At 40.8% G+C, this 286,853-nt stretch overlaps 17 protein-coding genes across 22 annotated transcripts in view; 10 read left to right on the top strand and 7 right to left on the bottom strand.

Moving 5' to 3' along the window:
- The window catches only part of LOC311496173 (pleckstrin homology domain-containing family A member 7-like), a gene marked incomplete at its 3' end in the record, with an annotated part of 69,968 nt that extends 49,673 nt beyond the window's left edge, over positions 1-20,295 (bottom strand). The window contains exon 1 of the mRNA XM_084555936.1: positions 19,411-20,295. Coding sequence (XP_084412062.1) covers positions 19,411-19,481 — 71 coding nt within the window. The 5' untranslated portion in view covers positions 19,482-20,295. The remainder of the gene's footprint in view (positions 1-19,410) is intronic.
- Positions 20,296-71,698: 51,403 nt separating this feature from the next.
- Positions 71,699-76,591, bottom strand: LOC311495959 (uncharacterized protein). 2 transcript variants are annotated; one of them, XR_014699340.1, is made up of 4 exons: positions 76,042-76,591; positions 74,093-75,435; positions 72,257-73,302; positions 71,699-72,153 (listed from the first exon to the last, which is right to left on the bottom strand). XR_014699340.1 is itself a non-coding variant. In XM_084555645.1 (3 exons), the coding sequence occupies exons 1-3, from the start codon at positions 76,202-76,204 to the stop codon at positions 73,093-73,095; spliced, it is 1,716 nt and encodes a 571-aa protein (XP_084411771.1). In that variant the 5' UTR covers positions 76,205-76,591; the 3' UTR covers positions 71,699-73,092. The 2 variants fall into 2 exon arrangements, 1 of the variants encoding a protein (XP_084411771.1); XM_084555645.1 differs by having other exon boundaries at positions 71,699-73,302.
- A 337-nt stretch (positions 76,592-76,928) lies between these two features.
- On the bottom strand, positions 76,929-80,315 carry rps13 (ribosomal protein S13). Its single transcript, XM_084555653.1, has 6 exons — positions 80,259-80,315; positions 79,678-79,726; positions 79,511-79,589; positions 78,240-78,409; positions 77,726-77,826; positions 76,929-77,004 (listed from the first exon to the last, which is right to left on the bottom strand). The coding sequence occupies exons 1-6, from the start codon at positions 80,279-80,281 to the stop codon at positions 76,971-76,973; spliced, it is 456 nt and encodes a 151-aa protein (XP_084411779.1). The 5' UTR covers positions 80,282-80,315; the 3' UTR covers positions 76,929-76,970.
- A 590-nt stretch (positions 80,316-80,905) lies between these two features.
- pik3c2a (phosphatidylinositol-4-phosphate 3-kinase, catalytic subunit type 2 alpha) lies at positions 80,906-121,907 on the bottom strand. The gene is made up of 33 exons (XM_084555640.1): positions 121,814-121,907; positions 117,347-118,599; positions 108,177-108,274; positions 106,616-106,776; positions 102,477-102,597; positions 101,714-101,825; positions 101,472-101,551; positions 101,335-101,398; positions 100,678-100,824; positions 100,546-100,579; positions 100,156-100,396; positions 96,923-97,045; positions 96,656-96,823; positions 96,277-96,394; positions 95,281-95,423; positions 93,163-93,354; positions 92,915-93,008; positions 92,618-92,712; positions 92,050-92,230; positions 91,836-91,940; positions 90,950-91,042; positions 90,546-90,675; positions 90,069-90,205; positions 88,753-88,922; positions 87,362-87,518; positions 86,301-86,410; positions 85,570-85,777; positions 85,340-85,464; positions 85,008-85,125; positions 84,838-84,919; positions 84,352-84,458; positions 84,133-84,258; positions 80,906-83,059 (listed from the first exon to the last, which is right to left on the bottom strand). Exons 2-33 carry the CDS (start codon positions 118,517-118,519, stop codon positions 82,877-82,879), a joined length of 5,196 nt encoding a protein of 1,731 aa, XP_084411766.1. The 5' UTR covers positions 118,520-118,599; positions 121,814-121,907; the 3' UTR covers positions 80,906-82,876.
- A 1,890-nt stretch (positions 121,908-123,797) lies between these two features.
- On the top strand, positions 123,798-130,607 carry LOC311495962 (nucleobindin-2-like). Its single transcript, XM_084555650.1, has 13 exons — positions 123,798-123,952; positions 124,480-124,633; positions 125,381-125,488; positions 125,570-125,702; positions 126,273-126,376; positions 127,170-127,355; positions 127,566-127,656; positions 127,924-127,982; positions 128,072-128,164; positions 128,572-128,661; positions 128,820-128,990; positions 129,369-129,423; positions 130,140-130,607. Exons 2-13 carry the CDS (start codon positions 124,499-124,501, stop codon positions 130,241-130,243), a joined length of 1,329 nt encoding a protein of 442 aa, XP_084411776.1. The 5' UTR covers positions 123,798-123,952; positions 124,480-124,498; the 3' UTR covers positions 130,244-130,607.
- A 215-nt stretch (positions 130,608-130,822) lies between these two features.
- On the bottom strand, positions 130,823-134,726 carry LOC311495963 (uncharacterized protein). The gene is made up of 7 exons (XM_084555651.1): positions 134,439-134,726; positions 134,236-134,360; positions 134,090-134,156; positions 133,190-133,346; positions 132,779-132,921; positions 132,343-132,453; positions 130,823-131,735 (listed from the first exon to the last, which is right to left on the bottom strand). The coding sequence occupies exons 1-7, from the start codon at positions 134,589-134,591 to the stop codon at positions 131,556-131,558; spliced, it is 936 nt and encodes a 311-aa protein (XP_084411777.1). The 5' UTR covers positions 134,592-134,726; the 3' UTR covers positions 130,823-131,555.
- A 46-nt stretch (positions 134,727-134,772) lies between these two features.
- Positions 134,773-140,232, top strand: LOC311495961 (patatin-like phospholipase domain-containing protein 2). The gene is made up of 9 exons (XM_084555649.1): positions 134,773-135,086; positions 135,871-136,103; positions 136,447-136,512; positions 137,445-137,654; positions 137,992-138,052; positions 138,196-138,387; positions 138,474-138,570; positions 138,722-138,829; positions 139,774-140,232. Exons 1-9 carry the CDS (start codon positions 134,900-134,902, stop codon positions 140,075-140,077), a joined length of 1,458 nt encoding a protein of 485 aa, XP_084411775.1. The 5' UTR covers positions 134,773-134,899; the 3' UTR covers positions 140,078-140,232.
- Positions 140,233-141,845: 1,613 nt separating this feature from the next.
- Positions 141,846-145,105, top strand: LOC311496093 (patatin-like phospholipase domain-containing protein 2). The gene is made up of 9 exons (XM_084555838.1): positions 141,846-142,085; positions 142,809-143,041; positions 143,161-143,226; positions 143,374-143,583; positions 143,675-143,732; positions 143,820-144,029; positions 144,198-144,339; positions 144,476-144,577; positions 144,772-145,105. Exons 1-9 carry the CDS (start codon positions 141,899-141,901, stop codon positions 145,037-145,039), a joined length of 1,476 nt encoding a protein of 491 aa, XP_084411964.1. The 5' UTR covers positions 141,846-141,898; the 3' UTR covers positions 145,040-145,105.
- LOC311496090 (G/T mismatch-specific thymine DNA glycosylase-like) lies at positions 145,097-152,474 on the bottom strand. Of its 3 annotated transcripts, XM_084555832.1 has the most exons (11): positions 152,239-152,474; positions 151,557-151,631; positions 150,838-151,004; positions 150,145-150,473; positions 149,993-150,062; positions 149,239-149,374; positions 148,989-149,071; positions 148,806-148,900; positions 147,256-147,427; positions 146,875-147,039; positions 145,097-146,612 (listed from the first exon to the last, which is right to left on the bottom strand). In XM_084555832.1, exons 2-11 carry the CDS (start codon positions 151,613-151,615, stop codon positions 146,485-146,487), a joined length of 1,404 nt encoding a protein of 467 aa, XP_084411958.1. In that variant the 5' UTR covers positions 151,616-151,631; positions 152,239-152,474; the 3' UTR covers positions 145,097-146,484. The 3 variants fall into 3 exon arrangements, with proteins under 3 accessions (XP_084411958.1, XP_084411960.1, XP_084411959.1); XM_084555834.1 differs by lacking the exon at positions 151,557-151,631; XM_084555833.1 differs by lacking the exon at positions 152,239-152,474 and having other exon boundaries at positions 151,557-152,213.
- A 40-nt stretch (positions 152,475-152,514) lies between these two features.
- tdg.2 (thymine DNA glycosylase, tandem duplicate 2) lies at positions 152,515-159,041 on the bottom strand. 2 transcript variants are annotated; one of them, XM_084555836.1, is made up of 10 exons: positions 158,639-159,041; positions 157,457-157,794; positions 156,848-157,047; positions 156,654-156,723; positions 155,948-156,083; positions 154,737-154,819; positions 154,536-154,630; positions 154,279-154,450; positions 154,016-154,163; positions 152,515-153,789 (listed from the first exon to the last, which is right to left on the bottom strand). In XM_084555836.1, exons 1-9 carry the CDS (start codon positions 158,692-158,694, stop codon positions 154,054-154,056), a joined length of 1,260 nt encoding a protein of 419 aa, XP_084411962.1. In that variant the 5' UTR covers positions 158,695-159,041; the 3' UTR covers positions 152,515-153,789; positions 154,016-154,053. The 2 variants fall into 2 exon arrangements, with proteins under 2 accessions (XP_084411962.1, XP_084411963.1); XM_084555837.1 differs by having other exon boundaries at positions 152,516-153,789; positions 158,924-159,000.
- A 700-nt stretch (positions 159,042-159,741) lies between these two features.
- uqcc6 (ubiquinol-cytochrome c reductase complex assembly factor 6) lies at positions 159,742-162,651 on the top strand. Its single transcript, XM_084555792.1, has 3 exons — positions 159,742-159,875; positions 160,282-160,398; positions 161,924-162,651. The coding sequence occupies exons 2-3, from the start codon at positions 160,291-160,293 to the stop codon at positions 162,041-162,043; spliced, it is 228 nt and encodes a 75-aa protein (XP_084411918.1). The 5' UTR covers positions 159,742-159,875; positions 160,282-160,290; the 3' UTR covers positions 162,044-162,651.
- A 129-nt stretch (positions 162,652-162,780) lies between these two features.
- Positions 162,781-164,705, top strand: efcab10 (EF-hand calcium binding domain 10). The gene is made up of 4 exons (XM_084555791.1): positions 162,781-162,906; positions 163,718-163,882; positions 164,386-164,476; positions 164,567-164,705. The coding sequence occupies exons 1-4, from the start codon at positions 162,804-162,806 to the stop codon at positions 164,610-164,612; spliced, it is 405 nt and encodes a 134-aa protein (XP_084411917.1). The 5' UTR covers positions 162,781-162,803; the 3' UTR covers positions 164,613-164,705.
- A 232-nt stretch (positions 164,706-164,937) lies between these two features.
- Positions 164,938-173,575, top strand: samm50 (SAMM50 sorting and assembly machinery component). Its single transcript, XM_084554456.1, has 15 exons — positions 164,938-165,198; positions 166,849-166,959; positions 167,169-167,270; positions 167,362-167,449; positions 167,869-167,975; positions 168,294-168,424; positions 168,627-168,714; positions 169,080-169,208; positions 169,375-169,446; positions 169,535-169,621; positions 169,891-169,961; positions 171,134-171,201; positions 171,290-171,436; positions 172,904-173,045; positions 173,428-173,575. Exons 1-15 carry the CDS (start codon positions 165,178-165,180, stop codon positions 173,471-173,473), a joined length of 1,410 nt encoding a protein of 469 aa, XP_084410582.1. The 5' UTR covers positions 164,938-165,177; the 3' UTR covers positions 173,474-173,575.
- Positions 173,576-174,244: 669 nt separating this feature from the next.
- On the top strand, positions 174,245-183,283 carry api5 (apoptosis inhibitor 5). The gene is made up of 15 exons (XM_084555363.1): positions 174,245-174,262; positions 174,367-174,456; positions 175,154-175,315; positions 176,186-176,279; positions 176,377-176,442; positions 176,660-176,811; positions 177,287-177,493; positions 178,533-178,637; positions 179,292-179,381; positions 180,156-180,337; positions 180,494-180,587; positions 180,728-180,784; positions 181,124-181,203; positions 181,350-181,492; positions 182,652-183,283. Exons 2-15 carry the CDS (start codon positions 174,385-174,387, stop codon positions 182,729-182,731), a joined length of 1,584 nt encoding a protein of 527 aa, XP_084411489.1. The 5' UTR covers positions 174,245-174,262; positions 174,367-174,384; the 3' UTR covers positions 182,732-183,283.
- Positions 183,284-234,471: 51,188 nt separating this feature from the next.
- Positions 234,472-252,916, top strand: hsd17b12a (hydroxysteroid (17-beta) dehydrogenase 12a). The gene is made up of 11 exons (XM_084554976.1): positions 234,472-234,766; positions 244,553-244,599; positions 245,928-246,003; positions 247,656-247,763; positions 248,779-248,843; positions 249,048-249,092; positions 249,529-249,563; positions 250,373-250,454; positions 250,556-250,621; positions 251,100-251,249; positions 251,518-252,916. The coding sequence occupies exons 1-11, from the start codon at positions 234,598-234,600 to the stop codon at positions 251,656-251,658; spliced, it is 984 nt and encodes a 327-aa protein (XP_084411102.1). The 5' UTR covers positions 234,472-234,597; the 3' UTR covers positions 251,659-252,916.
- A 342-nt stretch (positions 252,917-253,258) lies between these two features.
- On the top strand, positions 253,259-263,828 carry alkbh3 (alkB homolog 3, alpha-ketoglutarate dependent dioxygenase). 2 transcript variants are annotated; one of them, XM_084555158.1, is made up of 10 exons: positions 253,259-253,698; positions 254,322-254,407; positions 254,626-254,735; positions 254,860-254,894; positions 255,048-255,095; positions 255,989-256,092; positions 258,291-258,379; positions 259,088-259,297; positions 260,044-260,142; positions 262,212-263,828. In XM_084555158.1, exons 2-10 carry the CDS (start codon positions 254,332-254,334, stop codon positions 262,332-262,334), a joined length of 894 nt encoding a protein of 297 aa, XP_084411284.1. In that variant the 5' UTR covers positions 253,259-253,698; positions 254,322-254,331; the 3' UTR covers positions 262,335-263,828. The 2 variants fall into 2 exon arrangements, with proteins under 2 accessions (XP_084411284.1, XP_084411283.1); XM_084555157.1 differs by lacking the exon at positions 253,259-253,698 and having other exon boundaries at positions 254,095-254,407.
- A 16,014-nt stretch (positions 263,829-279,842) lies between these two features.
- On the top strand, positions 279,843-280,584 carry cUnh11orf96 (chromosome Un C11orf96 homolog; the record flags this gene model as incomplete). Its single annotated transcript, XM_084555937.1, has 1 exon — positions 279,843-280,584. One exon carries the CDS (start codon positions 279,843-279,845, stop codon positions 280,221-280,223), a length of 381 nt encoding a protein of 126 aa, XP_084412063.1. The 3' UTR covers positions 280,224-280,584.
- Positions 280,585-286,853: the final 6,269 nt, after the last annotated feature.

The following is a 286,853-nucleotide window of genomic DNA, read 5'->3' on the forward strand; positions in this document are numbered from 1 at the left end:
CCCAGCACACATCACAAACACAAACGGCCTCTTTCATTTGGTTTACTGTCTCTCACGCTTTCCCCTTCACTCCATCCCTCACTCCCACTCACGATGAGAAGCATTCAGAATTGCCCCCTTGTGGGATTTAATGAAGGCGTCCACCGAGGTTTGTTTGGGCTAAGAGGTGAAACCAGATGTATCTGTAGTGTAGTAGTGCGAGCTGAATGCTACCAGTGCACACACTGGCATGAAAATCACCGTAATGAGGGTGATTACGCATCTCTTATTTCATATGTCAGCCTGTCTGACTGATAAGCAAGACCTATTACAATACCTGTAATGCTGGTCTTTTGTGCTTTGAATATGTTGGACACATTTCCTTTTAAGTGGTGACAGCTAAGCTTTTAAGTTATATAAAGCTGCTTCTTTATCACCAGTGTGGAAGGTTTTTAGCGTTAGGTTGGAGGGAAGTGCCATGTAGGTTACAGACAGCAGGACACAAAAGAGGACTAAATAGAGATGCATTTGCGGCTTACATAATCCAGTTTTTCCTTAGCTCATCATTGACTCAAGCCCGGCTCATCTCCCACCCACCTAGGCCTCTCTGTTATATCTACAGTTTACTCTTCAGACAGGAAGGTTAGGTAAACTGCTACCACCGGAGTCTAACCTCCAGCAGCTCATGCACAAAGCATCATTTAGTTCATTACATCACAGAGCCTTTATGTTGCCAGGCAGCTTCCCCATCTCTGGTTTCAGTGTGACCCAGTAAAATACAGAGAATCTCCAGCGGCGCTGGGGCGATAAGGTGGGACTAGCAGGGCTTGGGCAGTCGCTCAGCAGCGCTGGCAGACTCAAGACAACACGGTGCCAGTAATAACTGAGACAGACACGAGCATCACTGACATTACTGGCATGGCCGACCTGCTGCCAAGGCTCAGACGGACATCAGCACGTGCCCAGGACTTCCTCTATACTGCCATCTATAAATCTGCTCTACTGGATTTGATATACTGACATACAAGGGCTGGTGACAAGCCATGAGTAAACGAAGGAACCCTCGTACGGCCAATTCCTGGGGAAAAAACTCAAGGGAAAATGTCACTCAAATCGCTAAAGCCACTTTTTTGTGTTCATTTAAATTCGCACAAAGCTAATTGGCTATAATTTAAATGCTAGGCTCTGCTGGTTTGAAGTAATTATTACATGTATAGGTTAAAAAAGGCACATACACCAATCATCCATATTAAAACCACCTGCCTCTAAAACATTTCTGACTCATTTGGCAATGAACACTGAGCTTTGGGGGTGTCTGGCACCAGGACCTGGTCGTGGGACCTTGGGAGAGGGATATCCCGCAGATATTCTATCAGTTTGGGACTGTGGGAGTTTAAATGCTGGTCAACACCTTGGGCTATTTTAGCATTTTGAGCTGCTCCTAAGCAGTTATTTTTGGGTGCCAGGTCGCATTGTCCTGCTGGGGTTGGCTGCTGTTGCTGTGGGGAGGTGGTGCCTGGCTCCAAGTAACATCCACATGAATGCCAGAACCAAAGGATTCCTAACAGAGCATTGCATTGTAACAACATGATGAATGTTACTGACTTCACCTGTCACCTTATCTGTGTAAATTACCAAGTTTTAAGGTCACAAAAAACAAACAGCACGAATAGGGGCCTTTTCCGGAAAATAAAACTTTTTTAGAGCAGACATCCAGTATTTGGCAATATTTAAAATGCCACTTTAACATCATGCAATATGATACTCTGCAAAGTACAATATCTAGAAAAGACATATTGGATTTCAATTTCTAAAAGAGACTGTCCATAAACATTTAATGGGTGACACGTACAAGTAGTTTGGGTTAATGACTTCTTAATAAGTGACTTTACAAGTGAGTAACTGTGAAGCACATCACTATCAAAATCTTTTTAATTAAAATATTCAATCGTAAAACACCGCAGCAGCGTTTGATATGGACTGCACACTTTGGAAATCCAATCACAGAGCAGCAACTAGTTTAATCTTGTAGGTATATTACACAGTTACAATATACTGTTTGAAATAAATCCTGGAAATCAACGAATAATAAGCAGCTATTGACTTTAAATCTCACATGAGGCGTCTTTAAGAAGCACATATTTCCTAAAAGCTAACTAAAATCTGTCAGTTATTCTGTGAAAATAAAATTAGTTCAGTGCATACCTTCATATGGAAAAGCGTATTTCAAAAGTGAATACAGTGGGTTATAATAATACTGTCAGAAAACATTATCCCTCCCTGACATCATTAAATTTGGCAATATCCAAAGTCATAGTGGCAGAAAAACACTCAGCTGAACAGCCCTCGCCCGTGTTGTAGCACTTGTATCACAACACAAACACTTTGCATCATTTTCTACCCATAAAGGTGTCACACTGCTGCTGAAACACAAACCCAGCAGGCCCATCAGCAACCACACAGATGCAACTCCAACACATCATATGGTGACAAAATGAGGCCTGGAGCTATACGAAGGGAGGTGGGTGTATTTACAGTGCTAACATGGGGTTCTGAAATGATAAGAGTAGTTGTCCAAGTGATTTACGGCTCACTTTTGCATATTTCAAACACTTTGGATTCATTCAGAAAAGTCAGGAAGTGAGTCTTGGCAGAGAAATAAGACTGAATGGCAGTCTGCATGTTCTGATAAAAACATGAACCAACGTTTCCACTTCCCTCCAAAGGTATCACCATTTATTTTTAAAAAAACACTTAAACCTGCAATGCTGCGAACAAATCTGCAGCAAACTGTGCTCCTTACTTTCAATGAAAAATCTTAACAGGCCTGTTTAATTTTCACCACATGGCTGCAGATGGCTGGTGCAGAAAAATGCATCGACTATCCAAAATATCAGTGCATCATGGCTGCACCGGTTGTCATTTAGTTTTTTTTTTTTTTTTTTTCATGCAGCGCTTGAGGGTTTTGTTGCAGACATCTGTTTTTTGTCTCAGTCAAATTCACTTTTGCTCATATCTTAGTTCTGCTCCCACTGCGTCATTTCACAAGCTGTTTTAAAGCCTGACAGATGTTGTCTCTGCCCTCAGTGATGACCCTCAATTTTGCCTCTGTCGAAAGCTGGGAGCAGTAACTAGGGATGGAGGTGTCAGCCGGTCAATCCACCAATATCTCAGCAACTGTTGCATGGATTGACATTTGTGTCCCCAGAGGATAAATTCTATTGACATCGGTGATGCCTATCCTTTAACACAACCAGCAGGCTGACATTTATGGTTAGGAAGGAAATGGAATAGAATAGAATTTATCGACATTTGCACAGGTACAAGAAAGTAGTAATTCCAATGCAATTAAGTTCCCAGAGTATGCATTTTTATTAAAAAAATAAATAAATAAAAATGAGTCTGAACAACCACTGGATGGACTGCCATTCAAAAATCTAGTACAGATTCCACGTTGTCCTTTCATGGTGAACTGCTGTTAAAACTAATGACATTCCCATTTAGCTTATCCTGTAAACTGTAGCTTGTGTTTAGTGATCAAATGTCAGCATGCTAATACACAAAACTAAGACGGTGAATATGATCAAAATTATACCTGCTAAGCATTCTCTTGTTAACATGGTCATTTGCAAGTATTTTAGCGTTCAGCTAAAGACAACAGAATACAACGAGTGCCAGTGACTCCCCAAATTAAGATAAATGATTGTTTGCAGAAACGAGGCAGGCGAGGTGTCCAAAGTCCGCATTCTGATGTAGAGAGTGAGGTCTTTCATAAGCCAAACACAGGACTTTCACCCAGGAGACTGTGGCCATTGTTTTTTTTCACACTGATTACATATCATCAGGGCTAAACATTAACGACACAATTTCCTCTAACCCCACTCATTTGAGAGGCGATTAACACAGGAATGTTATGTTATTATGACATCAGCCCGCACTGTAGCTTGGGAAGTGATTAAAAAAAAAAAAGTAACCCTGTGGGAAGCAAACAGAGCCTAAAATACGGTTATAGTAAATTGATTTTTTTTTAGCCTGCAGAGGGCAGTAATATGCCCTGTAGTGTCAAAACTGCAAAAAAGCACCAAAAGAAGAGGAAAGCATGTAGAAACGTAGAGTCCTTGAAAAATGTCCCTTTCGGTACAGTGCATTAAGAGAGATTTGAAAAAAGTCCAACTAATTTGCGGTTAATCACTTGTTGACTATGGAAATCCTGCGATAAATAGTTAATCTATAGACAGGCTACTGAAATACTGAAAATTAGAATTTTTACAATAAACCTGAACCTGATAAGACAAAAGTGGGAGAATCTTTCAAACAACTAATAAACCGAGTAAAAAGAAGATGCTTTGTAAAAAGGTAATTTGCTAATGGTTTGGTGATTCAAAAACACTAATTCAAAACCATGTCTGTAACATCAAAGCAAGACAAATACCAGCAATTCAACATCTACCGACATCAGAATGATGCAGCATGATTTGATGTAATCACATCTGCTGTCAGTACACTCACACCACAGTCACGAGAGCTTCAATCTTCAGCATTCATTACGCTTTGAGAACAAGCCCATTGTAATTTTTCAGGCCACTTGCAGGACCATTTCCTGATAGCTCTACACAAATCAGATCCCGGCTTGTTCGACACTTGTCCACATTCAAATCAGCTGTGACGTTTTGGCCCCCTGCCTCAGCGCCTGACTGACTTCTAATTATAGCCACTCTTCACCAGGCTGCGGAGCAGAGTGCCAATTAAACGTCTTATTGCAGAGATAATGAAAATATTTGGCATTAGCATAAACAGGAATGGCAGAGGAACGCAGCCCCCTGATTGGGGAGAGCATTTAGGAGAGTGAACAATATTCGGGCTCATTACAGAAGTGCCTGCGCTGACGAAAAATTAGCCTTCACACAACAGTTTGTGCCTTCGCAGCAAATAAGATTCATTGTGAGCACAGTGGAAATCTTCTTGAGAGAGGGAGGATTTGGGCAAGCGAGTTAGATGGCACAAAATATGTTGCAAAAGATTTTTTTTTTCTGGATTTTATAATTACAAATGAACTACTTCCATGTGAGTCAGTCATTCTCTCAGCTTTTAGAGACGGAGCCATCAGTCAGCAGATGAGGATTGTTAAGTGATGGAGGAGAAGAACGTAGGACACACATTAAGTGTTAAGTTAACACATATCAGCATAGTAACAAGGCATCCCATCTGCTGGATGCTTTTCATCTGTGGCGGGGTTCCGTGGGCGCAGGTCAACATCAAGAGGTAAAGTCGAGGGAAAATGTGTCACTGCTGCGGTATCCGTAACGCAAGCAGTCGTTCCGAGCCTCAAAGCACCAGAGAAGCTGCCCACACCACAGCACGTAGGGTTAATAATATAATACAACGCGTTATTGAACACGGCTGGCAAATTGTTTTTTTGTTTGGACTGCTACAGAACAGCTCTGCTGCAGTGGGCTGGTGGTCTGAGCACTCTGACAGTTTAAGGCTTGCAATTCAGTTTAATTCAACTAAAACTGCTTTAAACAAACTATTCTCATTTTGATCACAGGCCAGTAACAACTGCCAATCATTATTTACTTTGGTCACTCTGATGGTGTTAAGCTACAATTTTAGCTTTTTAAAGTCAGACTCTGAGTGAATCTGAGACAGCGGAGTGACAGGTAGCAGTTGGGCTTCAGTATTTCAGTATCGGCCTCCACCATCTCTTTTCCTCCTGTCTATCTGACAGCATGTGGACATGGGAGCCTTCCTCTGTTCCTACAAATATGAGGGCTGCAAACAAACAGAGCAGGACTGGTGGAGCAACTCAACGCAAATATGACAACAAATAATACAACTGTAGAATTGAAGGCCTGCATCTGGCAACTGGATAACATCCCACCTAGAGAGCCTGGTACTTCGAGAAGAGGCAGTGTCATTAACTTTGACACTTAAAACAGTGAAGAAATCAATAATTCAATATGGAGAATATAAAATTCATAATAGGATAAAGAAAGAGTACTTTGAATGGAGGCATAAAAATAAACTAAAACATTTATGTTTATGATTTTTATATAGTTTAACAGATGAGTGTCTTATCAAGGAATGTTTAATTTGAGCTTATGAATAACAGATGTTGAAACACACCAAATAAAATATAAGTTAGAGTTTTCAGTCGATGTGAATAAAAGTTCCCAGAGGTGCAGGATGTCATGGAGCATTTGAACAGGAGGAAAGTCAAACTGGTGACGATGAAGAATATGAGTGTTACATTATTAAAGTTTCTATGTCAGAGCAATCCATTAAGGGGACAGTTGGCAAACAAACAACAAAGACGCTGGTGTTGATCAGAATAAAAAAGCCTAATGAAAGCAGCTTAATTGACAGGGCGTCTTCTTCTTCTGTTGTATTTCCACAGATTGGACGCTCAACAGAGGGCCCAAGAAAAAAAAATGGATTCTGATTGACGCTTTGGGGCAAGTAAACACATATCGTATGAGATCATTTGACGAAGCATCAGCATGTTGGTTTTTTTGCCATGCGATATGTTTAGTAGGGGTGATACACAAAAATCACGGTTCGAGACGTACCTCGGTTTTGAGTTTCATTTTCAGTACAGTATGGGAATAAAATGGAAAATCTAAATTAGCTTGTTGTTTATTTGAATGTTTATTATTTGTAAACCAACAATTTATTCTAACTTATTCCTCACAGCTTGTTAACAGCTTTAAACAAAACCTTTCATCAAGTGAAGTGCAGCACTAACAGTTCCAGCATGTAGCCCTGTTCAGTTTTACTCAACCTTTTACTCAACTTGAGTTCCAGCGTGTGGTGATGTCCTGAATGCGGGTGTGTTTTGCTACATTAAGCATCGCCTGTTTGCTCTCCAATATGTGCGCAGCTGTTGCGCTACAGTGAAAGAAAGACATGATCTGTCTCACTTTACCAAGCAGTCTGGATACTTGGTTGAGACCCGTTGCTTTCTGTGAAGCACCCAATTTGGGGGCCCATTCCAGCTTCAGTTACTGCATTGACCATATTCCTGTCATTGTCTGTTGTGACTGTAATTATTGTTCCTGGCCTCTCCAATTTCCAGTCCAACACTGTCTCTTTAAGTCCCTCTGCCAGGTTTGCTCTGGTGTGTTGATCATACATGGACTCACCATGTTCCACTCAGGGGCAGTGTGATGGGCAGTCACAGTTATGTAGCTCTTGTTAGCTCTGGATGTCCATCCATCAGTCATTAGTACTGCTGAACATGCCTTTGACAAGTCTTGGACAACAGCAGATTTAGTTTGTTCATAAAGGTCTGGTATTATTTTCTGGCTGAAGTGCGGACAAATGGGTACTTCAAACAAGATTTATACCAGTGTTTAAAGCCAGCGTTTTCAACAACTGAATACGGTCTTAGATCTGCTGCTATAAAAACTCTTTGGCCCGATCTGAATTGCGAGGTAGAGGCTGCTTGAATGCCGAAGTCAGCTGCGTTTGCACTAAGGTGTTTTTTTTTTTTTTCCCCTTGTTGCAGTGATATTCACACTTGGGTGGTGCCGTTTCAGGCGAGTTAGCATGTTTGTCGTGTTGCCGGAAATGTGCCCGATCTCAGCTGAACAGTGTCGGCACACTGCCCTCGTTTTATCCACTTGTCTTCCTCCGTTGCAATATTTAACCAGGAAGCCTTAATGTTCTCAAGCAGGAGACATTAGCAACATGGGAGGGTCTTGAAGCTCCGGTTTATCGCTAGCGGTAGCCATGACGCATGTGGGCTGTCCCCATTGCGTGACAAATAAAGTTTTTTCTTATTCTTATTTACACCCCTAGTGTCAATATAGCACAAGTATGTATCCTGCACAAATACACTTTTTTAGTTTTGGCCATATGTCCCACTAGCGAAATTTACTTTTGATGCATATCCTCTCTGTATCTCTAAAACTTCACTTCAGTATTGCAAAGGTTGTCAGCTTCACTCCGGAGGTCTACAACAAGGACAAGTATCCTCGAGAATCACATTAATTAAAACTCTTATGCTACATGAGTCACTGTTGTTGCCCTCCACTTTGAGGTGATTATATTTTCATTGATTTCATGAAAATCAACCTCTGTCCCCTCTAAAGCACACGCACAGGACTATTTATAGAGAGCCTGGTTGTCTTGACAGGCTAAGCTATACACAGCTTCACAGGCATGACTCCAGCTCATGACCTTTCTTGCTTTCTCATAAGGCCGTTCACCTCTCTATCAAACACATGGTTTTACCACTTATACTCTCGCCAACCCTTTTCATTCGTACGTATGCTATTTCTATAGCTCTGCTCTGAACATACTTTTCTTTACATCATGTTCCCCTAACATGCTTTTACAGAACAATATCTGTCTGAATCTAAAAATGTATTTGGATAAAACTGCTGTTGGTCGTTTTATCTTCACAAGCTTAACAGATCCTCCCAGCTCATCTCATGTCGCCACTGCTGCCTCCTGAGACGGAGGCACAGGCCATAAAGTAGCCCTGACAGTTAATTGCAGCTCCATCAAGTACCAAGATTGGGATTCTTCAGCCCTGATGAGCCATTCTATCTTGATTGTGGCTGTATTTTGGGAGGGCGGGGTGGAAAGGGAATAGTGGTGTAATAGTAATGTCCATCACAACCAATCAGCAGCAGCAGACCGAGCGGCGTCCACCTCTGTTGCTACTGGTGATGCCACAAGGCAGACACAACCCGCCCCACCCACCCAGCCCCCAGGAAACACTTTGTTACTATGACAACGCTGAGATGAGGCCATCTTTGGCTTTAAATAAGCCCCCTCCTCTCCTGTCCAGTGCAATAAATATTGCCAAATAGCACAGGGATTTTGTGAAGGGAGATTAGAGTGTTTACTGCGAGAAAACACCTCTTGTGAAAGTGTGTGTGTGGACAACATGAGAGCAGCTTTTAGCCAGATAGCAAGGGAGTCAGCATAGAGACTGACAGCCTGGCATGCTAATGGATGAAAAGTCTGGACTGCATTCACATTCAAAACACTTCACGGAGTCCTGACAGGCCTGTCCAAGACAGAGGAAGGGATTTTGTATGTGCGGAAGAACGTGTGTGTGTGTGATAGTGGGTGTGTGATAGTGGGTGCGTTTGTGTGTGTGAGAGAAAGTATCAATAGGTGATGCATCAAAACTAACAGGAAAGGACTAATAAAATAGATTTCGAAATAAAGAATTAACAGACCAAAGAATAAAGTGATGAAAGTACAGATAGTTTTCTGAATAGTACAGATATTTAACTCTGCACCTAAAAACTGGTAAGAAGGAGAAAGTCTACAATTTTAATAAAAAAAAACACAATTCTACATTAAGTTATTTAAAAATACACATGATCTACGATGGCTTGAGATCACATGACAATCCATCTTGACAAGCTTTAAACTACGCGATTGTGGCCAGCACAGAGATGTAGACCCATCATTGTCCGATGAGGAACTACTGGCAGAGTAAGCATCAGCCACAGACAAACTAACTACGTAGCTTTTAAAGCTCCTCCCCCTGCGGACTGCTGCATTTTCTCTTTGGCTATCTCCTATCTGAAGGGGTGTTATTAGCTTGTGTGGACGGTGAGACACAGGTAGTTCATCCAATCACTGGCACGATATTTTTTGAAAGTGCCTGCCCTATATCAAACAGTCTCCTAGGACAACTTCCCCTTGAATTCTGTGGAATAAAACAACAGGTGTGTCAGGAGACAACGTAAAGGACTTGTTAAGTAAATGCCACAACTGGCCACAACATTAAAAGCATCCGTCCCAACATTGTGTAGGACCCCCCTCACATCCCAAGAACTTTAGAGGTGTCCTGTAATGTGCCCACATGACCTTTGGGTCACGTGGGTTGTGAGCTGGGGGCCTCTGGACCGAGCTTGTTCGGGCACATCCTGCGGATGCTTGATTGGAATGGGATCTGGGGAGTTAACACCTTGGGCGTTTTGACGTGTTCCTCGAGCCGTTCATGAGCGCTTTTTGCGTTGTGGCGGGGAGCGTTGTCCTGCGGGGGAAGCTTCTGCTGTCTGGGAATGCTGTTGCCGTGGGAGGCATGCACTTGGTCTTCAGTAATGTTCAGGTGGGTGGAATGTGTCAAAGCAGCATTCACATGAACGCCAAGGTTTCCCAGTAGAACATTACACTACAACATCATTATCAGTTGAATTCACTTCATCTCATCTCAGTGGTTTTAATGTTGTGGCTGACAGATGTAATGTGTCTGAAGCACCCTGAAGTTTATAATATAGCAGAAGACACAAAGAGACACGGCGTAAATACACAGTATAAAGTGGAAGAGGGAAGCCATGAGTAAGATGGAGTTAAAAACAGCCTGTCACATAGAGACAGACACAATCACACCCACGCTAATGTTTTCCATGTGAGGCTGTCTGACGGGCATTTCATTGATTTGCTGAGAAAATGCCTCTAAATGCCATGCAGCAATACCAAATTGCTGCCTGCTCTGACACTGCTGGACCCTGTGACATTTAATATGACTAAATCAAGCCACTGGCTCCCACGTTTAATTTCAATAATATACCGTGTTAATCAAGGTGATTAAAAGTGGTATAACCGTATATCAGTGAGCAAGCACAAATCAAATACACACTGACACAGTCTCCTGAGCTCAGTCCTTGAACAATGGGAGCAGTCTAATGTCACTTGAATACAGAGCACAGCGTTAATGTGTGGTGTCTCAGCTCTGACCAAGTTAGTGCCCACAGAATAAAGTTAAATGTGCATTGAGAGACGATAATAACTCCCAACCCCTTCAAGAGAAATTACAATCAGAGTCTGGAGGTTGATGGCTTGCAGTGATAATCATGATATAGCAGGTAGACACTATATGGATTTAGCCTTACTTTAGCCCATGCTAAGTACAGCTTTTGTTTTGATGTGCAGCCTGGGGACTAGGGGGCAATAACACCACATAAACTGACCAAATGATCAACAATCTTTTGGACGATCTGATGGAAGTGATGGAGGAGAAGTCAGAAATGCTGGTCCATTGCTTTGATGTATAAGTCATTCCAAGAACGAAAATCTTTTACAAACTGGTGAGCTTCTTAAGGTAGTATTTTACACATGGAGTCTAATGCTTAGCTTAAAAGATAAATAAAATAAAAAAATAGCAGTAAATTAGCAGTAAATCATTTTATTATTACTCTATTTGCGTTCCCATAATGGCCACTATGGCAGCATTAATAACTTAACTGAGACTTGGCTTCCAAGATGTGAACACTACCCCCCCACTAGGGATACACAGGACTTTTATTAATACCTATGGAGCAAATTTACCCATAAACAAACGAAAATTGCTCCAGAGCACAGCAGACAAATTGAGGCACTAAAAATAATGTCCATCCCTGCTTCCAATGTGCTCCTTTTTAATTTACTGGATGCACTGGCCTCGTTCTATTTTTAGGGGAAACTGCTGCAAAAATATTAAAAGGCTGGACCTCTGTGGCAAAACACAGGTATACAATGTCACATTATGCCCCATTAGTAGGTGGAAAGAGGAATGTAATCCACCCACCGACACAGAGGAGAATCACTACATTTCTGCTCCAGCCTACGCTTCCCTCGCCTAGTCCACTAAGACTGTAGTGAGACAGAGCTGCCGCTTGTTTGGAGTCGCCAATGTGGGAAGTGAAATACAGGCAGTGGAAATGTGTTGGGGTTGCCCTATTTGTCCTAATTAACTGTTTTCCTCCACAACAGACTGCACTTGGCGCCTTGCTGGTGTGCCAAACAACCTAACTGTGCTTCACAAAGTCCCACAATAAAAAGTGCAATTATTAAGTAATCGTTTTGTAAGACAAATGCAACCAACAGGCAATTAGTACCATCAAACATATACAAACCTTTACACGCAATTTAAATAACACGCCAAGTTAATTTCTTTTCAATTCAAACTGAATAAAACTAATGTCTAATGTGAGTCACTTATTGTCAGAATAATGTAAACAGTTGAGCATAAACTTCATTAACGTTGATCTAAAAGATTTAACAGATCTTAGAGTAAACTATCAAAGACACCATCAATCTGTCTTTTATGTTTTGACGAGGACCACATTCTGTGTAACCCGTTTTCCTTTTCATACACAGCTCTCCCTCTTCATGCTTGTACAGTACAGTGGATTCTTTGATTACACACAAAGCTGTCTCAGATTAGCCAGGGATTAGAGCTGTGCTGCCCACATGGACTGAGCCAGCTGGGGCGTAATGTGAGACCTGAGAGACTGGCAAGCTCAAAGGGTTTCAGTGACAAACAGATGGAGAACAGGGAGCCGGCTGGGTATCAAAGTCCTACACATCCAGCTCTGGAATGGAAGTATGTGGTTGTTTTATCATGTCTAATAAAACTGATATTTGAAATCTGAAGAGAATATACACTCTGCAGACCCCATCTACATGTATAGTAACAGGTATTCACAGTTAATAATAGAAAAGAAAAGAAAAAAAAAACTATTTAATTTCCCCAGAATAAAATCAACACGTTAACAACTAATATTAACAACTAGTGTTTTATATCATAATGATGCATTTTAACGGAAAAACTATGCTATGCTCTAATGCCTTAATAAAATAATGAGACAAACAGGATAAACATGATTTGCTGATTGCATGTCCTGGGTAAATTAAATAGCCTTATGAAAGATCTGTTTAATAATTTTTTGGTGGTACCTGACAGTAAGTGGTCATCGTCTTTAAACCTCACTTCCCAAACATCCAAACTACGCATCTGTGTAACATTATCAGTGGGTCAGCTCAACCCAAAGATAACAGCTAGGTGATAAATCACCAAACACTGTGATTTAACTCAAACCTTGTTGAGCAATATTAAGTACATCAAACATAAGCTCTTTGAGAATAAACTACATCAATCTATTTTATTTCCGATATGTAACACCAATATATCAATCTATATTATATTTAGAATATACAGCATAAACAAACAAGGATCCTTTAAAATCAATTTCTAAATGAATTCCAGATATGCACTGAAAACGCCCTACAGATAGAGTTTATTCAATTATTGACATTCGAGAGCCACGTTCTTCACGCAATCAAAATGCTCTAGAGCACCTTAAGCTTCTCATCATTTACTATTGCCGTCTGCTATTCATTTGTATGTCTTTGTGCCAACTAATGAATGCCAGGAGTTGCCAAGCTGTCTACCTCTCTGGCAGGGAATGCCGTCTATCCAGTATTCAAGCTACCGTTGAAGTAGGATCAATACACCACACCTTACACATCTTCAACAATAGCAAGACAAACGGCTCATAAAATCATACTGCTCAAGACAGTTATTGCTGAGTCATTTTCTCCTTTCTTCTGAGGGCAAGCCCCCACAGAAACCCATACTTCCCCAACGAGCACTCTGCATCTCCACTTCTCTCCACTTCAGCCAAAATCAACAGAAGGGAAGCCTTTGAAGTGAACAGCCTTTGAGCGGTGCTCTAGGCTAGGGTCCATCCATCTCTACTGTACCATTTGACTCTAATGAACCCACATCATGATTTTAGGTGCGGCTTGATCAGATGGTGGAGAAATTTTCCCCATCTCACCCTAACTCTAATGTTCACAACTGCTAGCTGTAGTTTATATCGACAGTATATCTATCCATTCTTATACAACATGTAGAGAAGACTTGGACAAAGTTTAATAAAATCATTTTTGCTTAAGATTACTGTGTCACAATGAAGTTGACCTCTGACCTTTTGGATATATGCATTCATGTGAAAGGGCCAGACAGATGGATGCCAGTAGGGACAAACCAACAACATAATGCCGCTGGCTGTGGCTGTTGCCAGTGCAGAGGCATAAAAACTGTTCTTGTTTTCATATTCTCCCACCACCTCATGAATCAGGCTGGCTGAAGCCAGGACAAGTTAAGAATTATAAGAAGGATGACATTTGGACACAGGGTCCCATCTAAGAATGTGAAAGTAGCTGGTGAGTTTTAACATTGTTAAAAGCTGACTTTCCTCAGGCCATCATTACACAGCATATTAAGTTTCTCATCATTTACAAATGTTAATTTACCATCCTGAGGAAGAATATGCCTTAAATTGCCCCCCGGGAACAAATGAAGTTTTCTGAATCTGAATATAGTGCAGGTATATTGAGTTAATCTCTGAACACAGAGAAATTGCTGACCAAAGGAAAAGGGAAAGCAATATATTGCAATTTGAATTCTGCCTTAGCATTGTTCAGTTATAGGCCGTTTTTACGGTGCTTTGAGTGACCATGATAAAAAAACTCAAGTTATTCTGGATCAGACAAACAAGACTGATGCTATAATGATAGCAATCTGAGGTAAGTGTTTCATCTAACAACAACAATATGATATGAAGTAAAAATCAAAATGTTCGGTTTCTAGAGTCCAAGATATTCTCTTATTCTGAGAGAAGTTAAAAGATGAAAAACTAAACTAAATATTCACTGTGGTGAATTCACACAATCAGATAAAATACTGAATACCGAATTCTTCAGATTGCGTTTGAAATGATTTAAGATATCACAACCATCAATACCAAGAGTTTAAAAGCCTTGAAACACTCAACGCAACCGTTTTGGGTAGACTAAAACGACGACTAAGTTCCTGTCATTGTTCTGATGATAGTCTTTCGCTGCCAAAAATAATATGATCCTGTTTATATGGAACCAATAAAAGACAAACAAATAATTAACTGTTATCTTTTGATTACATCATACTACTCTGTTTTTTCTGTCATGTCAGCACAACATGACAGACAGTGTTACATCTTGTTGGCAGCTCAACATAACATATGAAATCAGGATCATTGTCTTCCTGTGGTTTCTGCTTTTGTTCTATGAAACGGCTTGAGTCACCAGTTAACCCGTAATCCTTTTAACACATCATCCCTGCAACAAACAAACCGCAATGCCAAAAAAAAAAAAAAAATTGCCAATGACAGCCCTCTCTCTCTTTTGTGCCGTCCCATCGGTGTCTGCCGCTGTGACAGCCTGACACTGGGTGACATACTGGTGCCCTCCCTGAGAGAGACTTCTAGGGGATTCATTTTGTCAAAGTGTCAGTGGCATCACACATCCAACCGCAGCAGCGTGTCAAGACTCAGAGGAAGAGGACGGGCAAGAGACTGGATGACAGATCCTCCAGGAGATTCCTCGGAGGAGATGCTCAGTCAGATGCTTACTGTACTGTGCCCTTTTCTTTGTGCAATCCATGCGCAGCTCTCTGTTTTAATGTTATGGGAAGAACACAATAGGCATCCAAGTGTATGTGTTCCTGGATGACCTGATGAGTCAACTTTTGTACTCACTTAATCTGATTTATGGTTCAGCATCTAACAACTGCTTTATCTTCTTTCCTGGTAGTTGAAGCTGGAGGGAGGGGCCTTTCGACTCAACTGTCAATTTCTGTTCAACGTTGGAAATGTGAATTTGGCACATTCGAGAGCATGGCTACAGTGTGTCAACATTTGCACCACTTCAGGCTGTCCAGTTGTTCTCTTATAAATAAATACCTCACTCTAGAACAGACATTTCAATCACCATCAATGGCCCATTAACAAGAGCAACTGTGTTGCTATGACAGTATAAATAAAGAGGTTAAAGTCCATATTTTAAGAAAAAATTATTTTATGAACTTCTTTTAGTTCCTGGGCTTGTCTATATGATGGTCTGTTTGCCACACTCCCACCTTCCAAGCTCTTATCCCATTACACCCTACCCTCACCACTAGTGCTGCTTTGCCTTCAGATCATGTTTAATACTAAAAGCCACCAAACACTCCTTTCAAGCAAATTCTTCTCATGTGCTAAACTAAACATGACAGGGAAAGTACCACTGATTGTATTCTTGTAGAGTTTCCCTTCTGACACATTATTCCTTCCATTTTTAGATTAGATTTAGATTAGAGGCGGATCAAACACACTCTGCCATCAAATATCTGAGAGAGGCTAGAGATAATTCTTAAATTAAACTTCAATTAAATTCAATTATGAGTTGTTAGAAGTTTCTTTATGAAAAGATTGTGTATGCACATTAAGGTATAAGAACAAGCAGTCAGTAAGTGTGTGTGTGTTTCTGGAAGTGTGGCAAAGGTTCTTAAACAATCTGCTCCATTCACCCCCCACTGAGCCACCAGCACAAATCCATTTACGTCTCTTAGTCATTGTGAGGCTGAAAGCCCAGTAGACGCACAAATACCCACACGCACCACGGCACACATAAAATAAACCCTGGCAAGCAGGTTAAGTGCACACAAGTGCATATGTCTTGTGTCTGGCTGACTCGGTACACGCAGAGTTGTGAAGGAGAGTCTGTGTCATGACCTTTGTCACATGTCACACCCTGTCACTCTTGTACTTTCGATCCACTGAATACTCTCCATATTCGCTAGCAAATATGACAGTACTTACATGTGAACTAACTTATTTGTCTCTCACATAACATCACTCTCCACTATCCCTTGCACTTAACATGTCCAGCCTGCCAACACCTTCCATCAGCAGGTCAAACACAGCAGATGCACCCACTCGGAAAGCACGAAGCATGAATCAATTACCAGCCGTCCACACAATATAAGCAGACACACACACACACAACTGCAATCAATACTCTAAAGCAAACGCATGCAAGTCTTCATTAAGCTTTCACGCTCACCTCAAGCTGCCATGGTTCACTGACGCCGCTGGCTTATACTGGATTAGTGGACCAAACAACGGTGCCTGGCTAAGGACTTCCTCAAACAGTGAATGAGCACCTTGTCATTTGAATGTCAACACACTGGATTAAGTGAGAGATGGGGAGGAGCTGGGCGGTGTCAATGATGTGCCTGTGGACAGGTTAGGGAATCATTAACTAGAGCAAACTCAGCGAGGGATCGTTGACTTTTACTGGGTTGAAGAAAACAACTCCATTACACTGCTGTTTGGTGGAAGAGAGGCGCCTAAAGAGGACATTATAACTGTATTGGGGTGACAAATGCAATAATGAATGCTTATGTAAATGTACACATATACCAAGTAGGCCAAGTATATACATCAATCAGGCATAACATTATGACCACCTTAACATTATTGTCTTGTCTCCCTCGTGCCACCGAAACAGTTGTGACTCATCAGAGAATGGACATGGGCCGTCTGAGGGTGTGTTGTGGTGTCTGGCAACAGAATGTTGTTAGTGGGGGCCTTTGTGTCCTATGGGTTGAGGGGAGGGGTCTCTGTGGATCATCCCACAGATACTTGATCAGTTTGGGTTTCCTAAACTGTGTGTGTGTCTGTGTCAGGATGCATCCTGCTGGGGATGGCTGCTGCCATCAAGGAGTGTCATTGCTATGGGGTGGGGGTGTCTGGTCTGGTCTAGGTGGGTGCTACATGTCTAAGTAAAATCAACATTAATGCCAGGTCCAAAAGTTTCCCAGCAGAACATTGATGGTTGGTGTTATTTACTTCCCCTGTCAGTGGTTTTAATGTCGTTGCCGATTGGTGTATACTTACTTGCCAGTTTATTAGGCACACTAGTGGAAACGAGAATGTATTTTAATATAGCAGTCTTGCACTAAATCTCAACTGTTAATTCAACTGTGTTGTCGTTTTGGAGGTTGTGGTTTGTAGTACTATTTAACTGTATTGTGTTGTATCGACACAAGTTCCTATTATTTTGAGAACACCATTTAAAATAACAGAAATGCTTCAGTGTTTAATTCAATCCAGTTTGACGGCACCACAGACACCATCCTCCAAAATGATCATCAGTTGAATTATCACCTTTCTGATGCTGTTTCAACATCAAGTGAACATTAGAACAGTCATGATGGAGGATTTAGTGCAGGACTGTTATGCTACAAAGCATTTGTTTTTTTACAAATGTACCCAAAGACCTGGCAGGTTAGTGTATACTCATACATACATGGTATTTGTTCTCTGCATTTAGCCCATTCATTTTTACACAGTGTACAAGGCACCCAGCGAGCAGTTTAGTGGTTATGTGTCCCCCCCCCCCCCCCCCCCCCAAGTTCATCTCTTGCTGCTATCCAGTTTGTTTGCACTGCATCTTCAACACGTTGGACACTGCATGAGTTCAGAAAAATGTCAAATTTAACTTGAATCCATGAGGTGATTAGGCTACAGGTGGAACATTCAGAGTATGAGTCAGAGTACTTCACCATAAAAGACCAGAGTGGGAGTGAATAGCAACAGTTAGTTTGTTTTGGAGCTCAGGGCTATTTCCTGGATTCCTGTGTACTTTGTCCCTCTCCCTCTCCCTCTCCCTCTCTCTCCCTCTCCCTCCCTCTCCCTCTCTCACCCTCACTCTCCCTCTCCCTCTCCCACCCTCCCTCTCTCTCTCTCTCTCTCTCTCTCTCTGACAGGCCATTGACCTGCCCACTGGTCTGTGGTATGACTCACTCATCAGCTAAATATCTTGCCCCCCACCCCACCCCCCCGGTGGAGATGGTGCAGACCACCACTCCTGCTACTGATGAACCAACACTCACAAAGTCACATGAACTATGTGCACAGGATGGACTGAAAAGGACAAACAAATATATTCAAGTTTTTGTACCACATCCATACTTCCACACATCCATATTATATGTGCCAGTTATTATTTTATTCATTTTTAAAATATGGTCTTATCTTGCCCAATGACACAGGGATTTTATAAATAACTGGTAATGGTGAATCAGTATTCTAGTGGTCGAGCTGGAGCAGCCTTAAGAGGTTAGAGACTATTACAGAATCTGACAGAAAAAGGAGGAGTAGGCAGGGGTCTGTTCTCCCCTCGGGGAATGAGGATTGATGGTGTTCATTTGAGACTCGGCCACATCTGAAACCTAGTGATAAATGAAATGATGGCTGCAAGAAGGGTAGGGGCACGTTATGGAACGGGACCAGTAAAATCTTATGTAACCAATGTGGGTTTTATAAAGAGATGAGACTGGTCGTAGTTGTTTGTTCAAAAGCACTATCGGTAATAAGCTTCTTACTTTGAGTGATCTTTGCACGCTTAGTGCTTACAAACTGCACCGCCGTCTTTCACTTTTGTCACACTGACCAACAAACCTAACCTCTATTATTCAGCACAAGTAAAACCTGTTTTTCACTTGTTAAAACAACATTCCGGACAAACCTGTTTGGTTACAAACTGCTTTTGAAAGATACTAAAACCTCTGACACCTTGGTAATTGAACAAGGATGTACTGAAATGAAATTCACTGTGTCAACAACTGTCCCTAATGGCAAAAAGAAATATCCGAAATGCATAGAACAGCGGCCCAAGGAGCGACCCCTGGAGGACACCAAACAATGTATAATATATAACAGTAACAAAAGCTTAATGAGTCCTGAAATCACAAAACAAGCAACTTCAACAAGTTACAGAGCAAAGTAAAAGAAAGCATCAGCGTAGATTCAAATAGGGATAGTGATACCATACCTGCAGGGTGCATGGTAAAAAGGATATCCAGGGTGAGGTATGTGATTGCAGTATCCAGAGTGATTCCACATGGTGCTACTCTTGTTCCACGTGATGACAGTTCACAAGTGCCGTGGCGGTTTTCTCTCTGCTTTCTATTTCTATAGTGCTGTGGACCCCGACTCGGGCTGCTGGGAGTCGCATTAATCAGCGTCGCGTCTCTCGTTTTTTGAATGGCTCCATGGGGAGAGAACGAGAGGCGGTGGGTTTGAGGGCTGGGATTACCGAGAAGATGAGGTGAGAAAATGAGCTGAGTCCAAACAGAGATGGAATGACGTGAGGTGAGTCAAGTCTGGTGTGGTTTACACACCTGGAAATGAAGTCTGTTCCTGCCACCCACCCCCCTCGACAACGCTGCAACTACTCAGCAGAGTCTGAGACGACTAGCCCAGGTGAAGTCTGACATCACAGGTTACTCCTTCAATCCGGCTTCCAGCTAGTAATTTTCCCTCGCGTCTCAGGTGTAATCAGGTATAACAGATGGCTTTGAGGTCAACCTTGCTGAGCTGTTTTGCCTGTTAAATTATTCCATAAATGATGTGTCACCATTTACATCTCAATGATTTGGCACAGAGTTGTCGACCTCTTAGTAGCAGATCTACATCAGACAGTGTTCAAGATAAGCAGCAGATATCAGAGACCTCCATTTCTCCAGCAGTCCCTGATGCCAAACGGGAGCCGCTTATGTCGTCTGCACGTGCAGCATATTCTCTCCAAAGTTCATATGTGCCACAGATCCATCTCTTCTTGACAGGAGCAGTTTCAAATCCACAGCCCCAGCGTCCCTCCACTGAATCTAGCCTTCCTCTGAGGTAGCTGGCGCAGACACAAGTGCTTATTTCCCCAATCACAGGCTCCCCACCGGCTCTCCAGCCTCACGAAACAACAGCGGTGCACGGAGCTGAATGACTGAGCATACTCACAGACCGAGAGAGAGAGAGAGAGAGCGAGAGAGAGAAGGAGAGGCGGGATGTGGCAGCGAGAGAGCGTGAATCTATCAGGAATGAGAAAGAGAGAGAGAATGGGGAAGAGGTAAACAGAGCGGAGCTGCATTCCTTTTCCCGCCTCATGCTCATCTGGCAGGATGCACACCGCTGAGAGGAAGAACAAGAGAGAGAGAGAGAGAGAGAGACAGAGAGAGAAAGAGAAAGAGAGAGAAGGAGAGAGAGAATGTGTGCGAGAGAGAAAAGAGGGAATGCTTTTGTCTACATGTACACAAAAACTGTGATTTACAGTGTAACCTAAACCCAAATCTGTACACGCCCATGTAAACACCTTAGCTTACCTTTGCCAAGCACTTGTGTTTATGGTAAATTGTGGTTGAAAAGTAAAGTATGTAGAGTGAGCTGGCTTTCAAACCGACATCAGCTGAACTACATTTGTTCATGAGCTTCTGTCAAACAGACGTAAACATTGATTGGGTCTAATTCTTGTTATAATGCCATGGTAAAAAGAAATAGCTCAGTTGCAGGTAAAGACATCCTGTCTGGAAAAAGCTACTGGCTGAAGGACAGTTAATGAGAGAAAGCACAGAAAGTGGAAAGGACAGAAGATGTCAGACAAGTAAGTGGAAATAAGAGCTAAAAGTGGACACAGACAGTCTCATTTTAGTCTCACAGCAGCCCACAACCTGACTCAGACCCAATCGGCACATGAAGCCTGCAGGTGAGAGGTCACCCCTGTGGAGCTAAACAGAGATCACCCCAGAGAGGTGGACTGCTCCAGTGCCCCACTAAGCAGAGCACTGCCATGACCCCACTGCAAGGACGGCCCCGCCGCACCTGGGGAGAAGCCGTGAAGCTGGCAAGCTGACAGCTTCATTCACTGCAAGTCAAAGTCCAGACATGTAACCTGATATGAAAAGGGGAGCTTGCAAAGAGAGGGAGTGGCTTGAAAGGTAAAACTGTGTAGCCACTGGATTGTCCCCTAACGACGTAATTTCTTAAGTATTCACTAGAGGGTTTAGTCCTAATCATTTGATGATGAAAGTTGTTAACTGGTGCAGAAACATGACTCAGACTCAGATAATGCATGTCGACGTTTCCATATAGCATGCACACTCGTTCATTTGTGAAACCTTACACCTCGCTTTGACACTCTTACTCTCATCTTGCATCACAGTCCTGTGTCAAGTGAAACTCCCTCAGCCTAATGACTCATTTTAGAAGCCCGTGCCATACACGTTTGCAAGAGCTTTCAGTCATGGGAAAATGCCACACCAGTGTTGGGCCATGTTCGGTAATCCAACACACAAACTTTCACTGCTATCAAAAAGCATCTTGCAGTTCTGATAAGTGTTCGCTTCAAACAGCTTATTTCACCCAAAAGTAACAGACTGACTGGTGATGCACATATGTGGACATTTCATTTTGACATATAGTGGCAGGAGTAAAAGAGTTAAAGCCTGGAAGCTGCACAATATCTGTCACATTTTTGCCAAACAATGTGCGGGGTGAGGAGTCAAAACATTATGAGATCATTCAAGCTTAAATTTATTCACACAGCCTGAAGCGGCATCATCATCTGTGGTGTAATTGGCTGGTTACATCATGTCTCCGCTGTAGTGAGAGAGCAAAAAAAAAAAAAAAAAAAAAAAAGAAACAAAAGGTAAGACAGGAAAGACAAGGGAAGGAGGAGACTGGGAGAGGAGAAAAGGAAACACAGGAGGTGGGAGGAGAGGAGGTGGGCCTGCATATCTCCTGCTGTTTGTTTTTGTTGTAAAATTTGATTCCGGCACAATCTAATCAGGGCAGGGAGACACAGGGGACCCTGCTCCTTCCCTTTCTCTGTCCTCCTTCTCCTCTGTCTTTGCCCTCCTTGTTTGAAGAGACAGGTGGACAGACTTCAGCTTTGTTCGTCCATCCACCCACACGCCAACGCACACAAACATGAGAGGTGATGCACATCTTCTGAGCATCTTCACTGACGCACAAATGCAACGTAAACATAAAAAGACGTTAATATAGAGTAGACATATATGCATGTGGACATAAACACACGACAATGCCTCGAAAGAATACACAAATACAGCAGTCAATCTATAGTACGTGCAGCACATGCGCATACAGCGGATGCCGTCTGGCAGATATTTGACAGCTGTGTTGAATCATTATGTCAGGGGGTGCGATGGCTGGAGTGTGATTGGGTTTGTGGTTTGGCTTATCTGGCTTTTACAGCCAATACCCCTCTATCGCAGCTAGCTTCAAAATACACACAAACACACACACACGCACACAATCTCCTTGCACACCTCTGCCTCTTTATGCCTGTTGTCAAGGTCACAGCTGAGCCCATATTTCTGAAAATATTCAAAACAACACTCACCTGCTCTCTTTTCATCTTTCTCTGAGTGCAAACCTCCCAGCACCACAAATATAATAAACTTAGTTGTTGGTCAATATTTTCCTGTTTTTTTGCACAGAAATCCCACAAAACTGTGTCTTCTCTCAAGAAGGGACAAATTTAAAGATAGCACAGTGGTGAGCAGGCTGCCTATTCCTATTAAGATTTACACTCATTAAATCTGTCCACTGCCCATCCCTTCTTCAGCAGCTCATATACCAAATGTTGTTCTGCAGAATTTAGACAATTACTCCCAAGTTGACAAATGCAAGTTTAATTTTAGCCTTTTCCTGGCACTTTCTCCCACGCACACCCAATATCTCTCTTCTCTTCCTCATTTCCTCCACCTCGCATGTATTCTGTCACCGCCTGGTGGGACTCCATATTAGTTTTGTCAGGGGGACTTGATCAATCATACAGCAGGTCAGACCTCATGGCGAATCAGGTAACAGCATCAGCTGCAAGCCTCTTGATGAAAAATGGAGTATAATGGGTGCATAAAAACAACAGATTTGCATGTACACTGTATGCATGACTACGATGAGGTGGGCTCACATGTTGAGATACAGCAAGCACGAACGTGCTCAGCTGTCTCGGGAGAAACTCGAGCGAGCTTGAATGACGCAATAACTTCTATGTGTCTACGTCTGTGCATGTGTGTGTCAATATCCCCAGGGATCTTTTGATCCAGATTCTTCAATCTTCAGTCTCACACACAAACATGCATAGATCCTCCTATTAATACACCTCCTCTGAGTTCTCTCATTTCATCATGTCTGAAAGCCTTGCTTCTCTCCATCTCACATGCTACAATCTGATACCACAATTAGAAAACGTCTTTTATACGCTGGAACGGGTTCTTCAAAAGATTTGGATTTAGTAGATTTGATCGTGTATCTGATCAGTATGGCATGCTTTAATGCTGAACAACAGCAGTCAAACAGAGACTCAGGCACCCTAGAGTACATCTCTTTCATTATCAAAAACACAAGTCAAAGAATATTAAGAAGAAATGACAAACTCTTTTTAACAATATTTTATCTAATGACATGAGTGCCACATGTCACACCGTAAAAAAGTGGTGTGAAGAAAGCATCCGTGTGATTTTCAAACCAATATAACTGTAATTATCATATTATAATCCTTTTCTAAAATATCTTTTACTATGTCTTTACTACTTTACAAGGAAGAGGTTTAGCAGTTCAGCAAAATACTACAGAGGTTCCATAAAACTAAAATAACATCTGAGTGGAGCATCATGTTTACTGTTAAAAGCTCCATAGATATGTTTGGTCCAATTTTACCATCACAGATTGGAAAAACTTCCAGAAGACATACTTCAAAGCTTTAAATGAAAAGTTTACAACCATAGCAAGATGCACAGATACATTTTTCATTAGGAGAAATAAATTACCACTGGGCTGGAGACAACTCCCCAAGTCCACACTCTATCATCTGAAACATAAAACTGCAACTATGTGGTGTTTCCTTCTTTAGGAAACCCTATGAACCATACTGACAGTTTCATTCAGTCTGTTTTCTAAATTACAGTTGGCTACATGTGATGAATGGCAGGTAATCTTGACAGCTAATATTTTAAACCAACCCGTCTTTGAACCTTATTAGCATATGTGTTCTGCAGTGCCGAAAAGTAGCTTAGCTATTTAGCCTGTTTAAAGCCTGTTTGTGTGGCTGATGATTCTGTGTTACTATATACACACACCTTAGTCACTAGTTAGCCAATCACGGCAGCAACTCAGTACATTTATGCTTGTAGACATGGTCAAGATGATCTGCTGAAGCTCAGTTAGACTAGAATGGGTGAATTAAGAAGAAAGAAAGGTGATTTAAGTGACTCTGAACGTGGCACGGTTGTTGGTGCCAAATGGGCCGGTCAAAGTATTTCAGAAACTGCTGATCTAGTTGGATTTTCACGCACAGCCATCTCTAGGGTTTAGAGAGAATGTCACGAAAAAGAGAAAGTATCCAGTGAGTAGCAGTTCTCCAGGCAAATATATCTTGTTGATGCCAGAGGTCAAAGGAGAATGGCCAGACTGGTTTGAGCTGATAAAAAGGCAACAGGAACTCAAACAACCACTTATTACAAACAAGATAGGTAGACGAGCATATCTGGATGCACAACAGGTCCAACCTTGAAGAAGATAACAGACTGTATCAAAAGACTCCACCATGTGCCACTGCTGTCAGCGAAGAACAAGAAACTGAATTCATAGAGGTTAACCAATAGTTGACAACAGAAGATGGGTAAACTTTGTCCAGTCTTATGAGTCTCAATTTCTGCTGTGACATTAGAACGGTAGGATCAACTGAACTCAAACTGGTTTCCTGAACATGTACTCAAATGGCCAACACAGTCACCAGCTCTCAGTCCAACAGAGCATCTTTGGGGTGTGGTGGAACAGGAGATTCACATCATGGATGTGTAGTTGACAAATCTGCAGCAACTGCTTGATGCTATCATGTCAACATGGACTTAATTCTTTAAGGAATCTTTCCAGCACCTTGTCAAATTTATGCCACAAAGAATTAAGGCAGTTTGAACTGGTGTGTATGATGTTATGAAAGGCAGAACAAACAACAGGCCCTTCTCTCAAACACACACATTGAGAAGCTCAATTGGTATGCAAGGCATGAATAATCCACACACAAAGAATAAAACTGTAATGATTGTGTTAGGAATGCTGGAGTGTTGTAGCAGAAAATAGTAATGATGTTATATATCAACCGGAACACTTACAGGGTGATTGTAAATGTAGGAACGTATGTGTGAAAATTGGAAAAGGTATAGATTATTAGGCATGGGCTATTATATGCTGCTGGCACAATGTCAGTTTATCATACTTAACCAGTCCAACACACCACTACACTTCCCATAAAGACACATGCTTTGTTTCATCTACTGAGAATTTAATTAACAAAGAAGAGAAGCAACACAATTCGTCTCCTTTATAAATCAAAGCACATAAGCCCATTCTCAGCCTTCGAACAGGCTCGAGTCGTGCGGTCTCTACAGCCACACGGAGAGAAAAGTACAATTCACTTTTTTCAATGTAGAGACCTTTGACTTAAAATAGTACATTATACAGAAAAACTTGAGCAACACACGAAAAAATGATGAAAGAAGTTAATGCCTTGAACCCAGATGAGATCCTTTTTTTATTCATTCTTTGAAAATTTTCTGTCACTCAGAGTGTGACTGATTGGTCTGTGCTGAAAATGACAGGTCGCTAACTGGCCAACACAACATCCTGGACAGCTCTCAGGGAGCCAAATGCCTCAGCTGCTCAGTCCATTTCTACAGCTATAATACTAAATATGCTGTCAAAGCACACATGAAGACAAAGAAATAGTTACATAGCACTATATTGATCAGTTTATGAAATCTCCTGAATGCCTTTAAGCATCTACTGAATGACAAAGCAAAATCTAATCGCCCCACGTTGTCACCTTCCTGAACCGGCACCATTTCTGCCACATTAATTCATAATTATGTGCAATGTGTATGAATAAAACTAGCCAAGCAAATACTTCCTCACAAGTTTGCTTGTGGTGTCCTGCTGTCTGCCCAGGTGTCTAATTTAATATCACCACTGCATGTGCCAAAGTCTGACACCTTTGAATCCTACAGTGACTGAAAATAACACCATGACCTGAGTTGACTCATATCTAACAGAAATTGCACTGGTCGAGAAAAGAAATATCTGCCTGTTATCTCTAAATTACAAATAAGAAGAAAAAGCTAGTATTTACACCATATCAAATCATTTTAATGATTTAATTATTTGATATGCTGTTATAAGATTATGTGCCATGTCGGTTGTTACATTTTTTTATCATACCACTCTAATTTTGTAAAAATAAAAGTAACTGTTCTTGCTGCTTTCAGGATGGCGGTGAAGTTGATGAGATTTAAGATTCGAGTTTAAATGTCTTGTGTGACAACAAGGGGGGAATCAGTAGAAAATCCCAGAACAACGCAGGTTTAGCTCACACATATCTAGAACCCTGTAGTTCTGTTTAAGATGGAGCAAAAGAGTCACTCTTGATATTCCATCACTGTTCCATCATCTCATTAAGTGCCTCACATCACCCTGTACCTCCAAAATGATTTGATTTCCCTCACTTTACTCCTCTATTATGTCTAATTTGATCATATCTTGAAGGGGGGAAAAAATCGTTCACCATTTACTGCATCATCATGCCTATTTGTAAAAATAACTTTGCCAACACCTGGTTTGTAAAATAATTCGTACTGCCAAGACAACTGAGCTCCTCTGCTTGTAATTTTAGTGATATTACTTGAAGTAAACTGAAGTAAGAGATATTACATTGGACTTTCCTGTCTATGCTGCATTGCAGATGAGCAATAGTTTTTATCAAGAACAATTTTATTTAAAAACCTGATGCAAAGCAGACATATATATCAGTAACACAGACGCAGCTTCTCTAAATATTACCAATGATTACACACTGAATATTTTCTCTGTAGGCCAAACAAAAACAAAGATTCATTAGCTCTCTTAGTGCTTATTGACTCTGCAGTCGTAACTGAAAATCATGCCCTATGGTGTATCTGATCAGCTTTAGATAGCAGAGCATTTAGAATTAATATAAACAGCTCTCCATTAACTTTGCCCCTGAGCACAAACTATTATACAGTATGTATCTCCTTTATCCTGGCTTCAGGACCGAACTCACTTGGATGTCTCACTGAAATGGTAAAGACCTGTCCCCTCGTTGCTCCTCTGTGCAATGCGGCAGCCCAACCTCCCCACCCAAAAGTGACCCTTGTCAGTTAGCCTTCAAAGGGCCTTGATGGTGAAAGCCTCGACAGCTTCCGCCAAGAACAGAAGAAGAGCTCACTGTCAGTCCATCACTGGCGCCGGTGACACGAAAGGAAATTCAAGGTTACACTTTACTGCTTCCGCTTAAGTGTGAAAACGTGTCACTGTAGAGGTCACAGATAGACAGATATATATGAGCGAGTGTCATTGGTAGAATAATAGAACAGGACAATTGAGATAAAGCAGCAGAGAGGTAAATTCTGTTGATTACAATGAACCATAGCATCTGTTAAGTGGTATTACTTTTAAACCACCATTCAGTGTGTGCTTTAATGAGCCTGTTTTAGGTTGTGGCAGCTGTAATGAGGCATTTAAAATTGCAATGCTGTGAGAGAAGGCAGGGTGAATTACGCATGAACAAAGATTGGGAGTGTTTTCAGAAGCATTTGGGCTTAGCTAAACTTTCAGGTTTAAAGGGGGAAAAAATAAGATGGGAAAAAAAAAAGAAACGGGCTTCCGTCTTCACCTTGTCATTGTTTGGAAATGTCATATGGTCCTGCAATGAAGGTCAGTAGTTGAATTTTTAATAGCAAGAAAAACTGAACATGCACAAGTGGAGAGATCTTGGTTCAGCTTAAAATGTCTCAAAGGACTGGGTCCAATACATAAACGTAATGTGAAATACAAAATGAGATACAGCCTAATAGGCAGTTTAGGCTTCTTCGTCAATGTGACAGCGTAGCTACGGTACACTTCGCTGCAACGCAGACCGCAAGAGCTGTGATTGGTATGCTTGGTAGTAGTGTGTTTCCGCTTTAGTATTTCCGGCTGCTCCTCCATCACTAGAATTTTCGGATTGATTGTTTTGGATCAATAAAGATGGAACACATCAAGCAAAGGTTAACTGAGGACGTTCGGAGATAGAAACGGCGAAAGCTTCAGTCCCCATTGTTGAATGTGAAGCAGGAAGTAGAAACAAAAATGAACCCAACTGGCAAAAAATACACAGAGTGAGCCAGACTGATGAGCGAACAAGTATAAATGGCTACATGCATAGGTCACGGCATCTATGTCCCGCAGTACCTTAAATGAGCCTTTACAGACAGATACCCAACGTAATGGACAGAGACATGATGCAAAGATACATGAGGAGAAGTTGGTTCACTGTTGTTGCAGTGGCTGAGACTGATTTTGCATGACAAGTCTAACAAGGCCGCACAATGAGACAAGTCCAAAACCATGACAGAAGCCACAACTCTGAGAAGACCATCCAGTCTGAAAGCTGATGTGTGGCAGCATTTTGGATGTAAAAAGTACGACGACAGAGAAAAGAAAAGGCATTCACAAGAAATGCAAAATAAAGGTCAAATATTGTGAAATTACCACAAACTTCCAAAAACCATTTTTAACAGACCCTGAAACACTCATTTGCATTGAAGTCCCATTTAAGTTCTCTAAATGCCCTTGAAGTTGCAGTGACATTCACATACAAGGATAGACGTCCATAAAAATGACGGCTTCAAACAGCTTGTTAATGCACTGTAACAATGCTACGTGCTCCTCACTCCCAAACACATGAGTGAAGTGGCTATACCTAGCACGTAAGCATGAATAAAACATGGCGTTGCAACTTCACTTAGTTTGACGGGAACCTGTGTCTAGCGTTCTGCAGACCAGGGTCATTGATGAAAACAATTTTACAAAAATTTTTTTCACAACATGGCAAACTATTTCTAAACGAATCCATATTGAATTGAATCCAAACAAATTGGAATTGAATCAATTTAAGAAACCAGTAGTAATACCAATCCTTAATTCAATGTGACATGCATTTTATAACAATATCATTATGTCCTTTATCTCGGAATAATCATCCAAACGTCTTCTCAGAAATCAATGATTGTCCGTATTTCAGCACTGACTATATTTTCTTTAGTTACAGAATAATTTCTGTGATTATTGGCCTGTACCTGCTGTAAACAGGAACAGCTCAATTCTGCATACTTTTAACTTTGCAAACTTAAAGCTGTAACACTCAGCTACTCAACAGAGTTTATGGCAACATTATGCTTTGTGTTTCCTTCCCCCAAAAAATTTAAAGTCCAATCTATCCACAAAATCCATTATATCAGCTTTTGTATGGTGTACTATAAATATTTTGTTCATATTACTGAAGGTCAGAATATTTCCTTGACATGAGCAGGGGGATGAGAATTCAAGGCTGTGGATGATTCAAACAGATTTTTTTAAAAGAAGAGACTTTTCTACCCAACAGGCTTCAGCCACTGTGTGTGGTTTATCATTACAATACCACAGGGGACTGGACAATAGCAGTCCTTCTCCTAATGGACTGATTTTTACTGAGGACCTGATTCAGTCAAACACACAGTTCTTGGCGACAACCAAACAGCTGAATCACTTCTTGAATACCAAACAGGCAGGCCAATGAGTAGACAGTCTGTCAAGCAAAAGCACCGACAGAAAAGTGTGACTGAACCCTTCCCAGTGGCTTGGCAGACTATTTTGGACCACATACATACAGTATATCAGTACGGCAATAACAGTTAAACATCCTGTGTCTATGTTAAACTTCTAATAGCTGACACAATTCAAATTAAAAGTATAACTCAAACATCTTTTCCAGGAAAGAGCAACAGCCCATACAAAACAAGCCCATCCCATATTTGCCATTTTCTTCATTAATACATCAATACTAACTCACACATGTTTGTGAAATGCTAAGCTACAAAATGTAGTAAATATTCAGTTAATTGGTGAACAACCAAAAATGTTTCACATCACTGAAGGTACAGATCTAAACTGTGAGAGCCACATCAACACAGTAGCATTTGACTCATATTAGGGATGGACCGATTTATTGGCTGTATATTGGAACCGGACAACGTTTGCGTTGTTACCAGCAAATGGACTATCAGCAAATACAATGACATTCACAGATGGCTGTGGTCTTGCAACATTTGTTGGGTGAAACTGGAGGAAAAACTAATCAGTCCAGATAACCTTTCTACAGTGTCAAATAACTTAAACAAAACTCAGAAAAACGGACACTTAAACACACATCATCACTACATAAAATGACAGAAACCATGCTTAAAAAAATATCTGGCGTGTAGTTTAGTGTTTTAGTTTGGCCCAAGTCCTATCTATTAACATAGAGGGGGTGGAGCTTATGATCTATACTGCAGCCAGCCACCAGGGAGAGCTGTACGTGCTTTGGGTCCACTTTTTCTACAGTCTTTGGTTGCACTAGGAATGCTAGATGTAATGGTTACTTAATTTATAAAAATGTTTTAAGGGCCTTTCTTTATTTTGTACTTGGTGAGAGTCTTAACTGCGTATTTCCATGTTCGTGATGGTTGCCTTTCATATCCCTTTAGAGCGTCGGCTGTGCAGAAGACATTTAGTTTGCGAGGCAAATGTACTTTGGACAAGCATATTTACCTTTCACTTATCAAGGCACAAAAGTCACTTGTCCACATAAAAATACAAAATTTTCCTTTTTTTCCCAGCTTGTTTGCAAATGCAGAATTCAGCGGTCAACAGCCTCTAAATTAGCACTCAAATAAATAAAGTGGCTACACAGTGTGTAATAACCTTAATTTTACATCATTTATTTACATTTGACTCATTAACTCCCCGTTAGTGATCATTTTGCAAAGCACTTGTAGAACCTAGTCCAATAAAGACTGAAAAACCTTTAAAAGCAGTATGTTCTCCATTACTTTTATACTTTTATTACTCGCAGTGCACATGCACTCTGCACTAATTTCTTTTTATTAATCTGTGTAGTCATCTTTTTTTTCTGTTCCATCCTGATTTTACCAGCACCTATATGAGACAGACTCCAGTCGGGACTATGCTCAGACACTGGAATAAAGCAAAAATAAATCTGACATCTAACCAGGTTAAACCCTTCAGGGAGACCTGGTGACAACCATTTCCCATTACTGTCATGATTAGATCAATATTATTGCCAGAGGGCTTAAGAAAAAGGCACCGAATGTGTGAGAATGTGAGAAGAGAAAAAGCAAATCTTTCCCATTTTGATTTTGTTGTGCCAACCAGGAAGGACACATTAAAAGGAGCTTTAAGTAGCTAAATTGTCCTCCTGAATAATTGACTACATCTCTGGATACAAAAGCAACAGCCCTTCATCCATAACAGACATCTAAGCTGACAGCGTTAGATGCCTCCAGAGAGCTACTCCCACTACCGGGGCAGGGAGAAACACACAGAGAACAAAGTGTCTCCAATGTCAGACATGAAACCAGCTTGTTCAGTGGTGTCAGTGTCTGTCTGATAATACACTCAGTGCTACTGATTTACATATTCCCAGTGTTTCTGCATTCCTGAGACTTAACGGGCAGCGGCCGGCAGAAAACTTGATTAATGGAAACATTTCTTTGGTATTTAGTTTTGTGTCCATGTATATGTGTGGAGCTTGCATGTTCTGTGTCTGTGTGGGTTCTCTCCGGGTACTTCGGCTTCCTCCCACTGTCCAAAGACATGCTGGTTAGGTTAATTGGTGATTCTAAATTTTTTGGAAGGTGTGCATGTGAGTGTGAATGGTTGTTTGTCTCTCTGTGTTAGCCCTGTGATAGACTGGAGACCTGTCCAGGTGTACCCCGCCTCTCGCCCAATGACAGCTGGGATAGGCTCCAGCCCCCTTGCGACCCTTCACAGGACAAGCAGTTACAGAGGTTGAAAGAATGAATGAATGTCTGTAGCTAAAAACCACAGCACTCATCATACTCATAGCACTCATAATCGTCAAAACATAAATAACCTGAATAAAACAGGAACACTTCACACATGGCTCCTCATGAAGCTTAAAATGCTCAAAAATTCACCAACCTTAACAACACGCCTACTACTGTAAACATGATGACAAGCCTCCCCTAACCTTGCTAAGTAGTCATTTTTAACCCAACAAAACAGGACTTTAACACGATTTAGCTGTTCATTTTCTGTTTCCATGCAGCTTTTTTTTTTTTTAGCTTGACCACAATCATTCTGAAAATACCATTAAACCAAACATTATTTACTGTACCATGACAACAAAGGTATCCTTACCATAACAAAATTGTAAATTTAACCCAAACAACATTTTCCTCAACTTCTTTTCCTTTCGACTGTTCCCCTCAGGGGTCTCTACAGCAAATCATCTGCTTCCATCTCACCCTTTTCTCTGTATCCTCTTCTCTCACACCAACTACCTTCATGTCCTCCTTTACTACATCCATAAACCTCTTCTTCCTCTAGACCAGTGATCCCCAACCCCCGGGCCGCGGACCGGTACCGGTCCGTGGGTCATTTGGTACCGGGCCGCACAGAAATAATAAATAACTTCCACTATTTCCGTTTGATTTATTATCTGAGTCTGAATGATGTTTTATTTTGAAAAATGACCGGATTCTCTCCATTACATCCGTCTATGACTCACTCTTGACGCATGTCAAGGCCGCGAGACCATAGATCACGTGATACGTCCCGAGATCGCAGATGACGGGGGCCTTAAACGTCTGTTCGAGACAACAACTCTGCCGGTGTTCTGGATTAAAGTCATGGCAGAATACCCCGAGATCGCCACAACAGCATTGAAAACGCTGTTGCCATTTCCGACATCTTATCTGTGTGAAGCAGGGTTTTCTGCAGTGACAGCAACCAAAACAAAATTACGAGGCAGACTGGACATAAGCAACACACTTCGGGTTTCATTGTCTCCCATTACCCCAAGATGGGACCGTCTTGTTGCAGCAAAACAAGCTCAGGGCTCCCACTGATTCAGTGCTATTGTGAGTAGCTAGTATTTTCATGCACTTTTTGTTTTTGTGGTGCGTCTTATTTTGAAGGCATGTTTTAACTTTACCATAGCGACCAAAGAGCATTGGGGCAGAGAGGATGTTACTCATGTCATGTTCTGTTGCTGTTGCGACGTTATGAGGATGCTGCTAATAAAGTTGCACATGAATACACAGTGGATTTACGTTTATTATTATTATTATTATTTTATAGAGAAAATACTACAGTTTTTATGCCGGTCTTATCATTTTATTTTGTTTTTATCTGCTACACCTTCCGGTCCGTGAAAATACTGTCCGATATTAAACCGGTCCGTGGCCCAAAAAAGGTTGGGGGCCACTGCTCTAGACCTCCTGCCTGACAGCTCTATCCTCAGCATCCTTCCACCAATATATTCACTGTCCCTCCTCTGAATGTGTTCACACCATCTCAACCTGGCCTCTCTAACTTTATCTCACATGAGCTGTCCCCCTGATGTACCCATTCCTGATCCTATCCATCCTGGTCATGCTCAGAGAAAACTGAGAAAACTTTTAAAGTTACAGCAATAAAACGCCACAAGTAGCTTTTTGGATTACAGTCGCACAATTATGGGACACATGTATAGTAGGACAGAAGAAAGAGTACTGAAAGATACAAGGACTGGTTGAGATGCCTCTGGGTGGCATTAATAATAATAATACATTTTGTTTTGGGCGCCTTTCAAATACTCAAGGTCACCTTACATAAAACATCATAAGAATAAAACATACAATGCAATAGCGTCAAAGCATATTAAAGTACATAACATTACCTGCATCAAGGGTTTTTGGAGACCAGGCTAACAATCAAAAAGTGTTGCATCAGTATCTTTGTGGCATCAGTTTTGATCAGTTTACTGGATTTAGGTGTTGTATGTTTGTATAATCCTTATTTACTGGTGGGTTGTGGGCAAGTCACACAATTTAAATTTAACACACTTCAGTGTCAACTGTAAACAACAAAAATATAAATAGTTAAACATTATAGTTTTATTCACAAAAGCAGGATGAGCCACATTATGTCTTATTAAATGATGAATGAACTGACTGTGTTCTTTTAAACTTTTCATTTGTTTCATTATACTACTTTCCATATCAATGAAATCTTTTGCATTTGGCAGTGTTTTTAAATAGCGACCCACCATCCACGCCACAGCATGTTTTTCTAAGAGAGAATTTCATTTCATATCTGCATTAAATAAAATGGCTTGCTGCGCAGAATATCATCACTTCTCTATCACACATTCACTTCCAGCCACTGTGTTTGATTAAGAATGAATAAAGCTTGTTCTCGATCCGGGTCATCTAGTCGGCTGGCATATTTAGCCTCTTGTATAGAACGTATGTTTGGCACGTTCAGTTTTCTAAATGTAAAATAGTGATACTCCTGTACTCAATATACTCAAGTCACTATTCCGAAACACAGTTTACTTGGCTTATTATTTAGTTAAATATACAACAAGTTGAAAAGGACACAATCTGTTCAATCGACATTTTTAATCAGTCATACTTATAATGTGGCTCAAAATGCTATTGTGAATCAAACTAAGGATTTTTTTAACATTTAACACTCAAGTTTCGGTGTAACAAAGATGCTACTATTGCAAACAGCCACATCACAACCTTCAAGTGGTTGACAAAATTACAGCATCATCTAAATCCATTCAATTAGAATTGCCCCTCCAATCTTCTGACTTTTTAAGTTGTTGGACTAGTCTCCAAAAAGTCATGCACTAAAAACTGTGTAACTGGGGCAATACCTTGACTTAGCCTGGAAGAACTTGACAAGTTTAACGAAGACGTACAGACCATGAAGGACTGGAGGACGCGGTACAGTCATTCTGTAACCGGCTGTCCACACAAGCTACCTCTCGATGCATCCTTGAAGGACGGAGCAAGAGCACATGGCGATATTTGGACTATACTATGTGAGACGCGTACTTTGAATTGGAACAGTACTTGGGCAGCGAGTGATGATGTTTCTCATCAACGATGCATACTGACAAATGCCCTGTTGTTTAGAACGAAATGGTTCCGACTGGTTAGAGGACTTTTTAACTGCATGCAGATTTTTTTATTTTTTTATCATCAGAAACACGCTCTATAATGGAATCTCAATGATGCGTTACCAGACTCATATTTGAATCGACTATGGCTATGCCACACTAACCTCCAATGGCTTCTGTGCCAAACTGATTATATGTTCTGCCAATGTTTAGGACTTTAGTCAAAACTGTGCAAGACAACAGGGGATTAACCATGTTATAGCAAATAATATCTGGGACAATGTGTCCTCCTCTGTAATCCCAGTTTCCTCAGGCTTGTACTTGTCCCACAGCAGGAGGCGATTCCCTTTCTTTATGCTCTGACCAACTGAGTGAGTCTGAGGAAAGTGCTGTGCTGCTCCTAAAGCTGTCATGCATCTCTTGTCAAGCTGAATTCATCTTATGTTAGCATTCAGCTGGGGATCATCAGCTGTGAGAGTGTGTGTTTATAGTAAAGCCCCGCCGTGCCTGCCAGACACACAACTGTGTATGTTTTTGAATATGTGTATCTTCAGTTATGCATATTTGAGCTGCAAAACGCTCCCTCACAAGCACACCCATAAATTGCAGTGTGTGCCTTCTTTTATGTCTCTCACATCGCATTACAATCCAATAAAACTGACAAACTCCACCACACACAACTTGCTTTATTGTGTGCCAGCCGGGCAAAGTACTGTACCAAAGGGGACCATGCTTTTTCTGGAAACAAAGAAGCTAATGAGCTGTGATCCCCTTCTTGCTCCTCAAGAACGTAATACAAGACACCTAGTGGTATAAGGAGTCTCAATATGGGATCAAAAGGACACCTCCGCATATGTCAGTGTTAAGGAATAGTATTTTAGACTGGCTTACCTTGGGTCACACCTGAGATCCCAGGTGGAGAATTCATGGTTGTCAACGTTAGTCACTACCTTAGTTGCTGTTGACCAGACAGTGTGGCGTTTGATAGGGACCAGCTCGTGGCCAGGCTCCCGTGTAGGGTCGCGGCTACAGCAGGTACCCATCCTTCCACAGCAGAACACCTCTTGGCTGAGTGGTTAGGAAGTTGAATTCTGATATTTCCTACGGACTCTCGACTCGGATCCCATTCTCCCAAAATTCTCACATTAATGAACTTCTACTTTAGTTTCTGCCACGACTTTTAATGACCGCCTAGTACAGACATTGATGACTAAATCATTAAACACGAGACTCGGCTCTCTTCATGCTCTTCTCTCAGCCCACAGCTCGCGACTGCACGGTCCCAACCGTTGTCACCCCTTCGTCTCCTGTCCTCTCCCTGTCTCTGACCTCTCCTGGGCCCCTCACATGACTTCTCTCTCTCCAAAGTGCTCGTGTTTTGGTGGCCTGGCCCTGGCAGCTTCGCCCTCCTCCTTACTCTGACACAAGCCTTACTGTCTCCCACAACCAGCCAGACTTTGAGGGCCACAACATTGTATCAACCATCTTGTTGTTTCTCTCCCTCGCTGTTTGTATCCGTCTCCTTCAATCGATCCTTTGTGTGTATCCTCCCTTGCTCGTTATGGAACACAGATGCACTTTCCAATGTCAAGCTTGTCTTTTGGTCCACAGACAACAGTCATGTAGAGAAGAGCGAGGCGATCTGGTCCCACACTGTGGCAGTGTGTGGGCTTGTCATGTGGAGAAATTCCACAAGTCCTTTGGCTCCATGTTTCTGATGGTAGGCATGCATTTTTCCTTATCTGAAGTTTTCTGTTTTAATAGTGTGTCAAGTGTTTTTATACTGTGTGTACTGATATCCGTTACTGAGACTTAAAGTAAAAACAGCTAAATGGACTTTGCAAGGTTTTCACTACGTGTTGTGAATCAAATACCAAAATAGTGTGATTTTTAACTCGTTCACAAATTCTTCAAGGCTTTACAATTCTTTTCTGACCCATTTCAGGTTATAAAATCTACAAAGTGTTGTTAAAGACGACACATTTGCCATTAGCCATGCTTTTATGGCATGCGGGGTAAACCGAGTGGCAGTGCGAACAGCAAACACGGTTGATATGTAAAAACGTTGCTTGTGAGTCCTGACACTCTGAGTCAGCTGCAAGAGAGAGAGATCATATAGATCTGTTTACTGCCATGACTACGTTATACACAGTGCTCATAATGTGGCTTGTATTCATACGTGCTGCGCAAGTGCTATTCTGAGAACTAGATAAAGGAGGAAAATTGAGCTGGGGGGAAAAGGGAAAAAAATCAAAGAAAAGAAAAACAGAGCAGTTGCTGTTGTGCAAAGCGGAGGTGACTTTAATCCTTTACAAGATGCTGTAGAGGGTGAGAGGTTCCAACTATTGCTCAAGGCCACAGGAAAAAAAAAGGCAGAATAAGAATAATTCACTGGAAGAGAATTAAATACTTAAATACACATCATAAAATAAAAATACTGCAGCTCAACAAATGATTAATTTCATATGTTCTACATTTGCCAAATGCTCTCCATACCAATAAGCACACTAAGAGACAGATCAGCACATGCTGATGTTCAGCCTCAGTTATCCAGTCAAAGATCACAAAGATTAAGACAGCCCACCTCATATGACACCATCTGTAAAACACACTGATGTTCTGCATACACTGAAGATCAAGGTCAATAAAAAACTACTTCCCTTTATGTTCCTTTATGTATGAGATGCCTGTGTCAATTATTGCGTGAATGACATGAACCTTTTATTGTTGTTGCCAGTTATATCCGATTTGCATTCAGCCCTCGTGCCCTGAATGGAAGAATTTTCATTCGTTATGTTTCTCTACTCATTTATTCAGGCTTTTATATACCGTATTTTCCGGACTATAAGGCGCACCTGAATATAAGCCGCACCAGCTAAATTTTGGGGAAACTACAGATTGTTCCATATATAAGCTGCACCCGACTATAAGCCGCTGGTGTTTTGATGTTCTACCACGGAGGGGATTGTCGGGACAGAAATGACTGTTTGGAAACGCAAAGCGTCCCATTTATTTACATTTGAGAAACACAATAAATCTTTCAATCAATCAATCAATCAAACAATCAATCAATCGATCAAACTGTCACATCTTTGACATTACAAACAGCATTCATGCAGTGCACAAATAATACAATGGTGCGCTCCTAGCGCACTTCCTGCAGTCATAGTACCGTAGTAGTGCAGTATAACAAAAAACAAAGCTTACAACGCTTGACGAGGGAATAACGTTAAATGGCTAAATTTAATTCGTTTAAAAGTGCTTGCCTGTAACACGGCAGCAAAAGTGCAGTAACCCGGCTGATCAACTAAATAACCAGCATCTTTTTCGAAAACAGCCGACACAGCAGTAAAGGTGCAGTAACACGGCCGTTTACTGTATCAAAATAACCAGCCTACTATACCAGAAAAGTCAGCCAGATCGATCGCCTTTAACTTAAAAGCAGCTCTCGTACTGCATTTGGACTCACTTGGTTTGTTTTGCTCTCGTTACCTGGCGCGAGCTGTCTGTCTCGCTCTTGCGCTTCCATGATAGTGCGCCCCTGGTGACCGTTAGCTGTAAGAATCCATATATCCGTTGTATAAGCCGCAGGGTCCAAAGCAAGTGACAAAAGTAGCGGCTTATAGTCCGGAAATTACGGTAATCACTCTCTTATCTCTGTGTATCAACTACAGTCCAGTCATAACATAATAACTCAGCCTTACTCTTATCTTCAAGACTCAACCCGACTACCGCCAAATTTGAAACCTTAACCCAAACCAAGCCTTTCTTTTTGATTTGATTTCTTCTTCAAAGACAAAGTTATAACAAATTTAACCGACACCACCGCAATAGTGCTGCTCTCTTTCAAGGTCATAATGTTTCCAGGATCCAACGGCCTTAGTCAGGGTATTAAGAAGATTCCCCATAGGTGTATTTCTTCCATTACTAACCATTAGCCCAGAAGGCTAATGTGTAGCTGTTCTCTCTGTTCTCATATTCTAGTGGGTATTTACTTAACAATACATGACATGCAAAGACGCAGGTGGTTAGTGAAGTTAGCCTGACAAGAAACAAGACCCACTGGTCTGGAGTAGACTGATGAACTCTAGTCTAGGTGTATAATGATGAATGGATATTTAAAAGTACATTTTCTTCCACCGTCTTTAGGACTCCAGGATTGTCAAACTTCCTGTTCGCCATTATGATCATCATCGGCATGAAAACTGAGAAAAGAACAATCACTTGCTAAACTGCAACTCATATACGAATAAGTATAACGAGTACATCAGAAATGGTGTTGAAAGAAAACTAGCTATAGCGAGCAAACATAATGAGCAGTTTGACTTTGCAAACAAGAAGCAGTGAGTTGATATTGTCTGAAATGTAAAATAGCTGTTGATAAAGTACAGTGACAAGAAATAACACGTATAACTCAGCCTTATCTTTTAACACATAGAAAATCTGATTCTGATGTTTCCACTCTATCAAGAAACGAAAGGTAGTCTCACACAAATCTACATTTTTGATGATGTGGTTGACATTTCAATAGATGTACGTGTGTGGGAAACCTCTCTGTGCATGAATGTGTGGGAGTTTTGCCAGAGACTTGACTGTTTAGTCTTCTTTTTTCAGTTTTATTTCTTTTCAAGATAGAAAAGAAACTCATTCATCATTTGAACTTTGTGTCATCTCATCCTGATTATGACGAAGGAAGACGTGGGTTCACAACAAGAAAAAAATATTACTTTAAGATGATCACAGTAAGAGTACAATTTGTCGTTTTGCCACTTGATCACTGAGAGATCACAGAAGATGTGCACTCATCAAAAGAAGAAAACATTACAACACAGAGCCACATTGTAGAAAATCTTCTTTAAAAGGGGTATGGGTTTCATCATAAATCACTTGTGTGGTGTTTCTTTTCAATAATGCACTCATACGCCCTCAGATGAGACTGTAAGGCTCTTAATCATTTTCTGATTAACGTTTTGGGTGCAAGCGGCTATTTGTATCAAACCACTTTCTGCGTTCATCTATTTGTGCATGGGAGAAAACGCAAACAGATAGCTGCACGGAAACTTTATGTGCAGCCTGTCGTACTCCTTTGTTGTGGCTTCCAGTCCTCCATTTTGCCACAGAGCCTCATGATAAAGCGCAGCCCGACAGATCTGTGTTGTACTCAGATCCTCTGTGAGAGTCTGTGGATTATTACTACAGCCTTAGGGCAGGGTTAAATATTCAAGACATCCATTTTCAGACTAACTTCAAAGATGGTATTGAACACACACGCATGTGCAGTACCGAAATGACCCTGAAGTGTAATCTCTGTATCTCCAACAGTGAAGGGAAGAGGAGAAACACAAAAGAAGGGAGAGAACTCTTGAAAAATAATGCTTCAGTTTGTTGAGGATATGGAGGATACAGAAATAAGAGTGATGAAACATCAGCTTCACCAAGCTTCACTGTTAGGACAAACTAACAGAAATTAGTTTGCTGTAGAAATGTTAACTAGAACCATCTGCAGCCTGCATAAACCACAAGTGAGGCACACACATAACTGACCAGATGAATCTTTAGCACGACTGAACAACAACAAAACCAAACAAAGAATGAACCAACAAAGCAACAGTTCAATAATCATTCCTCCCCATCAGGATAATCTGATCCTGGTGGACGTTTTGGTTTACAGCATGAGCCAATGATGCAGTTAGCATTTATGCACCCTTAAAGGGTTAGTTGGGTTTCTTTAGTAAGGGGTTGTATGAGGGGCTCCATGGTCAGGGTATTATAGGCCCCATTCAGACCTTGCATTAAAATCTGTCCTGGGGAATCAGATTACAAGAGACGCGCTTAAAGTACAGGTGTGAACACACCCGGGATGCTCTGAGATCGCATTCCTTTGGTTGTGTGAAAAACACAACGCATCCCGAGCAACATTAAACCACCACCTACACAACAGGAGTAGACCTGCGTCAGCAGAGTTTTGCCTCATTGACACTGAAAAAAAACACACACCACTATTATAACTGATCACCAGAAAAGGAAAAAGGTCTGTGAGTGATGTCTGTTCATTAGTAAGGAGAGCCTTTTAAAATATTCTGTCCTTGTAGCTGTTAACTAATTAATTATCTAATTATCTTATCAAGAGTACTTATCAAGCATTAACAAATGGAATTATATGAGTACACAAGTGTGATTCTGTCATTAAATAACATGTCGGGATGCGGCTAATTATTGATGCAATCACATTGATGCATAAGGAGCTGGGTGGAGGTAAGTGTATTTCCCTAAGTACGGGTATCTTTATTTCCCTTTATTACAAGAGATTGTGGTGCACATGAAAGCTTCCTGAGTTTTGTGCAGGTCTAACTAGCGTCAGGGCAGAGATCAATAAATAATGACTTCACGTGTGTGCCAAAGTCATGACACACACACAATGAACAGCGCTTCTAGTGGTTCTGATCCACTGGTAGTGATCCATCAGAGACAGACGCTGTTAAAATATTCTTCTACACCCCAGATGACGTCGGAGTTTATTTGCACACAGAGTACGAAACTGAGATCAGATCAGACATTTCAATCCTGTGTATGTGTTGCACATGTCAGAACTGACAATACAGCTGACTTTGACTTGTTGATGCAAGGTCTGAACAGGGCCATATACAGATTGTGGTCGGCAGTCTCAACTGGTTTGGAGGAGCTAACATGATAGCACAGAAGCAAAATGTAAGGGATCAGCAGCAAAATGTATTTCAGACACCTAAACCCGGAGCCACATTAAATGAAAAAAACTGTTGAAGCTGAAGTGTATGTCATATTTAGACTTTTTTTACTGTCCTGTCAGGCAGGTTTTTCCAGCTCGCTCTAAAGCCCTATATTCAATTGACAAAAACAACAATTTTGCCCGACAGACCACAGCAGTTGCTGGTTTATCGCTGTGTGAATTTAGTGTTTTGACATGTTCACTCTGATCCAAACTAACAACGTGTCAACACACCAAAGAAACAAACAAAGTGATCAAGGTAGCTGTACTGTGTTCTGTGAGAGAAAGTTACTGTTTTTGTCAGTGGATTCTGGTACCTTTGAAGAGAGCGTAGTCAAACAGCCCCACATCAAATAAACCCATGTCGCCTTTTAAATACATGCTTTTCAACCTGGGACAGGTTCTCTGACAGGGGCACCAAAGATCAGGCATGTGGTTGTCAAAACTAGATATACATTATGTTCAATTACATAACAATGACACACAAACTAGACAATTCAAAATATTACTATACAAATATGATAAATAAAGAATGTTCTTTTTTTGTTTGGGTCCCACTAAAAGTTTTAGGTAGTCAGCTCCACCTGGCTCACTCTACTTGCCCTGCAGTCAAAGAATCACTATTTTATGAATGAAACATCAAGTCTGTGTGGATGACTCATCAGTGTCAAAAAAGGAAGTTAGGCTACATCTCAAGAGGTACCATATCTTCAGTTTTAGTGAAAGAGAGGACTGGACTTGGAGAGAGGCAAGATAATGACAGTTTGGGATCAAGATGCTGAATTAAACATCACACAGTGGAAAGACACTGTCTTAGCTTTTGTGCACAAACTGGAGTACAGATTTATGTGTGTGTGTGTCAGCTGAGGGACTCGGTGTGTCTCCAAGGAAAAAGAGTTGGGAAGTACTGCTTTAAAAGAACAATACAGCGTTTTGTTGTTGTTGTTGTATTTTGAATATGCTTATTTGCTCTCCTGCTGACAGTTGAAGTTATCACATCTGAGTAATTAACAAGCATTTCATGTGTCTAATACTAAAAACCAGACAGTAAAAAAACATGTTTTAGCAGAACTACCCAAAGGCCCCCACTAACAACATTCTATTGCCAGACACCACAGGACACCCTCAGAAGGACCATGTCCGTTCTCAGATGAGTCACAACTTATTTGGAGACACAAGGGAGACCTACACAATATAAGGAAGGTGGTCATAATGTTATGCCTGATCGGTGTATGTCCTGTGTCTAAATGTCACACTACTGCCCTGATTCTTCAAGAATTTTTTTTTTTCAAAGATTTATTTTTTTATCTGCGCATAATAATATGCTTCAGTTGTTAAATTTTAATACTGTTAAACTAACTTTCACATAAAGTAAGATTAAAGAAAATTCTTAATGTGCAAATGTAATAAACTGAAAATACTCAGAAAGTGTGACATAAAAGATATTAAAAAAAAAAAACAAAAAAACAAACATGGAGTGTGCTGGTCACAGAAACAACCTGATAAGTTACATTCTCACCTTGTAGGTCAAGTAAACTTAGCGCTCTGTCACAAAAGAAGATTATTAACAGAGCTTTGTGACTGAAAAGACTTCATATAACACTTTTATTTTTAAAGTATAGCTGATGAACAAAATGAATGCACGTATGTGATCTTTAATGTCAGTACTGAAGTTTATTTCTCCTTAGTGTAAAGAGAATAGAAGAAGCCTTTCATGTCAGTTTCTCTTTTATCTGAGTTTGCCCAGTATTGAACCAGTGAAAAAAAGGACATGATCAAGCCCCAAAAACACACACACACACACACACACACACACACACACACACACACACACACACACACACACACACACACGCACGCACGCACACGCACGCACGCACACAAAGCTTTTGATAAATCATTAGCCAGTGGAGATGCTGACTGAGTCCCTGTGGGGTTTCAGTCTGAATAAAGTGAGTCAGGCATAAACACTGACTCACTGCTCTCATCCAGCCTTACCAACACTCACCGTCCTTCCATGATACCTGCGGCTGCAGCACACAACTTTAAAATCTAATTTGTGGTCCTGTTTTCAAGTTTATTAGATCAGAAACTTCTGTGCTTCTACTTGTAAAATATTAATGCCAATGGTAGCCTACTAAAATTTCTGATTCTCATTGATCTGAGAAACTAAACAGTCTAACTATTGTTTTGCTGTCTTATTTTCAAAAACGTAACAGCGTTTGGCACTAGTGGCCACAAAATGAGTTAGAAAATCTTTAGACTTTCAATGTGAGTCACTAACGGTATATGGTAATTTTGTCAGTAATGCTGAATCCTTGATAAGAGCACAAGTATAGTTTGAAATTCCCTTTCACTTCTGCAGTCCTTGTTTAAACTTGAACTGGTCTCAGACTACAGGAGTTTCAGCCCATACATACACCCCTCCAACAATCAAAGAAGAAATCTGGTCTGGGACCTAGGTTGATGAGGCTAGACCCAGATTATCTGATGATGCAAGGAGTCTAAATAGCCAACGAAAGAGACAACTCTACAAAAAGAACGGAAAAGCCTGAGCAGCTGACTATGTTGCCAAGCAACAAGTATACATTGAGGCTAACATTAGCTACCATGTTGCTGACAGATATTAAACCTGAGTTAAAATCTCACCTCCAGCTCAAGCTATACACAACCCGTGTTGACCGTGTCTCACCACTTATATTTTCACCCAGACTGGTTTAACAGTGTTTCTGACGTGTGCTCACCCATGAGATCAGAGGTTCTTGAAACACAGTGCGACAACTGAACTGGCACAGTTACCTTATCTGCCAGAGAAAAGATTTCAGGGGGTGGACATACCACTGCCAACACTGACACTACCTCCCAACCGAAGCACAGTTAGCAGCTTTGCTAGAGCAGCGACAAAAGTGTGATCCCTCACGCAGATTCCCAGTAGATATGTGCCAAAACCTGATGGCAATTAATTTTGTGTCGCATCTACGTAGCTGTATATTAGAAGGAAGTATTCTCCACCTGACGCATATTGTCTTGAGCTCTCTGAGAGAAAAACAAATAAAAAAGGAGGGCGGTGGATTGGGAGCTGAAGGTGCAGCATCAAAAAGGAGAGAAAGAGTGAAGGAACATGACTGACCAAAATCAAGCACTGCAACATCAAGAGAGACCGTATGTGAAAAGCAGATCATAGAGGAGAGAGACAAGGTGTGAAAAAGACAAAGAGAGCAACAGAAAACCTGTCTCAGCAGATGCTATCTCTTGGAAAGGTTCCTACATTTGATGAAAACGCACTCATCTTATTGCCAAAGTCATTCACTACAAAAAAAAAACTACTGTCTTCCAAAAACTTTCTCTCACCCTCTGAGGCAAACAAGTAGAAAATATTCTCTTTGCTCAAGAGCTCATGTGGAGGGTGTTTTTGGCTCTATGCAGCCCAAACTGCGGTGAAAGTATAACAATGGTAGCATATGTTCCATTAAGCATCACTTGACATACCAGCTATGGAGCAGATAAAACTTTAAGATATGTGTTAAGATAACAATGGAACTGAATCCAGCAGAGTGAACAAATGATTTAGCTCCCCTGAAAGTTACTAATTTACTCACATAATATCAAATCTACTACTAAGTCAATATGGCCAAAGCATGATAAAAACTATTATAATTCTAGAATATGTTGCAAAAGAAATTCTTTTGTGGCGAAGCAGGTGTTAGAATCAAATATCCGTAGGGAACACTATCTAGTATGGAATAAAGCCAGTAGAGAAAACACTGGATGTAAACTGTGTCCTTGGGCTGACATTTACGAGAAGTAATCTTTAACTTTCCTGCTGCTCGGAAAGCAAACACAGAAACTTAGCACATTCAACCAATGAAAACAACAGAAAAGCTGTTGGTGACAAAGCTTTCTCTTCTAGCCTTTATCTGTCTGCCAGGGAACTGTTAGTTGTTGGGTTTAGCCAGCAAAACAAAGCCTCTTTTTCATTTAAGAACAAAGAGCGCTACACGCTGAGCACAAACCCACCCTATGTTCTTCAGACCTCCACATGATTCATCAGTTTCACAAGTAGGATGACAAAGATTTACCATCAAGATGGGGAAAAAAATGCTTTTCCTGGAAATTACTAGTTATTACATGAAGATGTCTTTCTTATAAGAGCAAATGACCGGTGAATTCCCTCTAATGCCGCATGATTTCATCTGTACATAACATCCTTATTAAGGTCATTCAGTGCTGCATTCACATCGTGCCAAACCATCTAACATTCAAACTCAAAATATGAAAAATTAAAAACGGTATTTGATGCATCACCCAGCTCACATCCCTCATCCGGGGACACAGGAATATTTTCTGCTGTGATTCATCAGTGATCTTCAAATTCTTCCGGTTAATTGTTTGCGTGGTTTATGATATAATAATTCAAGGCTATCCGGCCGTGCACTGAGAGTGCGTGGGAATCAGCTACAGTGTTCCCTTAACGGACTCTCTATTGACTTATTCACCAGAACTGTGGTCGTGCTGTTGGTTTCGTTTGAAGGACCGAGTGTGCGCCACTGAATGGGAACCCCGCATTTGCTGACAAAAAGCAAATACGTGTTCGGCAAAACTTTTGATACTTTAACAAAGTCAACATTACAGGACAAAAACTACTTCAGTCATCTTGATGGTATCTACAGCCAGAACATTAATGGGTTTAAGTCTTGCAGGGCCATACTCCTCCTATTGTAAGCTGCTTTGAGATAAGCCTCTTTGTCACAGCTTTGTGATACTATCATTGTGCTTGCGTTGCCAATCATGCTGCGCCCAAATCACTGCACAACCAGTTTCAGTTTTCTGCGCATCACCTGCACAACACTGCAAGCACTTTGGTCATTCAGCATAAGTCAATAAGTGTTGCATGAATACAATCTTCACATTTTGATAAGGAAGAGGTAGTTTTTTTTTTACATATTGTGGTCATTAATCCATTTTACATATTAGATACTATTTTAGATTCCCTGTATATGTACTACTGTTTAATCTAGATAATCTCTGTTTTAGACATTCTTTTAATAATCATTTTTTATATATTAAATATGTTTAAATTTACCACCTTTTCTATACAATGTGCTTCTGCAAAATGTTTTTTTTCATTCATTATACTCAACTGGGCAGTATAGTAGTATTTATTCCAGTAAATACTCACAGCCCATCATATATAGACTGAACAAGTTACCACCTACAAATATTAAGCTAATGTGGATGCAGTCTCATATCGTTAGCCTCATAGCATAATTGCATAAGTCATATTTTAACGTTTTTGGAAAACAAGAAAAAAACACAATTATTAGCAAGCACATTGGTATTTTTATTGATATTGTAACAGTGGCCAAAAAATCACTTAGGCAATTGTGCTATGAGGCTAACGATACTGAGCATGTTGAGTAGATTCCACCTGCAGAGAAATTGTTTTCTTAGAAGACTAAGGCCATAAAGATTTTGATATTTTTCCAGATCTACATGGCATTGTTCCCAGACGGACTTTGTTCATTTGTCAAACAGATGGTTCATGTGTCATCACATTAAGTGTGGTTTAGTCTTCAACCATCTGATAATAGGTTGCTGAATGTTACAGAGAATGATAACCAGGTTATTGTAATTGGATATCAAAGGCTTCTTGATCTAATGAAGGCTGCATAGTTCGTCAAAAGATCAGCATTTTTGTTTTTCTGTTCAGCTAAAAAAAAAAAAAAAAAACACCATGCAAATGTGCTCAACTGCATAGACTAAACTGTCCGTCGCTGGCAGCATCACTGCACTTTAAATCAATTTCATGTTTTATTTAGTAATACCATATTTTGTACATATGAGATTCAGCTGAGTCCCACAGGTTAGGGTTGTTGAACTCATTCATTGTTTAATCAGCCAAAGGGTACTTTTTTTGGTTAATCATTTAATCTCTAAAGCCATGTCCACATATAAAGTGATTCGTCCACCGCCCATCGCTTTGTAGCTGATCGTTGGTTGCTAGTGGACGTTCCGAGCTTTAGTTGCCTAGGTAACCCTATTGTATACTTCCCACCCCAAAATTTTCCAGGTGAAACAAGCAACAAAAACACCTCTCTCTACATTCATCTACATTTGTGTTAACGTGACGCTCCAAGCCTGTTATCATCATGGTGAATTTGGTGGTAGGAACCAAAGTGACAGTGTTTCCCAGTGGTAAAAGTCTGGGGAACTCTGCGTCTATGTCATAAGTCAGCCAGACCAAGCACTGGCCATGAGCTCAATCACGTCGCATGAAAAATTAGTTAAGCTTGGTAACTGCCCACTTTTGCATCGCCATGGGTTTAGTAGATGTACAGGATAATGACTTAGGACAGGGCTGGGGCCTCCAGGACTGGACCAGCTGTCTTCTACGACAAACAGGCATCTCTCTCAGATCAGCTCTCTCACTTTTTGTTTCAATGTGTGTGTGTATGTGTGTGTGTTTGCGTGTGTGCATGTGTGCATGTGTCCTTCTCCCTCTCTCATTCTTTCAATCCCCTTCACTGAAGCCGTAGTCAGGCAGCAGGTTTATCCCTTCTTGGATCTGATCGGCTCTGCTCCCCACCTCCTCGTATCAGGGGCCCCCTGCCGGGAGTGGCTGTAGCATAGGAAGAAGGAGAAGGAGGAGGAGGAGGAGCCATCTGTAGGCCCCTCAGAGGAAAGACAGAATCTCACATCTTGTCCGCGTACATTTACATAGCTACTAGTGTGAGCAAACAAAAGACAGGGGCTCAAATAGTAGGGAAGTTAGAACATACTTAAACAACTAGAAAAACACATGAGGTGAGGTATGTGAGAGTGGGTTAAGCCCACAGAGGAAGCAGTCTTCAAACAAACCAAACATCCATAGGGGGGTACATAAGAGGGGATTCTTAACACAAGCCTAGACAAGGAACAACTGGATGGGAGTGTGGGGACAGACAGGAATGACGTACGGAGCAAACAGCCAGAGGCAGGCAAACCATCTGGGTGCTGCTTTTACGTCTAGAGTGAGCTCATCAATAGACAACGGAGGTGTACTGAAGACAATCACTACCTTGAGTCACTGTGCCGAAACAACACATTCTAACACTCTGAATCAAACATTACACATAAAATGAGCAACCAGTCACCAAGCTGGACGCACATCAGACAGCTAGCGACAACAAAGGCAGAGTATGACGTTGCCTCATGTCGGCCCAAAAGAGCAGAGCAGACCTCTCCTGAATCTTGTCAATCAGTTGGTCAGTAGTTTTTTCATTCCAGGCGGCCATGTTCTTGTAAAAATATTTGCGTATTGCGTGTCCCTTCTTGACTGCTTACTTTCATCGGCTCTGTTTCCCTTGTCATGCCCCGGGTCACTAAGATGAAAAGCCAATCAGAGTGATCTCTTTCATTGGCAGGCTCATCAATTCAACATGTTGTATTGGCCAAAAAGCCACAGAAAGGCATCCAACTGGCACCAACAGCGCGGGACGCACCACAAAAACAGGAGCCACCCACACTCACCAATGGACCGTCTCTAGCCAATAGGTAGCACAGCCCCTTAAGGATGTGAAACACCAAGTCAACATTCGTCCATATTCCGGTGTCGGGCCGTTGGTGAGCATCTGTTAAACTAGTTCTGATTCTGAATTTGATTGGCTGATCAGTACAGACCCAGAAAAAAAGCAGAAGTAAACAAAACGTTGATGTTCAAACAGCACAGAGCAGGTTTTTCCAGTTTTACATCTTCACCTAATATTAGCATTCAAATACAGGAATATGTTCACAATGATATCATCATCACAAGTGAATAAACTGTAAACCAACTGATCACCATGATTTAGGAGAGGCCAGCTCTGTAAGATGGTTTGTAGCTCCTCCTAGCTTCCAAGCTTCCCAGCTAATAGTAGCTATTCCAGTTTCTGGCCGTTGGCTGTAGCCTGTGGTGTGTTCAAATGTAATGTATTGGCTTGGACACAGGTTTATTATGTCCCTACCTTTACACAAGAGTCTGCACAGCATTTAACTTAAGGCTGGAGTATGCTCAAAAGAACCAGCTCATATGTTTAAATATGTTTCTAGATGAAATGCAATCCATCTAGTGATGAGCATGGCGTCGCTTTAACAGAAAATGATTCATCTTACATAAGATTATAAGAATAAGAACAAATATATTTTACCTCAGACTTGGATCTGATTGGCTTGTTTTGACATTGAGCCACAGAGTGATTTATTTTTCTGCTGACAAAGCCTTAAGTAAAAGTAAAGCGGGTATCTAATCCACTTAAAAAAAAAATAAAAAGACGTCAATAACAGATACTGTCCAGCATTGGTTAAGAATAAAGCTTCTGTTCTCAGAATAAGCTGGATAAGAAGTCCTTCAGTGTCCAAATACATCAAAAACACACAGAGGGAGCTGTGTTGTTCTTTTTGACTGTAATAAAAACATGAAAAGCATTTTTTTGGATAAGAGAGGCTCCAGCGGTTGAGGCCTGGGGGGGGAGGTTGTTACATAAACATGGCCTCTGGATAAATAGTACGCCTTTGACGTGAAAAGGATATTGGATGTCAAGGTTGTTATTACTTCACCTTGTTATTTCTGTTCAAGAAATACCATCGATGAGCCAATTAAAAGTTTACAGAGGGGAGACAGGAAATAAATAAATGTTCCACTCAGACAAAGGAACACAAAGCATTTGGCCCTGCTCTGTGGAGAAGAGGTTTTTCTCTGAATACATGAAATCAGGGGATATAAAAGAATCCCAGAAACATCTGACAATCTGACAGCAATAACCTGACATTGAGATGTCAGGTTATTGCTTCAAGTTCCCCTTGACTCAAAAATACATTTTGTATGTTTGAGCTCTACTGTGCACACAATGACACTACAAGGCTGCTTTAACGTTCATCTGCTGAATGTTAAATCAGCCTCTGGGCTGAACCTAAATCAAAATATTAAGATGTGCACATTCAAGCGTGGTTAAATACATTTGAAGCCAGTCACGACTCAATATGCAATTTACACAAGTGTGATGTGAAATCTGCCAGATGCAGCTTGTGTCTACTGTCTTTTATCGTCTTGTGTATTTTATCGTTAAAAAACACGACAGAAATAAAACAAAGGGAAACAACATCCCTTGCCACTTCCAATTAGATTTCTCTATTTCACACCGCGGAATGTGCGTTAGCATGCCAGGAACAGAGCGGAAAAAAAGAGCAGCAAGTTTAATATGTCAACACACACACAATCACAAAAAAAAAAGACTTTAACCGGAAAACTTTGAAGCAGATCATTGAAGTGTGTAATTCTTTAACTAGACACCTAATAAAATAGATGCTTTGTAGCACAATCGCTGAGCTAGAGCATAAAGATCATCAGAGATAAAGATCACCTGGAGTTACCATCAGAGAGAACAACCGGGGCTTTCAGACCTCAAAATGACAAGATCTGGACTGTTACAGTGTTGGACACTGCCCGAGAGTCACCATTACACCTTTATGTGTTGTGTTTTAGAACGCAACAAAGACTACCTAGAGCAACGGCTAGTGTGACAACGTAGCTTTCCGGTGCATCTGCAAGATATAAGCAGTTACCTGATGTGCATACAGATCTATAAAACTAAACCACATTCAATCAGCACAATCCACTTAACTTAAATTACACAATATAGTGAAAAACTCCTACATTTCAAAGATCTTACAGCTTTCTACCCTTTACCATTTTTTTTTATCATTTTATTAGAATGGATTTTATGATTTGGTTTTATGAGAAAATGTTAACTGATTTTAAAAAAAAAAAGTAATCCAGTCTTAATTTCAACCTGAATGTGGTGCAGAATACAGCAACAGCAACTAAAAATCATGTCATGTTTGATTGATTTCAGAAAGTCTTTACACGTCTATAAACTGTAAGCAGGAGAGCAGGTGACGTTTATAAGGCAACTAAAGACCTCTACAGCGGTGGGACCTCGTGGGTGGATTTGTTAGAGAGATGTCAGTTGTAAAACAACATCCTTTGATATCAAAATGGAATTCAAATTAAAAAGACTGCCCTCTGAAAGAAGGTTGTATCACAATCTACCTAAAGCATCAAGGCTGAAAGTGAAACTTTATTTGGGTGGAAATTCAGGGATGCTCCACAGTTTTCTCCCCATACACAACATTACATCTGACACACAATTTCCTGCTAACAGCCTGGAGTCCAATTAAACTTCTGAGTTTGTTAGAGGCCCATTTGAAGGCTTCAAGAGAGGGGGGCATGAATGAAAGGTTTCATTAAGAAACAATCCTAAACCACAGATTTAAAAACACCATAATTGGTAGCTGCAAGTAACATCTTCATTCAGGATTAATTTAAGAGAGTGTCAACAAAGAGACACATACTGAGTCACACCTCACCGCAAAACAAGACAGCACATCAGAACTGATTCAGAAGAATTTTAATTAGTGTCTACACAACAAGACTTCTCGCAATAAGCCTGAAGTACAACAGTATTTGCTAAAAAGCTACAAGTGTTTCCACCTAAGGAAAGCCGTGAGCAGCTACACAGCCGACGCTTGCTCTGCGTTATCTGCAGCAACTCTTTGCTGTCGGTCTGTAATACTGCTCAGCACAGAGAAATATTAAAACACTAAATCAAACTGAGGGTGTTTTAAGGACTTTAAGACTTCAGAAGAGTTGATTATTGATTTACCGCAAGGATAGCAACCAGTCCAACAGTCAAAATCTTAATTTTCCATCCAACCGAGCCTTCAATAAAAGTTAATGACATCCAAGGAGATCAATTATCCACAAATAAACTGACACAAAGAAAGAAACTTAAATGCCAACAAGATCTGTAATAACTGATAAAAGCAAATATTAGATAAATGGTGTTTCCTTCAACCTAGGACTTCTCTAGTTCCTGGATTCTTGTTTTCAGGTGAAACTTTTCATTGCTGCAGATGAGAGGACACAAGGGTTCACCTCACAGTTTCAGGAAAATTGCCCGGAAAACATTTTCATTTTGTTTCTATCGTAACTCAGTGTTCCAGCTGACAAGAAGGGAGGAAAAATCATGGTTTGGGATGTTACAAGTAAGCTATTCACATAGATGACTTCAGTAAAATAAACTAAAATCAAAACTAGTCTGAGGGTATGATTTGGGCGTGACAACTAACCAGACTGGGTTGAACCAGGTTTGTTCCAGTGGTTCAGCTAGTGCTGAAAGCAGCTATATTAGACATGTGATAAACTGATTCCCTCTGTAGGCCTTCCAGTCCAAACTATCCAGAAGATCACCTCGCTGACTGCCCATCATGTTGTTTTTGTGAAAGAACATACACCCAAGTTGTCTAGGGCCTTGACCCCAGTTGTTCCAGACCAGTGATTAAATATATTGTCTGAACTCCTTCCTGACAGTTAAAAACTACAAACCCTGTGTACATTGGCAGAAAAAAAATTGAATGTTTGGTATGTCATATTTAAGTCTCGACGAGCCTTTAAGCATGTCCCAACCTAAAGAACCAGAGTGTAGGACTTAATGCCATCTAGCAGTGAGGCATGGTGGCACTGTGGAGGACGGGTGATGCTGAGGCAGTCAACACCCATGGTCTTAATTATGCATCATCTTAAGCCTTGAAAGAATTTAAATGGATGGATTCGCCACCCCATAGAGTTGTCATGTATGGGAAAACTGACTATACTGTACTATATTCTAACTTGTGCTAATAGATCCCCCTAAATCTAACATTAATGGACCTTCGGGTCATACATTTTAGCTGAAGTCAAGAGGAGTCTAATCCCAAAGACATACATTCCTCTTAGGCTAAACAAATGTTGTGTTTCTTTGCAAGCTGGACTGCACTGCAGTTTACTCCCACTCAACTAATTTTGAAAGTAAAAGAACGAGCTGATTTTCTGCGCTCCTTTTAGTGCTTTTAGTTTTTTATGCCGATCATTAATTGAAAGGTCACATTTAAGCTGACCTGATTTGTGACTGGATTCAAAATTTCTACTTGCTGTTGTGTAGCTGTTCATTCCTCTGATTATTGCAGACAAAAGAACAGGGAGTCAGAAGTCAGACCACTACACTGATGTATTCCTACAGCAGCTGTAATAAAGCTTGATCTTTTACCCCACTGAAATAAGAGAAAATTTAGCGGAAAGCAGTGAGATGAACAAACAACAGCCTTAATACAGCAGGATGTGATTCAGCCAACACACTTTCAGATAAAGCAAAGACTGAGCATCTGTTGTTGAGTTTGTGAAATTGTTTCACCTCACTGTTGCAGGACATAGCAGTCAGAGTCCCCAACACGAATCCAGATTCTTTACTGAAGAGATATAATTGCACAGCAAGTTGTTCCATGGAGTGGACAAGGCCGATCAAACAAAACCGATCAATACTTCTCGACAGCAGCAGAGTACAGAACGTATGTTCAGCAGCTAATGCCCCGATTTCACCCGATCACGATCCACACAATCGTGTTCATTTATACACCCAGTTTAAAACCTAAGACACACCTCTCAGTGTAGCGGTGTAGTTTAAATGCAATAGGATGATAAAGTTAAACAGCTGTATTAAAAAGTAGATATCACCAGTGAGCAGATCAGTATCTAAAACTTCATATCTGAAACAGTGACTTATCATGTGTTGTTTCAAATGCAAGATATTGACTTGATATAGACTTGAAATATGACTATATTATGAAAGAATGCAACTTGATAACAGCAAGAAAAGAACAAGCTTTCACATCAACCTGTGAAGCTGGCTTAGAGGAATTAAAAATGAATTAACTGAATTCAGAAAATTAAATTAAATTAAAAGAAGATATATAAATTATTAGAGCCAGATCAATAAATCATACAGGAATATAGACAAGGCCAATACAGCCTTTCTCACAGAGTTTGAAACGTTTGTCTTTTCTCCCCTGCCATTTCATTAGGTTCACTAGTGAAAAAGACAACATCCTAATATAGTCTATCTGCACTAAATCTGCACTAAACCCCCCTTTATGACTTTTATACAGTTCAGTTCATGTTAAAAAAGCATCAGAGAGGTGGTCATTCAGCTAAGGTGTTTCCATTATTCAGCCTAGCCTAAAATTGGGTTGTCAAAATAATAGAAACGTGTGTCGGTTCAACACAATATAATACAACAGCACTACAAACCACAGCCTCCGAAACGAACGCACAGTTGAATCAACGGCTCTCTGACACTGTAATGTTCAACCCAACATAATTTAACAACACCACAAACTACATCCTCCAAAGCGATCACACAGGTGAATTACCACCTTTCCGACACCGTTTCAACATCAACATTGGAACAGTCATGACTCAGAGCAGGGCTGGCATATTAGAATGAATTCAACTTCACTAGTGTACCTTATGAACAGGCAAGTTAGTGTACTATGTATGTGTAAATATTGGATAATGTATCATTATACAGCTCAAATTCAAATCCAAAACCTGCCTCTACTAACCAATAAAATGACAAGGTGAGCCAGGTGTAGGCTAACCATTAACTTAAACAAGCACAAAATAAATAAAAATCCAGGGACTAGTTCAGGACAATGAGGAAAACCACTTAAGTCATGTGTATTAAAAGTCAATTCGAAATATAAGCTCATTACATGATATAAATTATGATTTGCACAAATATACGAAAATACTGGAAGTGTGAAATAATAAATATATGTATCTAAGTGCAGTCTAATAGCTGGAGTAGTAGCATGAGAAGCTGATGACAGCTGAAAGGTCATTAGAGGGTCACCAGGTGATAGTCCCAGCCCATTTAAATCAACACTGGCCCTGCAGTAATTAGTCCAGCTGGTAGCCGGAGTCATATTAAACTGCACGGTAACTTCAAAATAAGGAGCAGGTAGCACTAATACAAAGCCGTGGTGGTCTTTCAGGTACTTACTTTATGAAGTAGCTTGCACCTTCCCTCGTAAAACCTTCCTCCCATCCCCGAGGTAGGTCTGGAATAAAAACCAAACGACACACTTGTTCGTTACACCTGAAACTTTGCCCGCGATGTTCACTGAAGTTAGCAGCGAAGAGGACAAACACAACAAAGTAAACATGAGGGCAACCGGAGCGCAGGTGAAGCTGCCCCGCTGAAAACCGGGCTAAGCTAGCTACCTGAGCGGATCATGTGTCCGGAGTTCACCGGCTCACCGGAGCGGGGATGGATCCAGGTAGTTGTCCGCGCCTCATCGCTGCGGCACAGACACGGAGAGAGGAGAAAAACACCTGTTACACCAACACCGGCGGACCCCGCCAACTCCCGCTAGACCGGGAGAGACGGTGCGATAAAGCGCTCATTCTCCCACTCACTTGATGAAGAAGACCCTGCCGTCCCCGCAGACACCGTAAGACCAGTGCTCAGGTAAGGTGTCCCGCCCGAGAGGCGCCGCCATGATCCGGTCTGAAGTCCTATTTCATCTCATTCCCTCTCCATGGAGTCTCCCGGGAGCTCAATGATCGGTGCGAGGGCCGGCGCCGCCTTCAGGGACTTCTCGGAAGCTCGTACATCCGAGCATCAAATCCTGAACGTAAAAGACACTGACGACAGAGAGTCTTGGGCTGATGTAGAAGGTCTCTGCAATGTCTGCAAACCAATTAGGTTCGGTTAGTTTTTGTTTTGAAACAGCATTTGTCATCTGCTAATAATACTGGAATGAAAAGAAAAATGAAAAACTTTATAGCTACGTTACATGCATGCAATCTGGTTATAACAATTGTACACTCTATTAGTCCCTCCTCATTGTATATGCATTATATTTTACAAAGGCAACAAATACAAATAGCTATACTGACTATTTAAACCATATATGTGTTATTTAAGAGCCGTTGTGACAAAAATGTGTATTTTATTAAAACTGGGATACCAGGTTCAAATCCAGGCTGACTGGGGCCTTTCTGTGTGCAGTTTGCATGTTCTCCCTGTGTCTGCGTGGGTTCTCTCTGGGTACTCGGGCTTCCTCCCACCGTCCAAAGACATGCTGGTTAGGTTCATTCTAAATTGGCCGTAGGGCCGTAGGTCTGCGTGGCCGTAGGTTTGCATGGCCGTAGATGTGTGGGCCCATCCATATCCTGTCCAAGTTTCAAAAGTTTAGAGAAAATGTTTTTTTTACATTTGTCAAACAATGCTTCCTCACTGCAATGACACCAGTTGCGCTTGGTTCAAAGTGTCCTGTGATAGCACTAGTTTGTATTTTCCTACTGAAGTCACATTCTATTATATTATTTTTAAATAAAATTCATAATACATGCAGGTAACAAATTATGCAAAGTAGACATTTTACCTACTTTTACTTCACTGTAACACCTCTGCAACCTGGATATCAATAGATACTCGCGCCAGTTTTGTACCTGCAATGAGACTGTTTTCTAAGTTACCACCTTTTCGTCAGTCACTAAATGCACCACTTCTGCGAGCTCCACAGTGAAAACAAGAGCAGACTTTGCCAGCTTTGCTCCCAACAGTCATTTGTGAGAGGAATGGAGAACTTTGGTAATTTTATGCAGTTTGGAATATGTGCCAGCTTGGTATTGAGGTGATTTAACTGGAAAAGGTCTGACTGTGAGATTAAAGACTTCCTTCAACTAAGAAACTTTGACTTTAAATGCTCAGCACACAAGTTGATTCTCAGCCAAGACAGCTTTTTGTTGAACACTCCATTTAAATGCAGCATTAGAGAGTTGTTCGGTTTTAATTAAACCATTGTGGAATAATTCTAAAACTGTCAACACAATGAAACAACCCAAACGTTAATCAGTGGAGTGTCTTTCCTTCTTAATGCATTTGATACTATTGGTATTCGTGCCGCAAATGGCGCCTTTAAGTAATCCATATTAAGCCAAGAACAGGTCACCGAGGTGATGTCATTAAGTCATGGAGGTTGGTCAGTCCAAAGGCAATTAAAGAAGTCTGAAGACTTCTTCATGTGCACTCACACGAATGATCTAATTCTGTGAAAACCTGAGGAGCGCCCAAGACTAGAGTTCCCTTTGCCAGAGAGGAGCAGTCCATTAGAGACGGCATTAATGCTGCTAAGAGTTCCAGCAGCAGACACATTTCAACCTTAACTGTGTGAATTAGACCTTTTATAGTCGAGACTACAAAGTACTGTAATTATACTGATAAAACACTAGTCAGCTGTGCACTTTTTCATTCGAGTGGCTCGTTTTGGAGTCGGAGCTACTAAATGTTGAACAACACTTTTACTGTAATCACTGCAATGGCGAACAGATATCTGAGTAGATGTGGTGTAGGAGGCAGAAGGAGGGTGGGTTTTCAGTGACTGTCCAGCCACTGAGAGATGCGGACAATGAAATCCATTTCTGAACAATGGCGGCCATTTGTGGTCTGTGTCATCACGATCAGGAGCTAGATTTTTGGCCACAGGACATCAGGCCAAGACATACCTACAACGTAGATCCTATGCAGAGGCATGAATCTGGATTGAGGAGGCAAAATGGGAGAACTTTGATCCCTGCTGCGTGTCTTTTTCAGAAGCTGACACATTACTTAGACATGTAGCACCCACCTAGACCAGACCAGGCACCCCCACCCCATAGCAATGACACTCCTTGATGGCAACAACTCAAAAAACATGAAGAACAGCATAAGATGTTGACCTGGCCTCCAAATTCACTAGATCCCAAACTGACCAAGTATCTGTGGGATGATCCACAGAGGCCCCTCCCCTCAACCCATAGGACCCAAAGGCCCCCACTAACAACATTCTGTTGCCAGACACCACAGGACACCATCAGAAGGTCCATGTCCATTTTCTCTGATGAGTCACAACTGTTTTGGAGGCACAAGGGAGACCTACACAATATTAGGAAGGTGGTCATTATGTTATGCCTGATTGGTATTTTTCCAAATACAATATTTGATTTAATTATTTCACAGAATTTCCACTATTACTGCAGTGTTGTCCCAATGTTTGCTTTCAAGATACTCTTAAAGTCATTTGTAACTTTTTATAGAGATTAAAAGATAAGATAATGTTGTATTAGTGTATAGTAGTAAATGATTTCCAGAGGAATTTTCTCCAAGTAAGTTTTTATTTTAAACTCATGTGGCCTAAATATTAATTCACCTTTCATTTATCACTGGAAGCTTGTTCCAAATGGAAATTATGGACCTAAATATAAAGCAACACCACAGCATTCAGCTACAATTTCAGCCCCTCAGGACCAATAATGACATGGCTGTGCAAAGAGAATATGACAGTGTAATACTAGCCCTCTGGTATGTCAGTTAGGCTCTGATGTTTACTTACAGCAAACATGTTATTGTTGGTTTTCCTCGGTGGCTCATTAAGATAAATACGAGCCTCCATCACATGTCAGACACACTTTGTTCTGAGTCACTCGTCAGGAACCATGAGCTCACTGGAATTCCATTTTCCAAAGTGACTCCATGTCCACAAGACGTGTGGTAGCGTGCTTATGGCAACATCCTGACACGTTTTCCATCAGGCCCTATTATTTGGAGCTCCACGCTTGGGACAAAAACAGCTCACCTGAACTGTTGTTAAGCTCGCAGTAGGCAGGAATCTCCAGCCAAAAACAGTAATTTAGTAGAATGCAGCGTAAAAAACAGAAAGGCTGTGCTGGTATTCATTGAATGCAAGTTAAAATTCACCAAAAAGGATTTTAAAAGAAACACGTTTTCTAACTCCAACCCTTTGGATTTTTGTGTCCTCCTTGGTTTGTTATCACATGTATTTTTCAGTTTCAACTGTTTCCAGCAGGCAGGCGCGCCACATTTCCCAACAACCCATTGGTTTAATTTGACCATTTATCCAAAACACCCTGACTTTGAAAGAGGTCAGCACATTTTTCGACTTTTGCGTGCACGCATTTGGTTTCCTCTCCCCCTTGTTACTCAGCGGCACCGACTTTGGAGGCATCTCAACATCAACAAAAGGAACTCCTGACAAGGTAGAGGGCAGGTAGAGGTCAGCACACACAGTGCCGCCACTGAAATCCCGGGGGATTTTTCTACCGTTTTGGAGTGTATTTGTGTGGAAAGATAAAGTGGCTCACATAGTAAAAATGAACAATGAGAGACTTTTCCAGCCAAGTTATGATGTCACCAGCTCACACGTCAGTAGATCAATGCTAATTGTCCTGCGGCATGTGTGTGTGTTCTGCCATCCTGATACTGAACTTACACACACACACCACAGATTTGCAAACCACAACACTTAGACACGTCGCAAAAATGCATATGTGTTTCCGTAGCTGAAGGTACAGTCTAAACAGCAAACGCACAAAGCATGCAGCTGTCGGCCTTAATGCACAGAATAAAAAAGCTGTGACTAGGAACATTTACTCAAGTAATGAAGTACAAATCTGAAGTCTTACTTGATCCATAACGTTCAATTTTTAAACTCCTACTGCCTTAAATCTAACACGCATACACTCTACCCCGCTTTATTTTTCTGACAGCTTTAGTTACTTTTCAGATTACACATTTTCATACCTTTCCAGTCCAGTGAAAGGCATATTTGATTCTCCATCCATCCAGCATCTATAACCACTTATCCTCTAGAGGGTCACAGTGGCCTGGAGTCAATCCTAGTTGATACTGGGGGAGAGGCAGGTTACATCCTGGACAGGTCACCAGTCCATCACAGGGCTAACACAGAGTATTCTCACTCACTCGTTTTGAGAACGTTGAGAACTCTTTGATTAGCTTAACAATTCACTGTCACTAGATAAAAGAAAAAAGGCTGGTTTTATGAGTTCATTAAAAGCTGGCTTTTTAGAGATCTTACATTGGCCCCATGCTACAAACAATGCAGTATGTCATCCATCTTATAGTATATAATGCATGGCTGTAGGTTAAACTAACCACAAGAAGTAACATTACGTCAATCTAGTACAGTTCAACATCAACCAGTTCAACCTCTCGGCCGGCTGGTGCCTTTCTGTGTGGAGTTTTCATGTTCTCCCTGTGACTGCGTGGGGTTTTCTCCAGCTGGTACGGCTTCCTCCCACATTCCACAGACATGCATGCTAGGTTAATTGGTGATTCTAAAATGGCCGTAGGTGTGTGAATTTCTGTTTGTCTTTCTGTGTTAGCCCTGTGACTGGCCACCTATCCACCTCCTGAGACCCTCCAGAGGACAAGCAATACAGAATGAATGAATGAATGAATACTCTCACTTAACGCACCGATACTTTTAGCCCAAGTAACGTTCTGAATTCAGGACTTTCTTAAGTGAATAGTGTGAATATTTTTCCACCACGGCGGGAAAAAAAAAAATTCACTTAAAGCTGCAACAGTTGATATTTCTGGCCACTTGAGGGCAACGAGCTGCATTATCACTTCATGCCATGTTGTTATGGTGAGGCTGATAGCAAGCAGTTACTCATTTACACGTCTAGCAAACACAAGGAAACAGTTTCATCCCGGTGGAGAAGTGTTTATGTGGATTTTTATGTGCTAAGTGGTGCTAACAGGTAGTGTGTCCTGCAGCGGGCTGATCTGCTACAGCTGGTGACGTGATGAGAAAGTGTAAAGAAGCACAATTAAACCAAGACAAGAACTGAAAGACACTAAAATGCTCCATAGATCAGAGGAGGAGGACTGCAGAGTCGGATGATAAGGGCTCATTTAGAGTACTGTGGGACATAGACGCCGTAAACTATGCACTATGCGGTGCGAGCCATTTATACTTGTGTGCTTGTCGGCCTGGCTCGCTCTGTACAAACCACCCAATTAAACGGTGCTAGGGTCTGCGTAAGCTCTGCACCGTCGCCGTAGCTTTTACGTCAATTTGACGCAGAAGTCTAAACGGCCTATTTTGACATAGCTGATGTGCACCTCCCTAGAGATGTAATTACACGCCACAGCGACGCAGACCACAAGAGCTGTGACTGGTCCGCTTGCTGATAACGTGTTTCTGTTTTAGTATTTCCGGCTGCTTCTCCATCTCCACAATTTCCGAATTGATTGTTTGGGATCAATAAAGATGGGACAGATGGAGGAAAGGTTAACTGAGGAGGTTTGGAGATACAAACATCTCTATGACTCGTCTTCGGCGAAATTTTGGCGAAACTTTCAGTCACCATTGTTGAAAGTGAAGCAGGAAGTAGAAACAAAAATGAACCCGACTGGCAAAAAAGACAAACGTTTTGGGTGGCATTTTTACAGAGTGAGCCAGACTGATGAGTCAGACTAACCCCTCACAAATTGAAATGCACAAAGACACACGGATTTCAAAAATAATTAAATAAAAATGGATCCCTGCCTGTCACACTCCCTTCCCTGATGACTTCCTTTCCTGGATTGCAGCTGTCTCAATTATTTTGAATTTCCTTTGTCATTTTGTGCATTTTACTGAACTATATTTCTATCATGTTGACATTTTTATTTTCCTCTTCTGTGTTTGTCTTATTGTGTGAGACACAGACGTGTCGGATACAGCAGTTTGATCCCTCTGACTGAGGAGAAACATTGTGCTCTCATTTGGATGAAAAGGTGAAATATGTGAAAAGAAAAAGTGTCACCTAACACTGTTTAACTGTACCAATACCTTTTCCAAAGCAGCCTACAGCCAGCTGACGTGTTCATCAGCTTGGGCCTGTTGCTTGCCTGTTTCACCCCTGCTACAGGAAAAAAAAAAGGCACAGCCACCAGGACATCCAGTATCTCCAGTTGTGTGTGTGCACAGAGCAGCTGAAAGACACAAGAGAAAACAAAGAAAGCAAACACACAGAAACTAGAGACACGGAACTGGATTCAGGAAGGGAATAATAGCCTCTGGCCAACCGCTGCAAACTCTGTGGGCCTCTTTCCGCACTGAGCTGCCAGCCAAGAAACAAAAATGCAGGTGTACATCAAGGAACACGATCCGCTTTCTGTCCGATATGTGTCCCACATTACCGACAGATTCTTGGCTCAACAAAAGTGTTGAAGCAGTATACGAATAATTATGCCTATGTATGCTAGAAAAAATAAAAAGAGAGGTAAGTCAAGATCTCTTTCTCCCATCACTGGGGGAAACAGATGCAGATACAAACATTTAAAGTTTTTAAAACATCTTTTGAATTAAAAGTTGTCTCTTTTACTGCTTTCACCTAGCATGAAAAGGGAAGGGAAAAGTTGCTAATGAAGTTAGCCTGCAAGACGCCAGTGTACCAACACATACTTCAGTGAAAGTCATTACTGCAGAAACATTACTACGTGGCCAGACATCAGAACCACTGCAGAAGGTGTTGGTGGTGGTGTTGATGTCAGCTTGAGCCCCCACAGGATGACACATTAGATCCAGGTATGTTGCTAACTTGTATACACTGACCAGCCACAACCTTACAACCACTTGTCGAATATTGTGCAGGTCCTCTTTAGCCTCCAAAATAGGCCTGACTCCTCTAGACCTCTGAAGGTGTGGTATCTGGCACCAAGACATTAGCAGCAGATCCTTTAAGTCCCGTAACTTGTGGGATCAGACTTGTTTGTCCAGCACATCCCACAAATACTCGACTGGACTGAGATCCAGGGACTCTGGAGGCCAAGGCAGCACCTTGAACTCATTGCTATATTCCTCAAACCTTTTCCTGAGCCATTTTTTGCTTTGTGGCAAGGATCATTATTCTTCGTGGTCTGCCACTATGCTTAAGTACATGTCAAAGTAACATCCACATGGATGGCAGGGCCCTAGGTCTCCCAGCAGAGCATTGCCCAAAGCATCACACTAGCCCTGCTGGCTTGCCTTCTTCCCATGGTTCTTCTTTGTGCCATGTGCTCTCTAGGTAAAGAATCCTCTTTCGTTGCTTCGTGGTCCTGTCAGCATGAACACCCTGGCTGGTCCACAGCTACACAGTCTCATACAAAAGAAACTGTGATGCGTTGTGTGCTCCGACACCTTTCTATCAGAACCAGCATGAAAATAAAATTCAGCAATTTGTGCTACAGCAGCTTGTCTGTTGGATAGGAACACACTGGTCAGCCTTGGCTCTCCACATGCTTTAATGAGCCTTGGACGCCCATGATCCCGTTGCCAGATCACCACCCTTCCTTCCTTAGATAACATCCGATGGCAACCGGGAACACCCCAAAAGAGCTGCAGTTTTGGAGATGCTCTAATCGAGTCCCCTTGCCAAAGTCTCTCAGATCCTTCCACTTGCCTATTTTTCTGCTTTTAACAAATCAACATTAAGGACAAAACGTTCACTTGCTGCCAATACGTCCCACCCACAGACAGGTGCCATGAAACCCAGACAATCAGTGTTATTGTAGATGTAACAGCCTTCAGGGAGATCACATTGTTGCAACAAGAGCAGCAGACATTCCTCGACTGCATGATGAAACCTCTGCCCGTCTAAAGGGTAGCTGTATCACCCTCCTATAGGTCAGTAGGTCTGTAGGAGTAGGACTACCCTCACAGTGACTCAACAACTTCCTTCTGTTTAGAATCTGTCTGCTGCAAAGAAGCATTTGGTTTCCTGATGCTCTTCATAGTCACTTCCTCTGTTTCTGGTTCAATTGCTAAGTAACTTAATCTGTTCAAGACCAAATAACAAATGGATGCTTATTTATCACAAAAGGAAGCAATGATTGGGAAGGTTCTTTGTTGGATCATGTATTTATACAGACCACTTTCATCATGGTGAAGGAATTCATGGCTAATCCAACCTGTGTTTATTTAACAATACTACAAAGCTTGGTTTGGCTTCAATCCGTCAGTAAACACTGAAACAATATCAGTCTGTCTCTCTTGGTGTAATGGGTAACCAAGGTTTTCATGGACTCGGCGCTGCAGCTGACATGCCTCAGGTGGCACAGAGATCCAGAGGAACGCTGAGGAACTGTACACTAGATGCCCACACAGAGCTCAGAGCTCAGCTGTACGCATTTCTGGCACTGCTCTCACCATTGTGTCTTATGTAAATGCGGGGTGAATAATGCACGGCTGCGCTCCGTACGAGAGCTTGTGTGCAACTTGTGCAGCCCCCCCCCCGGGCCTGACGGAGCCTCACCCTTCCTGCTCGGGATTCCTAAATTTAAAAACAACATTTATCACACGAAAGAAAATGGTAGATTGAGAGCCTAACCTTTAGAATCAGTCAGGGAAAACAGATTAGCTTAATGTAGTGTGATCTCTTAAAACACCCCCCCACACACACACTGAAAATGTAGAAATTGTTCTGAACTTGGTTATGATCATTGTATGTAAGCATATGTAAGCATGTATGTAAAGGTTCTTTGGTGGTCATTTTTTTTTAATCACAGATACAAATGTAAAACATTAAGATCACATAATGACACTGTCACTGTGTTTTTCTGATGTTTTGTGTAATTTTAAGCTTCTCCTCCCTTCAGTTGTATATTAATATTTGCATTACTGTACTTTGACATTCTGTAACTGTTGAGCTCATTTATGAGACTGGCCTCTGTCTCCCTCTGGTGGCATCTTCAAGCTGTAGACAACAAAACAACACTCTTATGACTGAATATTTGATCCAATACTCAGCAAAAATTCATAGATATGCAATAAATATTAGTATCAAAATCTGCAAGTACATTTAAATAGTGGCCAGCACTTTCCTTTTTTAATACACTTCCTCAAACGAGGAATACGACACAACAAATACAAATCACATGATAATGTTACATTTGTTTGATTCTCTGTGACTGACACTGATATATTCTAACGCTGTGACTCAAACTCTTCCCATGCTGTGACATGCTCTCTGCAGTCTCTATAAAACTCATGTCCTACGATCATCATGCCTTTGGACTGTTATTTGGAAATCAGGACAACTAGGATATTTTTTTAGAAAATTATAAATATGTTCTCACTGTGTCTGCGTGGGTTCTCTCTGGGTACTCCGGCTTCCTCCCACCGTCCAAAGATATGCTTGTTAGGTTCACTGGTGATTCTAACTTGACCCTAGGTGTGAATGTGAGTGTGAATGGTTGTCTGTCTCTCTGTGTTAGCCCTGCGATAGACTGGCGACCTGTCCAGGGTGTACCCCATCTCTGGCCCGATGACAGCTGGGATGACTCAGTTTGTGCCCAGCTTGTGTCTCCTGTAGTGGTTTGATTTACTTCCCATAGAGAAAAAGACTGGGGTTCTAAATGTGCAGCTGGTAGATCTGTTCAGTCATCCATCATGGAGGAGGAACATCTTGTCAAATCACAGCGAAACTCAATAGACAGGTTAAGATTTAGCTATGGTATTTAAATAAAGTAACAGTGTCAGACCTACGTGTTGGTCTTCTGTACCCACTTAGTCCTGTTAAGGGTCGCGGGGGTCTGCTGGAGCCTATCCCAGCTGTCATCGGGCCAGAGGCGGGGTACACCCTGGACAGGTCGCCAGTCTATAGCAGGGCTAACACAGAGAAACAGACAACCATTCACACTCACATGCACACCTACGGCCAATTTAGAATCACCAATGATGTCTTTGGACGGTGGGAGGAACACGGAGTACCTGGAGAGAACCCACGCAGACACAGAACATGCAAACTCGGCTCATGGATTCTAACCCGGGACCTTCTCGCTGTGAGGTATCAGTGCTAACCACTTCACCACTTTGCCGCCAGTAAGACAACCATGCCGATCTGAAACCAATCCATAAATCAGATCAGATTTGGGAATCTCCCAGGAGCAGATTAGTGGACTGGATTATAGAGGAATTATTGCTCAGTTTCAGATTTCTCCGTTCACATGACTTTAGGACTTCATTTAAACATGTTGTTCAGTTTTTACTACAGTAATTTGTGTCATGCACAAACCCAGAGGACACTGCTGTATTACATCTGACTCATGCTGCATAAAACTCTTTCTCTGACTGTCTTCTCAATGGCGGACCTGCAGGAGCTGAGGCAAATGGGGAAGATATAATTATGTGTTAAATTTGTTTTGTTTCCAGCAATTCCTCTGTTGCTGACTAAGTCAAGGGTGCAAATTGCTCCAAGAAAAAAAAATCTTTAAAACAAAGCTATTTTGTATTAATATATCTGCAGTTACTCAGACTTTACTATAAATTAAACAGTAGAAAAATCTCGAGTATTCGTGAACATGCTATTATCAGTCCCACCACATGAGGGCAGCAGAGTCTTGTCTTGTTGTCTGTGATGATTACAGCAGATTTGGTTTAAATATGGTCCTCTGGGTACAGGAGGAAGTCCAAATGTAACATGTATCAATCATCACAGTAAATGATATATTTACTGTTTGATTTATTATTTATGTTTTATCTTAAAGGCCAAAATAGCTCCATGTAAATGTTTCCATTGTTTCAATGTGCCTGCCATATCAAAACTGAGTTACAGTTTCGGCTTTTAATACCACGTGATACAGAATTTATTTTGACAGTTCAAATCTACTGCGGTCTGTCTGGCTCTAATACAATCACCTGCAGTTTCAAGAGGAAAAAAAAAGGTGACTCCACCCATCAGGTGCAGATGATTCAGCTCATAAACGTGATGCAAATGACTGCTCTTTGCACTGCCACAAACATTAGTGTTTTAAACGTGAGTATCTAGCTTATATTACATGATCTGTGTGTTATCAGTAAGGTCTATTGTGTTATATATTCTGGCATGTGTCAGCACACTTGGTAAATAAAGGTGATCCCGAGGTGGCTGTGACACATTTTATGACCTTTTGTGGCTGTCATGGATAAGTAACCACGGCGTGTGTGTTTTGTCACGTACCAGCAGAGGGAGTGGGCCGCCTAGTGGTTCAAATGAAACACTGCACCTATTCAAATTCTCCACTGGAGCCACTGACTGAGCGGTCTGGGTGTTGGTCAGACACACTAATCCACATGAGTCCATGTTGGAAGGGATGAGTGTTTACTGCATACCCAGACGGTCTGCTACATATTTATTGTCTGAGAGACATTTGGCAGGGTAGAGGCTCTGGCTGATAATTATAGTAAACATTTCTTTAATTATTGTTTTTCTTCCTCCTCTTAAAGCAAAAGTAAAAGTAAACCATGTCTCTCTTTGAAAGGCCCAGAAAGGACTTTGTCAGTCAGTAAAAGGCATGTGATGCATTCGATGAGTGCAGAGAGAAAAGATAAAAATAAAGATAAAGAACTAAGAATAACCTGACTGCATCAGAATCAGAATCAGAATCAGAATCAGAATCAGCTTTAGTGGTCAAGTATGTGCACATACAGGGAATATGACTCCGGTAACTTTACTCTCTTGTACATAAGTGCACACGCTCCTGAACTAATACTTTGCTGAAGCATCTTTTGACTTTATTACAGCAGTCAGCCTGTTTAGATAAGAGTCTGTCGGCTGCAGTTGTTGCTTTTATACATGAAATCATGATCAATATAATTTGGCTTTGTTGACAAGAATTTGCAGTGAAAATTCAATTAAATTTTATTTATATAGCGTCAATAAAAACACAAATTGCCTCAAGACACTTTACAGCATCCGGTCTGAAACCCGGGCTGAAAAGTGAAAACTGATTTCTACACACTAATGTAATTTAATTAAAAATATACTAGTCGAAGGCTGCAGTGTCACAGTTAGTGAAATGGGAATAACCTGAGTGCAGTTGGTGTGTGTCAAGTGTGTCATCGGTATTCCTACTACAGTTAACATGAAGACAAAAGAACACTCCAAGCAACTCAGAGAAAACATCATTGAAAAGTATAAGTCCAAGATTTCCAACTCACTGGACGTCCCACGGAGTTCAGTTAAATCCATCATCAAGAAATGGAAGGAGTATGGCACCTGTTTAAATCTGCCTAGAGCCGGCTGTCCTCACAAACTGAGTGACCGGACAAGAAGCAGACTGGTGAGGGAGGCCACCGAGACACTTACGACTACTCTGAAGGAGTTGAAAGCTTCACTGGCTCAGATGGGAGAGACTGTACATACAATAACTGTTGCCCAGGTTCTCCACCAGTGGAAGCAGTGTGGGAGAGTGGGAAAGAGAAAGCCACTGCTGATAAAAGCTCATGTGAAATCTGGCCTGGGATTTGCCCAGAGGCACGTGGGAGACTCCAAGGTCAATTAGAAGAAGGTTCTTTGGTCTGATGAGACAAAAATTGAGCTTTCTGGCCATCAGACTAGACGCTACGTTTGGCGAACACCAAACACTGCGAATCAACACAAACACACCATCTCCACTGTGAAGCATGGTGGTGGCAGCACCATGCTCTGGGCATGCTTCTCAGCAGCAGGCCCTGGACGGCTTGCAAAGGTAGAGGGGAACACGAATGGAGAAAAATATCGCCAAATCCTTCAGGATAATCTGAGTCTGCAAGAGAACTACGACTTGGGAGAAGATATATTTTCCAGCAAGACAACGAGCCCAAGCAGAGACACCAAGGTGAAGGTCCTGGAGTGTCCAAGTCAAAGCTCCGATCTCAATCCAATCGAGAATTTGTGGCTGGGCTTGAAAAGAGCTGTTCACACCTGATCCCTTTCTGAGACATCCAGTCACTTGTTCATGGCTGTCTTCTGTATATTCTACAGTCTAATGCCTTTCAATTAGTTTTTATCACCTGAGCCTGAGCCACACCTAGCATTCGGCCATGAAGGTGTCATAAAATAATCAGAGTTAATCATTTAATTCAAGTGAGTACTGTTTCACATAAACTTGAGGAGAACTTGATTCCGAGCAGAGCCTCATACCCAGTCATGTGGGCATTTATGCAGTTAGGTTACTCTGTGTTTTCTGTTTTTATCAATTTTCTCTCAAATGTGTCACTGTGATTTTCAGTGGCATCACATAGGTAAGATTCATTCATGATTGTTAGATTTTTTTTTTTACATCAGGAAAACACTTGATAATTTAACAGGGGTATATAGGCTTATAGGGCAGTATAGGATGTGATCTAATTGAATCTTTATGTTATATGTAAAGTATAAATGTGTCACAAAAAGAACATATGTGTGAAAATTCAGCGTGCACCTCGGTGTCATGGGTGTATTGCTAATAATCACACAGTGTACTGTACAATACACAGGAAATTTAGATTTGCATTTCACGCAGCCTGTCTGTGTGAGCTGGTGTCAGACACAATAGCTGCTGGAAGGTTGCATCATCAGCTAATTGTGACCCAAGAGATACCCTTCTCTGGCAGGCGAGTTAGAGGGGCAACCACGTGTGTGTGTGTGTGTGTGTGTGTGTGTATGAAAACCCACTGCCTCTGCTGATTCCACCGCTGCTGCAATCACCTGCAATCCTTTCAACGCCTCGCCACTCCTGCCGGTTGCCAGGAGACGGGGTCGCCTAGGCCACGGAGCTAATGATACTGAGGAGAGGATGAGGAGTAGGAGGAGGAGGAAGAACATGGAGACAGACATACAAAGAGGGAGTAGTGGGTTAAAGAGGGAGATGGGACAAAAGGAGGGAGAGCAAGAACAACGATGGAGGAGAAGCTTTTGTATGCATCCTGCTTCAAGTTCCTCTGAAGGCTGACTCGAGTGCCCTCGAGCAGGACATGGAACCGCCAGCCGACATCTCACAGTGAGCCAACTCCGGGTGGAAGCGAAACGCCACAGCTAACAGGAAAACAGACGTGGGGGTGGCAGGCTGAGGGGGATCAGATGGACAAATCCTCCCCGCTGTCACCGCCGTTTTGTACACAAACACCAAAGAGAAAGCGTGTCTCAGCTCGCAGATAATCTTGTCAGCTTCAAACACAGCTGGAACAAAGGCACAGCACCTAGAAAACAATGCGTCCGGGAGAGAAAACATGTTTTGATGACTGCAGATAATGGAATTATACTGCAATAAAAGACATCCAAACAGCTGTGGAAGAATTTCACATTTCTTTACCGTTAAAAGAGCTTAAGAAAAGGAATATACTGACTCGTGGCTGATTTACCAGCTTATAAAGCAATAACAGTCTGGTCCAGACTTTAATTAAATTGGATTAAGACACTGGAAGGATCTACCTCTTCCTTTAAAGTGGGCTCCTTGCTGAGATGAAATGCTAAATGGATCAAATTCTTCAAGCTATTAATATTGAAACACGACCAAAATGCACCTGATCAGGTTTTTTTTTTTTTTCCAATTGTGTCAGTTTCATTTCAAACCAAACCTCAGAGAGCTTTAGTTTCTTTGTGTGCGCGTGTCTGTGAGCAGCAGGTGATGAATTACACGCGCGACACGTAGGCGGGTGGTGGGACAACATCAGCCGCAGCAGACCTACCGCCGGGTTGACACAGCAACAGTGTTGGTGATTGTTCACCTTTGCACCGTGCTGCGCGTGTGCGGGAAGGGTGTGAGGAGACCTGCTAATTGATTTCATCCCTCAGGACCATCATTTCATCATACTTGGTGTTTTTAACCCTTGTCTTGCGACAGCCTTACAGCAGTCAGCCTGCACGGAGGGCTCGCAGCCCGCTGGGAAATTATAAACTCCTGAGCGTGTGTGTGTGTGTGTGTGTGTGTATGGAGGTGAGAGCGAGTGAGAGAGGGAGGCTGCATAAAAAAGAAATGATGTTATATGAACTGGTGATTTAGAACAGAAAGCAAAAATATATGATTTTCAAATAATACGATTTATAATTTGAATATTTTAATATCAGATGCACAGAAGAGGGAACAGAAAACTGCAAATGTACAGAGTGGAAAAACAGGAAGCAGGAAGGTTTTTGGGGAATTTCAAACGTGACATTTGATTGAATCTTTTTTTTTTAAAGTCACATATCTACTGTCACTGTAATTACACAAATGAGAACATATAAATGTGAAGGAAGTCAAATGTCGTGCTAGAGAGTTATCACTGAAATCGTATGTGCGACAAAGATGTCGCTCCCAAACAACCACCTCAGCTTTTACCTTCATCTCTCCCTAAGAGGAAGTCACACACAGCTGTGAACATTTACATATGTGTTAAAAATAACAGGTTGATCTAGGTGAGTTAACCTGCTATGTTTGAGGTATTGGCGTGCTGTCCTCTAGCCATCTTCTGACAAACACTGGCCTGTTTCTCTGCATGTGTGTGCTCAAACCTCAGACATGACTGTGTGGTACCTAAAACAGACATCAGCAGTATCAGAAGATTCAGAGCCTGTCTCTACAAATACACGCACAGCTGCACGCACTTTCAAATAAAGCAAATCCTGAGAAATTTGACCTTTGCTTTACTCTGTCCCCTGGACCTCGTGTTCTGTCTCCTCTTCATTCTTACGCAAGCATGACTTGATACAGGAAGTGGCTCTCAGTGCAATGTGATGTGCTGTGACAACTGCAAAACACACAACAACCATCAAGAATAACAAAATTTATTGAATCAATGAAGCACCTAATGACAATTTTTTTCATGTATTTTTAGCTACGTGACGTTACCATGAGAAGCTCTCACATAGGACAAAGTGTTGTGAATCTTTACAATGATAATCGCAAAGACGTGTGTCTCACACTCTGTTACGTGCCAACATATAAGAAAACACAAGACTAAAACTGAAAACTCAAGGTGTAAAATATTTCAACAGCAAGACAAGAAGTGCACTAGAGCTCTGGATATGTCTCCATTATGCTTAAATAAAACTTTTCAAAACACTTTGTACTATAAAGCTCTTCTTCTTATGATATCATCATTATCTACTTCTACACTCACCACTGTGGTTTCTTCACACATATAAAAACACATTGAAAACAGTAAAAAATAAACAACAAGCTCCATAGGGCATAAATAAGTTACATTACTAGGTCAGTATATAAGGCATACAAAAACAACATTCCACGCATCAATGCTGAGGTTAATATGAGAAAGTGTCAGTCAGTGCAACAGTTACAACAAATGTACAAAACCTTCTGAGGTACAAGGTTGTTCAACTTGACACCGAACATTTAGTTGGCCTTACATCAAATTTCTAATTGGCCTAAATCAAAATCACTGTTGCATTGCAACCAATCACGAGTTCTCATCCAAAAAAGGAAATAAAACATTCAGTGTCCAGGACCTTTTGATTATTTCAAGGCACCGTCAAGTCTCGCCCGGATCTTCTCTCTGTGGGACTGGGTGAAACAGTGGCCGATGGCCTGCTCCGTTTCCCTGATCCGCCTCTGGAAGCGGTCGCGGTCCCGTGCCATTTCTTCCCAGGGCCCTCTACGAGACGCCTGTCGAGCAAACGGCCATGTCCTCATGGCGTGGACTTGGACAATAGGAGAAAACCGCACCTGAAAAATGAAAGTAAAACATTAGCATATTTTATTTTGTTCCGCATTTTTCTTTTTGGATTATAATCAGCTCAAGTAAAGTCATGGTTGGTAATCACTCAGAGATATGTTTCATGTGGACCAAAACATTCTCCACCAATTAAAAACAACCACATAGAAACACCATGGACAAGTCTACTATTCTTAGACACACGCTCATAATGAGACTTTATTTACATCAGGGTATATTATTTCAGACTGATGCAACAGGGCGTTTATTAACAAGCCTTACACACTGACTTTGCAATACTGCTGCAACCTCCATGGCCAAGTCAAATTCTCTGCTGACTTGCTGGAGTCACATGACCCTATTAGTCATGACGACTGGTAGCGTTGCTAACCAGAACCAAACAACAACTCAGCAGCTTAACACACTGTGCCGTGAAGTACAGCATGTGACTAGCAGGAACTAACTTTTATCTCTGACATTCTCGCAGGAGGTTGTGATGGTCTGCAGAAGACACTCCCTCAAGATATCATGGTTCCAACTTAAAATATGTGATCACACGCACTGTCATATCTGCTTCAGCCAACGAGGAGTGTTATCTACTATACTGCTTTTGGTTTAAGCTGTTTAAAGTACAGCTGAAAGTTGGGGGTTGCATCCTCAACCATTTGTCTTTATAAATTAAAAGCCTATTTCTATGCTCTGTGGTCTACATAGCAGATTATTTTTATTTCCGCGCCATGTGGTTCCCAACTAATGTTTCATCAATTTCTGTTTGAATAAGAATTATTAAGGGATAATGACCTTTTTCTGTGTGCTGCTGGCCTTGTTCTCCTTCTTCTCCTCTGGAGGGGACAGAGGTGTTTGTCCAGGTCGTTTCCAGGGCACCAGTGTTTTGTCAGGGTGGGAGTGATGCTTTAACTTCCTCTGTTGCAGAGAGGGCTTGGTGACAGCTCTGGATTTTCGGGCTGGTTTTGCATGTTTCTTCGTCTTTGTGGGTGGTGGGTGGACATCAAGGGCCTGTGGGCCTTCTCCGGGCTGGAGCACCTTTGTTGGGGTGCTCTGGAGGCATGCCTGGAAGTTCAGAGGGTGGTATGGGTCGTCCTTTTGGCAAAGAGACTTCCACAGCTGCTCTTCTTCGTCGTCCTCGGATGAAGGAGGAAAGCTGTTGTCCTTCTCATCTGTGTCAGTGTCAGACTTTGAAGAAGGAGCAGGAAGTGAGGCCTGTTGTTTGGAGACTGTGGTGTTTTGTGGAGTGTTGTTGCTGACCTTACACGCAGTGAAGCACATGGGATTGTAGGGGTCTTCGGGACAGCTGAAGAAATCCCAGAGCCTCTCGCTTTCCTCTTTGTCAATGTCGGGGCTCGAACCATCTGAACTGGCCCAGCTGCTCCAACTGCTCTCACTGTCAGAGCGACTGACCCAGATGTTCAGGCCTCGAGGCCCCAACATCTCCTCGCTGGCCTTACTCGCTGACGTAAGGTCAGTGTCACTGCTGTCTCTCACTTCACTTTGACTTTTCCCCATGTTAGTGTTGGTTGAAATGCAGGCAGAGAAAAAGAAGGGGTTGTAAGGATCACTAGATTTGGACAGAGACTCCCAGAGTGCCTTACTTTCCTCGCTCTCAAATTCTACTACGTTCTGGTCTTCCTCGCTGCTCCAGTGAGAGCTTTTCTCCTCCTCTGAAGTCTCCTGCTTGAAAATGTTCTCCTTTGAAAAGTCCTGTTGGAAGACTTTCTCACTACTTTTATGACAAGTGTCGTTTGAACCAGAACTATCGCTGCTGGACACAAAGATGTTCCAGTCGCCGGGGAAGCCCATTTTCCAGCTGGACTGGTGTCCAAGAAAGATGGTCTCTTCGTTGCCAGCTGACACGAGGTCGTCCACGAGTCCGCAGCACAGATCGTCGGCGCGCAGACTAGAAAGCAGGGCCTCGGCTGTGGACTTGCCAGCGAAGGGGTCGCCGACGTCGGCACAGAAGTTGGAGAGAGGATTTGAACCGCCGACCATGACCCCGTTGTCTCCGTCAAACAGGGAGGAGAACAAGAAGGATTCAGTTGGGTTTGCCGCGGTGCTCATGTGCTGGATGTGTTGACCCGTCTCGTCTGTGATTCTCACGTGAACCTCAAACCTGAACATCTGGAAAACTGAAAGAAAAAAAATAACATTATCATAAGTTATTCTTTGGGAAAGAGTAATTATGCCATTTAAGAATATTTGTTACTGTAATGTCCAGGAGCTATTTTCAAATACACAAACTCTATATGGTTAAATAAATATTCTGTTATTATCAGCTAATAGTAGCATTGTAGTACTGACAGTATTTTGGTAGTGATAAGTAAAGTTAGTACAGCCTATATAAAGCTAATACTGTATAATTCATTATTCTGTATTACTGTCGTGACTGTATGGTGAGAAACATGAGGTACGATAATCGGAAGGACGTAAACACGACGGAAGTTTTACAATGTCTCCAAAATGTAGAGAAGTAGACACAACCAGCACACGGTTTAACAATATAATATAATAATAAAAACATTATGGTAATAACAGTAATACTAAATAAAAATAATAAATAAATAAATACAGAGTAATAATAGCAACAACATCAAAGAATAACGAGGTTATGCTACGCCCACTCAGTGCTCTCTGTACTTTCCTGAAACAGTAAACACATCTCCCGGGTTAAATGTGGGTATTGGGTGCGTTGAAAGCAAAGAAACAAACAAAAACTAGTTTTCTTTCTTTCTTACCTGACACAAAAGTGTAGTAAATGACTTGAACCAGCAGCCGAAGCTGTTCCCACAGTACGGTGAGCATCTGTTTAGTCCAAGGAAGGAGCGCCATACCCCCGCTGCCGAACCTTTCCATCGCCGTCCGCTCCGAGCACTTATCGGAACTATCAATAGTAGCCATTTTTATTTTTATTTTTTTACTTCTTTCTTCTCGGATTACGGTGGCCGTGTTCAGAAAAAAACCTCACGTATTCTGGTATTCCTCGTCGAAAACCAACAGATTTCGCGTATTCGTCAGTGACCGATAGGCGTCGATGTAGTGTCGCTTCATTTTCTGGCAGGTATGTGCCATTTTTCGGTATCCTTCGTCAAATGTTCGAATGTAGTTTCTCCATGTTTCTCAGTTGTGTTGTGTTCGTCGTTGTAGCAAAAGGTGAATGTCTCGGTATTGCAACACTCGCCCTTAAAAGAAACATATTGACGTCACCCAGCGATGTGATTGGCCACGGCAGCTGTCACTTAACTGACGTTCAGAACTACACGTAACAAACTCCTCCCACAGTTAACGTGAAATCTGACGCATGGAAAATGCCCGTAATTTCCACGGCAGCCAGGACAACCCTTTTAATGGCCCCTGACATTCACATCAAATTAAAGATTTGAAAACGAAATTAGACAATTAAGAAAAAATGAAATCTATTTATATATAAAAATTCCCTAATATGCTACATTCATTTTCACAATAAATAGTTTTAGTTTCCATTTCCAGGTACAGAAAATGCCCAAATTATGATAGTCAAAACCAATGATTTATTACTGTTAACTGATGGTAAAACTGTATTTCAAAATCAGTTTTAAACACATCTGTATCAAGTTGGTGATATTAAAAAAAGACAAGCAAACAATTCCCAATCGAAATGGTTTTATTAATCCAAAAAGTGTACAGTTTATGCCACCAGAGCAGAGGCTGTAGAGGACTCACTGTAAACAGAAAGAGAAACACACTATTAGACGTTGCACCCTGCAAAATTACCAGCAGTAAATTAAACTGCCCTTGTAAGCAGCACAAAGACTTAATGTAGTTGTAAACAGATATGACATTGTAGACTATAAATGTACAAGCTTGTAGACCTCATTATGGCTTTATTTTGTTATTTTGTCATTCATAAAAGTTTATATGCCAGCTTCCACTTAAGGGTTGCTCCAGAGGAAATTACAGCTGTGAAATACTCTATTCCCAGCATGAGTAAAGTATTAACAATAAAACTACAATATAGATGGACAGACTAAAGGATCAATTTACATTAAGGACAATCCTAGTCCATTCATTTACTTCATCATTTTTCTACCTCTATAATTGTTAAAAGGGCCTATAATAATTAATGTATTTTGATTTTAGAGAGCAATGTAGAAGAAAAAAAACATCTAATTTCATTGTGCGAAGGGGACTGGCAGAGATGGCACCAAGTAGCCACTCTGCTAATTTACCTCCAGCTTTTATTCTAGCACAAAAGAAATATCTCTACTCTTAAAATGTAAAGAGCAGGACAATGAATTGTGCATATGCATGCAGTCCACATGCATGAATAAATCATATCAGAATTAAAACATTTGTCACAATTTTTTCATAACAGGGAAATGACTATTGACTGTATTCCAATTCTGAAAGGAATGTGTTCCCAAAAGAAGAAGCAATACGTACTACTTCCAGTTGGGGGCCAGTACTCTCTTGGTCTTGTAGTAACGGGCCAACCTGTGGATCCTGCTCTCAATAAGAATCAGGCGGAACTTGGCATCCTTGTCCTGCAATTATAGTGATATTTGTATTAAGTGTCAAAGTATTTTGAATGTTCAAATGTGTGCATCACCTCATGTACAATACAAGTCTATACCAAAAGCACATTCATCATTGCAGTTTATTTTCCTTAGCATTAAACTGAATTTTCCTAAACACGAATGATTCATTAAAGAAATATCAAATATAGGATTTAAACATTTCTAATGAAACAATTTTGCACCGAGATATATTTCATGTCTTAATTTTATTCAACAGAAAACACTTTGTGAAAGAGTGCAAATCATTTGGGAACTTACAACATTTAGAAAAATGCTCTTTCCAACAATTCAGTGTTTCAACGTCATACTAATGGCTGACTGTAAAATCCCACACAGTGACAGAAAACTTATCTTGACACCCAATATCTGATTGTTTATACCTTTCTGTTTCTCTCCAAGTGCTTCCTGACCGCCACAGCCTTCTTGATGAGGTGGTAGAGATCCTCGGGCAGGTCAGGGGCCAGACCCTTGGACTTGAGAATCCTCAGGATTTTGTTGCCAGTGACGAAACGCACCTGGGCCACACCATGGGAGTCCCTCAGGATCACACCTAGACAAGGAGATAAACACGGTATTACTAAGAATGGGAATTTATGCAGGTGAAAACCACATCTTTTTTGTACATTTGTTGTGGCTGTTCACTAGAAAACAATTCAGTAAATACCAGAGTCAACAGCTAAAGGATCATCATGTTTTGATGATTGTTTTTACTGGCTAAAATACATATCCCAATAACTAAATATAGCCAAAGACAATTTTCAAGACCCCCCCACCCCAAGTCAAATGGGTTCATTAATTATAGGAAAGTCTTTTCCCATCAACAACCTTGACAATAAAGCTTCATTTAATTCTGTAGCTGCCAATGACTTAAATGTTGGTGACTTCAGAAAGATTTGTGAAAGAACTTTGGAAAGACATTTTCTGGGAAAGTTACTGACCATGGCAACTATTGTGTCCAACTATTTCTCCACTGCGCCCTCACAATCTCAGCACAGTAAATATTAAATAGCAGTGAGTTATGTCCACTGTACTGTGACATGACCTGAGACGTTCAACACTAGCATTATTATGACCAACACGTCCCCCAACACATCTATTGTGTTTCTGTCGGTTGTGTAGAAGTTGCTGACCACACAAAGTCATGTCTCAACTGCACCACTCGATGGTTTAATTTTACAGTTTACATTCCAGAAAAGCTCAGTCCTACAGGCCGTAAAGATGCCTAGTGCTATTAAAACACGAGGCAAACAAAATACTATTAAATGTTTAGACAATTCCAACGTTTCTGCTGAATGTAGTGAATTAAATGGTCCTTATAAGTGTCACGTTTATGTCTGTATGGCACAATTCATCAAAAGAACTGTTGCATTAGTTAGTGGAAATGCTGAGATAACGTGCACTAGAGCTAAAAGATTAAACAAATTTCAATATTATATCGGTCCACTTTTAAAAGTGTTCACATGCATGCAAAACCTCAAGATCTGGAGGACATTCTGAGGGACAAGACTATAATATGACTGTCCACAGTCAATGTCTGTTGAAATCGTGTCATCTGTCAGCATTATTGTGCACAACTTTCAGTTTTTACAGAATACATTTATACAGCTTGAAAAGCAACACACATGAATACAAGTTTAATATAAACTCTTACCAATCTGAGAGGGAGTCAGACCCTTTTTGGCCAACTTGAAGATCTGCTCTTTGACATCATCAGAAGTGAGCTTCAGCCACTATAAAAAGACGTTTACATTATTACCTATCACATTTGCTCAAAATAGTCATTATGAAAAATCTACAACATAACCCATGGGTACTTACAGTAGGAACACTGCGCCTGTAAGGCAGAGCCGACTGGGACAAGCCCTTTCTGTAGAGAAAAGAAAAAACATGGGAATAGTTAGGACAACCCTGACAGTTGGTAGATGAAACACAAAACAAATGTTGCAGTTATTTGCACACGTGAGAAATACTGACTCGAGGTAGAATCTGTAAAACTGATCATCTAATGAGGGTTGATGGGCCGGCTAACGCTAGATTCACACTCATGCTACATATTATGGGATTTAGTGAATATGTTACAGTGGTTTGGCTTCATCGATATAACAAAAATGTGTTTAGGTTGTAAATGTGTGATTTATATATGCCCAATATAGAACTTAAAATAAAGGAGTAACATCGTGGTGAGCCGCAAATGTGCTAACCTAGCTAACACAAGCTAGCCGTAGACGGCTGTCGAGTTGAGGTTGCATTGATCTAAGTCAATTTCTCCCTTCAAGGCAGACTTTAAGGGCTAATTCTGGTCCACAGTTAGCCACAACATATTTACAAACTATATTCTGCAGATAAAACCAGTCTACCAATGTAAAATTCCAACTTTAAACGATAAAATGAGAGCTCACCCGGGAGCGTGCATGCGACCCATGATGGCGGTAGAGGAAGAGAGGCCGCACACGCGACAGAAAATGGTATTTTGCGCCTGCGTCGGAAATGACGCAATGACGCAGAGAGGCGCTTCGTTAACGCTGAATGAAGTTGTTACTGACGTTACCGACTCGCTTTAGTTTTAAAAAAACAACAGTTTAATTACGCAGTAATAAAATTAATATCGATTCTATTATTAAAATCACTTATGAAAATGAGTGCATTGTGTACGGGACGCAACATTTTACACTTTTTAAGTATCGTGTTTGCAAAAATGATTTCTGAGACTGACATTGGAAAGAAATACAATATTAAATAGTTTTATTTTTTATTTTTTTATCTACTTTTGTTCTTTTTAGTTTGTGTCAGTTTCATGCAGAAACATGGCTGGCTATGGCTCAGGTGTCTAACATACCGAGCTGATTGAATTTATGCCAGAAATATGAAACTGGTCTGACTGAATTCAGACCTAATGTGCTCTTCTAATATTTTTGGGGTTTAAAAATACCTATGCAAAAGCTAAAAGCAGACATTTATTATGCGTTTACATTTTAGAATAGTGTCATGATTTACTTTTACTTAATTTGCATTGATTAATATTGCTATTATGGTATTCAACTAATACACACCAAGACGAATTATTTATGTGTAATGCACTTTGCAATAAAATCAATTTCGATTCTGATTAGATTCAAATAAGACAAAGTGCGATGTCTACAGCTGTGTGTGTGAAACGCAATTTACTTACATCCACCAAATGTCTAACACAAACACAAAGGGACACTTCATATTTGTTCCAAAACAATTTAATTAGCTTGAGAAAGGAGGGGTTACAGTACACACTGATCCATTCGGGCTAGAGGTCACCAATTAAGAATAAATAACTGGCCATGTTAATACAAACTCTGCTTGCTTTCTTTGTACAGTTACTAAAAGAGCGGTTCAAGCCACTATAGTATATAGTTTGAAATCATAACTGTCTTGTAGATCTTTGAAAATCATCTCAGATAAACTTATCTTAGTTTCTTTATTAAACATTAACAACTTTAGATTTATAGTTAGCGAGTGGAGAGGAAAGCAGCTAATCTCTTTCTCACGATCTTGTTCCCTTTTTCTGAAGATGTTTTAAAGTTGCCTTTTCATCGCTCATCTCGACATTCAGGACAATTAAATGTCATCAAACCTGACGAATTCTGGACTTCACTGGATGTCCTTTCTAACCTTTTACCAAGTTATTTATCACAGTGTCATTACAACACTACTAGGCAGTGGACATGAGCGTGATATTGCTGCCTGAGCTGAAACAGCCTCCAGACTCCAGACAGAACTCGGTTCCTGTGGTTTTGAACCACGTGAAGGAAGCAATGAACTGACTTCTGATCAGCATTATTGGGCAACCATAGCCTTCCTCCAAAGCGTGTTCCGAAGCTTATAATACAAATTCCCCTTTAAGGTGTGCTGTGTGAAAATAGTCAAGTAATACAATGAGAGAAAGACTGAGTAGTGTGCATTTAGTGGCTTTCCACTGTTACAAAAAAACCTTTAGGATTCCGGTCTGAGCCCCAGACCTGCTCCGGAAGAACTAATGATATAGCTTTATAGAATATAGATTTTTGTTTAATAAGGACATATCACATTGTTAATAAAATATTTATATAGCAATAAGGCCAAGTTGAGCATTAAAAAGAGATTGTGAGCACAAACAAAGGCACCCTGATTAGCTCCCTACTTGGGAGAGTGGTTTGATTTGCCGTCCTTTTCATTACAGTTGGCACAATTGTGGGGAATCGTAAGGTCACTGTTGATTTCCTGGAATCTAGAGAATCTGGACTACTCTACACTGAAGTGTATGCTGCAATGCAAGAAACCCTGATGCCTCCTATTTGCCTCTATAGAAATAAACAAGAAAAATGTAAAAATGAGCCCTCTTTCTGTTCCTTAAAAAATAAATGTGTCAGTCTATATATACTCTTCTGAAAGTAAGCCGTTTTGGTCCTCTAATATCAAAATGTACAAAACATTACAGCTCTTTGTTATAGTTTAGGAAAAGGAGACACAAAATGAGGAGATTGTTTGTCACAAAAAACAATCATGATAAGTTATAGAGGGAGAAATGAAAAGGCTGAAGAATGGAGACCAGGCTCCCCTTTGAGGGTTCGTGAACTTGCCTGCTCGGCCGCCCTTTAAGGGTGTGTCTGAAGGAGTTTTTAACGCATAATAATTACAAGCAATCTCATGATGAATTTCTGCAGAATCTAGTCAGCGCATAAGTAGTTTGCGATACATGTATTTCAGCAACAAGCACAGACGCATCCTGCTATGATATCTTAATACTAATAACAATATGATTCATGTAAAAGAAATGGTCAATTTGGTTTGTCAGATTTGAAATTAAAATATTGCTGCTCATACATCAAATATGATAATGTCATAAATCTCCCCACAAAAGTTTTAGAGTAGTGTTCATATGAATTGAAAGTTGAGGTGACCAGTATTTTCAAGTAAGGTCGCATCTGCTGCATTTCCCATTTTACTGGAGTGCAGTCGTTGTCTGGAGAGGCAGAGTCATTCCGGATTCTGGGTAGGCAGGTGGGGGTTAGAAGTAGGGAACGGCCGTTAGTTTGTACCACTTGACCGTCTCCTTGCTGAGGTCAAAGTCTTTGAGCCTGAGCGTGATGCCGCCCAGGAAGTAGTTCTCACGCAGCGACTCAGCACTAAGCACACTCAGTTGCAGCTCCCGCAGACCAAGGGTTTCTTTGCTGTAGCCGCTGTACACCAGCTGTGGAAGGAGAGGACAGAACGTTGAGCAAAATTAGTCTTTTGTGGCTGTTGGCAGTGAAGTTCTTCTCACATGCACCAATGACTTTGACTTCATTTTTGTATTTAGGCCATGTTCAGACTGCCAGAACAAATCGATTTTGTGGCTTTTTGACATTTTTGACAGATTGAGATTTGAGAAAGTTGAGATGGAAAAACACACACACAACAAAAAAAACAAAACAACAAAAACAAAACAAAACACATAGTTTTAAACTGATCTCCATGTAAACACCCCTTGAAACGTAAATGAATGGCAGGTGTATCTGTTAATGTAAATCATTTCTAGATGTAATCTGCACATGAGGTGCCTCTTAATACCAGGTATAAAACCAGAATTCAAAGTCTCCTTTGGGTTACCAGCAACGTGACAACAAAACCCAGAGTGAAAGAAGTGCTGAGCAGAATCTATGTTCTAGTGAAACGCTATGGAGGAAACATAAGAAAACATAAGAAAAACATAGGGAGGAAACATAAGAAAAAAAAAAAAACATTCTACTTCTACTGGTCACTTTATATTTCTAACAGGTCACTTTATATTTATATTTTCTAACAGGTCACTTTATATTTTTAACATAGTTTATAGTTGTATAAACATTTTATTTCTAGTCACTTTCTATTTTTTATATAGCTTTTGTATTTTATGTTCAATGTTTGTAACTGCTACTGGATGCTTGAATTTCCCTCGGGATTAATAAAGTATCTATCTATCTATCTATCTATCTATCTATCTATCTATCTAAGAGAATAACAGTCTGAGGAGAGAAAGAAATAACAGTCATCCTGGCAGTTTTGGGGGGAGTTTCTGAACTGGCAGCGCTGGAAGGAACCTACAGTCACTAGACAATTTAAAGGCATGTCAACGCTGTAGCAGCTTAGTTATTGATGCCTCCATTGTTACCAAATCTGATCTGATCACTAAACAAAGAGAAACAAATATTGTTAACCTGCAGTCTGAACAAAGCCTTATTAAGCCAAAACCATGGTTGCTGAACATGTGATATCATATAATAAATAATCCCTGTATTTCCTGACCATCTCATTGAAAGTAGGGTTCCTGGTTTTCCTCGAGATCTTTGTCTTGCGTTTGGAAGTCTTGTGTGGATCTGGAAGCAGGTAGGTTTTCACATACGGGTTGGGATCTGTTCCATCCTCAGAAACCTGAAAATGAGGAGATATTATTAATAGTATGACAATAAATAATCAAACAAAACAACAATATTTCCGTCAGCAGGATCTCACGATGTGTATTACCAAGTCTCTAATGTGCATGACCATGATGAAAAGAGTGCTGTTCCTGTAGGAGATTGAGAGCTTCACTTCTCCTTCCACTCGACCAGAAGTAGGACTCAGTGGAGGCTCTGAAACAGTCAAGAATAACAACTCACATTCATGAAATTGGAATTACAAAGATTTCATCCCAAAATCAGACATTTTGGGTAAAGGCTGATAAATATTTGTTCCTTTTGATCATCTCTCTCTATGTCCACAGAGACCAGGTACAACCTATCCAATTTTGCTATAAATAGTGGTCGTCTTTAAATTTCCATATATCAAACCAAACCTTTCATTAGCACAAGTGTGTTGTTGTCGACAAACTGACAAAAGTGATTAAAAAGATATCAACATTATATATGAACATCCTAAAGGCCTAAGAGGGAACAAAGAAAAGAAACCAAAACCAGGGACAGTATCAAGAGGATGACAAATACCCAAAGAATGGAAATGAAAAGTATTTACCAGGTGCTTTGGGCGTGGCATCTAAACCTTCTGTCTTGTCATCCCGTGCAATAGGATGAAAGAAGGTATAGATCAGGTCACACTAGAGGAAGAGAACAGAGATTACTGAATGAACTTAGTCCCCGTAACTAACACTACAGTATAGCAATACCGAATGTCTGTGCATTCACCTGGGTGACCTCTGTGGAGCTCCTCATCAGGTTGTGGACATAGTTATTAAGCTCCAGCTTCCTCTTGGCTGCCACTTCTTTAATGTGGGTGCGACCAAGCACCATTTTGTTAGGGAAACTAGAGATAAAGACAGAGGCAAGGCATATTTAGCTGCTGTAATTCAGAGAATCTTTTATAACATTTTACAAATCTGAACAAAAATCTGGTGAAAAAACATTATCTGTGTGGCAGCAGGATTGTAGTTTGGTAGTGTTAATTATAACTCTAGCTAAAGATGAAAATACCTGCCACGCTGACTGTAGAGGAAGTTACTATAAACAGCGTTGCCTACCTCGGCAACTTCCAGAGAGGGAAGAGGATGGTCAGTTTATTGTGGAGCTCCTGGAACTCATCGAAAGTGCGGAAGACGAACTGTGGCTCATTCTGACCCTCCCTTAAGATCCTCACCACGTAGGTCTACACAGAAAAGACAAAGACACAGCCGTGCCATCTGGTTAAATCCAGATATGAGACAGAACATGAAAGTGGAAGGCAAAACGAAACAGCTCTGGGGGGACTCACATAGTGCTTATCGGGGTTATATCTCTTCTGGAAGGAGAAGATGGACGCGTGGAGGATGCGTCCTTCCTGTTTCAGAGTGTATGTCTTTGGGGAAAAAGACAGGATTGGCTCGTCATTGGCCGGAAGACCGGAGAATCGTAGCTGGGCGAGGTTGTGGATGAAGAAGTTGAACTTGGTGGCCACACTTCCCAGGCTGGACTCTATCAGCCTAGGGCAGATGGGGAAAGAAAGTGGGGTCAAAGGAGAATAAAACATAAGAGTGAGAAGAGGTACATAATTAACAAGACTACAGCACAAACGTCATTTGAACTAAGGCACTTACAAAAAGTACATCTTCTGTCAACAGGTGTAACTTTAGTCCAGTCTAACTGGTTTTACTTAAAACCACGCATGCCTGACACTGTGTTGTTGATGTAATGTGAGACTGCAGGTGTTCTGATCTCCCTCCTAAGACTATATCGCCACCTGGTGGATTTTGCATTTGAAACATAAGAAGAAAGGAGCTGTCCTAAAATTTCACACCACTCAAAACAACAGCTCAGATCAAAATAAATGACGTGTTCATGGCAATACTTCAAATGACATATGTTTCAATGCTGCACAGAAGTTTGGGGAATTCAAATAAACATTTCAGTTTCAATTTCAATTTATCCCAAAGTGGGGAAACATATTTTTCTTTGCTGAACTTGGAATGGAGAAAGGTGAGTTGTGGTACAAGTTAATAAATTTACCTGGTGAAGAAGATGGTGGCCTCAGCATCTGTGTTGTGGGGCTGCAGGGCGTCAAACACATACTTCAGATCCTGTGAGCCGGTGAGCTCTGGGAGGCCTGACGACGTCATCTACAACACAGACAAACACGCATTATTTGAAGAGATAAAAACACAAGTTCCAATACATTTCATGAGGCACCCATTTTTAAAGTAAGTTTGCACCTATTTACTACTAGTCATTTAGAACAGTGACATTTTTAAATAAAACCTAAATACATAACAGAATGAAAATGTAATTTAACTTTCAAAACAAAGCAGTTAATGTTGTAACATTTACTGAATTCATAAAATTGAACCAGTAATTTTTCATAATCAATTGAAATGTCATTTCAAATTAAATTGTCTTACAAAACAAAATAACCTACTCACATTTCCTTATCAGTTTTCTGTATTGCCCTTTTTTAACATCGTTTTACCATGCCTTACACTTGGGTTTCAGTTTATTATGTACACCTAGATAAAACTAATGCAGTCTAATATAACCGTCCTTTTTAGACATACAGCTGTCTTTTTTAATAACCTTTTCAAACCACACCTTTTGAAAGATGTGGTTTGTGGAACAGTTCAACTACAAACTCAGTCCTTCAAAATGATGAGCCACCAGTACTATAGCATATTCTATAAACAGACATTTCCAGGGCAACAGTGAAGTGCTGATTTATTATGAGGGCACGACTGCACTCAGTTTGCATATCTCCATATTCAAGCTCTTGCAGGTGCAAAACAAAACACGGATGGTACTTTAACAGACGAAGTTAACTAGCAAAAGGGAAGAAACTTGGGATAAAAAGCACAGTCAGCAGCAGCATAAAAATACACAATCTACACTACTACCAACCAAGATATCATACAAATTGTAAACTGTACCTCATCTGTGTGTCAACACCTGTGACAAATTGTACCATATTTCTTTCTGCCATCTATGCGTGTATCAACAAGTAGTGTGCTACTCACTTTTGCCTAATCTGTGAACACACATCTATTTGTGTATATGGCATATAAGTTTTTGTATCGTCTCACCAGTGACAGCAGATTGAGGAAAAGCCCGGAGTGCTTGCGGATAAGGTTGTAGGCCTGGCAACACAGGTCTACAAACAGCTGGAAGCGACTGGTGGGACGCTCGCCTCCGTTGATGACGTACGCCATGTCGGAGGTCAGAACGAATGGAGCGCGGTCTCTGATGGAAAAGAAGGTTGGGATGGATTAAAGCCTGAATTCAACGGTTAGCAAAATGGTTAACTGGTTTAAGACTTTGGAGTATATGGATCATGAAACGTGATATATTTTCTTCCATACACCACTAAAAAGAGAATAATTAAGTTACTTCTAAATAGTTAATCTAGAAGATACACTGCGACCAAAAACAGTGGTTGTAATAAAGCCAACTTGGATGGTGTGAATATCTCAGTTAAGAACCAGGTCATGTCTGACAAAGCACATTAATCTTACTGTGTAGAAATAAAGCAGCTCTTACACCTGAAATTCAGTGACCCACAAAGCCATAGTGGGTGAGTCACTGCATCATTTTGTAGATGTTTTTGGTTCACCAGGCTTTCTGCTTAAGCACATTCAGTATTCAGTGAAATAAAATAATGGATCCTACAATAAAGTGACAAATGGAAATCAATGTGTGGGAGATACAGACCTTTCAATGCATTATGTTCAGAGGGGTCAAAATAACTGAACTGATACAAAAACAAAAGCATCATATTTAATATTTTGATAGTCCATGGTAACACTTAATGGGTAAGTTGGTCAATTCAATTTCAATAGGCTGTTGTTTTACATTTCTGGAAAGGAATATCATTCCTAATTAAAATCCACTGATAGACGACCTTTTTCCTACACTCTGATAATAAAAAACTAAAAGACAGCATAAAATATCCTGATAGACTCCTATTCCAACCCTGATAGAGTACCAAAGGATATTGTACATGACAGGCAACAACTAAGCATAATGAAGTCCCACCCACACAGGGGGAACAAATAATTCATCACTCTCCTGTCCCTGTTGTCTGCCAATAAAAAAACTGAAAAATGTCTAATTGCTGCTGTGTAGTGGGTAGTGTAGAGTCAATAAGACATGAGATGTTAGCAGGGAGAATGGGAAAACTGTGGGATCCAGATTTCAGTTATTTCTGTAAATAATGTGGCCATAATGTTCTTGGCTTTATGTTTAATATTTGAATATGTGAATAACTCAGATAGCTCTACAGTGATTTATTTGAAGTGCCTCAGCTGACTAAAGTAGCTTGCTAACACATAGCAAACTAAAATAATCATGTGTCATAGTCAAATCTTTTTAGCTAGCTACAGGCGTTCTGTTAGCATACTGTGGAGCTGATTGTTTTCTCCTCCAGTGGGCGTGGTATGACGCATAGTGCTCCCTATACATGTGATTTCATTATTACCTTTTGAAGCTGCCAAACATCTGGGCATGGCCCAGGAACTTGCCGAAGTCGATGTGAAACATGTGACCAGTGGAGCGCAGCATGATGTTGTCATTGTGGCGATCACAGATGCCAAGAACGTAAGTTGCAACACAGCATCCAGCACAAGAGTAGATGAAGTTCTCTGATGCCTACAAGGATCAAGAGAAAGAAAGTATGCTTTAGTGGAGCACAAAGCAAACACTGCAATGATGTTGTGTAATAATGGTAGAATTTGCTTTTTTTGGATTAGGGCTAAAATATACCTGCATTTCTAAGGAAACACGGATATTGTAAAAGTACTTCCTAGACTTTGGCAGACTGTTATAGTTTATAGTCAAACATTGTACAGTAAATGTTTAGGGTCAGAAGTCTGAAGTAACATTTTACATTCATTAGCGTCAAAGGTCACACAGTTTGACAACAGCTACAAAGTTAGAGCACATCAAATGAGAAAACTTACAGTATGATAATTAAGCATTTTTCCTACTTTGCATGTATAAGAAAGGCCAGAGCAGAGTCTACCTGTTAAGGACACTTAGGTCCTTCAGGGTGCAGGGAGCACTCCTGAGGTCCTTCTATGACTCTGTGGTTACATCAGCTATATACTATGATGTCTGCTGGAGCAGCAGCAGCATCTCAGCAGCAGACAAGAAGAAACTGAACAGACTGGCGAAGAAGGCAGGCTCTGCTCTGGGCTGCCCTCTTGAGCCTGTGGAGGTGGTGGGTGATCAGGGGATGGCAGCATAGCTGTCATTGCTGATGTAAAATCAGTCCCACCCCCTCCATGGCGCTAAACAGCACTGGGCAGCACCTTCAGCAGCTGACTGCTTCACCCGTGCAGTGTTACTGCAGGTTCTTAGTTCCTGCTGCTGTGAGGCTGAACAACCAAGCCTGCTCCCAGTGACCACATATGTAGAGCCGCTGTTGTATTTAATATTCTATTTTGTTTTTGTATTTATCTGTTGTTCTATTTTTTTTTGTCTCTTGTGTGAACTGTCCTTTGGACTATGTGCTGCTGCGACACTGCAAATGTCCCCATTGTGGGATAATTACAGTATTATCTCATCTTATCTTAAAGAGATTCACAACGTATGGATAATTGCTATATTATAAACAGCTGATTAGGATAAGGATAACTGGCAAGAAATACCTGAAATCAGAAATCTGTTACGACCTATTGATGGTAACAGTCAGTATACACTTTTTCACTCCAAACTAACAGCTGCTTTTGGTTTGGCGTTGTGGTCCCAAAGCTCCTTTAAACGTGCAAGTGAAAGAACATCCTTTGTGTGTACCTTCTCATACTCATCCTCTGCAGGGTTGTACTTGCGCAGCCATTCTGCCAGCGGTTTGTCCTTAAAGGATCCAGTGACTCCATACTCCACCTGGATCTTTCTCAGGGTGTCGGAGGACGGCACAAGCTCCACCATACCTAAATAACATCAAATCTTTGATTGGCATAATGAAGACTCAGTGCAGACAATTTCTCTGCCAAACCTTTTTAAATAAATACTGTATGGTTGAATGCACTGATCATGTTAGAAACTCAAAAAATTAGGATTTGGTGATTGGCTGATCGCTGATTTAATTACATGATTATATCCATAATGTCTATTATTGTCATTTGACAGCAACTGAATACTTCTTTATTATGCTTTAGCAATTCAGTAAAGAGATCTGTTTTTGCTGTGATCACTTCTGAACACTGAGCATTCCTACAATTTGCCTGAGCTTTGGCCGTTGAGACACATCTAAAAGTTGACTGACGTTACCTTTGTCTTTGCCAGTGGAGATGCATTTGAAGTTGACAATGCGGAGGTCCAGCCCCTCCTGCAGCCAAATGCGGTCCATAATGCGAATCATCTGAAGAGCCAGCATGTCCTGCCTCAGGTCTTCTCCCACCTGACACAGACAGACAAACAGAGAGGAAAATAATACAAACACTGCACTGTTGTTCACAGTGGCTGGTTTTAATTTCAGCCACCAGGGGGGGCAGGATTCAGATAAAAATCAACAGCACTTGGTTACAACAAGCTTGTGTGTTTTTGATGACAGCTGCCCAGTTTAACCTAACTCAGAATGTGTGTGAGATGAATTGGAACTGGTTCTCAGGTATTGTCTGGATTACTGATTCATTTTAATCATTGTCCACAGGTTATATGTGTGCATACAGTACCTTGAACATAACATTGAGCTCTTCTCCCAATGGGTCGGCATTGACCAGAGCCAGCTTGAGGGGAACTGCGTTGGAGTTGAAGAAGGAACAGGTCTACACACAAACACAGGCAAAATTACTTTATCTGCATTACATCACACTGTTATGTTGTCCTCAGACACATTCCAAAAGAACCCAGTCATGCTTTTCTGTAGTGTTTTCTTTGTAACTTTCATTTATTCTAGGCTGTTTTTAAAAGCTCTTGCTTTGTCTCACCATCCCAGAAAACACAAATTGTTACATCATGCATGCTGTGTAAATGTTGACGTCCAAGCAGCACGTACATTAACAGACAATGAGCGTTATGTCTGGTGAACTCTAATGTGGCCAGGTGTAGTCTGGATCACATCATTTAAAGGACTCAAGAATGTAAAGTGTTATCAGTTAAACGATAACTGCCTCCATTCAACTGGAGATATGCAGGCTGCTGAACCACAAAGGACGTCAGATGATTCATCTGATATTATCCTCTGTGTCCTATCACCCACAATTCCCTTTGTGCCAACAGAGAATTCAGTACATGCAAATGTTACAAATACAGCATTTAAGGTATGTCAGTCTCTCTGATAAATATCGGTATAATATTTGAGCATTTATGATTACATGTGTTTCACATTCTGGTGAAACTGTAGCTTAACGAGTTCATTTCCTTATTGGCTGAATCTCCGTGGTTCTACAAAGAATATGTGGCTGTTCCTTTTTCCTGCCCAATAGTTCAAACAAGGGTTTCTACTGTTGCTGTTCGCTGAGCAATTCTGTTTAAAGAATAGGTGAATTTGCAGAGAGACCTTGTTTGTTCATACAAAACGGACAGCTTCTCGTTCTTCATGGCCTGTGTCTCTGTTACCTTGACGTTTAGCTCTTTGGCCACCAAACTGGGGCTGAGGGGCAGTCGGCAGCTGTTCCTCTGGAAGAAGTTCTGAACGTTTTCAAGACCCTCTTGGAGTGCTACCTAAACACACACAAAAAGACACACAAATGTGAGTAGGAACAAACACAACTACCACAAACTACATATTACTTGGCCTTTAACATGAAAGCACACACACACGCTGACTAACCTGTCTTGTGGATCCCCCGGCTTGTCTGACTCTCTCAGCCACAGCTCCCAGCAGGGTGACCAGGTGAGTCTGTTTGTCCAGCTCTGCCCTCAGCTTGCTTCCACACAGACACAGCAGGGCACCCAGCACCCGCTCATAGCGCCGTCCCCAGGCAGGATCCTGCACAGCGTCCTTTAGCAGCCTGCAGCCATTACACAATAATCATAAAGTCTGAAATTTAAGGGACACTTTCATCCTGCATACTAAGGTTTTTTCAGTATTCCAGCTCAGCATCAACTCTTGGTCTGACTCAACAGGGAAGTTACAGTATCGCTTTCTCTACTGAAAGCTGATATTGCAATGTCTAATCTAATGTTTGAACAAGTACCTTATAGGACGTAAATAGGGACATATGGCACTGGATAACACAGGAAATTACACAGGGCTGTGACATCCTGATGTTGTTTCATATATTCCTGAAGTACATCAATTAACTTCAGAACACAAATCTGTAGAAAGATTTAATCTTATGTGGTCATCAGAAAAACTAAGTTTGCTGTCAGATGCTTCAGTGTAAATGCTGACGCACCAGTAGAGGTAGTGGGCTATGTTGATGTTTCCTTGTGCTCTGGACAGCAGGAACATGACGAGGGCATTCTTTAGGTGACACTCAAACTTTAATGCCTGGAAGAGACAAAAGAGAAAAGTGAGTATCCATTGTATTTGGAAGAAATGTGAATAAATACACAAGAAGAAGAAATAAGTGACCAAGTGAGTAACTGATTAATGACTACACGAGATTGAGCTTTAGTAGCAAAATGAATGAGTTTTTTAAAAGTACATATCAAGTACACATTTGCACATTTATTTTTGTATTGTTAGCTACCTGTACTAGTTGTGGCAAGTAGTCGGCCAACTCATCATCACTGCTCTTCTCAATCCAACTAACAGCCACACTTCTCACCTCAGTATCTGCAAACCTACACAAACATAAAATTGCATTTACATACAGACAAATATACTTCTAACTCAACTTTGGCTTCACCAAGACAAATGAACATACAGATTTTATTAACCATCTGATAACCCTATGGTGAAAAAGTATATTCCAAGAGTGATAGGAACAGCGCTTACTTTGAGTCAAGGAGCTCCAGCGCAGTGACAGGGGGCAGGGTGGGCCAGTGGTGGAGCAGGGAGTGGATGTGAGCCATGCTGGCCCAGTCCCAGCTGGGCGCACTGGCCAACACCTTAGGGAGGCTGCTGGGGTGGTCCCTCCGACAGTGAAGCCGATGGTCCCACAGCAGCTGGTGATCTGCCCGCTTCAGCCTGGAAACAGAGAGTGAGAACATGGCTTAGATGATAAAAACAAAGAAATAACGATATAAATTAATTATAAACGTGATATCCACCAGTACTTTAGTGCATGACCAACTCAAATGAGTTAAAGAAAATTTTAAAGAAAAAGTTTCAATACTCCGATAAAAAACTAAAAAGAATCTTAAAGACTCCAAATGATGAGGGTACAATCAAGAATATTGTTTAAAATGCGTGTTTGAGTGTGTAAATGTGAAATAAGGGTCAGCCAACTGGCCGAGTTGCAGTTTAAAACCATGTGTGTCCACACCCGCATAATATATGGGGTAAAGACTTTGAAGGAATTCAATGAAATATATTTTTTTTTTTTGCAAAACATTGCAAAACCTCTTGGATATAAAATGTCATCACTTCATCTTTTAGTTAAATGTCTTAATTAGAGTAGAATTAATGGCCGAAAACATGTTTTTTGGGGTCAAACTGACTTTGGACCAAGTCAAAGTGACCATTTGTGCCAGATTTGTTATGAGCTATCACAGGAGTTATGGCCAAAAACATGTTTTTTTGAGTTCACAGTGATGTTGACTTTTGAACACCATAGTCATGCTTGAATCCAAGTGCAGGTTTATACTAAATGTAAAAAAAATTCAATCAAGGTGTTACTAAAATATTGCTAGACCGAGGCGGACTTGGAGTAAGATCAACCTTGATACCTGACACTCGGTATCTAATCAGCTCATCCTTCTATTGTGCCCACAAAAACGGACCGTCAGACATCCAAAAACAGAATGCCTCTGATGTAAGAATAGGTACAATTGATTGTACCAGCTTTCTTTTACAATATTTTATAAATAAAAAATGCTGGAAAATTATGCGCTGCATGATACACGAAGGTCAACTAGTGTGAGATGGACATCACAAACTAAGTGACCTTTTGAACCTTAAATTAAAGACAAGTTCCTTCCTGTAGCTTGACCAGACCTTGCTGAAGTAATATACAATTTAAATGTGCCTCAAGAATTAATGGAATGCCACATATGCAAAAATGGCACATGAAGTGTCAATGAACATGCAGCTTCGCCGGTCATGCGCCTGCAGAGCCCGGAGAAATGAATGAACAGGACAGAAAACAGGCGGTGAAAGCCCAGTGAGAAGGGGCTCTATGCTTAAGCGCCCGTTGAGTCTCATGGATGTTGGCAGTGTGGAGAGGAGATTTGGCTGGCAGCGGCCATAAGAGAGCATTTAGCTGAGCCCAGGGCAGCTGGAAGAAAACAGACACACTGGAGCAGACAACATACAGGCGTTTATGGGGAAGTGTGACTGGCAAAGTCAGTGGCATTTTTTAAAATCCCTTCTTCAATCTAGTTAAGTCCAACAGATTTTGGGTGGTCTGAGAGAGAGCCAAAATGCTGTCTGCTGAAGACGATACATTTAACTAGAAATACTGTTTCTGTGCATGTTTTTTTAAATCCCATAACCCAAAGCACTGTAAGTCTATTGCAAGCTCCTGTGGCAGTCAATGGAAGCATGCACTGTACATTCGCAAAGACAAGCGCTTCACACATTTCATTGACAGACTCATTTACCCACATGGTAATATGCCGAAAAGCAGAATTAAATAGAAGGTTTTGCTGCATTTTAGACACTAATTAAAATAATTTGTTATTACAGTATCCAGCAGTTGCTGTTGCAATTTCCAACTGCTTGCTTTTGTACAAGAAGCACATCTGTTTTGCAGATCAGGCTGAGCAACCTTAAGACTGTCTCTAGTGGTATTAACCGATATTAGTGCTTTCATTTGAAGTCCTTCCTGTAAACATAATCTCCCATACAAACTCTTCTAGCTGAAGCGATGAAAAACAGCAGGAAAATAATTGTTAAAAATGTTGTATTGTAGTCTCTGCTTTTTAGTTTCCACAACAGAGAACTTTGTCCTACCCGAAATTTGAAGCTCGGCTGCAGATTTTTTCCAGTTTGCGTCGGAGGTCCGGGTCCAGCTCCTCCAGGTTATGGGGCTCTGGGCTTGGGTCCTCTTTGGGTCCAACATATAAAATATCCACTGCTGAGCTGGGAAAGTCCACCTGATCACAACATAAAACCAGAATTGAGATCACATCATTCTTCTGACATGAGTCTAAATCAATATGAAGATTTTCATATGCCTGTACTACTACCAGAATAATTTCCCAGTTAATTCTAGCATCAATGTAAGCAATACTATGCAGATATTTGGACAGAAAAAAACTCAAGTCTTAAGTTTTAAAAACTAATTGAAAACTTAGATACAAGTATTTCTTATGCAGCTGTCTGTTTTTACAAGCTTAGTTCACGTGCAAAAGAGCTCACGTTAAATTAAGGTGGTGGATTTGTATGTCAGTATGAGAAGTTTTTCATTTTAAAAATGCAGGTACACAAAAGCAACATAGTTGCTTGCTTCTACATGGTAGACTGAGTAGCACATTTGCATGGTGAGGAAATGTCCCTTTGTTGATGCAGACAGTACATGTAACCTTGTCAACAATCAAAACAACAGACCATGAATAAACAAAGAATTCATGAGAAGATAGTTTATCGGTCAACAACAAGCAGAAGTTTGTGTGGGACAATATTACCAGGGAATTGACTGCAAAGGATTTCTTCCAAACTATTAATCATATGATTTTGTCTTACTAACACATGATGTGACAACCTCAGGCACAATGTGTTAAAATGGCTACATCAAACACACAGTTATTCGTTTATCAGTCTAAACCTACTCAACTTAAAGCTGAGGCGTGATGTTATGTTATATTATTGTATTTCAAATTGAATGTAGTGATTAATAAAGCTGTACACCGCAAAAACATGTGCCAGTGTCCACCCGTCTGAACTGCATCTGTGATAGTAGTAACACTGTTACGTATGTACTAATGCTCATTTGGCAACACCACCAACCTGGAGTACGATTCTTTCTGTGGGCATCCTCTTGCGGCTGCCTATAGAGCCATTAGCAGCAGCAGCTCCCTGTGTAGATAGCCACATACACAACAGCCTGCTACCCCTGGCAAGTACCCTGTGAAACACAGCAGCAACCAATATGACAACAAGAGAAATGGACAAGGATGCAAACATGATCTTTTAATGACCTTTTATATCAAGTGGTTGTATGTTTCTGGTGCTTTAATACTGTTTTATAGCTTGTACATGTTTATGATATATACGGTATGTGTTCCTTTCCTTCAGTAGAGGAAAATGTGATGTAAATATTTTACTGGTAAAATACACAAAAGCGTGAGCACAGTCCAGTCACTAGTGCCTGTTACAGTCTCCTCACCGTCTGAAGTCAAAGAGCGGCATAGAGACTTTGCCCAGAAACTCTGGACCTTTCCTCTGTTTGTTGGAGTCTGGGGAGCCGCTAGCGTTCTGGTTCAGCACCCCAAACAAAGTCAGGCTCAGTACGGACTCCAGCGGGAGCACGGCTACTGCTATGGGGAAGTTGATCCTTAAAGAGACAAGAGTGAGACATGGTTAAAATAAAGAAATTGAGAGGAGAGAACGTGAGAGGAAAAGAAAGGAAAAGAAAGGAAAGGAAATAACTTACAGTTCGTCCCATTTGATGTGGTAGAAGAAGCTTTTGTATGTGCCCACTCTCTTGGACTGGACTGGTTTGAACAGGTTCTTGCCATTGTGGGTGAGGGAACACATCAGGAAATACTTCTCAAAACTGAAACAACACAACAAATATTGCTTTTGTGTTTTATTTTTTTCTGATTATCATCCACGATTAGACTGGAATTCTGATGGAATATAAACTTGCCAGTTCATTAAGTACACTAATATCACTGCACGAAATCTGTGTTTCAACTGTGTTTTATTTTGGAGAGAGTGGCTTGTGGTACTTTCAATTCTGTTGTGCTGTACAGACACATTTTGGCATCCTTCACTATTTAAAAAAAACACTTTTGTGTTTAATTCAGTTAAGTTTAACAACACCGCAAGCTACATCCAAACCAAAACCATTAGTGTCCCAGTAAGCCTTGACAGAAAAACAATGCACAAAAGCAGGACCTCCTTTAATTTACAGGTTTACCACAAAAGCCAACAGTGCTATAATGTCAGTTCTCTCAATTTATGTTTATGTTTTAAAATCCAAAATACACTGGACACACTTGCCTGTCTTTAGTAAAATATCACATGACAGAAATAGTTAATACTTCAGCTCAGATCCTTCCAACACTTGGGGATTTGAAACACTGAAAGCACTGACTTCAGATGATCCTGATTTCAGGTATTCTCATTAGATTTAAACTAAATGAAACCTGGAGAAGCTACTTTGTGCTTGCCCACACAGACCTGAGAAGATGTCTAATGAGGCCGCTTAAATGAAAACACCTACTGTATGTGGGTGGACCAAGGTTGTATGGAAGCTTTAAGGCTAGAGTATTACAATTCTCTTCAGAGTCACAGTTGCACAAATTCAAACTTGAAGCAGCATAGTACAGCCAGCCTGATCTGCTGCTCAATGTTAAGCACCACCGGAGCAGTTATGTATTCTGTCCTGGCAATGAGAGGCAAGGGCATGAGATGCTTTGCCAATTATTAATGTCATTAATTGCACATGGGCTGTGATACATCAAAAAAGTCGGATGTAAAACATGGTATCATAGTAGGTTCATGTAATGCCGTAAAAATTGGAAAAACGAGTTTCAGACTGGAAAAACAACTCAGAAAGTGGTCAAAGATTTGATACATGGGTTTTTGAGTACAGAGTTTTCTCACATGCAAGTTCCATGTCCATCTTTTACAAGCACCACAACACCACCACCATCTTTGAGCAAATACAGACATAATTAACATGCCCATCTTTAAAATGTTTCCATTTCCTCTTTACTCTTCATTCAAATACTTGAAACTGCTTTCAGTGTGATGTTTACAAGCTAAGAGCATGAATGTTGTTTCCACATTCTGACTTAAAAGCATGCAGACACACAGAAGTTGAAAATATGACTTCCCCAAGTGAGACTATCCGAGTAGAAAATGAACGTACTAACACAAGACACTGTGGAAGATGTCAGTCAAATATGGTCATTGCGCTCCCACATGAACCAGGTCTAATCACGCAACAATCTGCTTCATCTGCCGTGCATACAGTACTAAAAACTTTAATATGATGTTTATGTAATATTATTATACACTAAAACTGATGTAAAAAAATCAGATTAATCATATGTGTTTTGTTGTTTGGAAAAGAGTAATTTTTATTTCCTGATAAGTTGAGAGTAAAAGAGAGACAGTGAAAATACAAGCTCATCAGTTACACATTTTCAATCCGACCGCCTTGATCCACTGCTCAGAGCCATCTGTGTTGGCAGCTCCAGAATTAGTCATGGTGTCTCAATATGCTGGCAATGCTGTGGTATCAACTGAGGCTCCAGATGACACGCTAGCCACAATAATGCCAAACACTCAGGCCTCAATAAGGCAGCATTATAGTAACACCACAACACAACAGATATGCCTAGCTGCTAGTGTTGGCTTGGTAATGCTGAACTCACTCCGTCCCTCTGGCCTTGATTTGTGAGGAGTTAAATATTTTTGGAAGTCTCTTTGGAATGACTGTCACTGTAGCAATGTTTGGTGCTGGCTTAAAATAGCGGCTGGAAGAGGCTGCGTCGGAGAAAATAGGCCTGTTATTAAGCAGTTCCTCTCTTTATGAATGCCTCGATGGCTGACCAGGGAATTACCATGGAAGGCACTGCAGCATCCCAGAAAGGCAGTTTCTAAAAACTGCTTCCACATTCAAAGTTTACAGTTCCAATGATTTATTTCTTTGATTTCATAGGGCTTTGTTTTAATCAGATAATCTCTTAACCGCACTTGGAGTTGGTTTGGGTTCACCAGCAATGAAACAACATCCTATAAACCTACCAATAAGGACAATAATTCTGTGATAAAAACAGCTTTTAAACGCTTATCTTTTTTTCCTACGGCAAGACTATCCAAACCTTTTTTAACCTTTTAAGGCTTTTCAAACCTATGCATGAGGAGGTGCTTGTCAGTAACGCAATGATCCTGGTCACTGATATGTGACAGAGCTGGGAACGGAAAGTCTGGCTCAGCCCTGTTCTAGACACACACAGGAGATATGGTCAGGGTGAAACTGGACACTGGCATGGAAAAAGAAGACACAGGGAGCAACACCAGAGCCGTTGGTTTAGTTGACAAAAACAAGGCTTTCTACTGTGACAGCACAGCATGACAGACTGTCAGGCAATATTGCAGCATCACAAAAATACACTCCTTGGTCTTAGCTGCTGTACATCAGATTGTTTTGGTACAACATCAGATTTGCTGACTGTCATATGATTGCCTCCGAATTTAAGCTTATTTTGCTATTTTATCCTACTCAGTTTGAAAATACTGTATATTGATCACAATATTAAACTGCCTTCCACTACCTTCTGCTTTTAGTGCGATTAAGTGATATGTGGGTGGCACCAATAATACCAATAGGTGGATGCTCATGCAAGAACCAGCAAATGAACAAAGGTTTTAATTATGCTCCCTCAAAGAATAGAGTCATTCATATGTTATGGATGGGATAATACAAACCTTGGTTCAATACATTCCCAACTACAGGTTTCATGTGATTTTGAGCTATATAGTCAAATCACCAGAATCTACTAGTTGTCTACAAAAAGAATAAACACCTGCAACACAAACACCCAAAAGTGCACAAATACAATCATTACACTGGTTAGGAAGCAATTATTTACTTCCTGTTTGTACTGAACTAAACTGAACTACACTGCAGCAGTTTTGTGTTCTGTTTACCTGCTGACCCAGTTGGATGGGATGCCGTGCAAGGCGAACAGAGTAAACTGAAGGTGGTCTGTGGTGCCAGAAGCTTCTTTGCTGCTTCTCCCCTCCACAGCTTCCCCGTCTGCAGCCTGGGGCAAGGGAGGGGAACTGAAGGAGGCTGATGGAGGACAGAAGGAGCGCAGGTAGAGCTTGGCCAGGTCGTAGACTGCCTGTGTTAGCAAGGCCATGCTTTCCTCCACTGGATTGGTTTGACCTGTCAGGGGGCAGTTGAGGATCAGTGTCATGGTACAGAGATATTATTGTATCGTCAAATACAATTATATATCCAAAATGGTGACACCTTTCAACAGAAACACATTATTTACTGCAATTTTTATTTAAGTGGGTGTGCACATAACTCACCATTAGATGACTGACCAGATGATGATGACCCCAGCTAGAAAGCAAAACATACTAACATTAGAAAAACATCCTCTACCTAAATATTATGCATGTGTTGGCACATGTGTGCACAGTTATGTGTCAAAAGCCCACCTTGGGTGAGCGTGTCCTGGGTAAATTGACAGAATGTCGTAGCCTTTTGACAGCCTCTGTGATGGCCTGGGTCTCCACCTCATCTAGAGCACAGCACAGGTTCTTCACAGTCTGCACCACTCGGTCCACTGTCTTGTATTGTGTACTCTGTATACGGAGATGCAGAGCAGGTTGGTACAGCTTTTGTGTGACAACAGCTATAACAACAAACTTACACATGTTAAAGGGCTTTATTAACTGTTCATGCCATGATCTTGTAAGGCTAACTCATATAAATCCTGAGGGCATCATCAGGTTTAAGTTAGTTTGATGGTTCATTAGGTTCATTATCCACTGCACATTCAAGAAGCATCAATGACCCCACAATAACCCACATTGGCTGAAACCAGATGTTTCATTTCTAGAGAGCTCATCTTCCAGGAATGAGCTAGCATTGTGTCTTCCTAGATCTGGAAACAATGTCTGAAGTTTCTCATTATACTATTCAAATATATTATTGAACAAAAGGGTGTAGATAAGTTACTACTATCGGTAGATCAACAGTACAATATTAGATTTACAGACTGATTATAATTGACTAATATTTTCCCAACTAAAGCATGGGAAATACACTTTTTATTCTTTTACTTTCCAGTCCTGCAAAGAGACAATATGTACCTCATTTTGTAGGCAGATTTTGACTTGATTGTGATAGCCTTCTAAATAGTCAGCGAGGCATTGTCTGTAAGAAGACACATAGATGTTAAACTTAAAGTTGTTTCTGACATTTTCCAACCAGTGTAGGCTCTTTATACCTGGTGACATTCTCCTTAAAAGGCCTCTCCACCTGGCCCAGGTACTTCTCCAAGTCTACTGGAGACTTGTCATCATCCGCCTAAAGAAAAAAATACAGCAATGATTTACAAACCAAGCATATGAACTCATTGATATATTATTATTGTATATTCAAGTGCTGTCAATTTCAAGTAGAGGGGAAGTAACTACACAGCTTGAAATGTCTTACGACACAATAGTCATGGGTGACTGAGTGACTTACACTGCGTGCCAAGTCCCTTCTCATAGTTGAGTGAGAGAGCAGTTGTAATGTGATCTCATTCTCCCACTTCCTGCAGCTCTGGACGTACTCATGGCTGCCCAGGCTGTGTTTACTGTGGCACAGGGTGACACAAAGGCAAAGTTAAGAATATCACACTACAAGAATTGACAAAATATATTTTTCTGATTATACACTGCCTGGACAAAAAACAAAGTCGCCACCGAAAAAAATGGTCACATACTATAATATTTCGTTGGAATGCCTTTAACTCTGATTACAGCACGCATTCACTGTGGCATTGTTTCGATAAGCAGAATACAATGATTACATAAATCACATAATGATTATACATAGTATGGACATTCGGAGTGTGGCAAGTGCAAGGTTGTCAAGATTAGTTCCAGTAATGTATATGATCCCTCAGCAACCATCTGTTCAGCAGTTTTAATCACAACAGAATAGCTATATATGAATATCCGGGTGCACTAGGCCTTTAAGGGCTAGTAAGCATCCCCACGTATCCCAAATTAGAGTGAGAATTTCCATGTAGGAGGAGGAGGGTGAAATAAATAAATATCAACCAGTCTAACTTGTACAAGATTTTGAGGAAGTGCCAAGTTAAGAATTGTAGAGAAAATACAGGAACTAAGACAGAAAGTGGGAGAAATGGAGGGCAGAGACAAGAGCATAGGAAAACAAATGAACCCAGTCACAAATTACTGGGAAAATGTTTTTTTCTTATTGCAATTCCTGAAACACTCACTTCTGCAGCACCTCTTCCTGGCCACAGACTTTGAGCAGGTAGCTGGAGAAGTCCACTTGGTCCAGGTCGTCGTGGACCCAGCAGAGAGTCTGACTGATCAACAGCTCCACTGGAGAACTCACTGAAGGAAAAACAAAGGGATGAAGACGATTGTAGAGATGAATGATGAAGGCAAATACAAGGTGATCGCGGAAGGGTGGTGAGAGTAGAATAGAAAATGGATTAAAGGGACTAAGAGAAGGCGAGAACGAGGTGAAGAGTTTTTAAAGTAAGAATGATTAGTTACTTCAGCACATGCAACATACTTCAACTACAGTAACACAATACAAAAGAAGGTCTTGTTGTGGTGGTTGTGGATTTGTTAAAGAATCTGGAGCACTCCAAACAAACATACCAACATCTGACAGAGCAACATTTGTTAAAGCCTGTTGTATAGGGGGCAGAGGTCAGTCACAGTGTCATGCTACAGTATAAAATGATTTAGCTGTAAAGGCCAGACTCTTACACGAAATTACCAGGAAAAGACTGACAGAGTGCCGTTAAAAGACTGGTTTTGCAAGTGTAACGTCTAACCTTTAAGTCTTTCAGTTTTCAGAAATCCTCTCTAACCACAAAACATCCTGCCAAGTGTTGAACGGCTGATGTTTCACATTTGAAATCAAACCTCTTCTCGAATCAAAGGAATTACAGGGGTGTGCTGTGAAACGATATTAAGAAAGGGGGATTTGGGGTCAGCCCTAGCTGTTTGTATACCCTCCAATATCTGAGGGATCCAGCCAAGAGAAGACTGGGTGGAGAGCGTAACCTGACACAAAGCAGATTATTCTGTTGTTTAGCTACTTCAACTGAGCTTTCCGAGCACTCTTAATATACACAAACACAGGCCGACAGATACAGACTCTTCACACACAGAAAATGTCTTGGCTTTGGACTAAGAACCCACTCAGGTTACTTAACAAGCGTTCACATGGACACACAGGGAGGGAGGGAGACCACCCCTGGCTCCAGCAATAACAAATCTCCACCCTCCGGAGGAATGGAGAATCTGTTCTTACTGCTGAGACCAGTTCCGTATTCCTGTGTGGCAGCAGTGTGTGCTTTTCGTATGGTAAAAAACAATCAGACAGGCCACACCTCATTTTGGGAGCCCTGTGAGGCGGTAAAGGAATTCCCAGCAGGGCATTTCTGAGGGCACCAGTAAAAGGAGGAGAAAATGACTCCATACCATGCTGTTAACCATTTCACACATGGCTGGGGATTGAGTGCTGGCGAGGATGCACATGGACAAATCAATGGTTGATCTGGCACAAACACACAAACACGGGTCTATTGTGGTATTAACTAATTCTAACACACTAACTCTACAATAACTAGCGTGACAACTAACTTTTAATAAAGAAGATCAAGCAGTTTCTTGATGGATCCAATTTAGCCAGAAAGTCACAAGTCACTCAGAACTTGTTATATCTACAAATCAAATATTGTAAAGATGTGAAAAGTTACTCAGGGCAAACATAGATTTCTGCTTCTGTAACGAGTCCTACTGTCATGATTCAGACACAAAAAGAGGCGCAAAATAATAGATTAGGAGCTAAGGTAGAAGGCTACAGTATAATATAAGACTGGAATGCAAGAAAATTCATCATTAAGACACACTTATCGCATGATGTTAAGAAAACTCATGCATCTCAGCTATCTCACTTTTACAGCTGAACCTATAAATCTGCACGTCACTGAACCATAACTGTAAATAATGTCCAGGAACCTCCTGACGCGAATAAGATAACAAGATACATCAATCCATCAAGTTTCATCTTGACACATTAACTATTCATGCGTTTCACAATCAGCATTTTTACATACAGCCTGACCCATTTAGGGCAGTGCAGTTTCATCTGAATGAATGTAGATTCATTACATCATTCTCTACCAGCAAAACCAAGATTAAATTCTGCATCTTGCTTTACATAGACCTAAAGGTTCAAGAAGTCAGTGGAGTTCTTCTTGTTATGTTTTAAACACTCTCCTCTCTAAAACCATCTTAGCCGTAGACAGGAACCTGAGCCAAACTCCCAGCAGTGTTTCCTCCTTCCATCATTCCCCTTTAATCTATTTCATATTTATTTTATCTATTTCATAATTCAAGCAGTTCTTGTTCTCGTTCATTTGTATTTTTTTTCCTGCACCTTTACCCCTTTCCTATGAATTTAATTCTTTGGTTTCCCTGTCTTTATAAACCCACTGCCTTTTCTCTCGGCTCATTTTTCTCTATATTTCTCTCTGCTCCCACACTCCTCCCTTCCTCTGCATTCTCTTGTATTTCTTTAATGCGCTGCTTCTCCTCTCTCCTTCCACCTCTCCTCCTCAGCCACAGTATGTAAGGAATCCTCAGAAGCCAGTAATAATTCACAGCCAAGCCCTTGAAGAATCAGTCGCCTCCCTTTCTGCCTGATCTCCTCGAAGTGGGCAAAGATTTCAAAACATCCTGATCTCTTTTTTGGACTGTTGGGTAATGTATCCGAATTATTTATCAAGTCAGCTATATACAAGCTATTTACTCACTTTTCACATAATTGCACAAGAAAATTAGCCAGAAGTGGATGTATTATTCATTGCAATACTGCCCAATAGTTGCACAATTTAAAGGTTTCCACAGCAGAGAAAACATGTGAGCTGCTCAGAGATAAAGACAAAAGAAAGAAAGAACATAGGGTGACAGAAACTGTGAGAGAAAGTAGTGTAGTGAAGAGTTGACAAGAACAAGAAACTTGGTTGGACAGAGATTGTGAAGATGAGGAGAGAAAGGAGAAGGAAGAGGTCCAGCAAGGAATATGGGTGGGGGAACACAAGAGTGACACTGAGAAAGAACTGCAAAATGAGAAGGAGGAGAATGTGAAAGAGGAGCGCACTTCTAGTCCTCTATCTCTTTCCATCCTTCTATCCAAGCTTTCAGGAGAACTGAAGCCTATTGTTCCTGAGAGCAGATTTGTGTCCAATCAGAGGAATCTGAACACCAACTATGTGGGTCGACACGCTGCTGACAACATAGGAAGTGAAGAAATAACAAAACGGAATGTGACCAGGAAAGAAGGAAGTGTACTTAGGAAGTGACCCGGGCACTGGGATTAAAGGAGGTGAACTCAGTAGAAGCAGGAAGATGAGGTAAACGCCTGGGAAAGCTGGGTTAGAACACGCAGAACGTAGACCTGAGAAAAGTAGTAAATACACTTCCTATAGGTTGTTGAAGTGGGCTATTCAGAGTGTGTCTGGGTCAGTAGGGCAGTCTATCACATAAACACAAACACACAGAGGGCTAGGGACTTGCTTGTACATTAAAAAAAATGACACGGTCAAAAATGTCAGAGGCGTTGTCAGATATGTACATAAACAATGAAACGCATTCCGACATACAGATTTAGACCTAAACCAACAAGCACAAATGAGCTAATGTCGATCCTTCGGGACCCAGATAGACAGTGGTGAATTTGGTCACACAGTAGGGATAATATGTTTGACAAAAGAGGCCAGTGGATTGGCTGACAGCCTCCAGTGTGCATGGCTTCAGATCCCTAAAGACATGTCAGTCACAGTGTTGTAGATTTGTTTCTGAATAACTAGGGGTTAGCCAATTACAGCTACCCAAGCACAAAGGGAACTAAACTTAAAATCTTATTGGGACCTTGAGTGGAAAGAAAACCTGAGGTCTTGTCCCTTTTGCCTGACATGGTTATTCAATGGTCTGGAGACAAACCTTTATTCATGTGGAAAAAGAACATAGTATTCTTCCCACGATAAGAGAGAAAAAAAAAAAAGAAAAAAAAAACTGAAAAGAAAAACGAGGTGGGCAGGGGGTGAAGAGTTTGGCAGCTGTGAATGTCGTTTCCTCCTTCAGAGCTCTCATATCTGAAATCTGAGCTGCTCATTCTTAAAGGAAAAGGGGTACAAAGTTCATTTTTGGCTGTATTAACTGTGATGGTGCACTTTCTGTACAGAGGGTTTTTTGCACATCTGCACTGAGCCAATCCCAAAATGACTTCTAAAACAGATCAAATGAGGGCTGCTAAGAATGCATCACTTTCACAGTTACTATGAAAATGCAATCTTTTAAAATTTATATATGATTTACTGTAGATGCTTACCGTCACAGGTGAAGGTCACAGGCTGCTGAGATTCAGAGATTTCGATAGAAACCTTGACTGAGCAGCTATTGTCACCTCCACTGTCTCTCTGGGTGATCACAGGACTGAGGACGAAGCCAGGGTTGGTTGCGATGTCGCTGTGAAGGAATTTGGAACGCAGGCTAGTGGAAAGAGAAAAAAAAAATCACAGCAGACAGCCAGTCAACACTTTGTTTTCCATATTTTAGTCCACTTGGCCAGTTAAAACATGAATGAATCAGACTGCTTGGAAGAGACTATTGGAAGCCACATGGGCAGTGTAAAAGGAAAACTGGATGGAGGGGAGAGAGAAAGGAGGAAGTGCAAATCTGAATAGCAATGGAATTTACTTGCATACTGGGGAGGTTATATAAAGTCATTTTAATTTGAACATTTCTATCCTTTACTACCAAGTCAAACTAGCCTCCATGTAACCTCCAATAAGTCACTTTACTAGCTGACTCTGATACTGCTTGATGTGTGCTCTTTTTTCTTCAATTACACTCAAGATTCTTATAATTGCAAGTTGTGTAACGCCTTCGTTGGTCTACGAGCATGCAGGGAAGTCTCTGGGCAAATGACAGCAGGCGTTGACTGATCAGAATGAAAGTGGATTCCCCGAGCACAGCTTCATCATCACTCCACCCAACATAAGTACTGGAGTGCAAAAATTTGTACAGCCTCAGGAAATGAACGCAGCTGCAAAACATGCAATTATGTGTATACATGCATGAAAATGTGTAAGCAAGCATGTATGAACTATCTTGGTCTCATTTTTTCATTCAAACCAACTGTAAAGGGGGTGAATGCACATATAACGCTCCCTTTCAAATTGTATTAAAGCTTAAAGTTATGCATAACAGCATGGCTGCTTTGGGTGACAGGTGGGTGCCATCACATGTTGTTAGCTGTTAGCCTCAACTCTACCTCTTCGCCCATTTTTGGATTAGCAGGGAGTTACGTGGAGTCAGAAACTGCCAAGATGGCAATGGCAGGAGCCACGCAGAAATTTAAAAATCGCTCTTCAGAAAATCTGTGGATGATGACATGGACGTCAATAAATATAATTTTACTGTTTTGTAACCACTGGAGGTCCATCTGACTCGTTTTACAATTTCATTATGAGTTAATGATAAGTGTTAAATGTTAACCTAAAAAGTTTTTTTTTTTTTTTGTTTTGTTTTTTTAAACCTTTTCTTCTTCTTTTTAACCTGTAGCACTTTGAGACCTTTGATGTAAAGTGCATTATAAATAAAATGTATTATTATTATTATTATTATTAGTTACAGCCAATACTATTCTTGCCTACAGGGCATGTTTTGGGTTGTCCTGACCTGTAGGCGGCGCAGTTGACATCTGTAAAACTAAGCCGGAAATAACAAAGTGCTACCCCATGTAAAACATATGCAACGTGCTTACTGTGGGTTTGTGAAAGAGTTAAACGCCAGTTCCATATTTATGTGAAAACTATTATGAAGGAGCAAAGAAATTCGATAACAGTCAAAGGAGAACTTTATTTTCACGCCAACAGGAAGGATCTTACGCTGCTACGTCTTCACAGAAGGCGACAATCTCCAGGTTCTGAGCATCCTGTTCCTCCAGGGCGACATTCTTCACCAAACCTTTTCCTTTTCCCTTGTCCTACAGGAGGAAAATAGTCACAGAAACACACACAGAGTCAGGAATCTAGAATAATACATGAGTAACCAGACACAAAGAATGCAACTGACAGTGTATAATGTGTTGGATGCTATTGTTAAACTGATGTAAGTTATTTATGTGGACGACATGTCTTTGTGGTGATTGGTGTTTGGTGCATTGTTGAATGAGCCTTATTAAAAACACCTCAGAGCTATAAATCCTATACGGTGTATAAACACGTCAGCAAGACTTGACACAAAACTATCGGCCTCCAGCTGTTTTTTGCCATTGTCTATTTAACTGTAACACAGGATTAGTTTATTTTTTATTAGTTTAAGTCAAGATGTGGAATAACATTCTGATGCATTCCAGACACTTTCTCTTACATCAGAAAAGGTTTCATAGCAGAAAATATTTCCTTCTAATCTATTAGTAACATTTTAAGAACTGAGTTGAAAGAGCTATAAATCTGTCTCTATCTCTCTCGCTCACACACACAAATCCTGAGCCAGCTCCCTTGGGAAATGCTCTAAGAGATTCCTGGAGGCTGGCCTGTTGCCGGGAACTCACAGTTACACTCTGCTTTTTACTGATGTCTGACTGCCAGCGGCTGAGGAATGTGCTTCCTGTGGCACAGGAAATGAGAAGTGAAAGGGCCCCGCCCCTTTCTGTGCCAGGCACTGGGCTGTCTGTAAAAGTGCTCAGTCATGGCTTGGAAAACTTTGACTCTGACATCATTCCCAGTGACGGACAAAGAAGTGTGAAGGCAGGAGAGCAAGAGGAGAAAAGGGATGTTTGGAATGTCTTAACCACAGTTAATTACTCAGAAACATCTGGCAGATTTTGAACGCAGTGTTTTTGATGAGCAGATGGAAGACCTGCTGAAAGACAACAAAGCTGGATAACAACACTTTGCTGCAGTTTGATAAGAGTCAGGTCAACTTAACTTTGACACTTCCTCAAAAAAAACAACAAAAGAAGTACTTGCTCTGTATGACCAGTCAAATCATTTGCTAAATATATTGTCTCAATTTACTCTTGGAAACATTTTTTTGTTTTTAACACACTCACTGGTGATAATCCAAACATTTAATGATTTTAATGTCATTGATATACTGTACAGTTAGTATCACGTCTCCGCCTTTTAAGACAAGCTTCACAATATACAAGCTAGACATATACTGTAGCTTTAAATATGAAAAAATAAACATTAAAACCACTTAATGCATGATTGCAAATTAATATTCATCCCTTACTTGACTTGATTTCTGCCAAGCATCTTGTTAAAGCCCAATTTCTCCCTGCTATTTGTTTCTGGCCTACTGTAATTATCAATAAAGGCAAAATGCCAAAACAGTGTAGACAAAAAAATACCAGCCCTCAATACATGTATTACAAATTCCAGCAGGTTCACCCGAGATATAATTTAGACCACAACTGGGCAAAGACCTTCAGCTCAAAGCAGCGAGCTGGCCTGACATAACACCAAGAGACCAAAAAATCTCTGGGCAGCACGGACCTTGGAAAGGAGGCCACAGCCTGAAACCAAACCACCTGCATCTCCCAGCAAGGTACAGAGGAAACTTAGGTTCTGGCTGCATGTTTTCTGTCTCAAATTTTCAAGATTTTGGTAGACTTTGTAGGCTCAAAATGTTTTCAGTTGTTAACCAATACTCTCAACATATTTCTCTGTATTTGAAGAGCAGAAAATGTGCAATACGGCTTTGTTTGTACAAAATACTGGTATCATAAATGAGCAAAATATTGGTTCTTTCTTTTAGAAGATAGAAAATACTATTAAATTATCATACTTAACACAAACCAAATATGTAGATGAATTTGGCTGAGGAGAAAAACAGAATAGAAATTAGATATAAATCAATAAACAGAGAGGGTAGAACTATACAGAGACACAGAAAACAGAAAAGGAGGGTGAGAGACTAAGAAATGGATCAAAGAAGGTGAGAGAGAAAAAGTGTGGAAGGGGAAAAAAGCAGAAAATAGCAGAGCACATCAGAAGTGTTTATGTTTGGAGTCAGGAATGCTTCAGCAAAAACAAACATGGAAAGATAACCCAATGAGGTTGTGTTTAATAGATCGTCACACTAGAGCACACACAAAACACACACAGAGGACTGTACAGTAGGACAGGCTCGTCTTTGTTTCACTGGCTTGATTTTGTCAGAGCCGGACGCAGAGCTCCTGGTGTCTGAAGTCATGGGAACGGATTCAAGTGATTCACACGTTGACTGATCTTTCATCGTCTCTCTCCTTGTGTGTCACAATGCTGACTCTAATACCAGGAACACGCTGTGCAACATAAAAGAAGATTACAGTGGCTGGTCTTCAGGGTCATGTAGAGTATGTTTTTGTATGTGTCAAACAGGGTAGTCACATCAAACATCTCTCCTCCAAGACATCTGTCATAATTATACTGATCTCCATAGGCTGGAATCAGGACAAATCTTCACACATTCTTTTAATCTGAGCTGGTCATTGACACAAATGATTGATGTGATTTTAAAATCTCTCTTCAAAAACTACAAACTACAGCTATAAGTAGTAATTTCAAAAAATCCTCTTAGTCTGAAGCATGGAAGTTTAATCTGAAACTCAAAATTGATGTGAATGTCTTCCAGCTTTCTCATGATGGATTTCCTTGATGCATTTTTCCATACTTCTAAACAGACTAGACACTGGAACTTGTCAAAAGTTATTTTTCCACAATTTCCAAAACCCACTGAGAGCTCTTATATAACCGTCCTCACAAATATCTATATTGGCGGGATTCATGTCTACATTTCTTAGTTGGCCACATTCTGCTCCAAAGTGAGACATAAACATGTGAGTCCTGTTTCTACAAAATGACACAGACGTATAACTATTTGTGCTATTTTTCTGGGGTAGTTTAGACTTATGACTGACTGAGAAAAACTATTATGCAACCATTTTGACTAACTGAATGAAGACAAAAGATTTTAGAAATCTGTCCTTCAGCTGTTGTTTTGGCGAGAGAGAGAGACTTAGGCCTCAATTTTTAACAGCAGGTACATAAAGACAACAGATACAGAAACCAGGGTTGCACATGTCTAGTATAGCCACTAGGACCACTTATAGCCACTTGAAAATGTTAACTTGTTAACTTTGATTATGGTCTTCAATTAGCGTTGTGTAGTCAGAATCAATTCTTACCAGAATTTGAGCCACACCATTTGGAATTCATTATGGGGCACGTTACAGCCATAGACTGTATAAAAAATGGACACCATGACAGCTCCTCAAAAGTAAAGCCAAAGTATGTGGAGTTCCCCCTGGTGGCTATCTACAGCACAGGCCATTAGCTCCACCTCCTCCATGTTAGTGGATGATCTCGGGCCAAACTAAAACACTAAAACACATGTCCTTTCAAGGATAATTTCTGTAATTTTAGGTAGTAAATATTTTCAATCAATCTTTTATAAAAGATGCAATAGCAGGATCTAAACATTTCACTACTCCAACAGTAGCCATTTTGTTGAGAACAAAATTAACTCAGCAGCACTCAGACAATGTACAACTACATTACAACTACTATGACTTAAAAATATTTTCTAATTTCTCAAGTTCTTGTTACCAAGGTATTTGCTATTTGAATGTAGGCCTAGTGGCTTCTAACCTCTATCTCTCAAGGCTTTATATGCTTGCCGCTGAGAAACAAGCTCAGACATGAAATATGTCTGGAAACATTTTTGCAAAAACAGTTATCGTGTCACAAGAGTTGTAGAGACGATAACAAGGTGAGGTTGAGGAACTGTCTCAATTGGGACACAGACACACAGGAAAACCAGAATGATCCCTGTGGCAGAAGTGAAAGGCCAACAACAACTTCAGCTGTGTGGTTGGTGGTAATTCCATGCCCAGCATCAGTATTGAGTTACTGTCTACATCTATATCTAGACATCAGACACCTCATTACCTCTCTGTGCCAGTCAAATGAGAATAACCTCAGACTGTCAACATTAAACTTGTATATCTGATATATCTGATCAAGAAGCTATACAGCAACTTAACACTGCCCTTGTAAAAATGGTAGCCTAAATCAAACTGTAGCTTGTATGAGACAGAAAAATAGTGAGGCATATTTGACACTCAGCAAGCAAATAACTCGCAAGACTGAACTTCAAGCAGTCCAGATTTCATTTTACAACAGAAATTTATGTAGGAAATAATGGATGATGCTGTCATGCTGCTCCAGCAATTACTGACAGGATATTGACTGATTTAAATGGCTTGTGAATATGAAGTTGCTCGCATCAGCTAAATCATTACTTTGGCGACTAAGCGCCTGTGAGAAGCTGCAAGGTTTACATCAGAGGAACCAACTGCTCTGACAATACAAATCTACTTCTTCTTTCATTAAGGAAGTGACTAACGCCTAAAATGTGTTTCAGCGAACAAACGGGTCATAAAACGGAGACTTTAAAGAATTAGTTATGTTTTAATTGGAGTAAATTGCACGCATACACAGAGAACCTTCTTAAAAACATTACCAACTTCAAATTCCCTCAACACTTCTACATGGTGTGTATTAGTATCTGGTTTCTACCTGTTTCCTCACTTCATCTTCCACAGTACTTCTCTTGTTCTCAGCCAGTAAACAAGGTTAAAGGTTAGGAGACAGAGAGCTGTGAATCACACATTTAACAGGAATCCATGCCACATCCCTGCTCTGTAGCATCTTCCAGCTTAGCATTAGTCTAGTGGAAGAAAATGTACTGAGTGTTAAGTATGCTGCCGCATCTCGAACCTGTGCTAAAGGTGTAATTAGATGACAATAAAAGAAAATGGTCTGAGGTGCCATGGTGCGGAGGTGTGAAGAATGTAAAATAGCTTCTGGATGTTTTAAAGTCTGCGGAGGCTGAAAAAAAAGTAGTGTGTGTGTAGGTTGGGTAGTGTAGGTTTTCAGTTTCACTCACGCAATCATCTTGAGATAAAAATGGTCACTTAAGATACAATTCAGCCTGCAGGTCGTTTTTAAAGAGCGGTTCAAGAGCAAACAGGCATTCAATGAAAGGGCAAACAAACTACTTCAGTTTGTTTTCACAATGATTTACCAGAATTTAATCTTATTTCCGTTAACAACACCCAGAGTCTTCATCATCAGTGTTATATTAGTGAAAACTAAACAATAATAATTTGACTAATCATCCAATTTTACCAAGAGACTGCTTCATGTTTTTGTATACAGTGCCACTCCCTGTAGAGAACTTTGTGGCTATGTTTAGTTCAGACAATGGATGCCTACATCTGACACAAGTGCTACTACACTCCTTGGAACAAGTGTGAAGATAAGCAACAGTAATGTGCGTCGTCTCACAGCAGACACGGCGACATGTGGTAAATGATGCATTAACTTTCTGTGCTGCTTTGCAAACAGTGAGCGCAAGGTTTGAGCAGGCTGTGAAGCATGACGACTGTACTAGAGATAGAGATATTTGTTTGGCTGCTGATTATCACTAACATACAGTTTTACTTCCAAAGGCCAAAGCAAAGGATTAGCAGACCGGCACCGCAGGCGTCATTTTTTTAAACTAAGACTGTGAACTATGGAAAGAGGAGGAAAGGTAGGAATAAAGTAGTCAAGTGACAAAGGTCACGAGTGACATAGTAAGAGAATGTGAAGACAGGGCAGGCAAGTCATAATAGATGCAGACAACAATGTGAAAGCTGCAAGTGGAGAGTGTAAAGGTCAGAGGAGGAGAACAAAAAATACATGTAAAGACAGGAATGTGAGGCAGAGAAGAAGAGGGGCAGACTTCACAGCAGATAGCTTGATTCTGACTAAGATTTTAAGTTTGCGCTCATTTGTTCCATTTTACACCCCTCTTCCCACACTACTACATCTTGCAGTACATTCTTGCCAACCACAACACAGCTTGGCAAGTTCAGGGTGACTAAAAGTCAACCACTCATCTCAGAAATAATGCTATTGAAAAAAAAACAAAAAAAAAACAAAACAAGAATTTAGTTTGTTTTCATAATTATTTCACAAACTAGTGCCAGTGGAGGCTTGTGTCAAATTTGAGGTAATTAAGTAAAGGTGTTTGAGAGGTTGACATCAGACACAAGAGACATGCAAGCAGTTAACCTGAAAACATAATGTCTCCAGCCACAACTGTCGTATGGAACACATAATTGCCATAAAGTGCAACAACAAAAATATACAGTACTTCCTACTGATGTCTGACGTTTGCTGGTACAAGACGTCCTCAAAAGAAAGCAAGGCTGTGTTATGTCTATTTATGCCATGTTTTGCAAAAGTAGCAAGATTACTCATGTGGCTTGTACAGACTTAGTCAACTTCCAACAACAATGCTTTAAGTAGACTATCAGCATATGTTGACGTGCAGTCCAAAGTATCATTAATATTTAAAGCAAGGATTAAAAGGTGTCTGATGTCTGGATCTGGGCTGCAATTCAACACCAGGGTGATGACCTGCCAACACAGGCTCTATTTGCAACAAAATGCATTGTGGATGTTTGTTGTCACCATAGATACTTATTGGAAGTTGTTGCAATAATATCAGTGATCTAAATCTTAATTTAATACAGTATGCTGGATGTTAACATTTTTTTTAAATCAGGTGCTTAACATATCAGTCAAATTCACACTAATCATTGTCCATGTTAGCCTTTTATTTGTTGTTAGGTCTTGTTTTCTTAAACAGCTTTTATTTTTTGTAACACTATTAAAATGGACTTCATATAACCACATTCTATATTAATGCACTACTGTTAATGCACTATTAGGTCATTATAACACTTTTCAAAGAGGGGCATTTTGAACAATAGTGTCACTTAATGATATCATTATCCGTCTAATTTCAGACTGAAACAACAGGCAAAACACTCAACGATGTACAACCTAACCGCATGCTATAATAAAATGTTTTGAAGCAATGTAAATGATACTCTTTTCAGGGGACTACTGCATTTTACTTTTCTTTGAACAACAGGGCCAAACCTTGACAGCCCCTATGCCTGCCATTGAGCTGTGTTGTCACTGTAAACTATCTGGATCAATACATGTGGACCATCTTTGACTCGCTGTGTTAAGCATTCAGTGGTTAAGCTATATGGTTTAAAAGGTAGTTATATTTCTATGTTCTTGTTCTTATGTAAATCTAAGTGATTCTCCACTTAAGCTGTGCTATTACACTTTGTGTTAAACTACTTTTTTCATAAGCTGAACATTTTAAACTACAGCATTATATCAATAAAACCTTCCCCTACAAACTACTGCAAGACTTTATGTTAAGCAACTAAAAGAGGTGTAGAGTTATTTGCCTGCATCACAGGATTTAAACACAGTTGCTCAAAGTACGACATACCACAGCTATCCAAAATTAAATACATTTTCTCCTTCTAAATGTCTAAATAAGACTGAAGCTGGCACAGCAGTTCATGAGTGTGATGTGTTTGGTCATTCTTTTGCTGCTGTAGGGAACAGGGGACATGTACAGGCTTGCTCATGTTTATAGCAACATGGGCGGCGACTGACAGGCAAGCAGATGGAACATGGGAAGCAAGCTAACACACATACCATCAAAACCTTACAAAGGCATTATGGACGCAGATAAGAAAGTGATGAGACAAATACGAAGAATGCTGGGCTAAAACAGCTCCAACAAACACATGTTTGAACCTAGACATAACACAGAGCAACAAGAGTAAACTAGTGCAGTTTAATCATTTAAAAGAAAAAGCCCTGGAAGAAACAGCTGGGTGTACAGACCGGACAAGTTGATGAGCAGTAAAGTATATGTCTGCACAGTCACATGGACTGGAAAGATACCTGAACAGTATTCTGAAACTGTTCTTTCCTCCTCTTTATGATCTTTTCCCACAGTGATTTTGAATTATTTTTGTTTAGATTGTGTCATATTTCCAGGTTTTCCAGCAACAATGGGAAATTCCGGAAATAAGAGGGTGTACAGAGCCGTGAGGCTAATTATCACTCTGCTGTGAGAAACATGTCAGAGCATTTGTTTGGTCAAGACACATTTAAACACAATAAGCAGGAAGTGGGCGCCTTGAGAACCGCAGAAAAAAGGGACACAATGTCCAACAGAACTGCTTGTTAAGACCTTGAAAATCAGACTGGATTTTTTTTAGTGTTGATGCAATGCAACATTCAAATGAGAACGTCCGGTATTGTAGTATTTTGTTCTCTAGGAAGAAGAAAGAAGCCATAGAATGACAAGTTTAAACATGGCTGGCAGGCCCCAGGTTAACCGTCACGCTCTATACTGCACTATGCTTGTCTTGCCTCTCCACTCCATTTCATAGCTACCAGCCAAATGACAGATGGTTGCTCAGTTGACGGGAAAACAAAATTTAGAGGCAGCAACATCCACCATGCCTCTTGCCCACAGCACTGTCCCAAATGAATGCTCTACATATTCAGTTCGAGAAATGAGAACCCTCCTGTGCAGCATGGCAAAATTAATCACAAAATGTATCTGAGAATAAATTGTGTGGTGAAACAGTAGGCAGCTCACCACAGCAAAGCACTAAATTACAGGGAGCAGATGTAAAGAGGATGTTTTGCTTGTCTTAGTGAAAGAAGGAGGACTACACATTGAGATGCGAACAAGACGTTGATGGCTGTTTTGGCTGCATAGGAAGATCCACCATCATCGACTAAACTCTACTCACGCTCAATTGTTTTGAAAGTTGCCGTTTTATTTCCTTGTTTATACTGCGGTGCACGATTGTAGGTATGCAATGCACAGCCAAGGAGATAGCTTGTTTAAATCTCAGGTCTTTATGCATGTATGTTGTGTCTAACTAACCAGATTAAATTTAAACTAATCTGACAGTATAGACACGTACACACACACAAAACAGCAAAAAAAACATCTGATGTGAAATGACTACAACTGTTCCTTTTTTGACAAATAACCTGTGTGCATCAAACAAGGCTGATATAGCAAAAGGTGTGCTGTCGAAACACCTAGAAAAATCTTTGCAGACTTCCTGATATCTAAACGTATGACGACATCATTTTTGAACATTTAATTTTCTTCCTACCTGATTGTTTGGCTTGTGCTGAGAGGAGGTCCCTGGGATATTGAGGGAGTGGCTCCTAGTGACGGCTGCTCCTGCTGATGTTCTCCTGGGCTGTGACCGACCTGACGGAGAAGCCTTACCCTCCAGTGGGGGGGTGCTACTACTACTGCCGTTCCCTTCCGTCTCAAGTACAGCATCCCAAGGATCACCTGCAGAAACTCCTGCTACTGTCTGCGCAGTACCTCCTGCTGCCAGGGCCGCTTCCTCATTCTCAGTTTTACGCTTTGTAAGTGGGTCTAGATCCAGCCACTCAAACCGGCTGATGTGAGAAGATTCTGTCACTTCTGGTTGTTGTGGTGGTGGGTTGGGTGCCAGAGAGGCTGTAGCTGTATTTGCTTGAGAGGAGTCCAAGTCAGTGCTGGCCGATCTGCCATTCTTCAAGTATTCTGAGGTGCTGGCAATCTTGTCAAACAGTTTGGCCATCTCTGGGTCAACAGCTGGCTGTTGGAAGACCATAGCAGCAGCAGGCTGGATGGGGGTGAACGCCATGAACGACGGCTGCTGCGCCGGCAGGGCCATGAATGGTGACATGGCTGGAGTGAAACCATTTTGAAATGTGCCTGGTTTGGGAAATGGAGCAGAGGGGAACATTGGGGTTGTCTGATGGGTTGGAGTGGAGACACTGGAACTAGATGGGGTGGACAAAACAGGTGTCCACTGGCTGCTCTGGAAAGGGGAGGTGCTACAGGCATGGCCTCCAGGGTACGAGGCACTCAGGTTAAACCCCAGCAGTGATGAGGGACGGGACACTTTGCTGTTAGCCCCAAAATTTTCATCAAGTAGGAGCTTTTCAAGTTCTTCATTTGTCAGCTTGTCCACATCAATATCCCTGAACTTGTCCTGCTCTGCCTGTTTCTTGGTCTCTGGGAAGACAATGAGGTCCTTGTCTGATCTATTAGTTGAGGGTGTAAGGTGAGGAGCAGTAGTGGTAGATTTAGATGGTTTTGGTTTTGAAGAGGATAAAGATGCCCCAGAGGAAGATGAAGATGTTGAAGCTGAAAAAGTGTGTCTCTTCTCCCTTTGCAATTTTGCTAAGGCCTCTTCTTCCATGCGCAGGGCTTCCTCTTTACCCACAACCCCCTTCTGCTGGGGGACATCCAGCTTGAACCCATTACCACTTGATATCTGGGCCATTTTGTCAAGTGGAAGGTGCCATAAGTACGTTTTTTTAAGTCAGTGTGGCCCAAATAGTTGCGAAGCAAGGCTTTAAACACCTGAAAAAAAAAGCAAAACAACGTTTTGGATGAATTATATCAAAAGGTGATGAAATAAAGTCAAAATAAGTAAGACAGACTCAGGGATTATTGCATCAACCATGCAATTATTGGACAATTCACTTGACCCGCTGATCCACAGGGGACAAAGTCATATCATAGAATAAAGTTTCTCTAGACTTCCCTGCTCTAAGCATGCTTTAATTGCTTATCGATTGACAGCCATTTGTGACGTATACAAAGCCAATAATTACATGTGCTTGCTTTGGGGTCAAGGGCATCAATTTAGGTCACATAACTGACATGGTGCGCTACATTACCAGCATTACCAGCATTAATTGTGAGTTCTCCATTATTTGTGTACTTCCATGTTGCGCACCCTTGAGATCACGTGTACCAAGCAGCCGGACTGACCACATACCAAAAGTAAAGAGACTAAATCAAACAATTGCGCAAGGTAATTTATATCAAGGAGGTGACATATATGACTCCAATTTATCAACATGGAGTTAAAGCGTAACACAAATCTCATCATCCCAAAATCCCCCCCCCCCCCCCCCCCCCGCCCCAATCCATCAAAAGGTACAAGTTAATACCAACCAATGGAACCTTCCAAACTATTTATGGTAAGCCTACAACACCAGAAAGGAGCCAAGAGTATCCCACGACTATAACATCAGAAAAACATTGCAGCAAAGACTGTTTTGTGATCCTAAAATGACACGGCGCCTACTCAAAGCAACCATTCATCGGACGATCACAGTCCCAGGGTTGAGTGAGTTCCTTCTCTCCCCAGGCGTCACTGGCCTCTCCTGAGCTTCCCCTCCCATTGTGGTGGAGAAGGCTGGCTGTGCTGGGGCTCAGGCTAGCCTAGCACTATTGTGCAGCTGAGGAATTTGGCATGCTAAACAGCCCAATGGGTCTCTCTCTTCCTCGGGCTTTCTCTCCCTCTGTTACCATTATGTTAGCACCATGGCCCAAGATTGTCTTATCAGCTGTGCGAACACCAGCAGGCAGTGACAATGTGGCTCCACTCACTGAGCATTTGACAAGGAGAACTTTGAGCCAACTATGAAAAGAAAACAGCTTGGAGGAACTTAAAGCATATTTAAAGGTCATCATCTTTTGTTTCATGACTTCAAGCCATGTACTGCGAAAGAAGATCTGAATATAACTACTTTTGCATCCAGTAAGCGCACTCTGACAGACTGCAGCCACGTATTTAAAGGCATAAATCAAAGGATCAGAACCTATTAACTGCCAAATGCCAAAGTTAACACACTGAACCCAGTTAACTGAAACAATAGCTACTTCCTGATTCTTTGTGTAAACACTGCGTGAATCTGAGAAACCCTTCATAAGACTCAGTATTCTCAACCATATTGCACTGTAAATCATTGCAAATTGGTGAGACCTATCCCATATAGTACAAATCCAAGGAAAGCTTGAAGGCCTTATATGGCAAAGAGGGACACAAAAACCGCCACAAAAGGCAACAAATAGGCCACTTAAAAGGCCAAGACAAATACTGCATACTCTGTCCCACCTCTCTGCGGCAAAGGATGGCAGTTTCTCAAGCCTTTAAGACTTTATTTTGACATTTGAGTGCCGTTAGTACCGTTTGAGTATTCAGGGGACAACAGATACCCTAGCCACATGGATCCCAGCCCAAATTCTTGCTTGAGTGAAAAGATTTAAGTCACATTGACTGAGACTGGTGAATTGTCAAATATATTACTTGATGTTTAGGCAAACCCACCGGCCCAATCTTAGCTCATTAACAGCTACTTTACCTTAATTTGGCCTTCAAATCACTATCACATGTTGCATGTACTTTATAACATCTACAGAATATTCAACGTTGTACCATCAGAAACATAAATTCTCAATACTAAAGTATGATTACAAATGATAACTTATTTGGTAACTTTTGAATCTCCACTAGAATTTGGAATCAGTGTTTGCACTGCATAGCCAGAGGTTGCACTCGTACTAAGAGTTCAGACCTAATGAGGTTACATGAGTTATCCCTCCAGTAACTTTTCAAAAGTGCAGATGTTAGCAGTACACGGTACAGCTGATCAAAGTACAGCACACTCCAGCATCTTTAAAAGGGAAAATAAGTAACCAGGCCTGATTTACAGATTTTCAAGATGTGTTCTGTGGCTCTCAAGAAAAGACAACACAGTAAACATTCTTTCTGTTTTTTTCTGTACTGGCTTATCTATGATCAATGAAGAACCTATGCAGAACATTAAGTCAGTAAAGCAAAACAAAAACACTATGTTGGAGGAAGCTGAAATCTCAAACGACCAGTGAACATTCAGTTTGAATTGCTCAAACTGTGTTCAGCAGAGAGAGCTCAGTTTGCAAGTGCAGAGGAATAGTGAATAGTTATTCAGGGTGCACGATGCTCATGTTTTCTGCTAACTTTCACTTTTATTACAATAACTTAGGGGAAAACACTGCGTGTAGCTAACAAGTGTCGTTAGCCAGCTTCAGTCTTTGTCTCAACGCTATAGTGTAGTATATTCTTTGTTATCCGGTAAATACTGGAATGCATTAAATAGCAATTCAGTCGATTTGCTAACACAACTTTTATTTTCTAAGCAGTTTACGTGATATTTGTATACAGCTCAGCTAAGCTAACCTATCGGCTGATGCTCACCTGACAACAAATGATGTGTCGTGTATTGTCAATAACTCATAAACATTGAGTGTTTTCGCACTACGCGCATCTTAAAATAGGAACTAACTCGACGTTTATATGAGATATCTGTGACTTTTAACAACTGTGGGAAAGTAACCTTGCTAACTAAGCCGGCTAGCACGATTAAGTGCCACTTCTTAGTACTTTTGCTAATGCTTTTTTGTAACTTTTGACTTTGTTGGAGGCTAAGTTAGCCGCTAAATCTGCTAAATCCGTACACACAGTAAACAAACACTTCATACACAGTAGCTAAAGCCGGAGTGAAATTAGCTAAACAACGACAACTTAACACGCTAACCCTACTTCGAGGGACACAGATTTAATAATTTAAAAGTACTCAGGCAACTGCTTTGGTGCTGCCAACTACCCACAACAAGGAAGATATGTAGCTTTTTTCAAACGGCAAACGGTCGGACGGGACCAAGCCGCAACAGCTAATTTCAGACAACTACGACCTAAAACTTTTACAAGCGGACATGTACTGTTAAAAGGTTTGTTTCTCACCTTTCAGCGGTGCGGTGTTTGGAGCCATTTTTCCTGCAGTTGCATTTTTCCATCCACTTGCACGGAGGGGACGTCAGTTCCTGTTGAGGTGGTTGGCTGTAGTTTTTGGTTGGATACGGGCAGATAGCGTTTCTGCTTGGCTGGCCGGCCTTTGGTGGGGATTAATCGGGGGAGCAGCGCCACCGTGTGGAGTAAAGAGGCTGGTGTCGAAATAAATGTGGATTCAGGGGCATAGACGTAGAAATACAACATCACAACATCACAACATCAACTTCAAAATGTAGTTTAACTTTAAAATTGAGTTTATTGTGCCAGTAATGCCATTCTAAGAGTATACTCTAATACATATTAATGTATCAATGCCAGATGGCAATAGACGTTTTCTGATTTCTGCTGAATCTGCTGTAAGTTGCTTGCTGATTGCAGTTCTTTACCTGAAATAATATTTTTACTAAGTATTTTTGCTTATGTAAAAAATGTGGAACAGCTCTTTCGCTGCAGGTCATCTGCAGATATATATATATATATATATTTTTTTTACGTTTGTTATGCAACCTTAAATTCTGAAAGTCATTTAACACAAGTCAAATCATCAAATGCGTACTACTGTCAGCTATCCCTGAAATTATTCTCTGTCACTGATTATTTTAAATATGTGAGGGAAATGTATGTATCATTGACCAAAGTAATAAAAAATACTGTAATTACTCGACAATAACACTGATGTTCTGATATGTAGTTATATACGTGCAATTTCTGAGCTCTTTACTGTAATATTTGTCTTTTATGCATTTTTATATTTAAGATTCCATCACATCTCACAGGAAACTGTTTCACTTCCTACTCCCTTACATGTATTTAATAGTCAGGGTTACTAGTTGCATTGTAATTTGTAGTAGTTGCGCAATGCTGCAAGTAGTTCATGCATTTTTTGCTTACAAAATGTTTTAAACACAAGTCTTTTAGTATTTTTACAGTGTTACTGCTACTTTCACTCAAATTAAAGATCTAAATGTTGCTTCTACCAGTGTCAGTGCTCCATTTATGATGTGTGCATGGGTTGCATTCAAGATTCAAGTCAACAGACAAGCTGTGTCCACAATATGTTCATAAAAATATACAGAGGTGTGAAATACTTCTCCTAGTCTCACTGTGGTATATACTGTATTTACATATGTGACACAGGAAATAACGACTTCTACTACCACAACAACACTATTTTTACTACTCTAACTACTTCTACTACAATATATTATAGTACAAAATACATAGAATATATATATGTATATATGAATATATAAAAAAAATATACAAGAAGGATCTGTAAGTGGAAACTAGCTGAATAATGAATGAATACTGTTGTTTATATATACAACTATACAGGAGAAATGTAAGTACAAAATTGAACTGTTTAATAAGCTAGCACTGTTATTTTACAGGATTTCTATCGAACAATGTGATGAATAATATCTGTACAATGTTGTACAATGTTCCATATGTGAATGAACAAATGGAAATTAAAAAAATATATACTGTAGATATTATTTAAAACATAATGTTTTGTATTGCTTTATATCCTTATAGTGGCAGTTAAAAATAATAGTCTCTTGAAAGGTAGCATAAATAAAAGAGGTAAACACTTTTTTACCACCGTGATCAGATCGATTCCCTTTAAATTATTTTGAAATGTCTGCCTTTTGCTAATATAAACATATTACTGAGTATGTGTATTCCAGTTTCAAACTATGAATGATGAGATTTCTTACAAGTAAACGTTAACTCCGCCTTCGCCGGGGGTTGACTAAACGCCACGTACGGTTAGGCTCAACGCACCTTAATCCACAGACTGAAGTCGATACTCCTTGAGTGACAGGTACAGACGTCCAATCAGCTCTCAACGCGACTGTTTTACTAAGAATGTGTACTCTCTCTGTCCAATGAGAGCGGTCGGAGGCGGGGCGTTGCCATGGTGAACACAACCTTTTTCTGTAGGTTGTGGTCATAGGAGGCTTGTTGGTGGTAGGCAAATGACAGCTGTAAACAAGCTCCGGTGAGGCTCTGGCACGCTGAGGATCACTAAACGGTGAAAGCATCTTCGAAGAATAAAGGGAGGAGCTCAAAGTAAGCGACACTCTACAAGTAAGTGTTATTTTGCATAAACTGTATTTTTTTTTAAAACGAAATTCACTAGACAAATGAGTCTAGTTTTGTGTGTATCTATGGGACATTGAATTAGCTACCATGCTTTCTAAACGAACACCACAAGAGAACCTGCTCTTTAAATTTTACACTTGGCCTGTCCGTCTGTCATACTCTGTTGCAGGCTTCAAGTTATAAGGCAGAGGAACTATTTTAAAGCAAAGCCTACTTTAGGAGTCTTTATCCACCCAACACGTGTGTTGCATAGCACTTGTCAAGTGGTTGGTTTTGAGATTAGGACCAACTTGCATAACCTCATCTCCACACTGTTTTCAAGTGGAGCTGTTATCCTTTTTGCAATGCTTGTGAAACTGAGGGTGTTGTCTTTGCACCTGCCCATGCTGTATTGGCTGTTGATGCTGTATGCTCCATAAGAGATTTGCCATAGGTCTAATTGTGTATGCTCACAAAATACACAATTGTGACATACTCTATTAATACCTCTTTTTTGTGTGTTCTCTCTGTAGCCCCTTACCTATCCAGACGATGAGGAGTAAAGCCTCAGCCCAATGTGGGCTGGTTCTGCTGAGTTTGTGGCTGTGCATCCAGTCAGTGCCTATCAGTGTGGACAAGGCCCAAAAGAAGCCTGAGGTGGAGGAACTGGAGCCACCCAAGAGTGCTGTGAGTCAGATGGACAATGTTATATACAGTTTAAGGTCACATATTAAACGCCTTTTTTAAGAAGTTAATGTAATTTCAGAATATGTATTTCAAGTTTTAACTCAAAATGATGCACAGATCATTTATTCTACCATCCCTTTAAATGCCTGGTTTTACTCTTGAAACAAGTGTGCTGTTCCTGTGTTTGTGGTTTTCAATGAAAATGAGCTGCAGCTTCTCAAGCATGTTTTCCCTGGCCATGGATACACTGGTGACAATGAGGCATGAGAACAAATATGGCTGATAACGAGTTACACTTAACATGTTTAACCACCCGGGGGCACGGCCCTTATGATGACATAAGGGGATAAGCTGCAAACCTGAATGGCTTGTTTAGACCCACTCTTTCTGATTGAGGGACAAAGGAAAGAAATTAAGGCATACAAGCTCATATTTTGTGGGTCTCTAGACACATAGTTGACGTATATTCAAGTTCAAAAACAATTAGATATTTTGTATTATATGTCCCCTTTAAATAAGGGTTTAATGACTTATTACACCAAATAATAGGAGTCATCTAAACAACAAACTGTTTGAGCCTCCAGCATCTCAAACAGAGCTGCTTCACTTGTGGGTAAAATGCCAAAGGAAAAACAAACAACAGCAGTATTAGCAAGAGCTTAGTAGCTAGTTTTCCATAATAATCCTAATTAATGTTAGACATTAACCAGTTAATCGTGTGAACTTTTAAATGGCTGCATTTTTCAGGACACTGGGCTGCATTATGACCGCTACCTCAGAGAAGTCATTGAGTACCTCGAGAAAGATCCACACTTCAGAGAAAAGCTAAAAAATACCAATATGGATGACATCAAGGTACATACTGAACTACAGTTCCCCATTTTGTAACATGTGCACTTTTAATTGAACTGTGGTGTGTTGACATTCTGCTCGCAGCAAGGCAAACTTTCCAAAGAGTTGGACTTTGTCCACCACAATTTTCGGACTAAGCTGGATGAACTGAAGAGGGAAGAGATGAACCGACTGAGGATGCTCATCAAAGCCAAACATGACATTCAGGAAGGAAACGGTGAGTATCCGGCATGTCCTACCGACAAGCACTTTGAAGCACAATACAGTGTGAGTTCTGTAATACAAATCAGCAGTTGGGTCATCGTCAAATGAGGATGACCGCCCAACAGGATGTGGCATAAGAAAATGGTGTAATACTCTGTACACTTCATGTAACAGTGACTTCTGCTCTGTAGTAGGAACTGCTGCATGAAAGATTAAGAATACGTGTTCAAGTCATAGCTCAACAGCTTTTAAAAACAGAAATGCATTTATATTTATTTGCCAGTATTTAATTAAATTACGTAATTCTTGAATAATTCTCTGTTATTCAAAATATAATACATTTGAAACATATATAAACAAAGTTTGTCTCTGATCGTGTGTCTGGTATGTACTGAAAAAATGCGGAAACACAAAATGTCTTTGTGAAACTCAAAGGAAACATTAACCACTGACTTGGTTTACTGAATAAGACAATCAACCAATCTCTGGTTTAGTTAAAATTGTAATTTGCTTCGATTCACAAAACACTTAATCTAACTTTGTTAAAGCTAAATAAAACCAGTCATTATTCCCTTCCTTGCAGGACGTACAGTGGACCACCAGGCCCTGCTGAAACAGTTTGAACACCTCAACCATATGAACCCGGACACGTTCGAGGTGGAGGACCTGGACAACCTTATCCAATCGGTACACATACACACAGGAGCCTCGCACTGTTATTAGTGATGAGTGAAGTCATCTACTTATACTGATAATATTCCTCTGCACTGTTTGTGTGTAGTCTAGTGTAGTTTCTTATATTAACAGTCATACATATACACAGTAAAAAACACTTAAGCATCTATAATTGCTTTCATTAATGGGTATGTGCCTTAATAGAATTAAAAGTACCAAACACTGAGCCATGTTTCTCAAGACCTCTCCCATATCTTCTCTGTCAGTTAGTCAGGCTTTTCAGACATGTATCATGTCACATGTTTACTATCTGTGACAAAGGAGTGCTTCCTTTGTTTATGAGACTACCATAACATACTTATACACTCGATAACAAGTGAGTACATTTGGCGCTGTAACATGAAGAATTTACCTACAAGTTCCGGTCCAAAATGGTTTTAGATTCACAGACTGAACTTTGCTATTTTGGGGCAATATGTGTGTGTGTGTGTGTGTGTGTGTGTGTGTGTCTATATATATATATATATATATATATATATATATATATATATATATATATATATATTATATAGTCTTCATATACCAATTAAAACACCAGCAGTCAGAATGATTTATACTCCATCTATACAAATGCAAACAACAGGTTGTAGATTCATATCGCTACACAAATACACCACTGTGCCAACAGAATGCTGAAATATGAGTCATTACTCAGTTTTACTATCAAGGCTATTAATCGCTTCCAGCATGGTGGACAAATCTGTACAATGCATTTCCGTCACACCTTTTTGTTTTTATTCCGTAGGCCACCAAAGACCTGGAGAACTTTGACAAGGACCACCACGACGAGTTCAAGAGGTACGAGTTGATGAAGGAGCACGAGAGGAGGGAGCGCCTGAAGAACATGAACGAGGAAGACCGCAAGAAGGAAGAGCAGCACTATGAGGAGATGAAGAAGAAACATGCCGACCATCCCAAAATTAACCATCCTGTAAGACACACACTGTGATGAGGTCCATTAAATATGCTAATATGGACTGCAGTAGCACCAAGAAAAATTCACTGTTCATCCATTCAAGTGTTTTACTTAAATGCTTTAATAATACATAGTAGTAAAATAGTAAAGCAATAAAATAGAATAATAAAGAAAAAGAATCAATCTTCACACTTGCATCTGTTTCGTGTGTGTATATGCGAGCAGGGCAGTGAGGACCAGCTGAAAGAGGTATGGCAGGAGGCAGATGGTTTGGACCCAGATGACTTTGATCCCAAGACCTTCTTCAAAATGCACGGTAACCAGAAAGTCTCTTAAGAGCCAAGAACAAGTTTAGTATTCATATATTTGCACTGTAATCTATCTTTAACATATGACATTGTGCACTCAATAGTGATTCTACATGTTAATGACTAACCATCCCTCGTCAAAAAATGATCTTCATGGCCTGCTGTGTTTCACAAGTGGTCAGACGGTCTTGGTTTGACTTAATGCATTACGCCCCGGTGGGAACATTACGTATGGATGCAATATGTTGGTTCCAGACATTTGTTTTGTGTTGCAGACAGCAATGGGGACGGCTTTTTTGATGAGAGTGAGCTTGAAGCGCTCTTCACTAAAGAGGTAATCATTTTTTCTTATGTCTGGCTCTGCAGATAGTTCAATACATAACTGAAGAAGCCTTTGAGGAATAATTGGTGTGTTTATTCAAGCTGGAGAAGGTGTATAACCCTGAAAATGAAGAGGATGACATGGTCGAGATGGAGGAAGAGAGGCTTCGAATGAGAGAGCACGTTATGAATGAGGTGAGCCACCACGCAAATACCACCCAAAGGGAGACTTGTTATTGATACAGAATTGGTCGATCTGAGCAGGTATCCCTCAAAAGTTTCAGTTTAGAAAAGACCTTAACTTCTAGGTCACCATTAAGTCATTTAGTTAAGCAAAGGATTACAGTGCAAAAAATCATTATCCACTCACACAGCCGTGGGATGTGGATTGTTATTGATGGACACAGTGTTTCATAATATGATGGCACAAAATGTACACAGACTTGTGCAGAGATTCTCAGTGATGCCAGATGGGAAAAACTGGATTGCACAAACAGTGCCTTAACAGGGAGCTGAAAGGTTGGGGCTTTGGATTTAGGCATGCTAATGATTAATCCGGAAGACAAACGTTGACCAAAGCTGCGTTATGTGTTGATGTTCAGGTGGACACCAATAAGGACAGACTTGTGTCACTGAGCGAGTTCATGGCAGCCACTAAAAAGGAGGCCTTCAACGAAAAAGACGAGTGGGAGGTATGTTTATGTTTATAATGTCAAAATTTCACCAAACTCCCTGTTATTTTAGTGTTGGACAGCGGCTATCATGCCTTGTTGTCGGAGTTGAATATTATTATTTATTACATTCATTACATCATTTAACTCACACACACATACTGCTCTTGCCTCCGTAGACTATAGATCAAAACCCCCTTTACACAGAGGAGGAGCTGAGGGAGTATGAAATGCAACTGGCCAATGAGGAGAGTGACATCAACAAGAAGTCAGCCGAGTTGCAGAAGCAGAGGGACGATCTTGAAAGAAAACAGGAAGAACTGAATGCTCAGAAGTTGGGGCTAAAGCAGGTGAAATACAATCAGAAATAATTACTTCTTCCCTCAAGAATCCATTCCACAATCAATATTTCAAATGCTGATCAATCATTTCTGTGGATGAAATGTATTAGTGGGTGGAATGTGAAACAATGGCGTCCTTGTAGCACCACTGGCAAGCTACACCCAAGTGCTCTGTGCACTCTGTACACACACACTATCACTGACGGCTGCCAAGTTTGAAAGAAGTGGGCAGGTTTAAACAAACAAAACAAAGATTAAGCTATTTTCATCATGGCTCATAGCAAATAAAGTTGTTTACAGCTTATGAGATATTTGGGTGAATGAACTGAGCAGAGCTTCCCACTCTTATGGCGCTCAAATATTTTCTGTCCTCCTGTCTCTGCTCAGGCGATGGAAGAAATGGAAAGGTTGAAAGCTGATAGCACAAAAGCTGATGGAAATCGTAAGTATGAAGTTTCAGTGATTGTTGTCTAACGTCGATTTAAATAAGGAAAAACAGACTCTGTTAAAGGACTGAGTCATTTAGTATTCCACTTTCATGAGGAATTCAAATAAGAATGGTCCACTTTATACAAGATTTCTCGTAGACCTGTTGATTCAGATCCTTAGATGGCAACTAGGAGTTATACTTCTTTAAAATAGAAATCAGCTGATCTAACTTCACTTGAAACAGAAACACTCTCCCATCTAATTCCTGGACAATCCATTTTAATGGACTCAAACTGAGATCAATGTGCCTGTGAGCTGGAATTATCTTCACAAATAATTCCAAAGCTTGTAATTGTAAATAATCTTTTGTAAACTCGTTAAACTCATCTGTAAAAACATTCCAGTTTGTGCATGTGCATCCGTGAAAGAAACAGAAAAGCCCATTTGTAGTTCAGCAACCACATTTCCCACACTGTGTGACACAGAATTTACCAGTACAAATGCAATATCAGTATCTTTATTCCTGAATCTGAATGGACATATTCAGGTGTTGCACATCCAATGCATCTTCCAAATGTGGTTATTTGTGGATATTTTATGCAGATTTATTTTATAAGTTTACAAAGGCTGGTTTACAATTTATCACTGTACAAGCTCAAAATCTTACTGACTCATATTTTCAGCCAATACCTTTCATTATCCTCATGCACATATGACTCTCTGTTGCAGCTCCTGTAGTTGAAGGCCAACCAGCACCAGTTGTACCAGGAAACAGTCAACCACTGCCCCCTGGTCACCAGCAGCAAGATGTTCCAGTGCTAGGTCACTCTTAGCAGACCTCGCCCCTCTGTGTGCTGTATGAGTGGACATGCGTGTGTGTTTACATTTTAATGATTGAATTTTTTTTGTTGTTTAGGATTTTCCAAACACATATCAAGTATGTGTAAACATTAAAAAAAAAAATTGAAAAAGCCTGATTTCATGCTTCAGACTTAGTGCCAATGACGCCCTTCCCCTTACGGGCCAAATCAGCTGAGTGAGCAAGACTTGAAATGTGGAGCTGGTCCAATTTTCTACGTGGACAATCAGCCCTTTTGTTTTTTGTCATTTTGATCTTTGTCACAACAAGGACCCTGTTCTCTGTGGGAAGTTCTCTGGCGTGAAATAGGGAGGGCTGCTGGCCTGATAACTGAATGTCTTGTTTTGTGCACACTGTAGTTTATTGTCTTCAACAGGAAATACTTTGAGAATGCATTTATATGTATGGTTAAGAGAGACAGAAAAAATTATTTCAGAAGAGTAACTTTAGAAGTGACATGTCTGTGAAGGTTCTCAGTCATCCAGGTCATGGTATATCCAAAAAAGATTTAAAAAAGCAACTGGACTTGTAGAGGTTTTTTTTTTTTTTTTTTAATTTTTTTTGGATATTTAGAAGTGACACAATCACATTTACAGTAAGACGTTTTATACTCCATAAAATGCAGTTTCCTTCAGTATAGGCTGTGTCAGAGGATTGCAGAATGGAATTAACACATGAAGTTACATATATTTAAATCTTTTAGTATTTTGTATTTGTGCTGGTGTTAGAGTGAGAGCTGTGTGAATTTTACAGTGATTGTGTATGCTTTGTGTGTCTGTGGATTAGCTCAGCTTTTAATTTATAGTACTTTCAATTTATTTATTCTTTACACCACTGTAAATGAACCTGCAGCAGGTTGAATGGGGCCCAGTCTGTTTTAGGAGAATCTGAATTAAATGGGTCAAAGACTTCTCAGTGCAGAATAACAGATAAGACACAAAGGTAGTTCATCCTTTGAGTTTCAGCATACTGGTTGATCATCAATTATTTTATGCCTCTTGCAAAAACAACTTACTCTCTCGATCCTGGTGTCTAATTGTCCCATTTTGTTCACATCCAGCCGACGTCCTGTGTAATGTAGGAATTGAAATGTTGTTCAAGGTTTGAATGTTGGCAATAAAGTGAATGAACTTGCAAGTTTGTGTCATGGATTATCGTAAAAACACATTTCATCGTTTAAAACCACTGCGCTACCTAAAGTGACAAAAGCATGATTAAAACCCCCAAAATCTACAGTCAGCTGATCAGGGACGCATAGGTGCAGTGTTGAGTGAATGGGAGTGAATTCAGCTTCTTCCGTACGAGTCGTTGAAGCGCTCAATCAGGTATGCGCCTGCTGTAACTGGAGGGTATTTGTTTGAGCCATCACAGCAGGTGATCAGAGCCTCATCATCTGGCTGGACAAAGAAAGCCAGAGACTGACGTGTGCTGGAGTCTCCAACAGGGGGCAGCAAAACCCTGTGGCGCTGAGGAGCAGAGAACAACATCATAGACCATGGTCTTTCTTCTTTTAAACAACTTTATTCAGCTTTAATAACATGGTTACAAGCATGATTACAACTCATATAACTAATATTACAATATATGAAGGTCCATTAACAAAATACATATTTTAACATTTCCTGTGTTTACTTCACAGTGAAGTTGTACTTACTGTACTTATTATATTATCCAATAACAGGAGAATTAAGACCGGTGAAAAGTATGAAAGTCTCTTGTTTCTACAACAATTAGCAGTAAAGATTTTGTATTATCACCGTGTTACACAAGCTTCGGGCATTATTTGCCAGGATTAAAATCAAGACTTTAATTTTCAAACATACGTAGACTTACACTCACCTGCCGGAACAAACTACTTGGTAAATCACTTTTCTGTTTACAAGAATTAGTAGATGCTTCACAAGAAGACATCTTCAAAATACATCTAGGGAGACTTGTGAAGAGAGAAATGCAATAAGTTGTTCTGATTGCTTGACATGCAAACATTTTTGTCCATTTTTTTTTTTTTTTTTTAAGCAATATTTCATAACCACATCATGAAAGATGTATTTAAAGAAAAGCCTTTTAACTCACCACAGAGACAAAGTGATCACTGGTCCAGCGCTGCATCAGGTCAGCAATGTTGATGAGGACGGCTTCGGGGACAATGGGGACAGAGATGAATTCACCTGAGCGTGTAAAGACCTGAAAGAGTCCGGTGGATTAGAAGACTGAAGATTTGTTCATTCATCTTATACGTTACGTATTAAAATCACACAAAGATTCAACTAAACAAAAAACAGACTGATGCAATAAAGGCGGGTTAAAGTATCCCAAAGGCTGCAGTAAATGAATAAGTGACAAACAATGGAGTCTGAGACATTAAAATGAAGCCAAAGTCAGAGCTAGATAAAAAAATAACAAAAATACAACTTCAGTGTTGTATTACTCTTAAGGTACAATGAATCAGTATCAGACACCTCTTGTGAATATGTCTCACAATAGGAAACGCAGAGATGCGAGGTGTTACCTGCAGACCTTCAGAGCTCTGAAACAACAGAGTGATGCTGCCATAGTCTGAATGCTCTCCACAGCGCAGCTGACCTTCCTTTGCCTTCTCACTGTTCACTGGTGGGTAGTAGAGGGACCGCAGCGTTGTGCCGTTCTCATCATCTGCAAGAGACACAGCAGCACAGTCTGCTTTAACTCTTTAGCTGCACACAAAACTTGGCAAGTCTTAATGTTTTTTCCCATTGTATGCGTATTTTTGAAGACTTGTCTGACTTGAGGTTTTATAAAATATATTTTATTAATGATTTTCTTGATGTCTATCTGGAGATTATTGAACTATTAACGATTAACAATTGACATGCAGCCTGAACCCCAGCAACACTGATCTTATAAAACTGCACAGTAGGAACCATGAGAGTAGTGATCATACTTCCTATTAAACGGTGAGCACTCAGGAAAACTTCTGGATCCAGACCCAGACTGAGGGCCATCACCCTCAGCACCCGCAGACTCAGCTCTCTGCAGCGCAGGAAGAACGACGTCTGGATCTCCCGGAAACCCGTCACAGCGCCTGATGACGGCCATTTCTATGAGAGAAAAGAACAGAGCTATGTAACATTAAGACCTAATATTGTGTACGTCTCCCTTGAGGGCCCTCTGTGGATCATTCCACAGATACTTGATTAGTTTGGGATCCAGTGAATTTGGAGGCCAGGTCAACACCTTGTGCTGTTCTTCATGTTTTTTTGAGTTGTTCCTAAAGTGTTTTTGTGTGTGTGTCTTGTCATGACCATTCCATCAAGCAGGTAGCCGTCACAGTCTGTGTCAGGCTGCATCCTGCTGGGGATGGCTGCTGCCATCAAGGAGTGTCATTGCTATGGGGTGGGGGTGCCTGGTCTGGTCTAGGTGGGTGCTACATGTCTAAGTAACATCCACATGAATGCCAGGTCCAAAGGTTTCCCAACAGAACATTGTATAGTCACAAGATGGTCAATGTTATTTACTTCTCCTGTCAGTGGTTTTAATGTTGTGGCTGATTAGTGTAGATGTTACCATATTCATTATTTTTCTTGTCAGTGCTCTCCTCTCTGATTGACTATGAAGTACTGGTTATCAACAGAATTGAGACAATCCAGTCTGAGTTATGTCTTCAAATAGAACAGATCCTTCCCTGGTAAATTAACGGATCTTATATAACCTGTACTTTACCTCTATGCTGATAACCTACATAAAAAAGCAGGATCAATGTGGACTAGTTAAGTGACTGAACAAATAAATCCCTTACTGGACAAAATATATGAAAGGTACAAATTCCAAACGTATTCATTACTATGTCAGGGTGAAGAGAAGCTGCATTGAATGCCTCCTTCAAGTCTCCAGGTCGACGTGGATTCAACCTGAAAGACATTGAGCTGAATGTAAAACCAGTTCTAACTATCATGCAGATTAGATTTATGTTCATGTGGTATTTCCTACCTCTCAGTCTCCAGTGACACCCAACCGTGGTTCGGGTTGTTGGGGAAGCTTTTCCTGCAGAAGGGCTGTTTCAGTTCCTCTGGCTGCAGGAAGAATTTCTTGGATATGTCCATAACACGGTCCACCTGTTCATACAGAAGAAAAGACACATCTCAGTTTAAGCACAAACTCAGTAAGAGAAGGCTTTAACTGGCTGACCTCACCTCCTCCTGAGTAATCCCAGAGTTCTTCAGAAAAACAAAACCAACTTCCGTAAAAGCTGTGCTCAGCTCTTTGCTCAGCTTGTGCAGCTGCTCTTTAACAATATCCTTCTCATCCAGGCTGTAGGCGCCAAAGTCCACCACTGGGATGCTCATTTTAAATCAAAATGTGTACCCAAACGCAAAGTTTAAGGTTGTAACTCAAACTGAGCAGCACAGAAGGTTTAACTAACTCACTGAGACGCGTGGCAGCATGTTTGTCGGTCATGTGACCTTAAACAGCCAATAGGAAAAGAGTTTGTAAATACACAAACTTTCGCAAGAGAGGGCTGCCTTTTCACCTTTGGATGCTGATGTGAAGGTGGCAGCGGGTATAAATCAGCATTCCATCAAGTTCAGATAAGTCTCTGAGGGGTGTCTCTGCAATCTGGACTTGTTGGAGTGCGATACACCCGAGAAAAAAAATGTTTGATTTGAATAAAGAATGGAGCATCTCCTTTGCAGGATGCGGTTTCATGGGGATTTACTATGTCGGGGCCGCCAGCTGCATCCTGGAGCGGTTTCCTCGCTTCATTCAAGACGCTTCGAAAATCTATGGAGCCTCAGCAGGCGCTCTGATGGCGACTATCCTCACAGTTGGAATCCCCCTGGGTGAGTTGTTGGGTCTCCTCTCGATTGGCCAAACCTCCATTTAAAAATGTGTCATTTTAAAAGCGCCTTTGTTAATCAGCAAATGCACCTGGTAGACAGAAGTGCACATGAGATTAAAAATATCTACGTTTTAATGTGGAATTCGGCTTAGATCTGCCACACCAATCTTTACTGCACTGTGATCAATGTCATGCCCCCCTCCCCAGTAAGGTGAAGATATAGATTTAGTAATGGTATTTCAACCAGGTGTTTCCTATGTCCCTGCTATGATAGATCAGCTGTGTCCACTTCATTATGTTCACTGCTTCCTCCCACATCAGCCTCATACATTTCAATAGTTCATGATTATGCCAGTAGGCCTCAGCTGATTTGGCTCACTCATGGTGACACATTTTCTGATTTCCTGTAAATTGATAAAAGCAAACTTAAGTATTTAGTTTAGACATTCCCTGGCAGTGAAACTAAACACTGGCATCTCTAAGCTGAACTATTTTAACCTTTTACCTTTTACTGTACACATGCTCAATGAGGTCAGATGATAATCTAACTTGCATCAGTCCGTATCTGACAGAATCGCTTACGCTGTAAGAGATACACTATCATAAATTGGGTAGTTATTTTCAAAGTCCATATTGTGTTTTGCAAGAGAAATTTTCGGAATTAGATGGACCTTTAGTTTTACTTGAAAACAAGAAAGAAATAAGTTTATTTCTTTGGTGTCAATTGAAGTATTTTTCCTACAGTATTTTGAGTCTGTATGTTATTCCTGTATTCCTCTGTGCAGAAAAAAGCTGTGCGGATTTGATGTCCATGGCCAAAGAGGCCAGGAAGCACAAACTGGGGCCCCTGCACCCAGCATTCAGCTTGCTGCGGACGGTGCAGGAGTCTATGCTGCGTAATCTCCCGGAAGACGCCCATGTTCGAGCCTCTGGGAAACTCTGTGTGTCCCTGACCAGAGTGTCTGATGGGAAGAACATATTGGTGTCCGAGTTTGACAGCAGAGAGGAGCTCATGGAGGTATGGTTTACAGTAAGGATGTCTCATTTAGTCCGCAGTAAACTACTGGTGTTAACTGACTTCAGATTCAGTGCCATAATTGGCAGTGATATACAAAAGGGAGCGGATAAGACTTTTGCTGATACAGTCATAAAAATATTTTTGAAATGTCATGGAGAAATTTCTTGAGAAATTGCGTCACCCTCTGTGTCCAGAACTAGAGAAGTATTTCTCATTCTGCTTTTCTAGTGGAGAGTGTGAAAATTCAACCAAAAGTATATATCAATTTAATAACTTCGTGTTTGTCAGGATGAACAAGTTTGTGTTTCTGCAGCTAAGATGCAGGGATATCTGTCCTTTCCAGGCCCTTGTGTGCAGCTGCTTCGTGCCTTTCTACTGTGGAGTTATCCCGCCTACCTACCGTGGAGTGGTAAGTGAACCAGGGAGTCTGAAACAACAGCACAGCAGCCGACACTGAAATGGTGAAGGCACAAGGTTAATGGTGGGCCTCGCACAGTCAGTCAGTCACTTGGTGTCAATAATGAATCATAACTGAGTATGTGTTATGACGAAGGGTTCATGAAGGGTTGAAATTTTATCCTGACTGCTTTCAAGAGTTAGACATCCAGTTCCGGCCTTCTTGGTTAAACTCCTTTATTGTTCTCCGTAGAGTACAGATAGAGTGTCGTAAATTATTTTTTTAAACAGTGACCCGAAGAAATTTGAAATACTGTTGCATTTTAATGTAATGCAGTATACAATACCTGCAATTTCACTTAACTACAAACAAAATATCAACTGTTTTTAAGTTCCATTAACAGCTATTGGACACAATGACATTTTATTGTGCACAAATATCCCATTTTAAGACTTCTTGTGTTGGGATATACTATACACAGATCAGCCACAACATTAAACCATCAACCTAGACCAGACCAGGTACCCACGACACTCCTTGATGGCAGCAGCCATCCCCAGCAGGATGAAGCCTGACACAGGCACACACACAAAAACTCAAAAAACATGAGCAAACAGCACAAGGTGTTGACCTGGCCTCCAAATTCAGTAGATCCCAAACTGATCAAGTATCTGTGGGATGATCCACAGAGGCCCCTCCCCTCAACCCATAGGACCCAAAGGCCCCACTAACAACATCCTGTTGCCAGACACCACAGGACACCCTCAAAATTCCACAAAATGCAGATAAGGTTAAGGATTTTTACATATGTAACAAATAACTGGAACTATTAAATTTTCACAAGACACAGTGTGTACAACTTGTTGAGTAGTATTAACCTGTTGTAGCACACGTTAATGGCCTTGGATTGTATATTTTTATAAACCCCATCCCCATCCACTCAGCACTACGTGGACGGTGCCGTCAGCGACAACCTGCCCCGCTGCCACCAGAGAAACACAATCACCTTCTCAGCGTATGCCGGGGAGAGTGATATCTGCCCCAGAGGGAGCGTGCTGAACTTCCACGAGGTGCGCTTCAACAATGTCAGCATCCAGGTCAACTCGGAGAACTTGTACAGAGTGACCAGCACCTTCTTCCCCCCACAGCCTGAGGTGAGTCCTTGTTCCTGACTGCACGGCACATCACTGGGAAACTGTTTTATTAACTTTGAACACTTCGAAGTTAGCATAACTCTACCTTGCTCGGCACTAACAACAGAGTTTTCACATGTTTTACCACAAATTACAAGTACATATTATTATAGCCTAAAGTGTAAATTATGTATCTATCCTCCAGCTATTTTAATCACTTTCTGTGATTGTCTTGTTTCTTTTTTTAAGTCAGAGCTGGCTCTGAAATATATTTTTTTGGCCTTGCCAGCTAACACTTGCAATATAGTCTAAATTGAGTAAAGCTTGTGTTCTTATCAAGCATTCTTGGATTTGACAGGCAATAGCTGAAATCTGCCAGAATGGCTACTTGGACGCGCTACGCTTCCTACAAGAAAACAGTAAGGACTAAATTTCTCTTTGGGGGATCAGTAAAAGTATATCTTATCTGTTCTTATCTTACACTGAGGAAGATTTAACATCCAGGAAATGTTCCTATTAGATTTTGTAGAAGAAGACTAATGTCGAATGTCATTTGTCACAGATCTGATCAGCAGCGAGAGCCCCCTCAGAAGTTTGGAGATGGATTCATCCAGACCTGTTTGTTGTGAGTTGGTGAAGAAGCCAGCTGAAGATCAAGAGTCTGGCGAGAACACAGAGCAGCGAAAACTTGAGGATGATCACTTGTGGTTGGATCCAAAGGTCATAGAGAACCTCCCAATTAACATTCAGAAGGGTAAGCGTGGTCACTGAAGATAAGGTTGATATGTTTGCTATCTTTTTGTGTAAGTACAGTAAAGAGTAAACCTGTATTTGTGTCAGTGCTGTGTGAGGCCTGCAGAGAGACACACACCACTGGTGGCCTGTTTTCCCACGTGACTGAGTACCTGCCGAAGAAAGTGACTTCTCTAGCCCAGAAGTACTGGCTTTTATTTATTCTTACAACATCCACTACATCCACATTATTTTTACTGACTGGGATTGGCAAATCAAAGACTAACTTTGTTATTTAATTGTCATTTTTTTCAACAAGTGTCATTATGTACTAACCTTTTCATTGCTCGCTACAGATTAGTGGGCTGGATTCCAGATGTACCAAGGGATGTGAGCTGGCTCTATGGAATGGCTGGAGGCATATATAAGCAAGCTTTGAAGGACACGGCGGAGGACGGTGAAAGGTATGCAGTGCAGTATGCATTCTCCATATATATGAAGGAGCAGGTGAAAGACATGATATGTTATCTCAGGCTGACGTACAGTACATGTAGTTATTTGTTTTAGAGGCATCTTCTTTAGAACCAAAGAGTAAGACAAGCAGACATTTTGATACTGTGGGTAGCACTGGATTATAGATAAAATAAATATCCGTAAATGGGTTCATTTACCTTTACAATCAGCACAAGATGTTATAACACTTTATTCAGTAGTTTAAGATATTTCACTTGACATATATATGATTAGTATTTGTATCTGATTGACATACTGATACTACCTTTGCTAAAGTCCCCAAGAAACCGTTTTCAGTGACTGACACAAGTCATTTTTTGGGTGACCGTATTTTAGAATGAGTCATTTCCTGGGAAAAGATTCAATAATGCTGATGACTCTTCCCGCTCTATAGGGCGTTTGCTGGTTTAGCATCCGATGAAAAGCCTCCTCCTACTATCCAGTAGAGCACAGTAAGCTTCAGCTCTCAGCTCAGCCTTGTGTCGGTGGTGCCTGATCTGATCATTGGGTCAGACCAATCCAAACAGACTGAGTTTTCTGGAAGGAGGTGACCTCCTTAGTTTCACAGGAAACTCATACAGCTGTGGAATCAAATAGCACTCCTCGAGCTTCATGGTGACGTTAAATCTGAATTATTGCTTGCCTGGAGCCGGTCCAACCTCCTCCACCCACAAAATTGTAGTGGTGGAAAGTTGGTCTGTAGTTGCTCTCCTGGGAACTGATTATGCTCCAGAAAAGACCTGCTGGGCCACATGTTTGGGCGGGATTTACTTAGAAGACAGCCACGTGGTCATATACATCATCAGAGCGCTATGAAATCCAAATAGCTTGTTACCATATTCTGATAAGAACTCAAAGTAGGTCACCAGGCTAAAAAAAAATGATCTTTTTCCAGTGAATCACCTCTGCGCAGATCTACGAGCCTGCCTTTAGGCCTCAACTTGTGGAATCAGGAAAGTGAAGACCTGAACGGTTTAACAATGTGCCCAGAAGCTCCTTCCACATCCAGCCATAACTTTACCTTTAACACACACGGTGTGTCGCATCACATGCCCCTGACTCCACCACCTACCCCCACTGGCAGCAGCAAGTCTGAATTTGATGAAGCCACCGTGACGTCACCTCCAAATGCAGGTAGAGGTTCGGTTTTGGGCAGAGCTGTGGGGTGGCTTCGAAATATTGGGCCTCCGCAATCTTGAGACCTCAAGCCAAAGAATTAATCAACCACCATTTCTGCATTCAAGTAAATTGCACTTTTGTAAAAATATTGAATGAATGGATGTAAAAGAAAAAGAAAATACCAGATATGAGCATCTGTGTCCAATAAACTATTTTTTTTTCACGTTGTGCACTGTATATGTTTCTTTTATTAGGCTTTCTGAAAAGAAAAAGAAGCATCTTTCTGCGCTAAAGTGGTACTGATCAATGCTTTTGCATGTTTTAAGGTACAATGCGTGATGTTAAAGGCGTAGCTCAATACGCTAAAGCCACAGAGAACTATCACCTAACTCTGCCCTTTTCCTCAGTTGTACAGATCATCCAAGTTTCTGCACATTGTTTTGGTTTTATGGTATTTCAAATAACTGGAACAACAGGCAGTCTGAATTAGTGGCTGGCTACCTGTGACTTGATAACATTTAGCATCTAAAGTGACAGAACCCCTCAGTTATTGGATAAGTATTTCACTTCATCTTGGCAGATGATTTGATTTTTAAATAGGCTTGCTCTGGTGCCCCCAAGTGGCCAAAATGTATTAATCCAGCTTTAAAGCTAAATGGATATGTATTGCTATTTGTGAGTTGGAAAAGAAAATGGTGATTCTGTATTGGCTGTAGGTGTTCTTGTGAGTGGGAATGGTCTTTATTTCTTGACTTTCACCCAGTGTCACTTGGGTTAGGCTCCAGACTCGGTTATACATTCATGGATGTATGGCTAATTCAAGAACGACAGCTCTTGTGCATATGGTAGCATAACAGACACAGGGAGCTGTTGGTATTGCAGAAATGTCATGGTGTTCAGGTTTTAGAAAGATGTGAAAAATAAACTCCTAATAAGTCAAACATACAAATAAAACCAAGGAAACTAAGTGGGATGTAGATTGTAAATGAACACCATGCAGTAAGTCAGTTTACATGTCAGAGTAAGAGTAAACAGCAACTTCATTCATTCATTCATTCATTCATCTTCTATACCCGCTTATTCCTGTTAAGGGTCTCGGGGTCTGCTGGAGCCTATCCCAGCTGTCATCGGGCGAGAGGCGGGGTACACCCTGGACAGGTCACCGGTCTATCGCAGGGCTAACACAGAGAGACAGACAACCATTCACACTCACATTCACACCTACGGCCAATTTAGAATCACCAATGAACCTAACTAGCATGTCTTTGGACGATGGGAGGAAGCCGGAGTACCCGGAGAGAACCCACGCAGACACAGGGAGAACATGCAAACTAGTAACTTACTTAAATACAGTTATTAAAAATACACTAAAGGTTGTCAGTCTCCATTAGTTTATACCTACATATGTTGTATTTCAGTGCCCTAAGGTGCAAGAGAATGGGAGGCTTAAGGCTGTTGTCTTTTTATGCATTTCATTTATTGATTGTCACTGACATGACACTGATGGGCTGGTATGCTGTGGCACGCTGACACCTGTTAGACTACTACTCCATAATCAGCAAAGAACCAATCAAAAATGTTGCCGTCCCAATTCCTCTCTTGTCCCTCCCACACTGCTGTAAACAGTAAAGAGTTGCTTAACTAAGTTATGAAAACTGTGTCACACGGGGCTGGTCTCAGTGAGGGGCTCCTAGTTTGTTTTCTATTTTGAAGCATGTGACGTTTGACCCTAGTATGTTGTGTAACACTATAGCATCGCCATCCAAAGCCCTCGGTTGTAGTGGAGTAAACAACCGGTTGACTCAGTACAGAAGGGAACCGGATAATTGGAAAGATGATAAGCTTAGAGATTTGGTTTTAAGCCTTCATCAGTCTCACACTTGATCGGAACGTCGGAGAAGATGTTCAACGGGGTCAAGGAGTGGAACCTCTCTTTCGCAGGCTGTGGATTCAGGAGTATTTACTACGTGGGAGCTCTGAGCTGTATCCTGGAGCGGGTCCCACAGCTGGTTCATGGTGCTTCGAAAATCTGTGGAGCTTCATCTGGTTGTCTTGTGGCTGCAGCTCTGAGTGTGGGGATTCCTATTGGTGAGTCACGCTGGCTTCATATTGCAGAAATTAAGACTTTTTAATAATTACGTTTTTAGGTTGATTCCCCTGCGATAATAAAATCAGTGTTGTCTACCTCTCATGTATTGCTGAAATAAGAAAATCCTGAAACTGAAATAATTTCAAAATATTCTTAGCCATTTATTGAAATTACAGTTCTTGACAATGATTATAATATAATATGTAAATCAGTTTATTTGATCAGGTGTTTTTCTGTAGCAAATGAGGAACTTGGTTATTCATAGAGGTCAGGGATATGTTATCTCAAAACAAGAGCCGTGAATGATAGTGTGAGTAAACAATGTACTTGACAGGTTCACTGACGCACACACACACAGCTCACGCAATAGTGAGGAGCAAATTCCATAGGTCATGTAGTATTCAGAGGCAAGGCAATGAATGGGAGTAAAACACTGAAGCATAACAGTGATAATCGAACAACACTAAAAGACATTATGATCGATGTATTTTTTGTGTGTCTGTTTTTCAGGTACTTGGGTAATAAGATAAGATAAGATAAGATAAGATAAGACATGTTTATTAATCCCATGTATGGGAAATTTCCTTGTCACAGTAGCACAGAATTTGGCAAATATATATACAGAATTAATTAATGTTACAAACTTAAAAGCTTTGTTTTAGATGTACCATGACCTGGTTGACTTCTTCACACACCCTGATTTTCTGCATTTTACTCCTCAGAAGAGTTTTGTGTTGATGTTTTGACTACGGCGAAAGAGGCCAGAAAACACACTCTGGGAGTTTTCCACCCGACCTTCAGTCTGCTGCGGACCGCGCGGAACTTCCTGCTGGTCAAGCTTCCAGAAGATGCCCACCTCAGAGCCTCCGGAAAGCTGTGTGTGTCCCTCACCAGACTGGTTGATGGGAAGAACGTTTTGGTGTCGGAGTTTGAAAGCAGAGAGGAGCTCATCCAGGTATACATCACATTCCTGATTACTTCACATCATCTGCTCTGATGTTCAGTAGAATGCCAGGAGCTGAAGCTCCAGTTTCTCAATTCTAATGATTTGACTTGATTTTTGTACCTTCGCAGGTTCTCATGTGCAGCTGCTTCTTCCCTGTTTACTGTGGTTTCATCCCACCTTCATACCGTGGAGTGGTGAGTAGATGACCTGGACATTTTTAAGTTTAAATTATACGAAAAAAAAAAAAAATGGTGAGACAATAATAAGATTTCACTGACCTTTTTGTTTTTCATTGCCTTATCATTTGAAATGTTCCTATAAATCCTATAAATACCTCTCAGTTCTACATGGATGGAGCTCTGAGCAACAACATGCCCCTGTTCGAGGAGAGGAACACCATCACCATGGCCCCGTTCTCTGGCGAGAGCGACATCTGCCCCAGAGAAGGCACATTCAACTTCTTTGACTTCCACTTCGGCAACGTCAGCATTCAGGTCAACACTGGCAATGTGCATCGTGTTTGTACGTCCTTCCTTCCACCTACACTCGAGGTCGGTGCCTTTCCAGATCCCTCGGAAATCGACCCTAACTGAGAGCAGTTGTGGTTAGGCTTATCCACCATTTTTTTCATTGTTTTGGCAGAAGCTGGCTGAAATCTGCCACAACGGCTACATGGACGCTCTTTGTTTCCTGAAAGAAAGTGGTAAACTCTTCCATCTTCACCATCTGCTGGTTTGCGTCAGTCAGTATCAACCAAAACCAGTTGTCAATCATCTGTCTGTTTCAGATCTGCTCAGAGCACAGTATATTCCCCACAGTGTCGTGGTGGAGGCGGGTGGAGCCAAAGCTCCTTGTTGTGAGCTGGTGAAGGAAGTGTGTCAAACAGAAGACTGTAGGATACAGAAGAGGATGCTCAACGGACAAGACCCTCATCAGGAAGACCACCTGTGGCTGGACCACAGAATCATAGAGAACCTCCCGGTGGCCATCAAGAAAGGTAAGGAGGGACTGGATCATCAGTTGGTCACTGGTTTGCAAAATAAATAATAACGTCTGATGTGAGATTGGGTTTAACCGGAAGCAAACCTGTTCTTGGAGAAATATTTGCTCAAATGGGCAGAAGCAGGGATTCATAATCTCTACAGCATGTGTGTGTGTGTGTTAGTGTTGTGTGAGGCATGCCGGGACGGTCATGATGATGGCAGTTGGTCATCTCAGTACACGGACTTCCCCCTAGTGAAACTGGTTATGTACTTGCTGACCCTCCTCATCCTGCCCGTGGAGGTGACCTTCTCACTCATCAAAAGGTAAAGTGGTTTGATCGTGTAAAAAGGAGAAAAGGAATGGTGCGGGGGAATCCCACACTTTCTCGGATTTGAACGAACTACAGTTAACGGCATCACTTTAGTAATAATAATAATAATTGGTGTTTTATTGTGACAGCATGATATCATCAGGCTTTGCGGCCATGTGCAGACTGCTGGTGTCGTCTGAAGATTTCTGCAAGCAGACAGAGAACATCAGAGGCGATAATCACTCCACCGGGTATGTTTTTGAACTCTGACTTTACCAAATCTTAATTTAAATTTAATCTGTTACTGTCTTAATTAGTGATTTTTTTTACACACACAATGCATTCTGGTACATACAGTATTTGCTGTTGTTAAACTAATACAAGCCACTAAGGTTGTAAGATCACAGCTTCTTTATCCGAGATTTGTGTTCAGCTCATCCTCCAGAGTATCTCCAGAGCAGATCTGCAGCATCAGGTCTTCTGATACGTGCCTCGGTGGCCAGTCAGCAGGAGACAGAGACATTCCCATTTTGACCCCAAGAACAACCTTGAACTTCAACAAACATCTCCACCGGGACGGCAACGGCAACCTGCACCCTCTCTGCTTCATCTCTACCGACACAGATTCACGTGCACATGGCGAGGTGACGTTTAACACTGAAGTAAAGGAACACACCATCAACCATGAGCGGGGCAGAAAGAAGACTGTTTAGAGCTGCAAATAACAATTAGAGTTTGAGCACTTAAGTTGCACCACTCAGCAATAAACTCAGTTAAATTTATATATATTATCTGTTTGCATCTGTTTAGGAAGAGTTACCAAGAAAACTGAAAAGTTGGTGTCAAGGATTTTATTGCTACGTCTTTATCTCTGCTGTAAGAAATCCGGTTTGAGGCCTTTTTCTAGCATCAGTTGACAAAATATTGTATGCATTGTGCCACAGTAGCATAATAAGTTCAGAATTTCAGGGCACTGTCAAGCCATGCTGCCGGAGAGCTCTTATGTGTCCAGGATGACTTTTCACCTCTGAGAATAAGAAGCGAATTGATTCTTGAATAAGGTTTCAAAGCATGCCGACTTCAATCTGTGGCACTGTGTACTGGAGTCCCGTGACATATAACTAACTTTACCAGAAACCTGTCAATCCTTTAAAATGTACCTACCAAACAATCTGATTAAGAATATTTATTGTCTATTTAAAGAGAAGTAAAAATCAGTTTTGTGTAGATGTGTTCCTCAATTACATTGTCAAACCTTTTAATCTACCTCTGACAACATGATGTTACATTCTGTATCAATTTTTGTTGTTGAATATTGTATATTGTATATTGGACTCCAGTTTTCACTTCTGTTTCTTCTTCTTTTTTTTTTGTCATGTCTCCAGAAATAAAAATACAAACATCACTCTTAGGCTCACAAAGATTGACCAACAATGTAGAAAAAGCATCATCAGGGCATTTTAATTGACAAATGTTTCATAAAATTCCTTGTGAATGACACTTTCATAAACGTAGAAGATGAATCTAAAATTCCTAAAGCAAAAAAGAACAAAACAAACAAAATGTTTAAAATAAACCCATTTTGAGTTCTGTAACATTATATTGAAAGGCTTGTCAGAAGCTCTCTCTGACGTTCATGATGATGAGATTGTTATTCAAGTGATATCGCTTTGCATCTCATTAGTTCATAGCACCATGAATGTAAAACATTAATGCTAGCTGAGTCCTCACCGCGTGCAGAGGATCATACAGGCTCACCCTGCTCAGATACCTGGAGTTTTATCTACCGCGTGAACAGTAGACGTGAATGTTTACACTTACTGCATCACAGTGCAGTAGAGTACAGTACAAAGGCAAAAGAAACGTTTAAATACATGACCTTCTCCAAAGACAGTCAAGCATCATTGTCAAGTCCCTGATTTCACATATTTAAAAAGACTGCCTTGAAGATGATCACATGTTTACAAGACCACAAAAAAAAAAAGAAGGTGCAGAAGGAATATTCTGCAAAAGTTCTAAAAAGTCCATCTACATGTTTATATTCCACTCAGACACTATTAAAAATAAAAAACAGTTCTAAAACCTGACAAACAGAGGTAAATGGATGTGCTGGCTGAAGTCTCTGCCCATCAACGCAGAGACACTGGAGCCCTCTTCATCATATGCTGCTGTCTTTTGGTCCGCCGCTTATGTCTGGAATCTGATCTGCAAAGGACTGGGTCATCCACTGTCCGTCTGGGAGCTGGCCTTCTGCTGTCTGCGACGTGCTCGCCTCCTGCACTCCTTCTGAAGACAAAGGACACGCAAACAGAAGCACTATTAATATATCGATTTTCTTGTACAAATAATTGTAGCAGTTTTAGCACCAGTTGAATGTACATGAACGTCTTTATGTTATTATTCCACTTGAGAAGTTATTTCAGCTATCAGTAAGAGTTTAGCAGGACCTGAGATCTTCATTGCATTTCATTATTTTCCATTTCTCTCTGTTTGTAATGCTTGTACTCAAGTCAGGCTTGGCCTCAGTTTCAGCAGTGTTTGTGGTTACCTGTGTTTTCAGGAGTTGAAAATGTACAGTGACCGTTGGTCTGGCTTTCAGCTTGGCCTCCAGCTTGGCCTCCTTCAGGACCTCTTGCAACATATTCTCCACCATAGGCATCTTCATAACCAGGATCATACTGCTCTTCCTTTATCGCCATCCTCTTAGCATCCTCTGTTGACGTAAAAGTGGAAAATTAAATGAAATGCCAAACATGACATGACCTGGATTTACTTCCCAAACTAATGACAAGGTTTTAATATCAGAAGCGCCTGTAAGTATATATTTTTAAAAAAACAACACGTTATTGACGACTTTTAAGTGAGTAAAATGGGTAAGACTGCATAACATTAATTTAAACAAAGCTCATTCAGCCGTGGCCCCGCTTACCCTTGGCCAACTTCAGGTCAAACGAGTAGTCAATCTCTTCAATCTCAGTGCTCTGTCGGACGCCCTTCAGCTGATCTCTGAGCTCCCTCAGTTTGATGTAGAAGTGGACTTTGTCCTGAGCACGAGGGAACTGAGCACAGCGAGCGCTGGACGAAGGCATCAGATACAGAGCCTGTAAAGAGGAAGTGACTGGTCAATTCTTTAACGGCAGTATCTGCGGCTGTTTTAGACAATTCCTGTTCTCTCAGAAACGGCTGTGGTCTTACTTTTGTTTTTTTACCAATAAGCTGAATAAATATTTTCAATATGCTTTCCATGGATACAATGTAGCATGGCCTTCACATTCAGTTTGTGGTCAGTCAATCCTTACTTGATGTAAGTTTGTATGTAGGAACATGTCCAAAATAAAACCAGAGTCCGTGCTGACATGTTAACTATTGCTAATGACCAGACTGTACATTGTATTCTCAGACACTGACATTGCCAATACATTAGGAAGAGCAATATCATGAATCCGGATGAAAAAGCATCGATGCAGCGGGCATAAAAAGTGTGAATACCCCTGTTAACTGAAGGATTATGTGACGTGAATGAGGGTGAATCATATCAGAACATTTTTCCCCTTTATTTTAAAAAGGACAATGCATGCAATGCCACTGTAAACCAACGTGACACATTCCAGAGAAAAGTGAACACCCGTTTAGAATCGGTAATGTGACTGTGTTCAGAATCCAATTCTTAGTCTTCACCTGAAGCAGCTTTGATTGTCTACAAACAAATCTCAGGCATTCTTGTAGAACTTTCTGGCATCTTTTCGTTGGAATGCTACATGAGAGCCACAGGCCACAAAGCTCACAAACCATCAACAGCATCTCATTGTTTAAGGATATTGCTCAGGTGACATTATCAAGAACAGGACGCCGCACCAAAGCTGATGAGAAGACAAAGAGAACACTGGTCTGGCAACCTATCAAGAAGACAACAACAACAACAGTGAAGGAGCTGCAGATCTTTCGGGTGAGTACCAGTTGCTTCTGACGTGTGTCAACTGATCTCCCTATTCTTCATCTGTCTGGACTGTGGGGCAGGGCGGCAAGACAGAAGCCTATTCTGGTTGAAAACACATCCAAGCAAGGCTAAACTTCGCGGAAAAACTAAACAGCGCCCAGCAAAATAACCACCACACCCACAGTAAAGCAGGGTGGTCACAGCAACGAGCTTAGGGGTGGCTTTTCTTTAGCTAGAACTCTGGGTTTAGTGAAGCTGGGTGGAAGCACGAACAGCTTCACAGCAGCAAATCAACCAAAGAATGGCTTCGGCAATAAAGGGTTAATGTTTTTTGAACATGCATGAAGCCTTTCAAAAAAATCTGTGGAGAGACTTGAGGAGGACATGGACAGGAGAGGCCCTCATTGTTTCACAGCTGTTTTGATATGATTTATGTCTTTTTTTTTTTTTTTTACAGAAACCTGTTTCAAAAAAATTGTATAGACTTTACATATCTGTAGTATCTAATTAATGCTTTAAAATGAGCAGATTTGAGTTCTCACCACGTCACAGTCGGGGATTTTGTGTGGCTGCAAACCAAAATCAAGTTTTTGTGGCTTTTTACCAAACAGCTCTCTGCAGAACATTTCATAGATGCCTGAGGAAAAAAAAAACAGAAAGGTACAGCTTTATTTCACAGAAGCAGTTTTGTTGTAACTGTTGCTCGTTAGTAGACGATGGCTTACATTTTCCATTGAATACAGCAATAAGAGGCTTGTACTTCTTCAGCTTCTCTACAAGAATTTTGCCTCCTTCACGTAACTCTTTACTGGTGAGAACAAAACAGAACAAATAGTGTTACATAATGGTATTTCAGCAAAAACCTTGTTGCAAACAAACATGAAATCTACGCTCAGTCATTCTGTTTTTTCCCCACTACTTCAGCCCAGCCCAATGACGCATCGTTTAATTTCCCAGGAGTCTATAATACAATACCTGCTGAGGTCTTTGCTCCCTGGTGTAGCCCGTTCCACCATGTTGGTGAAGCCCATTTTGTACTTTCCAGGAAGGGAGCTGTCATGCATGTGGTTCAGTTGCTCCTCAGTAAATCCAGACAGAAACAAGCATTTCCCTGAAATCAAGATATAAGCTGGTCATACAGCTACAATAACAAATACAGATGTATATTTTTAAGGTTAATGCCATGGCCTTATGCTAATTTAGTGACATGAAAGGAGCACGGTAGGACTTCATTCTACAAAATGAACTGCATGTGTTCATACACCTTATATCACCTCATTTCACAAAAAGTCTCAAACAGGCGTTACATATGTAGCGCGGGGTCATGTGTAAGCCCTTGCGATATACTCTTATGAATTTACAGAAAAACCTATCAACAATCAAATGTACACTGAGCTGCCAGTTTATTAAGTACATCTGACCAGAATTAATATCACTCCCAAGTCCTGCAATAAACCCTACCTTCATTAAGGCTCTAATGCTCAGTTCATGTTGCACCACAACTACATCCTCCATAATGATCATACAACTGACTGGGAGCTGGCTAGAGGTACACATAACCTTCATAAAGTTATAGCAGGATTTGTTGCAAATCAGCTGTATTATACTGTAGTAGTTTTAGTGAGACATCACTTAAAAATCATTAGAATAATTATACTTTTAACAGCACATGAACCATATTGTACAATTACACAAAGCAAAATTACTGTACTTAAGCATAACAACTTACAAAAATGATTTCCAGGACCTGGAAACCATCGTCCAATGAAAGCTGCCATCAACCCAGGATTGATACCAATCTGAAAGCAAATGTTTGTTGAAGTCATTCCTAATATCACAGCGTCTGGCTTCACTGTTAAACAGCTTAAAAAGTAATCTTACAATGACATAGTCCAGGTTGTAGTCTAGCAGGTCTGGTAGAGTCTTTTTCATGACTTCCTCCTCTGACATTCCTTTGAAGCGGTCCACTTTCCTCCTCACTTTCTTGAAGCTCTCATCAATCTTCTCCTGTTTGCCGTCAGCCTGAGCCTCTGCACCCTTCTTGGGCTTCGGTCCTGGTTTTGCTTTAGGGGCATTTGGGTCTTTTGCAGGCTTTGGTGCCTTCGGCGCCTTCGGCGCCTTTGGTGGCTTTGGTGCCTTTGGCGCCTTTGGTGGTTTGGGTGCCTGTGGTTCCTTAGGTTGAGCTGCTCTGCCTCTCTTTTTAGCTGGGGCTACAAAGAGAAATAAGAAGTGTTTTAACCTTCACTGGGCAGAGTCACTGGCAGCTTTGTTTAATTGCTGTGATGGCAGACTCTTTTTGTTATACTGCCTTAATATCATTCAAATGAATTCCATTTTTCAGACTTTTGTGCAGTCCACAAAATAATTTCACTATGCTAAATATATACTTTGTAGCAAGAATGCCAGTGTCATGCAGTATTACAATATTTGTATTAGCTGTTATTATTCTGGCATAACTGTGCAGACTACTGACACTGAATTAACACTTCACGACAAGTCATCTGGCTCATAACCCAGAACTAGTGGATTTTTTTTATACAGTTAGTATGTGTCATTCAGAAGGCATCACAGTACGTTTTGCCAAGTTGGTCGGCTCCATCTGATCCATCTCGTGTTCTGGATTAGCCACGTGCGCCATGGCTGCCTCTCCAGGCTGATTCTCTGGGTAGTGAAACTGATGGTTTGGGTCGAAGCTTGAATATTGGGCCTGGAGAGCCTGAAACTGCCGGGCAGACTGAACCCTGGGGTGAAAAAAATATTTAAAGACAGATCATGGGTAAGAACGAATACAGCAATAAAACTGGCAGCGGCTTGTACTGTGAGGTTAATGCTTCGTTAGTGGGCTACGCAAACAATGTTACTTTTTGTTTTACTATTTACTATATTTGAATGAGTGGTGATGCATAATTTAGTAATAAATTAATAAAAGCAACTGATGCGCTTTCTCCTATAATTGATAAGAATCTATTAGTAATTGTGAAGCTTCAATTAGAAGAACCCAATTATTAGGTCCACTAGTTTGCTTTAAAGCATTTGAGAGAGCTGTGACTAGTGTTTACAGTAAATATGGGAAACAAAATAAGTCTTTGGTATAACACAATATAACTCAACATCCTCCAAGCCTACAGCCATAAAATAATCCTATATTTGAATCGACACCTCTTTAACAGTATGTCAACAGAGTACATGGATGCACATGCTTTCATTTAATTTCATCACACTTTGCCATTCAGAGTTCTGGGGATCTGATGTGACTCATGTCTGGCAACACTATGGTGAGGAGGAACACTCACCACTGATGAAGATACTCCGGGGAGACAACAGGCAGTGATCCATTCAGCTTTTCTTCCATCTTATGGGTGGTTTGACTTTATCAAATAAATCAATATGCATGTTGAGGAAACTGTGTGATGTACATGTGCTCTAGCATTTAAGAGTCTGGCAGTGTATGAAACTGAATGCATGTGCCAGCGCATTGAAGATGCAACAAAACATGAAGATAACATAAACAATACAAACAAAGGACAACTTGGATGACAATGACACACTAACAGCGTAGTTCATTTACTATGTGCTGATTCAATTTTGGTAAAGTACAACCATAATACTTTTCTGAGACTACATTAATATTAATGAACCTGCCAAAATGTTTCTCTCTTCTGCCACGGCTATGCTAACTAGCAAGCTAACACGGATAAAAACTGTTACTACTATTCTTAATTTTAACTCACTCCTAGCAGACTGAAGTACGAATTTAGGATCATCTTATTTCAAACAGACGTTTCGTATTCAAGGCGATAACATGATTTCCATTTTTTTAAACATTTGTTCACAACCAGTGCCACAAGTACAGCTAATGTTAGCCAACAGCTAGCTGCTAAGCTAACTTAGCATGGATGAATGGTTTCGCATCCACTGAGATTTCTCTCAAACAAACTGCTCCCAATTTACAGCAGTTTTTAACCTCAAACTTACCTTTAGTGGGTAAGAGTAAAACGTGTTCCTTCTGCGAATATAACTGTTATTTTTCCATCTACGCCGCACTTCTATTCACAACATTAGCGTGCTACAGAGGCAACAAAGACATGACAACCCTGCCGGTCAACTTTGACACCGGAAGAGCTCAAGTCTAAGTGTAGGGGGATTAAGAAAACCATCTTTGACTGTAACTAAGAAGAATTACTCCAGAAACATATAATCAGACACAGAATATATTTCTGAATAAATGAAAAAGACGGAGTTTAAAGATTATGTTTATAGCCTAAAATGCGCCAGGAAACTGCAAACAGATAAAACGGTACGCACCTATTTTAGCATTGGTACGAGCTGCTCGACTTTTAAACTCAGTGAGGTTGTTTTCTATTGGCTGATTGTTGGGTTTAAAGGGTTGAGTTTGTAGTGTACTGGCAGTTTTTCAGTTTTTAATTTGATTAGTGACTACAAGAATAAGAATAAGAGGGGATTACAAGTTTAGTTTTACAGATAATAATAATACAAATCTTTTTTGTGTGTGTGATTTTTAACAGAATTAACCAAAATAGAAATAATAAAGAGTAAAAGTAATAATAAAATAATAAGTCGGTTAAATGTTTCAACACTGTGTTGCAGAATCCTACACAGGGTTCAACATGGGTCAGTTTTATTGATCGTGTTTCTTCTTTCATTACTAAGTCCATGTTAGAAACAGGAGGTTGCACAAAGTCAGTCAATAACAACACTATTGCTCTTTTGCTTCTGATCAGAAAATAGGGTAAATATAACTAAACTGTGAACCCGTCACTTATGAAAAATATCCGAGTCCGGTCCAGTATATTCAGTGGTATAACCCAGCGCAGAGCAGAAATATGCAACACCCACAACCTCCTGTTATTACTATTTTGATTCACGAAATTGTGGTTTTCTGTAGTAACCAAACAGATGAACAGAAAAAAAAAAAAGCAGTTGATAAGAAATAGAACCATCCAACTAACAAATCAATCATTCATTATAAAACTTGACTTCCCACTTGTGAAGAAGCATCAGCCATTCTTTCAGAGTGCTCGTGTGTCCATGCGTCCTTTCTTACGTTATTCCAGCTTCACATGAACGACTCAAACAATGAGACAGTAAACATGTCAGCTTTAGAAGAGATTTAATAACTCTGCTCTTACAGATTAGAAATTCCAGAGTACCATTATTATCTATTTATACAGCCCATAAATCATAAAATACCATTCTATCAAAATACAAAATAAGTCACTGGAAACACGTATCATACAAAATGCAATAAATACATTGTGATAAAAATAACACCAAGAAAACATGCACAGTCCGAGTGGTAGAAAACGTGGGCCCTTTCTCTCTTGTGCGTGACATTGTGATGCTCCAGGAACAGCGCGGCCTCTCTTCTGTCGTGGAGTCAGTTTTTCCCCTCACTGGTGTATTGTGCTACTGGTTCAGCTGATATTTGGTATCTTTTGAGCAAACATGCCCAGCTGTGGTGGTTCCACGTGATGTTGTCTGCTGACCGGCCTACAATGTCCTTTTCTGCAAGAGACCACAATGAAGATTATTATTAGTACACTGGTATAGATCAACCATAACATATTTTAAAGTTTCTCATGCGTTCAATTTATGTCTGTATTATATATAAAAAAATCAAATCAGACTTTTAACTCACTTTAGATAGAACAGTGGTTTGGAGACATTTTTTACAGCTGAAACAACAGACTGTCCAATTTCATTTAATTAAACTGAAACACAGTATAGCTACCTGAGTGCTACAGCAGATAGGCCTGTTCTTTCCTCTCCTCACTCTGTTTTAATTGGAGGAGTTGCTGCTTTGCCTTGCGCCGTCCCACTACAGCTTTCATACTCCGGATCCACCTGCTCTTCTTTGATTGACATCCTCTTAGCATCCTCTGCAAAAAAAAAAACAGCAGCAGTGAGTTCATGACATGTGTATCCTTTTGTTCGACAGAGCCACAAAAAGAAAAGCCGACCAGCGCCTGGCGTGTCAGCTGTACTGTTATTTACCTTTAGCGAGCTGCAGGTCGAAGGAGTACTGCGTCTCTAGCACCTCGTGTGAAGGTAACACACCTTTCATCTGGTCTCGCAGTTCCTTCAGCTTGATGTAGAAATGCACCTTATCTTGCGCACGGGGAAACTGGGCACAGCGGGGGCTGGAAGATGGCATTAAGTAGCACACCTAAGAAAAAGGAAATATCCTGTAAGGATGTTTGTAGTAGGATGGAGTATATTTCAAGAATAACACAGCTTCTGTCTTCACATACTGTTTCGGTTTCTGGGATTTTGTAGGGCTGCAGACCAAACTCGAGATTCTTGGCCTTCACGCCGAAGGTTTCTTTGCAGAAGATCTCGTAAATACCTGCAAAATGCACAGGAATGTTACTGCCAAACGTATGCTGCGTTTTTATCAATGAACATTTCAGACAGAAATCCAGTGGTTTTGGCGTTTGAAGGGATTACTTTACCTTTTCCATTAAAAGCTGCTATTAATGGCTTGTATTTCTGTAGCTTGTCAAGTAATTGTCGTCCCCCTTCACGAATCTCCTTACTGGTACGAAAAAAGGATTTCACAAAAAAGTTAAAAGCAGACAAATCTTTTTTTCATGTGATGCACTAAATGATAATAGGTCTGGAGTGCAGTCATAGGCTAGGGCCACACTTATGTGTTTCCTTTCTGACACAAACATTTTCCACATTTATTTAGCATCCATGCTGTTCTTTAGGACTCAAGAAAATGAGAAACCGTTTGACCTTACTTTAGCTTAAGTCGTGTTGGACTTTTGGAGACAATGACACAGACACACGTTTGCTTCCTGGCTGGTTTTATCAGTTCAGTCTCTACGTGCCATTCACTGACTTCCCCCTCCTGCTATCATGTGGATCTTTTTGGGAACCATTACCAGGAGTTTATTTAATGGATATATATAAATAATCACAGGGGTTTGGGCCCTCATTGTCTGTGCTAGCAGATCAAATCAATTCTGCATTTTATCATGCGACTGCCTACTGTACAGGCACAGGAACCGAGCTAATATTCAGGTTATTTGCAACAATTCGATGTGCGTTAGCATGTTTTTTGGTGAGGCTTGGAACAGCCATTGATTGGTGGGATGACTGCGGCAATATCAGCCCTGATCAGCCACAGTGACAGCTACGTGTTTTCAGGAGTGTTAGCATGGACATAAATCCTTCCAGAAACCAAAGACTCTCAAAGACCGAGATGTTAGTGTGACCCTAGTCTACTGTGGCTTCAGTTTGCAAATTAAAACAACTAGATCAGGGGTCACCAACCTGCGCCGCTTTGCAGTTGCCACAGTAGCCCCACAAACGAGACATACAGATTTTTCTTTTACCGTTGTAAAAAAATAACTCATTGTGAAAATGGCATGTTTTCTTTCTTTTGGAGATAATCCCACATCGAGCTAGCAATGGTTTGGGTCGGCTTTTAGCAGTGATGGACAGATCAGTAACAGCCCTGTGGTCATATATGGCACCTAAACACCATGGAGTTAAATTTGTTTAAAACAGAATGGATTGTTTGTAGGACTAGCCAGCTGTGTGAAGAGGTATTTTTTTCCCACTGTATCAGTTAAAACATGCCCCATAATTAAATTCTGTCTAAGTCTGCTTTTTTTTTACTTCATACAGTACATTGAGTGTTGCTGTTTTGTTTTACCTGGAGAGGTCCTTGCTGCCGGGTGTGGTCCTTTCCACCATGTTGGTGAAGCCGATGCTGTATTGCTCTGGCAGGGTCTGGTCATGCATGTAGTTGAGCTGTTGGTCAGTTAGACCAGACAAAAACAGACATTTCCCTGCACACAAAACAAGAGGTGAAGATTACACTTTCCTCTGGGTTAAGACTCTTTTCAGTCATTGTAGTTGCACTGACTCTACAGGACCATGTCAGCACAGACAGCAGCAGTGTAAAAACTAGCGCCGGTATCAGACTGTGTATGTTTGGCTGCCTAACCACGAACAACAAACACTAAATAAAACATAAAGACTAATATCATACATGCAAAAGATGTTATAAATCACAGAAAAAATGTAATATTTCTGTAGATTTCAATGATTCCTGGCTCTTATTCTGAAAAGCAGTCTCTCAATGGTAATATTCTTGTTTGTACTGTGTCAGGTGTACTGTGCAACCTGTTGTTTGCCTGTTCCACTGATTCTACATGATATGTACACAGATATGTACAATATTGAAGCCAAAGACATAATTTTTATGGCAGAACCAACACATCAGACTGAAAGTTACAACGTTATATCACACATTAGTAATGATGGAGCCACACTGGGCCCAACAGGGGAGAAGTAATGAAAAGACAGTGCTGGTAATTATTCCCTGTAGTCAGTAATGAAATTGAATTTCAACATACAGAAATGATTTCCTGGGTTTGGGTAATGGTGTCCTTTGTAGGCTGACAATAGTCCTGGGTTAATTCCAATCTGAGGAGAAACAGAGCGGTTACCGTGGCAACAGACGTAAAAACTGCAACAATATTACAAATGAAAAAAAAAGTGACTGAGAACAATATAAACATTCTTAACATATTCCCAGTAAATAACTCACTATCAGTATGTCAAGATTGTACGTTATAACATCTGGCAGAGTTTTGGCCATGACTTCGGCCACCGACATGCCGTTGAAGCGGTTGAGAGCCCTCTTGGCTTTTTTGGCAGCCTCGATCTCGTCCTCCTCCTCCTGTGCGTCGCCGTCTTCAGCCTGCTGTTTAGGAGGCCGGCCTCGCTTCTTCTTCACTGGTGTCACGGCTGCGACCACCGAACAAAGAACTATTAGGAAACTCCTAAATGTACTACACTAAACTAGTAGATCCTGAGCGGAACTGTTCACCCCAAACATCAAATAAACATCAGACAATATACTCTGGCCTGAAGTGATATTTATCCATCAAGCTGGTTTTAATGTAATTATTTTGAAGACATCAGCCTGCTCTCAAACAGAATGGAACCACATAACACTCTTCTTCTAGTGCTCAATGGAAAACAAAGAACTTTTTTTTTTGAAAACCTCAACAGCAATATCTCTTTCCAGAAATCAACCATAGTACTGTTAAGAGATGCTTATTTGATTTTGAGGTGAACTGTCCCTTTAAATACGGTTTATGTGTCTTATACCATCTTGAGGTGAATCACTCTGACTGATTAACTCCTCCATTACCTTTAGGGGGGCCAGGGGGCTGAAGCTGGTGATGAACACTCGGCTCCAGCTGCTGTGTTGTATGTTGATGCTGCGGGTGGTGCAGGACTGGAGGATACTGCTGTTGCTGCTGCTGCTGCGGCTGCTGTTCCCTGGCATTCTGCTGCCAGCTTTGCTCCTGGTAGTGATTTGGGAACTGAGGGTAGTTCTGGTAAAAAGGCTCCTGGTAAACAGGCGGATCTCTGTGGACAGACAGCTCCGTCATGACGGGCTCATCTGCGGGACCTTCTGTGTAATGGCCCATGTTGTGATATGACATCACATGCTGCGCCTCGGGGTGCTGCTGACTGGACTGGTACCTGATAAAGCGAAGAAAGAATAAACAAAGAAGGTGAGCAGAAGAAGGGCCCAGACACGAGGAGAAATGACGTTCAGTGAGGTGTGTGAGGAAGCGAGGTGAGAGAAAATTACAGTCACACAAGGCACAATCCTGACAAACATACATGCACTGGTACACAACGGTTCACATTCTCTGCATTTCGTTTACTGCTTTTTAAGCAACTCTGGCACCCAAATGATTGTCTTTTTTTTTTTTTTTTGGTTTTCTATTTGAGCGTACACTCACTTGTTTCACCCACAAATATTCACTTTGAAACTTAGTCGACCAGAATGGAATGAAGGTATAGAAACATTTAACAGGACTTTGTGACTGTGCAGATACAATGATGCGAAGTCAAGCATGTGAACGGTTTATTTTACGGCTGCAACCATTCATTCAATCTGACTGAAAGCTACTGCAGGTGCTTTAATAAGGCCTGTAGCAAATAATGGTGTAATAATTGCTGGATAATGTACTGACATGAATACTTTAGTATTTCATTTAAATGTCAAACAATCTCTATGGTAAATATAATGAACTATGATAACCACGTTGTGTAATTACCAAATGTTGATGGCCCATAACTTCATCATAACTAATTGATGATCCTGTATTCCACATTAAGAAAAAATAAAAACATCGCATTCTATTTTGACAATTTATTTACAATCCATCATATTTACACTATCACTTGCTACAATGTTGAATATACAGAGGGTAATGTCATGTGTCAGATGGTTATATTTTTCCTCCATCATGCATGAAAATGAAGAGATAACATGAGAAGTTCCCGAGACCTCCTGCCACCTCCAGCACCAACTCACCACTGCTGAAAATAATCCGTGGGAACCGTCAGTGATGTAAACTGCTTTTCCTCCATCTTAACTGTTGACTTATTTCAGTGCATTAACATTCATTCTGTTGCCAGATACATTAATACAAGCCGTAGCACATACAGCACACTGCTGGCACAAAGACGGATGGACGCTGCTACAGGAACGGTTAGCTAACAGTGAGCTAACAACATTACAGAGTCCTACGGCTGTCTTGATAAACCAAACGAGCGCTATATTAACAAAAAACAAGTGGAAATGAACAAAGTAACATACCTGTCATACATTTTTTCTTTAGTTTTCAAATAAGGAAACGAGCGGGGGGGTTGGGAAACCTCCCAAAACAAAGACCTTTTAAACGCTCAACATTTCGTTTTGATCGGGTTAACTGAAAGCTTACCGCCATCTTGTGGTCACCAGGTGTACTGCATAAAACAGACTCGTACATTTTTAACATTTTTAAATCAAGTGACTGTAACATTAAATATACGATTGATATGTAATCAACAGAATAGTCCCGACCACTTAACACATGTAACTCTTACAAATACACAAAGGTTGTGGTCGTACACATAGACTGTGTGAGTTCTCTAACATTACCCCTAGGTGGCGAACGACGTCGTAACATAAATGCACCAACACAAATTTATTCCGTAGAAGAAAATGGAAGCCAAAGATGGTGTGTTTTAATGACGCCCATCACTCCGCAGAAACATTAGAAACACCCAAAAAATAAACAGACCGTGAAAAATCGAAATCTTAATTCTCAAGATCACATAAACAACACTTTGTGTAATTTACAAGGTTATTTCCCCGGTGTACTTGTTTCAACCATTTTTAACGACGTAAGATGAAAAAGAATATCGATGCATCAAGTATGCAGCTATTGAATTAAATATTTATGAAAAAAAAAATGCTTCTTGCGCGATCGAGGGAAGCTTCTAAATCGTTTGATACAGAGCTATTTTTTCCTTACATCTAGAAAATCTACCAATAAATGTATTAAATCTGTGGGCACAAATGCACAAGTGAGGAAGGCAAGGGAACGTCAATCTGAATGGCAGCAGTAAATAGGGGCGGAGTGAGGACTCGCTATTCTTACAAATCATCTCCGTGTTAGCTAAACAGTATGACCTGCGTGTTTTCCAGTGACCGACACTTTGTGTAACAGGATGAAAAAGGCTTCACTTCTACTTCCATTTACCTATTTGTCAGTGAAATAAACAAGGTAAGGGTTTACATGTTCGTGTCATGTCAGGCTGTATTTGATTTTGTGTTTAAAGCTTGAGTCCTACAGACTTTTAACCCTGCAGTTCTTACATCTTGGCTAATTGTTGACAGTGGCCTTCCTGTCAGTACTGTGCAGGTCACACACAGTACATGTCCAGTATGTACGCATAATGTCATACTTATAGGGGTATATATTAGCTAGAAAATCAAATTAATTGTGATTGATAATATTTATTCTAGTATTATTATTCTAATCACGAGTCGCTTAAGCAAGAATAACACTTCCATTTAGACAGAATTATTAGTAATCATATTAAACTGACCATTGAATCATGAAAGGGAACGGATCAAATATTAAAATTCAATGATGGTTATTAGTTTTGTACACTCATCTTTGTGTCCAGGTTGTGAAGATGCCAGCTGGTGTGTCTTGGCCTCGGTACATCAGGCTGTTAGGAGCCAGTGTCCTGGCCATGTTTGCAGGAGCACAGGTCGTCCACCAGTACTACCTACCTGATCTGGTGAGAGATAGAATAAACCTTTGAAACTTTCGAAAACTCAAACCAGTTGATGGTTTGAGTTTTCTGTAGTTTAAATCACTAAACAATTCTGCAAAAGGTTGGGATGCAACAATGAAGCAGCAGTGGGGTCAGTCATATTTGCTAGCACTGTATATTGTGTGTCTCATATGTCCAGTTGAGTCCAGTCAGCTTTTATTTTCTTGCAGCCCCCATAGATTTTTCAGTCTCTGCACCACAGATATGAAAGTGCTGCATTAACGGAAAGACTGTGTATAATCATTTGATGGAAATGAAAGTGATCAACCTACAGAGGACTGCATTCAAAGATACCCCGAAAATCAAAGTGACAAAATGATGCGGCAGGCGAGGCCATTTTGCTGAAATTTCATTGCAGCACCTCAAAATGGTATGCAGTAGTTTGTATGGCCTCCACATGCTTGTACCTAATGAAACGACGGATGGTGTCCTGTCCTGGGGTATCTCCTCCCAGATCTGGACCAGGGCATCACTGAGCTAATGAACGGTCTGAGGTGCAACCTGTCAGCGTCGGATGGACTGAAACATAATGTCCCAGAGTTGTCCTATTGGATTTAGGTTAAGGATTTCATCTTGATACCTAATTGCGGTCAGGGTATCTAGCCTATAGAGGTCTGTTCATCCCTCCACGGATATGCCTCCCCAGACCATCGCTGACCCACCACCAAACTGGTCATGCTGAACAATGTTACAGGCAGCATAACATTCTCCACAGCTTCTCCAGACCCTTTCATGTCATGTAATTTCATTTTTTTGAGCAGTGCATATATAAATGTTATAATTGTTGTCAATTCAATTCAATTCAAAGCACTTTATTTGTCCCCAAGGGGCAATTTAAAAGGGCGCATTGTAGTAGCTTATTTCAAAATTTCAAGGGACAAGAGACACAGTCAACAACATAAGCAGCACGCATACTGTACAATCAACCAACACATATTTCACAGGCACACTGCACAATCACACACTGCATACCACATATCATCATTCATCACGTAGTAGTAGTTCTAAAAAGTTCTAAGAGTTCTTAAAGTGCTTCAATTAAAACAAGGTGCATAAGAGGCAGTTAGAATGGTTAACCCAACTAGCATTCATGTGTCAGAATTAGCTCAAAAAACAAACTTAGAAGAAACGCTTTGATTTGTTTTTCATCTCTGATGTTTTCCATGATCAGATTTCAGTTTCAGCTCTCATCAATTGTTGGTCAGTTGTGCATGAAAAGAACATGTAGCACTACTTATCCAACTGCTTAGTGTTCCATAAATATGTTGTGTTGTGAAAAAGTCTTAATTGTAAATGTTTTTTTGAGTGGGGGCACTTTGGCATGAAGGAATACGGAGAGGTTTACTTCAATCAGTATTATCATTGCATGTGACTTTTATTAATTTATATATAAAAGTCACATGCATTACTGAAACTTTAAGTTAAAATGTCTTACATCTTCAGTGTGTGTTTAATAGTGCTTCCTATTTGTTTTTTTTTTGTTTTTCAGAGTATACCAGAAATCCCACCAAAGCCTGGCGAGCTTCGGACAGAACTGAGAGGATACAAAGTCAGAGAAGATGCTGCTGCGGCCATACAGAAGCTTAAATCACAACAAAATGCAGACTGAATTAAAACTTCCTCTGTGTGATAGTCACAACAGACAATGTCCAAATTTTACCAACACCTACGGCTTCAATTTCCCTGGGAATGGAGTTGCTTCTGGGATGTCTGGAAATGAATATTTTCTGTTTGGACAGTTCTTCTAATGGAACAAAAAGAGGCACAGAATGAAATACAACACCACTGTTGCCATTTATCCTTCCACTATAAGGAGCTTATGTGGAACGCAACCATTTTTGTCTGTTGTAAATACATAATCTTTTTTGAACGTGTTTGTGTTTTCTGAGGGAGTGAGGAAGTGATTATACACTGTATTAAACATATTAAGCAGGAGCTGATGGTTTCCATCAAGCAGAAAATAATTTTAAAATGTATTTTAAATGGACAGCTGGGATAGGCTCCAGCAGACCCCCGTGACCCTTAACAGGAATAAGCAGGTACAGAAGATGAATGAATGAATTTTAAATGAAAAATATCAAACGATAATTTTGGAAGTACTTTGCGGTGATTTATACAGAATCACACAAACATTTACCATTTTTTTGCATAAATTATGTATTAAATGGGTATTGAGTTTTACACTCTTGGATATATAAAATAAGAAAAGCCACATCAGCTTTGAGTCGAGAAGTGGTGTTTTATTTTCTGACCTTTTATTGACTTATCAATGAGGGACCTCACAAGTATAAACGAGCAAAAAACGTGAGTGCGCACGCGCACTTACCGTTGACATCGGCGTATCCTAGCAACACGCTCAACTGGGAAAGATGGCGACGCAGAGAGAAAAAGACGCCGCTGAATATCTCAAGAAACATAAAATTATCGAGATGATGGACAACCTGACCAGCATGCTCTTCTTTTACAGACCTGGTTAGAACGTATTTCGTGTCTGTTACAGAAGAAACCCTGTTATCCTGTGCTAAACAACTTTTTTGGGATAGTTAGCCTGCTAGCTCATATAAAACAGTGCCCTCACCAGTCTGAAAAGCTAATAAAATGGGCACAGCAATCTCCGTTTTTATTTCGCGGTTCAGCCGAAATTCATAGCTATTTGACTGGATCTGTGCCGGACTGCATCTGTCTGACTCTCCTCGAGATGGATATAAACTGAACAGAAAATCTGGGGAAATGGTTACACACTATCCGGATCATAAACATACAATCTGTTTATTGGGTGTGTAATGGGATAAAGCTGATGCTGTCTCTGCACAGAAATAAATCTTTAATCTGTAAATTTGTTATGTTGAAACAAAATCATTTAAAAGAGGTGTTGACAAAAACTTAAGCTATTCTTTGTGGTGCTGTATTGCACAAAACGTAATTTATAGAGTTTATTACATGACTGTACATAGCCTTAATTAGTTTTAGCTAGATCATCCCTAATAAAATGGCATTTATCTGTATAATTCTGTAAGACATAGAAAAGAGGTGTATAACCTAAGAAAATAATTATAATAAGAAAGGGTTGTAAACATACAATTAGAGGTTACAACATACATTAACGCAGCACAAACACCATACTGTTGCTGTATTTTTACTAGTTATTAACAACATCAGGTTTTATCCAGATTATATGGTTATTCTGAAATTTAATATTTTGATTGCACCAAACATCCCTGAACTATTTAATGTTTTCCCCCTTGTCATTGTTTAACACAATGATTTTGATTGTTTCATTCAGAGAATCCCAGGGAGTTTCTTATTGAACAGCTGGAGCAGCTGAAGATTTCTCAGAAAAATGGCGTGAAGGGACCAAATCTGTTCAACAACCCAAACTTGGATACAGTCCTTGGCATACTGGACCCCACAAATCAAAAATCCATCACGTTTGCTCAGTACAAGCAGGGTGAGCGCTTGACACTTTGTGTCCATCTTGGCCACAGGGACTGATACAGCATGCACTGTCAGTATAATTAATTACAATGTTATTCATTCTGGCTAATCAATGAGTTTTCTGGTATTTATTCAATCTTTATCTTGAACCAATGTCTATACTTACAATATGTCAAATGTAGAAGCTTATTTGGTAATCCATTACTATACCTTTATTTACTACATAATAATTATAATAATAATACATTTTATTTATAAGCACCTTTCAAACCACCCAAGGTCACCATACAAGTAAAACAGGGTTTAAAATACTTAACAGACATCAAAAGCATTAACAAACTACAAGTATAAGACACTAAAAGATAAGATAAAGATAAAAGATTTGGTTAAAAATAAACATAAAAAAACACATACATAGAACATTGTATAGCAAATTGTAATATCCTTACAGAAATGCTATTTTGAAAATAATGATTCTTATTATAACAGTCACAAAAGCTTTTTTTCCCTATACAGCTCTAACCACGCTGGGTATAAAAGACATTAATGAATGTCCAGAAGGTGTAAACGAAGACAGAATATCCCATGAGACCTTCAAAACAGAAGCGTAAGAGCAGCACAACAGGAAAATATTTACCAGCACTATCAAATTCGCCATATTGTGAAGTTCATTTTTGTCTCTTTTTGCTGTTTACAGGATGCAAGGTCTCCAGAGATACTCGGCAACATATGCACAACTGTGAACTTGGACGTTTCCTTCCACTCATGTTATGTTATGTTAAGGAGAAGTGTGCTTTGTAAAGCGAGTTCATTTTATATATTCATTGCTATTAAACTAAACTAAAATTTGTTGCTGGTACTTTTTGCAATTGTGAAGGATACGTTTCCCACTGCTGCTCCTATAGGGAAAGGTTTAGTCATCCAACTTGGTCAAATTGCCAGTGGAAATGTTTTATTCATTTTTTTTTTTATTTTTTTTATTAGAACCTAAACAACCAAACACAAAGAAAACAAAAAACATTACAATATTGATATCTCGTTGTTGTTAAAATATATCATGTAGTAACAGAAATAGTGTAAAGGAAATAAAGGAATCGTGGCGTTATGCATTTGATCATTCCTCCTTTCTGCAGCGCTGTGGTGTTGAATGCGCAGCAGCAGAAGGCGTGGTCAGGAAGTGACATGGCTGCTTCCTTATACGGAGGTTGCTCTCCTTTCTCCGGTTACTTGTAGGTTAAATTAGTTAGTCTTTTCTGTCACTCCAAGTTTTAGCAGTATTTGCCGGCAAAGCACCCCGTGGAGCTCAGCATGGGCACCGTCCATGCCAGGGTAAGAAAAAGTCCAGTGACCGTGTTAGCTAGGACTTTGACCTCTCAGTGTGTTCAGTGAGTTATCTGACAGAGCGGTTACTGTGCTGAGAGGAAAGGCCCACACTGTACATTCAACAAGGCTCGGGCATGCTGCTCTCTGACAGGAGACTCGGTTAACTACGGCTAAAAAGTGGTGGTTTCAGTTTAACTTCATGACCAGTGTAATTACGCGGTGCTAGTGGTGTCTTCATACACTGTAGTCTTGCTGCAGTCAACACACTATCTTGTTTTCAGGCGTCTCTCTGTTGTTAGTGTTGTTTACACCGTGTTACTTACTCGTTATTATCTAGCACAGTGCTGTCCACAGGCTTTTACAAATACCGAGGTCATGTCTGAAGGTTTTACATTTAAGGTGAAAGGATTAATATATAAAGCTTTGAACTTCTTCATTATACAAATTTCCCCCCTAACTCTTAATTTGTCTTCCCCTTGCTCTTGTTCATTCCCTTCATTTTCCTGCTTCGGTGTGGACATACTGTGTTTAATCATTTAACTAGTCTTTCCACTTTCCACATGCAGCATTTCCCTTGTTACTAATGTATTCACCGATCAGCCACAAAATTAAAGCCACCAACCCGTGATGTGAATAACATTGATTGTTTCATTACCATGTAAATTTCCTCTGGGAAACCTAGTTTATTTTATTTCTGTTGATTTTGCTGCAGACCAAGCATACTCCCATGGCAGTGGCAAGGGGTTGTTCCTTGCATCCTAATGCCATGGCCCTAGGTCAGCAATGCACATGCGCCTGGCCATCCGAGCGGTGTAAAAGAAAACATAACTCAACAGACCATGCATTCTTCTTCCATTCTTTAAATAGTGGATAGGGGTTAGCAAACCGAGCTTGGCTGTGTGTTCTGTCACCAGAACCTGCATTTACTTTGATACCAATTTGAGATATTGTATCTCAAATCAAAATCTCAGATCAAAAGTGATTACAAGCTTTGAGATACAATATCTCAAATTGCGTCAGACCACACTGGTGCACTGGTTCACTGATTTTCTCTCCTTGGACCACTTTTGATAAGTACTGACCACTATAGACTGGGAACATCCCACAAGAGCTGCAGTTTTGGAGATGCTCGGACCCAGTCGTCAACAGCTTGGCCCTTGACAACGTCGCTCAAATCCTTTCAATTGTCCATCTTCCCTGCTTTTAACACATCAACTTTCAGGACTAAATATTTAGTTGCTGCCTAATATATCCCACCCACTGACAAGTGCCATGATAGCCATATTGTTCACTTTTTCAGAGACTATGACCTGTTCGTCATAATGTTATGGCTGATCAGTGTGTGTATATTGGATGGGTGTGTCATCAGCCAAAACATGCTCTGAATGCTTTAGAATTCTGAATTTGATTGTCACTTGTTTCCCTTCATTGGGCTCCCTCGTATAGTAGATCTGAAACACTCAGTCGCTTAATTGATAAGTCAGGTTATAAAAATCATCAGTTACAGTTTTGATCATTGAATACCATAGCCAAGATTTCAAGCAAAAATCAGTCAGTCATTCTCTGATCCAGCTTCTCTTATCTGATTATGTGTTTCTTGTCTTCACTGTCATTAATTGTGATTTTAATGTTTTTTTCTCATCTTTTGTGTTGCAGAGCCTCGACCCTCTGCCCATGCAGGGGCCGGAGTTAGGAGTTCAGGCAGATGACATTGACGTTCCAGAGATTGAGCAGGAGCCAAAGCAAGAAGTTCTTGAAAACAAGGATGTAAGATTTATTTTGGTGCAGTATGATCGACACAGTGAAATCTAAAACTCAACACAGAGTCACCCAAAGACGTCTTAGCTTGGACCTGAAATAGTTTTATATATGGAAGACACTGCATTATTGTATGTGCCTTTTTTTCTGTAAATTGAATCCATTTTATTTAGTTTTGTATGATCATGTTGTTTCTTGTGTTGTATGTCTATTTTCAGGTTGTAGTTCAAAAAGTGCACATAGATGGACTTGGAAGAACCAAGGAGGACCTGCTGACTTATGAAATTTCAGAAGTCTTCCGGGCAAAGAACCTCATTGATGTAGGTGCACGTTAAAATGGCTGTACTGATTCATACTTATTCACATTATGCTTGTGAGTAACTGTGACACATCGTTCATTTTGTTGTGCAGGTGATGCGAAGGTCTCACGAGGCCCGACAGAAGCTGCTGCGTCTTGGCATCTTTAGAAAGGTTGAAGTTGTTATTGACACCTCACGAGGTACTGTCAGTCACTGCATGGTCTTTGCCCACATTGTCCTCGTTTGATTCACTGGTCAAACTAGTGATATTGGCTTATTAAAAAACGTCTGCCTCACATGAGTTACAGTGGCAGTAAAAATTAAGTCAGTTCTTTGGCATTATCTGCATCTTAGTATATATTTAAAACTATACTTCATTTAACTTGCAAACGAATCCAAGCTTTTTTATAACTAATTGCAATCATAGTATTGTTTTTGCTCATGCTGAAGACATCATTCAGACTTTCACAATGCATGTAGAATTTTTTTATTTTTTTATTTTTTTCATACCATGGCTAAAATTAGTGATTTGTAGTAATCTGGAAAGGATTACAAAACTGTGTTCAGACTAAACATATAATATCTCATCAATAGTTTGTCTGTTTTTTCTTGTGTTTAGGTGAGGATGCTCTTCCTAACGGCCTCGATGTGACCTTTGAAGTCACAGAGCTGAGACGAATGACTGGCAGCTACAACACTATGGTTGGAAACAATGAAGGAAGCATGGTGGGTGCCGTAATAGCTCATACCTTCATCTACCAGTATGTGTTTTGAACCTAATCTAGTTGCCACAATACAGTGGCTTCAATACAATGACTTTCTAGTTTCTTCTGTAAAAATAATTTCCAATTTCAGCAAGATATTTTAATCCAGTAAAGTTGTTTATTCAGTTGTTGGTTTTTTACCTGGACCCAAACCTGTTCGCACAAAAATTGGCTTTGTTGTATTTCAGATGTAAAGTTTTTATATTAATGTGGTTACCCCTAAATTCAGAATGAATATAAAGGAAACCCTGATCAGCTCATTGATTCTCTTTCATTTCAGGTACTGGGCTTGAAGTTACCTAATGTATTTGGTCGGGCAGAAAAACTGACATTCCAGTTCTCCTATGGCACCAAAGAAACATCCTACGGCCTGTCCTTCTTCAAACCTCAACCAGGACACTTTGAACGCAAGTAAGATATGACAAACTTCATGAAAGACTTAAAAAAAAACAATTTAGAAATTACAACCTATGAAACGCAACTGAAAACCAATGTGGCACAATTCAGAAACAAAAGACAAATATATCCAGTAGTCATCAGTGGGTGTATCTTGTAATTGTAAAGGGCTCCTAGCAGGATATTGAGATTTCTTTTCTTCTTCCAACTTCAACAGTATTTCGCTCAACGTGTACAAAGTAACAGGTCAGTTTCCATGGAGTTCACTGAGGGAGACGGATCGAGGCATCTCTGCTGAAATGAGCGTAAGTATGTGTTTACGTGTGTCTTTTCCACAATGAATTGTACTCAGTTTGTAAAGTGATTTTACAAAATTAGGTTGTATGACAGTTAAAACATTCAAAGGTCTTGGTGGGTGATGTCCAGTTATATATAGTTTTGTTCCTAAGAAAAAAATTATTTGTATTCAATATAGACAAGTTGTCTTACACAAACTACTAATCCATTATCTTTGGATAATATGGCAGTACCAGCTGACTTTCACAGCTATGATTTTTTTTGTAGAACAACAGCTATTTTTTTTATGTTTTGTATACTCTTTTTCTAAATGACATCTGTAATAAAACATAAGTAGCAAAGTGTTGTCTTATTACCAATTCACCACTCGCAGTTCCCTGTGTGGAAGACCAACCAAACCCTGAAGTGGGAGGGAGTGTGGAGAGATTTGGGGTGTCTGGCTCGAACTGCCTCTTTTGCTGTCCGGGAGGAGAGCGGCCACTCCTTGAAGTCCTCTCTTTCGGTATTTGTTTTATATTTTACATTGAAAACCAAATTCCTGTAACGTTTGTGTTGAAGATGGCAAGCTGTACATTTGAATTATTGAACAGTAGAAAAAGACAGAGTTTCTTAGAATAGAAGTAAACAATATTTACAGCAGGTGTTAATGGAGTCATTTTGTTTTTCAGCATGCGATGATCATCGACACCAGGAACTCCTCCATCCTCCCGAGGAAAGGTGGTCTGTTGAAGATCCATCAGGTTTGTTGTTCCTTTTCAGATCTAAACATGAGGTACAACATACTGTACCTCATCTTATACACAAGGCTAACGTTTTATGTTTGTGCAGGAACTCGCTGGTTACACAGGGGGGGACGCCAGTTTCCTAAAGGAGGACTTTGAGATCCAGCTCAACAAAGCACTCTTCTGGGACTCGGTGAGATTCTGAATTTTAACCATTTTGCAGCAGAAGGCACTTACACAGGTGTACTTTAAGTTGTAATACTGGGCCAAATAAAGGCTTCCAGTTATGCATTGCTCTCAGGCAGTTGTGAAAATGGCCCGTTAGCAGAAGATTTAATTAAATTACACACAGATTAATGGTATAGTCATTATTTACTTAGGTATACATTTTCCCATTATAAAAGGTTACTGTCATTTTGTGTACAAGTCAACTTCACTAAACCCTTTTACTTTTTCCTCCAGGTGCTTTCTGCCTCACTGTGGGGTGGTTTGCTTCTACCCATCGGTGACAGGCCAACAAGTATAGCAGACAGGTATGGAAATACAGTCCAACAGGCCATTACTATTATTACTTCTAATGCACGAATTATAGTATTACGCCAATTTGACAGCATAGCTACATCTACAAACCCTACGCAATAACCTGACTTGCACCTTCCCGGAAATATAACTACGCGTTGTGGCGATGTGGACTGTGACACCTGTGATTGGTCTGAAATGCATTTCCTTGTTCACGTGACTCGCCGGCCAAGCGACCACAGAAAGTTCAGGCTCATACACACCGTTTACACAGACTTCTTCTCTGTTTTCTGTGCTGCAGTGATTTTAGTGAAACTATCAGTTAATCTACATTTATTTTAATTCAACTCCAACGTGAGCCACTCAGTTTCACTCACCATTGTGTGAAGTGCAGAGTGAAACTCAACACAGCTGACCAGTCGCCACCCAGTGTTTTGGTGGCATAATTACATAACAACACAGACACATCAACGCACAGGTGTAAATGCTTTCGACAGTGTAACCCCCTACACGCGCTGAGTGCTGCGGTACTGTCAATCAAGCTCAAGTCTGACACTCCACAGTGTCAGAGCTTGGAGACCACTTGTGCCGTTTTTCAGCAGTGTGTTCAATGGAATTCTAAGCGATTTCTGGGCATTTATTTACTACGTGTTATGTCACACTCAATCTTATTGAGTATTTGTGTCACGTCTTTGTTCACGTTTGACTGAGTTAATTGGATCAAAATTGTGTGCCTCTGTTGCTGACAATGCTGACCAGGGGTGAGGAGGCCAAATCCATGCCCATGGCTTAGGTGTCTTGAGTAAACACCTAACCCTCAATTTGCCCCCTGGGCAGTACACCAGTAGCATCCTACTCCTCGAAGTGTACACACTACTGTATGAACAAATGGATGGGTCAAATGCAGAAAAGTAATTTCCCCATGTTGGATTAATGCAGTGTAAATTATTATTACGAAATTGTCTGTCCAAACTACAGTAACTAGCTTCAATATGTCTGCAGAGCATCAGAATTCACCTGTTAATTCTGCCCAACACAGTATCTTTGCTGGAAGTTGCTCCCTCCGTGACTCTGCTTTAACTCTACAACATGTGGAGTGACTGATTAAAAACTTCTTAACTAGACAAGCTGTAGCTCATAAATATATTGTGTGTTGGATATTTTATGGTTTTTTTTTTTTTGGTAGGTTCTATCTTGGTGGCCCCACCAGTGTCCGGGGATTCAGTATGTATAGTATGGGCCCACAGAGTGAAGGTGAGACATTACCTAATCTAAGTTGCTAGCTAACCAAGCTGAAGTTTGTTAATTGAAGGGTTGTGTGCTGACTTTACTGGTATGGCAGGTGACTACCTGGGAGGAGAGGCCTACTGGGCTGGAGGCCTCCACCTATACACCCCTCTACCCTTCAGACCAGGCCGGGGAGGCTTCGGTGACCTCTTCAGGACCCACTTCTTCCTCAATGCTGGGAACCTTTGTAACCTCAACTATGGTGAGAAGTTGGAGCCAAAATACAATTCAGTCATGTATCATTTGTGTGTTATGGATCAGGGCCCGTATTCCTAAAGATTCTAAGAATCCTCTAAGAGAGCTCCTATCTTAGCCTAAAAATTCCTAGCTAGGAGTCTTAGCTTAGGAGTGATTCCAGAAAATTCTCAGAGAACTCTTAGCAAGGAATGGACAGAAACTCTTATCTTAGTGAGGAGGTGTGGTTGACCCCGTTGCTAGGTATGAGTCATCATTTCAAGAGGTGTGATTGGTTGATTGTAAAAGCTAGATAAAAATACACTTTTGGTGATAATTGGCCTAGAATGGACATCAAATTAATAGACTTAATAACAGAATCTAATCTCTATGAAGACTGTGTAATTATAAATAATACTTTACATAAAAATAAATAAATAGTAAGCTATACTTTAAAAAAGTATCCTATAAAATGTGCGATTAAACTCAGTCCCGCTTGCACAGTATTCACATGCTGATAGTTCTATTTATTAACAGGTATTTTTCCTGTTGTTAAATACCTCAGTGTTGTGACGACTTTCATTTCCGGTGATACAGTTGTCCCTCGCTATAACGCGGTTCACCTTTCGCGGCCTCGCAGTTCCGCGGATTTTTTTAGTGCAATTTTGCATGCTTTTTTTTTTTTTTTTTTTTTTCACAGCGCATTATTTTCTGCGTCCTGATTGGCTAAGGGTAGCCCATTGTCAGTTAATCCCCTCCGTACGGTGTCTCTTGTACAGTACAGAATGCGTTCAGCTTGCCAAATTTACATATACAGTATACAGTGTCTTTGATCGCTGGCAGTGTGACTGAAGTGCGGTATGTTTGTAAGTTGTAGTGAGGGGTTTTGCAACCTTAAAACATTTATAATCATTGTAAAAAATAAAGCTGACTACTTCGCGGATTTCGCCTATTGCGGGTTATTTATAGAACGTAACTCGATTAATGAGGGACCACTGTATTGCGATTGTAGCAAGCTTGATTGTCATTCAGTGTTGGAGAATATCTCCCCTATCTCTTCTTTCAGCCATTTTCTCCTCTGCTTAAGAAATTCCTAAGCCTCCTAAAAGTCCTCCTCCCTGCTCTTAGCAGATCTCACCTTAGGAGCACTCTTAAGAGCTAAGATTCTTTAGGAATACCTTTTATCTTTACTAGGAGCTACTCCTAACTTTGAGAGGAAAACGTCATGATTCTAAGAATTTTCTAAGAATTTGGCCACTAGGAGTAACTCTTAGCGCTAAGAATCTTTAGGAATACGGGCCCTGATCTTGACTTTTAAGACCGAGATGTTATAATTAGGATTTGATCAATTGAAACCTTTATCTTAGTTTTACCAAGTTTGAATTTCATGGTTTTGTTTTTGAGCAAAGCAGGGCTCAAATTATGCATGCATACATTTGCAGATGTCCGTATTTTCTGTTTCACTGAGGTCACATGTGCTCTGTGTTTTACTCAGGTGAGGGGCCACAAGCTCATTTGAAGAAACTGGCAGAATGCATCCGTTGGTCGTATGGACTGGGTATTGTGCTGCGTTTGGGGAACATTGCCAGGCTGGAGGTTAATTACTGCATTCCCATGGGAGTCCAGAGTGGAGACAGGTAAGGCTGGTTAGGTTAGCTTGTGTTAGCTGATTGTGAATCTCACTTGTTAGATTTACTTGAAATACATTTAAACTGAATGTTGTTAGTCTGAAAATAAGAGCACGGACCAAACACTCCCGTTTACATACAACATACTGCATACATGTGTGGAATATATCAACCCAAATACAGTAATTGCTGAGCAATGTCCCAGCCTTTTCTATGAACATTGTGAAGTAATTCACTTAAAAATTTTCCTTCATACACATTTAGATAAGCATGCTAACATTATAGTGAGAGGACTCTTTCAGGTGACATATTGTGTAACTTATGTGTTGTAACCTCTGCAAATTTTTGGTTTCTTTTGATAGTAATTTCAAATTATCTGCTTTCCTTGCAGGATATGTGATGGGTTCCAGTTTGGAGCAGGAATCAGATTCTTGTGAAAATATGTTTGTTTTATGCCAGACATATGTTATTGGAAGGGGAAGTTGCTTGTACAGAATTGTTGTTGCGTTGAATTAGTTCAATAAAACGTTTGCACTGACTTTTCATTGTTCTGCATCTTTTTTTATCTTTAGCTGTCAGAGGGTTAGGGTTAGGGTCAAGTCAACTGAAGGCGAAGAAGGTGAACCTGCCATAAGAAAGACAAGTAGTTTTGAAGTCTTGAAGTACTTCAGGTCGTTGTCATTGATGGAGTTCATGGTAACCCAAGATGGACAGCGATCGAGTGATGTTTTGCCCGTTTTGTGGCAAACACATGAGCTGCGTAAAAGTAAAAGTGTTCCGCCACTTATAAATTTGTTTCGGCATTTGTAAAAGTGGTTCGCGTCTTTTTAATTTGTTTTCTGAAATGTAAATTTGTTTCGGGACTTGTAAATGTGTTATGGCAGTGTAATTTTGATTTATGATATGCAAAACTGTTTCCTAAAATTTAAATTTGTCTCAAGCTTTGTAAAAGTGTTTCACATTTTGTCATGTTGGTTTTTTCACCTCTCGGCCACCGTATGAAAGAAAACTGGTGATTCGATTGCGCATCAACTCTGCGCACACTAGTGTCACGTGTGTCGTAACCCTCGGGTGGTTCGCTAAACGTGCGCATGCGTCGCACTCATTGTTCCGTAGCATTTTCACGCCAGTGATCGTCGCGGGAAGACAGACAGTAGGGGGTCGTTCATTCACGGGTTTCTCGAAATTTCCTCTTCCCGTGTCCTTTCCACACACGATATTTCTCGGTAATACGGCGTTGTTTGTTATAGACTAACTTGAGGTGGAGCAAAAGCGCACCGAAAGGGGTTTCTATCGTGGTTTTATCAACGCTCTTGTCTGTGAGTGGCAGGCAGTTGGACGCACGCTGATGGCGGTCACTATCGAGGATCTCTACCGTAGCTACGGGGTCCTTGCAGATGCTAAGGACAACCTCAGCCAGGTAAATAAAGGGTTAGGGTTGTTTTATTTTAAACCGCACTGAACTGAGATTTTTGCTTCCCTGCAATAATATCTTATTTCACTTTTCATTATTACTAACTTAGCTGGCTTACATAACATTGTTTCTGTGTGCTAAGCTAGCTGTAGCTAGCTATGGTAGTGACCGGGCTAATGTTGATCGCCTCGCCACAGGCACCCTAACACACGGTACTTAGTTGACCTACGACATTAATTATTTTTAAGTTTAAGACTATTAGTTCTATTGTCTACTTGCGAGTCCCCTTTCATTAAAACTGAAATTAGACAGGACACCCTGAGATTTCAAAGACCTGGAAAACATTAATTTCTTGACGGTTACCGTTCTTTCTCTTCTCATGTTTGTTGTGCAGATTTTCTAATACAAACTTCTCTCCCACTTGAGACCAGCTCACTTCAAGTGTTATTAAAACTCCTGCACAAGGGATTTCAAACTCAGGCAGTGACTAATATGTCCCCAAACCAGCTCGTTTCAAAGCGTGCCCACAAACTAGTAACACCCAGGTGAATTTAATGTACCAAGCGACAGCTACTGTTTCGAGATTTATCAGTATGTGTTATTGTATGTGCTACAAAACCCATGTTAGATTATCATGTCAAGTTAGGCTTGAAATGTGATGTTGCTGTAAAATACTGACGGATGTACTTTCTTTTTTCTGCAGCACAAAGATGCCTACCAGGTAATCCTGGATGGTGTGAAAGGTGGCCCCAAGGAGAAGCGCCTGGCAGCACAGTTTATTCCCAAGTTCTTCAGCAGCTTTCCAGAACTGGCCGATGCAGCTATTAATGCCCAGCTTGATCTTTGTGAAGACGAGGATGTGTCTGTGAGTATTAAGCAGTGTTTCCCACAAAATTTCATGAGTGCCTGGCGTTTTTTTGGGTCCTATTGTCTTAACAAAAGCCCCGAATTATGATACTATCCCAACTGTTAAACACAATTTATACAGTCCATGAAAGGTCTGCACATAAAATTAAATGACCGTAATAATGCAGATATTGGATTTAGCGACAAATAGCAGCCAGTGGAGTTCAAAACTAAATAATACAACCAATAAATCTAATATAGTAAACAGTTGAATTTGCAATCTCACTTTACTAGCTAGCGCTTTTAAAGTTAAGTTAGTTCACGTTACGTTGTCTGGAGTTGTTTCCTCTAGGTTTTGACCAACTCTTTTTAAATAATTGAAAATCTCCATGGTCTAGAAGTCAAGAGCACAAACATCAGGTTTTGAAAAGTGGCGGTGACGTAAATTTTTATTGGTGAACAACACAAATAGCTTCACATGCTACGTGAGTTGTCCGTGCTGTTTTCTCCGTCAGGTCAAATTGAGTACAGAGCAGGTGAGTGGCCTGTGTGTGTGTGGAGGGTCTCGAGGGAGGGAGAGATGCTTTTAGGAGCAATAGGAAAAACAACGCAAGCACAACATTGTTTTAAACATGTTTAAGTATTTCCGTTTCGTTATGAGACCATGGCGGAGCAAATTAGACCCTGGCGGGCTGCTATAGTGTTAACATTGTATGGGAAACCTTGTTTAAGGGACACGTGTGCATAGGTGCCTAATCATCTTCAGTGACATCGCAGAGTTGGTTCTGTGTGTTACTTGAAACATGTGAAGTTTTCCTTCCTTGGCCAAATGTACAGAATCATCACTGTTATTCCGGTGTAATAATTAACCGTGTGTGTCTTTGTCCAGATTCGACGACAGGCCATCAAGGAACTCCCGCGGTTTGCAACTGGCGAGAACATTGTCAGAGTTGCAGATATTCTCACCCAGCTCCTTCAGACAGGTATTAGACCTTTCGATACTAACTTATCCTTCCGAGTCGCTGTTGGTGAATCAGTAATGATTGTTTACGGTAATACTTTTTTTGTTTGTTCTTCTAGATGATACAGCAGAGTTCAACCAAGTCAATGCAGCTCTTATTTCTATCTTCAAGATGGATGCTAAGGGTAAGCGACCGTTTCCTGGCCAGTTTCATTGGCCATGTGGATGAAAATAAATAATGTAGTTATTCCTGTTGTTTATTTTTGAGTAACTGCACACGGATATTCGTTTTTACAGTGAATGAATGAATTGCTTCTCCTGATGCAATTCATCTGTCATAGCCGCAGATAGGAAGAAGTTACATTTTTTTAATCCCTCACTTCACTGTCTTTTGTTATCTAGGTACTCTTGGAGGCCTCTTCTCTCAGATCCTACAGGGTGAAGACATAGTGCGAGAAAGGGCCATCAAGTTTCTGTCCACCAAACTGAAAACCCTACCAGAGGACATCATGACAAAGGAGGTGGAGGACTATGTCTTTGCTGAGACAAAGAAGGTTTGCAAATAGTTTTGAATAGATTAGTGGCTTTGATCATTGATGAGTGATTTCTCCCTCTTCTGTCAGTCTCATCAGAGGTATTGCATCAAATGATTTATCACCTTTTGTTGGATTTGAATTGGGTTGTGTTGAGGCTCAGCTGATCTGTTTCTTCCCCACTGAGAAAATTTGTGCTGGGTTTTTATATAGAAAATAAGTACATTGATTGATCAGATAATGAGAGTATAATGTATCTGGAGCTCCACTTGGTAGTAACTTGTTGACATGCTCAGTGTGAATGCATGACCATCAAAGTTTCCCCCCCCCCTTATTAATTGTATTTTATACTGTCTATTGCAAAGGACCATGTTCATACTACAATGACAATTGGCTCCTTCAGTCGTTTGTCTTGGTTGATCACTTACATCACCAAAATAATATAATAACATCAACTGGATGTTAGCCTGTTGATAAAATATATTTCTTCCCTCAGGTGTTGGAAGATGTGACAGGAGAGGAGTTTGTGCTCTTAATGCGTGTCGTGTCGGGTCTGCGGGTGCTACAGACGGTAAATGGCCGACAGCAGTTGGTGGAGCTGGTGGTGGAGCAAGCTTTCCTGGAGCAGGCCCTCAACCCAGCCGACCCAGACACCGTGGATCGCCTGCTGCAGTGCACACGCCAAGCCCTACCGCTGTTCTCTGTGAGTAAGACTGAAAAGGCCAGCACAACAAAGTTTCCCATAAAGTCATATTTTGTGTTTGATCAGCCTTGCTCTCCGCGTTTATTGTTTCATTACACATTGAAGTGCAATATTTTTTAATACTGAGAACTGCTCACCTGTTAACATTACAATACATTACTACAGTCAGCAAACTGGCAGCAGTTCATTAAGTGTGTGCAAATACTTAACTAAAGATTAAGCCCATACTTCCATGACATGCAAAATATGTTAGTCAGTCTTGAAATACAACAAAAGTACTACTGCAATGCTCACTTATCTGAGAAGGCATCCGCTAGCAAAGGAACGGTCCAAATCCTCTCAACAGCAGTCAAGTAACAACTTTACTAAACCCTCTGTGGTAACACAGAGAAGGAGGCTGCAAATCAACAATTTGTTGGTGAATTTCATTGTCAAATATATTAGACCTTTAGCTGCAGCGCAAACAGAAGGCTCAGGAGAAATTATTTTTTATTTTATTTTTTTTTAACCCAGCTGCATTGTCATATCTTACAACACGCTGTGGAGTACAATTAAATGAAATGCTATAGATAGTGCTGAGTTGCATAAGTGCAGCACACAGTATGCAGCGTATCGCGTATGCTGAGCTCTCTGTTCTCAGCATATGTATTCAGGTCAAGAATATAGATTTTATTGTTGCAAAGCATTACTTTCTACTGTGTTTTTATTAGGGATGTCATCCGTGACTAGTCACATTTGGCACACAACAGTTCACTTTAAAATAAAAACAAATCTGAAGTTATGCAACCCCTATATTACAGTAACACATTTAAGTTCATAGTGAATCTTGTGACTTCTGAAAATACTACAAAACTTTGTCTACTAGAACACTAGAGACCAGTTGTATTTCCAGAGTGGTGAATACTTTTTTCATATACCATGAACAGTCACATTCCAGCGAGTACACCATCTGTTTATACTGAACTAATCTTCTATGCATGTATTTAGATGGGTGATCTTGCTGTAATAAAACTGTAAACTTCTTCCTTCTGTCTTGTAGAAAAATGTCCATTCCACTCGCTTTGTAACTTACTTCTGTGAACACGTCCTGCCCAACCTCAGCTCCCTGACAAGTCCCGTGGCTGAGCTGGACATTCAGCTCGAGGTGAGTTTTTTTGTTTTCTATAAATGATGCAATGAGTGAGAAATGTTTCCACCCCATCACACACAACTGTGTCTTAAGATGTCTTCTTCCAACTACAAAAACTATTTATTAGCCTCATGATTTTATTCAGCGGCCAGTCGGCCACCACCACTTGCACCAGAGGAAGATTCGGGGAAAGGATTTTCACTCCCAAACTAGATTGGATAAGTTGGTGGCAGTTGAACAACTTTACACATCTTACCAGTAACCTACTGGATATCTTCACTCCCAATGCTCGAACTTGCTGAAAAGCTCTGTTGGTGTGAGACAAAGTTAAGTTTGTATAGAAAGATGGCTACCCAGTCTGCACTTCTACAAGCATGTTAAGCCATTAAAAGAAAAGACTATCTTCCTGACCTGGATTCATTCAGCCAGACTCGGTACTGAGAGAGACTTGATGAATATTGCAACTAGTGTGAGGTCAATGCCAACATTTGACATTTGGTGAGCGGTTGTAGTAATAAACAAAGCCAGTATGGCAGCCACCTGTCACAGGTGTCGGCCAACTGCATGTTGTTATTGGGTCATTAGTCTGCACTACACAACACTGTTTCTCATTAGCAATGCATATTTTACTGTGTGTAGCACTCAGCTAAGCTCTCTGTATGTACGTAGGTGCTGAAGCTGTTAGCTGAGATGAGTCCATTCTGTGGAGACATGGAAAAACTGGAGGCCAACCTCAACATGCTTTTCACCAAACTGCTGGTAAGAATGACTGATCCTATTGTAATGCAGGGGAAAGCAAGAAATGGAAATCCATCAGAATCAGAACACACAATGGCAGTTTTATTGCTTTTTTTTAGCATTTCGTTGTATGATTTTAAGATTGTTGCACACATGAATCCTTAAATACTGACTGGTTCACTAATGTCTGATCTGGGCGTTTGATTGGGTAAATGCAAACACCAGTCATCAAAAATCTGTAACAATCAGCTTTGTGTTTAGAGTTGTCTATTTCTAAAACTATGTTCCTTTACCGGGTTAGAAACTCTCCAGTGAAATCCATACCTCCTGTAAATCTATAGTTTATGAATATGAAATTATCATTTATTTCAAAAATTTAAATTCCTTTTCAAGCTAAATTAAATCTGTTCTCATTTCTAAATCACCCTTGTTTACAGGACTTATTGGCTTCAGAACTAATTATGCCACAAATCATGGTGACATAAGTATATTCAGCTTTTTTTTTTTTTTTCTTCAATTTAAAAAATTTTAAAAATTCACTTTGTCATATGAACAGTTAAACACACAAGAGTAATAATCTAAACATATTGTGGTGTGGGACTTGAAAATCTCACATCTACTACTGCCAGACACATTTTTACAAGTCTTGTCTATGAAATACAGAGGTTTGTGGTAAGCATGAGCTAGAAAACAACCATGCATTCTCATTCTCTAGTACATCCTAGAGGGTCAATCCATCTGCCACAAAAATAGGGGTATCCAAAAACTCCAGTCACACCTTTTCACATTTTTTAGGAATTCATGCCACTGCCGCCAGAAGAGGCAGAGAATGGTGAGAACTCTGCAAACGAGGAGCCCAAATTACAGTTCAGCTACGTAGAGTGTCTCCTCTTCAGCTTCCACCAACTGGGCAAGAAGCTGCCAGACTTCCTCCTCGACAAAGTGGATGCTGAACGACTCAAAGACTTCAAGATCAAGTAAGGGAGTGGTTGCAGTTAAGCTTGAAAAAGATAAACTTCTTGCAAACATGCAGCGTTTGCTTTATATAATCAAATCTGAACCAGATAAATTCGGTTTGGTCATTTTGTCTGAAAACTGCCACATGAGGTTGAATGTGCTTTTTGTATGAACAGGTTGCAGTATTTTGCCAGAGGTCTGCAGGTTTACATCAGACAGCTGCGAGTAGCACTGCAAGGAAAGACGGGAGATGCTCTGAAGACAGAAGAGGTAACACAGTCAGCTGTCATTTGATTACTCTCCAAACTGTATTACTTGATCAATACTGTCAACATACTCAGCGAGTTGTGTGCCAGCATGACGGCTGTGAAATATGTCAAAGACTAACCTGTCTTTTTATGTGCAATCAGAACAAGATCAAAGTTGTGGCCCTCAAGATCACAAACAACATCAACGTCCTCATCAAGGTACAGTGTTGGTCTTTAACACTGAGTGGCCGGAAAAATAAGAGAGGCTGTATAACATCCCAAACTTTTTCAAAATCTTTGTGAATTTAGCTGTTTTTGTTCTGTGCACTCTGTTGTGTGTGTTAATCTAAGCAGCATTATATTAAAACATTTTCTTTTCTCACCATTAAAACTCAATTCAGAACTCAAGTAAACCCAGCGCTTTTCTGTCAGCTATATCATCTGTTGAATGGGATCAATACAGTACAGTGTTTGTACTTTTGGGACACTTGAATCAGTTTGGGTTGGAACCAATATACCTTCTTCAAAATAATATTATAACCTTTATTTTCATGACAGGATCTCTTCCACAACCCTCCATCATACAAGAGCACAGTCACTCTGTCCTGGAAACCTGTCCAAAAGACAGAGGCAGTAGCGTAAGTCTGTTCCCACTTCTTGCCACCAATGTTACTTCTATTCAGAGGTGATAAAACACATTTAACTTAGCAGTCCAGTGACATACCGTACATGTGGTGTCCGTGTGTTTATCTATGTGATCTTCATCTAATTTTCTTATTTGTAGGCCCAAGCGTCAGTCAAGTGAGGAGATGGGATCTGGTGGCAGCACAAAAAAACAGATCTCTCCTCAGCCCAGAAGGGACGCACGGCAAATCTACAATCCACCCAGCGGAAAGTACAGTGCCACCATTGGCAATTTTACCTATGGTGAGGAGTGTTTTTCTTTTTTATGTTGATTTTTGTTTTCTTGCCAGCATACTCCCTTTGAGGTTCTGATACCTGTAATAGGTTTGAAGGTGGTCTGTAGTTTGTAGTCAGTGTAGTTGAGACAATTATACAGATAGTAGTGGCAGCTCAACTTCACAGCAGAAACATGAAACACTTGAAAATACACCTTCAATTCTCCAGTGTTCATGTCATGGTGGCTGTGGAGGAGAAAGTCCAGTGATTCTTTTTCAGTCAATTCATTTATTAATTATATTTCCATTTAATCTGAAATTTATTTTTGAAATAGTCCATTCATCATTTGATTAATTTATTACTAAATAGCATAACTTCTACCATTAAACATATGTATACGTATTCAGGGATTGGGTCATAACATATTGTGACATTAAGTATCTGAGTGAAGAAGCTGTTTCCTGATCATAAAAGATGTGGTTCACTCTCCTGCTATTGGGACTGAGCTTCTTTGGTGACTGTATTATTGATCTACAACAGGCTTCACAGCCCTTTTAGAGCGTAATGTTGATGGAAATCTGCATCATTTAGTTTTACAGGTCGATGTGTGCAAAATCAAACCACTTGCAAGATGCAAATGCGCTGGATAGCAGCGTTGTCATTTTAGCCATTAGCGTCTTTGCTGTAGACTGCTGTAGAGTTTTTATCTGAAACCCCACAGATAAAATCAGAGGAGACTCTTGGGCACAGACCACAAACCAAGAATCAAAATCCCTCCAGTTGTCCAAATACTGACTGCTGCTTTCTTGTCTTTTGAGCTCATAAGTTGTGGTGCTGTGGTGGTCCATTTCAGTTTTGCAGTGTCCATTCCACACGTGTGGCAGATCTGTATTCCACACAAAGCGACATATTTATATAGTGGGGGCAGTCGATGCGCTGTTGCGGCACCAGAGTCATTAGGATGGATCCTTTTGTTGTGCAGCTTGCATGTTCTTGGTGTCTACATTATGCTGGTCTTTGGCATACAAGAAACTACAGTACAGAAATGTTAAAGATACTTTGATGTTTGAGATACTTTTAGAAATGATTACATTTAGAGCTCTTGCTTTGCTTTCACATTATAAACAATTTAAATCAATTCAGTTCGATGTGTTTATGCTGAACTTTGAACACTTTGTCACTTCAGAGCAGCGTGGTGGCTTCAGAGGAGGACGAGGACGAGGCTTCGGGGCCAGAGGCAGCAGGAGCCGAGGCCGAATCTTCTGAGACACACGCACACATACATTACATATTGCTCATTGAACTGCATCACATCAGGATCTTTTCCTCACCAAGACGGACTATTTACCAACTACTCTTGTCTTTTTTTCTTTTTTTAAAACCGGTCTCCTCCATTTTTGGTTTGATGTTTTTGGAGAGGTTGATGGTTTGGTTTCAGATTGTCATACTGCAGGTTCCGACTTTTCTACCTGTCATTTCAACATGTGCTCCCCGTATTCCTCTTTGCCAAGGTGATAGTAAATCTAAATGTGTTTTCTCTCTCTCCTTAAGTTTTAAACATTATTCTGTGTATTTTTGTGAAACAAAAGACTGCTAAGTTGTAACTGATGAATATTTTTGTCAGATGTTTGTAGGAAAAAGATGAAGATCCTCCTGTTTTGCAACATATTGATGAATGCATTTGTTTCTACCGTTTTATTTAATCTTGTTTTCTTTTTTTATTAGAGCTTAATTTGAATTGGCGGACTATGCTACTTTGTATAAATCAATGATACTGTTTCATTGGATTTTTATCATAAACTTGTTTGGAACTATGAACTTTTGTCCTTGTTTATATCGAATCCAGTGGTTGTTATGTTGCAAACCTGTGTGGGATGAAGACGATGCTCGGCTCCATCTTGCTGCTTTCGATTTTCCCTTTTTCACAAGGGAGAAACTCGACTTGGTTATTCAAAACCTTCTCCAAACTTTCCATTCTCTCCCCCTCCCATTCTCTCCGCTCACCCACTCATTCATCCCATTTATCATTCTCACGATTCCGTCTTTCCTTTTTCCTCTTTCTTCTTTCTATTTGTGTTCACCTATATCTGTACCAAGGCAGAGTGAAGAGAGGGTAATTTTAGCCCGTGGTTTCTGGCATCTACATTTGGAAAACACACAAACGTGCCTTCTCGGCTGTCTGCATGCCTGAATCTGTCTCCCCCTCAGTCCGGTAAGTGTGTGTGTGTGTGTGTGTGTTTGTGCACGTCTGCTTTGAAGTATAAAAGAGTAGAATCGGGCTCTCAATAATTGAAAGGGTTATAAATAGTTGCTTCCACGTTTAGAACGCTCTTTATTTTGCACTCTGGTGGAGGAGGCGTCTTGTTTTGGGTACACGCAGTCACGCACACACTTCCCTGCACTAACAATAATATGATATAGTGGGTTCCCTCCATCAGCTGCATTCATTCTGCTTAAATTTATTCTGAATGCTTTAATCATTTTGCTGTGTCTTGAGCTTTAACCTATCAAAGAAATTTGATAACATTCTTCAACTCCTTTTTGTGCTTCTGTGTGAATATTTTTAATTTGTTAAAAATCTGCAAGGAAATTTTAACATTGACTCATAGATATATGTAACATGTTCTGTTTTACATGCAGAGACAAACCTTTTTCTAACTGAGAAATTCCTTTACATTTACCCAGTTCACTTGTTTTAAAGGTACATTTTTGGCTCTAAATCCAGGTCTTAATCCTTTTGCAGACGAGACAAAACAAATCCCCAAAATATCTAAAACTGATCTTTATAAAGAACATACAGAATAAGCTCTCAGTGGGCGCTACAGGTCTGCGTGTGAAGACACGTGTGCCGGTTTGTGTAGGTGGATGCTTTTGTGGGAGGAGGGGCGCTAAAACTCAATTTTCTGAATCGACAGTGGCAGACTCGGAGAAACGGAACCTCTGAACAACTTTTATGTTGGATATTAACCAAAGAGTGCCCATGAAGTGCCAAACAATGGTTCTTTTATTTTTTTGAAAGAGCACAAACCAGCTTTAGTATAAGCTGCTCAAGATCCATTTGCTCTCTCAATGTACAGAACATTCTTAAGGACATGAAAGGATCAAAAATGTCTAAAAAACAAAAAAACGACATGACATAGGTTTAATTCAATAAAAGTATTCATTACATTCCTAAAAGTGCTTTCTTTAAATGGTGTGCACTATATGCTGTGTTACAACAGATTTCAGTATACAGTTGTGCTCATGATTTTAAGATTTTAAGATTTAAGATTTAAGATTAAGGTCTCTCGGCCAAGTATACTTGTGTATACAAGGAATTTGGTCTCTGCATTTATCCCATCCGTGAATTAGTGAACACACAAAGCACACAGTGAGGTGAAGCACACACTAACCCGGAGCAGTGAGCTGCCATGCTACAGCGGCACTCGGGGAGCAGTGAGGGGTTAGGTGCCTTGCTCAAGGGCACTTCAGCCGCTTTCTACCAGTCGGGGGTTCGAAGCGGCAACCCTCCAGTCACAAGCCCAAAGCGCTAACCAGTAGGCAGAATTTATGATTTCTTGACCATTTTTCAGAGAATATGAATAACACAAAAACTTTTCTTTCACTCATGGTTAGTGGTTGGATGAAGCCATTTATTATCAAACAACTGTGTTTACTCTTTTTAAATCATAATGAGAACAGAAACTACCCAAATGACCCTGATCAAAAGTTTACATACTCCAGTTCTTAATACCGTGTATTGCCCCCTTTAACATCAGTGACAGCTTAGGTCTTTTGTGGTAGTTGTGGATGAGGCTTCTTATTTTCTCATATCGTTAAGCTGCCCATTCCTCTTGGCAAAATGCCTCCTGTTCCTGTAAATTCTTGGGCTGTCTTGCGTGAGCTGCACGTTTGACATCTCCCCAGAGTGGCTCAATGACACTGAGGTCAGGAGACTGAGATGGCCGCTCCAAAACCTTCACTTTATTCTGCTGTAGCCAAAAACAGGTCCACTTGACCTTGTGTTTTGGGTCGTTGGAAAGTCCAAGTACGTCCCATGCGCAGCTTCCGGGCTGATGAGTGCAATTTTTCCTCCAGTGTTATCTGATAACATGCTGCATTCATCTTGCCATCAACTTTGACCAAGTTTCTTGTGCCTTTGTAGCTCCCACATCCCCAAAACATCAGCAATCCACCTCTGTGTTTCACAGTAGGAATGGTGTACCTGTCATCATAGGCCTTGTTGACTCCTCTCCAAATGTAACATTTATGGTTGCGGCCAAAAAGTTCATCAGTCTCATCACTCCAAATGACTTTGTTCCAGAAGTTTTGAGGCTTGTCTCTGTGCTGTTTGGCGTAATGTAAGCGGGTTGCTTTGTGGCATTTGCGTGGTAATGGCTTTTTTCTGGAGACTCCACCACGCAGCCCATTTTTCTTCAAGTGCCTCCTTATTGTGCATCTTGAAACAGCCACACCATTTCTTTTCCAGAGTCCTGTTTTTCAGCTGAAGTTATTTGTGTTTTTATTCCTGGCAGTTATGGCTGAAAATTTTGTTGGTCTACCTGACTGTGGTTTTGTGTCAGCAGAATCCCTCACTTTCCACTTCTTAATTAGAGTTTGAACACTTCTGATTGGCATTCTCAATTCCTTTGATATCTTTTCATATCCCTTTCCTGTTGTATACACTTCAATTACCTTTTTCCGCAGATTCTTCGACAATTCTTTTGCTTTCCCCATGACTCAGAATCCAGAAAGTGCAGCACTGGATGAAAGATGCAAGGGTCTGTCAGGAGCCCAGAAACGCACTGACCTTTACATACACACTTTATGCAAGCAAGGTGATCACAGGTGAGGATGGTCACCTATAGTAGCCATTCAAACAAGTTTGTGTCAACTTGTGTGCATGTCATCAGGCCAAAATCACCAGGGTATGTAAACTTTTGATCAGGGTCGTTTGGGTAGTTTCTGTTGCCATTATGATTTAAAAAGAGTAAACACAGTTGTTTGACAATAAATGGCTTCACCCAACCACTAACCATGAGTGAAAGAAAAGTTTTTCTCTTATCATTCATATTCTCTGGAAAATGGCAAAAAAAAAAAAAAAATAATAATAATCTCAAATTCTGCCAGGGTATATAAACTTATGAGCACCACTGTATTTACTGCAGAAAATAAACGTAGAGACAAAAGCAGCTAGTCCACTCATCGTTTCTCTACTTTGGCAGAGTGTCCCCTCTAGAGGGCGATCTAGGCCAGGGTTTTCCTCTCGGAGCAACCAGATCTATTTTTATCCAACACGAACGAGTCACTTAAAGCTTTCATGATGTCCTTTTGTCTCTCTTTGCATTTCTGCTCGGGTTAAGGCGCACGGAGGAAGATTGCGACCCGGGCGTGCAATGCAGAGGCAAGAGGGGTTAACATCATCCTCAATCAGCCCTCCTTCTCCTCCTCCTCCTTGCTATGACCCAGAGGGAAATATTAAGTCGGATGTGCTGGACAGATGATGGTTAGGCTACTAAGTGTTGTGTGAAACGATTTGCAACGCATCACAAATGAGATGACTGCAAGATTTGCTCGTAAACAGTCATAATATCTTTTGTCATTCAATGATTGGGTCTTAATATTGCACAAATGTATGTATGGCGTATCATTTTTTTCTTCCCCTTTTAATAATATGAACCTCTCAGAAATTCAGTCTTATGGTCCATTTTCGCACACACTGTACAGATTTGGGCACAGGCACCATGATGCGTTTATGGTCTGAGTTTAAGTTCTCTTTTCAGAACAGAAGGGGGCGCTGGGAGACCAGGATAAACTCTTCCCCTCATTGATCGTGACCAGGTATTTCCCAAACCAGCCTGCCAGCCAGCCAGCCAGCAAATGCCTGGCACATCCATTCGTGTGCGCGCACGCACACACGAGCGGCGGTGCTGAAAATAATCAAGTGGTGGAGGAGGAGTGGGCGGCAGCAGCGGGAGAAGAAGCGAAGACGACCCTCGGAGAGAGAAAGAAAGAAGGAAGGAGCGACTGTACGAGCCCATGTGAGAGTAGAAGTGAAGGTAAATCAATAGTCCTGAAGCACTTGGTGGAACTCGATGGGTTTCCTCACTTTATTAACAGCCGTTGGGGGGGAGGGGGGTTGGTGGTGGTGGTAAAACAAGACCTTCATTCTGTACCCCAATAGGCCTGAGGTAAAATCTACACTTATCATGAATTGGTTTCACACAAATGAACTGTTACTGATGGTCTCAAGTTCCAGTTTTTTGATTCAGTTGTTTGGCTACTTGTGCTGCGTTCACTGTTACTATTTTAATTGAAAAACCATCCCAACAACTAAGATTGGTGTCTTGAAGTGTACCACACAAACCTGGTAGTTCATTCATTCATTCATTCATCTTCTGTAACCGCTTGTCCTGTGAGGAGTTGCGGGGTGGCTGGAGCCTATCCCAGCTGTCATCGGGCGAGAGGCGGGGTACACCCTGGACAGGTCGCCAGTCAAGCAAAGTCAAGCAAAGGATGTATTGCATTAAAACAGAAACAAATTAGTTTGCCATTAAATTACCAGGAACTAACGAGCATGTCTTTGGACAGTGGGGCAAAGCCTGAGTACCCGGAGAGAACCCACACCCCCTATGAAGGGTCACGGGCGGGGCTGGAGCCTATCCCAGCTGTCATCGGGCGAGAGGCAGGCTACACCTTGGACAGGTCCAGGCAATTTGATGGGAAACTAATTTGTTTCTTTTTCAATGCAATACATCCTTTGCTTTAATGACACATTTACAGTTCAAGTGCATCTTGCAAAAACTTCAGTAGCCAGCTTTTAAATGTGTCCACGTTAAAATTTGCAGGGATATGTAGCAATATCTTATCACACCTGTGTCCAGTCTGAGTCTCAGAGACTGTGAAGCGTGCCAGCCGAGGTGGGTTGGACTCTCCTTTGTTAAAGGCGCAAATGAAAAGTTTTCAAGCTGGTTGAAGGAACTGGAAGGAGGCACTTTCCATAGATGGAAATCCTGTATAGAAAACATGGTTTGCAAACACCTTCTTTCTGCGTACTGTACGCAGCTTTGAGATTAGGACAAGGTGAAGAATTGACCTCCAAAAGGATTGACCTGACCAAAAAACAATAGACACCATTCAGTAAAAGTAAAACTCATAAAGCTAAATTCTAGAGAGAAAATAGCTCACACAGTTGGCATCAGCATTCGGTGTAAATGAACTGGAAAACACCCTCTGCCTTTCCCCCTTCCCTGACCTCATGAAAGCCTGTTCTGAGGGGAGCTGTCCACGGTGCTGATGGTCTTTGGGGAGCTGTCCTTGGTGCTGAAAGCAAACAAGTTGGAGTCAGGCAGACACAGCAGCGCATATTTTGCTCAAACTACATCTAAGACAAACACTTTTTTACTAATTAATGTCATCAGAGTGGCAACAGCATTTGGCTGAAGCATGAATTAACTACTTGCTTTTTGAGAACACACATATGTCTTTTTTCCGCGCTCACAAGGTGCAAGTTGAATGGTTTTATATTATACAACTTGAAAAAAGAGTTTGATAAGATTCTTTCAAATGTCAACAGCAGACATCAGTGTTTTGCTCAAGGACACTTCAGTTCAGTTCACCAATCACAACTCTCTCTCTCTCTTTTTTTTTTTTTTATCCTCGTCGCCCTTCATTCGTAAAATCGTGACAGCCTTAACTGCAGCGTCCCTGAACTAATAAGGTGTCAGTGGCAGATAACAGGCCAGAATGTACGTGCAAAAATAAATCAATTGTGAAAAGGAAACTTTTTCTTCCCTTTCATGAGAAAGAGAGAGAGGGAGAGAGAGAGAGAGAGAGAAAAAAAAGCCCGCACCGCGTCCGCCCCCTCATGTACAATGCTGGGAATAGTAACAGCACTGTGAGGCTGGGCTAAATATAGCAGCCAGTGAGTGTTAACATGTCAACTTCAGCAGGAGTGCAGGGAAGCGGCTGCTGCACGTGTGACCGCTCTGGAAGTACACAGTTCGTCTATAAATATAACCAGCCTTTCTCTCTGATGCTGTGAATTAAATGCACACCGAGCCATACTTGGTTTATATATATATATATGTTTATTTACAGTATCTATATATATTTAACAGAAAAACGCTTACATTTTGCATTTTCCGCTGATTTATCCTTTAAAAGCGATGGACTCGAATGATAAGCACTTTATTCACGGATATTTTAAAGCATATGAAAGGACGCAGCAAGGGTTTATGGGAGTCAAACGAGGTGATTTAACACAATTCTCCGTGGTGGCTGCCGCCCTCCCCCAGAGACCCCCGAAATCTCCGTTTTAACCCGCACTGCCAATAAACCTTAAACGATAATCAGTCGCGTCAGCAGCGTTTTTCTGGATGTATCCGCACGACTTCGGGTTTGAAATTCAGCTTTTCTGAGTAGATGGGATGGATGGGGAGGATTTTTATTTTTATTTTATTTTTTTTTACCAAGCGGAGGAGGGGTGGTGGTGGTGGTTTATTTTTATCACGACCGCCTTTCAGAAATAGAAGGTAGTCTAAAAAAAACATAACTCATGAGTTCTTCTCAATCGAAGACGCTTGTGCAGCAAACCGTGTATTTATTTGTGAAGGAAGGAGACTTTAAATACCCCCCCACCCTCCACACACACACACACACATACACACATACACACACCCCACCCCAATTGAGTTACGTAATCTAGCATGTGAATGTCAAGAGACAGAACATAGAGAGAGAGAGGGAGAGAGAGGGAGAGAGAGGGAGAGATGGAGAGAGTTTGGTCTGTGCATACAGCTCCCAAAACTCATACCCAGGGAACACTGTGTACTCTGCTGTCCCGTGCGTCTTAACATGTTAGATTTACCCCAGCATTCGTGCACACGCACACACATGCGCGACCACGCAAGTACACGCGCACAAATTGGTGATTCCAACTGTATAGAAGAGGAAAAAGAAAAAAAAAAACAACAACAACTAGAACAGCAGCACCAGCTGAAGTGGTGGCTTCCCGCATTCAATCTATTTGTCCGTCCATTCAGAGGCTCTGCGGGAAGAATTGTGTGAATGAGTGAGTGGGAAAGGGATGAATGAATGAATGAACGACTGCTGCACGAAATGAGTGAATGAAGAGCAGCGGCAAAAGAAGAATAAGAACGCAGGGGGCGCGCGTTCCCTCTCAATGGCTTTTTTTCCCCCCACTCTCCCATTTTTTTTTTCTTTCCTCTCCTGCGGAGGGAAGTACGGCTGCACGGGCAATAACCAAGCATGGAGAACAAACACATAGCCTACAGTGCACACACACACGCGTGATGCTTCGTGTTGTGTGTGTGTGTGTGTGTGTGTGTGTGTGTTGGGGGGGGGGGGGGGGGGTTACTATAAATAGCACTATAGCTCTGCTTCCATTGACATCATTTAGGCAGGAGAGATGGAAAAATAAATAGGTGGAGGGGAGGGGAGGGAGGAGAGGGCGCAGGGTTCCTTAATCTGGGCTTGAAATTCAAACAAAACCTGACCAGCCATCCCTCTGTACACACTCTCAACAAAAATGGTTCTACACAGAGAGCATGGCAATGGTTCCTATAGACGTCAAACCACTATTTTCACAGCTTTAGTTTTAATTATTTGATAGTTATCTACTACTTCTACCTTCTTCTTATCTTCTTTTCTTTTTTTTAACCCTATTTAGATTTAAGTTTAGATTGTAATATAAATTTATAATTTAACTATTGGGGTTTCTTTTTACATTTATGTGAATCTTTTAAACAAAGAATGAGCTACGCCACAAGTACGAAACATGCACGAAAATCAAAGTTTAAACCAAGTAACACTCACAAAAACCAACACATCACTACACTGCAGCCTTCCCTGGGTTTTCTTTGATTGTAATGCTTCAATATATACATTGTCCTGGCGAGGGAAGGGTACATTGAACCCCTCTTTCAGTGTGCAAGCTTGCCTTCGTTCTCCGGTTCACTGTTTCCTAGAAAGACGCAGCCTACGAGTCGGAATGGAAAGCCACAAGGCAAATGGGAGGGGACATCAAACAAATTAAAAGGACCTCTGTGTATACAACGCACACCCACATGCACACGAGCAGAGATCTGAGTGGAAAAGACGAGGGCCATCGTACACCCAAGGCAAATGTTTTGGAAGGTATTATTATTGTATTGACAAGCTAAAACACAGGGACAAGGTGGAGGGGGGTGGCTCAGTAGGCTGTAGGAGAGAGGGAGTGATATTTTCATTTTGTTATCAACGTTTCCTCTCAAACAGCCTGCCTGGTGTGTTTATGTTATTATGGAGGAGGAAAGGACAGCACACTGTTTTTCCATGGTTGGAGTGTCTTAGTCACACCCAGGATCTCTCTCTGTCTCTCTAACTCTGTCGTCAGCCTTGGCACTGACCCCTGAATGCTGCGTGACTTCCACTGCTGACGTCTTCTGTGATACATTTCCCCCCATGTGGGTTCCCCACCGTGTCCTGTGATCACACATCTGAGTCCCACGCCCTGTACCTGCAACAATGCTTGCTTACGTATTGCGTTATTCGTCCCTGGTTTCTTCAGGAAGTTTTTATTGACGTCTGTGAGAAAACCTTTCTGTTCATTCCCACAGAGGTCAGAGGTCAGCTGGAGCTCCTGAGCCTCCAGAGCAAGACGTTTCTCAGGGGCTTCGGCAGGCCTTGAGGTTGGATTGAGCCCCGGTGGAGGACTTGCAATCTTATTTTTTTCTCCCCTCTGAAGTAATCTGAACAAATTAGTGGCACATTCATGTATGTGGGCATAGACAGACAATCCTTCTTCTTAGTTTTTCATCACACACTATGCTACCTCCTCCCAAACAGCACTCACACCCCTTTTTTTAGAGTATTTGTTGCACAAATCCCGCAGCAAAAAGTTGAAGTGAAAGGTGTAGTGCTAAATGGCTACCAGACGTGAGATGGATCCTCCTACGACATTTGAAATGTGTGCTTCTCAATTCAAGAGGATGAATCATAAGGCCTAATTCAGTCCTAATGATGTAGTATTTTGACACACTCTTTCTCCCTCCCTCTCGGTATATATCTCCTTCACTCCACTTGTCTTCTATTCTGTCTTCATATATCACACATCCAAGCAGAGTCTTGTGAAGAGGCCCAAGACAACAGAGGCAACCAGGTGACTAAAGCTGGCTGGGCAACTATTCAAAGGAGTCATGATTCTAAAAATTCATAAACAGATGGACGGGTTCCAAATCGGTAGCCTGTGTGTGTGCTTTGTCGTCACGCATGCATCAGTGACAATGTGCGTCTTGGAAAATGGGGCCAGCAACTACTTTCCAAAACAACATGTCCTTCAGTGAGTATTAAATTAAAGATGGAAATTGCTGATGCTGTTCGGGCATTATGGAATCTAAAGGTGGTTCTTTGCCCTCATTGAAATAACTGGCAAAAGACGGAAAAATATCAAGTGGAAAATGTTAAACACTGGGAGAGCAGTTTTTGCTTTCTCGAGTCCACACGTGTGTCAGGAGTCCGACCAGGGTAGCACTCCATAGAGCTCCAAAGTTTTTGATGATCTGTCAGCAGGACAGGTAAGTTGAAATGATTATTCTCATAGAAGTGTTGATGGCTGAAGTGTTGTCTTCCTCCTCACATTTGTGAATAAAGTAAGACATCAGAAACACTTACTTGGACATTTATTTGCACGCTAATTTGCACATTTACTTTATGTAGTTGCAGTTTCATTTGCTATGATTGAAACAGTCGCCAGTAATACACTAAAGCAGAAGTTAGATTCGATGACTGCAACTAAACACTCTGGGTGACCTTTAAGTGTTTGTTTGTGTGTTTAGCTATTTACCCTGAATGTAGCCTGGCAAAATTCTATAATTCTTTAATTGTTGTTGGTGTGTATGGGTATAATGCTGCGTGAGTGTCTATAACATAACATAACCTGTGAACAGTGAGCCGTTTGCCACGTTTCACATTTCATCAGCTCATTATTAATCGTCAGTCACGATATTTTCCTTTGGCTGCATATGAGTCAGTGGCCTGCCAAAATAACAGTTAATCAGTTTCACTAAAGCAGCTCTTACAAACATTTAAGCAAGACACAGGGTGAATTAGTTAGAATGTGGACTTCAAGTATAAAAAAGACAAATCTTGAGGATTTTCCAGTTTGAAATGACATTTCAGCACCATAGACAGCTCCTGGAGGCTAATCCTAATCCACTGTCTCCACAAAGACTTTTCAAGTCGTTATTACCTGAAACTAATACAACTATTTCTTTGGTTATTCCGCTCCTAGGGAATGACATGTAAACATAACAATGCACAACTTCGATTTTAATTCCCTCACTGGTAATACTGCCAGCATAGCCCAGAATTTTTGATTTCTTCATCCGTTTTCATCCAAATTAAACAGTGACGACCTGTTTCAATATAGACTCAGGAGCAATCCTGGGTTCTATATTTCTCTGTGCATTTGTGAAAATCAAATAGCGGCCACCACATGTCTGCTGTAACTGGAACCCCTAAAACGTGTTTTTTCCGGGTATGCCAAGCAGAGGGGAGAAGAATTGCTGCCATTGCTTCTCTTTTCTGTTGGTCTGCCTGGTGTTATGGTTCCCTTGGCTTCAGGTTAAATGTAGAAAAGGTTTTAACATAGTCAGCTGGAGGCAAGAGGTTATTTTTAGACTACAAGAGCCAAACAGACAGAAACAGAAACAGAGACAACCCTATCTTGACCTGTTTGACCTCCTTACTAAAGCTGTGACTTATAATTTTTTCACCATTGCCATAATCAATGTTTGGTTTATTTGTGTTCTCTGTTTATGCTTGGCAACGATGACTAACGTGCTTATGTGAAATTCAGTTTGAGTTATTTTTGTGTTGCTCCCTGCAGTAGGTCTCCACGTTGAGCACGAAGTGTTTAGGCCGCAGACATCGATGTGTCTGGTCCACCTCTCCACCCGAATAGGTTTGGACATGGTGGCGAATGGGGGTACAAAGAATCACGGAATAAAATGTGCTACCACATCTCCTCCGCAGCTACCCACAAATCCCCGATCCCCGTCACCCCAAACGCCCCAACCCCAAACACTCACAAGCTCCACCCCTCTCTTCTTGCCAGCTGAATTAATTTGATACTATTTTTGAAAGTCAGTGTTTCTAAGGGATACCTAATGACGCAATGACGTCAATGCAGGTCAATAGCACACTGCTGGAGAAGAGGACCAGAGAGAGAGAGACAGAGAGAAACACACGGAGATGGAGAGAATAGAGCGAAAGAGAGAGGTGATTGCAGATGTCGTCGTCGAGACACCCAAACCCCTTGTCTGTGTTGTGATACGAATGTTGCTCTCCTCCCGGAGATTTCTTTTTTTGTGAATTCCAATAATAGCGTGGACTCTCAGAAGCGCTCCTCCTGTCCCATTCATGCTTTCCGTCTCTGTCTGGTAGTCATTCACACACACACACACAAGCAGACACACGCACACAGACAGGGAGAGAGAGAGAGAGAGAGAGAGAGAGAGAGAGAGAGAGAGAGAGTGCTGTGAGGTGAATCGTGCGCCTCCCCAAATGCGTAAAGTCCCCCTGATTTGGCGGGCTCTTTCTATCAGCAGGCTCACATTTGTAACTCCACTCTCTTCCCTTCATTTCCAGCTACCACCGCCACCTTTCCACTCCCAAACCCTTCACCCTCTCCCACCGACACCACCACCACCCAGCCAATCCACCTTTCTTCTGAGCCGGCTCCCTGAATCCTGAATGGCAGCACCAAATATTTCACTCTCCAACAGAGCAGGGAGACGGCGCACATCGGACTGACCTGCTTTCTCCGTCCTGACGCAGGAAAGGCTGCCCTGTTTTACCATGTCTCGTTCTGTCTCAGCCTGCACAAAGTCTTTCTTTAAAAGAGTTTTAAAAAGAGAGAAACAATTCTAAATCAAAAAGGTAAGTGTCTTCTTTTGTAGGTGGCGCGAGTCACGACCCAGACTTGTAGTCAGGGAAGTTCGCGGGTAGACCATGCGCAGATATTTTGGGACTCAGAACCCCGGTGATTAGCGGTTGATCTGAGGATCAGTAATCTTTCATCAGTCGGAATCTAGTGGCGGGGGAACGCCGTCCAAGATGTGGGTCCCCGCCGTTTCTAGTTAAAAACACACCTTTCTGACACGACGTTAAATCGAGATAGAAGTCATTTAAAGTGATAGCGTACATTTTGCATGCTTCTTGTTACTCATAATTAGCAATCTAATTCGCTGCACAGGAGACCTCCAGTGCGACTTTGTAGTGGTTCATTGCAGGGCATACCGGCGTCTGTAAGCGCTGCTAACTTGAGGGAACGGATCAAAATAACTCACTAACATAACAGTAGAAGTGTATTCTGAGTTATTTGGTTGTGTGTGTGTGTGTGCATGCACAGTGACAGCGGACGGGATTTTGCAGACACTCAAAGAGAGCGGGCTGCGGTACTGCGTAGGAGTGTTCACGTGTTGTTGGGGATCCTCTGCTTTAGGCTGCCTGCTCTGCTCAGATGCCTAGTAACAACTAGGAGACGGAGAGAGGAGGCACAATTTATTTTTTCTTACCTCGTCTTTCCCCATCTATATTTTACTGTAGCCTACATCCAACACCCCCTCTCCCCCGGGTAACAATTTAACAGACACACGCAGAGAAAGACATACTTTCATTCATGCACTGTATGTCTGTTGCAGACAAAACCCAGCACTTTATCTACTTATAAACAACTTTCTGCAGCGTACTTGCATCAGTCCACACTTGTTGCCATTTACCTCGGAGTCACGCATCGTTCTCTTCTCTCGTCAAAAATGTAACTGCATTCCCAAATCCTGCATGCCCTGCAACTGCAACTTGCATTCGCAACATCAGCATTTAGGCGTGTAGCGTAGATGACGTTGGGACCAGGTGTAGTCTTTGGGAAACTGTTGAAACTACAATTTGGCTGATTTTCAGCACCTTTATAGTTTGAGTCAGCATTTATCTCAAATGCGTACATGTCACTGAACTAAATATGACTATCAATGCTGTGGTTGGCGCATACTGTTAATGTTTAAAAGTGGGATGCAGATGTGTTCAGTTAACTTGGTGCAAACTGTAAACAGGAAAAATACCCAAGCATCCCAGAGATTCTTCTGTGGATTCAGAGGGCCACGCCATCTGTTGCAGGACTCCTTGTTCTTCTTGTGGTGAAGGTGGCTCTTTGCGGTTCTGGCTCAGTGTTTGTTTTCGTTGTCTTGCAAGGTGAACTTGGGTGCAAGCACATGCGTTATTGAATGGATACGAATCTAATAAGCTAGTGGTCCCAAAACGTTCACATAGTGTTGTACATCAGCCTCAGAGGCAATTTACAGTGGGTACTATGAGTCTGGGTGGCTGTAAACATCCATCCTGGCTTGAATTTAATGCGGAATACGGATTTGATTCGCTGTGCTTTTTTAAAAGTAGAAAAAGACACACTCAATGCGATTGATTATTAGTGACAATGACAGCTTTATCGAGTGCTGTACCTCTTTCTTAAGAGAAGTCAGACAAAGGCTTCACAAAAGAAATAAAAAGGACTGGCTTACAACTTGCTGGAATCGCTAGTGCATACTTTTTATGGGGGGTGTTGGGGGCGGGGATATAAGGAGGATAGCTGGCTGAGTTTGTCGACGCCATGCGGTGATCTTTGCGCACTGCCCCGAGAAACCTCGGCTGCATCTCCCATTGATACTGCTCCATCTTTGATTGAATTATTGTGGACTACAGAGAATTGCGTGTCAGTATATGTAGCGTGGCTTGTGGTGATGTTTTTTAGTTTTTTTTTTTGTGCGTGGCCTAGATGGGAACTCTGGAGTCATTTTGTCCTATTGTGTTTGATTTTATGAAGAAAAAGGAGAGTGAGACAGTCAGCAACAGATATCAAAATAACCACAGCACAAAACTATTACTTTCTTCTTTTTATTCGGATATATTATTATCTTAGTGTAGAGGACATCTAAAATCTGCTCTGAGTGTGTCCCTATACATGCACTCGCCAGCAGTCACGGACATACAGTTGGCCTACAGGCAGGGATAAAAATAGCACAAACCGATGCGACGGGCGCAGCCCTTTTCCCTTCTCAGAGCCGACTTTTCTAGGTAGCTGCCACTCAGTGGATAATCACTAACTCCGTTTCTAAACCTTAGCACACCCCGTCCCACCGCGCACAGGCTCGTGAATGTCCACGCGAGAGTAGGACGGCGTGGGGTGCGTGGAGAGGGTCTTACAGTAAAGGGGTTATAGATATCGGAGGGAGGTGGGGTGATACAGAGCATACTGTTGAGGTAGGCTTATTTGTGCGCCTTAGCACGGACAAGTGTGCGCTCCCTGTGGGTCTATTCCGTGGGTGATCGGGGTCTGGTGCGTGTGCAGATGATGGAGGAGGCAGCGGGTTCAGCTCGCCGCGTTTTCCCCTCCCTCGGCTTAGAGACACGGCGTTGTGCCCGCCAAATGCACTGGATGCTGGGATATAAATTCTCCAAGACCAAAACAGCACCAACACTTGGTGGGGGGATATATAGAGACGAGGGAGGGAGGCATGGAGGGAGGGGAGAGGAGGGGAGGGCTGGCTGGAAACCCAGATGCTCCAGCGTTAGAGGAGGGTTTTTACCAGGAGATAACCTACTCCAAATCTGCAGTTTCCACAAGTCCACAGCACATTATCCACCTGTATGTTTTCCTGTTTTGTCAATCGTTTTTCCATGGCACATTTGCGGAGAGCTGATCACAGAGAGGCAGCCTTTAATCAGGCTCTACGGGCTGTAAAGTGAGAGAATCTGAACGTGACGTCAATGCCTAGTAACTGACGCAGCCCCTCAACAAAAAATGGCTTTTTATTTATTATTTTTCCTCTTTTCGTCAGCAAAGCTTAATTACTAAATTTTACAGTTCTCCGTCGACTAAAAGAGAGAGAGAAAAAAGAAAGTCCCTCAGGGAGCGCCGGGGAGTCCGTGTTCATCAACATTTGGACCTATTTAGCGTTCATGAGTTTCACCTGCTGAAGTGACACTGGGACGAGAAGCTTCTGAAGAGGGCGACAAGACATCAAATATTGTCGGGGATAATGGCAGCGCGACGACGAGTTCCAGATCTGAGTTGTTAAGGGGGAAAGTAGCGTGTTTTTAGGGTAAGAAGGACGCGGTGGTGCTGTTGAAGGCACGTTGGGTTCCTAAAAAAAAAAAAAAAAAATCACTGCAATGATGCAACGGAGGGGAATCGAGGCTCTTGTGCAGAGTTGGAGAAGCAAAATTAATTTACATTACATGCACTTCACGTAATGATCCTAAGCGATACCTTTTGTGAGTGTTTTTCCCCCTTCCTCGTGCTGTGACCTAAAAATAGCATCATAGTTTTGATTGTGCGCCAGAAATAGACAGACGGGTATCACTTGTATAAAAAGGAGGCGATCCTGAGCAAACTTGGACGTGCCACTGTAAGCCCGCATAATAACAAATGGAGGACTTAATCTGTTGCATTTCTCCCAGACTCTTGTAGCGACTTTCCACTAAAATCTCAATCTTTCCCCGTGTTTCTCTTTCTGCAGTTTAGGACGAGGACGCGCCTGCACCACGGTGAGTGAGACAATTTGCACATGTGATGTTTGATTCCGTGTACTTAAAAAAACTGTGTTTTAGTAGTGCATGCCACCGAGTGCCTGCACCGTTTATTCTCTCCCAATTCAGCCTCACTCTCTGTGTCATGCACGCGAAATCACTTGATTTTATGCCAATAAAATCCATGCTCATGACCGGGAGGGTCGTAAGCATGGATTTTATTGGCATGCTTTACGAGCCATGTTTGTCTGAGCCGAAGCAACCCTTCCTGCAGAGTAGGAATCACCCCTTTTAGTAAATAAGCTAGTGCAAAAACTCCCTTTGTCTGCTGGCGCTGTTGAGTCTCTATCACATATTTATTTTTTCCCCCTCCCATCTCTATGCTTAACCGCGAGAGCGAGGGGAACCCTTCTCTGATGAGCGCTTAAGGACGCCTTTCCCTCCGTTTTCTTGTTTTTAAGAGGAGTCGTACTGACAGAAAAGCGGCGGTGGAGGAGGAAGGAGAGGAGGAGAGGAGGAGAGGAGAGGAGTGAAGTGAAGTGAAGGAGCTGTTGCTGCAGCAGAGACCAGGCGCACCGCATGGGGAAACCCGGGAGCTGTCCAGCAGCAATGGTGCTGAAACCACACCAAGTGGCAGTAGTGGGCTGTTGCTGGTGTGTTTGCCTGTGCGTGTTTGTATGCATTTGTGTGTGTGTGTGTGTGCGGGGCTGGTTGGTGTTGTTCCTGGCAGCCAAAAGCTTTATTTACTCCTGTTTGTAAGCCAGCAGCATCTTTAGCCAATTCTCTTTCCTGAAGCGACAATGCCGAAGAACCCCCGCCTCCTTTAACTTGCCTGCGCCCACCGATCGGAGACATTTGGCACCAGAAAAGAAAAATGTTATAGCTGAGCTGTTTTTCCCGCCTGTATAGTTTGAACGGCCTCATTGGGACGCCATAGGAAGACAGACAGACAGACAGACAGACAGACAGACAGACAGACAGACGGAGAAATGGATAGATGGGGGGGAAAGGAGAGCGAAAGAAGCAGCAGCTGTACCGACTTGGATCAGCTCTTCTTCTGCACACGTCAGCCCCGTCATTTCCTCGCGTGCCAGACCAACTCGTGAAGAAAACCGTCTGATTTCTGTACCAATCCAGCCTTTTAAAGAGAAACGACGACGCCGTGGCGTGAAAACTGACTTAGGCGGTGACATGTTTGCAGTGCGCCTTCGAAAAAGTAGCAAAAATAGTTGACACTCTGTGTCTGAGCTCAGCTAGAAGCGCCTGGTTTCATTGCTGTCATGTGTTTTTGGCTGGAGGAGCGCTCCTCATCATAACTTTGCGTCCTAGCGAGAGGAAGGAACACATGAGGCGAACGGAGCGTTGCTGTATTACGGCATCTACTCCAAGAAAGAGTTTGAAGGAATCACCCTGTCAGTTTAAGGGGTGTCAGGGTTGAATTGACGACCCGGAACGGAAAGCCGATGGTGAGGCTACAGACGTATGCATCCCGACTGGGACACAAGAAGCGCGCACACGAAGTCCCAGTCTGTGCACGACTTTGGAAAAAATTCCCAGTATTTTGCATGCAGAGGCTGCCGTGGATATAAAAAATACACACAAAAACATATCAACCACCTGTCTATGTCATGCAAAATCCCGTTCGCACCTGCGATACATTGTTCCACCTCTCCAAACACACACACACAAAAAAACAACAGCTCTGTAATTCTTCGTCGGTCAAAACGAGCAAATACAGACTCGAGGGACCGGATCTTGCTCAATAATTCAATACCGAGCGTGTAATTTCGGTGGAAACAACACGGATTCTCGAGTCGTGACTGCTAAAGTGAGTAATGTGCGCGTTGGCTGCGTCAGGAGAGGCAGTCACTGTGCAGTGCAGACGGTGGGGGAGAATCGTGACTGACTGGGTTGCAAATGAAAAGACCACCCAATAATAAAATATATATATATCTAAATACCCACACCGGGAGGGGGGGCTGTGGAAGACAAAGGGGGGGCTTGGCGGGATGGAAAGTGTAGGGGTCTAGGGTCTTGTGTGGGCTTTTCATTAACCATTTCCCTAACCCTCCACGTCTCCTCTGTTCAGTTCCAAATATTTTCCCCTGAGCTTGTTTTTGGTGTGAGCCCTGCTGCTTGCTGGCATCGTGGCAGCCAACTTGAATGCAGACGAGTTTGATCAGTGATAGTGGGGCGGTGTGGATGGAGAGAGAGAGAGAGAGAGAGAGAGAGCGAGAGAGGGAGGGAGAGAAGGAGAGGGAGAGGGAGAGGAGGGGGGAGAAGGGGATGCTGGGGGGTAGTATGTTAGTCCGGAGCAGAGAGAGGGGGGTCCGGAACCAGATCGTGACCCGGTCCCCATCTTGGTACAGTAACTTGCAGGTCCATAGTGAGGCATGTTTGGGGTGGGGGGGTTAGGGTTAGTGGGGTATTGCAACGGCATCTGAAAGACTAATGGGACAGTTTTCAGGAACACGAGGTAAGTTCTTCCTTTCATCTGATTCTCCCTTTTGCTAATCTTACAAAGATATTAAAGATTGTTTGAACTCTGTGTGAGAATGAGTCGTTTACGGTCGTGATTAACTCTTGACGTGACGCTCAACGAGGCGCTGTTGTTTTCTTAAGTTGCACATTGTTGCCGTATAAGCTGCAAACTTGTTGCAGTGCATCGAGGTGGGAATGTGCTTGTCATTCTTGTTTGGTCTCAACATTAAAACCTCTGGAAATGACTGAACCATCGTGGCTCCGAGAGTGAATTCGCAGCTCGACCCCCCGTTTCGTTTTTTGCAGTGGTACCCTCCGGTGAACTCTATAGGTGACCATGAGTCGCCTCAGATGCTTCTTGCTGTGTTGTGATGCGATGTGGAGGACCGCGCAAAGCTTCCCACACTTGCTCGACATGCAGTTGTTATTTATTAATGTAATATTTTCGCCTAGTGTCTGCATTGGACATCATTTCATGCAGCTTGTAGCCGACTCGCAAGGGAAGGAAAGGGGGGCGTTATTTGTGATGCTGCCACATATCTTGCTTATTAATGCAATCATCATAATTTGGTGTCATTTATCACGATATGAATCATTTAGAGCAACAGTCAGGTTTGCAGCCTCGCTGACGCCCAACGGAAGATAGTAGAAAATAGAAAATATCGATACTGACACGCATCAAATGCTCATATCCTTATATCCTTATATCAGTGCATATAGCATGTGTACACTCTCTGGTATAGATCACAATTTGGTTAGCCGTCTTTTTTTTTTCTTTCTTTCTTTTTTTTTCAAAAAGGGGGGTCCCTATATGAGCGAGACAGCGATTGGTTGATGACGAGGTTTGGTTTGCTCCAATAAGATCCCTCCCTGCTCTCTATTTATTGCCAGCAGTTTACAGCCTTGCTCCCTCCTCACCCAGAGCTCTGGAGCGGCTGCAGAGCGCCAGCGCTTCACTATAGGGAAGACACACCACAGACCAGGGAATATAACACAGAGAGAGATGGAGAGCGAGAGAGAGAGAGCGCGCTGACAACAAAATGCATCGATGCACAGCTCCCAGTGATCACACGGGCTTTGCACATCCGAGCGTTTGGATAAAAAGAAAAAAAAGAAAGGAAAAGCAAGGAGGAGAAATTTTGAGGGAGAGACAGAGGGAGAGAGGAGAAAGGAATGGTTGAGGGAGGAGAAGCGAGAGGGGAGATAGAGGAGAATTTAAACTGGAGGAGGAGTGGGGAATCAGAGCGAAAGGACCTTGGACAGCTCTCGGCTGCAGCAGCAGCAGCAGCCTTGGCATCCGGAGACCCCCCTTCTTTCTCTTTCTGTCTTCCTTTCTATCCTCCATCCATCCATCCATCCTCTCCTCCTCCTAGCGTATGTAGTGTGTGTGCGTGCGTGTGTGTGTGTGTGTGTTGAAGGGACACACTCGCCTCGGGTTGCCGAAGGCTGGAGATATAATCAACCGAGCCGGGATGGAGAGATAAATTCACGGAAGCGAGAAGAGAGCAGGCTCCCCGGGTGTCACGGAGTCTCCGTCGGACGGCAGCGGCAGCAGCAGCAGCAGATAATGTCCTTCACGAATCTTTTTGCGGTCTGGGCTTGCTGTTCATAACTATTAATCTGGGAAGCCCTTACCCCAAAAAGCATTTGCGGAGGGCGCAATCGCCACGCCGAGACTTCGACGCCAGAAGACGGCTCCACTCGTGGAATTTTACAAGCCTAATTTTTTAAGGACTTGTTTCCTTTTTTTTCTGCTCAGATTTTCAGTTTGGTTTATTGTTGACATTATTTACTCTTGTTGTTTTCGTCATTGCCAAAGCAGTGGCGTTTTTGTCATGGTTGCTTTTAAGCCCTATACGTGTGTCATTTTTTCCCCCCACCTAGTCAACAGTTTTCTTCTTTGTTAGAATTTGTGGCGAAGCATTGCAGCCACGTCGCACCCAAGTTTTGCTCAAACTCTTGCGTGCCTCAGTGTCCACAAACAGAAACCCCAACAATATTATTTTGGTATTCCCTGTATACAAACACGTCGACCGACCCAAGTCTTTGGGCCATGTAAGTCATTATTTGAAGTCAAACACCCGGCCCTAAACCCCACCCCCGTCCCACACTGAACAAGTGACACTGGGCCCCAGCAGAGCAGAATGTAAACACGGGGAGACCCTTACAAGTTGCACGTGGAGGGTCGTGTGTGTGTGTGTGTGTGTATGTATGTATGTGTGTGTTTTGGAGGGTGGGGTGCCACTCTGCTTGAACGTCACTTAAAAACCCTAGCCCCTTTCACAAAACGATTGTGGATAACACACGCACACACACAAACACACCTGTAAGCAAAGTGCACAAGGGATTCCCCTTCAAGGCCATTTTAACATGGGGAGAAGCCCAAATTGGCAGATGGAGAGGAATAAGGAACAGCTGCAATCCCTGCCTCATACACTGACCGAGTAGTTACTCCGCGTGTGTGTGTGTGTGGCTTCCGTGTGAACATCCACGCAGCCTCTACTTTAACACACACACTCTCTCCCTCTCTCTGTAAACGCACACGTGTCTCCCTCCCAGTTTTGTGAATAGTAGTTAATCCACCTCAAGCTTCGCCCACCACTGTTCCATGTCAACACTCCCCGCAAAGAGAACACAGAGAACCGACCACGACCACGTCCTCCCAGCCGGACCCACCAGATTAGACACGAAACAAGAAGAACAAATAATTATAAATCCTAAATTTCTGCAGATTAACAACTCGATCAATAAAGCTCCCAAGGTTTGCAGGACAGCGAAATTGGCTTCTGATTCTCCGTGTGAATCCTCAGTGGCTAGTGCAAGTGAAGTAACCATATCGATGAAAATAAAAGCCAGAGTTGAGCGTCACCTGTTTTACAGGACAGGGTAAAAAGAGGAAAATAAGATTCAGTTCAGTGTTGCCTCGAGAAGAAAAACACGTACAACTTTATACCAAGGTTTTTCTCTGGTGTCCCGTCATAGTTTAAGGGACTATTAGAATGAATAACCATAGTTTATTGAACATATCTGTCGTTCAGGGCAACGTAGCAGCCAGGTGTAGCCCCAAGACGGAGGAAGTCGATTCACGAATGACGTGCCACATGAAATATGGGTCCCTCTTTACTTTGCCAGTTGTAAACTTTAACCCTGACGAGAAAATATATTGTCAGGAGGGAAAACGTGTACGTCAGGGAGCAGAAAATGGCGTAATAAAAATCTCTGTTAACGTGAGGAATGAGGAAAACTGGTCGACTTTTGGCCACGGCGTGCCAGAAGTGTAAACTGGAGAGTAAGCAATAAAGTTCATTACGTGCGGTGAGCAAGATAAAAAAAAAAAAAAAAGGTCCTATAAGGGAAAGTAACATGTGACCCAAACCACGATCAAACACAGACCTGACGTGGCTGCAACATTATGCGCAAATTACGCATTTGCAGGAACGGCTCTCTTCCTCTTTGCGGGTTCCTGCAGATTGGCACAGGCTCATAAACGTAGGTTAGTTGAGGGGCGTACGAAGCTTAAAAAGCAGAGAAAAAACACACCTGGAAACAGAAACAGAACAACAGATTAAAGAACACCGTGACCTCTGACCCTTAGGCTTGCCTGGCGTTGCTGGGTTGGGATCTGACTAAATGGAAACTTACCGGTGCACCTCATAAGGGTGGCGTCCTTGCTACATTGTATTTGTGTCAACTGGGTGCGTCTGGACAGTTTTCTGAAATAGTTTGTGTTGGTATGGGGCCCCCTGATAACCCCCGCTTGCAGGTCCCTAAGTTTCCCCACCTCTCCTCAAATCCTGGATCGCAGCTCTCTCCTGTCCGCACGAAGCTTGAGCGAAACGCTCGCTGACTAACTTTTTAAATCACACCACGCGTGTCTTGTCTTTCTGTCTTGCAGAATGCAAAAGTGACAACAAAAAAAACGACAGCAAAGCTCGAAACGTGGTGACTTGTGCGTCAGTCGTGGGCCCTGCCTTTTTTTCTACTGCTGCTGATGTTGCTGTTGGAACCTCCAGCTGTGCGCCGGAGAGGAAAGGTGACCCACGTTTTGGATGTTTGCGCCGATGTGCTACTGAGAAACACATCGACCACCCTCCTCCTCCTCCTCCACCTTGTCCCCCCTCTCTTCTTGATCCCGAGAAAGGTAATTGCACGGGCTGAGATGTGTTTGAGGATGACGTCAAACCCAAATCACCCTTTAAATTGCATTTTGCGTTAGTCTCGTAATGACTGCTCGGTGCATGTGAGCAGGAGTTGTGTCTGCGCAGGGTCTTGTGGTGCTGGATTTCATTCTCTTGTGGGTCTCTTTAAATTAGCCTATCTATAAACTGAAGAACTGAGTCTATGAGCCTATATGTTTAGTTATCTATAAATATCTATCTTAAACGCACGTGACTTTTATTGCGTTGAGACGCCCAGAAGCCCCTATAAAGTAAAACATATGAAGTATATATATATATGTATAAATTATACGTACAAAAAGAAGCCCAAAATTAATATGATATATCTAAAGCAATGCGTTACAGTGTTTATTAGTGAGTTAATAGTTTTACACGTCCTGTTATATATAATACTCCTAACTGGTTGTGTTGTAACTCCGACTCAGTCGTGCTTTATTGTTGTCGTCAATTATCCCCTACGTATGTTTGCGTGTAGATGTTATATTTTCTGATAATGTAACACAGGCCAAGCTCTCAGTTGTCTGAAATCAGTCATCTGGTTGCAGTTTAACTTTTTTCTGTTAGGTCACCGTGCGCTATTGGATATTCTGTCGAAGGCCTGTAATGAGCAGCAGTGATTGCAAACGCTTATTGGAGGCATTTGAACAGGTGTGAGCATGTCCGACTGTAACATGCCCCGCATCTCAGAGTTGTAGTCTTTGTTTTTGGCACGGGGATATGTAAAGTGTTCTCCCGAATACCTGCTTTGTCACCCCTCAGTCTGAGTCATCATCTCATAGACAGTTCAGGCAACACCTCGGCGTCACGTCAGATTTACTTGTCCTTGTAATAACGCTGTAGTTACCAGGACGAGCAAAGAGGTGAAACGCTCCCACGACCCCAGCCAAAACCAAAAAGGTCCCCTCCCTGGTTCCTTGCGTTGTGTTTTGTTATGACAGCAGTTTTCATTGCAAAACAAATGGCGAGGTAAAGTGAAAATGCTTACAATTGTAAACACATTGATGTGTGATGATTGATGCTGGCCAGTTGGATCGATAGGTCCGTCCATACCTGCTACCTGTTGGAGACGTTACACGGGAGCTATTTTGTATCTGTTACAGATCTTTTGATGGTGCATTCAGGTGCTCCACGCCCTAAGACAGTAGTGGTAATCACAGTAGGTTGGAGAATCGTATGCTCTTGGCTTAGAACAGCTGCAAGGTGGATATTGATGTGTTGCACACGTGTGTGTGTGCTGCGTGTGTTAAAAAGTCCAATGCAAAAAATATTTTTTTCCATTTGTCCTGTTTAAAAAAACAACAAAAAAACAACACACTCTTCTTGTAGTGCACTACATATTTGAATTTTCTGTACGTATCCTGCTCCACGTATAAAATTGCATGACACACATTCTGGGTCATGTCTTTGGGTTCAATAATTGATCCTGGATCCAGCTGGGAGTTTTGTGGTGATCTGGGATTTATTTACAGCTGACTTAAATGACTTAAAAGAGCTCTAAAACATTTTTGCTTCCACAACAAAACAAAATGGAGCTGAATGGAATTTAGTTTGTAGCGCTCACAGCTTTGAAATGATACATTTGTCCACATTCACTTGTCCACATTCATTACGGTAATCCACAAAATACTCTAGTTCTTCAGCAAAAAGTAGTTCCAATGAAAACGGTTGGCAAACACGAACTCCATAGGTGGATATGTTGCATTTAAATGTATAAATGAAATGACCCAATGCTGTGAGCGGAGCACACCTCCATTCACCTAGACTTTGCATTGATGCAGTGGTAGAAATCTCATAGATAAATCCTAAAATCCGGATACATCAAAACCGTCTGTGCGTAAGTGAGTGAGGTTTGTGGAAAAATATATTTCCCTGGAATTTCGGTGAACTGACTCCTGACTCCTCATATCCCTCATTTTGCTAATAATGTTTTTATGAAACACACAGTGTAAGTTTCTGGTGAAAACAAGATCCTACATGTGTTGTTTTTTTCCCTTAATCAGATCATCTAGCTCTTAAATAGGCCATTTAGTGTTTTCTTGAAACTATTCTCTACTAATTCATATTTACATGCTGCTGTGTTGATAGTTTACTCTCGATGAATTGTGTCACCTCATTGTACGTCTTAAGACGTGATGCGTCCCTCTTGTGTACTGAGCCAGAATAATATTTCCAACAACTATCAGTCTGATTCAAGTATGGATGCAAAGTGGCCATCACATAGTGTGGAATGTAATTCATGTCCCACTGTTTAAGCTATTGATGTTTGGGAAACACCGTGCCATCATTCAACACTCATCAGTTGTCACACAATGTGTCCATTGTGGAAAAAACAAAACTCCCTTCTAACATTTAGGAGACTTAAGCAGAAAACAATGCAATAATATGTTCATAATTTGATAGCCTACACACCCTCTAAACAATAACACAATATGTTTTACCTGAGTTAAACCATAAAGAGAATTTGTCCTGACGTCACCCTGCATGTGCTAAAACACATTATGTTCCCAAATATCTACTGACGATCCTTTGTCTTGTTAAACACAACGTACCAGTGCAAAGCTATATTTAGCGAGATGATGTCATGGTTAAAACTGAGACCAAGTGGGTTTGAAGGCGTGAGCTCCAAAAATGAATGGCTTGTTAACAGCACAACACAGGAAGTACATCCTTAATTTGAACATGATCTAAAATATACAATATTCCTTTATGTATTTAATGTTAAGGATTATCCCATGAAGAACAGCATCTGTTTGGTTTAGGCTGAAGAACAACATAGTGTGGCTTTGCAGTGATTTATTCCTTAAATGTATGTGTCAGGGACTTACCAGAGATTGTTTTTTTTTTTTTGTTTTTTTTTTCCAAGGGATAGGGTATCTGCTAATCTGTAAGGAGTGGATTTTTCTTTTCTTTCATGGCTGTTTATTTTATTTTTGTTTTTCTCTGGGGAATCAGTGTTGGTCTTGCTTTTAACCAGAGTGAAAAAAAAATTGTGTCCACTACATATTCAACAGCACATTTGGAACGGTCCACCTCAAATCTTCATGTTGGATTATAGCAGCTGGTTGACTTCTACGTTTTCTTTTTTTTGTATAATTAAGATAAGAACCAAACCAAGAATGAAATGAATGAGCTCAAGATCCCTCACTAGGACAGCTTTATTTGACTGTTGTTGTTTGAAACCATCTCTAATAGTGAATACATCTGTGATGTTACTAAGCTATGTTAAAGGTTTGCTTTTGTTAATTTTGCAATTTTTTGGGAAAGACTACATTTCAGGGTGAGTTTTTTGCTTTTGTTGAGTTTACGGAAATATAGTGATTTAGGTTCAAATTACTGCTTTGTTAAGCGTAGAAGCGTTTGCTATAATTGCTACAACAATAAAGATTTGTTCTGGGGACAATTTTAGAAAAAGAAAATGAATATCAGTCTCCACTGTTAAAGCCTGGTGGTTTGTTGACTCATCCATCTACCTCAACCACCTGGTTTCACTCCATGACATAGTCTGCTAACTTCCTCGTTTGCTCTTGCCATAATTCCATTGTCTGCTTCTACTTGTGAAGATAAAGCTCCTTGTATTGTTGGGAGGACAATCTTGATTGAAATAGCTTAAAAAGCAGCCAGAAGCGCCACTGCTTAATTTGCAGTAGGGAGTGAGGTCTATGTATAACCCAACTGACATGCCATTGGTCCCAGGAGAAAGCCTTTTAAGTTTTTTTTTATGACCACAGTGATAATGATATTAGCCTTATATAGCAGTGATGCAGAGGTTAACCTACTACGGTAAATTTGACAGTGCACTTACTAATTTGCCACCTTTCCTTTCCTGTATCTCAGACAACAGAAAAATGCGATTCTTCCATAAAAATGTATAGTGGTGCATCTGGATGTAACAGTGCCACTAATATATGAATGGAAAACACCATCTACTCCACAAAAAGATCTATTGTCATTTATAAGATAATAACAGAGATGCATTAAATGATCCTTATGATCAAAGCTCCTCCAACATCAACTTCATCAATGCCTTTCTTAAACAAATTTTGACATAGCAGTACAACGTAGGATTGAATTAATTAATTTATTAAATAATCTTCTGTGATCGCTTGTCCTGTGAAGGGTCGCTGGAGCCTATCCCAGCTGTCATCGTGCAAGAGGCGGGGTACACCTGGACAGGGTGTGTTAGCCAGTCTATCACAGGGCTAACACAGAGACAGACAACCATTGACACTCACATGCACAATTTAGAATCACCAATGAACCTAACTAGGGTCTTTGGACAGTGGGAGGAAGCAGGAGTACCTGGAGAGAACCCACACAGACACAGGGAAAACACGCAAACTCCACACAGAAAAGCCCAGTCGGCCCATGGATTTGAACCCGGGACCTTCTTGCGGTGAGGCATCAGTGCTAACCACCACACCACTGTTCCCCCACAAAGTAGAATTTGAAGTAGAATGAGTGAAGTCATTAATTATGGAGGTATGTGGAGATTGTTAGTTGCAACATATATAAAGTATGTTTGTATCTGCAGTATATTAGCATATATTGGTCATATGAGATACAATTACTGCTGTCGCTGATCCTCCCAGACAGATTCCTTTACAAGAACAATATCTTATACATGCAGGACTTTATGCTGATAAAGCAAGATCTTTGGGTTTTTTCTTGCATCTATTTCCCGTTTTAAAAATCCCACACAGATAAGTGTGCTTATCTGTTCAAACCCCCGCTACCTGTCCAACTTTCAAGCGTTTTTTGATATGATGCATCATTCCTGTTTGAATCATTGTCTCCAGAGTGCCTGGTCCCTGACCCAGCAAAGAAGCCTCAAAACATAACATTTCCCCCTAGGTCGATATGAGGTTTCATCTGTGCCAAACACGTCTTCTGTTACTTTGACCAATTAACTCAATTAAACAATTAATTAAATTTTCTTTTTCTGTCCAAAACACATTATTCCAAAAAATCTGGTCAGTATGTTCATTGGCAAACAGTGGTTTTGTATTAAAGTTGTCTTTGGACAGAAAAGGCTTTTTCCTGGCACACCTCCCATGAAGCTCATATTTGTGGCATCTCTTTTTGAGTGTAGTCACATTCCCTTTGACCAACAGTCACAATAGTTACCTGCAAATCCCGTGATGAAATCTGATGATTCTTAGAAACTTTCTTTTTCATGAAACAATCTGCCCTTTTGCAGCCAGTTCAGGACAAACTAGCAGTTAATTTTCCCTACAACGCAATGATTTATTTGAAAGACTTTTGACATCTTTTTAAATCCCTTGTCTTACTCAGGGACACCCTCCTCCAGTTGTCTAACGGCTGTTTAAACTTCTTTAGAAACCACTCACATCAGACCCTACATGTCAGATGTTAAAAGAAGAGTGGTTTTACCAGACACATGGAGAGATTCTAAATATTGCCACTTGATCTGGAGCCACGATTCTTATTTTATGGATATGAATTTGTGATGAAAGAAGGCATGACCAAGAACTCAACAGTCATTCTAACTAAGCTTCATAAGATTTTTGCCAAGATGGGACAGCCTGCCGGAATAATGACCATCCCAGTTCTGTATGGGCCTAGGAAGAAGACTCCTGAGTGAAAGGTATCATAGCCTGCTTTATATAGAAATGTTTAAAATACTTCTAGAGCCTGACAAACCATGGGCACTGCTTGTTACTTGGTCAATACCACCCTTCCAGTGAAGCACGGCGGTGGCAGAATCATGATATAGAGAGAGCTTCTCAAAAGCAAGAACAAGAAAACCAGCCAGAACTGTGGGAAGTATTAATTCAGCCAAATACAGTGAGGTCTTTAAAGAACCTGCTCCAGAGTGCAGTGACCGGACTGAGGCTGGCATGACAACAGACAGCGTGGCAATGACCCAAAACATACACTTAAGACAGCACAGGGGTGGCTCCAGGGAAAGACTCTAACTGTCCCTGAGTAGACCAGTCAAAGCCTGGACTTGAACCTAATAGAACATATGTGAAGAGACCTACAGCTCCCAGACATTTCCCATCCAGTCTGGCAGAGGTTGATGGGATCTGCAAGAAAGAATGAAAAAAAAATTAAAAATCTTAGATTCAGGTAGGTAAAATGAGGCCCTAATACAAAACGTGTTTCTACAAAGTTTCAAATTAAAGGACTGGCTTCCTTTTTATTTTACCTTTACTTTACCTTTATTTTATAAAATTGAAGAAATGTCTAAAACCACATTTTTTACCTTTAGCTCAGGTAGATGCGGAACAAAGTCTGCTGTATGTGGTTCACATTTAGCGGAAAATAAACCTAAGACGTTGCTGTGAACATAATCGAAGTGGCAATCACATTTATTGTACCATAATGACGTAATCTGGAACAATTTTGTAAGAAAGACACATCATTTCCAAGAGACAGACTTGGGAACTGCACACAGGATCCCATTAAGCCTCTGTTAACATTCTTGCTATATGCTACAGCTGTGTAGTTTTGCTATGTAGTTGTGGTGGGCGTGGGCTGGAGACAAGAGAACACAACACGCCAGATAACACCACAGTAAATGCTACCAGTGAGGGGTTGACTCAACTCTCGTGTCGTTTTTAGTTTCAGGGTCAGAAGTGTTGTTTTATTCGATTGATCACCTTCGATAGTCCACTGATGACTATTTATGTACCGAAATTACTTTGATGATTTAGCAAAATGAACTCTAATTGTTCCCCTTTTTTGGGAAATAAATAATATCCAAAATATTGCACATTAGATTTTGTTGAAGGCCGTTAGTCTGGTACCAGCCTGCACTTTTCAGCCTTTCCACCAATCCAGTATGTTGACTTCACACTGTGGGCAGTCAGTGAGAGAACTTTTTCCACAAGCAAGGCGGCGTGGCGTGACAAAACCAGGCAAAGCCTTAGAGCGCCAACTTTCTATCCAGATTTCAAACATAAAACCAGAGTGTTGCAAGCTGATCTGAAAAGGGATGACAATGACAAGTTAGTGTTTAGTTTGTCTTTCTACCATTTGATAAGACCTATCATTTCTGACTAAATGTAATCTTTCGAGTATAGAACATGTAAACGGTCAGACCAAACCAAATTCGACCAAAATTCATGACGTAACTCTTTGTTGGCACGTCTTTTTTGAGGTTGGCTCCACATATCGGGGCTGTAACTGACTGAATGCAACTTACTTCTGATTGGCTCCATCGCCGGACTGTTGGACTGAAAATCTTCCTCTCAGCAGGTTTGCATCTTTTGCATTAGATGAGGTGCTGATGTCGACCACTCAGCTTTAGTGTTGAAATTTATATAATTAAATTCCTGTTGAGTGTATTTACTTTTCAGATCTTGATTTGAACTAGTTGTTGGTTAGAGTTAAAGGTGACAAAAGAAAGGGGAAAAAAAGGTTGCTGCCAGTTTTCCATAATGGATATTAAATTGTTTACATGTTTAAGACATTAACAGAATGGAAAATGTTTCTTCTTTGTCATCTACGTAGTCTTCTTTTTTTTTTTTTTTTAATTAGCCAACTCTGATATTCCCTCCTAGTTTTGCGTTTGAGATGTGCATGCTGACAAACATGGATTGATCCATGTACAGAATGTACATGAACAGGGATAACTAAGTAAGAAATGAGTTTTTCATGTCTGTGGTATTTCCCTATTAAATCAGAGAATGAGTACTTTGAAAATAGGAGGCGGTCGAGTTCTGCAGTGGAGGGTTTTAGTCACAGAGCTTGACCTTTTTTTTTTTTTTTCGTGGGCCTGACATGAACCAGACGTGGGACAAACTGAGATTTTTCTCAGTCACACAATAGATCCGACTTGTTCAAACAGCATAATCTGTTTGTTCTACCAAAATGAACAAAAACACACGGTGCCTTATATTTAAGAACTCCTTCACGTGCTGGGTGAAAGTGAAACAGCGGAGACAGATTTCATTCTCCATTCACATCTGAAAATACTTTTACACCTTCAGATTTTCAGTCAGCACTTTCCTCTCAGGCGTCTGTGACATTATTATTGTAGTGCAAAGCAAAGGTTCAAAAGTTTGCGCAGACCAGACCCAAACTATGCAAAAGCTGTTTGTTAAAAGGCAGCCATATGAAGAAGTGTATGGATTTGGTTTTATTCACAGAATAAAACCTTTCCCATATTTCATGTAAGTTTGAGATACTTGTTCCTGAAAAGATATGACAAGTTCATTTGGGTATGCAGAGCTGCATATTACTCATTTGTGGTCCTGGTCTCATCAGCCTGCTCAGTCTTCATGGCTTACAGTTATCCACTCCTACCTGAATGCATAAATCTCAAACCTGCCTGTTATATAGTCACTGTAGCGGCTAACTCACCTGTGATAGAACTACTATTGTCACTGTCAGTTTAATAACCCTATGCTCTTGTTTCTATTCATCTCAATCTCTCATGTAGCATGTATCAGCTATATCTTGTACACTTTAGTCAGATGTATGTATGTATGACAGGTGTATGTTTGTCTTTCTGCTCTCTCCTCTCCTCTCCTCTCCTCTTTTTCTCTCTCTACCCGGCCGGCCTCAAGCAGACGGCTCCCTCCGTATGAGCTGGGTTCTGCTCAAGGTTTCTTCCTGTTAAAAGAGAGTTATTCTTTGCCACCGTTGCCTTAGTTCTTGCACTGGGGGTTTCAGGCCAGGCTCTGTAAAGCATCTTGAGACATTTTGTATTGTTATTGGTGCTATATGACCAAAATTTTAATTCAATAGAATTTAAAGCATAGTACTTGTTAAGAATGAGCTGGAATATCACTTTACTGTACTACAATATACAGCTTATCTGGAGTAATGTAATTTCTGCCTTCTATTGACTTTGGTTGCAGTTGTCAGGTTATGGTCCATAAACAGGATGTACACATGGCTGCTGTAGTGCGCATTATTTTTATTCTTACCTAAGTATAAATATTTATTTTTAGAAAAGCATATATTTGTATAAAGTCTGACATTATGTTATAAATTACTTAAACTACCATAAAGGTGGTGTAAGTTATATTTTAAACATCTCACGGAGAAAGTTTTTCTCCTTTTACTCTAAATCGAAAATATTTTAATAATGTTTTATTATTTTGATGTGTCTAGTTTGTCTTCTATTGGTTGGCTATTTTGTCTCCCCCTCTGCGCCGTGTGTGTGTGTCATTGTGTTGAGCAGAGTCTTTTGGAGTTTCAGAGGTCTTGATGACATGGTGTTGAGGTCCGGATGGAAGGATCCCTCTCAGCATTTGAATGGGGAGGAGAGGGTGTGATTGTCTGTGTGTCTGGTGGGGAGGGTGTATCGTCACCACCACTCCTGGTCGTGACTCACAGCGCACAATGCTTTTCGCTCCTCTCCCGAGCCCTTTATTTATTTTTAGCTGAGCAATGTTTTATACACCCAAGCTGCAGACCTGCACATAAGATGAAACTCACACACGCACAGGAGCACATGTAATGAAGAATTACGCATCCGTTCATCCACGCGCTTTTATTTTTTGGACTTTTTTTTTCCCCCATCGGTCACAGAAGTCGGTCAGGCTTTGTCTGTCCTACACACCAAGTTCACATTGTGTATGTGTGTGCACTGCTTACCTTGCAGTGATAACTGATCCCTTTTTGGCCAACTGACTCTTATCTTGACTGGATAATATTTGTTAAATAATATATTGTGTTTCTGCATAATTGCTTAAAAGTTGTTGTTTAATTACTTCAAGCCCACCTAACAAATGACCAGAGTCCCATGTGCAAGGAGTACTTTGCTCAGTTTAAAAAAAAACAAGAAAACCATGCCAAATATCTTCCATAATTGAATACAGTGGGGTTGTATGAGGTACTCAGTGTATTACCCACTGTAGATAGCAGTCCCCCCCCCCCCCCCCCCCCCCCCATCTAGAATGGAGAAGCAGGCAGAAGTACCGACATCAAAGCTAAGCAATGAGTTGCTGTGGATGGGGTCAGCATCAAAACATATTTTAAACACCTCAAACGAGGCTTGCCTAAAAATCAATATGAGTTTAAGAGTGTGCTATATTTAGAATATTATCCCCTCTTTACTTTGTTGTCAGACCGCCGTTACGAAGGGGCACTGAAGCTGTTACATCACTCTCTTCAAAGCCACCATACTCCACTGACAAAACCAGTATTTTGACTTCACAGAACACGAGTGTTGCTTCACCACTGTACTGTGTGAGTTTGGTGTCTTAACGCGCCTCTTAAAAACAACATTTTAAAAAGTAAACAAGTTTCAGTTCCAGTCACCAGTAACTGGTTAAACTTCGTCTTCTTCGATGAACAATAACACATTACTGACACTTCATAGTTTCTGTTGGATCAGATGACCCACTTGAAACCGTTTAGGTCTAGCCAAACGAGTCTGGTTTCAGGGTAAATTGTGGAGTAGGTGATCAGAATACAGTGAAGGAATGTCAGACGTCATCACTACAAAGATGAGATGTACTGTATTTTATTTCATTGAATCTCCTTCAGGAAATTGCCAGCTGTTGGTCACAATCTTCACACTAGAAGAAGATACATTATCTCATCTGCTGGTTACACTAATGTAAACTGCACCTACCATCTAATGCATTTACTCTCGTCGTTGCCTCCTCTGTTTAGATTTGATGTATAATTTTTGTGCAGGTTTGTTTCCTTTTGTTTATGTCCGTTCATTTCTTAGTCAGTTTCCGTCCTGCTCCCTCATTGTCTGTCTCTCTTTGCTTCTGCCTCTACGTTTCTGTAAAACTTGTGATCCCTCTCTCTCCCCTCTTCTCTCATCTATCTCTGTCTCTCTCTCTCCGTCTTTATCCTCCTCTCTCATTCACTCCACTGTCTCAGGGGCCCGAGGTGAGGATTGACAGAGGGGAAATCCTGACTGACTGAAACCCGGCTGATGAGTTCTCTTCTTCCTCTTCCTTCTCATCCTTTACCTCCTCCTTCTCCAGTTTCAGCTCCTCTATCTCTCCTCCTGGAACACTTGCTCTTTCTTCTCACTCTTCTTCTTCACACCTTGGTCCTCCTTCTCTCCAGCCTGTGCTTCTCCTTCTCCTCATCATCCTCACTTGGCTTCGTGCTGCAGGATTCAGGTACATCCACACTTCTGCTGCGCAAGTTCTCTTTTAGATGGGTGCATGTGACGTGGGTGACTAAATGCCACATGCACTAGCCTCTACATTTTAAACTGATCTCAGTAAAGCATAGATTTTGACTCCACATAATTTCAAGACAAAACTAATCCCATTTGCTTTTTTAAATCAAACATTTTACACCACAACCTGATCTTTACAGTGGTTTCTAGTGAGTGGACTTTCTTGATGGAGATTTTTTGGCCTTTCCATTTACATAGTTGATTAGAAGCACATCCGTTTCTAATTCAATACACAAACCGAGTGCTAGAACATCTAAATATAAAGTCTCTGTGACAGTTTCAATAATAAAACTGAACATAAAGGAAGGGCTTCATTGCAGAAGAGTTTGACATTGACTGGATCGCATTAGATTGACCAAGTACCTAATAAACTGGCCTCAGAGTGTATGTTTGTCATCAGACAGAAAATGGAGGTAGCTTTTTCAGGAAAAAAAATGAATAATTTTAAGTCTTTGATACATTCCTAAATACTACCCAAAGAGTGAGTTTGAGTTTTGAGTTAAACATGTATACATGCAAACAGTGGTGGAAGAAACAAGAAAACCAGTATTTAAGTTAAAGCACTAATGGTGTAATAAAAGTAGTCAATGGTCCACTAAAGAATTACATAAAATATTGAATTACATTGTATTTATTCATGTTTCATGTGTAATAAATCGTCATTTATTTGTTTGGTATATACTGAATGACTAATGTGAATTTCGAATAAACTTTGAAGTCTTTCCTCTGCAAGACAAATGTAGCAGACTAGGTTAAGTACAAGTACCTCAAAATTAAGTACGTGAGTGCCACGACACTGATGTACTAGTCACCTTAATTTAGTTTAAGGTGAACAGATTTTGTGATTACAAGAGACTTTGTCATGCAAGGCCTCCCAAGGCTCAAGAAATCTGTAAAAAAAATAATTATGTTCTGGATTCATCTGGTCAAACAGTACCCTTTCCGCTTTTCCATACAAACAAACTGAGTAAAAACACTTTTTATTTTAAATATGTCAATCTTTCTCAGTGTTTTGGTTGCCTTAACAACCATCCAGCTGTTTCAGTTGCATTTTTGTCAGGATCTGGAGCCACTTTTCACGTGTTTGCTCCACTTTAGCTATTCAGTTTCAATCATGTAAGATTTGCACATTCCTAAATGCTACATTCCCGTTCATTCTGCACACTTGTACTGAGATTTTTCCTCTCGGTATCATTATCTCAATAACCAGTTTCCACTCTCTGTAAATACTCTTCATGCAGATTCATATGTTCAGTGACATGGCGTTGTGGGAGTCATTTCTCAGATGTCTTAGGTCCACGTTGGATGATTTAATATTGAATGGATAAAATTATTATTATTATTATATATCCATATATAGATAATGTCTTCTTGACTTGTTAACATTCAGAGCAGTTGTCTGTGGTCACTTAAAGGTGGTAGTGTGTGTCCTTTGAATGTCTGACAGAGAATGTGGTGCAAACCTTCATGTTAATAATTAACTCACAGCAGTATGATCATTCATTGTACAGACTAGTTTTAGTTTGTGTTTGATATTTTGTTACTATAGGTAACGGACACCAAGCTACTCCACAAAGCCTCCAGATTTACCTATGTACTCATATTTCACATGATGGTGTAGAATCAGTTCAAGCTTTTTGTCTTCTTCTTGGTTTTTTTAAGGTTTGCATTATCCCAGATTATTAAATTTTTCTCCATGCGGTTCAGCAGTTGAGGCAAATATTTGCCCTGATATGTGTTTGATAGATCTCTGAAATGACACCTAACATGGACGTTTCTGTTTCCGTTTGGAAAAGCTCATTGTTGGGAGCAGCTCTGTTCCTACAGTCCATGTAACAGTTACGGTGAGAACTCGTTACATTGCTATGCACCAAAATGTGAAGCTGTGTTTCGTGGAGAGGGTTCAACCCTGGACAGTAGTGTTGTGCCGTATGTGTGTTTTAAAATCCCCCCCTCTTCTCCCCCCACACACACACAGTTTTACCCCAGCATATAATGTATATGATTTTAAATCTGCCCCTTGAACCTGCAATTTCACCTCCTCTAACAAACACTCAAAAAAAAAAAAAAAAAGCAGACACGTGCACGCCCTATTTTGGTGAATGAGTCACAAGAAAATCGTTCCTCCCATGGGTGGTGGTGGAAAATGGAGAGTTTGGTGAGGGGAAACTCTGTGGCCCCGGACGTAGCACACACACACACACACACACACACAAGCGCATACAGGCGAACACTTAAGCAGACAAAAACACAGCACAGCAGTGCACGTCCGGACGTCAACGGTGCTATGACGGTCATCTCTGTGGCTTTATACACGTAGGTGAATAAAGCATCTCAGCAGATCACAGGGTACACTCCATTTAATTCACACACAGCTGCACACACATACACACACAAAAATACAAACAGTGTTTCTCATCCTTTCTTTTGTTCCCTCTTTCTCTTCTGCACACACGTCAGAGGGTTAAATGACTTCTTGGGATGTTTCTCTGGCTCATGTGAATGAGCAGACACACACACACACTCACACACACAGACTCACACACTCATTCACATACGCAGGTCCGATGTGGGGCCAGTAATAGTTTTGTCCTTATTATTATGTCATTTCAGACTATGAAGTAAAATATTTCAATGCTACCCTTTAATTTATTTAAATTCAGGTGAAATGTATATCTCTTTTCTCTTCTTCTTTTATTTTTTTTTTAATATTTTTAACAACAGGATCAAATGTGATAATCCACTGCTCCTCGCATCGTCCTCACAGTTAATGGACGGCGATAAACAGCCCAGCGTCACACACGCATATGTCAGGAATACACAGTATCACAAGTAAATTCGAGCATGTGCTGACGCATAATGACTCACTTTCACACTTTCTTTTATACTTTAAGTCTCTTTGTCTGTCTCTCCACACGTAAGATTGCACCTTATTCAGATTTCTCCAAAAGTACTACTACCACTGATTTGATCAGTTTCAAATGTATTTCATGTGAATGTACACAAACACACACTTGCACGCTGAATATCAAAATTTTCTGCAAACCTCTGGAATTTACACAAAATGTCAGTATCATTCATTATGATATTTAGCTACCTCAGATTTTAAAGTTACACACCATATTTTATAAATCTTTAATGAGTCATTTATTTTGCTGTTCTGGATCTGATGGAAAATTTTCTCCTTTTATTCTCCTGTTTACTTTTTTACAGAAATGAAGTCATTTTCATGAACTGTCTCTTCCCTCAACCTCCAAATATCTAAGTAAGTAACCAAGCACACATAAATACATATAGAAATATAATTACATTCATCAGTCTATTTACATCCTCCTTTACTTTTTGAATGTTAATGAGCTGTATTTGTAAAATAAATTCACATGAGGCCTTTTCATCTCAAGACCAGAAAATCATTTCACTTAAAAATCAAAACTAACAGTAGCAAGCACAGCACATATTTCATTCAACAGTTGTATTTTCACGTGTATCCAAGAATTGATACCAATTGAGTCTCCTTCTGACTACAATTTAGAATGTGATACATCTTTTTTGTGATGCTTTCTATGCAAAACGGCCGAGGCAGAGAAACATCACATTTGTGTTCGAATCTGAACAATGTTCTCCATCTTTTGCTACAAAGAACAAAAGAGAACAGGATGTCACCGGGATTTTAGCCCTTAAAGAGTATTGAACTTTGCCCTTTTCTGATTTATAGTGGACCACATATTCATCTGTTTAATCCTCACCGTTTTCAGCTAAAGATGTCAAATCAAACATAACCCCAAAAAACATATAGAAATTGTCTCATTAAGTTTGAGAAAATTCATTTTTTTCAAAACCTTCCATTTATGACAGCTGCTATTGTATAAGAAAATGTGTTGTACTACCAGAAAATACTACAATGTCTGAACAGATAGTGTCAGAATGTGAAACTTTTAAATGTTACCACTAACTTCCCCAAATTGCAAACTTTCAATTAACATGAAATGTGCTTTTTAGGGATTCATTACATATTTTCACACCACTTGTAGGAGAGTATTGAGTGTTTCGGGTAAGGTCCTAAGATCTATCTTTAAGATTTCATGTTTACTCGCTTACACCTGGTAGGAACATACAAAATAGATATTTTTGGGTTTTGTACTGAGGTTATAAGTGCAACTGAAACACACCAGTAAACCTTCTAACATTTTAGAACTCACACAGTTTAAAAGTCAGGAAAGCAAAGTAAATGTAAGGGCAAATGACTATCACCAAATTAGAGAGGAGATACGTACTTGATGTGGAGAGGGAAGTTTTAGTTACGGTAAGCGTTTTTCCATTTAACAAAAAAGTGCAAATAAGAAATAGAAAGTCTAGACAGTTCTGTCCATGTTCTCAGTAAGGTTAAGGAATTCACAGACTATTAAACTGAAGGAATTCCTCCTTATTCCAGATGAGGTGAAATCAAAATGCACACATTTTTAAACACACTTTTAACACTTAGTAGTAGCTTCAGTGGTACTGGGAGTTAAATTGTGTCGCTTCCTTCTTCTTTTCTAATCTACCAAAATAGTTCATTTGAGATATTTTACATTTCCAGTGTCACTTTCAGATCATGTTATGCTTTATGAGTGTTTAGAAGGAGAAATGTCAGTGTTATTTTGAAAGACACTCCCATGCATACTGTGTAGAAACATATTCACTGACTAGTTTCACAGAAATGTAGGTTTAGATTAAATAGTATTCAGTAAAACAACATTAAATCACATACTTGATATTCTACAGCTCTTTTATTGTAAATAAACTGTAGTGTAGACAGTTGACAAATTGTATTGAGATGATTCCTGCATGTGTCTAAGTGATTAAGTACACTTTACTGTATTTTGGTCTCCTTTCTATTTAAACAAATAATGTCACAATCAAAAAGTCGATGCCAAAAAAGTGCCGCATGTAGACAAACAGAGATGAAGAAAAAAGGAAACTAAATTTAAATGCACAGCCGTTCTTAAATCTCAGGGTGTGTGTGCCAAAACCAAACATGTCATGGACACAAAATGTTAGCATGAAACTGTAACATGAAGCTTTCATTAGAAATTCTGGTAATTGCAAGTTGCCCCTTTTTTTTCCCAGGAAAATATGTAATCAGGTTGTTTTTTTGGTCAGCAACAGTGGGCTTGATTGGGTTTATGCAATCGGTTTCATAAGCAAAACGGCCGACGGGGTTTCTCAACCCAAAGGCGAGTTTCAAAACCAGCAGCTGACACTAGAACATGAAAAAAAACAACAACAACACAGCAGCAATGTAAAACTGATTCTTACTGAACATACTGCATCCCAAAACTCATTTTCACCAGACTGAATGATGTCCTTACAGTTAGTGTACATTGCAGGTCTGTTTTACTTCATAGTTAATTCATCAATACACAAATAATCTAGTCTGAATTATCAATGAACTTAAAATCACTGTAAATAAGGTTTAATTCCACAAACTAAAACGATAAGATTTGAAGTGTTAGATTCCTGACAGTTCAGTGTGTGGGTGTGTGTGTGTGTGTGCGTGTGTATGGATTTTACCAGGATGAACTAAAACAAAAAGAAATCTAGGTCAAAAAATTTAATGATAAGCATGATTCAAATATACCGTCTTCATTTATTTTGCTGTACATTAATTCAAGTAAATACACTCCTATGTAAATATTCCACTTACATTTCACTTTCTGTTTTGTCTTCAGTGATCTTTCCACAACAGGATCCTGGTCAGAGCAGTGTGACTTTAACATGATAATATGGGACTTTAATTTGCAATTTGGGTTAGAATTAGATGACGATGCAATACACACACACACACAAAAAAAAGATAATTTTTAAACGGACGTTTGTTTTGTTATGGCTGCGGCTGTTTTTGTGTGTTTCAGCTACCTGAATGTAACAGCAATACAAGTTTATATCTTTGATTACAATTTAGGATTGTCTAATTGAACCCATTTGCAAATATTCACATGACAGCTGTCCTCCTATTCACTCCCAGACATTTAGAGCAGCCCTCCCTAACTTGACAGTCCACAGAAGGATATGTGGAAAACTGTCCCATTTGAAGCCAAAGGTCTACACTGACCACTTTCAGACCAGTTTGACTTCTAAATTACAGGTTTAAGAGACAAAAGAACTTAGTGAGGTTTAGGGAAATACCATGACAACAGACCCTTTAAAAATGTTAGCCACGTCTTAAAAAGTTGTTGTGCCAGTTGCAAATAGCATCTGCCTTAAAATGTATTAAGCCAATGTCAAAACAAATCAGTTTAATTAATTAAAAGGAAGCAAATGCACAAATAATCTTACAAGTAGTCCCCTTCATACAAACTGCGGTCTCACACCAGACATAACAAATCATCTTTTTCATGTCTTTCATTTCAACAAACCCATGTGATCTGGAACTTTGTCCTCATCTTCTTCATTTATGTGGAAATGACCTCCTGACCTCCAGCTTCTGTCAGACCTTTTTTTTTTCTTTTTCTATTTCTTTGTTTTAAGAGGCTGCAGAGTGCATTTTAATGGACTGTTCCTCCTTCACTTAAAGACTTCTAGATACTTGTGTGGGGTTAAGTGCAGATGCAGTAGGATATTTTCATTGCTTTTCCAGCAGGAGCAACATTCAGTCAGCTTGTAAACAAAGTTATGCTGCCTTTGGACACATGTCGCTTTGTCATGACTTTAATCTGCGGAGGGTCACAAGTGTACACGTGATTGTTGTTTAGGACAATTTACATTTCTCCTGTCTCTCTAAGATTGCCCCAAACCAGCTGTTCTTATTGTCCCATATTTTAGATCGTAAAGGTGCTGGGTTTCATGATTTTATTCTATTATAACTTTCAGAATCTAGGAGAAGCTGAACGAGAATGTACATTTAAGTGAAGGGGCATTCTAGTTGATGTCTTTTAAACTGTGTTCCCTAGATGTTGACTGTTTCACATGAGTTGCAACAGAATCACCTGAAAGTGTATCACACTAATTTAGAATATATCTGTAAGGTAAAGGCACATCTTTAATTTAGTTTCAATCTTTTTTATGAACTTTAATATTAATAAAAGTACTGAGTTTGTCTGAACACAGCAGCATTAGCACAGACACAAAACTGGACAGACATTGTCCAGTTTGCGCTCAACACTATTGCAAGTTTTCTCTCTCGTAGCACCCGCTTTACACCAATTGTTATACATTTTGTGCCGGCTGTCTCCTTTTTTCTACTGCCTCCTTGATATTCCCTATAGGCTCATCACTGCTTAGCTGTTTCAGATGACACATGCCGTAATGTTTTAATAGTTGATTTACATTAGCCACAGAAAGGGTTATCTTCCAGATCACCACAGAGCCTGCGGCGTGGTTTCTGTGTGTTTAGTTGTTTCATCTAGATCTAAACCTCTTCCATACTTATCACATTTTATGCATTTTTATCGAAGATGTTTCCTCTAATTCACATTTGTTACCTCGGCTCTCAGGGCTTGACTGATAACCTGGGATCTGTCCTGGTGATATGTATCCTCTATGACTTTTATACACCATTCTTATCAATGTGAAAGTGTATCTACAAAAATGTTGGTTTTCTAAACAAATGTTCTCCTCTTCACGTTCATAAAGATGATGATACATTTACATTTTCTTGAACCTCATAGTTAAAATTTTGCAACTTTGGGCTCAGCAAATTTCCTATCTATGTTGCCTACATAAATTTCCTATAGTGTTGTCATTGTGTCTTTCCATTTAAATGTCCTTATTGTCCATATCAGTGTACCAGGCTGAAAATCTTGGCGGTTATATGTGGAAAACTTCTCCAAAGCCTTAATATCTCCATGAATGTTTCTATGCAGCTGCAAAATAACCGAACAAAAATGAAAGACAAGACCAGATTAAAAGACAAGCACGAGGAAAAAAGCATACACATTGATACAATGCATTTACTGAAAAGAAGTACAAAATAAAAACATCTATTTCGAAAATGTGGAAAATACAAATAGTCTGACAACAAATCCACGATCTGACTCACATCTAATCAGTGTAGTTCAAATGGAGACAAAAATAACTTCCTTCCTTTATTTTTTTTTTTTAAACTCATACAGTCTTGAACTGTGTCTGCGTTGTTTTGCTCTGGCACATGTCTTCCTGACCTGCTGGCCACGGGTTTAATGGACTGTTGTGTGTGTTTCTGACTGACATAGACAGAGAGAGAGAAAATAACAGAGGGTACCTATGTTTCAAACTACGCTTGAAGAGTTTAATGGACTTTCATATGAATATGTGTTTTTGCATGACACAGAGAGGAGACAGAGAGCCGGTGAGCCATCTGTATTTGTTTCCATTCACGCTACGCCCTTAAACACTTCCAGATGTTTGCACGTGGGCCAGATTATCCAGATTATTATAACTATTTTGCTTTTACAGAGGGAGTGAGAATCGGTCAACCTGTACACAGTGTGAGCTCTTTGAAGCTAGTAGATTTAGTATTCCCACATTAATGTCTTTGGGTTCAATCTTTTTTATATGTAGTATGTTTGTGTATGTATATTTCACAAGTCCTTACTCAACATAAATTGCTTCAAACTTGGCGGATTTTGAGGCTTTTAGCACTTGTTTAAAGTGTGATGAGGACAGATAGGCTGCAAAACAAAAAGAGATTAAGTTAGACGTTTTAAGTTGGGAGAGTGTTTAAAGGCTGGTACCTGTGTTAGGATTTGTGGTTTGAAGCTGCTGCCCAAATTCAGTTTCTCTAAATGTGATTATTTTGAAAGTATCACTGTCTCTTCTCTGTTTTATTTGGTTATTAAATAACACTAACATAGTCTTAAATCACAAAAACCTTAATTTGAAATCTACGCTCACTATATTCTAGACAGGAAATCAAAGAGTGATGACATTTCTGTTCTTTAAGCTTTTTAATGTTCTTGACTGTGGGGATTTTAGTGATTTTAGAAAGGAGGGGATTTTTTTTTATATAAAATACTAAAACTTCCAATTTCAGGAATTCAAATCCTAATCTTCCTTCCTTTTTCTGTAAGGAATATGTTCCATCCTGGATGAAAATACATTTAGGTTGTGTTCAAATCATCTAATAATAGCTGTTTAATTCCCACCTAATATGACAGAAAGGCAGATTTAAATATCCTGTGTCTCACAGCTGCCCCTAAAAATCTGAAGTCTGAGTCAGTTCAGTCATCTCAACCATTGCTTTAAGATAAAGGTTACACATTCTTGGGAGATTAGATTCTCTGCGGTTTAATGTTAACTCTCTTTTTGTCTAATGCACACACTCCCTTTAAGATGCTGGTCAGCCATTTTGTTGTGTCCACTCAATGGGTTGGCAGTGAGGCAGGTGAGAGCTTCTGCTGAGGATGTTCTGAATGATAAAAAAACCTCTCCTAGCAGTGATCAGCGCCGTTGTTTACAACAGCTGTGTGTTTATTTTCCCATGCCTGCTCGCAGGAGTGTTTTTAGGCAATAGTGGTTATAAAAGCCTTTAATAACCATCACAGCCTCAGTGAAGCTTCCTCGTGTCAGACAGAAAATGGCTGACTGTAGAGCTGAAGGCAGAGAGCTGAACAGAGGCAGAGCAGCACTCCTGCATCTCACAGGTTGTTTGCTAAGAAAACTTTTATTAGAGAGGTGGATGTTAAAGTCTCAGAAATTGAAACTAATGGTTTCAGAGAGTGCACGTTGTACAAGAGTGGAATTTGAACGAGAAATATATGACGTACACACAGATTATACAACTCTCTGTTTGTGAAATTACACCTCTGCAGCCTTTGTTTTGCAGAGAAATGTAATTTTATTTATCTTGCTCATTATGTCACAAGCAAACGCAGTGGGCTTTACAATAAAATACACAGAACAACCATTTTCATGTACAGAAGGATACAGTGAATGAAACACAAATTCCATTTAGAAACTGTAACAATCACCGAAAGTGATATATTCACACCCACTCACTCACTCACTCACTCATTCACACATAGTATCTTATATTTGGGCTGATATAAATCTCTATGATCATTCATGATTTTCATCATTATGGGACTGATGAAAGACACGTGAACTTGGAGTTTTAAGAGAAAATGTTACAAGTTTATTTTAAAAGCTCAGACTTAAGTGTACGCAAGGGGAACTGTGAGCAGGCTGTCTTGTAGGCCAGAGGGGTTGAAACAATCAGGGCACCCACAGTTTTTGTCCCTCCCCAAAAAGGAATCCCATCCCTGTCACCTGCACTCACACAAACTGTTATTTCATTAATTACACTCCCAGCTCTCTGACGTTTTACACATACAAGCATCACACTGCGTTTTATTTCATTTTAGTGTCATTATTTTTTTTTACCTCTTCATGTGTTTTTAAGACATCTTGATCAAGTCATTTGCCAGACACACTTAATTTGAGGGACATAGTTTGTGAGAACCACCAAACGTGTGTAATCTGTGTTTTGTTTTGTTTTTAAAAAAAACAACTTTGTGTGTGTATTTTTAGGACCAGTGATTGTAAGGAAAAAGAAAATGGACGCTAACACATCTGATGAAGCAGGAGAGGCAGGAGGTACAATAAAGACCGTTGGGCCCAGCAGGGACAGAGGAGGCAGCTGGATAGACAGCGAGCAAGCAGAGATCAACCAACACCTTTGTTTCCATTAGCACCACCCGAAACCATGAAAGTCAAGCAGGTTTAACTGGGACACATCCATGCCCCCTATGCACTCAGGACCATCAAGAGTCGTCTAATCTCGGTATGGAAAGGTAAATGGGTGTGACTTTTGATTGCTTCAAAATAAACTCTGTTGAATGTGCTGATCATCATCTCAGAAGAAAACTGAAAGTATCCATACCTCAAAACAAATAACTAATTACACGTAAAACACTGAAGCTCTGAAATGAAACAAAAAGTAAACATTTAACAAAAATGTATTATGACATGTTAAAAACTAGGCTAACCCTAACTTAATCTGTCAAATAATATAAAATTAGAGCTCAAATATGATGTTACGCCGATCTTTAGTTTCTATACACACTTTGTGTACATGCAAGTGGAAACCCAAGGAAACTATGTTGGAGCAGAATAGGTGGAGAAAGGAAAGGCTGAGCAAGTTCTAACAAATATTTTCTGTTGTTAAAAAAAACTCTCCAACAATGAACCAACCATCTGAGAAAACATTTCGCTCCAGCAGAGTTAAAAAAAAAAACACATATACACGACCAGTTTCAACCTGCCTTTTAGACACCGTCAGGATATTGGACATTGTGAACATTTAGCTGCCACGTTAAAGAAGTACAAAAAGTGACTCTTCCAAATTTGCATTATTCCACAGAGTGGGTAGATTAATTCCCATTTCAGCTTTAAATTAGTTTGTTGAAGCATTATCTGCAAACGCCACACAATGAGATACAGCGCCAGGTGACGTTTATGGCAGATTCTGGACCAGTTTTCTGAATTTGTTGTCACCAAAACGTTGTCAGATCCTGATGTAATGGTTGTGTAGAGGACCAGTTGCATCCCGTGTTAGTTCAGTGGTACTCAAATCAAATCATCAAGGGACCTTAAAGGGACTCCTTTAATCCCTCCAAAATATTAAATCTAACAACATCTTATGTGAGGGTCTCACATGTGTGTTAAGGGCTTGGGACATAAAAACTAACATGAATTCCCCTGATCCTAAAGTTTAGAGGACATACAATTTGTAAAAAAAAAAGTGTCTGGAGAAGAGAAGGTCTGATAGAGGTTGACAGTTGGCTCTAACCCTAACCCTCGACCTAACCCTAACCAATTCAAGTATTTGTGGATTAGAGATGCCGATCGGTTACAAGCTCAACTGCCATTTGTTTTAAATAGACCTCTCAAAATCTAAAATGCTCAGGGGTAGACAAAAAACGGTAACATCCATTAGTTTAATGTTGCATAGTTCGGCACCACAAACCACAGCCTCCGAAATTACCATGAAGTTCAATCCTCACTTCATATATAAACAGCATTCCAGATATTTTAATTTAGTAGTACCAAACCAAACGGCTCCCGGAGTATATTGAACACCTTTAAATGTAATCATTAGTCTTAATTTTAAGTAATTTCAAGAGCCCAGCTTTAAAGCTTGTGCAACCATTCACTGCTGATTCACACACATACGTTTGAAACCAAGACCGATGGACCTCAATGGCAGCAGAGTGACACCTTCAAAATTTTAAATAAAGTCCAACTTGCCACCAAGTTTCAGGCAGATGACACCGACAGGCTGGTCGTCTTTAAAAGGCAAACACAAGACAATATGGGAGTCTCACGCTAGTGCGAGGTGACTTCTTAGACGCCAGAGGAAAAAACTGTTCGGTGTGTCACAAAGTGTGTTTTGTGTGTGTGCATTTGTCAGTGTGTTAGAAGTCAGTGAGAGGAAGTCATGCAGTGAAATGATGGCACGGGTTGTGACTGACGTTATGCAGGCTTCTACCGTTTCAAACTTCTCAAGACTTTTTTTTTTTTTCAAGACTAGCTCACACGCGGTGGTTTTGATGTGTAATTAGCCAGATTTATTGTCACAAGAGTGTGAGCACCTGTCTCTGTGTGTGTGAGAGAGAGAGAGAGAAAGAGTTAGAGTGAGAGTGGGGGAGTGTGTGCATGAGTCTAGCTGTGTTTCTGAGCATCTGTGGTGATGCAGGTGATGAAAAAATGTGTGCGTGTGTGTGTGTAAGGCCTGTTTTTATTTGATTTGTTTTTTATTAAGACTCTTTAACATGAATGTTGGTAGTTTAAAGTAATATGCAGCAAATGTTGAGTGTCTGTGTGTGTGAGAGAGAGTGTGGGGGTCCAATTGTTTTTCTGATGTTGGTACATATAGAGACATAGAGAGCAGCTTTTTTTTACTGGTACAAAAGCACATGTGTAAAGTACAGGAAAATATCACTAAACAATCACACACTCCTGAAATCAAACACACACACACACACACACACACCTGTGAAGATTTATTCACTCTTGTAATAGCTGGAAGTGTGCGTGTATTATCCGCAATAACTTAAGCAGCAAGAGACAAATATTTGAACATACAACATCTATATGTGAGTGTATTTAAATATAAAATAAAATTAATATAGCTTTGTATTTTAGGAACCAGTGACTTTATCTGTTCGTCACACACACAAAACAGAGAAGATGGCGCGTGAATGTAAAACTCATTTTCTTATTTTCTTGTTTGATGTGTGAGAGAAAAATGATTTATGATTAAAAAAAAAAAAGCAAAAGATTAACATATTTTTTATCTCAGATGATTTTTGGCAGATTTGCAGTTTTTACGTTCAGGGATGCTCTTGGGCGCTGCGTGTGTGTATATACGTGAGTGTATGAGTAGGTGCGAATACACTGCTCATCTGTGTGTGTGTGTGTGTGTGTCCCAGACGACCACGGTTCAGAGTTGTGTGTGTGTGAGTTGGATTTTATTGCGGACCTTGATTTCTTTTCATTTTCTGTCTGTAATTTTGAGACTTTGATCAGACTGTGCAAATCTGTGTTTGAGGGTCTTTTCAAATGTTTGTTACTTGCTCGTGTGTATGTGTGTCAGCCTGTGTGTGTGTGTGTTTGTGTCTCTCCAAATCTGTACAAGGCGGAGTGTGTGTCTTTCCTCAGTGTGTGTATGAGCATGTTTGTGTTTTAAAAAGTCTACAATATGATGACAGGTTATGTTTAAATAGTTTGTAATGTGATTTCTTTTTTCTCTCTCTCTCTTGCAGGATAAACAGATAAACACAGAACGGCTGCAGCCATGATCAACACTGACTTCTCAGCTGGACGTCTCACACACACACACACACACACACACACACACACAAAAGAGGTAATCACATGTATGTTTCACATGATGTCACAGAAAATCAAATTGCAGCAAATGACAAATGTCTGCATGTCCAAATTCTAATCACAATCCTATTTTAACAGCAAATGACCAACAAGAGGAAATAAAACTGTAAAATAGCCTTTGGTTAGAGACCACAGCTGATTTTCTGTCTTTTTAAAATAAGTTAGGGACCTAATGAGTGACTGGTCTTCCAAATTCCAACACATTTAGAAAAATAGGAGTGTATTTCTGTGCTCACGGTTTGTGAAAATGTATTTAGAAGTAGCAAGTGCGTGAAAAGAGAAAGATTCTATTGTTTTATATATTTAAAAGTGTACTTTTTCACTAATAGGAAAAACAATATATTGTGTTGCACCAGTAGCTGTCAAAATCATTGATATTTTCTGTGATGTTTAAGTTGTAATTGTCAGTCATTTCTTTAAGACGTGAAAGCAGAAGAGGTGGAAATGTTAGACAGCACTGTTCTTTCTTAGCTGGACATTAAATCAGACTCCTCTCGGTTGTGTGTGTCCTCAGATGCAGCTGCTGTGAGGTTGCTGTCGTCGGCTGAAAGACGACTGTGGGTACGTAGAAAACCCAAAAACACGTAACTGTAAACGCCGACTGTAATGTTGTTGAGAGGCTGCAGTGAATCTGTGTCAGTCGTCGGATATTTTTAAGGCTGTGAACATGACTCACTGGGCAGACATTAGTGAAAGGAGCTGTCAGTTTTTTACTGATCAGAAAGGAAAGTTTGGAGTCTTTTGTAGCTCCGGAATATTGCGACTATTACGGCAGACTTTAAAGGATGAATCACGCCTTGGTTTTGTTGTGATAAGTTGCTCCGTTATGTTGCTGGTTGCTTATACACAAATGAAATTTTTTTAGGCTGAAACGAGCGTAGAGTTTTGCAGATACACAGCAGTTAAATCAGTGAATATTATGAGTTAAAAGGGGAAAATGGCACAAGGCGGTTGGGTGGACGGCTGTGCGTAAAAGACATGCCACCAGAATTCTACTCGCTCTTATCTGTCAGCTGCGTGTCTGATACCCGGACAGTTTGTGAAAACCACTGTGCAGGACATAAACCAATGGTGTAATTGTGTGAAGTTTTCTCCGTGTCAAAGGAGGGGCTGTATGTGTTACTGGAATGTGCATTTCAGCACCACGGAGGTGGACAGCAACGCAGAAAGGGCTGGGAATGAAAGAAAAAGGGGACACGTTAAATGACTGTACTCTTAACTCTGGCAAAGTCTGTGTACAAACCACAATACGAGCAGCAATATTTCGTCTTATATTAAGTTAATTTCTGGAGAGAATGTGGTTGAAATCAGTTGGGATAGTCGGGGCATTTTACTATATTTTTTTAAATGATCAACCCAGAGGAAACGTTTGTCCTGGACACTGCACTGATACGTGGTTTTATTTATACATCTAAATTCTGTATTATTATAATTGTATATTATTATTATTATTATTATTATTAATATTACTGTGAATTTTAAATTCAGAAAAGGATAGATAAAATTGGACTCACTAGGGTGAGGGTGTATGGACAGAGTAGATACAACTAACACGGTGTTGCTGTGTCAAAGTGGACGGTGGGATTAGGGCGTGTGTGAGAGGAAAACTCCGATAAGGTCAAACAAAGACTGTGTGTGAGTGTGTAGAGAAGAGGGGGCAGAAGCTTAAACATGAGGAAGGCTTTGTGTTACAGAATCTAAGGGAGGTGGTGTGTGTGTGTGTGTGTGTGTGTGTGTGTGTGTGCTCAGGACTATCGATACTGGGAGGGGAAAACAAAGTTTTTGTGGAGTCTGTTTACAAAAAAAAATAGACCATAGCAAGCTGGTAAAAAAATACACAAATAAGAACATGTCTAACTTTTGTTATATTTGAAATAAAAAATATCCCCAAATGATGCGGATTCAGCGTAACGTGGAGGTGGACAGTCGGAGATTTTTCGCATGTGTGTGCACCATCTCTGCACGTTTAAAGTCTCGCAGCTTACACAGACACATGTATACATTTTTTACAGAGAGTTGAGCACGACTAAATCCAAATGTTCTCCTCTTGTTTTCAGCTGTTGGGCTGCGAGGACGCGACCACGTGAAGGTGGACTCTCAAAACGTCAGGAGTGTGTCTGTGTGTGTGTGTGTGTGTGTGTGTGTCGTGCGTAAATATTTAGTTATATTTGCTGTTATTGATTCAAAAACAATTTGAGGCTGCTTTGCACTCTCTTACAAAACTCAGGTAATTTTGTCTGCTCTTTTGCACTGTCTCTTAAATGTTATCTGGTGTTTTATTATTATTATTATTATTATTATTATTATTGTGCAAACTGTGACCAAATGTCTGTGTTCAAAAAGTGTCCATATCAGAGTCTATAAATATTAATGACACTGTGTAATATTGGGTGTGCAATGATGCCAGAATACAAATGTAAATGTGTGCTATTAAAGTCAATTTTGAGACGTTCATTTTGTAAAAACTAACATTTTTGTAAATATATTTCAACCTGCACTTAATGATAGTTTGCACTCATCACTGAGAGACATCTGCGACAAACACATTTATTTTCATTCCGTTTGAAACTGTTACACAACTTCGTTCCGGTGTCACGTCGACTTCGATCCTTCTGCTTGTGTCAAAGAATGCGAGCAGTTGCGTGATCACTGTCAGCATGCAGGCACATTTTTGTACTCTGGCCCCTCTGCAGAGTACATGACATGTTTTGCTTTGTGGCACAGTGTCTTGGTTTGTGAGAATTTCATGTTTAGTTTGCGTGTGTGTGTGTGAGAGAGAGAGAGAGGGGGACAGGGAGCATGGCGGCAGATGGGGTGTGCAGGAGTCTCACAGTGCTGTTGCAAATACCCTTTCTGGGTCGGAGTGGGGAGCAGAGAGCACATACTGTTTAAGAGAGAATCGTGACAGTCGGTTGTGGTGAAACATCCAGCATGTGTTATCATGCCTGGCTTGTTCGTGTGCACGGAAATGTTAAAATAACGGTGAAATAAAGAGAAGATAAGACATGCCTGTCTCAGTGTTTATGTAACACACGCACACATACATCGCATCTCTCCCCTGCTCAATGTTTTGGATGGGGAACTTACTATGGGGCAATCTCGCGAGAGCGCGAAAGGCAAAAGTTGTGCCGGGGATTGTAGTTTTTGCGTTTGGGGAGCCCGCACTGGCTTGTTGCGAGAGCTGAGAGCGTGGAAGAGTTATCTGGCACACGACAAACGATTCTGGGCACCAAGAATCCTCGCTGCACCTGTTTCTACATTTTTTTTGGAGGTTATCAGCAGTATGATGCAGACAGAATACCTAAAATAGCCGAGTGACTCATGTCTCGCTGGGAGCAGGCTGACCTCACAGATTGACATCACCTTAGCCAATAGATCGTCTCCAAATGCTTTCCGTTGGGCGGGAGGACGAGCACATTTTTCACCAATGAGAGCATCCTTTCATTCATAAAGTGGTGTGGGCAGTTTTTTTCCGAAAGCGTGGGTTTGGAGGGTTTCATAATCCTGACTGAACCCGTCAAACCTGTTCCGACGAGAACCAATGACTGACTCCGGATGGGAGCTGCCGTAATGTTTGCCCAATCGCTCTTCATCCCGGTTTCCCTTTAACCCACCCTGATTTTTACAGAAAATCGAATGAATGGTAGAAGCTCTGGAGTTGATCGACAATGCAAATGCGCCAACCGGCTGGGTTGGTTGGCCGAGGGACAGCCACGACAGCCAGTGAGGAGTAGAGAAGGGCGGTGCAAAGCAGGAGGTGGGCGGTGCACTTTAAATCAGGCTAGACAAGTGTTGGGGGAGTGTGTGTGATGCTACAACCTCCTTATAAAGGGACTCTCTCTCACGTTGTGGCTTGGAAATTAGAGCACATTGCCTAAAATTGAGGTCTCCACATACACACTCTCACACACGCCGAGTCACCAAGAGCCGCTGCCATGAACGTTGAGGAGACGATCTGCAGGGCCGAGACGCCTCTCTTCTGGGTCGGTGCGTTCACTGTGGCCTCCCTGACGCTGTGGTTGCTCTACAAGCTGCTCTCAGGCTTTAGGATCTGGGTCTTGGGAAATGGGCAGCTGCTCTCTCCGAAGCTGGGCAAATGGGCAGGTGAGTTGGGTCGCATCAATTTTCACGCCACCTACACCACATCACGGTCACGAAGAGGGCAGCACAGAAGTAGGCAGGTGGACTCGACGTGCAAACACCAGAATGAGGGTTACTGAGCTCAAACTTCACTTTGGCACAAAGAAAAGCTGCATCCTGATACGGTTTTTTTTTTTTTTTTTTTTTTTTTGTGGCTTAATTCAAGGAGAGGTTTGTGTTGCGTAACAGGCGCAGGTAAGCAGCTGATTGACTCACAAGATAATGGTCCTTATTAGCTCAATTGTGTTGGAGTTTTTTTTTTCCTTTTTTTTTTTTTTTTTCCATCCGCGTCAAACACACAGCACCGTCTGCTGCCAGGGGCTCCAATCAGCGTTTTCACCCACATTTTGGAGCGGTAGGGGGATGCCTCACATTGGTGAGCCAGGAGCCAAATTGCGCAGGCTATGCGCACTTTTCAGAGAGCTGTTTTATGTGGGTGAGCTCTCAGCCAGAGCACTACTGAACCACATTAGCCCATCCGCATGATGTAGGACAAACCCATATGCTTAATTAAAACGTGACCTACATCTAGATCATTTCCATAGCCTTTGACGTATGTCACATTGGAGTGGTTTGTCCATCGTTTTGACACGTGTTAGTAGTCTTTTCTCTTACTTTATTTGTGTATATACAGGTGGCGTTTTAGACATTCTTTTGTGTCGTCGGTTTCTTTCTAGTCATCCGTTCTTGTCACATTACCTTGACCCGTTCCTTTTGTCCTACATGTTGTTTGGTCATTAACTGGATTTGACTTGTGCACTTTTTTATAAAAAATAAATAAATAAAAAAACGTGCTCGGCCGTATGTGAGTGATGTGGCGGTTAGACTTCAGTGTATTTTGATTTTGTGGAGACTAGTCTCATAGGAGTCGCCCTGCCATAGCTTGACCCACTTCTCTAGTCTCCTCTTTGGAGAAGGCTGCTGCGTCTGGAGCTTCTTGCTGCGCAATTTGCCAGGCGCTCTCCTTCGCATCGGGATAGGTCGATATCTTCCTTTCTGTCATCCAAAAGCAAGGCGGATGATGTGAATACCTGTTGTGTTATTTGTGTATACATGTATATATTTATCTAAGCACCATGACGCACTCAACCTTCAAATCAGTGGTTTTATATATATATATATATATATATAAAATGTGTAATTGATGCCCTGTGCGCCATAAGATGGGATGAAATGCATGACGCAGAGGTCGGATGCCTTTAGGAATGACTAATACACGGTTTTTTTGTGATTCTGATGGAATATGCGGAGGAATACCGGTGCACACCGATGAGTCATGTGCTTGTTCATCGCTTTGTCATCCATATAGAAACTGTGATCACCACCTTCTCTCCACCTCCACCATCCTTGGTATCTTTTTCAGATGGGTTACAGCGCTTATCTCGCACGCGTTCATTGATTATTTAGTAGCACGCATGATTCTTTACATTAATTTATTTTCTTGCAGAGTCAGGTTGTGCTGTATTGAACATGGCTCAAGTAACCCCTGAAAGCTGCAGGACTAAGTGTAGAAGAGGCTCTAAACTGTCAGTTTTAAAGATGATTCCTCTTTAATGACTCTAGAGGTGGTGGAAAACGATTACCCAACTTTTCCACGTCATCACATTTTATTCTTCTGTATTCTTATTAATAAGATGTGAAGTTGCATGCCACTCCCTGAAACTGACTGCTGCCACTAGTCTGACGGGTCTGACTGTCCTTTCTAATCACAACGGCTGGGGATAGCAGGAAGGGAACAGGTGTGTGAGTGAGGGTGGGCGTAGATGTGTGCTAAGGATGAGGTGTCCTCCTCAGCTGGTTGTACCAGATGTGCAGGCCGGACCAGTTTAGGTGTGTGATTTTCTCTTGCAGCACACATGCTATACAGGGTGAGACTCCCTGTCTCCACCTTTTACTGTAGGATAGAGGCACCTGTTGCAACATGTTAAAGGCAACTTTCTCTGACTATTGAATAGGCTTGGGCTGTCTTTTTATTTTAACATACTAGTGTGCTTTGAGCAGTGAAGTTGTGATGCGTTTCTGTCATTTAATAATTTTCTTCTACATCAAATCAACTTAGAGTTTACATACTTTTGCATGATGGTTGTTGGTCACTGCCACATGCAGCAACTTTGCGTAGGAAAACACTTGGAAATGTGTCTTCAGTTCAGCATTCTTTTGTTTCAGTGTATAGTTAATGATAATGTGAGCTATTCATCTTTCAAATAATAAAGACAGAATATGGTTTTCAATTCAGCCATAGCAAATCAGTTCTTCAATAGACATTTTTTCTATAAGAATGTGCCGTATTTGATGCCTGTTCTAATCCTTTAATTTTCTTTTTGCAACACATGTGGCTGGTAGAGTAGCACAGGAGGCAACTGGTATTTCCTGGTCTGACAGGTTTGTGTGTGTGCAGGTGATTGAGGTCAAATTTGCAATTTAGCTTTAGACCTTGATCAGATAAGTACTAGGTCGGGTTTGTACCGTATGGCTTTCGGTTCTAGGAGTTTAGAGTTTTTCACGTTGTCTACGCACCGTCTCTGTCTGCCTTGTGCTTAAGCTCTGCAGCTCTCGCATGCAGAGCAGAGCAGGGATTTCTCTGGAGTTCCTCTGCCAGTGACTGGTCTTCCCCTTAGTGGATGGGACTCCTCGTGGCAGAAAGGGAGCACTGCAGCGTGAGTCAAGGCGGCTTCCCCAGCCTTTCTGCTGCACCGTGTTTCCACATGCTCACCCTCCCCACCTCCTGCCAGCCCAAACCCTTGTCTGCAGCTCCGTTTTTCTATTTTTATCAATCTGTAGTGAAGGAGTGGAAGTTCTCTCGAAGACATTTTTTATCAAGAAATACTGTTGGGCTTTTAGCATATTTTGCAAAACTGTGTCAGATTAAAGGAAGATTTCCGCCTATATATATATATATATATATTTTTTTTTTTTCCGCAGTGTGCAGGAATTGGGCTTTCAAAATATATTTAAAAAAAATAATAATAAATTGATGTAGTGCTTTTATTTCCAGTAGAGCATCTTTTCAGTCTGTTACTCCTTGGTTTCCTCTTCTCCATTCCCTCCTCCAGTCTTAGCCCTAAGCATCCCATATTATATAAGGGAGCCAGTGTCTGTCCTGTTGCGTGCGTATAAAGCTCCATTATGGGGAAAGAAATGAGACCAAAGGGAGCTTTTTGCACGGGTGGGGGCAAGAATGATATGACATGTTCCTTCCCCCCTTTGACATTAGAGTTTATTGAGAAAATAGTTCTATTATATAAGATGGATACAGCCGTTCATCAGTACAGCGCAAAGACTTGGTCAACACGTATGCAAGAATTTGGCCGAGGTTTGATTTTTGCTCCAGAAATGAACATTTTGGACGTGCATGTTTGTCAAGACAAGCTGCAGTCGCATCAGAGTTACAGGGCACTGTTAATTCAATTATCTTCTGCCTTTTTTTTTTTTATGAATAGGCATTAGACTTCATTCATGGTAAGGAAAATGCATACATGTGAATGAAATGTATCCCTCTGTGTGTTTGTGTGTGTGTGTGTGTGTGTGTGTGTTTCAACTGAAGCAGGGTCTCTTCTTCATCCTTGTGAATGTGGTTCCCCTTAGTGCTTTGTGTGTATGTGTGTATGTATACATATGTGTGCGTGTGTGTGGGTGGAGAGAAAGTGAACACTGCTGTTCATGTGATGAACACGCTCTGTGACACGTGCTGGAGCCAGGGATGCTGGGTAAAAAAAAAAAAAAAGAGAGACAGAGAGAAAAAATCCTCTGCATCTATCTCATTTCAAGCCTTCAAGCATGTGTGTGCCGGTGTCTGTATCTTATATCTTGCGTTCCACTGAGCATGTTGTTCTCTTCTCCAGTTTGATTTTTGTCACACTGTCCATCCATCCCATGTATTTGTTTGCCCACAACGCCAATTAACTTGTTGGTTATTTTCCTGATAAATAATTTGGTTCATCTATGAAACGTCAAAATATATCCCAAAGTGACATACTCGATTTGGAACCAATTGTCTGAAACACAAGTTTTACTATTAAATTTAAGACAAAAAATGCAAATATTCAGACCTGAAAATATTTCTAGTTGAAGCTCACCAAGTCCCAGGTTAAGCCGCACTCGGTTACTTGACCTTTGACCAGACATTCGACTTAACTGAACATCACACATAACCAAGATAAAGATCAAGTACAATTTGAACATCTGCTCAGTCGTGTTTTCGAGACATGATACTGGACCATCAGCATTTTTGGAGTTCATGGTTTATCACCCCCTGTAAAGTGTTGCCAATAACCGCATTGCTTTGGTTCCAGTCCAACATGCCAGGAAAGCAGTTTGTTCAGTAGTTGGTATCTGTTGACATGTACTTCGAAGTTTTGGACGTCAGCGTTTTTGAGATCAGGCCAAGCAGAAGAATGTTCTGACTTACTGTCGTTACCTAACTGCACTCCTTGAGCCTGACGCATTCAAGGAGTGTAGAGGTTGGAAGTGTTGCACAAGGGGTTCACATAGAAACCAAAAGGGCACAAGTTTTTTAAATCCAAAGCTGTGGTTGCATTTGTAGAGGAACTCCACATTGCTTTTAGTCACCAGTTAGTTATGTCACTAACACGATGAAGTCTTTACAGTCATGCACCGTTGGGGTCTGAGTGCATGCAGGTTGTCATGCCTACCACCAAAGACTCCAGCAGGTGATTTCACTGATTAACACCCCTCCAGCCAAAGGATGGACTAATAAGTAAAATCACATGCTTTGCTTGAAATGAAAACCTCCACACAGTACAGTCTGTTCTTAATAGCACACGGTCGAAGTTTGTTCCGTGCTCGAAAATCACCTTGTCTCTAACCAAAGCAGTTGTGGTGAAGGAAATTGATTTTTAAGCAAGGCATGTGACTGGAGAAGGGAGGGGGACAGGACTGTTTTAGCTCTGTACCCAAATATAGATGTTGGTTCTATCTTGGGCAACTCTGAAGTACATGTTCTCTTTTTCTCTCTCTGTCTCTCACCCAACCTCCCTCCCTCCCTCCCTCCCCTCATCTTCCCCTCTTTCCCGGCCTGATCAAGCTTTATTTCTGTCGACTTTTATATCAACCATGTGACTTTCCTCTCCTGCTATTTAAAGCAGTATGTGTGTGCGTTTGAATGTGGCAGGTGGGCGGATGGAGAATAGGATGTGTGTTTTAGGTGTGGGATGGGGGGGGGGGGGGTTGTCTTTGGATCTTCTGCTGCATCCCTCCCTCCATCTTTTTTTTTTTTTCTTCCTCCCTCTGAGGTAGGAGGGGCTGCTCGTTGATAGGCGAGTTTGGGGTGCGACAGATTACATAACGGTACGTAACAAGAGCGGGGCATACAAGGACCGCAGTCTCTCCTCACTGAGAATCTTAATTGGGGGTGTGGTGGTGGGGAGGGTTATAGGGAGGTTTTTTGCACTAATTTTAGTTCTGCTGCCCATCCCCATCTTTTCATAAACTAAATAAAATAAGCAATCTCACCATCCAAATAACTATGCCAGGTTTCTACATATTTGTGCTTCACCCGTTTACCCTCATCTTGTGTGAGTAAATGATCAGTGCTCTAATATGATATGACCATCCTGACACATTCTTCTACTGCAAGTGTTGATCTAAATCAAAGATTCATCTCTTGTATCAGCAAACAAGAAATATGTGGTTATCCTGCCCATCAGATCTTCTGGGGGTTTTTTTGGTTTTTTTTTCCCAGCATGCAGTGCTCATGCAGCAGCAGCCTGGCTGTTGTGGCGATGATGGTGGGGGATCTTGTTGGTATTCAGGTGTTGCGGCAGGCAGGCAAGCAGGCAGCTCCCAGACGAGGCAGTGCAGGCGCTGCTATTTTTACTCCTCCTGCTGCTTTTTTTAGACCCTCGGAATAGTGAGCAGGCAGCGGCAGGGGCTGCTCCAATGCTGAGGAGGGAGGAAAGGAGGGAGGGAGACAGAAAAGGCTGGGGGATGTCAATACCTCTGGACGTGATGTGCAGCACTAAGCGCAGCAGAGCTGCAGTGCAAATGCGCCCCCGTCAGGGCGCCTCGGAGCCAGCATAGTGGACCAGTTTTCTCAGAGGTGTTGGAATGGGGGGAAGCTGGGTACAGAGCAGTGTTGCTAGGATGAATGAGAGGCAGCAGTGCACACTTCCCCTCTGGAAACACACACATACATTCATGGATTCACACACTCATCTTTCAACGGCCTCTACAAAATCTTTTTTTTTTTTTTTTTGGCACACATCACTTTCATACATGATTGCCCCATCAACACACATTCACCAGTTTGAGAGCGTCAGTGCTGCTGTCACTCACGTGGTTGCTTGCGTAGGCTCTTCTTTGTTACATTATATCTGTGTGTCACTGATGTAATGCTGCTCACGTGAGGGGAATTATGTCGTGCTGGGAGCACTGGGACATGTGCGTGTGTGTGACGGAACTGAACAATGGCATTTGTGGACATTGTGTTCTGCAAAATCCATAAATTATAACAGGTTAGTCTCAACCCAGAACATTTTCTTTTTTTCTTGTATCTGTGGCAAACTCAAAAAAACACAAAAAGAATTGTCCTAAGACTTGAGAAGGACTCACTGTAGCCCACTGTGATAGCCCCCATCACGCACACAAACACACACTTGACTCTCACTCAGCCCCTAGACAATGTTTATTGAGAAAATGGTACTATTATATAAAGGGTGGGAGGAGTGTAGTCATTCACAAGTACAGCACGAGGATGCGGGGAGTGCATTAGGGGTATTACGCCTGAGGAAGAGGGAAGGGGGAGGTTGTTTGCTTAATGCACAAAATGCAGAAACATCAGAAATCAAAGTGGTGTCCTTAAAGAAGTATGTTGTGATAAAACGATTTCAGAGTTCGTATACTTTTTTCTTTTTTTCTCTCCCACTTTTTTCATACCCTCAACACAATCCTCTTTACGTACATCAGTTATGCACTCTTCCTTAATTGAAATTTGCTCTGCTGAAGCACTTTTGTTCACTTTTTGTTGCCGTCACCTCTTTTAAAACAAGTTAATAGACAGTCTTTGTAGTCCCTAAATAGTATATTTTTACCTTACATTTCAAATACATTGAGACCACGTTAAAAGACTGATACTCTTTAATTATGTTTTGCCCTTTTGCCTTGTACAAATGAATTTAAAGAGGATGTCCACACAGACGAAACTGGACCCCGACTGGTTTACAGCAACACTTATTCAATTGACTCAAACCTGCAGAGCTGCAATTTTCCTCTTGACAAGCAGGCTCATAAATGAAGCCCAAAAGCTAAAATACTTCCTTTGCATTCCCCAATTGCATGTCATGTACGTACCAAAATGTGCATCTGAGATGTAACATACAGATAAGATAAACGTAGTTCTTGCCATACTTGATACATTCTTTCATGCTGTCCTCTTTCAGGTTAAAGTTCAAACCGTGATGCTGTACGTGCTTTTTGGTGCATTCTTGACGCGTGACTGCATGCAGGTGCAGTTTGTCTGCGCCCGAAACTCGTGGGATAAATCGGTTGTCCCATGTGATGGGAACGTGTTTGGTGCACTGATGCTTCTCGTTGCATTTTTCTTTTCTACTTCTTGGTTTCAGCTGCTTGTCTTAACAGTCCACGTTAAAAATCATAAGTCATCAAGCCCTGACTGACGGCTTGTCAGTCAGGGCTTGATGATGATACGAGGTTTACCCTTCGCAAACTTCCTAACTCTGAGAGATCTAAGCGGTTTCACGCTCATCTCCACTGTAATTCTGTTCATTGTACTTCTTGAACAAGACTTGCATGAAAGCTGTCTGAAAAGATGCAGATTACATTGTTGGAAATATGAAGTGTTTGCATACCATCTATCACATGCAGCGTACCCGGTTTTATGGATTTGTGTTAAGTATGAACTCTATAGCTAATAAAACAAAACCTATCCATTTCATATCGTGAGACTAGTACGAAAAGAAAATTCTATGTCGATGGGGCTGCCTCCCACCCCCCAGCCATTTTACTTTGCAGCGACTGTAGCCTCTCCATGCCTCTCTTTGCCCCCACCTGCATCTGCACCGAGAGCCTGGTTTGGTACAGCCCGTGCCCATTGAGGCTTTTCTGCCGCGGAGCATTTCATTCTTAACACGGGGGAGGTTTAAAAATAACCAGGGATTCTGCTCTCTTTTCACTTTTGACTTTGTGCTACTCGCTCTCACTCCTCTGCTCTCATTCACTCGCTTGTTCTTCTCCTCCCCACCTCTCCCCTCCACCGCGATCTCTATTCCGTGTCTTTCTCCTTCACTCATTCGTTCTCTTGCTTCGCTCCAGTTCTATTTTTAGCCGCCCCTAGGATCCCTCCTCGCTCCCCCTGTCTCCCCCACCCTCCCTACCCCACTTCTCCCTCCTCCTTTCTCCTGCTCCATGTTCGTCATCACTCCCTCCCCTCTGCGTCCCCTCTCTCATCTTGTCTCTTTTTCCAGCTCTTTGCCAGAGAATGTCCTCTACCTCTATTAATCTTTCATCAAGCCTTGCTTATATATTCATGATTCACAACTGTGTATATGCGTTAATAATCGCTAGCATCCTTAATCCCCCCTTCACCACCACATTCTTTTTGTGCATGTGCATTATGTTCATTTCTGTACCTCCCTTCTTCTGTCTTTCATCCCTTCCTCCTTTCATCCATCCTTTCTCCCCACAAACCTCCGTCAGTCAAGCAGGGGCTGGGGTTGATGGGCAGTGAAGGTTTAAAAATAGCCCTGTTTGCTTGACAAGGTGAGGAGAACTCTGAACACAAGAAGAACATCAGCTCCTTTCTCTGCCTCTGTCTCCTCACGCCTCAGCCTCTTTACCATCTTTATGTTGTGCTTTTGCGTAATATTTCCTTTGCTTTTGCCAAATTGGTCTTCTGATTTGCCAGCGTCTGATTCAAACTTGCCTCTGAGATTGAGATTTGTCCGTATGCTAAAGTGATAAGTGATTCAAGGCTGCATTCATGTGCAGAAACTGTATATTGTTTTACATCACAGGAGCTCTCAGTGAGGTATCAGTGGGTGTTGAGAGCTTTGTCATTCCTATACCATCTTCTGTCTTTGTGCTGCTTTAATCATTTCCATTTTATCTCCACCTCTATATAATCTGTCCCCTCTATTGTCTTTCAAGCTCATTCTTGGTGGTTCGTCTCTAATCTATACCGTCATGGGTTGTATTATTTGCATCTCTCCTCACTTTTGGATAAGACGCTGACAGTGTGTGCATTCTCAAAGCACACACAAAAGAAATGTTATTTGACTGATGAAAGAGCTGCTGTCGTAGAGCTTGGGAAGAAGCCCTTACTAAAAAGCAGGTGAATACCGTTGTGGGGTGTGTCCGCCAGCAGATTTGCTTTGCCTGCACTCTCTGTCACCCTGGCTTCCCTCCATGTTGACGCTTTGAGCTATATTGACGACAGCCGCGAGCGCCGAAACCTGACATGGACACGTGTCATAGGTTTCTGAACGAAGATTAAATTTGTGTGCACATTCTGACATGCAAACGACATGTGGTCATTGCAAATTGCGGAGATAATAGAAATATTGCCAATTACATGGAGTCAGTGAGTCTTCAATGATGGTGTTAATATAGCATGGCTAGACTATCTAGAATGTGTCTGATTGCAAACACGAGATAATCCTTTAATTTATTCCTCATTATTTGAATGGAATTTAACTTGACCCCTGCCTTGCTGTGAGTTTACGTGTATCAAGAGAACCTATACTGACCTTTCTTCTTCTTTCTGTTTCTCTCCAGTTGTGACAGGAGCCACGGACGGAATCGGGAAATCCTATGCGGAGGAGGTGAGGCTCCTGGACCCTTATTTATTTCATTTCTTTCAGGGAAAAGCTATGACTCATTCACATACACACACACACCATGTTCACTCATAGGCCACGTTAGGGGAGCTCTTACAGGCCTATTAACGTGTACAAGAGTACTCGCACACATATACAGTATACACACACACACACACTCTTCAGGGCAGGCTTACCAACAAGAGCTCATACAGAGGTAACAAGCACACGTTGAATAGGGGCTACCCTGCCACGTGTTTGGCCCATACCAGTGTGGGCGTACTGGCTGTATAATATAGTCATGTAAGGCCATTGACTCATGCGGTTGCCGTTGGTGCTACAGCGGGGCGACCTGCTCGTCACGCACTGGTACGCCACCATTTTATCAAGCGTATCCGTGCTGGATTTTAAGGGAATGTTGAGGTACTTGCAGAAACAATCAAAACACCAAAACTGCTGCTTTCACGTAGATGAATGTCATTTCAAATAACCTGTTACACGTGTTCAGTTTTAGTCCCTATGCCCATGAATAGCTCACATACTCAAGACCAAACCTGGCTGAAATCATGTTGACTGAGCTGTTGGGAACAGGGGCAAAAACTTCAGTGAAATGCAGCATTCATTTTGACTTGTCACTGAAGGGAAAGCACAGGTGGAATTAACACCCAGTAAGCCATGGCGCTAAACCGGTATGTACAGAAGCTGGACTCTGCAGTGCGACGTAGCCATCATAGTTACACACACCTTTTCCCTACTGTGAAGTCAAAATGTCTCCCATCTGATCTGGATCACCACAGTCCTAACAAAAGCCTTTCCTACTCTTGTTTCCTTACTCAAAGTTGTCTCTTCTGGAAGCACGTTTCCACCAAGCAAAAATGTTAAGTGATCAGTTTGTGTTATGGATACAGTTTGGAGGATATGCAACTGTATATTTTCCAACTATTTGATCCACACTCAAACTGTACTGTATGTGTAGAAAGCAACTTAACTCCTATACTAGCTTTACCAAGTAGTAAATCCGTTTTTGCTGTCGACATCTGTGGGTCTCTGGGCAATGATATCTCCTCTCTTTGTCACCCATGTTTGCCAACTCTTTATGCAATGTTATCGATAGTAAAAGACAGCAAAATGAAATAGTTTGCCATCCTTTGACAAGTCAGCAGCGTTCATACATGTGTAACTGCAGTGAGCTCCCTAATGAAGGATATATGTCCCCATCAAGCAACAGAAAATTTGCACAGGAGAGCAGCTCCTTTACTGTATGTGTCATTTATTTGTGGTTAAATCTGTGCATCTGTTAACGTTTTGTTTTTGTTTGTTTTTTTACTTTCCAGCTGGCTCGTCGAGGATTTGCCCTAATGTTGATCAGCCGTTCCCAGGACAAGCTTGATGACGTTGCCAACTTACTTCGTAAGTGTGTATGAATGTGTGTGTGTGTGTGTGTGTTCATCTCCACAACATCATGGAAACCTGTTTGGGGTTGAGAGCGCAGTGAGTGGGTTGATGAGGATGTGACTATGGGCAGACAGTGACGTACCACCTATCAGCCGTCTGCTCCAGGGTTTTGAAGTCCTCGATAAAGGGGAATATGTTCAGCACAAGGAGTTTCCATATGGTCAAATGAGAAAGAGGAGTTTAGCGTTGTGTTTCATTATTGACAAAGTTGTATATGTATTTGTTTTGAACGTGTCATTATGTGAGTGGTTTCACTATTAAGTTTGGAATTCCTGTTTTTCACGCTCTTGTGCATCCTGCTAAGTTGAGCCTTCATTCAGTTAGAATGCTGCTGAGTTGGAAACATGAAGCCAACAAAGCAGGCTGTGTTTTACTTCGTCACTGTTGGTAAGGAGAAAAACAGATTACATTTCTGGCCTTGTTAAAAAAAAATGTGTGGCTCAACCTGTTTCTCCTGTGTTAATAGAAACAGACCAGGCCTTTCTTATTCAAGACTACGAGTGGTAAATGAGCGTCCACATGAAAGGAGAAACTTTTGTCCTCCTCCATGCTGGCTCGTCTCCAGATTTTAACACAGACTGAATGGCGAGTGTCCCCCCTCCTTCTGTTAATAGTGCCCTCTCCCTGACTCGCTCTCTTTCCATCTGTCTGTGACGTCTCCCACAGCGCAATTTCCCCTGTCGTGCTTCAAGTCCACAGAGGGGGCTGATGGGTAGTCACGAGCAGGGTGCGGCGTGCCAAACTCTGGCACTCCTCCCTCACGATTAGTCTGGCAAAACCACAGTGCTTACCATGTAACAGGCAACCCACCCTGTCCCACCTTTAATTCGAATGTTTCTCTCTTTGTGTCTTGATCGCACCTACCGTCTGCGCCAGATTACTGCCACAGTTTAGTAACCTCAGACTTAATATTTCTACTTTTTCACCACCATGTCACCAGCTGCTTTTATCATTTTCTTCTGCTCAACAGCAGTTATCGTGAAAAATTCCAAGGATGCTCCAACCCTTAACTTGTTTTTATTTCATTGTAATCATTCTACCTCACATCCCTGTCAGGTTCCCCCTCTTTTTTTTATCTCGTGTCAAGTCTAACTGAGGTCACTGACACACTACTGGTCTCTGCTGAGGCACATCCCAGGAATTTTCCTCTTATAACTCCCTCGGCCACCTAAACAAGTCTTTGGACAATAAATTCTAATTGCAGCAGGCGCGTCAAACATGACGAGGGAGTGGAGGGAAGGAAGGAGGGAGGGAGGGGGGAGAAGACCCTTCTGCTGGTTTGTTGGTACGCAGTGCCCTCTTCAGTTGGAGTGCGACAGTGTCTGGTTTCACGCTCTGTTCCTTTTGAGCAGATTCAAGGTTTTTGAAACACAGGATTGCTCTGCTGTTGGGACATGTAATCAGCTCAGTGCTAGATGATATGGATGTGTGGTGTAAAAGCATCAGCCACTAGGAAGAGTGATCTTGACCATGCATCCTTCTTGGCTTTGATGTAGTTGGCACTACAGTGTAACTTTTTCTGCTCTTTAAAACATTCTTATTGCTAATTTCCATTCCTACATATCATTGTGGCTATAACTAATGCATACTTGCTTTGTCCTTCACAGAGGAGCAGTATAAAGTGGAGACCAAGACTATTGCTGTTGACTTTGGCAAGGCAGACATCTATCCTAAGATCGAGGCGGGGCTGGCTGGTCTGGAGATCGGTGTTCTTGGTAAGAGCTGATTTTTGCAACGTTTCTGTCTGTTTGGTTGTTGATGACAGAACTGTCTCTAGATTTCTGCCAGGGACGATACAGGCACAGTCTACATGTCAACTTATTCTTGAATTTAGTGTAGTAAACTAATGTATTTTAAAGAGGCATGGCAGGTGAAGACCTTACCCAAAGAGACTATAAGGCCACTTGAACAAAAAACACTTGACACTCCTTTACAGTGTGCGTTCAGGCTGGATGAAATACTACGTGTTTGCAGCTTTTGGTGAGATGTTCCTAGAAAAATGAGGACTGTTAAAGCTGTATTTATAGAAATACAGAAATATAGATATATAAACATAATTCACAGGGCTGAAGGGTTGCCCTTAGCTGTAAAACGTTGCACATGTAGATTAGACTTTGGTCGGCAGACTTCTTTTGGAGTTTACAATTAAATATCTGTGTGTTGTCCTAAATGTACAACTCTGGTAGAAAAGTAATGTGCTGTGACACCTCCTGATTCCTCTGAAAAGTACTGGCTTTGGATCCTTCTCAACCTTTCTTCTGTAGACACTTCAAGTGACGTCTTTTTTTTTTTTTTTTTTTCCACTGCCAAGTTGGTCATTAGCCCTGACTGGTTGTTTCTAAGTTCCTTGTTGTGGCTACCATCACGGTACATAGTGACGACAGCCTAACCAACCTATCAAGTCTCTACATCTCATCGTGTCTCAGCTGTTTTTGTCCTGAAAACATTTGTTATGCCATGTGTTCAGAGATGCACTAAAATGTCAGCTGCTGATTTCATTTTTAGATGTTTCATGATGTACTTTTTGGCTGTGCATTTAAGGAACTCTTTGTCCTTTTTTATGATAACAGTTGTGCTCTACTGGTTGCAAGGTGTGGCTGTGTCTAGTGTGGAAGATATGTTGGCTTGTTTGCTTTTGCTGCCACCTTGTGGCAGATATTTGAGAGAGCTCAGTGTTACTTTATAAAAACAGTAGAGTAATTGCTCTTCTTCTTTGTTTGTCTTCAACAGTTAACAATGTCGGCGTGTCGTACCCCTACCCTGAGTACTATCTTCACATTCCTGATCTGGACAATGTGAGTAATCTTTACTTGTAGATGGCTGCTTGTTTTCTGTTACTGAAGTAGAGACCCCATCGAAACATAATAAAAAGTTTTGTCCTTATAGCATCAGTGTACCATTGTTGTGCTTCTTATTATGCTTTTACGTGATACATCTGCTCTATATATATCAAATCTTGTACATAAGTTTTTATGTGACTGATTTTTTCTGCGTTTCAGTTCATCACAAATATGATCAATGTCAACATGACCTCCGTGTGCCAGGTGAGTTGATCTCTATCTGGAATGACTCCTCATACTTTAACTCTCCTTTAAATACACCTGGCCTGAGTGATTGCACCCTACATATTTCTGTTAGGCCCCAGTTGTTTGTTTAAAGCTGATCCATATGTCACTTTCCCCCCTTTCTGTTGTTTTCGTCTTCTTTTTCCTTCTCTTCTTCTGCTGTTCCTACCATGGTACCTGCAGTGTCTCAGTTGTTCCCAAAGCAACGGTGGACTACACCAACGCTGTCTGTACATGCCACCCACGCAACTCTCTCTCTCCTCTGGTCTCTGCCTCTCTCTCCCTCCTACTTTTAGTCTTGTTTTATTTTTTAAATAAAAGTCTCTCCTCTGTTTTCTCTTGTCTCCTTGTTTTCCCTCCATGAGTTGTGTTTGTGTGATTATTGTTTACTGAGCAAGTGTTATTGTTCTTTCAGATGACCCGCCTTGTGCTGCCCAGAATGACTGAGAGGTGAGTTAAATGATAGGCTTCCATGTTTTGCGACATGACTGCAGTCAAATATCAGTGTAGTGAATGACAGACTGTGGCACAAAGCTAAACGGGGTATCAAACAAAAGCCACATTTGGGAGGTGACACTTAGGAAAGGTGACTCTTTTATGGAGAAGTGGGACAAGAAATCCTCACTGAGCCATTTCCATCACTGCATCTTTTTCCCCTCTCCTCCTTTGTTCGCAATGCTGACAAGCTTTCAATTCACACAAAGTGTTCTTCCCACCCCATTGGCTGCTCCGCTCCCATGTGATTCCTGCTGGCCAATAGCAGCAGAGGCACATTTGGTGCCGTGTGAGGCTGGAGCGTCTCCACTACATCACTGCAGCAACAGGCTGCCATGGCAACGCACACGGGCACCACCACACTGTTTTGGTGTGTGTGCAGTATCACTTTGTGTGTATTTGTCAGTGTGTTAAATGTATGATGACACAGGCACTGGTCTGGAAAATCATTTAAAGTTTGTGGATGTGATGGGAAATAAAAATAGGACCTAAAACACTTATGCACTGTTCTGCGATCAGTGCTCGGGGAAAACCTTGTGATGCAGAGTTGTGTTGTTATGGCAGCAGCGTTGAAACTGAGGATTTCACCAGGCTTTTCTGAAGTGGAAAAATTCCAAGTACAAGTGAAACCTCTGAAACATAATTTTGATGATTAAGTCCTGAAACTTCATTAATCCAACTAAAAGTCACTCAAAGTGTTCCTGTGGTGTCAGCTTTGCCTCACAGACAAAAAAAAAGTTCTTCATCTACATTGTTTTTCTCAGATCCAAAGGTGTCATCCTCAACATCTCCTCTGCCAGTGGCATGTACCCTGTCCCTCTGCTTACAGTCTACTCTGCAACCAAGGTATGTGTAATATCTGGATGTGATTTACTTGCAAACAAGCAACAATTCCTCCTGGAAACTAATTTTATCAAATGTTAAATCTTTTATCTTTCTCTGTGTAGGCCTTTGTGGATTTCTTCTCCCGTGGCCTTCAGGAGGAGTACAGGCGTCAGGGCATCATCATCCAGGTGAGTTGGGGGTTTGTCTGGTGGGGAATTTATGTATTTATTTTTTTTCCAGCTGCTGCACATGATAAATGAAACCAGAAGAAGCAAACAACTTTACAACATTGCTTCCCTAGCCTAACTTTGAGAGATGATAACATAAATCAGAGTCTAATTCGGTTACAGTAAGTGTGTGGAGTTGTGGAATTTAACTATGTCTTTCTGCTTCTTGGCTCACTTTCCAATTTAATTTATAGAAAATTACAAAATCTAATTTTAACCAAACCTCCTTGAAGGCCACTGAAATGGATGTGTTCTCTTTTAGTGACCCAGTGCAATTATTATGTGCCACCTTGTGGTCAAAGTATGTGAGAGCTTCAGTTTAAACCCAGAGTGTGTTCTTACCTCATAGCTAGTTTGTAGCAACGTCTTTATGTACTGTGTGCTTTTTGCATTTTTTTTTTTTTTAAATTATCTCCTATGTTCCTTTGTCTTTCTGCAGAGTGTGCTGCCCTTCTTTGTTGTCACTAAAATGACTCGTATCAGGAAGCCCACCCTGGACAAGCCCACCCCAGAGCGCTATGTGGCAGCTGAGCTCAGCACTGTGGGTCTGCAGAGCCAGACCAATGGCTATTTCCCACATGCCGTCATGGTAAAACCCCAAATACAAAAATTTATATTGTCAATAATATTGTTGCTCTAATGTGAAACAAAACTACCTTGCTCATTAGTTAATTTTCAATACCCCTGAGGACTTTCAATAAAATGTGTACATATAGTATAGTACCTGTTTGTATTTTGTCTTGATATGAAAAGTGGATTTGACCAAATGTTTTATTTATTAGGTTTCACTGAAAAGATAAATGAAAAGGTACAAATTTAAATGTATGCACTGTTGTCATTTGTTTCTTTGATCATAGGGCTGGGTGACCACCAAGCTGGTGCCGAGCAGAATTGTCATCTTCCTGGGAGCCAGAATGAACCGTCTGCAGCGTACCGGATACCTGCACAGGAGGAGGCTGAGGGAGCAGAAGAATGGGGCCAATTTGAAGACTGACTAGGAGGATGGTTGACTATGGTGCCGATGATTGCTCAGCTTTGACCCAGAGCAGCATTTGAGGAAGAAAGAGATTGTGTATTTGTAGGATTGATCCTCCGGGCCTACCTTAGATTTCACCTCTGTGCCTTTTAGTTAATATACACATCAGAGCATGTGTGCTGACTTTGTGTTTAAAACTACAACCAAGGTTATTTGTCTGGGTAGAAGTGACCAAAGAAGGCAGGAGGTGATATGAAAAGGAAATGCTGCTCTTGGCAAAGGACAATAATATTTTTTTGCCTCTGACACTGATGATGGAAATAATGACCAAAAAAAGAGTGATTTGTTAACCCTGCTGTTATAAGCAGTGGAAAATGGTGGCGGGTATCTTTTTTTACATATTATGTATAATTATTTATTTTATATTTGTATGAACACACGAGCCGAAACCTGTCCTGTTTACAAACCAGAGACATTTAATAATAGCAATATCTGCTTTCTATCATGCCAGTTTACTTGCTCGTCATGCATTTGGTCTTTCTTCTGCCTTCTCTATGATATTACATGTTTACAATATGATTAAAATGACACTTTGGGGTGGGTTGCTGTTGCACCAATGTATCACTTCTAAGCCAATCTTTGCCTTAGTTGTGAAGTGCTTTTCTCCTGGCACCAATGCTAGAAATTGTCAGTTTCAGTCAAAGGGTACTTGGTGATTTCATTTACTGTGATTGGTGTTATTAACTGGTGCTACATCCATGTGAACTGTTCATTTGCTAATTTCTGACTCCTCCAATCACAATGCCTTTAATTTTTTTTTCCCTGTGTGTTTTGAGAGGATTCCACAGATATGGTCAATAATCTCAGATAAAGTTGAAACAAAGATTTTATATCACCAGCTATGTTTAATTGTATTGTATAATTATTTGCTGACTGATTCACAAACCACCAACTATTTGCTGTATAAAAGGAGGAAGTGCTCCTCTATAGTTGGTTCCCAAATCAGTACCCTGCATGCCACGATCTGACCTGTGCTAAACGGTTTAGTGAATGCTTTTATATCCTTGGAAATAAATAGTGTATTTTACATGTAGCAATTCAAATTGTGTTCATCCAGCTGATGGCAACTTGTGTTTTCTACTCTTTGTTAATAAAAAAAAATATATATATATATAGCAGAGTGTGCTGTGTTTTGTCTTGTGATTGATTATCTTTTTATTTAATTTTTATTAATTTTTTTTACAGATACAAAATTTAAGTTGGAATGTGATTTTTCTCAAAATCGCAAACAATATCTGGACAACAGCTGAAGACGTGTTAAGATTCACAAATTCTCAATAAGAAATTGTAAAAGTATGTACTGTCTAGATTGTTCTTAATTTATTTAAGTGAAAGTATGTAATCAGTAAAATGTATTTCATATTCAAAGCGATAAATCAAATGACCTACTCCAGTATGTAGACATTTCACAATAATCCCAGCACCGCACATGTAGTAAAGTGCACACTGCAGACAAATCTCTTCTCAGTAAATTGATAACAAGTCTGTGCAACACACTGCTGGAATGTTAAATGCTATATTAGCCAGGGAGGTATCGAGCTGGAAATAGTCGGTCAGTATACACAGTATATACACATATATAGCCTTTGCTTAGCAGTCCTCAAAGTCAACATCAGCCCCCAAAATACATATCAGCTGGACTTGAATGAAAATGGTTGTTACTAATGTTGTTACTAGTCAGCTGATAGCAACACTATAAATATGCACGGATCATGTGTTTTCAGTGAAAAATTTTGGAAAAAAAAAAAAAATTGTTACGTGAAGCACACTTGCCTCAAAGCTTAGCTTGAGTAATAAACAATAAATGTACTCAAACGTTGTTTGGTCAAGAAATGGCATTCATGGATAACAATGAAACGGAACCATGAACTCGCATCTCAGTTCCGGGTAGGATTTATTTTTTTGTAACCCTCCAATATGACTGTCAAACCGCTGGCGCTCCAGCTCTTATGAAGTTGTCTCTTTTCTTCTTGTGTTGCTGCTGTGTTTAGCTGCCACTTAGGTAAGGCATTGAACGTTTTGGTTCAATATTAGCTACCGGAATTTTTTATTTTTATATTTTATATATAAATGACGACACTCACGAAGTGTTTGTGGATGTGATTTTGAGACGGTGAGCCTTCGCATGGTCACTGATAGTTGGCTATCTTAACCCGGCTTTTCAGTTAAACTTGTTTTTGCTTCAGAAATGAGTACCCCCGTGATTAAATAATTCTGCACTGACACCACTGCATAATTTATTGTAGGTTAAACAGGCATTTTGCTAGCTACAAATTCAACTAAAAATGAAAACACAGAAGCGAGTCTAAATCTGGCAACCTACATTAAATCACATGTCGTATAATTCAGCATAAATAGAACAATTAAATGACATATATATAAATCTGTAACACTATAACAGCTGGTTAAGTGTCACAAAAGGTTGCAAGACTAAGGCACTAAAGCCAAATGTTAAAATGTTCATAGAAAGACACTCACATTCAATAAAACTAAACATGTAGCCTACTCTTGTTTGAGCGTTTGTTAGCTTGAGATGCTAGTCGTCTTTGGGTTTTTTTCTGTGTATGGAGAATTTATCCACATGTTAATGATCTGCTTTTCTTTTTTTTCTTTCTTCCATGAAAGATGTGATGTGATGTCGGATAAGCGCCAGCGTGCCAGAGTCCAGGGCTCCTGGGCCAAACCACTGCCAAAACACTCGGCTCCAGCAGGTGATTTAAGGTGTAATTTATACTGTGAAGTGTGCAACTCCCTATGCATTTGTCTCACCAAATTAGATCTTTTTTTTTAATACACTGACATATAGCCACTTCAGCTAGTACATTTTTGCCCATACATTTCATTGTCTTTGACTCAAAAACATCGGCTTGTAAAACACATTTTACTGAGCCCTACAAACCTGTGTTCCCATTTTGTTGTTTGCAAAAAGGTGCTGTCCCAAACAACAACCAGTCTAAAAATGACAATGCAGCCTCAGGTTCTTGGGGATTTGGGCCCCAGAAAACAACTAAGACTTTTGAGTTTCACCAACCCACCAAGGTAGATGTTAGAAAAAAGAATCACCATTACATTTGGAGGAAATTTGTTATTTGTTACGACATGTTACAACATGAATTTTAAGATGCTGCGAATTCCTTCTCCATTTGTCTTTCATTCATAACAGCAACACAGAGAAGTTCCACCAGAGAAGGTGATAGAGTAAGTCGTAGTTTCTGGCTTCACTAGATGTCATCAGAATTTCTTTAATTTCTTTCATCAAAAAAAAATCTGGTTTTATGGCATGATCTTTTGCTTTGTTGCCTGTATACTGCACACAAGATGACTAACAGACCAACATTTTACTTTGGACAGGCAGGCAGGTGATTATGAGATCAGCCATGGACCATCAGGAGTGTCAAGGTGAGTGCAGTTTGGTAAAGAGGGAATCCAAAAGACAAAGCTGAAACGAGGCAACATAGCGTGATGGAAAAAAAAAATCCTCCAATTACAGGTGACAAACTGGTTGTTAATAGATCCTTGTCATGTGAGTTTTAGTTGGATACGACCCACAGATATTCCTAGTAAAACCTCAACTTCCCCCTAGTTATTAAGAACTGAAGAAGCTTCTTGGATGAGTGGCAAAACGTCTTCAAGACCTTTGTTTCAGCCTTGTTTTAAATACTGTGACATGCATGACTGAGAATCTTCACAGAGAGTGAAGTGGACTCTTATCTCAGTGTGAAGTGCTGATGTAAAAAAGAGTGAAATCAAATGGAAAAGAAGATGAAATGAAATGACAGTACCAAACTGGTGTTTGTAGTGAAGATGAAACAAATTTGTGATTGAGTTTTACGTCCACTAGATGGCAGTGATCACACAAGCAAGTAGTGAACTTCATGCAACCTACTTCACTTCCCACTTGTGTTTTTTTTAATCGTTACATATGTAGTCTACAATCAGTTATATTAAGCACACAAATGAAATGTGTAAAGAAGTAAAACAAGAATAAAAAGAAAGGCTTGATTTTTCTGCTGTGATTTGTGATGGGGTCCGTTTTGTTTGCATGTGTTATTTTACAACAGATTTGTTTTACTTTTCTATTACTTTAAGCTTTAAGGGGGGATTTTTGCCTTTATGATAGAAATGACAGGAAAAGGTTGATGTACAGACTTGAACCAGTTTAGATGTTAGATTGGTGCAATAAACCCCCAGACCGCCAGGTTACCTCTTTCTGGACTGTCCTGAACAAACACTAAATTAGCCGCGTACATTTACCTTACTTTTATGTGTGAGTGTTTTGTCCATCTGTCCAGACTGCGGCTGCTGCCTGGGTTTCTCCCACCAGAAGAGGCTGACTGGATGTTCAGTAAACTGCTAGCAGAGCTCCCCTGGTCCCAGAAGAGCAACTACAGACAGGGTGGGTACTAGGGGCTTGAGAATAAATACTGTAAGGAGTGTGAAATGTGAGCACGTGGCATGTAGACGGGAAGGTGAAGACTTTCCCCACAGCAGCTGGGCTGTTGTTGAGTTCATGTTTATTCCAGTTTCATCACAGTGCATGGTTTACTTCTTATTTTCATGATGTCTGAGTATTTTTTGTGGAACAGATAAAAAATAGAAAGTACAGAGATAATGACAAGACTCTAAATATTATTAAATGTTAACAGAATATGTTGCCAATTACTTTCTTTTCAACTTAGTACACTACAATTTCAGAAGATTGCAAGTTATTCTAAAAGCGACTGCAGCTGCTCCATCTCTTCACACAATGGCAATTTGTGCATAGGATCAAAAAACAGTTTGTATTGTCTGCTTAAAGGAAAGAAAGCTCACACATTGTACTCAGACTGTATACCGTGAGCATGTTGAGACGAGGCCAGGCCTCAGAATCAGCCTTTTCTCTCAGCTGGCTCAAGTCCAGCTTGTGTGTTAATCTGCGACAGCTCCAGAGCAGACAAACAGCATGATGAAGACAAGGGGCTTCGATTTCTAAACACTGACCTCAGGGACTGGTTGTGTAATCCTCGGTGCATCACTCCGCAGAGTTTGTCAACCAAGTCCATGTGATGTTTGGGTTGGGGGAAGAGTTGAGGAAGAAGTGGAGCACGAACACCACTCTCTACATGTGATTTATCCTCTCTTGCTTTAAAACCACCTTTTAATACAGTGACTCAGTTTTTCCGACCATTTAGTCTCAGGACTCCGAGAACTGGTGGGTTAAAGTTCCTGATAAGCGTCTTTTTATGGGAAGCGTAAATCTTTTGAAAGTTGATAAATGACTGCACATATTTATAAATATTAGCTCAAGAACCCCAAACTAATTCAGTGCCATAAAAAGTAGTGGCTGCCCGAGCAGCTTGTTTTGGTTTCACCGTGTTCCTGTACCAGATGGCTGGCCAAAATACACTAATGGCATGGAATTGTTTCTTGGAAGAGAGCTAGCTGTTTGGAGAGAAAGAGACCCAGACTCACAGAAGAAGGCAGGCAGGCAGAAATTGAATTTATACGTTTCTGTTACTTTCTTCGAGTAATAGATTCAAGTTACAAAACAGACAATTATTGTGCACGTGAGTTAACACTTCAAAGGAATACACGAGGACCACATTTGTGTCTTTGACTCTTCTTGAAAATGACCATCACATAGATATTGATTCATTATAGACAGATAAGGTTTTAATTCATCGTGAAATTATCCAGAGCCATTGGTTTCTAGGAAGGAAATCAGTCTTCACAATCAATTGTGCATTGGTTGAGTGATCCTTGACTTTTTAACGATTTCATTACTTTTCAAGTGGGAACACTAAGGTTGGAGATCAAACCTAATACTTTTAATGTTTCAACAGAAATGTTAATGTACTGTTAAGTATCAAAAATTGACTTTTAGATTAGATTAGATTATACTTTATTTATCCCACAACGGGGAAATTCACCCGTTACAGCAGCAGAAAGTGTAATATACACCACGGAATTTGAAAAATAGAAAGGCAGAAACACAATAACAAGGAAAAAAACAATCAGCAAAGGAATAAGACACAAATATACAAACAGTACTGTTGTAAGAAATATTGCGAAGTAAGTGGTAAAAAATAAATATAAATAACAGTGCAAGGTTTTATACAAGTTAAGAAAACTAAATATTGCAGTGTAATGTGACCTGAAAAATTATATAAAAAATATTTCAAAGTAAGTGAAGTGATATAAATAATATAATATTGCAGGGGTAAACAGTGACCACAGTGACTATAACCACATGATTTCAGGTAATGCAGGTGTTGTAAAGCGGTAGTGGTCGGGATGAAGGACTTGCGGAACCTCTCCTTCTTACACTTTGAATGCTTGTTTAATTCTGAGAAGTTCTCAATTAAATGTTATTAAATCTGATGTATTGTTCAGCTGCACATATTTTGTTACGTGAATGTGATGTTATGTATTCCCTAAACTTTTTGTAATAGTGAAGCAGAATTGTTATTGCAGCATTTTAATATTATTTTTCAGCAATATCCAGCCCTGATATGTACTTTATCTACTCACAGCTGTAACGACAGGGCTTTATTGGGAAGTCTGGTCTTGATTTTGTGTGTGTGTGTGTGTGTGTGTGTGTGTGTTTTGGTTCAGATGAGGCATACCAGGAGCCTAGGCTTACCTGTTGGTATGGAGAGTTGCCCTATACATACGCTCGCTCCACGATGGCTGCCAACACACAGGTCAGATAACTGCAGTGATACTCAAAGGAACATAATCCTGTAACACAGCTTTTTTTTTTTTTATCAATTTTTATTGAATAATTAACTGAGTTAGAATACAGATCAGACCAAGCCATGTTACACGTACAGTAATTTTCCACTGTTATTCCAAATATGCAAAAAAGAAAAAAGAAATATCATCATGTAAACAGCATGTTCCCTTTGACTCTTTCAAGTAAGGCCTATTTATAAAGCAATATTTTCTGATTAATACGTGCTATATGCTAACATTGTTCAGATTTGAGGAGCACTCTTTAGACATGTTTACAGCGCATTCAGAACATGGGGTATCTTTCCTGTGTGTGGTAGGCTCTGCGTGCTATACTCTTAAACTTAATGAAAGAATCGAATGTCAATGTTTTTGGATATTTGCTAAAATCACAATCTTTCTCCAGGAAGTGTTTGAGTGGCTTTTCACACAGGTGATCAAGCATATGGAACACTCCATCTGCGTGTAAAGGGAAATATTAGTGTAATATTCATTAAGCCTATAAACAGCTTAGTAGAAATATTGTATTTTTTGTAGTAAATATATAGTAAGTGCAAAAAAACTGTAAAAAAAAATGTAATGATTGTGTCCCTACTTGTCTCTTCTCTCCATACTTGTCTTTCATACTTGTTATATTATCTGCTGAACAGTTTTTCTTTTTCTTGCTTTTCCGCTCATAGTGGCATCCATTGCTTGTAACTCTTCGCGAGACAGTGAATCAAGCGAGCGGATGCAGCTTCAACTCGCTGCTGTGTAACCTGTATCGCGATGGCCACGACAGCATCGGCTGGCACAGCGACGACGAGGCGTCCCTGGGTCCCAAGCCCACCATTGCCTCCATCAGTCTAGGTGACACCAGAGTGTTCAGCCTTCGCAAGCAGCCTCCACCGGTGAGATTATGGTTAGGCATGAAAATCTGTTCTTGACGTATATGTTTTATTTTTAAGTTAAGACTATGTATTGTGCAGTGCAGACATAATACTTCTTTTGAACACTGGTGTCTTAATGATACTGTCTTAAGAAATGAGGCTAGTTCCCTCATGTCTTTCTTATGTCGACCTTTAATTCTGATTCAGAAAACTTTATTTGTCCCCGGGGGGCAATTTAAGGCACATGTGAGCAGCTTGATGTGGAAAACAAGACACTTTTAAAGAAACGAAAACGTAGAACATTACATAATATGTGTATAAAAAAAAAACTTGTGCTATAAACCCAGTATTCATTAAAGTGGTCTCATGGAATATTTGCTTTGGCCATCTAAAATCTGCAGGCAGTCTATCTGGCCCTTTGTGTTTCTGTTGAGTTAAATCAGTAGTAGGATTTGGCTCAAACTCAAGGACCTCCTGCTTCTACTGCACCCTGCTTAAGAAAAACAACACAAAATGCATTTAGAGACCTGTATTTAATAGCTGTAGGTTATTTAAAGTTAAAGTATACGGTTCTTAGGAAGCAGACTTTATTAGTCACAGTGTAGAGGAGATTAATGAACATTTAGCAGTAATCTAGTAACAGAATAAGCATTCATCTTTGTTTTTTTTGTTTGTTTCTTTGCCAAACCATGTTTTATATTTGTGCTATATAGATAGATAGATAGATAGATAGATAGATGATGCTCTTCTGTGTGTTTATCTGTTAGGAGGAAAATGGTGACTTCACTTACGTGGAACGGATTCGGATTCCTCTGAATCACGGCACACTCCTGCTGATGGAAGGAGCCACACAGGACGACTGGCAGGTAGGCTCCACCAGTCAAATGAAAAGACAAATGAAACAACAAAAAGCATCAATAAAACTTTCAGTCTCTGGACAGACCGGCAGCAGGGAGAAATTAAAGACATGGGCAGAAATAGTTTTTTTCTTCTTAAAATTTCTTCTTTTAATTGTTGGTCACTGTTTTCACACAACACTGGGTATGACTAAATGTCTTGTTCCTAATGTGTTTTGTCACCATGGCTACTTAACTTTTGGGGGCTTCCCCACCATCAAAGGAGTAATGTATTACTTCAAGGTTCATGTGTAATGGACCAAATGACACTGCTTTGTGATAGTAATTGATGCTGTGCTATATACAGTATTTACTGCCAAAATGAATGATATACTGCATTAGCCTCCTTTTGTAAAATCTGAGTCCTTCTATTAAAAACTATGCTCTCAGCTGTCCTCAAGTGTTATTAAAACCTTGCCACAAACTGCTACTGGACGTAACAGTGGAACTCCTGTTACCTGTTAGTGCTTCTGGCTGAACACACAACAGGGTAACCTGGCATTTAAGGCAATCAGTTTTCCTCCACTGACCAACAGACGGGGAGGATATATAGAGTGACCTAGAGAGAGGAGCAGAGCTTCAGCTTAATGAGAGTCATTTATTTTACAATAGGGGACAGCAGCCGGCTATATATGAATGGAAAGTATAAGTGTGTCGCTGGTTTCTGTTAAAGATAATTGGGTCACATTCAGCAGTGACTGTTTTTCATATTAGAATAGTTTGAATTTGATTATGACTAAATCTCATCTGTTTGCATGAGCAGATAAAAGCTTCAGTTACCGCTAAAATAGGTCATACTATTTAAGTCTACTTTATTTAAAGTTGCACAGAAGGCTGCATCACAAAACGGCTATGCAGGAGAGGACATGAGTGCTTCAGTTGATAAATACCCTTTATTTTTCTTTTATCATGAAACATTTGCAGCCGGAAAAAGTGGCGAGCATCAGTGAATATAGTAAAATACTGACTTAACATGAATGTACTGCATTTGTTCTTATTTTCCGTTCACTAGTATGTAACACAAAATCCATAAAAATGTTGTTATATTTATGGTGCGGAGCATCTCACCATATTATCGGATAGAGCCTTCTTCATGCCACAATTTACTCTTACTAAAGAGTAAGTGAAGTAAGATAGCGAGAGATAAACAAAAGACTGGGGGGATGAAGTAAGAAGGAACTATGGAGATGGTGAAAAAGAGGTTTAAGCGTAAAAGAAAAAAAGGTCACAGGTGTTTTATGGCGACACCTTCCTAAGTATCTCAACAAAGGCTTTATTGCTTCTTAAAGACCTTCCCAGAGAGAGAAGATCACTGCAGCTGTTAATCCTCTCTCTGTTATTGCAATCATTTCGGCCTAACAAAACCAGCCGACTCGGGCAGAGAAGTTTGGAAGTGAGTGCTAAATATTTAACTAAAGCCGTCAGCCCTGCTGAAGTACTCCATTCCTCCATTTGTTCAAACATGGATACAGGGATTTCTCCATGTTCCGGAGTCTGTCTTTTGACACGGTTGTGGATAAGCAAACCCTTCACCTCCTTTCTTTTCTGATGTAGGTGAAGGAGGAGTGTGTGTATATGTGTGTGTTCAGTGGCACAAGACACCCAAATAAATCAAGGCAATCATAGTTTTTATGTACAAGGTCCAGACATGGACATGTGCTGAACTTGACTGAGGAAAAAAGAAGTGTCTCTATACTGTTGCACAACAAACTGTATTTTAACACTGTTTTGCAAAGGTGGATACATTTGACATTTAGCCTGTGTGTTAAATGTAAAGAAATGGTGTAGTTTGTGGTAGTTTGTGGCTAAAATATGTGAACCAGGACAGGCATTGGCTGAAAAAGAGAGTTTGTTCTTGGTTGGGAAAATAAACTGTGTCAAATGATCTATTTTCTGACATTGATCCTAAATTGAAAATTTGAAATTGTTGCACATTTATAGCCTCTTGCACATGAGAACTATTTTTGGCCAAGAATCTAAGCCAAACCTCCTAATATTTGACATGGGAATGTAATAATCAGTCTGTCTGTCCCCACCAGCATCAAGTGGCTAAAGAGTACCATGACAGGGGCCCACGCATCAACTTGACCTTCAGAACAATCTACCCAGAGCCAGAGGGCCACAGGCCGGGTACCAAGATGCGGTTTACAGCCAGGAATTAAATTCCTCTCACAGTCAGGTACTTAAGGTTGAGAAAATGAATTCCGGTTCCTGTTGTCCTTCTTTTTTTAATCTGAAATGGTTGAGATGTCAACAAAACAAACTAATCAATGATGGTGATAATGTGCAAAGCTAAGTAGTGTGGACAACAGTATGCTTCTCACTGAGCTTGTAAGCAATATCAGCAGTTGAAACAAGACAGGAAGCACATTAAAGAGTCACAGGTGACAGTATGAATAACAGCTGCTTCCAGTTTAAACAGGAAGGTATGCTGTTCAGCCGGAATTCACCACAGTGATACTACACTAATGATTATATAGAAGATAAGCAGAAGAAGGGGTCCGGTTGTGATCAGGCTTTAAGGAATGGTGCATCATAAGCTGATTTTATTTATTCAGTTGTGTACAATCACACAATTTGGGAAATGTTTTCAGTCGTTCCTTTAGTGCCTAAGTGCTAAAATCAAACTCCAGTTACAGTAACCTGGTTGGGATGTTTGCAGAAATGTTCTTGCTCCACCTACCAGCACTGCTACAGTTTTGTTTGCACTGGTAAGCTCCAGTATAATAGCTGTTTGTCAGATATTAAATCTGAGACAACATGTACGTCCTTATTATAAATATTGCCTTGGTGAGTTACTTTTATTTTGATGAGCTGTTTTGGAAGTATGTAAATATCACAAATTGCACGTCACTTGAAATAGTTTCTTTATGAACGTCAGTGAGATTCAAAGTACTCACTGTACATAATTCCACTCTTTAATATGCCCTTTGTTAAAATGTCGTAAAAGGAAAATGTTTTTTCCGGCCTTAACTTGGAAGTATTTTGAGGGAGCAGAGTGGCTGCTTTACTCATCCCTTAAAGAGGTCGCTTTAGTCTGTTCTCAAATATGGGGAAACATTACTGCATCTGCAAACAGCTATCCAAAGTGAATGACCTCAACCTTGAAAATAATTTGTGAGGATGATGATGTGATGTTCTTTCTAATGAAGCAAAAAAAAAAAAAGCTTTTGTTTTATTTAAAAAAGGCTGAATGTAGGACTGTTGGATACTTGAAGTATTCAGTTATACTTTGTATGTTGTAGTTTGGGATGCCAGTTCTCCATGTATCTGGGCTGTTTATTGATAATATCAGAGCCTGCTGCCCTTTCAAAGTGACCACCAGATCTAAAACTTTGATCAGTAGTATTCTGTGGAAATAAATGGAGAGATTATTTTGTGAAACATTTCTGCGTGCCATGTTCATTATTCATTAAGTGTTTTTTTTTCTTTTTTAACCCTAACCCTTACCCTAACCATTCACTTTAGACACACAATCTTAAACATTTATGTATAAACTGTCTGATAAATTACAGCTGCTCGATGTAGAGTGACACTTTTCCTAATCTATTGCGTGCATACAGCAAATGAGGTTAAAAAGAAAGGTGTTGCCCTGGCCTCCAAATTCACTAGATCCCAAACTGATCAAGTATCTGTGGGATGATCCACAGAGGCCCCTCCCCTCAACCCAGACACCACAGGGCACCCTCAGAAGGCCCATGTCCGTTCTCTGATGCGTCATGTTTTCTCTGAGAAAAGATCTCCTGGACAGCTAAAGTTATTTGGTGAGGGAGGTACATGTCTGTAAGACTAGATACAGACCACTTTAACTACCCACATGATAAGATGTTCTCATTTTGACTAATGTGAACAATTCTACTTATTTTTGTATATCTGAAAATATATTTTTGCCAATTAAGCATTATATACCTTATATGTTGCATACACTAACACAGAATTTGAAACATTCATTCTTGCCAGTGTTGAGTCTGAAGGGTCACAGTTTTATTTGGGTCAGGTATCACAGACCAAGATGTAATAAGAAGTTTGTCCTGTAAACCTACTGAAATCAGATTGTATTGTTTGCAAAATACAGCGAAGAAAAAAAGGATTTGCTCCAGGATCTCTGAGAGTAGAGAAATCGTGTAATCAATGTTGACACCCAAAAGAGGTGATGAAATTGTTCAGAGGAAAGTTTTTAATCAGATGATACTGTGGTTATTTTTAAATCCAATGCTACACTCCCGTACCGTTTTCTTTTCACTTCATTCAGTTCAACCGTCAGATCATCTCCAAGGTTATTTCAGTGTGTTCGACATTCGACTTAATCTTAAATCAAGCAGAACAAGCTTGGAAATAAACCTTAAAGTACAAAAAGGATCATACGTTTGATGATTGCAGACACTGATGCTACGTCTCTGGGTGATTCCTGGTGATACGTTATATGTGAGTATATTTAGACATCAGGTCACTGGATATGTAACCTCAACCCTCCTGGTACAAGTCCAGTCACACCAATCGCTCTCTATATAGCTGTTTATGTGGTATGGATTGCTCAAAACAAACAGTTCATATAGCAAAACAACTCCTTGGTAAATGCATAGACACTGCTGATTTAACTGGGAAAAGGAAGATAGTTCAAACATGGAAGTGTCATATGACCACTTCAAAGGACCATGTTGCAGAGGGGAAATGCTGGCTGGAACAAACTGTCCCACAGTCCCAACAAGGTCTTTGTAAACATGAGCTCTAAGACTGGTGCAGATATACCAGAGCTAAGCGAGGTTGACAAAATGAAACGGATTAAAGACAAAAAACATTCCATGGTTATGTAATCAGCTTGCTACACACAGGGAGGAGTGAGTCCCCAACAGTCAGCAGAACGGATGAAGCCTTAGACGACTGCCAAAATTTATTAATCTTTTCAAGTAGAATTTAGTGCATGGATAAAACAAAAAATATAAACACAAAAAAAAGCAAAATAATTATTTTTTCTGAAAGGTACTTTCAGTCTTATCTATATCCCACTTTCAACCTGGCACTTGCTACACAAAAGCTTGCATTGAGTACCATCTTAGCCTAACATGGTCAAGAGTGACGTCAGGGACTGATAGCCAAGACGATAGTTCAGACCCGTGTTTATTTGATCTACTAGCTAAGTAGAAATTGAGCAAAGTCAATGGGTTCTGTGAACTAGTGGTAGGGAAGACGTACGGCGTCAAAGATCAAAGCTGTGAACCGCTGACAATTTAAAAACCTACCATTAACTTTTTTTTTTTTTTTGTCTACAGTGAAGCCACAGGCACATGCGTTACAGTTGCTCTGTAATGTGGCTACAGAGACAGACTGCTCAAACATAAGACCACTCAGCAATGACAAAACACTGTAAACTCACTGCGGCACTTGCTTAACTCAATTTTCCATGTACCTTTCCACCAGTACATCACTCACTGTAACCATGACAACTTCCTTTACTGCTTTACGTGGCTCTTGCCTTAAGCTGGGCTGCTGATGGTTTTTAGTATTACATGAAAGCATAACCTTTTCCTAAACTCTTTACTGGAAACTGCCTCGTTCACAAACACCGACATCTAGTTTCTTTGTCCCTCACACTTTTTCCATTAGTACTGAGCAAACAACTGAATAGTAGATTTATGTGTTATACAGGTGAGGTTATGGACTTATGCACATGCTGCAATTACACTTTCTTCTTGCAGGGACCTCTGTGTGTAAGTGTGAGTGTGTGCACGTGTGAATGGAGTGACTTAATGAGGAGAATCCACAGTGAATGCAACAAGGTGTGTAATAGGTCCGAGGCCTTTTGTTGCTACTACACGGGTAAGAAATGCACCACGCTGTGCCTGATTTTAACAGGCTGCTTGATGTTGGGTCTCCAGAGGCACAGATTGGGACATTTTGTACAAGAAGGGAACATCACATCATTAAACATGAACATGATTGGGCTGCACACTCGATTTGGGTTTGGGACAGTACCTTCATGTTCCTGAACCAGTGCATTTCCTGAAGCAGAACACGCTCCCTGCTCATAACAAGTCAAAAAAAGGAAAGTGAGAAAAAAGACATTTTATAAAAAATAGCATTTTTTGTACATCAGCCACTTTCGTTATTTATCAATGCACATCAGTCCACAGGATTTAATGCATCTTGTTGATATTGTTCTTCATTTCATTTTTTTTAAATGTCGTCTAACGAGTATTTCTATTTTAAAAGTAAACTCTGATAAACTGCACTCAAATTCTTAATACGTAAACAGAATTAGACTTTTAGTTATCATTTTCCTTTTTGGTTCCATCAGCAAAACCCAATTCCCAGCTCAGTCTTGTTATTGTTTGTGTTTTGCGGGCTGCCCGGAAAGGAACATGGCATGATAGCTAACGGACGAGCTGCCTGGCATTCCTGTATGAGCTGCTGTTTGCACTTTCCAGATCCCAACACCTGTTGTGCAGAGCTGGAAACATGTAGCTTTACGGGAGCTGCATCAGAGCTGCGGTTTCTGCTAACTCCTTTTATCTGTCTCATTAGCCACTGGAGACCCTCTATGAATCAGAACCGTTTAGCCCTGAGCCCAGTGACGTTCCTGTCTATGATGTTTACTGCAGAGGCCTGAATTCCATCCACCAGTCTCACATGAGCAGACAGTGAGTTGTTAAACCTTGTTTGATGACAGCGTTTTGAATAGGGTTTTTAGAATATTCCAAAGTCCTTGACCATCTTGTGGCAATTCAGTGTTTTGCTGGGAAACTTTTGGGCCTGACATTCATGTGGATGTTACTTAGACATGTAGCACCCACCTAGACCAGACCAGACACCCCCACCCCATAGCAATCACAGCAGCAATCGCAGCAGCCATCCCCAGCAGGATGCAGCCTGACACAGACACACACACAAAAACAGTTTAGGAAGAACTAAAAAAACATGAAGAACAGCACAAGGTGTTGACCTGGCCTCCAAATTCACTAGATCCTAAACTGATCAAGTATCTGTGGGTTGATCCACAGAGGCCCCTCCCCTCAACCCATAGGACCCAAAGGCCCCCACTAACAACATTCTGTTAGCAGACGCCACAGGACAGCCTCAGAAGGCCCATGTCCATTCTCTGATGAGTTACAACTGATTTGGAGGCAACAAGGGAGACCTACACAATATTAGGAAGGTGGTCATAATGTTATGCATAATCGGTGTATAACTATGTTTACTAAATATAGGATACAACAGTGTTACATAATGCTGAAAAAACAAACAAAAAAAAACAAACAACAGAGCTAATCCCCAATCACTGAGCCTAAATCAAGCCTCGCATTATGTTTTTTGAATAACTGGGAATTGGTTCCATTCTCGTTTGTGTTGGGAAACTACAAGAACAATTACCCTATAAACGACACACTCCAATCCCGTCGGTGACTGAATGTCAACAAAACCCAGCTTTTGTTGACATTCAGTAAATTCTGCACACAGCTTGCCTCTCAAACTAGAGTATTAATCCTGCTGAAATTCTGCAATGCCCATACTGACACTAAGTTGAGTTTTCTTGTGTGACGTTTTCCATTCCATTTTCTTTGGCTTAGTACACTCCAACTTATGACAGCGATATCATTGTGGTTCCTGTTTGAATCCAACTAACATCTGTTTCTCGCTGGGAATCAATATCTTGGGTACTAAACCAACATGTTTTTGGTCACACACCCGGAACTGAATTTGCCAATGAGATGCAAACCACTTCTCTGTTGGTCGAAAAGCCAACGATTACAAACGCCGATGTCACTGGTATTGCAATTCACCACGAATTTCTGGGTTTGACATTTTGAAGTCTAATTGTCACAATTACCAAGTCTTCTGCTCAAGCCAAGTTCGTTTTGAGGCTATTATGTCACTAGTTGATAAGATAAGCAACTGGCAATTACATGAAGTCCTTAACAGTATTGTGAGTGCCAGCCCTAACCAAGCTGTTGTGCAGCAAAGTCATTCTTGGTAATGCTAAACCGTAAGTCAAACAAACATCATGCCATCAAGTTTTGTAGCAGAGCTTCGATATAGAAGAGTTTCTGCATGTGCAGTGTTTGCAGGTCAGTAACATCTTAAAACTGGAGGCTATGTAACTATTTCTGTATTTGAAGAAATTGAAAGTGGCCTGGGTCCATATACACAAACACGTGCATCTGTTTTCTCATTTTGTGTGTGTGTGTCTTTGACGTAGCTGTAGTGCAGTCTGAAGTCATGCTGTGGTTTGCTGGGAAGCTGCTCTGGGAACAAGCTGACCGATTCACTTCACCCTCCCAGATCGTTTCTCCTCCCCTCCCTTCCCTCCCCTGGGCTTCATGGCTTTGTAGCTGTCCTTTAATATGTGTCCTCCTTCCCCTCTCTTCACCGAAGACTCTGTTCATCTTGCACTTCTCCTTCACTTTAGTCTTCTATTGCCTTCTGTCGCCTCTTTTATCCAACTCAAGTCCCTGCCTCTGAAAAACGCATATAGGTTTCTCTCCCACATATATCTGTTAGTTAGACTAGCCACAGTTTTTCCCTGATACTTAGTTGGCTTGTTAGAACTTATAAAAGCTTTACGTAGTGGATTATATAAAGACAAGCAAGTGTCCTACCATTCTTCCATCCATCTGCCATATCCCATTCAAAGTAATCACGTATATAGTACCCACACCATGGCCTATTTTGTAAATTAGTTGTGCTTTGTAACATAACACTATCTTCGATAATACTGTTCCTTCAGTGTGAAGGTTTAGAATAAATAGTCGGTCCATGTTTCTTTCATCCATTCAGGTGTAAACCAGTGAACCTATGCTTCTCCATACATATTTTTACATGATGTAGTGCCTAAACAGCAGGGTGAGGAGCATGGACTCAACAGGGGAGGTGGGTGACCTTTGAATTGAGTTAGTGCCTCACAGTGTGTGTGGCCTTGTCCTCCAGACTGTATTATTTGTATTTGTCACGGTGGTGCTGTGTCATAAGTCTGGGTCATCGTGTCCCAAATGGTTGCTTCTGTAATAAGGAGGCGTCTCTATTCATATAATTTACTTTTCCGGGCCATCCTGGACAGTGGATTAAGTTGCACATTCTGATAAATAAGGGATGAGTGCACTTAAACTTGTGCTTGGTAGAAGGGTTAGAAGGATACAGTCTATGAAAACTAACAAGCTTCACAACAATCCTTTCCTTGTTTTTGGTTAAAAGCATCATAATATTTCTTGTGTCAGTCCTTCATATTTTCATTTCAATGCCTTGTCCTAAATTTGGCATTATGGAAAATATGACCTCAGCTGGTCTTAATGCGTCTCTCCCACTGTTTTTCAGTATCCACCCCCTCCCCTGTGAAGCCACGTCTTTCCTGTGTGAGTTTTATCAGCTGGCACTAATCTCATGTTAACAGACACGTCATCAGTGGCATCTTGAGAGCATTACAGCTGATTGTAATTCATCACCAATGTGTTAACACTTGACTGATTCTGAGAGATACATGTTAATTGTGCTGTGCGTGGTGCATACAAGGTGTGCGTTTCAGGTGGCAACCCTGTAACCAGAAATTCACAGATGTAGATCCGCTGACAGCAGCTTTTATTTATTTATTTTACTTTTTATCACTTTTCACAGTACACTGGATACAAATCTTTCTTGTGAAGTCATGTAAGAGACTTAAAGCGTGGTTTAACTGTGGACACATAAACAGACACAGTGTTGTTGCTGGACGGGAATGCGTCTACAAGTCTCAGTCTATAAATAACCATGTTGTCCCTATAGTGTCTTACTGACTCAGTCTCAAGACAGAGAGGGGAAAGGAAGCAGGCTGTCCCCAGAAAATGTCTGTTTATTGTTTTGTAGCATTACCTCCGCTGCTCCCTGATGCATGGCTCATGTTTAATAAAACAGGAGAGCGCCGTGCAGTCATCTGTATACCATGCATTGCACTCATGTTTTTGTCATAAACTGAAATTCATGAGCTCGTGGTTACGACATAGGGAGTTGTGTAAATAAAATGCTTGGCATTCAAGTGGAAACTTGAATGCCAAGCAAAATTTGTGAGAACACTGCTGCTAGGCAACAGCAGTGGTAACTTGTAGGAAAAGCAAAGGTATAATGAGAGGATTAGGCCTTTGGGAATGTCCGCATTTTTCTCAGACATATAAACTCAAAGAAACCTCTGTACAACTAAATTACAGTAAATTAATTTTCCATTCACCTCCACCATTGCTGAAAACGCATTAGAACTTGTGAACTCAGACCTGAAATGTGCAGTTACGAGGTATGGATGCCGCAAGAAGGGGTCATTCATACGGACTTTTCTTGAAAACGCCATAAATACGACCCCATTTTGAGGCAGCAAACTATAAGCACATAGCTGTTTTAGGATGTTTAGCCTAAGCTAGCAGTGGCTGGAGGCAGGGGAGAATAACTAGCCAGGCTCTGTCCGAAGTTCAAAAATCTATGGCAACACCTGTAAATCTGACTTAAACATAGATATTAGATGAGCCTGATCTTAAAAACAAACCTAACAAACAATTACTTTAATACTACTATATGTCTGGACAAAATACTTTTGTTCATCCTGTATATCTGTTTCACATGTCCAATTAAAGGACAGTCTGCCAAACAGTGTTGGCACACAGGTTTTGATTTTGTTTCTTGGGCTGGAATGATCGTGCACACTCATTGTTCTTTGCGGGGAAGAGGCGTACAGTGCATGAACTGCGAGACTTGACTTTGTTTCCCCTCCTTTCAGCAGTCTCCTGACATTTGGGTTGCTATGGCATCGAGGGTGTCCCATCACGGTGGGTTCAGGGTGATTTGCCAGTCCGAGAATGTGGCCTGTGGTGTGTACCTCACCTTTTGACCCGGTGGACCTGAATAATAAATTTTCTTTATTTCTCTCTCTCTTTCTCTCTCTCTTTCTCTCTTTCTTTCTTTCTACTTTCCTCTCATTTTCTTCCTCTGTACATTTCAATGGAAACTGGAATGGTTATTTTGTGAGTTGTATGAATTTGTGTGTATGTGTTTAAAATTTTATTGCCAACAAATAGTACTAAATGCTGACCACTCCTCAAACACTAACAAATGAGAATCCATCACAAAAGTCAACTACAAAATTTCAACATAAGCAACTATAAGGCACTTGTAATTTTGTCTGAGGCTATAGGGCTAAATTAACATGACACTGCCGACTAGTTTAATGTGTGTTTATGAAAAAAGATGGTTTCAGTGTGGGGTTGTTGTTATGTGACCAGTTGTTGAATTGACAGAGGTCAGCACAGTGTCAGCAGCACATAGTGTCTCATCATGACTTGTACATATTGTAAGGCCAGAACAGTGTCGGCAGCAGAGGCAGCTGGTGCAGGTACTTTTGTGGATAGGATCGTGCAGAGTCTTGGCTCTGTGGTTCTAAGTTCCTCTCTCAGCACTGTAAACATAATGAACTGTTGAACTGTGTATCTCCATGACCACATTTACAGTTTATCTGACATTGCACCCCGGGTTACTCATGTAACCAACCGTGGCAAAGGAGAATAAAGTACAGACTTAATGTACTGTACATTAATTTTGTAAATCAATCCAGGAGATGCTGGAGATCCAACTAACTAAACTTCTTCAAGTGTGTTCTAATGTGTTTCCCACCTTTAAGAAGGATAATAGATTAACTATTACCATTTCGATTGCTGTTCAGGGTAGTGCTCTCTTTTTGGTGCCTTTAACCCTTTCCTCGCTTTCTGCTCCTTTCATTTTCTTTCTTATTCTCACTGCTAACAGTGTACACATAACAGTGTACACATATAGACACAACTTTAGTGAGTCCGCCTCCTCTGACCGTGTTGCAATAACAATAAAGGTGATGTAGGGATGTCCTGTATACCCTAACATTTTTGAATTGTTTCTGCAGTGGGGCGGCACAGTGGAGTGGTGGTTAGCACTGATGCCTCACAGCAAGAAGGTTGGCCATAATGACCTTGCAGCCAATTTCATATGCAATAGCTTGCATCAAAGTCCTTTCAGTGGTCACCAGCACATAAGAGGTGGATGTATGTCTTGACACGACATCCGTGGCACATCTCACCGGGACACTTAAAAAAAAAAAAAAAAGAAAAGCTGTGCTAATTCATATTATGGATACAATGAGCCAGGAAAATTATACTTAGACCGTACACTTACAATTGACGTTTGAAGTCTGTCTGCACTTTCCCCTGCCAGCACACAGTTGATATTGCTTTGTGCCTCAACTGTGCACTTTTGTAAGTGCAACAACACAAGTGACTCGATATGTTCCCCAGTTGAGCTGCTGTTTTTTGAGAGGCAGGAATTCTGTGATACTACTGTCACGTTTGGGGTTATGGGCTTTCCCCATATATTTCTGTTCAGGAGATTTGTAAGCAATTAGTCTACAAAATCTCTGGTTGCAGTGATTCTCTCAAATCCACTTTGAGTTACAACCTTTAAAATCTCTTTACACAAACTGTTTCGTCATAGGTCATGTCTCTACTGGTATGTCATCTATGTAAATCATCCAGCATCCATTGTATTTAGCCTTGTAATTCTACCCACCATATAACCATTACACACATATACACACACGCACTTACACACCAATAAAGTGTTACCCAATGAAAGTCGATCCATGACTTTCCTTGGGTCCCAACCAGGACTGTGATATTTATACACACAGTGTATCACCTTTAGTTCTTATTTAGAAATTGATGTTAATGTGCACCTTTAAAAAGGTAACACAGATATAGCAATGTAATCACTATTATAGCTCTCATATAAATGAGCCATAAATGAAGTGCTGTAAAAACTAAATGATCAGACTGCAAATAATTAAAATACTGCAGTGTTCAATAATGATACTTTTGTCTTAAATCATTGCAATATCCGATTTCATATCCAGTTAAACAAATTTAAAAATGAATCCAATGTAGAGTTTTGAAGTCAAAACATCAAAAAGAAATGTCCCTAATATTTTTCCAGGCGCCCCAGTTAATAGTGCACTGATGACTGTTTCAAGTGTGTGTGTTTGGGGTGGAACCAGGATGGTGTAGGTGATCAACAGGAGGATTGGAGAGGATTATTTCTCAGCTGCCTCTGTCCTTGCTCTCTGCTGGAAGTATTCTCCTCAAAATGCCATCAGCTGTTGGATACAGGATACAGAAAGAGAATAGGGAAAAGCAGCACCCAGGATGACAGGATGACTTGTGTAACAGTGTTGTTTTTATACGTCTAAATAGAGGATAGGTCATGTCATAATTTGTATGATAAACTGTATTGTGGCTATATTTAGCACCAACATCTAGCTGTTTATTGAAAACCCACAAATTATTTGTGCTATAGCCTATTGACCAACCTCCGAGCTCCCTTTGGACATAGGGAGGATAACAGGCAGTAGTTATTCATCAGTCAGATGTCCATTGAGCAAAACCACTCGTGTTTTTTGACATCAGTCCTCTAATAACCCCACATTTCATTTTCAAACCACGGAAGGATAAATGTGAAAAATCAGATATGTCCTTTCGAGTTTGTGATTATGACAGAACGTTGTGTATATCCACTGTCGGTTGTGAAAAGATGAGGTCGTTGGGAATACAGACATTTTCTTCAGACATGTAATACTACTACAAAAAAAGTACACAACTAAATCACAATGTACAAACTTACTTTCTTCAGAGAAATTCATTTCCGTGGCCTCTGGTATTTGTAAGCCCTTTCTGAAAAATTTCAATTTTCGAGACTGTCAATGCCACAAGGAGGAGTGACACATATGGGCTCTTGTCATCAACTCTGTAAACATTACCTCATTTGAGGGCGCCAGTATTCTGAACTGCTGCTTTACTCTCGCATCTCCATTTCAAATTAAACTGTTTAAACAACGGACTGAAGGACAAATTTGGGGCAAAAGGTTTTCTGACCGTTGTTTTTGTCAAACTATATCCTTGTGTACCACGCATCATGCAGCCTTGTCAGGGTCTTTCAGGAAAACAAGTCATCCCCAAGGACACAGACACACACACACAGCTCTTGCCCTACTCGATTCCTGCTCAGTACACTGGCCTTTTCTCTGCAAGCATGTCGTAAAACACGTAACGCAGGGGTAATTCTACAAAATGGAAGCTAAAACATGCAACGTGTGTGTGCAAAGACACCTTCACATTACAGACACACTCATGAACACATGGTTTAGTGTCTTGTGATGTCACTTGACCGGCAACTGCTCGTTTGACTGTTGACCTTAGGTCTTCTCAAAATAGAGCAAGGGTATATTTGCATGTTCGTATCCACGAGTTAATAATAATAATCCTACGTGTGTGTGTGTGTGTGTGTGCGTGTGTGCTTGCATCTGTGTGTGTGCATTTGCTAAACTCTGTGTGAGACAAGAAACCTGGTCTCCTTCTTACTCTCCTAAGGTGGCATCAGTGGAATGCATGATGGGACGGGGGAGCTGTTTTAAGGTGTAACGTCATTCCACGGCAAAGGAAACCCCATGAGGTCAGCTCCTGAAATGCAAAAAAGGTGTCAGCTCATTGCAACCGGTTGCACACGCATGGTGTACGTGCCACTGTTGGTGATACTACAAGTTAATATTAGTAAGCATGGATGACAGTCAGTTAGGTTGGCCCCAGAGCTTCGGTTGTTTGTGTACATGTTGCCGTGTCCACTGTGACATTGACTGCGGTCATGGATTATGATCAGATTATGATACAGTGTGTAGGGGTGTCATCCTGCTGTCATCCTGCTTTCTTCAGTGTGCATTTAAAAGGTTCCTTTTATGGATCTTCGTGTGTGCTTTATGATCATCGCAAAAGCACATCATTTCACGTTTAGAGTTTTCTGAATCCTTTCAACCATTGAAATTGAATTTGATGTTCTCTTGACGACCAAAAGCTTGAGCTATTCCAGTACCATTGTTTTCCTTCTTGATACCGCTTCAGATGCCTGAACTTTGCACATCGACCGATAAAGTATAAATATAAATGTAATTAGCACCAAAGTACCAGTGCAGTACTTTGATGCTAATTACCTGCACATTTTTTAGTCTCTATGAAATGTGTCTATAGTTTGCGGAGATGTACTGTGCCTTCAAATGATCCATTAATCCTAATTTTTTCACAAACCACCAGGTTGGTTGATCACAAATTCAACAGAGCTGTTGGTTATTTTTGTCACTTTTGGGCTATCTTTATGGACTTTTTTGTGTGTAATTTGATTTTGGTTTCCAGTGTTTGCTTTTTCAGTTCATCTTGGTGAACTCATCTTGCTCTTTCATGTGTTGTGTCTTCGGATGTTTTATGAAACTGCTGGTGTTGAAATTGGCAACGCTACTGTCACCCATTGAATGAGCTGCCTTGCCTCCCACGTAAAGTCTTTTATTCCTTCTGCTATTAAGCTTTTAAACACAGACCCCATTCATTTCCGAAGAACTTTTTTAAGGTTTTATTTATTGGATTTATTTATCCATGGGATTTATTTATTTACTGGATTTCTACTACTGATTTTATTGATCTTAATGAGCATTGATTTTGTGATTGATTATTATGTGCCCATGCACTTATTGTTTCCTTGGCTTGCTTGTTTGTTTATTGATTGACTGACTGTGTATGAAATGCATGTGGAAAAGCTGCAAATTAATTGCCCTATTGGACTAAAACAAGTTCTCTGAATCTGAATCATACATGCAGATGTTGTAACAATGGGATATTCTACTGTAAAATATTGACAGATTGCTGATAGTTTGCAATGTTACAGTAGCAGTAATCAATTCAACATGGTAGCATACATTGTCAGTTGCACTGTTCTGCCACTGGCAACTGCAGTCTTGGAGTGGTGATCAAAATTTGATTTCCAGTAGTGTGACGTAGGCCCGAGCCAGCAAAATGTCATTGGTGCATAGACTGGCATACGCAGCATACATGATCCTGCATTTTGGGCTTTTCAAACACTGGTGTTGGAGCAACTCTTCATAAAACATGTGATACATAAAACTTATTTTTCAGACTTCAGTCTTGTTTGAGACAGTGTTGAGATTTGCCTTGGCAATGAGCTATCCTATCACTGTGCATCAGTCCTTGATTTTGCCCCTGACATTACTGTATGTGACAGCAATAGTTCTGACCTGCAGCAACCTGCGAAGAGACTGCTGCGTGACTAAGCATAAATTAAACTGGGTCTTATACCACAAGATTAATCTGGTGGGATTTATTACTGGAGGTGCATTGGCCTGGCTTATCTTTTCTTGCTGCATACTCTCTTCTGCACAGTTTCCGTGAAAGTGCTCCAAAGCACAGGTATTTTTACAGAGATGGTGAAATAACAAACTTCTCCTGCTGCTCTTTATTTTCTGACACAATCATTCAAATTAGCAAGAAATTAGCTGAACGACACAGGAAATGATTTTGATACTTCAGTTCAGTATTGAGGTAATCTCACTCTTCACAAATATATTTCTGTCTGATCCGTAAAGAGAATCTAGCGGCTGCAGCATGAACATAACCGAGCCAGCCCATCTACCCCAGCCTTGACATGCCCCCGTCATCGGTGACACTGATAAATTTAGTCATTACGGTCACAGTTTGGATGACGTGACATGTTGTTTGGGATGATGCTGGGGCTGCTGATGAGTCTGTTTACTGGTCTCCTGTGACTTTCACTTCATGTAAGGCTGAGCATCCTGTGTGACCGTCTGTGACCTCACAACTTGTTTTTTTCATATGGCTGTTTACTTTTCTTTTTTTTCTATACTCCCGACTCACAGCAGTTTTCAGAGGATGGAATCATCATCAGCATCTAAATCAGTATCATATGCTTTCATTTATCGTCCTCGTTTTTGCTCTCGACACAATACTCACTGAAGATAATTCATAATAAGATCTTAGTTTAGTAGAACCGAAAGAAACAACCAAAATGAATATTACTTTAACAGAAAATGTTATTGTTGTACTTTACGCTTTTATTCATTCACCTTTGGTTTATTGCTTCTACAAAAAAGTATTGAGCTGATTCTGGGCCAAGACTGTCAGCTCACCTGCAGACCCTCACTGGCATTTATCATGTGTGTAGACCTACGGTATGAGAGTGTGTTCGTTTGCTGCTCTTTAACAAATTGCGTGCTGTGGTCAGTGTGGTTTTGGGCTATTAGAGATGTGTCTGTAGACCTTGGGCTGAATTTAGACTGTGTAACTTTAAATGGAAATTAATTAAGATGACGACCAGAAATAGGCCATACTGAAAATGATAAATTACCTTCAGATCCCTAATGGTTGTGGTCAAAACAACAAATGTTGCAGACTTCCTGCTTCCTCCCTATCACTGCTTGTGTTTATTGTGAAAGACTTTTTTTTTATTGTATTCATTAGGGATTTAGTGTGAGAAAAGATCATAACCCAGTTATCAAAGAAGTTCAAGTAAACATAGTATATTAATAGACTTCACAGAAACAGAAACTCACACTTTGGGACTCAACATTGGTGGCACAACATTGCAGCCTAAATGTATGTGATGGATGCCTCATGGGAATGTTGTCTAACACCATCTGCAATGCCAGTAAACTCTGAAAGCTTGTAGATTAATTTGGAAGAACATTTTATTTTTAATTCGAGCCACGAAGATTTCATGCACATAATGCCAGAGGTTCAAAAACTTCTGGTTTAGATTACTACTACTAGATTACTATTACGTATATACACAAATCAGCCGCAACATTAAAACCACTGACAGGAGAAGTGAATAACATTGACCATCTTGTGACAATATTTTTTATTTTATTTTATTTTATTCATGCGTAACAACACCAAAGCAAATTCCTTGTATGTACAAACATGCTTGGCAATAAAGTCTTTTCTGATTCTGATTCTGATTCTGATTCAATTTTCTGCTGGGAAACTTTTGGACATGGCATTCATGTGGATGTTACTTAGACATGTACCACCCACCTAGACCAGACCAGGCACCCCCACCCCATAGCAATGACACTTCTTGAGCACAAGGTGTTGACCTGGCCTCCAAATTCCCTAGATCCCAAACTGATCAAGTATCTGTGGGATGATCCACAGAGGCCCCTCCCCTAAACCCATAGGACCCAAAGGCCCCCACTAACAACATTCTGTTGCCAGACACCACAGGACACCCTCAGAAGGACCATGTCCATTCTCTGATGAGTCACAACTGTTTTGGAGGCACAAGGGAGACCTACACAATATTAGGAAGGTGGTCATAATGCTATGCATGATGGGTGAATACTGGAAATACTTACTTCATGTTAACTAGTGTCCGCACTGATTTGTCAAAGCATAAAGGGCTTGTACTTTTAATAGAAGATATGTTGCAAGTTCTTACAATCTGTATCTAGGGCATTCCTGCTTCTTCCCACCAAAAACAGTGGACATTGAAATATATTTACCTCAGTTAATACAACAGTTTTTTATGATAATAATATCAGAAATCTTGTACCTTTATTTTGAAAAGTACAGGCTATGCAACGATACTAAAAACTAATGTGAGTCTTTTCAGAGCTAAAAGATAGGAATGAATCCCCTGTACATTTAGCTTGTTATTGGTCTGTGTGCGTAAGTACATGTGTGGCTGCCACAAGGTAAAAGATGAGATTGTTGTATCAACACAGGACCTGAGATAACTTCCACTGTTTGTCTCTCCTGTGGTCGTGTTTACATATACACAGTATGAACATGGTTACCATAGCTATCATGCTTTACACTTCTCGGGGTGAGTTCAGGTGAAAGGATCCTCTTTAAACATTTTAGTTTGAGTGTCTGCCTATGTGCAGAGTATGTGTACTTGATCGGTTCATACTACTTTGGCAAGTGAAGCCACTGGCCGATGAAATCTTAGAAGCCTGCTTTATTGGCCAGGTGTGTGTTTAAATAGACGGAGTCTGTCTCTGGTTTCTAGTGGCTCTCAGTGTACTTACACACAGTGCCATTTCAGGAGTTAGAAATAGAGATACAGCTATAAACAAAGAACAACCTGAAGGACTATCGTAGCATTTAAGTCCTTTCTCCCCATTGCCTCTATGTCTGTCTCAGCTGTCTTTCTCTCCCTTTGTCTACACATGTGTCTCCGCCACAAATCTGTCAAAGCCCCCACACCCAGCGTACACACTGATGTTGTCTTCTCAAATTTTTATTTTGAGGGTCTGACTGCTACAGAGGCCGGAACTGTGACAGAGGGGAGAGGAGGGGAGTGGGAGGGACCTGGCAAGCACAGGGAGTAGAGAGAGAGAGAGAGAGAGAGAGAGAGAGAGAGAGAGAGAGAGAGAAATTGAGTGGGTAGTGAGCTGCTATAAAAGAGAACGCTGGGGCTGTTTGTGGCAATAGCTTCAGCAGGCTGAGATTCACAGGCACAAAGCGAGAGGCAGAATAGAGACATCAGGCAGCAGCTGAGTAGAAGCACACAGTGGAGTGAAGAGCAGAAGCTGAGCAGAGAAGCTTGAAAGCAGTTCAAGACTGGCAACCTTCAGTGGGCCTTTGCCTGGTTTGTGGAGTGGTCGTTCGGCTTGACTTTGGACAGACTTTTGCTTTGTTGCTCCTGAGATAAACATTTGTCTTCAAATAGGACAAGGCATCAAAAAGAGCCCAGCAAGATTGAGACTTTCTGTGTCTTCTTCTGGTTGTTTTTTGCAGCTGGTATTACGTTCGTTTAAATCAAATTTAATTTCATCTTTTACTACCATGGCTGCTGTGCGTCAAATGGTTATGGAAACCTCTGGTTTCCACGTTCTGCCAGCCCACCTTATGGCCTCTGCCATGGAAGAGTTCCCCCAGCAGCTCCCTGTCCCCAAGGGCCCAGCAAGGGGCAAGAGCCGCTCCCGCCGACCTCGTGACGCTCGCTTCAAAACACAGCCCGTCACCTTCGCCGAGATCGCAGAAGTAGAAGAAGAAGGTTCCTCACCTCTGGAGGAGGAGAGGGCACGCCGATCCTTCTTGCAATCCTTGGAGAACCTGAGGAGGAGCACACAAACCCTCCACTGCCCACCGACTGCCCATCACAGCTGCACCCCTACTCCCACACAGGCCAGCCTGGACTCCAGTGACTCCGACTCCACCCAGTGAGGTGCCCATCTCCAGGCGCCCATGTTCTTCGCTTCACCTTGACGCCGCTTCAAACGGAGGCCAACTGAACTGAACCGAACTGGCCCATCTGCCAGCCTGCCTATGTGTAAGCTGCTGCTGAGACTGTGCATTTAATATACATGTACTAACATGTCAACGTACAGTGTAGAGCTTGAAGATGCACTTCATGAGTCTCTACCACAAGCTGGTTATACTGCTGTATATATACGAGCGTAAAGGTAGCAGATGACGCAGTGTTGAACGCACCACTCTTCAAATGTATTCCTTTTCTACTGTAGATGTCTATGAGAAAAACTTGAAAGACGAACAATAGCTGATATTTTTCCATTTTGAAGCTGTATAGGTATTTTTGTTTCAATCCAGATTTTTGTACTTGACCAGTCGTTATAGAAAGGACTGTTATAAATGCTAGTGTTGTGACTTACTACACTGTTAATACGCTGACCAAGCAAAGCATCGAACGTGACCCGGCCGTCACTGAAGTAGTGGAGTACCATTACAAAGCTTTGTCAAGGGTGGGAGCTCTTGTTTTCCAGCCTCACAATGAAATCTCTGCTCTCGCTTCTATTCCTGAGCAAAAGAAATTGCCTTTCGAAACATCTTTATTTATTCTCTTATTTTGTTTATAACCAAGTGGAGTTGTAGATGTGATATTGTATTGCTTCTTTATGACTTCTAAAGTCACCTTGACTTTCAAAGACAATTATAACCTTTATACTTTGAATTTATTTGACTTTATACATATATGTTTGTCATATGTACTTTAATAAATATTTTCAAGTATATTTAAGTCGTTTTCTTTCTTTTAAAAATGTTCAGATGTAGTTAGAACACTTCAGAGGATCATGACATGTCACCTTTTTGTTATACTGACACTTTAATTAAAATTTTCCAAACACTACTGACCCACAAATGTTGACGCATGACAGAGCTAAGAGGTCAAATCCCGCTTACGACAAAATCAGGAATACAGAGACAGCGGGAAGTGACAAGTATCCTCATCTGGATGTCTATCTCCAGTGTTATTGTTCAGATAAGCTGATGTCTCAGCCACGTGTAAGCACTCAATTCTTGACCCGTGTCTGCTGCGTGCTCGCTTGGCCGGTGACGTACCCACCAGTAATGTCTGAGTTATCATCGGCAAACTTAACAACCCTGTGCCCATTGAGAAAAATCCCTCCTGTTGCTAATAACCCTCCTCTAATAATCCACTTGGCGACAAGTTAAGTGTGATCCATAACTTCTGACTTGGTGTGAGTTGTGGATGGAGAGCATGCTGCTGGGTTTTTTTCAAGAACAACCTGATTGAGCTGCATGTGGTTTGACTGTAGTGAGGAGATGTAATCACAGAGTGGAGACCAACATTTGTGAGCTCACTACTAACTAGTCCCAGAGCAATGTTCGCCTTTCCATCAGTCATTTACTCACAGTCATGTACTCACACCTCTGCTCTTTCATATTTTAGTGTATGTAACAGCAGAAACAAAGCATAACTGCACTTCTTTTTCACAACAGCCACTTCCAGTCGTCCAGCCTGTGGGGAAAGATGGAAAAAGACCAGCTGGTAGTGCGTGAAAGATCTCTCCTCAACCCTCACACAAACGCCACACATTAGTCATTGTTATTCTAGCGCTGTCACACTTGAGCACGTCCACAGTGTGAATACGCAACTCTGGAAACACCTGCGAAAAAAACAGAAGAGAGAGATAAGAGAATCATATTTGTCATAATGTGCTGGTGTGACCCTGATTCAGTTTGTTCCTCCACTTTCTGCCCTCTTTCTTCAGCAGCCTACTTTTTATCTTGCAGAGGAGATAAATGAGTGCGCATGAGCACCTCTCAAACATCGTTTTCCTCACCAGATCTTATGTATGAGGAGACTTCCTGTTTAATTGGTTTCACTGTCTGACTGCAAAAACAGATGCAGTTCATTTTTCTAAAGAAAATATTGATACAACCACTCTCTGGACTTATGTTTTTGCAATAATGTGGCCTTAGATTCCTGTACATGAATTAAACTGACACTTAATTTTTTGTTGTTTAACGGAACAACACAAGAAGATCTCAAAAAATAGGTTGGACCCAGAATAAAATAACATTATAACAGACATATGTTATTTTATTTGCAGACACTATGGTGACTAGAAAACACACGATCAATTAAGGATGTGTATATATATATATATATATATATATATATATATATAATTGGTTACTACTTGCATTATGTTGCTTATGCAAAACTAGAATGTCATTTTCACCTAAAAGCAAGCAGATTATGTATAATTTTTTTGACATGTTTTACATTCATCAGCTGTTTCTATCCCAGATTGTCCTAATGATTCATTATGTAATTCATTAAAGGAAGTATGAGAATGAAATCAGAAGTGTCCTTTGTTCACTTAGAGAACTCTTCCAAAGAAGGAAGAGTTGAAAAAGATCACTTTGAATAACTCTGAGATTTTATTTTGAAAAAAAAGACTACATACAGTAGAGTACAGCAGTTATAGTAGTAGACAGCAATTCACTTTTCTGTCTTAAAATGACAAGTTTAATTTAAAGATGTTAAATGTTAAGCATTTCTGGAAAAGGAAGCCTTCTATGTCAGATTGGAAAAACCTTCTCTAAACAGAGGAGGTGGACTGAGATTTAATCTGCCATCTATTTACAGTACAGTTTTAACTTCCGTCCCCAAGAAGTTTCAACCCCATTCACACCTTGACACTGGAGCCTCTGACGGACAAGGGTCATTAGAGCACTATTCATAGGGAAGAGGACAGGGACAAAACAGTCCCCCCTCAATGACAGGTAAGTACCCAATCGTTAATGGAAATTAGCTGCGCCGGTTTATGGTTGTTTACACAACAAGCAAGTTTCAGTAGGAGTTTCCTATTTAAACCTCAAACTTCCCACCAGTACCCTAGAACTGAAAAAGCTACTCGGATGAGTGGTGAAATGTCTTCTCAAAAAACTCTACAAATCCAGTTGCCTTTTTTCAAAGCCTTTTTTTTTTTTTTTTGGATATCTGGAATAGGGACAAGTTGAGACCTAAAAGCAATGCGCTGAATCTTAAAATCAACAGGAAACCAGCATCCAAACAGGGCGGGGAGCATGTGATCCTGTGATGTGCTTGGTGTCTCTGTGAACATCATCTGATAAAAAAGAACATGTAGCACATGGAACAAACTGTACAGACGGCGAAGAAACATAACCTTTAAGTATTAAACTGACTGAGAGCATGCTGGAAATATGTAATTTTGCTAAAGTGCCATTTTCTCCCTTTGTAGGTTGGATGTCAAGATGTTTGAAAGGCAACGTGACTACTTTAAGTGCACTGCTATAATAACAGTGTGACTGATGTGCGAAGTGTTCTACTGCCCAGGCTTTCTAACACCTTTTCTAACATGTAAATGTAAGAGAACAGATTTTTTCTTATCCTGTAACTGGGATGGATCACTTAAGAGCTGTGGAAAGCAATGTGCATAAAAATCACAACTGACTGTAGACACCATGTGCAATTAAGGATGTGGTACAACCCAGAAGGAAAATAAATATGCTTGTATTGCAACATGATTAAATGTATTAACATGGATGCAGACATCAAGACAGACAACTACAAACTATATGCAGTCAACGTTTCAAAGTAAGATCTTAAAGTTATTCAAAGTGATCTTTGTAGTACAGCTTTGTGAGGAGTTTTATACCATTCCATTATCTTCCGACTTTACTAAATCTGATTAAGTTGTCTCGCAGTCAGTATTTAAAGTGTACTGGGTAAAAAAAATTATATAATTCTTTATAAGAGTTCTCTAAGTGAACAAAGGTCAGTTCTGGTTTCCATCTCATACTTCCTAAAAAGTTAAAGCGGTGTTACATAATGAATCATTAGGGCAATCAGGGATAGAAACAGCTGATGAATGTAAGAAAAGCCCAAAAAAAAAATATATATAAGCTTCTTAGGTGAAAATGACATTCTAGTTTTGCATAAGTAACTTTATGCTAGCAGTTTATTTATGAATATTAATGTATTCATTGTAATTTGTTAGGACCATATATTTCCTATTCCTCATAGGTTTTAAATGCAATTTTATATTATAAGATAGAATGTTATATGTTACATTGTCAATTTTTTCTGGGTTCAACCTATATTGTAGACCTTTCCTAAATAAATTGCATCCATTTATAAAGGAATCCACATTATTATAAAATGTTCCCAAAACAAGAGAAGAGAAAATGTACCCAAGCTTGTTCTTTGCCTTGTTTGGGATACAAACAGCAGCCAGGAGACTGGTCTGTACAGACAGAGTTTATTTTTATGATCAGTAAGATCAAAAAAGGTTTGGCACCAACCGAAGACTGTCCCACTTGAGTGACGTAAAAGAGACTTCATTTGCATCTTGGAAAGGCTATTCTATGTGCACTCTTGGAGAGGTCCGCATGAATAATATCTGCTAGAATATTTGCTCTGAAACAAGAGTCCTCTCTGCCAAGTTGAAAGCATCTGCTCATTGATTCCACCCCCAGCCCGGGGAGAATTATGGTAAGCAACATGTTCGTGGCATTGTGTGTTTGTGCTGTTTCCGTCGCGTCCTAATTGCATTTTTATGAATCTACTGACATTTATGGCACAGGATGCCTGATGGTCATGTGCCTGGTTGTTATCAATGGAAGTAAATAGTAAACTCTCAGCTGAGACTATGAACAAAGAAGGATGATAAATAAAGACAAGACTTAAAACCTACAGGAAACCAGAATTCAAAGCTGGATGAAAAATTTAAAAATAATTAGTTAAAAATGGCTAATTTTACAACCGCAAGCACCTTGATTCAACCTTGAGTGGTCTGATGTAGAGCATCAGACATTTGTGCCAGGTCAAGCGTATTCATTTTTTCATAATAAGAAAAAATAAATAAATAAATGGTACATATGTTAACCTCTATATATACCTAGCCATCTTATGATAAGGCTACCTCTAATTTTATAAGGATTCTTTATTTAATAAGAGACAAATTCTCCCCAGACTGGGGCTGGAATCAATGAACAGATGCTTTCACCCATAGATGGGTGACTCAATGGTAACAGATCATGCATGTGCACACAATATTTGTACATCCATTACGTTTATGCAGGTGTGCCAGTTGTCTTAGCAGCTACGTACACCCAAAATTATAATAACCTACATCCTGGTCTCATGACTTTGAGTAGAGAGAGTCTGGCAAAGAAAACAGAGTCCAGAACATTCAGCAGACTTCTTTCATTTCTGCCTCTCCGTTTTAAAGCTGTATTGCTTAGCTCTTCATCTCCCCCTGGTGCTGTAGAAAAGAAGTTATTATGGATGCAAAACAGAACATGACCCACATATTGTATCTCCCCTCCCAGTGCTCTCTTTCTTTAAGACTTTCTGGTTTGCCCATTTGTTGGCCATTTGTAGTAAGCCTTACAAACTGAATCTAATACGCTCTGTTTCCTTTTGTTTTTCCCTCTCTCATAGAAATTACCTCTGAGGAAGTAAATGTGTAAACCTAAATTTGACAGTGAAATTTATGTTGGACTTCAGTGCATGCATAAAAAACATTACACGTCTTTATTCAGAGTATTCTTCTGAAACCAAACCTTCAAACTTGCATTGTCTTGAGATTGATAAATCATCCAGGCCAGTACATCCTTTGATTTTACTCCACCGATCTGTTTAAAAACTAAAAAAAGAAATGGTTATAAAATGGTTTATGCTTTAGTTGTGGTCATAACAGTTACCACTTTTGTGGTATATTGCAGAGATTTAACTGGAACCTCAACTTTTAACATATGCCTCAAGTTTATCAAACTTTATAACACCCAAACCAGTGTAATTGAAGATGGCAGGTCTTACACAATTTAACATGATTCCTTTCATAAATCCATTTCATTAAGGCTTTAAAGATATCTTAGATGGTTTTATTATTTTGCTGCTGTATTAGGCTAGATATGAACCATATACACAATTGCACTATGGGAAGCTGTGGTGCTGTGGGTATTACAGTTCTTACATTAAAGCATACATGTTTTGGATGGCAGGTTTAGTTACACTCAAAAAGTATTTCACCGTTTGTCCTCACAAATTCTCAGCAGACAATCTTCTTCAGTGTTGGTAGACCACCTAGAAACCTAAACACTTTGTGCATCTGTCTGTATTTTTTCCAAATGTGAAATGAGACTAAAACCCTAATGAGAAAAACTGTGCAGTTTTCATGTGTTTATTTGAAGAATTTAACAGGAAAGAAACAAAAAGAAAGTGAAAGTCTTTGTGAAGACAAGGTGTACAGTCAGGCAGCAGACTTCTGTCAGTGTCTGAACTGTTTGCTACCTCTCCTATCTTCTTCTTCATCCTCATCACTTGCTCTTTTTTTGGATCTTTCAGGTACCAGGCTGGAGGAAGGCGCTGACTCTGGGTCTTCTTCCTCATTGTCACTGCTGGAGACAACCTGAGGAACTGCATCGCGGCACCTGAATCGCTTGCTGCTTGTCCAGCCGTCGCTCTCATCTTCCTCTCTCATCCTCGTCTGGGATCCTGTAGGCACTGGGCTTGAGGAAGGAGCTAACACTGGAGGTTCATGGTCAGTGCTGTAATCA

The sequence above is a fragment of the Chelon labrosus genome (assembly GCF_963514085.1).
Source record: "Chelon labrosus genome assembly, chromosome: 11".
NCBI lineage: Eukaryota > Metazoa > Chordata > Actinopteri > Mugiliformes > Mugilidae > Chelon > Chelon labrosus.

Excerpts from the sequence above, each read along its gene's own strand:
- LOC311495959 (XM_084555645.1), bottom strand. The coding sequence starts at position 76,204 with ATGGCTACTATTGATAGTTCCGATAAGTGCTCGGAGCGGACGGCGATG. Across the intron at positions 75,436-76,041 it reads TTACTACACTTTTGTGTCAG|TTTTCCAGATGTTCAGGTTT; the intron begins GTAAGAAAGAAA and ends TTTTTCTTTCAG. Across the intron at positions 73,303-74,092 it reads CCAGCAGCACACAGAAAAAG|GTGCGGTTTTCTCCTATTGT; the intron begins GTCATTATCCCT and ends TTCATTTTTCAG.
- rps13 (XM_084555653.1), bottom strand. The coding sequence starts at position 80,281 with ATGGGTCGCATGCACGCTCCCGG. Across the intron at positions 79,727-80,258 it reads GGTCGCATGCACGCTCCCGG|AAAGGGCTTGTCCCAGTCGG; the intron begins GTGAGCTCTCAT and ends TTTTCTCTACAG. Across the intron at positions 78,410-79,510 it reads TCTGACTCCCTCTCAGATTG|GTGTGATCCTGAGGGACTCC; the intron begins GTAAGAGTTTAT and ends CTCCTTGTCTAG.
- pik3c2a (XM_084555640.1), bottom strand. The coding sequence starts at position 118,519 with ATGGCCCAGATATCAAGTGGTAATGGGTTCAAGCTGGATGTCCCCCAG. Across the intron at positions 100,397-100,545 it reads ATCTGGTCAGTCATCTAATG|GTCAAACCAATCCAGTGGAG; the intron begins GTGAGTTATGTG and ends GCCCCCTGACAG. Across the intron at positions 93,355-95,280 it reads AGCCGAGCTTCAAATTTCGG|GCTGAAGCGGGCAGATCACC; the intron begins GTAGGACAAAGT and ends CTCTGTTTCCAG.
- LOC311495962 (XM_084555650.1), top strand. The coding sequence starts at position 124,499 with ATGAGGAGTAAAGCCTCAGCCCAATGTGGGCTGGTTCTGCTGAGTTTG. Across the intron at positions 128,662-128,819 it reads ACGAAAAAGACGAGTGGGAG|ACTATAGATCAAAACCCCCT; the intron begins GTATGTTTATGT and ends TTGCCTCCGTAG. Across the intron at positions 129,424-130,139 it reads CACAAAAGCTGATGGAAATC|CTCCTGTAGTTGAAGGCCAA; the intron begins GTAAGTATGAAG and ends TCTCTGTTGCAG.
- LOC311495963 (XM_084555651.1), bottom strand. The coding sequence starts at position 134,591 with ATGAGCATCCCAGTGGTGGACTTTGGCGCCTACAGCCTGGATGAGAAG. Across the intron at positions 133,347-134,089 it reads CTTCTCTTCACCCTGACATA|AAATGGCCGTCATCAGGCGC; the intron begins GTAATGAATACG and ends TTTCTCTCATAG. Across the intron at positions 132,922-133,189 it reads TGCTCACCGTTTAATAGGAA|ATGATGAGAACGGCACAACG; the intron begins GTATGATCACTA and ends TGTCTCTTGCAG.
- LOC311495961 (XM_084555649.1), top strand. The coding sequence starts at position 134,900 with ATGTTTGATTTGAATAAAGAATGGAGCATCTCCTTTGCAGGATGCGGT. Across the intron at positions 136,513-137,444 it reads CGCCTACCTACCGTGGAGTG|CACTACGTGGACGGTGCCGT; the intron begins GTAAGTGAACCA and ends CCATCCACTCAG. Across the intron at positions 138,388-138,473 it reads CCCAATTAACATTCAGAAGG|TGCTGTGTGAGGCCTGCAGA; the intron begins GTAAGCGTGGTC and ends TATTTGTGTCAG.
- LOC311496093 (XM_084555838.1), top strand. The coding sequence starts at position 141,899 with ATGTTCAACGGGGTCAAGGAGTGGAACCTCTCTTTCGCAGGCTGTGGA. Across the intron at positions 143,584-143,674 it reads TCCTTCCACCTACACTCGAG|AAGCTGGCTGAAATCTGCCA; the intron begins GTCGGTGCCTTT and ends TTGTTTTGGCAG. Across the intron at positions 144,340-144,475 it reads ACCTTCTCACTCATCAAAAG|CATGATATCATCAGGCTTTG; the intron begins GTAAAGTGGTTT and ends TTATTGTGACAG.
- LOC311496090 (XM_084555832.1), bottom strand. The coding sequence starts at position 151,615 with ATGGAAGAAAAGCTGAATGGATCACTGCCTGTTGTCTCCCCGGAGTAT. Across the intron at positions 150,474-150,837 it reads GCCGACCAACTTGGCAAAAC|CCCCAGCTAAAAAGAGAGGC; the intron begins GTACTGTGATGC and ends TTCTCTTTGTAG. Across the intron at positions 149,375-149,992 it reads AGGTCCTGGAAATCATTTTT|GGAAATGCTTGTTTCTGTCT; the intron begins GTAAGTTGTTAT and ends TCTTGATTTCAG.
- tdg.2 (XM_084555836.1), bottom strand. The coding sequence starts at position 158,694 with ATGGAGGAAAAGCAGTTTACATCACTGACGGTTCCCACGGATTATTTT. Across the intron at positions 154,631-154,736 it reads AGCAGCTTTTAATGGAAAAG|GTATTTACGAGATCTTCTGC; the intron begins GTAAAGTAATCC and ends TGCATTTTGCAG. Across the intron at positions 154,164-154,278 it reads CGACCTGCAGCTCGCTAAAG|AGGATGCTAAGAGGATGTCA; the intron begins GTAAATAACAGT and ends TTTTTTTTGCAG.
- uqcc6 (XM_084555792.1), top strand. The coding sequence starts at position 160,291 with ATGCCAGCTGGTGTGTCTTGGCCTCGGTACATCAGGCTGTTAGGAGCC. Across the intron at positions 160,399-161,923 it reads AGTACTACCTACCTGATCTG|AGTATACCAGAAATCCCACC; the intron begins GTGAGAGATAGA and ends TTTGTTTTTCAG.
- efcab10 (XM_084555791.1), top strand. The coding sequence starts at position 162,804 with ATGGCGACGCAGAGAGAAAAAGACGCCGCTGAATATCTCAAGAAACAT. Across the intron at positions 162,907-163,717 it reads GCTCTTCTTTTACAGACCTG|AGAATCCCAGGGAGTTTCTT; the intron begins GTTAGAACGTAT and ends TGTTTCATTCAG. Across the intron at positions 163,883-164,385 it reads GTTTGCTCAGTACAAGCAGG|CTCTAACCACGCTGGGTATA; the intron begins GTGAGCGCTTGA and ends TTCCCTATACAG.
- samm50 (XM_084554456.1), top strand. The coding sequence starts at position 165,178 with ATGGGCACCGTCCATGCCAGG. Across the intron at positions 168,715-169,079 it reads GCATCTCTGCTGAAATGAGC|TTCCCTGTGTGGAAGACCAA; the intron begins GTAAGTATGTGT and ends CACCACTCGCAG. Across the intron at positions 171,437-172,903 it reads CCTTTGTAACCTCAACTATG|GTGAGGGGCCACAAGCTCAT; the intron begins GTGAGAAGTTGG and ends TGTTTTACTCAG.
- api5 (XM_084555363.1), top strand. The coding sequence starts at position 174,385 with ATGGCGGTCACTATCGAGGATCTCTACCGTAGCTACGGGGTCCTTGCA. Across the intron at positions 174,457-175,153 it reads CTAAGGACAACCTCAGCCAG|CACAAAGATGCCTACCAGGT; the intron begins GTAAATAAAGGG and ends TTTTTTCTGCAG. Across the intron at positions 178,638-179,291 it reads AGCTGGACATTCAGCTCGAG|GTGCTGAAGCTGTTAGCTGA; the intron begins GTGAGTTTTTTT and ends GTATGTACGTAG.
- hsd17b12a (XM_084554976.1), top strand. The coding sequence starts at position 234,598 with ATGAACGTTGAGGAGACGATCTGCAGGGCCGAGACGCCTCTCTTCTGG. Across the intron at positions 234,767-244,552 it reads GAAGCTGGGCAAATGGGCAG|TTGTGACAGGAGCCACGGAC; the intron begins GTGAGTTGGGTC and ends GTTTCTCTCCAG. Across the intron at positions 246,004-247,655 it reads TGACGTTGCCAACTTACTTC|AGGAGCAGTATAAAGTGGAG; the intron begins GTAAGTGTGTAT and ends TGTCCTTCACAG.
- alkbh3 (XM_084555157.1), top strand. The coding sequence starts at position 254,230 with ATGCTAGTCGTCTTTGGGTTTTTTTCTGTGTATGGAGAATTTATCCAC. Across the intron at positions 254,408-254,625 it reads AAAACACTCGGCTCCAGCAG|GTGCTGTCCCAAACAACAAC; the intron begins GTGATTTAAGGT and ends GTTTGCAAAAAG. Across the intron at positions 258,380-259,087 it reads CGATGGCTGCCAACACACAG|TGGCATCCATTGCTTGTAAC; the intron begins GTCAGATAACTG and ends TTCCGCTCATAG.